The 266,607-nt window shown below is 48.5% G+C and overlaps 1 protein-coding gene across 1 annotated transcript; it reads left to right on the top strand.

Annotated features, from left to right (window-relative positions):
* The first annotated feature begins 37,537 nt into the window (after positions 1–37,537).
* LOC132822207 (sodium- and chloride-dependent creatine transporter 1-like) lies at positions 37,538–233,802 on the top strand. The gene is made up of 14 exons (XM_060835284.1): positions 37,538–37,795; positions 59,376–59,621; positions 81,693–81,824; positions 87,935–88,202; positions 89,799–89,931; positions 200,696–200,830; positions 201,213–201,316; positions 208,590–208,714; positions 213,298–213,410; positions 214,130–214,267; positions 225,393–225,495; positions 228,638–228,738; positions 230,984–231,154; positions 232,942–233,802. Exons 1-14 carry the CDS (start codon positions 37,765–37,767, stop codon positions 233,071–233,073), a joined length of 1,932 nt encoding a protein of 643 aa, XP_060691267.1. The 5' UTR covers positions 37,538–37,764; the 3' UTR covers positions 233,074–233,802.
* Positions 233,803–266,607: the final 32,805 nt, after the last annotated feature.

Raw genomic sequence — 266,607 nt, 5'->3', positions numbered from 1 at the left:
TCTCTATAAAGACAAACCCTTCATCCCTGGAATCAATCCAGTGAAGCTCCTCTGAACTGCCTTCAATATAACGAAACACTTCCTCAAGTAAGGGAACCACCACTGTACACAATACTCCAGGCATGGTGTCACTAATGCTTTGGACATTTACAGCAACGCTTCCCTACTTTTATACTCTATTCATAGAGTCATCAAGATGTACAGCATGGAAACAGACCCTTCAGTCCAATTCGTCCACGCCGACCAGATATCCCAATCTAATCTAGTCCCATTTGCCAGCACTTAGCCCATATTCCTATTCCTATTCATATACCCATTCAGATTCCTTTTAAATGCTGTAATTGTAAAATCCTCCACCACTTCCTCTGACAGCTCATTCCATACACCCACCACACACTGCATTAAAAGTTGCCCCTTAGGTCCCTTTTATATCTTTCCCCTCTCTTTTAAACCTATGCCCTCCAGTTCTGTGCTCCCCGACCCTATTACCCTATCCATGCCCCTTATGACTTTATAAACTTCTATAAGGTCACCCCTCAGCCTCCGACACTCCAGGGAAAGCAGCCCCAGTCTATTCAGCCTCTCCCTGTAGCTCCAACCATTGCAACATCTTTGTAAATCTTTTCTGAACTCTTTCAAATTTCACAACATCCTTCTGATAGGAGGGAGACCAGAACTGCACACAATATTCCAAAGGTGGCCTAACCAATATACTGTACAGCCGCAACATGACCTCCCAACTCCTGTACTCAATACTCTGACCAATAAAGGAAAGCATACCAAAAGCCTTCTTCACTATCCTATCTACCTGCGACTCCACTTTCAAGGAGCTATGAACCTGCACTCCAAGGTCTCTTTGTTCAGCAACACACCCCAGGACCTTACCATTAAGTGTATAAGTCCTGTTCTGATTTGCCTTTCTAAAATGTAGCACCTCACATTTATCTAAATGAAACTCCATCTGCCACTTCTCAGCCCATCTGGTCCAGATCCTGTTCTATTCTGAGGTAATCTTCTTTTGCTGTTCACTACACCTCCAATTTTGGTGTCATCTGCAAACTTGCTTACTATACCTCCTATGTTCACATCCAAATCATTTCATAATGACACAGCACCGATTCTTGTGGCACTCCACTGGTCACAGGCCTCCAGTCTGAAAAACAACCCTCCGCCACCACCCTCTGTCTTCTACCTTTGAGCCAGTTCTGTATCCAAATGACAAGTTCTCCCTGTATTTCATGAGATCTAACCTTTTTAACCAATCTACCATGAGGAACTTGTTGAATGCTTTACTGAGGTCCATATAGATCACATCCACCGCTCTGCTCTCATCAATCCTCTGTTATTTCTTCAAAAAACTCAGTCAAGTTTGTGAGACATGATTTCCCACGCACAAAGCCATGTTGACGATCCCGAATCAGTTCTTGCCTTTCCAAATAACATGTACACCCTGTTCCTCAGGATTCCCTCCAACAACTTGCCCACCACCGGTGTCAGGCTCACTGGTCTATTGTTCCCTGGCTTGTCCTTACCACCTTTCTTAAATACTAGCACTATGTTAGCCAACCTCCAGTCTTCTAGCACCTCACCTGTGACTATCAATGATATAAATATCTCCGCAAGAGGCCCAGCAATCACTTCCCTAGCTTCCAACAAAGTCCTAGGTTACACCTGATCAGGTCCTGAGGATTTATGCATTTTAGGACATTCAGCACTTCCTCCTCTGTAATATGGATATTTTTCAAGATGTCACCATCTATTTCCCTACATTCTATATCTTCCATATCCTTTTCCACAGTAAACACTGATGCAAAATACTAATTTAGTATCTACCCTATCTCCTGCCGTTCACACACAGACTGCCTTGCTGATCTTTGAGGGGCCCTATTCTCTCCCTAGTTACCCTTTTGTCCTTGATATGTTTATAAAATCCCTTTGGATTCTCCTTAACCCTATTTGCCAAAGCTATCTCATGTCCCCTTTTTGCCGGCCTGATTTCCCTCTTAAGTATTCTCCTACTTTATACTCTTCTAAGGATCCCCGCGATCTATCCTGTCTGTACCTGACACATGCTTCCTTTTTCTTAACCAAACCCTCAATTTCTCTAGTCATCCAGCACTTCCTACACCTACCAGCCTTTCCTTTCACCCTAACAGGAATATACTGTCTCTGGACCCTCATTATTTTATTTTTAAAGGCTTCCTATTTTCTAGCCATCCCTTTACCTGCAAACATCTGCGCCCAATCAGTTTTTGAAAGTTCTTGCCTAATACCATCAAATTGGCTTTCTCCAGTTTAGAACTACAACTTTTAGATCTGGTCTATCCTTTTCCATCACTGTTTTAAAACTAATAGAATTATGGTCGCTGGCCTCATAGTACTCCCCCACCGACACCTCAGTCACCTGCCCTGCCTTATTTCCCAAGCATAGTTCATGTTTTGCACCTTCTCTAGTAGGTATATCCACATACTGAATCAGAAAATTGTCTTGTACATGCAACACTATGGCATTCTATGTTTGGAAAGTTAAAATCCTCAACCATTACCACCCTATTAGTTTTACAGATATCTAAGATCTCCTTACAAGTTTGTTTCTCAATTTCCCTCTGACTATTAGGTGATCATCCCTTTCTTATTTCTCAGTTCCACCCAAATAATTTCCCTGGATATATTCTCCCAAAGTACAGCTGTAATGTTATCCCGATCAAAAATGCCACTCCGTCATCTCTTGCCTCCCTTTCTATCCTTCCTGTGGCATTTGTATCCTGGAACATTAAGCTGCCAGTCCTGCCCATCCCTGAGTCATGTTTCTGTAACTGCTATGATATCCCAGTCCCATGTTCCTAACCATGCCCTGAGTTCATCTGCCTTCCCTGTTAGGCCCCTTGCATTGAAATAAATGCAGTTTAATGTATCAGTCCTACCTTGTCCCTGCCTGCCCTGACTGTTTGACTATCTCCATTTCCCAACTGTACCAGTCTCAGATTGATCTCTTTCCTCACTATTTCCCTGTCCCCACCCCTACCTTACTCATTTAAATCCTCCCTAGCAGCTCTAACAAATATCCCTGCCAGCTTATTAGTCCCCTTTCAATTCACGTGCAATCCATCTTTCTTGTACGGGTCACCTCCACCCCAGAAGAGATTCCAATGATCGAATAACGTGAATCCTTCTCCCATACACCAGCTCCTCAGCCACGCATTCATCCGCTCTATCCTCCTATTCCTGCCCTCACTCGCTTGTAGCACTGGGAGTAATCCAGATATTACTACCCTCAAGGATCTCCTTTTTAAATTCTTGCCTAAATCTCTGTAATCTCCCTTCAGAATCTCAACCTTTTCCCTTCCTGTGTTGTTGGTTCCAATGTGGACAATGACCTCTTGCTGGCCACTCTCCCCCGTGAGAACATTCTGCACCCTCTGAGACATCCTTGATCCTGGCACCAGGGAAACAACACACCATTCTGATTTTTCTTTGCTGACCACAGAAATGTCTGTCTGTGCCTCAGACTAGAGAGTCCCCTAACACAGGGCAAAAGTGAGGACTGCAGATGCTGGAAACCTGAGTTTAGATCAGAGTGGTGCTGGAAAAGCACAGCAGGTCAGGCAGCATCTGAGGAGCAGGAAAATCAATGTTTCGGGCAAAATTCCACTAACACAGGCAATCGCTTGGAACCTGACGTACCCTTCATTACATTAGAGCCAGTCTCAATACCAGAAATTTGGCTGTTCGTGCTACATTCCTCTGAGAATCCATCACCCCTGACATTTTCCAAAACAGCATGCCTGTTTGAAATGGGTATAGCCACAGGAGATTCCTGCACTACCTGCCTACATCTCCTACCTTTCCTGGAGTTAACTCATCTCTGATTGTGTCTGCAGCTTTTCTCCCTTCATATAACTGCTGTCCATCACATCCCCAGCACTTGTAAATTCCTTATTGCCTCTAACTGCTGCTCCAACCATTCCATGTGATCTGATAAGATTCACAACCAAAGACACTTCCTGCAGACATAATCATCAATAACATGGAAACTCTCTCTAAACTCCCACATCTGACAGGAAGAACATATCACTCTACTAAAGGCCATTTTTGCTCCTTCCAACCTACAGACCCAGAAAATAGCACCGTCTTATTGCTCTACAAAGCACTACTCCAGGCTAACTTAAGTATTATGGCTTATGTTTTTAAAATGTAATCAAGAAACATATCTCAATAAAACATATAATCAAAAAAAAAACCCTCTCCATTCACTATTGTAGACTTACAGCAAGGTTACACGTTAAAAACTGTGCACTTACCTGTCCCTGTGCTGTGAGCTCTCCCACACAGGTTCCTCCATGATCAGCTGTGAATTTCACTGTTTGTTAATTTTTCCTAAGTGTATTCCGATGTCCAGAGATAATTGAACTCAAACAGCAAAGGCAGTAACTATGCAGATTCACTGCTGTGTCCTTTAGCAATTAATGACAAAATTCTCTTTGCGTTCCTTATTACCTGCTGCACCTGCAGACTAGTTTCTTTAATTCAAGCACAGGAACATCCAGATCCCTGCACATCAAAGCACTCTGAAGTTTCTCTTCATTGAGATAAAAAGTTGCCTTTCTATTCCTCTGACCAAAAATGGAAAACCTCTCACTTATCCATGGGCTTTATTTTAGTCTATTTCCCTTGACCTATCCATATCCATTACTCAATCCTTATGTGTTCATTGCAACCTCCTTTGCCATCTCTTTTAGTGTCATCTGCACATTTGGTTTTGCTACTTTCCGTCTGGCATCTCCATCATTAACATCAATTGTAAATAGTTGGGGCCAAAAGACTAAATCCTGTGGCATGCCATTGGTTATATCTTTCCAATCAGAAAAAGGACCAGGGAGCCATTGAAGATGCCTACTCCTCTACACCTATTTTGAAAAATCAAATCACAATGCTGCATTCCTCCTGCCTTACAACCAGAAACAGAGGCTTCAGGCCCCAGGACAGGAAGTAGTGCAGTGTTGGTCTGAGGCAATGGAAGGGCTTCTATGCACTATATTCAAGAATCAACACCCAAACTAAGCAAGTACGCCATTATCATTACAGGCATCATTTGACTTTGCGCCAAAGAAGTTAATCCGAAAGTCCCCAACCGGAAACCATGGATTAACTGGGAGATCTACTTCCTAATGAAGTCAGGTCTGAGGTTTACCCATCAGGCAAGCCTGTCCTATGCAGGAAATCCAGGGATGACCTTTGTAAAGCCATCAGAGAGGTCAAGTGGCAATATCAAAGTCAGCTTGAGTCCCAGACCAACCGCAGTGAAATGAAGGAGCTGGTCATTGTCTTCAGGAAGCAGAGAGAAGGCCACGCCCCGGTCTGTATCGATGGGGCTGAGGGGGAGAGGGTCAAACGCGTCAGGTTCCTGAGAGTGACCATCACCAACAATCTGTCCTGGTGCATCCACATCAATGCAATGGTCAAGAAAGCACAACAACATCTCTACTTCCTCAGGAGGGTAAGGAAATTCAGCATGTCCACAAGGAGTCTTCCTCATGTTCATAGATGTGCCATAGAAATCATCCTATCCAGATGTTTGGTTTGGTGATTGCTCTTCCTAAGACTGTAAAAAACTACAGAGCGTCGTGAATGCAGCGTCAACACACCAACCAGCCTTCCATCCACTGACTCCATCTACACTTCCCACTGCCTTGGGGAAGCAGCCGACATCATCAAAGACCCCTCCCACCCCGGGTATGTCCTCTTCCACTCTCGCCCATCGGGCAGAAGACACAAACATTTGAAAACACACACAAACAGATTCAAGAACAGCTTCTCCCCACTTTTATCAAATGTTTCTCAACTGTTAATTCTGATCTGTCTCTCTCTGCACCTTCTGTGCACCTGTAACACCATACTCTGCACTTTATTCTGCCACTCTGGTACACTCTGTATGATACGATCAGCCTGAAGAGCACACAAGCCAACACTTTCCACTATATCCCAGTACGTGACAGCAATAAATCAAATTCAAACTCAAAAGCTCATTTACTCCAACCGTCTTCTTTCTGTTGTTTCGCCAATCCTCCATCTCCTCACCCGATGGAATTTTACTGTTTATTAACCTTTTGAGCAGCACCTTTTCAAATGACCTTCTGGAAATTCGTAACTGGAATGCAAAGTACTGGGCTAATGGTAAGATTCTTGGTAGTGTAGATGAGCAGAGCGATCTCGGTGTCCAGGTACACAGATCCTTGAAAGTTGCCACCCAGGTTGACAGGTTAAGAAGGCATACTGCTTTTATTAATAGAGGGATCGAGTTCTGGAACCATGAGGTTATGCTACAGCTGTACAAAACTCTGGTGCGGCCGCACTTGGAGTATTGTGTACAGTTCTGGTCACCACATTATAAGAAGGATGTGGAAGCTTTGGAAAGGGTGGAGAGGAGATTTACCAGGATGTTGCCTGGTCCAGAGGGAAGGTCTTACGAGGAAAGGCTGAGGGAACTGGGGGCAGTTTTTTTTGGAGAGAAGAAGGTTGAGAGGTGATTAACAGAGACGTATAAGATAATCAGAGGGTTAGATAGGGTGGACAGGGAGAGCCTTTTTCCAAGTATGGTGATGGTGAGCACGAGGGGCATAGCTTTAAATTGAGGGGAGATATGTATAAGACAGATGTTAGAGGTAGTTTCTTGACTCAGAGAGTAGTAAGGGTATGGAATGCTTTGCCTGCAACGGTAGTAGATTCGCCAAGTTTAAGTGCATTTAAGTCGTCATTGGACAGGCAAATGGACGTACATGGAATAGTGTAGGTTAGATGGGCTTCAGATTGGTATGACAGGTCGGTGCAACATCGAGGGCCGAAGGGCCTGTACTGCGCTGTAATGTTCTAGGTTCTATGTAAATCTAGATCTGTTAAGTCTGCAGGATGCCAGATCTCAATGTTGCTTGGAGTATTCTGTCTGATTCTGGACTCATGTGTGGATGGATTGGAAGCATTGGAGAGGGTTGAGAGGATTGAGGGGCTTTAGGTTTGAGAGTAGGTTCGAGATGTTGGGGCTATTTAGAGAGGAAAGTTTGAGAGAAGTTATCGTGGTGTTCAAAATCATGAGGGGTTTAGACAGAATAGAGAGAAACTCTCCCTGTTCATTGCCTAATGGCAACCGTGTAATCTTTATCAATTATTGTACAAACCCATCTGATTCACTCCTGTCCTTTAGGTAATGACATCTGCTGCCCTTATCCGTTCTGATTTCCATGTTACCCTGGATCCACAACAACGTGCTTGTGAGTTAACTGCCCTCTGAGATGGCTGAGCAAGCCTCTCTATTAGGAATGGACACGAAACACTCACCCAGCCAGTAACACCCACATCCTGTGACTAAATGAAAATGAACTCTCTGTCCCTTTGGCTGTGAGATGATGCTGCACTGTCTGCGTATGGCTCATATATCTAGTTTCTCCCCCTGAACTGCAGGATGGCTCTGAGTGGATTGAGAATCTGGTCCCGTGATACACCATGTCTACATCTTCAAACCACTGCCAGACTTAGACTCTCCCATATTGCCGATCCTCCTAGAATTTGACCTTTTTCTGTTCAATTTAATCTTTCTGCTAATGATTATCTAAGTAATTCTTTCTTGTTTCCATCTGTAATCAGCACTGAGCGTAACTGGAACCTCCCTGACCTGGTATCACGTGAACTTCAATAACCATTGAAGTGTTTTGTTCAACACTTGAAGGGGAAGCACATTAAAAGAGCTATGGCATCTCATGGGCATGATGGGCCAAATGGCCTCCCTGTGCTTTATGTGATTTGGCTGTATTGCCATCCCTGAGGGCAGCTGCAAATGTGTTGCTGGTCAAAGCACAGCAGGTTAGGCAGCATCTCAGGAATAGAGAATTCGACGTTTCGAGCATAAGCCCTTCATCAGGAATAAGAGAGAGAGAGCCAAGCAGGCTGAGATAAAAGGTAGGGAGGAGGGACTAGGGGGAGGGGCGATGGAGGTGGGATAGGTGGAAGGAGGTCAAGGTGAGGGGGATAGGCCGGAGTCGGGTGGGGGCGGAGAGGTCAGGAAGAGGATTGCAGGTTAGGAGGGCGGTGCTGAGTTGAGGGAACCGACTGAGACAAGGTGGGGGGAGGGGAAATGAGGAAGCTGGAGAAATCTGAATTCATACCTTGTGGTTGGAGGGTTCCCAGGCGGAAGATGAGGCGCTCCTCCTCCAGCCGTCGTGTTGTTGTGTTCTGCCGGTGGAGGAGTCCAAGGACCTGCATGTCCTCGGTGGAGTGGGAGGGGGAGTTAAAGTGTTGAGCCACGGGGTGATTGGGTTGGTTGGTTCGGGCGGCCCAGAGGTGTTCTCTGAAGCGTTCCGCAAGTAAGCGGCCTGTCTCACCAATATAGAGGAGGCCACATCGGGTGCAGCGGATGCAATAGATGATGTGTGTGGAGGTACAGGTGAACTTGTGGTGGATATGGAAGGATCCCTTGGGGCCTTGGAGGGAAGTGAGTGTGGAGGTGTGGGTGCAAGTTTTACATTTCCTGCGGTTGCAGGGGAAGGTGCCGGGGGTGGAGGTTGGGTTGGTGGGGGGTGTGGATCTGACAAGGGAGTCACGAAGGGAGTGGTCCTTGCGGAACGCTGATAGGGGAGGGGAGGGAAATATATCCTTGGTGGTGGGGTCCGTTTGGAGGTGGCGGAAATGGCGGCGGATGATACGTTGTATGCGCAGGTTGGTGGGGTGGTAGGTGAGAACCAGTGGGGTTCTGTCTTGGTGGCGGTTGGAGGAGCGGGGCTCAAGGGCGGAGGAGCGGGAAGTGGAGGAGATGCGGTGGAGGGCATCGTCGATCACGTCTGGGGGGAATCTGCGGTCCTTGAAGAAGGAGGCCATCTGGGCTGTGCGGTGTTGGAATTGGTCCTCCTGGGAGCAGATGCGGCGGAGACGAAGGAATTGGGAATATGGGATGGCGTTTTTACAGGGGGCAGGGTGGGAGGAGGTGTAGTCCAGGTAGCTGTGGGAGTCAGTCGGTTTATAATAGATGTCTGTGTTGAGTCGGTCGCCCGAGATAGAAATGGAGAGTTCTAGGAAGGGGAGGGAGGAGTCTGAGACAGTCCAGGTGAATTTCAGGTCGGGATGGAAGGTGTTAGTAAAGTTGATGAACTGTTCAACCTCCTCGTGGGAGCACGAGGCAGCGCCGATACAGTCATCGATGTAGCGGAGGAAAAGGTGGGGGGTGGTGCCAGTGTAGTTGCGGAAGATGGACTGTTCCACATATCCTACAAAGAGGCAGGCATAGCTGGGGCCCATGCGGGTGCCCATGGCAACTCCTGAGGGCAGGGTACTGATGTTCAGAGCTATCTGGATGTGGGAGGCTGACTGTCCGATCCAATTCCAGCTACAGCACTTCCCCTTCCTAACCCCTTCCCCATCCCATCCCAGCCTACACATTAAGTCTCTGTTCAAGTGGATCATGCATAAGTCAGTCAAGGGAGAGGAAGAGAGTCACTCTGACAGAGAGTTCAACATGAAATGAGTTAACATTTGAGCCAGTTCCTGGTGCCATCTTCAGATTTGGCCATGGTGGGTGCTCTTTCGTAGGATAATGATTATGTTAAAATCTCTCTGGGCAAGGCTTTCCTCTCCCTGTGGCCTAAAGATAAAACCACATCCACAAACATCCCACTCTCTCCCCCTACCGACACTCAGTAGCAGCAGTGTGTACCATCTACAAGATGTACTGCAGAAACTCTCAAAGATCCTCAGACAGCACCTTCCAAACCTATGACCACACCATCTAGAAGGGCAAGAGCAGCTGATTTATGGGAAGTCCACCCTCTGAAAGTTCCCCTCCAAGCTCCTCCCTACCCTGACTTGGAAATATATCGCCGCTCCTTCGGTGTCACTGAGTCAGAATCCTGGAATTTCCTCCCTAAGGGCATTGTGGGTCTACCCACAGCACATGGACTGCAGTAGGTCAAGAAGGCAGCTCACCCCCATCTTCTCAAGGGGGCAACTAGGGACGGGGAATAAATACTGGGCCCAGCCAATGACACACACACACCCATGAATGAATTAAAATAATTACTTTATTTGCCTTCCCAATTCCACGTGATATCTAATCCTAACACAAAATGATTCATGTCTAAGGACGCCCAGATACCTGAGGATTGCAACATTCTTTGTCTCTCCTTGATTTAAGCAATAAGGTTTTTCTGTTCTTGCCCAGATGGATAGCCTCATGTTTTCCCACATGATAATCCTGGTAATATTTTAAACCACCTCGTTTAACCGATCAAAATTCCCTTGTCAGGCCTTCACCACCTCTTCACAACATATTCACAGAGTGTTTTGAGTTTTTAACAGCCTGACAGAAGGCCATTTGATCCATCCTCTGACTTGGCCCAGACCCTTTATGCTCTGGGCTTCCAAATACTCACTCAGAAATGTCCCGAGGATTCCCACCTCTACCACCATTTCAGGAAGTGAGTCCTTCAGGGAATAAAAATACCCTCAAGTCACTTCTCAATCTCCCGCTGCTTACCATAAAACAGTGTCCCCTGGAGTGGCCTCATGGCTCAGTGGTTAGCACAGCAGCCTCATGGCGCCAGGGACCCGGGTTCAATTCCACTCTCGGGCAACTGGGTGGAGTTAGCACATTGTCTGTGTGGGTTTCCTCCGGGTGCTCCGGTTTCCTCCCACAGTCCAAAGGTGTGCAGGTCAGGGTGGATTGACCATGGGAAATGCAAGGATGGGTCTGGGATACTGCTCTTCTGAGGGTTGATGTGAACTTGATGGACTGAATGGCCTGTTTCAACATGGTGGGGATTCAGTTGTATTCTGTGATTCGATGGTTAATGACCCCTCTGCTAAGGTTAATGACCTATCTACCCTGTCTATACCTCTCATGTGTACCTCAATCAGGCCTCCCCACCCACCCTGCCCTACCAGCCTTCTCTGCTTGAAGTAGAACACACCCAGCGTATCTAGTCCCTCTTTGTAACTGCATCACTCCCATCCTGCAGCATCTTTGTGAGCTTCCTGTGCACCCTTGCCAATGCAGTCCCATCCTTCCTGGAGTGGGCAGAGCTGCAGTCCTGCTGTGCTCTCACTAATGGGACCTCGGTCTGACCTGCAAAATTAACAATCCAACATCAGGACACAGACAGCTTAGCACCAACGGACCTCACGGAGTGCCAACATCACCCTATCAGAGGGTCAGTGCTGAGGGTGTGCCGCACTGTCGGAGGGTCAGTGCTGAGGGAGTGCCGCACTGTCAAAGGGTTAGTGCTGAGGGAGTGCTGCACTGTCAGAGGGTCAGTGCTGAGGGAGTGCTGTACTGTCAGAGGGTCAGTGCTGAGGGAGTGCTGTACTGTCAGAGGGTCAGTGCTGAGGGAGTGCAGCACTGTCGGAGGGTTAGTGCTGAGGGAGAGCTGCACTGTTGGAGGGTCCATGCGGAGGGAGTACCACACTGTCAGCGGGTCAGTACTGAGGGAGTGCCGCACTGTCGGCGGGTCAGTGCTGAGGGAGTGCTGCACTTTCAGAGGGTCAGTGCTGAGGGAGTGCTGCACTTTCAGAGGGTCAATGCTGAGAGAGTGCCGCACTTTCAGAGGGTCAGTGCTGAGGGAGTGCTGCACTGTCAGAGGGTCAGTGCTGAGGGAGTGCTGCACTGTCAGAGGGTCAGTGCTGAGGGAGTGCTACACCAACAGACCTCACGGAGTGCCAACTTCACCCTGCAACGGAATTTTAAAAATCACCGCAGCAAGGAGGATGGCGGAACCAGATTTCTGCTTGTTCCCAGAACGACAGACAGAGGTGAGGAGCAGGGAAGTGCATTCTCCCCGTACCTTTGTGCTGGCTGCTGCCAGTCTCTGGATGGTCAAGCCACTGACCATCTTTGTCTGTCTGGGTGGTCAGTCCAAACTGAACAGGTCAGACGGTGCTGGGCAGCAGCTCACTCCCTGCTCACACCACCAGAGGGGGCACTCCCATCAGTGCTGCAGCAAAGATGCATTGAGCAGGGTTTCTGGGGAATTAGTCATGAGCAGCAGCATTGGGGGAGGGGGTGGGGAAATACTGTGACAGGGATAAGGACACAACACTGGAGCAATCCTTCAGGACAACAATAAACTGTCGTGAACCAGTCAGTGTGAGTCTTCCACGTTATTTGATGGTGGATCTCCTCATGCAAATTCGCAGAAAACGATAACAACTAAAGGTCAACACTCCAGACTGCAGCACTGTCAGAGGGTCAGTGCTGAGGGCGTGCAGCACTGTCAGAGGGTCAGTGCTGAGGGAGTGCAGCACTGTCAGAGGGTCAGTGCTGAGGGAGTGCAGCACTGTCAGAGGGTCAGTGCTGAGGGAGTGCCGCACTGTCGGAGGGTCAGTGCTGAGGGAGTGCAGCACTGTCGGAGGGTCAGTGCTGAGGGAGTGCAGCACTGTCGGAGGGTCAGTGCTGAGGGAGTGCAGCACTGTCGGAGGGTCAGTGCTGAGGGAGTGCCGCACTGTCGGAGGGTCAGTGCTGAGGGAGTGCAGCACTGTCAGAGGGTCAGTGCTGAGGGAGTGCCGCACTGTCGGAGGGTCAGTGCTGAGGGAGTGCAGCACTGTCACAGGGTCAGTGCTGAGGGAGTGCAGCACTGTCAGAGGGTCAGTGCTGAGGGAGTGCAGCACTGTCAGAGGGTCAGTGCTGAGGGAGTGCCGCACTGTCGGAGGGTCAGTGCTGAGGGAGTGGGCACTGTCAGAGGGTCAGTGCTGAGGGAGTGGGCACTGTCGGAGGGTCAGTGCTGAGGGAGTGGGCACTGTCGGAGGGTCAGTGCTGAGGGAGTGCCGCACTGTCGGAGGGTCAGTGCTGAGGGAGTGCAGCACTGTCACAGGGTCAGTGCTGAGGGAGTGCAGCACTGTCAGAGGGTCAGTGCTGAGGGAGTGCAGCACTGTCAGAGGGTCAGTGCTGAGGGAGTGCCGCACTGTCGGAGGGTCAGTGCTGAGGGAGTGGGCACTGTCAGAGGGTCAGTGCTGAGGGAGTGGGCACTGTCGGAGGGTCAGTGCTGAGGGAGTGGGCACTGTCGGAGGGTCAGTGCTGAGGGGGTGCAGCACTGTCGGAGGGTCAGTGCTGAGGGAGTGCTGCACTGTCGGAGGGTCAGTGCTGAGGGAGTGGGCACTGTCGGAGGGTCAGTGCTGAGGGAGTGCCGCACTGTCGGAGTGTCAGTGCTGAGGGAGTGCCGCACTGTCGGAGGGTCAGTGCTGAGGGAGCGCCGCATTGTCACGGGGTCAGTGCTGAGGGAGTGCCGCACTGTCGGAGGGTCAGTGCTGAGGGAGTGGGCACTGTCGGAGGGTCAGTGCTGAGGGGGTGCAGCACTGTCGGAGGGTCAGTGCTGAGGGAGTGCTGCACTGTCGGAGGGTCAGTGCTGAGGGAGTGCCGCACTGTCGGAGGGTCAGTGCTGAGGGAGTGGGCACTGTCGGAGGGTCAGTGCTGAGGGAGTGGGCACTGTCAGAGGGTCAGTACTGAGGGAGTGGGCACTGTCGGAGGGTCAGTACTGAGGGAGTGCCGCACTGTCGGAGGGTCAGTACTGAGGGAGTGCCGCACTGTCAGAGGGTCAGTGCTGAGGGAGTGCCGCACTGTCGGAGGGTCAGTACTGAGGGAGTGCCGCACTGTCAGAGGGTCAGTGCTGAGGGAATGCTGCACTGTCAGAGGGTCAGTGCTGAGGGAGTGGGCACTGTCGGAGGGTCAGTGCTGAGAGAGCGGGCACTGTCGGAGGGTCAGTGCTGAGGGAATGACACACTGTCGGAGGGTCAGTGCTGAGAGAGTGCTGCACTGTCAGAGGGTCAGTGCTGAGGGAGTGTCGCACTGTCAGAGGGTCAGTACTGAGGGAGTGCCACACTGTCGGAGGGTCAGTACTGAGGGAGCGCCAAGGTATCAGAGGGTCAGTGTTGAGGGAGTGCCGCACTGTTGGAGGGTCAGTGCTGAGGGAGTGCCGCACTGTCAGAGGGTCAGTGCTGAAGGAGTACTGCACTGTCAGAGGGTCAGTGCTGAGGAAGTACCGCACTGTCAGAGGGTCAGTGCAGAGGGAGAACCACACTGTCAGAGGGTCAGTGCTGAGGGAGTGCTGCACTGTCAGAGGGTCAGTGCTGAGGGCGTGCTGCACTGTCAGAGGGTCAGTGCTGAGGGAGTACTGCACTGTCAGAGGGACAGTGCTGAGGGAGTACCGCACTGTCAGAGGGTCAGTGCAGAGGGAGTACCGCACTGTTAGGGGGTCAGGGCTGAGGAAGTGCTGCACTGTCAGAGGGTCAGTGCTGAGGGAGTGGGCACTGTGGGAGGGTCAGTGCTGAGGGTGTGCTGCACTGTCAGAGGGTCAGTGCTGAGGGAGTGGGCACTGTCGGAGGGTCAGTGTTGAGGGAGTACCACACTGTCAGAGGGTCAGTGCTGAGGAAGGCCGTACTGTCGGAGGGTCAGTGCTGAGGGAGTACCGCACTGTCAGAGGGTCAGTGCTGAGGGTGTACCGCACTGTTGGAGGGTCAGTGCTGAGGGAGTGCCGCACTGTTAGGGTGTCAGGGCTGTGGGAGTGCCGCACTGTCACAGGGTCAGTGCTGAGGGAGTACTGCACTGTCAGAGGGTCAGTGCTGAGGGAGTGCTGCACTGTCAGAGAGTCAGTGCTGAGGGAGTGCCGCACTGTCAGGGGGTCAGTGCTGAGGGAGTGCCGCACTGTCAGGGGGTCAGTGCTGAGGGAGTGCGGCACTGTCAGGGGGTCAGTGCGGAGGGAGTACCGCACTGTCAGGGGGTCAGTGCTGAGGGAGTGCGGCACTGTCAGGGGGTCAGTGCGGAGGGAGTACCGCACTGTCAGAGGGTCAGTGCTGAGGGAGTGCCGCACTGTCAGGGGGTCAGTGCGGAGGGAGTACCGCACTGTCAGGGGGTCAGTGCTGAGGGAGTACCGCACTGTCAGGGGGTCAGTGCTGAGGGAGTACCGCACTGTCAGAGTGTCAGTGCTGAGGGAGTGCCGCACTGTCAGGGGGTCAGTGCGGAGGGAGTACCGCACTGTCAGGGGGTCAGTGCTGAGGGAGTACCGCACTGTCAGGGGGTCAGTGCTGAGGGAGTGCCGCACTGTCAGGGGGTCAGTGCTGAGGGGGTGCCGCACTGTCGGAGGGTCAGTGCTGAGGGAGTGCTGCACTGTCGGAGGGTCAGTGCTGAGGGAGTGCCGCACTGTCAGAGGGTCAGTGCTGAGGGAGTGCTGCACTGTCATAGGGTCAGTGCTGAGGGAGTGCCGCACTGTCAGAGGGTCAGTGCTGAGGGAGTGCCGCACTGTCGGAGGGTCAGTGCTGAGGGAGTGCCGCACTGTCGGAGGGTCAGTGCTGAGGGAGTGCCGCACTGTCAGAGGGTCAGTGCTGAGGGAGTGCCGCACTGTCGGAGGGTCAGTGCTGAGGGAGTGGGCACTGTCAGAGGGTCAGTGCTGAGGGAGTGGGCACTGTCGGAGGGTCAGTGCTGAGGGAGTGGGCACTGTCGGAGGGTCAGTGCTGAGGGGGTGCAGCACTGTCGGAGGGTCAGTGCTGAGGGTGTGCTGCACTGTCGGAGGGTCAGTGCTGAGGGAGTGGGCACTGTCGGAGGGTCAGTGCTGAGGGAGTGGGCACTGTCGGAGGGTCAGTGCTGAGGGAGTGCCGCACTGTCGGAGGGTCAGTGCTGAGGGAGCGCCGCATTGTCACGGGGTCAGTGCTGAGGGAGTGCCGCACTGTCGGAGGGTCAGTGCTGAGGGAGTGGGCACTGTCGGAGGGTCAGTGCTGAGGGGGTGCAGCACTGTCGGAGGGTCAGTGCTGAGGGAGTGCTGCACTGTCGGAGGGTCAGTGCTGAGGGAGTGCCGCACTGTCGGAGGGTCAGTGCTGAGGGAGTGGGCACTGTCGGAGGGTCAGTGCTGAGGGAGTGGGCACTGTCAGAGGGTCAGTACTGAGGGAGTGGGCACTGTCGGAGGGTCAGTACTGAGGGAGTGCCGCACTGTCGGAGGGTCAGTACTGAGGGAGTGCCGCACTGTCAGAGGGTCAGTGCTGAGGGAGTGCCGCACTGTCGGAGGGTCAGTACTGAGGGAGTGCCGCACTGTCAGAGGGTCAGTGCTGAGGGAATGCTGCACTGTCAGAGGGTCAGTGCTGAGGGAGTGGGCACTGTCGGAGGGTCAGTGCTGAGAGAGCGGGCACTGTCGGAGGGTCAGTGCTGAGGGAATGACACACTGTCGGAGGGTCAGTGCTGAGAGAGTGCTGCACTGTCAGAGGGTCAGTGCTGAGGGAGTGTCGCACTGTCAGAGGGTCAGTACTGAGGGAGTGCCACACTGTCGGAGGGTCAGTACTGAGGGAGCGCCAAGGTATCAGAGGGTCAGTGTTGAGGGAGTGCCGCACTGTTGGAGGGTCAGTGCTGAGGGAGTGCCGCACTGTCAGAGGGTCAGTGCTGAAGGAGTACTGCACTGTCAGAGGGTCAGTGCTGAGGGAGTACCGCACTGTCAGAGGGTCAGTGCAGAGGGAGAACCACACTGTCAGAGGGTCAGTGCTGAGGGAGTGCTGCACTGTCAGAGGGTCAGTGCTGAGGGCGTGCTGCACTGTCAGAGGGTCAGTGCTGAGGGAGTACTGCACTGTCAGAGGGACAGTGCTGAGGGAGTACCGCACTGTCAGAGGGTCAGTGCAGAGGGAGTACCGCACTGTTAGGGGGTCAGGGCTGAGGAAGTGCTGCACTGTCAGAGGGTCAGTGCTGAGGGAGTGGGCACTGTGGGAGGGTCAGTGCTGAGGGTGTGCTGCACTGTCAGAGGGTCAGTGCTGAGGGAGTGGGCACTGTCGGAGGGTCAGTGTTGAGGGAGTACCACACTGTCAGAGGGTCAGTGCTGAGGAAGGCCGTACTGTCGGAGGGTCAGTGCTGAGGGAGTACCGCACTGTCAGAGGGTCAGTGCTGAGGGTGTACCGCACTGTTGGAGGGTCAGTGCTGAGGGAGTGCCGCACTGTTAGGGGGTCAGGGCTGTGGGAGTGCCGCACTGTCACAGGGTCAGTGCTGAGGGAGTACTGCACTGTCAGAGGGTCAGTGCTGAGGGAGTGCTGCACTGTCAGAGAGTCAGTGCTGAGGGAGTGCCGCACTGTCAGGGGGTCAGTGCTGAGGGAGTGCCGCACTGTCAGGGGGTCAGTGCTGAGGGAGTGCGGCACTGTCAGGGGGTCAGTGCGGAGGGAGTACCGCACTGTCAGGGGGTCAGTGCTGAGGGAGTGCGGCACTGTCAGGGGGTCAGTGCGGAGGGAGTACCGCACTGTCAGAGGGTCAGTGCTGAGGGAGTGCCGCACTGTCAGAGGGTCAGTGCGGAGGGAGTACCGCACTGTCAGGGGGTCAGTGCTGAGGGAGTACCGCACTGTCAGGGGGTCAGTGCTGAGGGAGTACCGCACTGTCAGAGTGTCAGTGCTGAGGGAGTGCCGCACTGTCAGGGGGTCAGTGCGGAGGGAGTACCGCACTGTCAGGGGGTCAGTGCTGAGGGAGTACCGCACTGTCAGGGGGTCAGTGCTGAGGGAGTGCCGCACTGTCAGGGGGTCAGTGCTGAGGGAGTGCCGCACTGTCGGAGGGTCAGTGCTGAGGGAGTGCTGCACTGTCGGAGGGTCAGTGCTGAGGGAGTGCCGCACTGTCAGAGGGTCAGTGCTGAGGGAGTGCCGCACTGTCAGAGGGTCAGTGCTGAGGGAGTGCCGCACTGTCGGAGGGTCAGTGCTGAGGGAGTGCCGCACTGTCGGAGGGTCAGTGCTGAGGGAGTGCCGCACTGTCGGAGGGTCAGTGCTGAGGGAGTGCCGCACTGTCGGAGGGTCAGTGCTGAGGGAGTGCCGCACTGTCAGAGGGTCAGTGCTGAGGGAGTGCCGCACTGTCGGAGGGTCAGTGCTGAGGGAGTGCCGCACTGTCGGAGGGTCAGTGCTGAGGGAGTGCCGCACTGTCGGAGGGTCAGTGCTGAGGGAGTGCCGCACTGTCGGAGGGTCAGTGCTGAGGGAGTGCCGCACTGTCGGAGGGTCAGTGCTGAGGGAGTGCCGCACTGTCGGAGGGTCAGTGCTGAGGGAGTGCCGCACTGTCGGAGGGTCAGTGCTGAGGTAGTGCCGCACTGTCGGAGGGTCAGTACTGAGGAGAGACATGAAAGGATAATGATGTGTAAAATATTCCCACGTTGTTTTCATTATATTCCAAGTGTAAGGATAACTGAGGAAAGTGTAGGACTCATTAAGGAGCACAGTGCAGTGGGAGGGTGTAGGTTGTATTCTGAATGAATACCTTCCTTTGGCCATCCACGTCACCTCCGACCTGTCCATCTTCCTTCCCACCTGGCCGCTCCCCCCCTTCCCCTGACTGATCACTACCACCTCCTACCTTGACCCAGCTATTGCTTTCCTTTCCCCTCATCCCACCCCCCATTTCTCTCTCAGCCCCTTTCCCCCTCCCCAGTCCTAAAGAAGGGTCCTGCCCAAAACGTTGACTCTCTTGCTGCTCGGATGCTGCCTGACCTGCCGTGCCCTTTCCAGCACCGAGCTCTATCAACTCCAGTGGAGTTCTGCAGGGATCCACGTTGGGGCTCTTACTGCTCCCTTAGCCAAACGGATCCAGTCCATCCACAACTCTTACAATCATACGGCAATGTGGACGATTGTCCTCCTGTTTGATGGCTTCACCAGGTTGACATTTCATCTTCAGGAATGCCTGGTGCTGTTCCTGGTATACCCTCCTGCACTCTCCACTGAACCAGGGTTGATGCCCTGGCTTGATGGTGATGGTTGAGTGGGGGATATGCCGGGCCATGAGGTGACAGGTTGTGCTGGAGTACAGTTCTGCTGCTGTTGATGGATGCCCAGTCTGGAGTTGCTCGATCTGTTTGAAGTCTGTCCCATTGAGCACAGTGATACTGCCACACAACACGATGGAGAGTATTCTCAATGTGAAGGTGGGACTTTGTCTCCACAAGGACAGTGCGGTGCTCACTCTCACTGTCATGGACAGATGGATCTGCAGCTGGCAGATTGGTAAGGATGGGGTCAGGTATGTTTCTCCCTCTTGGTGGTTCCCTCCCCACCTGCCACAGACCCAGCCTAACAGCAATGTCCTTTAGGACCCGACCAGCTCGATCAGTATTCCTGCTGCCGAGCCGGCCTTGGTGATGGACATTGATGTCCCCCACCCAGAGTACACTCTGTGCCCTTGGCACCCTCAGCGCTTCCTCTGAGTGTTGTTCAACATGGAGGATACTGTCTCATCAGTCCAGGGAGGGCGGGACATGGCAATCAGCAGGAGGTTTCTGTGCCCAGGTTTAACCCGAAGCCATGAGACTTCACAGGGTCCGGAGTCAATGTTGAGGCCTCCCAGGGCCACTCCCTCCCGACGGTATCCCACTGTGCTGCCCCATCTGGGGTGGGATAGGACATATCCAGGGATGGTGATGGTGGAGTCTGGTTGCTAGGCTAGCATTTATTGCCCATCCCAAAGGGCAGTTAAGACTCAACCCCATTCCTGTGGGTCGGGGGTCACATGTGGGCCAGACCAGGTAAGGATGGCAGTTTCCTTCCCTGAAGGCCATCAGAGATCCAGGTAGGTTTTTTCAAGAATTGACAATGGTCCATCGTTAGACTCTTAATGGGAGATTTTTGTTGAATTGAATTCAATTTGCACCATCTGCCATGGCTGGATTTGAACCTGGGTCTCTCGATTACATTTTTGGTGACAACACCACTACACTATCACTGAAGACCGGCAGCTGGAGGATCTGTGTGGGATCACTGGCCTCAGTCTCACTGTGGTTATTCAGTAAGAGGTGAAAATTTGAACTTTACAAATTGTAGACATAACCTCGTCGCTGGAGCCTGAGATAGCTGAAGGGAACAGTGTAGGGCAGAGGCACCTACAAGAATATGGTTCCTGCAGGACTGGGATTAAACTGGCCAAGCCTGGGAAGAAAGGGATTCTGCATTTGATTTGTCAATGTTACCATAATGTCTCGCCTATGCTGAAATACCTGAAGAGACTATCATTTGGATTTGAATTTTAATAAACTAGAAGAGCAGCCAACCAAAAGATTTATGCAGGTTTGTCTGTCCGGCGCGTTACCATGACAACAGAGCTCTCCGTATTGATGGCTCTGCCAAACAAATGCTAATTGTGAAGTGACAAAGGATTTGTTCCTTGTGGCTACACAGGTCAGAGGGAAGCTGTACTGAACAGACCCCACTTCTGAACGTAGACAATTATTCAGAAATCTGTCTCAGTCAAGATCTGTGGGAGTGTGTGTGTGTCAGTGAGTGTATTCATACACTCTCTCCTTCTGTCTGCCTTTCTCTCTCTCTCTCTCCCCTGTCTCTCTCTGCCTCCCTCAGTCTGTCTGCCTTTCTCTGTCTCTGTCTGTCTCTCTCCTGTCTCTCTCAGTCTGTCTACATTTCCCTGTCTGCCTTTCCCTGTCTCTCTCTCTCTCACTGTTTCTTTCTCTCTCTCTCCTGCTCTGCCTCTGTCTCTCTCTGTCTGTCTGACTTCCTCTCTCTCTCTCTCTCTCTGTCTCTGTCTTTACTTTCTCTTTCCCTCTCTGTCTCTATCTCTCTGTCTCTCTCTGACTGACTGTCTCTTGCTGTCTCCTCCTCCCTATCTCATGCTCCTCAGTTTAACCCTAACTCTGTCCCTTTATCCAAATCATTGAAATAAATTCAAAACACTTGAGATGTTAGTACCTTCCCCCTTGTGCCATCTTGCCAGCCTGAAGGAGACTCACTTGTGCGACAGCTTCCTGACAGCTATACATTCTGCAATCCACCCTGATAGCCCTACACCACGGGCCATTATTGATGTAATAATCTTCAATGTGGAACCTTCTGGAAATCTAGTACCATACACCCACTGGTTTCTCCTCAGAACGTGTAGCTCCCTCGTGAACTCTGGTTTGTTGTTTGGATATTATTTTCCCTTTCACAGAACCATGTTGACCCTCCCTGATCACCCAGCTGACCTGCTGTCGTTCACATTATAATAACCTGTAATATTTACCCAGGATGGATGTTAAACTCACTGACCAGCAGTTTCTCACGTCTGTCTCCCTTTCTGAATAAAGGAATCACAATCACAACCTTCCAATCTAACAGGATCTTCTTCAAATCGAGGGAGCTTTGGAAAATTGAACCAGTCCATTCGCTATCACTTTGTTAATTCTTTTCAGTTTTAAATATTTGAAGAACCTCTTCCTTTCTGCTTTCATATTTCTGGATAACTTCCTCTTACTTGAACTTTGTTCTGGCCCTCCCACATCTGCTTTTGTACAGTCTGATGATTTTTCTTTCTGTTTGATACTATCTTTAACATTTCTAGCTAACCTCGGAATGGTGAGTCTGGACCTTTGAATTTTTCTTACTTATTTTCGTGAATCTGATCTAATTCACAAAATTTTGTTTTCATAAAGACTGAAGCAGGTGGTTCCTGGGCTGTGTGGAGAGAGCAGATCAGGACAGAGAGTGGTGGACTGGATCCTACTCTCGGAGATACTGTACTAACTGGATGGTCTGACTGTGGTCTCCATGTGGCTGAGGTTATTACAATGGGAAGGGACACCACATCACTGATGTGCTTTAGCCCCAGGGGAGGTTAGTGGCAAGGTCCTGATAAACCTTAAAGACTTCTCAGAGAAAGTGAGGTCTGCAGATGCTGGAGATCAGAGCTGAAAATGTGTTGCTGGAAAAGCGCAGCAGGTCAGGCAGCATCCAAGGAACAGGAAATTCGACGTTTCGGGCATAAGCCCTTCTTCAGGAATGAGGAAAGTGTGTCCAGCAGGCTAAGATAAAAGGTAGGGAGGAGGGACTTGGGGGAGGGGCGATGGAGATGTGATAGGTGGAAGGAGCTTAAGGTGAGGGTGATAGGCCGGAGTGGGGTGGGGGCGGAGAGGTCAGGAAGAAGATTGCAGGTTAGGAGGGCGGTGCTGAGTTTGAGGGAATCGACTGAGACAAGGTGGGGGGAGGGGAAATGAGGAAACTGGAGAAATCTGAGTTCATCCCTTGTGGTTGGAGGGTTCCTAGGCGGAAGATGAGGCGCTCTTCCTCCAGCCATCGTGTTGCCATGGTCTGGTGATGGAGGAGTCCAAGGACCTGCATGTCCTCGGTGGAGTGGGAGGGGGAGTTGAAGTGTTGAACCACGGGGTGGTTGGGTTGGTTGGTCTGGGTGTCCCAGAGGTGTTCTCTGAAACATTCCACAAGTAGGCAGCCTGTCTCCCCAATATAGAGGAGGCCACATCGAGAAAGACTCACTGGATCCAAATGAGTGTCACAACCAATCATTCTTCACAAGTTCAGTGATGAGTCAATGACATTGGTGTGGGGACTGGAGTCACATAGAGGCCCAGAGCAGGGGGACACACGGCAGTTTTCCACCACTAAAGGTCACGAAGGAACCTGTCGCTTTTTATGAATATCCAACAGCGTTCCAGTCACTTGGCCAGATTTTAAATCCAACTTTGGTGACATTCAACTGACATTCCCAAATTGCTCTTTTGGAATCTGAACTCTGGCTGTTTGTATTCCTAAGGCAAGATCACCCTGGGGGCAATAACAGAAAGGCCATACCCCACCCTGGGGGTAATAACAGTAAGGTCAGCCATCACCCTGGGGGCAATAACAGAAAGGCCAGTTCTCTCCTGGTGGTGTCACCTTTCTATTATTACCACCAGGGTGAGGGCTGACCTTTCTGTTAATACCCCATGGTGGGGTATGACCATTCTGTTATTACCCCTAGGGTGAGGGTTGACCTTTCTATTATTACCCCCAGTGAGGGCTGGCCATTGTGTTATTACTCTCAGGGTGGGGGCTGGATTTCTGTTATTACCCCCAGGTTGCGGTCTGGCTACACATTTTTTACCCCCAGGTAATAACCCTGGGGGTAATAACAGAAAGGCCAGCTCTCACCGTGGGGGTTATAACAGAAAGTTTAGCCTTCACTTGGGGGCAAAAACAGAAAGGTCATACCCCACTCTGGGGGTAATCACAGAAGGATCAGCCTCCACCCTGTGGATAACAACAGAAAGGTCATACCACATCCTGGGGGTAATAACAGAAAGGTCATGCCCCACCCTGGGGGTAATAACAGAAAAGTCTAACCCACCCTGGGGCTAATAACAGAAAGTTTAGCCCTCACCTGGGGGTAATAAGAGAAAGGCCAGCTCTCACCCTGGGGGTAATAAGAAAAATGTCATGCCCCACTCTTGGGGTAATCACAGAAAGACCAGCCCTTACCCTGGGGATATTAACAGAAAGTGTAGCCCTCACCTGCGGTCAATAACAGAAACGTCATACCCCACCCTGGGGGCAAAACAGAAAGGTTATACTCCACCCTGGGGATAATAACAGAAAGGCCAGCCCTCACCCTGGGGGTAATAACAGAAAGGCCAGCCCCCACCCTGGGGGTAATAACAGAACGGCCAGCCCCCACCCTGGGGGGAATAACAGAAAGGTCAATGTTCACCTGGGGGCAATAACAAAAAGGTCAGCCCCCACCCTGGAGGGCAATAACAGATAGGTCATCCCTGTCCCTGGGGGTAATAACAGAATGGCCAACCCTGACCTGGGTAAATCATTGAAGAAACAGCTCAATTGAGGTGACGCTGTTTTAACAAACCTGTCAACACAGTTTACCATCATGCTCTGTGCTGTCTCCTTGAATGAGCCATTTTCGCCCCTCCTTGTGCTGTTCATCAAATTAGCCCACATCACACATCCATCCAATCCCCTCCTCAAAGCCCTGACACACCCTGATAGCCCCCATTCTGTCAGGCAGCATCACCACCCTCTGTCTGAAATGTTTCCTCATCTCCCCTTTGCCATTTATTTTAAATCCGTCCCCTCTGGTTCCTGACTCAGTGAGGGTCACCTCTTCACCCTGTCTGCTCTCAGGACAATCCCCCAGCTCCCTCTGTCTCTCCACATTCACTGAGGCGCCTCTCTCCTGGGAATTTCCCAGCTGCTGCCTGAAGTCCCGAGTGGGAGATGATCCTCCAGTTGAGGCCTGACTGTGGATTGGAAGGGGTTTGCTGTCAGATCTTTGTTTTATTCCCCAGAATCCAATATCTCACTACCTTCTTAACTCACCCTGACACTGTCTCCACTTTGTGAATACAGACCCCTCCCCCACCCCTCTGGTCTTCCTCCTCTCACTCCTCCCCCTCAGACCCCTGATCACATCCAGCTACATCATCACGTTCTCCCCCCCCAGTAGTGTGTCTGCTGTTTTACCTCTCCCCAGGTTGAGTTGCGTTGGCTGTGAATCTGTTTTCAACAAACACTCTCTGACTCCTCCTGAAGTCTGTTAGTTTGCCCTCTCTCTTTCTGATGACACTGGGTTTTGTAGAAACCACTAACCTCAAAATTAACCCCCTCCCTTCCATGGCCAAGATTGGAGGCACTGGATATTGGAGGCAAAAGCTATGGGCCCTGACAACATTCCAGCAATGTTACTGAAGACTTGTTCTCCAGAACTTGCCACTCCCCTAGCCAAGCTGTTCCAGTACAGTTACAGTTACAACACTGGCATCTACCCCAACAATTGCCCAGGTATGTCCTGACTACAAACAACAGGACAAATCCAACCCGGCCAAATACAGCCCCATCAGTTCACTCTCAGTAAAGTGATGGAAGGCTTCATCAACAGCACATGCTCAGCAATTACCTGCTCAGTGATGCCCAGTTTTGGTTCTGTCAGGGTGGTGGTGGTGCGTGGATGGATGAGGGGTTCAGTTAGAAAGTTATGGAAAAGGTTAAAGGGTGGGGGATGGCTCAGCAAAGGGTCTGAAAGTTTTCAGAACAAGTAAGAGGACAGAGAGCCAGGGAAGGGCCAGAAATCTCACCTCAGGCACAGCAGGTAGTGGGGACAATGAGAAGGGGGCAGTCAATGCTGGAGTGAGGGTGTTGTACCTAAACACACACAGAATCCAAAACAAGGGAAATGAGCCTGGAGCACAGATTGCAATTGGTGGGATCGATGCTGTGGGTATCTCAGAGATGAGGCTGTAAGGAGATCAGTTAGAGGGTGGAGACTCTGTGGAACTCATTATCACTGAGAGCTATGCAGACCAAGGCATTGAGTGTGTTTAAGGCTGAGATAGATGGGTTCCTGATTGGTAAGGGAATCAAGGGTTATGGGGAGAAGGCGGGAGAATGAGGTGGAGAAACAGATCAGCCATGTTGGAATGATGGGGCAGGTTCAATGGGCTGAATGACCTAATTCTGCTCCAATATCTGATAGTCTCATGGTTCTGAGAAATATTTATAAAACATGAATTCAGCCTCAGCTCTGTGCCTGATACGAGCACCTCAGTTTAGTAAAGATGATGCAGGAAGCATTGATGAGAGTGTTGTGTGTGTGGGGCTGTAACAGTTCCTGTTGGAGTAGACAAGGCTGTGAGGAAGTCTGACTGTTCAGAATGTCAAGGGCCTGGACAGAGTAGCTGTTCCTCTTGCAGAAGAGCTCTGCACCAGAGAGCACTGAGTCAATGTCATTGACAAACAAACTGACAGGAACATGGGAATTTCTTCCAAGCAGTGGCTGGGTCTGGTCTGTTGTAACCAGCTGTTAGTTATTCTTAGAGTGAAACTGGGAAATGGTGGCGTTGTTGCCAGTGCTGTAACTGTACTGGAACAGCTTGGCTGAGGTTCGATCAATGTCTTGGATGCACAAAGGTGACTTTCAACAACTAGAAGGAAAAAAGTGGAACTCTTCAAGAGGTCACGTGACAATTGGAAAAGTAGAACGGAATTTCATGAGTAGTGATGGTTTGGAGGGATATGGGTCAGGAGCAGGCAGGTGGGACAAGTTGGACCGAATGGTCTGTTTCCATGCTGTACAATTCTATGACGTTATGACTGTTTAGAGAGAAATAAGATGGACTTGGATGTAGGTTTGCTCACTGAGCTAGAAGGTTTATTTCCAGACATTTCGTTATCTTACTAGGTGACATCTTCAGTGGACCTCACACAAAGCAATGCTGAAAATTCCTGCTTTCTATTTATATGTTTGGGTTGCTTTGGGTTGGTGATATCATTTCCTGTGGTGATGTTATTTCCTGTGGTGATGTCATTTCCTGTGATGAAGTCATTTCCTGTTCTTTTTCTCAGGGTGTGGTAGATGGGGTCTAATTCGATGTGTTTGTTGTTAGAATTCCAGTTGGAATGTCATGCTTCTAGGAATTCTCGTGCATGTCTCTGTTTGGCTTGTCCTAGGATGGATGTGTTTTCCTAGTCGAAGTGGTGTCCTTCCTCATCTGTCTGTGAGGATACTAGTAAGAGAGGGTCATGTCTTTTTGTGGCTAGTTGATGTTCATGTATCCTGGTGGCAAGTGTCCAATGTAGTGTTTGTTACAGTCCTTATGTGGTATTTTGTAAGTGATATTAATTTTGCTCGTTGTCCGTATGGGGCTTTCAAGTTCATTAGCTGCTGTTTCAGTGTGTTGGTGGGTTTGTTAGCTTTTCTAGACCAACTGGTGGATGGAGTATGAGGCTGCAGGATGACCACAAACAGCTCGGTTCTGTTCCAGCACGGACCTGGGAGTGGTGTCCAACTGCCTGAGGTAAGGACAGACCTCTGTCTGCTCCTCCATAAAATCAAAGCATTGACTGTTGTGGAAGGTTTGGGAAGGAAACAGTGCTCACTCTCTCTGTCTCTCTCTCACTCTCTCTGTGAATTAAAGACAATGCACAAAGATTATGAAATGCTAGCTCAGTAGAAGTCCCGGGTCTAACTGACTGGCTGCCCAAACTCTGGATGTTGGCGACAGAAACTGAAAGTGCAGTGAGAGAAAGACCACATTTTCTCCTCGGTGCCGCCTGCCCTTACTGACTCTGTCGGCCTGAACCCCCTGCCTTGTCCTGTCTGTGTGATCGGGTGTGTTTGGGTTTAATAGGAATATGGTTTAGTTTGACACCAAAGTCATTAATAATTTATTTTGCCACTTGGTAAAGATTAAAGTTTTTCATAATAAATAAGTTTGTGTGTTTGTTGATGAACCTTGGGGGGAGTCTTCTGTTTCTCCTCAATGTCCGTAAAAATAAACTAATTTGACCATCTTGGAGATTCAGTTGGACATGTTTGTGAGAGTGGAGTAGAGCTGGGATGTGTTGCTAAAGGCGGCTTCAATGTGGCCATTGACCAGAATTGGATAGGCTTGGGATACGAAAGAAAATGACCTGGAAAACAAGAGGAGGGAACGTTCAGTCAATTGCTCTTACAGGGAGCTAACATAGGTGTGATGGGTGGAATGGCCCCTTCAGTACTGATTGCAGACATAGGAATACCCAGCAGTTACGGTCCATGGCCCTCTTCCCCCATCTGTCCTTCCATTGGTCGGACTCTCCCATGGAGATTTCCTCACATAAACATTCAATCGTCCCGAACACAGTCACCCACCACCCACCTCACCATCCCCTGAGGAAAGGGGCCACCATTTCTGCATGATCCCAGAGGAATCTTTCCTTGAGTATCTTCCCTTCCCACATCAGCAACTTTCTATAATTCAGAAACCAGTTTCTCCAGAGAGCTGAAGGGTCACGGGATTTTTTAAACATAAAACAATGAACTACAGGTGCTGGAGATCGGCAACAGAATTAGAAATTGCTGGGGAAACTCAGCAGGTCTGGCGGCATCTGTGGAGAGAAAGCAGAGGTTTTTTATTCTGTGCAATTCTGGTCTCCTTCCTATTGGAAGGATGTTGTGAAACTTGAAAGGGTTCAGAAAAGATTTACAAGGGTGTTCCCAGGGTTGGAGGGTCTGAGCTACAGGGGGAGGCTGAACAGGCTGGGGCTGTTTTCCCTGGAGCATCGGAGGCTGAGGGGTGACCTTATAGATGTTTATAAAATCATGAGGGACATGGATAGGGTAAATAGACAGTCTCTTCCCTGGGGTGGGGAAGTCCAGAACTAGAAGGCATAGATTAGGGAGAGAGGAAAGATATAAGAGAGACCCAAGGGGCAACCTTTTCACGCAGAGAGTGGTACGTGTATGGAATGAGCTGTCAGAGGATGTGGTGGAGGCTGGTACAATTACAACATTTAAGAGGCATTTGGATGGGTGTATGAATAGGAAGGGTTTGGAGGGATATGGGCTGGGTGCTGGCAGGTAGGACTAGATTAATATAGAATATAGTATCTGGTTGGGATGGACAAGTTGGACCGAAGGGTTTGTTTCCATGCTGTACATCTCCATGACACTGAGTCTATTTCCTTTTGAAGCCAGCAATCTCCTGACTGACCCCAAACCGCCCGCGATGTGTTTGCACTGTCTCCACACCCAGGTTTCTTGTTCAGGCTGATGCAGCTGCGAGTGACCTCCTTCTGCACATTCAGTGTTTGTTCCTTCAGTTGGTATCGCTCCCTGAGAAACAGGAATGCTGTAACACCAGAGAAAACGCAGGCCATCCCTAAACTCCAGGTCGAGCAGTGTTTCTGATACGCACACTGACTGACTACTGGATGGTTTGTCTCTCTTTGTATTTGATTTGATTTATTCTTGTCACCTGTACCTGAGTACAGTGAGATGTTTTGTTTGGTAAGCAGTACTGGCAGATCATAACATATAAAGACACAAAGATCACAGGGTGATTGAACAGAGCGAGGAATGCAGCTGCAAAGAAGGTGCACAAAAAAAACCCAACGTTAATACCGGCCGGGAAGGAGCTGTTCCTACCTGTTGGTAAGTGTGTTCAGGATTCTGTATCTCCTGCCTGATGGAAGGGGTTGGAACAGAGCATTATCGGGGCGTGAGGGGTCTTTCATGATGTTGTCAGCCATTCCGTGGCAATGGGAAATGTAAATGGAGTCCCATGAGTGGGAGGTTGGCTTCTATGATGGCCTGGGCTGTGCACACAACTCTCTGCAGTTTTTTCCAGTCCTAGGCAGAGCAGTTGCCATACCAGGCTGTTATGCAGTCAAACAGTGTGTTCTCAATGGGGTATCTGTAGACGTTGGTGAGGGTCCATATGGACATGCTGAATTCCCAGATCCTCCTGAGGAAGAGACATTGTTGTGACTTCCTGACTGTCGCATCTCCTGTCACAGGGAGGGCCAGGACAGACTGTTAGTTATCGTCACTCCCAGGAACGTGACTCTCTCCGCCACCGCTCCATTGATGTAGATCTCTTCCTTGCTTCCTGAAGTCGAGAGACGAGATGGTTCAGATGAGATGATAGAGAGTTACAGATTAACTCAGAAGGATTTAAAGAGAGGAGCAAAGAGAGGACATGAGCAGTCTTTAGCAGGTAGAATAAAGGAGAACCCTAAAGGTATGAGAGGAATAAAAGGATGACTAGGGTAGGAATAGGGTCAGTCAAAGACAAAAGTGGGAAGTTGTGTGTGGACCCTGTGGAGATCGGAGAGGTGCTAAACGAATATTTGTCACTAGTTTTCACTCAGGAAAAGGAGAATATTGCAGAGGAGAAGAATGAGATATTAGACTAGGAAGGATCGAGGTTAGTAAGGAAGAGGTGTTATCAATTCTAGGAGTGAAAATAGACCAGTTCCCTGGGCTGGTTGGGATTTATCCGAGGATTCTCTGGGAAGCTTGGGAGGAGATATTAGAGCTTTTGGCTTTCATCATTGTCTACAGGTTTAGTACCAGAGGACTGGAGAATTGCAAATGTGCCCTTGCTCAGGAAGGGCAGTAGAGATAACCCAGGTAATTATACACCAGTGAGCCTTACTTCTGTTGTAGGAAAAGTTTTGGAAAGGATCATCTAGCAAGCAACAATTTGATTTCAGATAGTCAACGTGGTTTTGTCAAGGGCAGGTAGTGTCTCATAAACCTCATTGAGTTTTTTGAGAAGGTGACCAAGCATGTAGATAAGGGTAGGGCAGTTGATGTGGTATACATGGACATCAGTTAAAGCCTTTGATAAAGTTCCACATGATAGGCTGTTGGAGAAAATGCAGAGGCATGGAATTGAGGGTGATTTAGCAGTTTGGATTAGAAACTGGCTTTCTGAAAGAAGGCAGCAAGTGGTGGTTGATGGAAAATATTCAGCCTGGAGTCCAGTTACTAGTGGTGTGCCACAAGGATTTGGTTTGGGACCACTGCTGTTTGTCATTTTTATAAGTGACTTAGACGCAGGCATAGGTGGATGGATTAGTAAATTTGCAGGTGACACTAAAGTCAGTGGAGTAATGGACAGTTTGGAAGAATGTTACAGGTTGCAGGGGGACTTGGATAAACTGCAGAATTGGGCTGAGAGGTGGCAAATGGAGTTCAATGCAGCTAAATGTGAGGTGATGCACTTTGGGAAGAATAACAGGAAGGCAGAGTACTGGGTCAATAGCAAGATCCTTGGTAGTGTGGATGTACAGAGAGATTTTGGAGTCCATGTACATAGATCCCTGAAAGTTGCCACCCAAGTGGATAGTGCTGTTAAGAAGGCATATGGTGTGTTAGGTTTCATTGGTAGAGGGATTGGGTTCCAGAGCTGTAATATCATGCTACAACTATACAAAACGCTGGTGCGGCCACACTTGGAATATTGTGTCCAGTTCTGGTCCCCATATTTTGGGAAGGATGTGGAAGCATTGTAAAAGGTGCAGAGGAGATTTACCAGGATGTTGTCTGGTCTGGAGGGAAGGTCTTATGAGGAAAGGTTGAGAGACTTGTCTGTTCTCATTGGAGAGAAGAAGGCTAAGGGGGGATTTGATAGAGACATACAAGATGATCAGAGGATTAGATAGGGTAGACAATGAAAATTTTTTTCTGAGGATGATGACGTCAGTGTGTACGAGGGGACATATGAGGGGTGATAGATTTAAGACAGATGTCAGAGGCAGGTTCTTTACTCAGAGAGTGGTAAGGGTGTGGAATGCCCTACCTGCCAATGTAGTTAACTCAGCCACATTAGAGAGATTTAGGCAATCCTTGGATAAGCACATGGATGATGGTGCGATAGTGTAGGGGTATAGTGTAGCTGAAAATAGTTCACAGGTCAGTGCAACAGCCTGTTCTGCACTGTATTGTTCTATGTTCTAAGTCAATGATAACTCTTTGCTGACATTACGGTAGAGATTGTGATCTTTACACCAATCACCAGGCCAGATCTCTTTCCTGTATTCATTGCCTCATCATTGTTTGATATGTGGCTTACAATGGCGATGTCATCAGCAAACATGTCAATGGCGTTCGGCTGCAATTTGGCCACGTGGTTGAGAGTGTAGAGGGAGTACAGTAAAAGGCTGAGTACACATCTTTGTGGGGCTCGTGTTGAGTGTTATCGTTGGGGGGAGGTGCTATTGTCTATCCTTACTAATCGTGGTCTGTGGGTCAGAAAGCTGAGGATCCAGTTACAGAGAACAGAGATTAAAGCTCAGAGTTTGGAGACTAGTTGGTTGGAATTATGATGATGAGGATAGAGCTGTAGTTAATAAAATAGGAGGCAGAAGTGAGGTCTGCAGATGCTAGAAACCAGAGTTTAGATTAGAGTGGTGCTGGAAAAGCACAGCAGGTCAGGCAGCATCCGAGGAGCAGGAAAATCATTGTTTCAGGCAAAAGTCCTTCATCAGGGCCCGGAATGTCGATTTTCCTGCTCCTCGGATGCTGCCTGACCTGCTGTGCTTTTCCAGCACCACTCTAATCTAAACGTTAATAAATAGAGCCTGTTGTAGGTATCCTTATTATCCAGATATTCCAGGGGTGAGTGTAGGGTCAGGGAGATGGTGTCTGCTGTTGCTCAGTTGCAGCAGAAGACGAATTGTTTTGTATCCTTGGATCGCTGTCACGAAACAACAGTGGATGTTTTGCATTCTATTGTTTTTTAATACACGGAACGGTGAAGCTAATTTCTTCATTACAAAGAATGTAAAACCTCATGAAAATACACTGAAGCAGGCAGGCAGGTCTCCAGGCTGTCTGGAATTAAGCTATCCAAACTAACCAAAAAGAACAGAAAACTACACACAGGACTGGGCAAGGCTAGAGCCGCAGAGAGACTGGCGGCTGATCTGAGGGGAACTCTCTGACATGAGCGGAGAATAAGGTTTTTCTGGTAATTATGGTAAAGAAGACACAAGTATCCACGTTCTATTTAGCTCAGGTATGTCTGGGAAGCTGAGGTCTGTGATTTGCAGAGCCTGCACTTGGCGCCCCTGGTGGTCTGGATGACCATGTACAGGAGCTGCCTCCAGCTGGGACAACCCCAGCTCCAGGTTTTGGGATGGGGAGCAGCTGCTGGGAGAACCTTGGGGCAGTGACCAGGCCGAGGGGTTTCAGGATGGGCTCACCCCGCAGTTTAAGGAGGTACGGGCAGAGGGACCATACCAGGCAGAGGTGGCATCAGGTGGGTAGTGAGAGAATCCCCTGAGGGACTGTTTTTCAGCCTCGGAAAGCAAAGGGTGGGGGGAGAGAGAGGTGGGGGATGGGTGGGTGAGGGGGTGGGGGGAGGAGAGAGGGGAAGTGTGTGTGTGAGAGAGAGAAAGAAAAGGTGCTGGTTCCTGCCCAGAGCTGAAGCCCCAGCAGTGCCTGGGTGAGGGAGGGGCTGTGAGGAAGGGCATAGAGGAAGTGGACATGATCTATATGGACTTCAGTAAGGCATTCGACAAGGTTCCCCATGGGAGACTGGTTAGCAAGGTTAGATCTCATGGAATACAGGGAGAACTAGCCATTTGGGCACAGAACTGGCTCAAAGGTAGAAGACAGAGGGTGGTGGTGGAGGGTTGTTTTACAGACTGGAGGCCTGTGACCAGTGGAGTGCCACAAGGATCGGTGCTGGGCCCTCTACTTTTTGTCTTTTATATAAATGATTTGGATGTGAATATAGATATAGTCAGTAAGTGGAATCGCAGATAGATAGGATAGTGAAGAAGGTGTTTGGTATGCTTTCCTTTATTGGTCAGTGTATTGATTAAGGAGTTGGGAGGTCATATTGCGGCTGTACAGGACATTGGTTAGGCCACTGTTGGAATATTGCGTGCAATTCTGGTCTCCTTCCTATCGGAAAGATGTTGTGAAACTTGAAAGGGTTCAGGAAAGATTTACAAGGATGTTGCCAGGGTTGGAGGATTTGAGCTACAGGGAGAGGCTGAACAGGCTGGGGCTGTTTTCCCTGGAGCGTCGGAGGCTGAGGGATGACTTTATAGGTGTTTATAATATCATGAGGAGCATGGATAGGATAAATAGACAAATTCTTTTCCCTGGGGTTGGGGAGTCCAGAACTAGAGGGCATAGGTTTAGGGTGAGGGGGAAAGATATAAAAGAGACCTAAGGGGCAACGTTTTCACACAGAGGGTGGTGCGTGTATGGAATGAACTGCCAGAGGAAGTGGTGGAGGCTGGTACAATTACAACATTTAAGAGGCATTTGGGTATATGAATAGGAAGGGTTTGGAAGGATATGGGCTGGGTGCTGGCAAATGGAACTAGATTGGGTTGGGATATCTGGTCGGCATGGATGGGTTGGACCGAAGGGTCTGTTTCTGCGCTGTCAATCTCTCTGACTCTAGGAGAGTATATTGCCTCCTGGGTACCAGGGTCAAGGAGGTCACGGTTTGCTGCAGAGCAATCTGACCAATGAGGTCACAGCTCAGTGACAGAGGAAGGAAGAGAAATTAGCTCTTGGAATCAGCATTTTGGGAATTAGAGTTGAAATCAAAAAGCATGATTAGAAAGGTAACAGTCTCTAGATTACTGCCAGTGCTGGATGGCAGTGAATGTAGGAATAGCAGGACAGAGTGTGAATAAAAGGCTGGTGTGGGGCGAGGTGGGGGGGAAGGAGCTTTTAATTCCTGAGACACAGGGACTGTTTCTGGGGGGGAGGCGGTAGGAACTGTATGAGTTATATCTCAACAGGGAGATGACTAACAGCCTCGTGGGGAGGTTGGTTAATGCTGTGGGGGTGGGAGTGTTTAAAATGGATTGGCACGGTCATGGAATTCAGAGGCACTGAAGCTGAGATGGAGTTCAAAGTTAAAACGTTAAGAAATGAGTCTGGACAGCAGTGGAAGCAAGGACTAGGTAAGGAAAAGGTGAGTTTAACAAAGACACATGGAATATGTTCTAATGCAAAGAGCCTGAGGAATAAGACAATAAGTTTAGGGCACGTGGGGCTATAATACCACGTAGCTGTGTCTGACTGAGATGGAAAGGTGGACAGGACTGGCAGCTGAACCTTCCTGGGTATTCAGACAAGGTACAGAGGAGACTACAAGATGCCTGACCTGCTGTGCTTTTCCAACAACACACTCTTTGACTCTGATCTCCAGCGCTCCCTTTCTCCTAGAAGACGGAGGAGCGGTGTGGTGTGATATTGGTCAAGGAACCAATGATGAACCCTTCCTGATGAAGGGCTCTGGCCCGAAACGTCGAATTTCCTGTTCCTTGGATGCTGCCTGACCTGCTGTGCTTTAACCAGCAACACATTTTCAGCTCTGATCTCCAGCATCTGCAGACCTCACTTTTTACTCAAGGAACCAATGCCAGCTGTGAGGATAAGTCATTGCACAGAGCATTAAATGAGGCCTTATGGGTAAAAGTAAAGACAGAAAAAGGGCAAACACACTGCTGAGTATGTACTGCAGACCCCCCCCCCCCCCCCCCGCACCCCCCCCCCCCCCCCCCCCAACCCCCGCACAGTCAGGGAGAGGGAGAGGATTACATTCATAACCACTTTTCAGAGAAGTGGGATAGTAATAAGGCAGTGATAGAAAAGGATTTGAACTATCAAATATTAATTGGGATAGTTAAGCTGGGGGGGGGGGGTAAACATTGTCCCATGATTAAACAGGGCCAGAAGGGATAGTCTGGGAAATTCCAGGCCATTCAGTCTCACCTTGGTGTTGGGGAAGTTATTAGGAAGAATTCTGAGGGGTAGATCGTGTCTGCATTTGGAGAGACCTGGATGAATCAGGGAGGGTCGGTGTGGAGCCATGAAGAGAAGGTGATGTTTGACAAATTTGATTGTATTTGTTGAGGAGGGAGGTAACCAGGACAGTTGATGAGGGCACTGCATTTGATGTGTTGATATGGACTTGAGTGAAGCTTTTGATAAGGTCCCTGGTGGCAGATGGTGAAGAAAGTGAGAGCCAATGGGATCCAAGACAAGGTGATACACTGGATCCAAAATGGGCTGAGAGACAGGAAGCAGAGGCTGATGGGAGCGGGATGTTTCTGTGACTGGGAATCTGTTTCCAGTGGGGTTGGGGCTGGGGCCCTTGCTATTTGTGGGTGTATTAATGATTGTGGATTAATGTCGGGTGTGGTGAAGGAATTCACAGATGTCATGAAAACCTGTCGGGGGGTGGGGGTAAATAGTGAGGAGGGTATCTGTTCACTGCAGGAGGGTATCAGCGGCCTGGTCAGCTGGGCACAGCACTGACCAACGGCATTCAACCCAGAAAAGGGTGAGGGAATGTGGTGTATTAGAAAGGAAGGGATTGGTTCATTCCTGGAAACTGCTGAAGATCAGAGAGACCTTGGATATGAAGGCTTTGGGATACTCCCCTTTAATAGCTGAGGCATGGAATCCAAGAGCAGAGAGATTATGCTGGGATTGTATAAAACACTGGCCAGGCTACAGCAGGAGCACTGGGTGTTGTTCTGATCCCTGGCTTATCGGTAGGATGGGATTGTACTGAAGGGAGTGCAGAGGAGATTCTGGGCTGGAGGGTCTGAATGATGAGAAAAGACTGGATAAGCTGAGATTGTTTTCCTCAGAACAGAGAGGATTGAAAGGAGGCCTGATAGAGGGGATGAGATTATGAGTCGAAGGGTGTGGTGCTGGAAAAGCACAGCTGATCAGGTAGCATCTGAGGAGCAGGAGAATGATGAAGGGCTTATGCCTGAAACATTGATTCTCCTGCTTCTCGGTAGCTGCCTGACCTGCTGTACTTTTCCAGCACCACACTCTCAACTCTGATCTCCAGCATCTGCAGTCCCTCACTGTCTCCCTGTATAAGATTATGAAGGAAGTGGGCAGGGTGGATAGGAATGTACCTTTTCAATAACCATACGGTTATATGAGGGGAGTTGAGGAAATATTTTTTTCATCCAGAGGGTGGTAGGAGTCTAGAACTCAGTGTCTGAAAATGTGAGAGTCATTAACTCTCAGAACATTTAAGCAAAGCCAGAAGTCTTTCATCAGGTGAACTAACAGAAGGGCAGCATGTCAAAAGCTTGTGATTTGAAATAGATCTGTTGGACATTTACCTGGTGTCTCGTGACTTCTGACTTTGTCCACCTCACTCCAACACCAGCCCGTCCACAAGATGTAAGCAGTATTTAGATATTCACTTGTATTTCCAGTGACACCCAGATTATCAAACAAGAGCTGGGAGATGGGAATTGGATTTGAGATTTTGGAGCAGGTTTATAGCTCAGATTGTGAATTAGGTTGTCGATTGCTCCCAGCAAATGGTATAGTCAGGCCTGGTGGAGTGAATGGCCTACTACTGTGCAGTAAACACCTGTGAGTCTTATAGAGTCATAGAGATGTACAGCATGGAAACAGACCCTTCGGTCAAACCCATCAGATATCCCAACCCAATCGAGTCCCACCTGCCAGCACCTGGCCCATATCCCTCCAAGCCCTTCCTATTCATGTACCCATCCAGATGCCTCCTAAATGTTGTAATTGTACCAGCCCCCACCACATCCTCTGGCAGCTCATTCCATACACGTACCACCCTCTGCGTGAAAAAGTTGCCCCTTAGGTCTCTTTAATATCTTTCCCCTCTCACCCTAAACCTATGCCCTCTAGTTCTGGACTACCCCACCCCAGGGAAAAGACTTTTTAAAAAATCGTATCCATGCCCCCCATGATTTTTTTATCTCTCCGTTTTAATACACAAATGGCAAACTATTAATTCCGATTACAGTGATGTGCTTTAATAATATCTCCCATCCTGATATGGCTCCCCAGCTGTTTTGTTCCCAGCAGCATTCGGAAGATTAATGTTTAATTCCTAGAGGCACATCTGGTGTTGGGAACAGCTGTTGAAGGGGGAATCTGACAAAAAACATGATAGAGAAAGGAGTATTAGGGGATAGAGGCTCCAAATAATGTCTAAACACCAGGAGCAGCGTGTTGGGCTAGTATAAAGGTTAGGGTGGATTGGCCTTGGGAAATGCAGAGTTCCAGGGTCTGGGTGGGATGCTGTTCAGAGGGTCAGTGCAGACTCGATGGGCCGAATGGTCCCTTCTTCCCCCCCCCCCCCCCCCATCAACAAAACGGTCACGTCCTGTGAAGATGTGAATTTCTGGATCAGAATGACCGAGTGCGCCAGTATTTCCAAATATGGAGATTTAGGATCGGGGCTGGAAGAGGTTAGATCAATGCAGGGGGTCGGGTTGGTACATGGGGAGGGGGTGGTGTGGACGGAGGAGGGGGGGGTGAGATGTTATTGTTGGGGTGTGGGGGGGGGGGGGGTTGTATCACAACGCCCAGCCTCTGACCGTGCTTTTGCTCACTGCGTTGCGGTAGCGCCTGGGTTCTTGCGCTGACGCTGTCCGAGGGGGCTGGTCCCAGGCTGCGAGCAACCAATGGGATGGCAGGAGGTTGGGCCCTGGCTTGGAGCTCCCTGTATGTAAGGGCTGGCAAGGAGCCGGCTCCCGTCACTGCAGCCTCTGATGGAGAAGCGTGTTCCGGGCAGTTCTGGTCCTGGTCCCGGTCCCGGTCCCGGTCCGGCTCTGCATTCCCCTAGCGCCGCTCTCGCTGTGCTGCCGAGCCTCCCCTCTCCGTCCAGTCTCCAGCTTCCATGAGATTTTTTAGGCTCACCTTCAAGTGTTTTGTGGATTGCTTCTGAAACCTAGCGACCGCCTGAGTGTGTTCTAATCATCTCCGTCCCATCTTGCACCATGATATCCTCCTCAGTCCAGCTCCATTCAGGTGGGTACCCTGTGCACACACACACACACAGCCGCGACATCCACCCCCCACCCACCCCCCCTTCACCTCAAACTCCAGCCTCAGCCGCAACTGCTTTGTTCAGAGATAAACACAGCCTCTAAATATATCGTCCGGCTTTACTGAGAGAGAGAGAGCTGCAGTGAGGGAGGTGAAGTCTGCTTTAAGATGGTGTATTTCTCGACAATGAGGGAGTGAGTGTGACAGAGCTGGTAAAGAGCAAGCAGTGAGCACTCCTTCAAGAGCTCTTCGGTTGAAAGCTGTCTCACCCGAAAAAAAAACATTCACCTGTCCTCAAAATAACTGCCTTCTGTCACAAGCTGAGGGTCAGGGTGTTCAGTCACTGGAAGCAGACCGTGCAGTCCTCACTGACCAGGTTCCTGAAACAAACCCAGTGCCCCTTGCCTGCGTTTGGCTCTTTTCCATCTAAACCTTGCCTATGCATGCACCTGTTCAAAGATCTTTTAGCTGTTGTAATTGTACTCACCTCCACCACTTCCGCTGGCAGCTCATTCCATAAGTCATTTCTACACATTTCAGGTTATTCCAGAGAGTGCGGATTTGCCCCCTCACCCACCCGTCAATCCGGCTGCTCTCTGAAAGCCCACTTGCTGTGATCAGTGTCCCCCCACCCCCCCCATGCCAATCCAAAGCTTCACTTGATTCCCTTCTCCCTCCCTCCCTCCACATATTTGTCATCCCCAGCCCCTCAGTAACCTGTCCCTATGAAGGGGGGAGGGTGGGAGTTGAGAGAGATGTATGTTCCTCGCGCGGTTTCAGACAAAGGTGAGCACAGAAGCTGTCTGTGAGATGATGGTGTCAGGGATTGGAGTCTGGTACCATCTCATTGTCTGAATGCAGGCTGGGGGCCATCAGCCAGATTCCCCCCCACTGCGATCCTGCATTGAAGCCAGTGATTCCGAGCAGATTTCGGAGAGGTGTGGCCAGCTGTGGAACGGTTGAATGGTTGTGAATGGGGTGCAGCTCCATGATCTGGGGGGATGCTGTGACCACAGAGGGTCGTTGAGATGTACAGCACGGAAACAGACCCTTCGGTCCAACTCCTCCATGCCGACCAGATATCCCAACCCAATCTAGTCCCGTTTATCAGCATTTGACCCATATCCCTCCAAACTCTTTCTATTCATATACCTATCCAGATGCCTTTTAAATTGTACCAGCCTCCTCCACTTCCTATGGCAGCTCGTTCCTTACACGCGCCATGCTCTGTGTGAAAAAGTTGCCCCTTAGGTCCCTTTCCCTCTCACCTTAAACCTATGCCCCTCTAGTTCTGGACTCCTCTAAGGAAGTTCAAAAGCCATATAAAGGACCCTCTGCTGTAGCCCCAAGCATTAAACAGTTCTTGGTGAAACTTTATAAATCCCTGGTTAGACCACGGATTGAGAATTGTGTTCAGTTCTGACCCCCCCTCCCCACTCTGGGAAGAGTAATGAGGTCTTGGAGGGGGTGTAGAGCTGGTTTACTGAAATGGTCCAGGAATAAGACTCTCCAGTGATTGTACAGAGTCTGTGGGAATGTGCTGCTCAGAATCCTTACGCAGATTGAATGGAGGCGTTGAAAATGAAGTAGGTTTTTTTCTGGCTAAATAGAGAGAGAGAGAGAGAGAGAGACAGAGGCTGCCTTCTGTTGGGAGGGGAGTGGTCAGTGACCAGAGGGAGACTATTTGAAGGAAATCTGCAAAACCAGCACTGTGGGAGGAGATGGGGAGAATCCAGTGAGTGGCCGTGATCTGGAATGTGCTGCCTGAAAGGGAATTGGAAGCAGATTCAATCGGAATCTTCAAAAGGGAATTGGAGAATGGTACAAAGGATACTCTGACAGGGATGTAGGGAAAGGGCAGAGGCAGGCTCATTAATTAGAATGCCCACAGCTTCGAGAGTTCATTGATGAAGATGTTAAATTTTAATTTTGATTGCTAGGGGAGAAATACTTTGCTGCAGCTCCCGGGGAAGTTTAAACTTTAATCTGGGGCTATTCAGGCCAAAAGTCAGAAAATTTCCAGAGTGGTTCCGAATGATTTTATTCTTGGATAGGGAGTGTGACTGGAGCCATTAGGAAAACAAGATATAGCAGCAGAACAGAGACATTCAGTCCGCTGAATCCGCTCTGCCACTCGGTCATGGCTTGGTCAGACAGGCTGAGGCTGGAGTTAGGAAAGGGTTGGACAGATTGATCCACACAATCCACCGGTGACAGGCGTCAGGAGGGGCATCGGGCAGCTCATCCCAAACTGGGAAGATACAGATTTCTTTCCACAGTTAATTTGCACAGCCCACTGAACTATTTTTGATGGGGGGGATGATATAGAGGGAGCTTTATGCTGCATCTATAACCCGTGCTGTCCCTGTCTCGGGGGTGTTTGATGGAGACTTGTAGAGAGAGCTTTACGTTCAGTTCAAAAGAGTAGAGCTAGCCCACCGTGGCTGTGCCAGTCAAAAACAGCCACCTAACCATTCCAATCCCAATTTCCAGCACTTGGCTTATAGCCTTGGCATTGCAAGTGCACATCAAAATACTACTTAAACATTGAGGGTATCTTCCGCCCTTACAGAGACACTGAGTTCCAGGTTCTTACCACCCTCACATCTCCTTAAAACCTCCTGCCCCTCTCTTAAACCAAAAACTTTCCTGGTCACTGATCCCTCCATCAAGAGGAAGGTTTCTGCCTGTCTGTGTCCCTCATAATTTTATACATCTCTGTCACATCCCCCATCAACCTTCTCTAATCCCAGTCTGTCCAATCTCGCTGCATCACTGAAACCCTCCAGCCAGGGAAATCTCTCTCTCTATCCTCTCCAGTGCTCCCACACCCCTCCTGTAATGTGGATTCCAGAACCACACACACACTGCTCTAACTACGGCCTGACCAACACTTTATACAGTCCCAGCATCACCGCACTTAAAAAAAACCCAAAAGAACTACAGATGCTGGAAATCAGAAACAAAAGCAGAAATTGATGGAAAAATCATGGGTCTGGCAACATCTGAGAGGAATCAGAGTTAATGTTTCGAGTCCAGTGACCCTCCTTTGGAACAGTTTTCATTGTCACCCACAATGATCAACCTCCTAAATTCAAGTCTAAAACATTTTGTACAAACCACCAACGGTAAGGACCCCCAAGCTGACCTCTGTGCAACTCCACTGAACACACGTCCAGTCGAGTGTAGTTAGTAAGTTTGCAGGTGATACCAAACGTGGAGGTGTAGTGGCCAGCGAAGAAGGTTACCTCAGATTACAGTGGGATCTTGGCCAATCGGCTGAGAAGTGGCAGATGGAGTTTAATTTACGTTAATATGAGGTGCTGCATTTTGGAAAACCAAATCTTAGCAGAACTTATACACTTGATGATAGGGTTTTAGGGAGTGTTGCTAAACAAAGAGACCTTGGAGTGCAGGTTCATAGCTCCTTGAAAGTGGAGTCACAGGTAGATAGGATAGTGAAGGTGGTGTTTGGTATGCTTTCCTTTATTGGTCAGAGTATTGAGTACAGGAGTTGGGAGGTCATGTTGCGGCTGTACAGGACATTGGTTAAGCCACTGTTGGAATATTGCGTGCAATTCTGGTCTCCTTCCTATCAGAAAGATGTTGTGAAACTTGAAAGGGTTCAGAAAAGATTTACAAGGATGTTGCCAGGGTTGGAGGATTTGAGCTACAGGGAGAGGCTGAACAGGCTGGGGCTGTTTTCCCTGGAGTGTCGGAGGCTGAGGGGTGACCTTATAGAGGTTTATAAAGTCATGAGGGGCATGGATAGGGTAAATAGACAAAGTCTTTTCCCTGGGGTGTGGGAGTCCAGAACTAGGGGGCATGGGTTTAGGGTGAGACGGGAAAGAGATAAAGAGACCTAAGGGGCAACTCTTTCACACAGAGGGTGGTACGGGTAAGAAATGAGCTGCCAGAGGAAGTGGTGGTGGCTGGAACAATTACAACATTTAAGAGGCATTTGGATGTATATGTCAATAGGAAGGGTTTGGAGGGATATGGGCCGGGTGCTGGCAGGTGGGACTAGATTGGGTTGGGATATCTGGTCGGCATGGATGGGTTGGACCGAAGGGTCTGTTTCTGTGCTGTACATCAATGTGACGTCAAACACAGGGACAGAGCTCGGGCCTGCTCTGCCTTTCAGTAGAATCATGGCTGATTTGACATTCCTCACGTCCCCTTTTCTGCACTTTCCCCTCGATTCCCTGACTGATCAAGAATCTCTCTCTCGCTCGCTCTGTCTCGTTCACTCTCTCGCGCTCTCAGCCTTAAATACCCACATGGACCCTGCCCCCACAGCTGTCTGTGGTAAGGAGTTCCGAAGACCCTCTTCTCTCTGAGAGAAGAAATTCCTCCCCATCTCAGTCTGAAACAGGTGCCCCCTTTACTCTGAGACTGTGCCCTCTGGTCCCTGACCCCCCCATGAGGGGAACCATCCTCTCAGTATTGACCCTGTCAAGCCCCTGAAGAATCCTCAATGTTTCAATGAGATCACCTCTCATCTTGTAAATTCCAGAGAGTAGAGTCTAAAAGTGTGTTGCTGGAAAAGCACAGCCAGTCAGGCAGCATCCGCGGAGCAGGAGAGTCGACGTTTTGATCATAAGCTCTTCATCGGGAATGGGGGTGGGGTGGGAGATAACGGGACTGAGGGGCTGGATGGAATGTAGCTGAACGTGTGTTAGGTAGATGGAGGTGGGGGTTGATAGTTATAGGTCAGAGAGGAGAGTGGGGCGGATAGATGGGAAGGAAGATGGACAGGTAGGAAAGTTCGAGAGGGCAGAGCTGAACTGGAAGGTTGGATCCAGGATAAAGTGGTGGGAGGGAGAAATGAGGAAATTGGTGAAATCCACACTGATCCTGTGTGGTTGGAGGGTCCCAAGGCAGAAGATGAGGCGTGGGTGGTTAGGGAGTGGCAATAGAGGATGCCCAGGACCTGCGTGTCCTTGGCTGAATGGGAGGAGGAGTTAGTGTTCAGCTACACGGCGATGGGTTGCTTCGTGCATGTGTCCCGGAGATGTTCTCTGGAACGTTCCACAGTTGGTGTCCCCAGTGTAGAGGAGACCACATCGGGAGCAATGGACACAGTAAATGATGTGTGGAAGTGAGGGTAAAACTTTGATGGATGTGGAAGGCTCCTTTGGGGCCTTGGATGGAGGTGAGGGAGGAGGTGTGGGCGCAGGTTTTGCAATTCCTGTGGTGGCAGGGGAAGGTACTGGGAGGGGAGGGTGGGTTGTTGGGGGGCGTGGACATGGCAGGAGAGTCGCAGAGGAAATGATATCTGTGGAATCCAGATAGGGATGGGGAGGGAAATCTGTCTCTGGTGGTAGCATCTATTTGTAGGTGGTGGAAGTAGCAAAAATGATGTCTTGTATACGGAGGTTGGTGAGGATCAGGAGGGTTCTGTCCTTGTGGGTGGCAGAGTGGGGTTTGAGGGTGGAGGTGCAGGAAATGGAGGAGATGTGCTGGAGGGCATCATCAACGATGTGGGAGGGAAATTGTGGTCTTTGAAGTAGGAAACCATCTGGTGTATTCTGTGGTGGAATTGGACCTCCTGGGAGCAGATGGAGGAATTGGGAATACGGGATAGCGTTTTTACAGGAGGCGGTGTGGGAGGAGGTGTTGTCCAGGTAGCTGTGGGAGTCGGTGGGTTTGTAGCTGATGTCCGTGGTTAATTGGTCGCTGGAGATGGAGAGGTCCAGGAAGGGGAGGGGGGTGTCTGAGATGGTCCAGGTGAACTTGAGGTCGGAGTGAAAGGTGTTGAAATTGGGAGCACGAGGAGGTGTCGATACAATCGTTGTAGCGGAGGAAAAGTGGTGCCAGTGAAACCACTGTCGAAACTGCAGCAAAGACTACTGGCATGTCCCTCCCACTCCCACCAACCGGCATGTCCCTCCCACTCCCACCAACCGGCATGTCACTCCCACCCACCCAACATCACTCACCGGAACACCACCATCATGGTGAGCATCACCTGTTCATTCACTTCTGCCCCTGCTGATGCCAACAAAGGCACTGCCTCCCCACCTCCCCCTCTCACGGCCCCTGACCTCCCATGGTGAACATCACTCATGATCCCATAACCACACTCACTCCAGAGACAGTCTCGAGCCCCACTCCAGGTACTAGCTCCCAGCTCTACCGTGTATTCACACCCCACCCTCTCCATCCCACCCCGGACCTCTCCCTGACTGAGGACGAATGATCAGTCCTCAGTAAAGGCCGCACCTTCATCCCCCAGCGTTCCTGGATCAATGAATTCAACACGCATTGCGACATCCCAATTCCTCCGCCTCTGTCGCATCTGCTCCCAGGAGGATCAGTCCCACCATAGATCATCCCCAGACGGCCTCCTCCCTCAAGGACCACAATTTCCCCTCCCAAGTGATTAACGATGCCTTCCAATGCATCTCTTCCACTTCCTAAACCTCTACCCTCAAACCCCACCTTTCCAATCGCAATAAGGACAACACCCCCCTCCCCCAATTGGTCATTAACATCCACCCCATCAACCTCCAGATACAACACATCATCCTCCACCATTTCTGCCACCTACAAGCAGAGCTGAAAATGTGTTGCTGGAAAAGCGCAGCAGGTCAGGCAGTATCTAAGGAACAGGAAATTCGACGTTTTGGGCATTAGCCCTTCATCAACATTCCTGATGAAGGGCTTATGCCCGAAACATCGAATTTCCTGTTCCTTAGATGCTGCCTGACCTGCTGCGCTTTTCCAGCAACACATTTTCAGCTCTGATCTCCAGCATCTGCAGACCTTTTTCCACCTACAAGCAGACCCTACCACCAGGGATATATTTCCCTCCCCACCCCTATCTATGTTCCGCAGAGACCATTCCCTCTGCGATTCCCTCGTTAGGTCCATGTTCCCCGCCAACCCACCCTCCACTCGCAGCACCTTCCCTCGCCACTACAGGAAGTGTAAAACCTGCGCCCTGACCTCCATCCAAGGCCCCATAGGATCATTCCACATCCGAAAGAGATTTTCCTGCACCTCCACACACCTCATCCACTATATCCGTTGCTCTTGATGTGCTCTCCTCTATTTTGAGGAGACAGGACACCAACTTGCAAAACATTTCAGGGAACATCTCTGGGACACGTGCACCAAACAACCCCACTGCCCCGTGGCCAAACACATCAACACCACCCCCTCTCCCACTCCGCTAAGGACATGCAGGTCCTGGGTCCCCTCCATTGACAAATTCTAGCCACCTGACACCTGGAGAAAGAGAGTCCCACCTTCTGCCTTGTGAAGCTCCAACCACACGGGATCAATGTGGATTTCACCAGTTTCCAAATCTCCACCCCCCCAAACCCTTACCCCCCACCTCATCCCAGATACTGAAGAAGAACTTATGAAGGGTTTCCTGATGAAGGGCTTTTGCCCGAAATGTTGATTCTCCTCGGATGCTGCCTGACCAGCTGCGCTTTTCCAGCAACACAATCTTGACTCTGATCTCCAGCATCTGCAGTCCTCACTTTCTCCAGTGAGTAGAGTGCCAACCTATTTAGCCTTTGCTCATAAGACAATCCCTCCATCCCAGGGATCATCCCTGTGAATCTTCTCCGAACTGCCTCCAGTGAAATATCTTTCCTTGAATAAGGGACTAAACCTGCTCACAGCGCTCCGGGTGTGGTCTCCCCAGCACCTTGTACAGTTGCAGTGAGGCTTCCCTACTCTTGTACTCCAACCCCCTTGAAATAAGGGCCAACATTCCAGTACCCTTCCTGATTACCTGCTGTCCCTATGTGCTCGCTTTGTTTTTGTGCACGTTTTCCCAAGTCCCTTTGTGCTGCAGCTTCCTGCAGTTTTTCTCCATTTAAATGATGCTGTTCTTTTGTTTTCCCTTCCAAAAACCACAACTTCACATTTTCCCACATTATGCTCCATTTCTCAACATTTTGCCCAGTTACTTAACCCATCAATAGCTCTCTGTAAACTGTCTGTATATCTCTCACAACCTGCCTTTTTTTCGTCATCTGCAAATTTGGCTGCAGTGCATTCACTTCCTTCCTCTCAGTCCCATTAATGTATCATAAACCGTTAGAGTCCTAGCACTGACCCCTGTGGAACCCACTGGTCCTACTCTCCTAGTCAGATAAACAGCTCACAACCATCACCTCTGCTTCCTGCCATGCAGCTAGTTCTGGATCCCATGGATTCTTGCCTTTGCTATCAGCTTCCCGTGTGGGTCCTTAGCAAAAATCTTGTTGCAATCCAAATCGACTTGCATTGCCCTCTGGTCATCTTATTGAAAAATTAATCCAGTTGGTCAGAAATGACCTCTCCTTAACAAAACCGTTCTGACTGTTCTTGGTGAAACCCAGCCTCTCCAAGTGCAGGATTGTTTCCAATAATCTCCCCCTCACCGAGGTTAGATTTACTGGCTGTATAGTTGCCTGGGTTCTCCCTTGCTCATTTCTTAATTAATGTTACCACACTGGTTGGTTGGTTGTTTTTTGATGAGAATCAGTGTAGGGGGAGCTTTACTCTGTATCTAACCCCCTGCTGTCCCTGTCCCTGGGAGTGTTTGATGGGGGACAGTGTAGAGGGAGCTTTACTCTGTGTCTAACCCTGTGCTGTCCCTGTCCTGGGAGTGTTTGATGGGATCAGCGGAAACCTTCCTTCTCACTGCTCCCCTTTCCTATTAAAACTGTTTGTTGATTGATGATTTTTGTTAGTTTATGTCTTATTGATGATTTTTAGTAATGTTTTGATTGTATTATTGACCACCCCGGAGTGGAGGCACTGTATCCCCTGAGCACACTGGCTCATCGAGCTCCGTGATCTCTGTCACTCTGCAATGCGATTGCCAACATCACCACAGCATTTTCATTCTCAAAGTGACATTCCCAGTAACCTCTATATGCAGGAAGCATTGTCCATTGGAGACTTCAGTGGCTGACGTGTGAGTTGCAGTGTTTTCCCTCCTCCTTCCCTCATTTTGCTTTTATTCAGGGTAAACCTTATCTTCTGTCTCCTCTCTCTCTCTCCCCACACGCCTTTTTCTTTCTTTTTTTTCTCTCTGCGTCTGTGTGTGTTTCTGTGTGTATGTGTCTCTGTGTGTGTTTGTCTCTCTCTCTGTGTTTCTGTCTGTGTCTCTCCTCTGCACTCCCTCCCCCCCCCCCCCCCCCCCCCCCCCCCCCCCCCCGCCACATTCCGCCAGCTTTTCTCTCTCTATCTGCTCCTGATGTATTTGTAATGATAATCAGAGCATGATATCTCTGGTCCTGGATCTCCCATTGCTGACAGTGTGTTTGATGGGAGGGGGCAGCTATATTACTGAGGGTATTGGGGTCTGCTTTAAGGTTTAATTCTCTGCACATTCCTGCAACAACCTCCCAGTAGACTGTGTCTGTCTGTGTTCGATGCTCACAGTATGGCATTGCATCTGTCAGGGAATTCCTGTGATACAGTAGCTCAGAGAGAAGCCAAATAGAGACTGACTCTGTCTCATCTCGATAGAAACACCTCAGGACTTCCTAGAGACAGAATTATTCCAATGTCTTTGTTCACAGATGCAGTACAGTACAGAGAGCCACCGTGAATAGGAAACACTCCCAGCCAATTCCGTCTGAAATGCCTTATCATTTCATCCAGTGATCCTTTTTTTTTAAACAAGGAAACCTTTTTTTGTTTTAATTTTGAGAGAGGAGGACGAGGGAATTGGAAAGAGAGCAGAAGCAATGGGAAGGGTCTGAGTGAAGAATGAAAGGGGCAGAAAGTGACAAAGAAAGTGAGAAATAGAAACTAAAAGAGAAAAAGGAGAGACAGAGAACAGAGAGTGCCAAAGATGATGATTGGTCTGAGGACATGAATATTTGGGAGAGATCTGGGTTCTATGTAATGATAATTCCCTGTGGTGTGCTCCCATTCACTGGTTGAGACAAGAATGACTGGCTGCTTCTATCGAATCCTGAGTTCTGGCGTCTGCCTCTGTCCCACTGTCCCTTTGAATCATGCATTAAATAAGGAATGCTGCAGGGAGGCTGGACACAGTGACACAGGCGTACAGTGAGACACAGACATCATTCTGATATTTCCATTATTCACAAACACAGACAGGAGGGGGTGGGGGAAGAGAGAAGAAACGTAAAACAGAAATGGAGAGGGAGAGAAACACCGAGAGGCATAAAACACAGGCAATGAGGGGAATGAGAAATGTAGAGGGAGCGAGTGAAACATGGGCAGAGAGAAGGAAACCACTGTTGAGGGGGAGACAGGGAAGCGTGTGATCCTCGAGTCAGCAGCACCTTCAATCCCAGCAGAATTGTTGTCCTGATTTGAAATATTTTTGGAAATGAAACGTAACCGAGCAGCTGTTTAATTTTGAATCAGCTCTCATCAGGGAGTGTATGGCGTCATTTTCAATGCTTTGAGTGAATAAGGTCTGCAATACAATGCTTCTCTGACCTTCAGCACCTGCACAGGGCTCGCCTGCACCAGACTGACACAATTGAGCTCCTTGTTCCTGCTGCAGTCTGACCTTTGTCCCCCCTCTTCAAACTACCTGGGAATATGCTGCAGTGTTTGTGTGTCAGTGTGTCTGTATAAATACATCTCGGTGTGTCAGTGTGTCTGTGTGCGTCTGATTTGTATGATTATGTCTGTGTGTGGGTTTCTCTCTGTGTGAACATGTAATGTTTGTGTCTTTCTGTTTGTGTGAGAGTTCTGAAATCTCTTGATCTATAAACACTTGAATCAAATAGCTTTGTTGAGCCACTGGCTGTGAGATTGGTGAGCAGGAAGACGCTGAGGGGAATTTTATTCTCAGTTTGACATTGTACCTTTCCCTGTGCTAGCTCCCCTCTGGGATATTACAGCAATGACTGGGACGTCAGTGCGTTTCATGTGATCTACACTGCAGTGCTGTTTCTCTTCCTGATTCATACTGCACCTCGGTCACTGTTCACCTCTCGCAGAAACTTACAACAGCAAGGGCACAGGAGGCCGTTCAGCCCATTGAGTGGATGCAGGTGCTCTGACGGACCAACCCTGTGCTGTCCGGGGGTGGGGTGAGAATGGGGGTGAGGGTGGGGATGAGGGGTGGGGTTTTGGGGACAGCTCCCTCTGGAAAGGCTTCACTCTGGCCCTGGGCTGGAAAACCCCAGAGCTCCCCCACCCACCCCTCTCTCCCTCCACCACGCACCCCTCTCCCTCTCCCCCTCCCTGCCCCTCCGCACACCACCTCCCCCCTCCCCCCCAGAGCAGTGCCAACTGAGCCTGTAGCCCCCACAGGGGGCAGCAGATGGTCAAAGTTCTCAGGAACAAAGAGGTCATTCAGCTCCTCAGGCCTCTCCCAGTATTCAGTTAGATTATGAATTATTAGGGTAAAATATGAGGTCTGCAGATGCTGGAGATCAGAGCTGAAAATGTGTTGCTGGTTAAAGCACAGCAGGTTAGGCAGCATCCAAGGAATAGGAAATTCGACGTTTCGGGCATAAGCCCTTCATCAGGAAACTGATGAAGAGCTTATGCCCGAAACGTCGAATTTCCTATTCCTTGGATGCTGCCTAACCTGCTGTGCTTTAACCAACAACACATTTTCAACTATGAATTATTAGGATCTGGCTTCACTTATCTGGTTTGATTCCATAATATTCCCTGACTCCACCTCCACCAAAAAACCCCCCACCACAGCAGCCTGAACTTACATTGATGAAGCTGTGTCAGGTCTCCGCTGATCCTGGGTTTTGTGGGGGAGGGCAGTGCTGAGGGAGTCGCTGTTTTTTGAATGAGATGTTAAACTGAGGCTTCTGTGTTCCCTTTCTGTTGAATTTGAAATTTTCCATCGGATTATTTTGGAGAGAGCTGGGCAGCTATTCCCAGCCTCCTGACTAATAATGATCCCTCAGTGAGTGTAACAAGATCAGTTATCCCGTCCAGGATCACAATCCTGGTTGTGGGATCTTACTAACAGCTGTTTTGGTTCCCGTGTTACCACAGTGACTAATACTCCACTGGCTGGAAGCACAGTGTGATATCTGACTCTGAATGGTACTAGGGAATGTAAAAGTTATTTTTCTCCTTTTATGAAGCCCTTCAGGATTCAGATGCCTGGTTTTGATGATCCCATTGTTCATCCCCATAACACCCTGGAATTACTTTACTTCATGGAATCTGAATATTTTGTTGTTGCTATAGAGTTAGAATTTGGTTCAGATTGAAGGAGAGAACGTGATCAAAGTGAGACGGAAAAGACAATGTGACATTTTGGAATGTGGTGTGTGAACAGCAATGACTCTGCTCTCAATGCTTTGACACTGGATTGGTCACGAGCAACTCTATTTAATTCAGACTTCATAGTTCCTAAACAGAATCCACTGCATTCATTTCCTGAACAGTTTTAGTAATTGTATGTTTCGAATTGAATAAATCTAGTGGCCGCAGTATTGGGCACGCTGGATATTCCGGAGGCCTGACTAGAAAATGGCCACCCTAGCAACAAGGATAACAGGAGCCGGTTAATTTGATTTGTGTTTTCACAGGAGTCAGAGCGAGTGGAATGGTTTCTCATCCTGACACAGATAGCATCCTGGCACTGCCTGAGCAATCTGTTCCAGTTTGTGATTTTAATTAAATAATACAGTTGCTTGAGGCAGACAGCAGCTCTTGCTGGTTTGTGCTGGATTTGGTTTGACTGACCTGAGATTAGTCTGGTAACTGCCAGGAACTAAGAGCAGCATTTTGGTTGCTAGGGCCCTCCCACTGAGTCGTTTCTTTGTACTAACCTGGTCAGAACTTGCTGATCACAGACAGCTAGTCCTTGTCTACTCCCCTGTTTGTTTTACTGCCTGAGGTTCCACCTTCATGGAGAGCTGTTGGATGGCCTGCCCCTGAATCTGGTTATGGGGACCAAAACTTAGTGGCCGCTGGGTAGAGAGATTTATCAATTGTCTCATTCGTCTACAGTTCCTCCAATCCATACCTTTTGTGTATCCTCCACTTCCTCCATCCCACTGTGAGTTCCTGGGTCGGAGTCCAGTCTCTGCTCATTCCTCCTCTAATGTTATAAGTTCCCTCTTTTGACCAAGCTTTCGTTAGGCCTCCTAGCTGTTCCTTTCACTTGATATTAATTCTTGTCTGATTATATTTCCCTGTAGTGTGTTGGAATGTGTCTCTATAACAAAAGCACTTTCTAAATGTAAGCATACACCCACTGACATTACAGCACAGCAGGAACCATTCTGCTCATTAAGTCCATGCCTATGATACAGAGCAGGCCTCTCCTCATAAGGCAACTTGCTTTTTCCAGCTGTTAGTTGAGGAAACATTCTCTGATCTGCTTCCAACACATTAACGTTCTTCTGTAAATACAGTGACCAGTCCTGTCCACCGTATTCCAGATATGGCCTCACTAATGCCCTGTACAACTGAAGCATCATCCCCTCCTCTTGCATGCAATTCCCCTCACGATAAACCATCATGTTCTACTAGCTTTCCTGATCACTTGCTGTCCCTGCAGACTAACCTTCTGTGATTCTTGCACTAGGGCACCCAGATCCCTCTGCCATCTCTCCTCGTTTATATCATTGGCTTGTCTTTTTCTTTCTGCCCAGATGGGCAAGAGCACATTTTTCCACATCACCCTCCATTTGTGACACCTTTGCCCATTCCGTTAACCTGGCTGTATCCCTTTGCAGTCTCTCCAAAACTCACTCATCTGTCTATCTTTGGGTCATCAGTGAACGTACCCCACAAGGTGCTCCATTAGTTCAGTTGGCTGGATGGTTGGTTTGCGAACAGAGTGGCTGCAATTCATGTAGCAGTCTGAGACTCTCCTCCTTCATCTCTCCCTTTACCTGAGGCACAGTGACTCTCTGGTTAAACCAGTACTGTGTTCTCACTCACTCTTTCTCTCTCTCAGAGCACAGCCCTGAGATGGCTTCACCTTTATATGACCCCATGAACCTATTTGGTGGGGCACCTTATCAAATGTCTTCTGGAACTTGACATAAAATACCTCCTTTATCTACAATAGAAGCTGCATCTACACAGGGCTCCACTAAACCATGTTGGCTGTGCCTGATGAACTTGAATTTATCAAAGTGCCCTTGTTGGAGTGTCTTTGATAATCACATTAATGTTTTCCCTGTGACAGATGTGAAGCTACCTGGCTGTAGTTTTCTGCTTCCTGCCTCCATCCTGGTTGAATAAGGGGGTTATATTAAGCCATTTTCCAATGTAAAGGAATCTTCTCTGAGTCTAATGGGTTTTGCAAAATTAAAACTAAAGCACCAACTATCCCTCTAGCTACTTAAAGATCTTGGATGAAATTCATCAGGATCTGGTGACTTCCATCTCCTATTTCCCATAACTTACTACTTCCCTGGTAATTGTACTTTCCCTTAGTTCCTCCCTCTCTTTCAGTTCCTGATTTTCAATTCTTTCGGGGATGTTTGTACCATCGCTGTGTAAACCATGATGTTGGTGTTGGATCTGATGGTGTTGACCTCGAACACCCTTTCCCTCAGGCAGCTGGAGGCTGCACAAACACTGGGGAGAGCGCTGGCTCCCTTCATCAATAACTGCTCCGCTATGGATCATCTTCAAGGTCTCCCCATGGACCCTGATGATCGGCTGGGAGAGGGAGAGGGAGGGGGAGGGGGAGTGGGAGGTGGGAGGTGGATTTGCTCCACAATGCATTCTCATGCCTGTATAAAGATGCTGACACTGGTCTGGAGTACACTCTGAGATTGCACGTACACCAGCATTGTCTGTGTACTGCAGCGTGATGGCACTGGTTGGAGTGACTTTGAAAGTGGGAGAGGTTTGAATACTTTTGCTCCGATTCTGTGTAAATTAGCTCCACTCCAGTGGGGTCCACGTGACTGACATGCGCAGGTGCTGTACTCCCAGCTCCGAGTTGGCAGGTGAGCCCAGGTAGACAGAGGGATATTCAGGGATACACTCAAGTGTGACATTCCCACAGACACCTGGGAATCACTGGCTCCAGACTCTCCAAAGTGGAGGAGGAGGAGGAATACCTGGGAAGGCATTGAGCACCTCGAGACTTTGTCAAAAAGCCGAAGCTTGGGGTAAACCAGCACAAGGAGCGCGCTGCCCCACCCACACCCCACTCACCCCCACGCCCACTACCTGCCCTGAGCGTTACAGAGCCTGCAGTAGCCCCACCGGTCAGTCCTCATGTTCGTGGCCCTTCGCCCCCACCTCAACAAATTCCACAACCATCACGATGTGGAGCTCCTCTTTCCCCTGCCCCCACTTCCTCACTTTCTTCTTAGACAAAAACTCCCAACTTCCCTCCGAGGACCACTTCTTCACCCTCTGACCCCTCTCCTCATTTGGTCACCCCCAACAGGCCTTCTACCTGCCCTAGACCTCTTTGTTGCTAACTGATGACTTGATATCGGCCGCCCTAATTTCTCCAACAGACCCATCCAGTCCCCTCCTCCAATACCCTCCTCTGCCTCGCCAAATTGGTCTTCACCATCAACAACATTTCCTTCAACTCCTCCCATTTCCTCCAAATCCAGGGGGTGGCCCTGGGCAGCTGGTTGGGCCCCAGCTACACCTGTCTGATTGTTGGTTATATCGAACAGTCCCTGTTCAGTACCTGCCCAGGCACTGTGCCCCAACTCTTCCGCTGTTACATCGATGACTGCATCAGTGCAGCGTCCTGTACCCAGGCTGCACTGGGGCAGTTCATCAACTTCACCCACAACTCCCACCCCACCCTCTAATTCACTTCACCCATCTCGGACACCTCTCTCCCCTTTCTTGACCTCACCGTTTCCATCTGCAGCAACAGTCCCACGATGACAGATGGATGTTTACTACAATCCCAGAGACTTCCATAAAACCTGGACTACACCTCCTCCCACCCGGTATCCTGCAAGAACCCCATCCCATTCTCCCAATTCTTCCGTCTCTGCCACATCTGCTCGGACAAGGAGATGTTCCATTCACAAGCATCCTGGATGTTCCTCCCTCTGTCCGTGCAGACAGTCCTCCCGCTGCCTGTTCCACTGCTCTAAACCCCCCCCGCCACCAAACAAAATAAAGACAGAGTCCCCCTTGTCCGCACCTACCACCCACCAGTCTCTGCAGCCAGTGCATCATCCCTAAACACTTGTGCAGACTCCAACTAGACCCCACCACCGAGAACATCTTCCCCTCTCCACCCATCTCGCCCTTCCACAAGGACCGTTCCCTTTGACAGACCTTGGTTCATGCCACCCCTCCCCCGAACCCCCGGTACCTTCCCCGCAACCAGAAATTATGTAAAACCACCGGTACCCTCCCTCTCCATCCAGGGCCCCAAACACTCCTTCCAGGGGAGACAGAGGTTCCCCGGCCTCTCCTCCAACCGACTTTGCTGCATCAGGTGCTCCCGATGTGGTCTCCTCTCCATCGGGGAGACCGAACGTAAACTTAGGGAATGGTTCACCGAGCATCTCAGCCAGGCCCACAGGGGCCGCCCGGACCTCCCAGTCACTGCCCATTTCAATTCCCCTTCCCACTCCCTCTCCGACAGGACCATCCTCGGCCTCCTCCATCGCCACAATGAACCAAGCAGCAAATTGGAGGAACAACACCTCACCTTCCACCTGGGCAGCCGACAGCCCAGAGGACTCAACACTGAGTTCTCCAATTTCAAATAACCTCCCTCCCCATCCCCCTCCCTGCCTCTACTACCTGCCACCAACCAGATCCATTCCTCCCATTGACCAACCAGGTCATACCCTCCACCTCTTCACCTATCCCCACTTCACCACCCTGTCCCCACCACCCTCTTTATCTGCAGCTCCTGCACATCCACCCCCCCAGTCCTGTAGAAGGGTTATACCTGAAACGTTGACTTCTTCACCTCCTGATTTTGCCTGGTTTGCCGTGTTCTTCCAGCCTCCTGCCTGTCCACCACCATTCTGTACAGTCACCTACAGACTCCCTCTGAGAACGGGAAAGAGTCATCCTTCCCTGCGAGGGACCAATGATGATGATAGTATCATCTGTACTAAAGACCGATGGAACATATCTGTTCAATTAATCAGCCGGCTCCATACCCTGCATTACTAATTCCCAGACTCCTTTTCTATGGGTCTGTCACCTACTTTATTAACTCTTTTTATTTTTGGTTAGATATCTGACAAAGTTTACCTGTTTTATACATTTGACTAACTTTCTCTTGGACTCTAATTTTCCCCTCATTAATAATCTTTAATCGTTCTTTGCTGGGTTTTTTATATTCTGTCCAATCTTTGACTATCCTCCCACCACCATCTGTGCAGAATTGGGAGATTTATCTTCACTTTGACTAAGACCTGATTACTATTTCTAGATTCTTCTAAAACTGAATTCAAACTTCCAGACATGCCAAATTGGGGTTTGAAATCTGTTTTACGCATCTTTCGGCCAGTTACATCACCGCCGCAGTATGGGGTTTAGGTTTGTTCGTTAATGGGATCTCGGTGTTGCCCAGTGTAGTGCTGAGCCAACCCCATTACTGTGGGTCTGGAGTCACATGTAGGCCAGACCAGGTCAGGATGGCAGTTTCCATCCCTGAAGGACAGGAGTAAACCAGATGGGTTTTATGATAACTATCTGGTCACCATTAGAACATAGAACAGTATAGCACAGGAACAGGCCCTTCAGCCCAAGGTGAAATGAGTTTAATCCCTTCTGCCCATTCTTGGCCCACATCCCTCCAAGGGCAATATCCAAAAGTTCATTCAACAGCTGTATCGTATCTGCCTCCACCATCACCTCACCTGGCAACATGTTCCAGACTCCTCCCACTCTGTGCCTAAAAGCAACCTGCCCCTCCCGTCCCCTTTGAACTATCCCTCTCTAATCATAAATGCATTCCCTATAGGTTTAGACATTTCAACTCTTGGAAAAGGGTTCTGACCATCAACCCTATCTTTGCATCTTATAACTTTGCAAACTGCATATTCTCATAAACTGCAACATGACATCCTGACTCTAGTATTCCATTTCCCAACCAATAAAGACAAGCGTGCCATAAACCTTCGTTACCACCCTATCTGCATGTGTAGCCACTTTCAGGGAGCTATGGACTTGAACCACCCCCCCCAAGATTCCCCTGTACATAAAGCTGTTCAGAGTCATGCATGGGCGGTATGATGGCTCAGTGGTTAGCACTGCTGCCTCACAACACCAGGGTCCCAGGTTCAATTCCAGATTTCCTCCGGGTGTTCAGATCTTGTGGTGGGAGAGCATTTTGGTGATAGTGACCACAACTGCCTCACATTCTACATAGCTATGGAGAAGGAGAGGATTAGGCAAAATGGGAGGATATTTAATTGGGGAAGAGGAAACTATGATGCAATTAGGCATGAGTTAGGAAGCATGGACTGGGAGCAATTGTTCCATGGTAAAGGCACTATAGACATGTGGAGACTGTTTAAGGAACAGTTGTTGCAAGTGATGAATAAATATGTCCCTCTGAGACAGGCAAGAAGTGGTAAGATAAAGGAACCTTGGATGACGAGAGCGGTGGAGGTTCTTGTCAAAAGGAAGAAGGTAGCTTACATAAGGTGGAGGAAGCTGGGGTCAAGCTCAGCTCTACAGGATTACAGGCAGGTGAGGAAGGAGCTTAAAAATGGCCTGAGGAGAGCCAGGAGGGGACACGAGAAATGCTTGGCAGAACGGATTAGGGAGAACACAAAGGCATTTTACACTTATGTGAGGAATAAGAGAATGGTCAAAGAAAGAGTAGGGCCGATCAGGGATAGCATAGGGAACTTGTGTGTGGAGTCTGAGGAGGTAGGGGAAGCCCTAAATGAGTTTTCTGCTTCTGTCTTTACGAAAGAAACAAACTTTGTAGTGAATGAAACCTTTGAAGAGCAGGTGTGCATGCTGGAATGGATAGAGATAGAGGAAACTGATGGGCTGAAAATTTTGTCAAACATTAAGATTGACAAGTCGCCAGGCCCGGACCAGATTTGTCCTTGGCTGCTTTGGGAAACGAGAAATGTGATTGCTTCGCCATTTGTGAAGATCTTTGCATCCTCGCTCTCCACTGGAGTCGTACCTGAGGACTGGAGAGAGGCAAATGTAATTCCTCTCTTCAAGAAAGGAAATAGGGAAATCCCTGGCAATTACAGACCAGTAAGTCTCACGTCTGTCGTCTGCAAGGTGTTAGAAAGGATTCTGAGGGATAGGATTTATGACCATCTGGAAGAGCATGGCTTGATTAAATGCAGTCAACACGGCTTTGTGAGGGGCAGGTCATGCCTCACAAACCTTATCAAGTTCTAGAAAAGTTGATGAGGGTTGAGCTGTGGATATGGTGTATATGGACTTCAGCAAGGCATTTGATAAGGTTCCCCATGGTAGGCTCATTCAGAAGGTCAGGAGGAATGGGATACAGGGGAACATAGCTGTCTGGATACAGAATTGGCTGGCCAACAGAAGACAGCGAGTGGTGGTAGAAGGAAAATATTCTGCCTGGAAGTCAGTGGCGAGTGGTGTTCTACAGGGCTCTGTCCTTGGGCCTGTTTTGTTTGTAATTTTTATTAATGACTTGGATGAGGGGATTGAAGGATGGGTAAGCAAGTTTGCAGATGACACAAAGGTTGGAGGTGTCGTTGACAGTATAGAGGGCTGTTGTAGGCTGCAGCAGGACATTGACAGGATGCAGAGATGGGCTGAGAGGTGACAGATGAAGTTCAACCTGGATAAATGCGAGGTGATGCATTTTGGAAGGTCGAATTTGAAAGCTGAGTACAGGATTAAGGATAGGATTCTTGGCAGTGTGGAGGAACAGAGGGATCTTGGTGTGCAGGTACATAGATCCCTTAAAATGGCTGCCCAAGTGGACAGGGCTGTTAGAAAGCATATAGTGTTTTGGCTTTCATTAATGGGGGATTGAGTTTAAGAGTCGTGTGATCTTGTTGCAGCTCTATAAAACTTTGGTTAGACCGCACTTGGAATACTGCGTCCAGTTCTGTTCGCCCTATTATAGGAAAGATGAGGATGCTTTGGAGAGGGTTCAGAGGAGGTTTACCAGGATGCTGCCTGGACTGGAGGGCTTATCTTATGAGGAAAGGTTGAATGAGATCAGACTTTTTTCATTGGAGAAAAGGAGGAGGAGAGGGGACCTAATTGAGGTATACAAGATAATGAGAGGCATAGATAGAGTCGATAGCCAGAGACTATTTCCCAGGGCAGGAATGACTAACAGGAGGGGTCATAGTTTTTAGCTGGTTGGAGGAAAGTATAGAGGGGATGTCAGGAGCGGGTTCTTTACACAGAGTTGAGAGAGTATGGAATGCGTTGCCAGCAGCAGTTGTGGAGGCAGGGTCATTGGGGACACTTAAGAGACTCCTGGACATGCATATGGTCACAGAAATTTGAGGGTGCAGACATGAGGATCAATGTTCAGCACAACATCGTGGGCTGAAGGGCCTGTTCTGTGCTGTACTGTTCTGTTTTATGTTCTATGTTCTAGTTTCCTCCCACAGTTCACAGATGTGCAGGTTAGGTGAATTGGCCATGCTAAACTGCCCACAGTGTTAGGTGCATTAGTCAGAGGGATTTGGGTCTAGTTGGATTAATCTTCGGAGGGTCAGTGTGGACTTGTTGGGGCCGAAGGGCCTGTTTCCACACAGTAGGGAATCTAATCTAATCTATATAATCATTAACTGTATACTCTTCCTTAACATTTGATCACCCAAAGTACAGTACTCTCAGATTAAACTCCATCTGCCATTTGTCCGCCCATATCTACAACTGATCTATATCCCGCTGTATCTTTTGACTACCTTATAGACTATACACAACTCCACATTTTGTATTATCTGTGAACTTATGAACACATCCAACTACATTTTCATCCAAGTCATTGATGTATATATCAGACAGCAGAGGCCCCAGTACGGATCCCTGTCACAGATTTCCACCCTGAAAAGCTCTTTTCCACCACTAGCCTCCTACATTAGCTTTTATTTCCAGATTCTCACTCATTTCAAAAGCTACCATCTGCAGTGAGGGGCAGGAGGGAAGGGGGTGGGTGGATGGGTGCTCAATAACTGGTCCAATCACATCACCATTCTGTCCCACCGCAATTAATGTCCCGGGATGCAAAGTAATTAATCGGTATTCAGGCAGGGTCAGTGCGAGGGAGTGCTGCACTGTCGGAGGGTCAGTGCCGAGGGAGCGCCGCACTGTCGGAGGGTCAGTGCCGAGGGAGCGCCGCACTGTCGGAGGGTCAGTGCCCGAGAGAGCGCCGCACTGTCGGAGGGTCAGTGCCCGAGAGAGCGCCGCACTGTCGGAGGGTCAGTGCCCGAGAGAGCGCCGCACTGTCGGAGGGTCAGTGCTGAGGGAGCGCCGCACTGTCAGAGGGTCAGTGCTGAGGGAGCGCCGCACTGTCGGAGGGTCAGTGCTGAGGGAGCGCCGCACTGTCCAGTTTTTGTGTGTATACCTTGGGTGTTTTATTCACTACATTCAGGGGTATGCACCCTTTAGAAAATGCCTTATTGTGTGTCGACTGAAAGCTGGTTGTGTTGTGATTGGTGCTGGAATAATGTGGATCCACCATTTCCTTGTGCCTGTTTTCCAGGTGGAATTGGCTGTTCCCGTGCCCCTGAAAGTGAAAGCACTGAACTGGCTGGTGACCCTGAGTCTGGTCAGGAAGATAAATCCGTATTGACTCCTCTCGTTGTCACAAACGGTTGTGTCAAGGATCCAGGGTCGGAGCGAGAGACATGGACTCGTCAGATGGATTTCATCATGTCCTGTGTAGGGTTTGCTGTGGGACTGGGTAATGTTTGGCGATTTCCCTACCTGTGTTATAAAAATGGAGGTGGTGAGTACACTGTGTCAAATCCCAGACAATGTAATTCCATTCCAATCCCTGTTCCATGACAATGTTTGTGCTGGAGAGGATTTGTGAGGATGTTGCTGGGAGAGGGAACAGTCATAAGGAGACACTGATCTCACGGGAACAGAGGAGGCTGACGGAGACTTGATTGAGTGGCTTTAATTCTGAGGGACTTGGACAGAGGATCCAATGGGTTTGTTCCCCTTTACAGAGAAGTCAATAAATATGGGCAAGGATTTGAAGGATTTGTTGAAGGTTTTGAGGGGATTTGAAGAATAATTGTTTCACCCTGAACCAGACACAGAATTTATTGAGAGGGTAAGTGATGCAGAACCCCTCCATGTTTGGATAGTGACATTCACGACAGTGATATTGACCAAGAAGTGGTGGTGGGAGGGGATTAGACTAGATAAACAGAACAGTCTCAATGGGCTGAACGGCCTCCTTCCAAGAAGTGAATCTTTGTCTCTGTCAGTTTTCCATTGCTGTTGACTCACCGTAGATCAGTGTGAACAGGAAATGGGGTACTGGATTACCCGGAAAACCTCTGGATTCAGTCCCAGTTTCTGTCAAAAAAAACACCAGAATTATCGCCAGTGCCGGAGTGTACTTGCTGTCCAAAGCTCAGTGTACCGAGGACCTAGGGAACAAACTCCAGCTACTTACTCATTCACGCCACGGGGACATTGTTGGCTGGCCCAGTATTTATTACCCATCCCTAGTTGCCCTGGACAAGGTGGTGATGATCTGCCCCCTTACATTCAATGAAAATGCTAGGGATTGTGGGTAGTGTATTGAGATAGACAAATAGAGAGCTGGCTGATGGACAGGAAACCAAGGTTAGGAATGAACAGGTGTTCTTCCAAGGGGCAGGCAGTGAGTAATGGGATACTGCAGGGGCCAGTGCTAGGGCCCCAGCTATTCACACGATATAGTCATGATTTAGATGAGGAACTGACTGTACTATCCCCAGGTTTCCAGGTAACACAAAGCTGGGATGGAGGGTGAGCTTTGAGGAGGATGCAGAGATGTTTCAGTGTAATGGGGACAGGCTGAGGGAGTGGGTTAATGCATGGCAGGTGCAGTTTAATGTGGATCAATGTGGGGTTAGCCACTTTGGGACCAAGAACAGGAAGGCAGATTATTATCTGAGTGGTGATCGACTGAGAAAGGGGCGGGGTGCAATGAGACCGGCGGCACGGTGGCACAGTGGTTAGCACTGCTGCCTCACAGCGCCTGAGACCCTGGTTCAATTCCCGACTCAGGCGACAGACTGTGTGGAGTTTGCACGTTCTCCTCGTGTCTGCGTGGGTTTCCTTCGGGTGCTCCGGTTTCCTCCCACAGTCCAAAGATGTGCGGGTCAGGTGAATTGGCCATGCTAAATTGCCTGTAGTGTTAGGTAACCGGTAAATCTAGGGGTATGGGTGGGTTGCGCTTCGGCGGGTTGGTGTGGACTTTTGGGCCGAAGGGCCTGTAAGTAATCTAATCTAATCTAATCAAGACTTGGGCACCCTGGTACACGAGTCGCTGAGAGATAGCGTGTGGGTACAGCAGGCAGTGAGGAAGGTAAATGGTGAGGTGACCTTCAGAATGAGAGGGTCAGAGTACAGGAGCAGTGATGTCTCGCTGCAATCGTACAGGGTCTTAGTGAGACCATCCCGGGACTACGTTGTCCGTTACGGTCTCCTTATCTGAGGAAGGATGTTTTTACTATAAAAGGAATGCAGCTTCGCAGACTGATTCCTGGGATGGTGGGGCTGACAAATGAAGAGATCAATTAGAATTCTATTCACTGGGAGTTTAAAAAGATGAGGGGAAATCTCAGAAACCTGTAAAATTCTAACCAGACTAGACAGGGATAATGCAGGAAGGATGTTCCCAGTTACTGGGGAATCCAGAACCAGGGTTAGAGTTGAAGGGTACCATGTAGGTCAGTTAGAACCGAGATGAATTGAGTTGCATGGAATTGGTTTTATTGATATATGTACTCGCATGAGTACAGTGAAAAGTTTACAAGTTGCCTTCTACAGCGCGATCTTTGGTACAGAGATCTTGGCAAAAAGCAAAGAAATAGAGCGGGGAGCCTGAGGAACAACTCCACCACAGAAAGCCGTTGAATCCAAAATGTGAATGTTTTCAAAAAGGAGGTAGACATAGTTCTTGGGCTTCACAGTTTTGAGGAGAATATGGGGACCTTTATTTTCATTTGTTAGATGTGGGGTGTCTCTGAGAAGCACAGCCGGTCGGGCAGCATCCGAGGAGCAGGAGAGTCGACGTTTCAAGCGTAGGCCCTTCATCAGGAATGTTTGAGCTTATGCCTGAAATGTCGACTCTCCTGATCCTCAGATGCTGCCCAACCAGCTGTGCTTTTCCAGCACCACACTCTCAATCCTGATCTCCAGCATCTGCAGTTCCCACCTAATTTATTTCCCAGAGGGCAGTTCAGAGTTAACCACGTTGCTGTGGGTCTGGAGTCACATATAGGCCCAGACCAGGTAAGGATGGTAGATTTCCTTCCCTGAAGGAGATCGGTGAACCATGGCTTCATGGTCATTATTAGACTCTTCATGCCACCTGCTGTGGGCAGGATTTGAACCCCATTCCTCAGTGTTACCTGGGTCTCGGGATTAATAGTCTTAAGTTAATAGCACAAAGCCATTACCATAATCAATTAGCCATAATCCTAATGAATGGGGAAGCAGGCACAAAGGGCCAAATAGCCTCTTGCTGCTCCTGTTCTCTATTTCTGTGTTAGACAGGTGCAAAGTTTTTGGTGAATTTCTCTGGGTTTCCTTTTGAAACCCTCCTGTCTCTATCTGTAAGAGACCCCCATTGGTCTTTGTTTGTTTATTTGGGACATTCAGCAGGTAATGTACCATTAAAGACCATCTAAAAGTTGGGAATGGAGATTGCATCATGGAAGGTGCGGAATCTGGCCTATATTCATTTGAAAATAGAGGTTTGACTTTCAGGTCCATTCTCTGATTGTTGGTGTTTCACTAAGTGGGGATTTTATCAGAATTACTCAGCGCTCTGCTCAAGGGTACAGCTGACCTCTGTGTCTCTCTCTGTCTCTCTCTCTCTCTGTCTCTCTCTCTCTCTCTCTCTCTCTGTGTGTCTCTCTCTCTGTCTCTCTCTCTCTCTCTCTCTCTCTCTGTCTCTCTCTGTCTCTCTCTCACTGTGGCTCTGTTGGTACTGGTCTGATCCATATTGGCTGTCCAGTCAACAAGGAGTTGGGAGTTATGGTGACCACATTAACCTTTCACACATGGAGCTGTGGACCCTGACATCAGAGTAAACATTGTCTCCAGCACAGGACTGATCATTGATCTCTCCTGTCTGACAGTCTGCCATTGGTGTGTTTTGGAAGGATTTAAAATTGTTGCTTGATCTGTTTGACTGTGTTTCAAACACACCCATTAATGAGGGAAGGAATAAAGGGTTCTGGGGACAAGGCAGGAAAGTGGACTTGAGGATTATCAGCTCAGCCACCATCTCACTGAATGGTGCAGCAAACTCGATGGGCTGAATGGACTATTTCTACTTTCTTGACCATCAAGACCTGGAGCCCTTGAACGCAGAGGCAGGGACACTACCCAGACAACCTTTCACAACAGCAGGATATCCCACAGTCAGTGAAGTACTGGGACAAGTGTCATCACTGTATAAGGTGGGAAACCCCAGCAGCCAGATTTATGTACAGCAAGATCCCAAAAATAACACTATGACAATAACTGATTCCATGTTGGCTTGGGATAAGTATTAGTGAGGACACCAGGGGAAATCCTTTGCTCTCCCTCAAACTTATTTGGACTCGATGCAACTGCCCAAGAATCATAGATTCATAGAGCTGCACAGCACAGAAACAGACCCCTCGGTCAAACCTGCCCATGTTTGCTAACATTTAGCCCATCTCCCTGTAAACCCTTCCTATCCATGAACCTGTATTTTAAATGTTGTAATTGTATCTGAATCTACCACTTCCTCTGGCAATGTGTTCCATTAATGAACCACTCTGTGAAAAATTTACCTCCCGCCTCCTCCAATGTCCCTTTTAAATTGGATTGTGTACAGGTCATTGGTTAGGCCACTGTTGGAATATTGTGTGCAATTCTGGTCTCCCACCTATAGGAATTATGTTGTGAAACTAGAAAGGGTTCAGAAAAGATTTCCAAAGATGTTGCGAGGGTTGGAGGATCTGAGCTACAGGGAGAGGCTGAACAGACTGGGGCTGTTTTCCCTGGAGGGTTGGAGGCTGAGGGGTGACTTTATAGAGGCTTATAAAATCATGAGGGGCATGGACAGGATAAATAGACAAAGTCTTTTCCCCAGAATAGGAGAGACCAGAACTGAAGGGCACAGGTTTGGGGTGAGAAGGGAAATGTATAAAAGGGACCTTAGGGGTAACATTTTCACACAGAGGGTGGTACATGTGTGGAATGAGCTGCCAGTGGAAGTGGTGGAGGCTGGTACAATTACAGCATTTAAAAGGCATTTGAATGGGTATATGAATAGGAAGGGTTTGGAGGGATATGGGCCGGGTGCTGGCAGGTGGGACTAGATTGGGTTGGGATATCGGGTCGGCGTGGACGGGTTGGACCGAAGGGTCTGTTTCCATGCTGTACATCTCTGTGTCTATGAATGTGACATGGAAGCAGCTGGATTTTCTAAAACCCGATCTGGTCTGTAATGTCCATTAGAGGAATGAAATATTCTATCCTGACTCCAGAGCCTCAACCATCCATAATTCCAAAAGGGCAGCTTGGCATCGACTGGACCTACCACATCCTGAGAATGACTTCATCTGTCTAAACATCTGACACCAGGACGTGTTCATTAGCTTGGTGCCTGGCCGTGTCATGGAGTAAAATTGGAATAAAGGTGATGGATTCCTCTGGCCAAGGATCACAGGCTTTACAATCTGACAAAGTCAGCTGTAATCCGACAGCAACTGCAATGAGGCAGAGAGAGGATTCAACAAAACCGTTTGAGATGTTTACCTTTTCAATCTTGGTGTTGAAGACCACAAAATGTCACGTTGTTGTCCGAGGGATGTAGTGACAGCACAATAATGTCACAGACCTGGGGCACTGGGGGGGCCAGGGGAGAGGAGGAGGAGGAGGAGAAGGAGGTGAGAGGGGCTGTTTTTGATATTCAGGTCACCTTCGACCAAGGAACCCGAGCAATACCAATCATTGGGTATCGGGGACAAACTCTCCACTGGTCGGAGTCATACCTGCCACATAGGGAGATGGTCAGTCAGCTCAGCTCCAGGTCATCTCTGCAGGAGTCCCTCAGGGGAGTGTCCTCGACTCAACCAGCATCAGCTGCTTCACCAATGACCTTCCCTCCATAAGGTCAGAAATGGGGACGGTCACCAATGAGTGCATAATGTTCAGCACCATTCACCACTCCTCAGATACTGAAGCAGTCCGTGTTCAAACTCAACAAGATCTGGACAATCTCCAGATTTGGGCTGACACGTGGCAAATAACATTCATGCCACACTAATGCCAGGCTATGACCATCACCAATGAGAGACAATCTAACCACCGCCCTTTGGCATTCAGTGGAGTTACCATTACCGAGTCCCCCATTATCAATATCCTGGGGGTTACCATTGACCAGGAACTCGAATGGGGGACTTGTCAAATGAACACAATGGCTACAAGAGCAGGTCAGAGCTCGGCATACCCAGTGACATACACATCCTGAATGAAATCCAGAAAAGGAAACTGAAATATCATGGTCACCATCACTGATGGAGAGATTGAAGTTATCATTGAGCGTTATGAAACCCATCTGGTTCATTGACTCTCATTACAGAAGGAAATCTGCCATCCTTACCCTGTCCACCTGACATGTGCCTCTTAAGGTGGTGACTCTGATTTGGTTCCCAGGCAATTTCAGAGAATGATCAGTTTTTTTTAGATTAGATTAGATTACTTAGTGTGGAAACAGGCCCTTCGGCCCAACAAGTCCACACCGACCCGCCGAAGCGGTGGCCCACCCATTCCCATACATTTACCCCTTACCTAACACTACGGGCAATTTAGCATGGCCAATTTACCTAACCTGTACATCTTTGTGACTGTGGGAGGAAACCGGAGCACCCGGAGGAAACCCACGCAGACACGGGGAGAATGTGCAAACTCCACACAGTCAGTCGCCTGAGGCGGGAATTGAACCCGGGTCCCTGGTGGTGTGAGGCAGCAGTGCTAACCACTGTGCCACCGTGCCGCCCACCAAATCTCAGATTTGCCAGTGATGTCCACATTCTCTGAGAGGATCTCATATCTTGGTTTCATCTGTTGTGAATTGCAGATGGGCACTGTCCAGTGGACTAGCATCTCTGAGGGAGGCTGAGAAATCTGTCATTTTTCTCCAATGGCACGGTGGCTCAGTGGTTAGCACTGCTGCCTCACACCACCAGGGACCCGGGTTCAATTCCCACCTTGGGGGACTGTCTGTCCGTGTGGAGTTTGCACATTCTCCCCGTGTCTGCGTGGGTTTCCTCCGGGTCTCCGGTTTCCTCCCACAGTCACAAAGATGTGCGGGTCAGGTGCATTAATCAGGGGAAATGTAGAGTAATAGGGTAGGGGAATGGGTGTGGACTTGGGCCAAATGGCCTGTTTCCACATTGTAGGAATTCTAGGAATTCATTGGCATTCACTACAGGTGGGTGAGGTGATTGGCTGGTAGTGTATTACATTAATCTGTGTATTTGTTCTGTGTTATCTCCAGTTTACTGCTGTCAGGTGTGTGTGTGTGTGTGTCCTCCTATTTACATCTCTCTGTTTATCGCAAGTTTAAACTATTAACTACTAATCTATGCTGAAACAGTTGTTTTCTGACTGTTTGGTTGCCAAGTTCTCAAGGTGACTCTGAACTGGGCTAGTTCAATCACATATTGTTCAGTCAATGACCTTACTATACAATACTCAGATCAAACATTCTCTGATCTTTCCAATGTGACACTAAAACACCTTGTGGATTGTGCAGTCAGCAATATTACTAATCTCTACAAACAGCATCATTTGTCAGAGGGAATCCCTGACATTCTGCTGGAGTTACAGCAGAAACTTGTGGTCCTCAACCTCATCAATTTTGGAAAGTTAGTAAATCAATCAGCAGAAATAATTACTGCCCTGACCCTGACTGACACAAACCTGTGAGTCCCCTGCTCCTGGGGAGGGTCTGTCTTCTTTGTACAGTTCCATAACAGTGTTCTAATTCCTGCTGGCATGTCGGCCTGGCCTTTTCTGGAATTCTAAGTTTGGAATGATCTGGACTCAGTCTGGAGAGGGAAAGCCTTTTTTTTTCCTGTCTACTGCAATTGTTTTAATCATCTGAAGCCCCTCTAACAGCTCACTGTCTTACCCCCAGTATACCTCACCTTTGGAGGCTGGCTTCACCTACTCTGGTGAATTTATGCACAATCCCTTTTTTGAGGCTGGTCCTACAGTGTGGGAGACTGCGCCCTGGGCAGGATGTCAGCAGAGACTGGGACAGTGGGCACTAAGGCAAAGTGACCCCAGATGGGTCAAGAGAGAAATCGAGGAGAAATGTAAGATGTTGTGAAATGTGAAAGGGTTCAGAAAAGATTGACAAGGATGTTGCCAGGGTTGGAGGATTTGAGCTACAGGGAGAGGTTGAACAGACTGGGGCTGTTTTCCCTGGAGCGTCGGAGGCTGAGGGGTGACCTTATAGAGGTTTATAAAATCATGAGGGGCACGGATAGGATAAATAGACAAAGTCTTTTCCCTGGGGTGGGGAGTACAGAACTAGAGGGGCATAGGTTTAGGGTGAGAAGGGAAAGATATAAAAGAGACCTAAGGGGCAACTTTTTCACACAGAGGGTGGTACGTGTATGGAATGAGCTGCCAGAGGATGTGGTGGGGGCTGGTACAATTGCAACATTTAAGAGGCATTTGGATGGGTATATGAATAGGAAGGGTTTGGAGGGATATGGGCCGGGTGCTGGCAGGTGGGACTAGATTGGGTTGGGATATCTGGTCGGCATGGACGGGTTGGACCGAAGGGTCTGTTTTTGTGCTGTACATCTCTAAGACTCTATGTGAGAGGAGTTGAAATAGTGGTGAGTGACCGGCTCGGAGGCCAGGGCCTGGTCTATCCATGAAGCATCATTAACCTCAGCGCTATCGTTCCTCATTCTTATCTTTCATGTGGACTTCACCAAAAATAGGCAAAAGTGAGGACTGCAAATGCTGGAGATTAGAATCGAGAGTGTGGTGCTGGAAAAGCATGGCAGGCCCAGCAGCATCTGAGCAGCAGGAAAAACGACGTTTCATGCAAAAGCCCTTCATCAGGAAACAAAAATAGCACAATTTGCATTTATATAGTGCCTTCAGCAAGGTTAGAGATCATGAAATGCTTCAACACATCGATTCTCTCAAACACGATCTTACACTGATCCAGCTCAGGAGATAGCACAGGATTCTGTCAGCGTAGGCCCTGAAGGTGCCCGCTAGTTCCATTTTCCCTGTAGACCTGCACAGTCTGTCATTACAATAAACTTGGTCAAAATATGTCATTGTCTTACTGAGGGAGGGAGAGAGAGGGGGATTGGGGGATAGCGAGAGGGTGCGATGCCTGTCCTAATGATGCTCCAGTGCTGATGGTGGGACAAAGGGAGCCCCGTCTGTCTTCCTGCTGCTGCCTGAAACCAGTGTAATCCCTGACCAGTGAAACCATGCTGACAGTTATTGCTGTGACGTGGACTGAGCTCTGTTGCTAATCCTTCCCAGCCAGCTAACTCTGTGACAATGAATCATAGCAGAACCTGCCTCCCTTTCCCAACAACACCAGCAGTGTGTTTATTGCTCAAAGGTTGGTGTGTGACACAGTGCATCAGGGGTTAAGGCCAATAACAACAGGTCGCTCTCATTCCTCCAGCATCATCCCCAACACCCAGCAAAGCTGTTAGAGACAGGGATAGCATGGGGTTAAAGCTCTCTCCACACAGGCAGCACGGTGGCTCAGTGGTTAGCACTGCTGCCTCACAGCACCAGGGACCCAGGTTTGATTCCAGCTTCTGGTGACTGTCTGTGTGGAGTTTGCACATTCTCCCCGTGTCTGCGTGGGTTTCTTCGGGTGCTCCGGTTTCCTCCCACAGTCCAAAGATGTACAGGTCAGGTGAATTGGCTATGGGAAATTACCCATAGTGTTCAGGGATGTGGAGGTTAGGTGCATTAGTCAGGGGTAAATGTAGGGGAACGGGTCTGGGTGGGTTACATAGAACATAGAACAATACAGCACAGAACAGGCCCTTCGGCCCACGATGTTGTGCCAAACATTTGTCCTAGCTTAAGCACCTATCCATGTACCTATCCAATTGCCGCTTAAAGGTCACCAATGATTCTGACTCTGCCACTCCCACAGGCAGCGCATTCCATGCCCCCACCACTCTCTGGGTAAAGAACCTACCCCTGACATCCCCCCTATACCTTCCACCCTTCACCTTAAATTTATGTCCCCTTGTAACACTCTGTTGTACCCGGGAAAAAGTCTCAGACTGTCTACTTTATCTATTCCCCTGATCATCTTATAAACCTCTATCAAGTCACCCCTCATCCTTCGCTGTTCCAATGAGAAAAGGCCTAGCACTCTCAACCTATCCTCGTACGACCTAGTCTCCATTCCAGGCAACATCCGGGTAAATCTTCTCTGCACCCTCTCCAAAGCTTCCACATCTTTCCTAAAATGAGGTGACCAGAACTGCGCACAGTACTCCAAATGTGGCCTAACCAAGGTCCTGTAAAGCTGCAACATCACCTCACGGCTCTTGAATTCAATCCCTCTGCTAATGAACGCTAATACACCATAGGCCTTCTTACAAGCTCTATCCACCTGAGTGGCAACTTCCAAAGAGCTATGAACATAGACCCCAAAATCCCTCTGCTCCTCCACCTTACTCAGAACCCTGTATTCCGCATTCTTATTTGTCCTTCCAAAATGGACAACCTCACACTTGACAGGCTGAACTCCATCTGCCAATCCTCAGCCCAGCTCTGCATCATATCTAAGTCCCTTTGCAGCCAACAACAGCCCTCCTCACTATCCACAACTCATATCGTCTGCAAATTTACTGACCCACCCTTCGACTCCCTCTACCAAGTCATTAATAAAAATTACAAACAGCAGAGGACCCAGAACTGATCCCTGCGGAACTCCACTTGTAACTGGGCTCCAGGCTGAATATTTACCATCTACCACCACTCTCTGACTTCGACCGGTTAGCCAGTTCTCTATCCAACTGGCCAAGTTTCCCACTATCCCATGCCTCCTGACTTTCCGCATAAGCCTACCATGGGGAACCTTATCAAATGCCTTACTAAAATCCATGTACACTACATCCACTGCTCTGCCCTCATCCACATGCTTGGTCACCTCCTCAAAGAATTCAATAAGACTTGTAAGGCAAGACCTACCCCTCACAAATCCGTGCTGGCTGTCCCTAATCAAGCAGCGTCTTTCCAGATACTCATAAATCCTATCCCTCCGTACCCTTTCCATTACTTTGCCTACCACTGAAGTAAGACTAACTGGCCTGTAATTCCCGGGGTTATCCCTATTCCCTTTTTTGAACAGGGGCACAACATTCGCCACTCTCCAGTCCCCTGGTACCACCCCCGTTGACAGTGAAGATGAAAAGATCATTGCCAACGGTTCTGCAATTTCCTCTCTTGCTTCCCACATAATCCTAGGATATATCCCGTCAGGCCTGGGGGACTTGTCTATCCTCAAGTTTTTCAAAATGCCCAACACATCTTCCTTCCTAACAAGTATCTCTTCTAGCTTACCAGTCCATTTCACACTCTCCTCTTCAACAATACGGTCCCTCTCATTTGTAAACACTGAAGAAAAGTACTCATTCAAGACCTCTCCTATCTCTTCCGACTCGATACACAATCTTCCACTACTGTCCTTGATCGGACCTACCCTCGTTCTCGTCATTCTCAAACGTCTTGCCTTCCCAGAAGCCTCTGTTGACGACTTCCGGGTTCCCGCTCCTAGTTGGAAAAAAAAACAGACTGCGAAAAGAAAAATGTTCATTTAAACTGGTCTCCACTTACCTTCCGGTTCCCCTCTCTGTGCGCCCGCTGTAGCACAGAGCTACAGAACCCTCCGGTTACTTTTCGGAGGGTCGGTGTGGACTTGTTGGGCCGAATGGTCTGTTCCCGCACTGTAGGGATTCTGCACTGTCCCCCAGCAAACACTCCCAGGACAGGAGTTAGATATAGAGTAAAGCAACCTCTACGCTGTCCCACCATCAAACACACTCTCTCTCTCTCTCTCTCTCTCTCTCTCATGGAAGCCCTGTGTCGGAGCTGAATTTATGACTCTCCTGGTTTCCCTTTATTCCCAACGTTGCAGGCCTCCTCAGCACGGTCTTGCTGCTGATGGTTAGACAGTCCAGTCCCAACCTGTGGTCAATGCTGTTTGACAGACAGGTGTGGGGGAGGGGAGGCCCGAGTGGTCACTGTCATGGTGACTGTGAGAGGGGAGTACGTACTCGGGAGAGGAATAACTCTTCCAGGAAGGGCCTGGGATCAGTCTCAGACAAGCAGGAGAGCTCATGGTGACCGGGCGATCTCCTTCAGAGTCTGTCAGCTGACCTCTAATCCTCACCCAGAGTACCCTCGATCCTGCCCCCCCTATCCCTGACCTTAATCTCTCCACAATCACAAGCAGAAGCTCCCTCAGCACCATTCCCAGGAATTCCCACCGGAAACGGCTTTTCAACTTTAATTTAAAATCCCAGCTCGTGTGTGAGCAGCTTGCTGTCAGATCCCGTTGCTGTGGATGGTGTTACTGTCTGTCTCGGGACAGCAGGGATGGTCAGTAAGGTGCTGGACGTTTGGGGTCGATGGATGGAGGTGGGAGGTGGATTTGTGTCCATGCTGAGGTCAGGGGTCAGGGCAGGTTCACTGACATGTTCTAGACCCTGACCCACTCTGTCAAAGAGACTCCTTTAGCTCAGGGTCCTGCACTCACCCTGGATTTCACCCCCATTTTTGTCAAAACTCTCTGCTGGAGAGTCCCAGGACAAATCAGCCTGAGCTCTGCACTCCATTCCCCTTCTGCTCAGAAAGTCACCGGCTCAATTGCAGGCAATGGGCTCAAACCCTTTAACCAGACTGTAACTCCGAGAACAATGTCGGAGGGTCGGTGCTGAGGGAGCGCCGCACTGTCGGAGGGTCAGTGCTGAGGGAGCGCCGCACTGTCGGAGGGTCGGTGCTGAGGGAGCGCCGCACTGTCGGAGGGTCGGTGCTGAGGGAGCGCCGCACTGTCGGGGGGGTCAGTGCTGAGGGAGTGCCGCACTGTCGGAGGGTCATTGCTGAGGGAGCGCCGCACTGTCGGAGGGTCATTGCTGAGGGAGCGCCGCACTGTCGGAGGGTCAGCGCTGAGGGAGCGCCGCACTGTCGGAGGGTCAGCGCTGAGGGAGCGCCGCACTGTCGGAGGGTCAGCGCTGAGGGAGCGCCGCACTGTCGGAGGGTCAGCGCTGAGGGAGAGCCTCACTGTCGGAGGGTCAGCGCTGAGGGAGAGCCTCACTGTCGGAGGGTCAGCGCTGAGGGAGAGCCTCACTGTCGGAGGGTCAGCGCTGAGGGAGCGCCGCACTGTCGGAGGGTCAGCGCTGAGGGAGCGCCGCACTGTCGGAGGGTCAGCGCTGAGGGAGCGCCGCACTGTCGGAGGGTCAGCGCTGAGGGAGAGCCTCACTGTCGGAGGGTCAGCGCTGAGGGAGCGCCGCACTGTCGGAGGGTCAGCGCTGAGGGAGAGCCTCACTGTCGGAGGGTCAGTGCTGAGGGAGTGCTGAGTTGTATTCCTGCCTGCGCTCTCAGGCTGATGTAAATGATCCCGTGGTTGTGTTTTGTGAAAGGGCAGGGACTTTCACCCATGTCTTGCTGAATATTTTATTGTATAACACACATGACTGAAGCAGTTTGATTGGTCTATTTCCCTCCCTGCTGTCTGTGGGAGCATGTACAAAGGGCTGCTTTTCCAAACCGGGAGGGAGGGGACCGGGAGGGCTGGGAGCTGAGCAGTTTTGGGACACTGGGTGGGTGGGTGGGTGGTGTTTTGTGAACAGTGGCTCTGTTTGGAGAGGGACAGTGATTCTGGGTGATGTTTCAGAGTGACAGCACCATGCTGCAGCTCACCCACACCCCAGGCCTGACACACTTCACTGTTCCCCCCCAGCATCACCCACGTCCCTCTCCCCACCCACACTCCCCCAGCATCGCACTCCCATCCACACTCCACTAGCATCTTCCCCCCCACACTCCCCCAGCATTGACCCCCACCCATATTCCCCCAGCATTGCCCCCCCACCACACTCCCCAGCATCTCTCTCCCACCCACACTCCCCCAGCATCGAACCCCCCACCCACACTCCCCCAGCATCGAACCCACCACCCACACTCCCCCAGCATCACCCCCCACTCATACTCCCCCAGCACCAACCCACCAGCATTGAACCCCTGCACCCACACTCCCCCAACATCGCCCCCCCACCCATACTCCCCCAGCAATGCCCCACCACCACACTCCCCCAGCATTGACCCCTCCCAGCATTGGGTCCCCCTCCCACACTCCCTCAGCATCGACTCCCCCAGCATCACTCCCCCAGCATCGACCCTCCAGCATCACTCCCCCACCCACAATCCCCCAGCATCCTCTCCCCCACCCACACTCTCCCACCATCGCCCCCCACAAACACTCCCCCCGCAGCGATGCCCCCCAAACACCCCCACCATCGACCCCCCCCACCCACACTCCCCTAGCATCTGTCCTCCACCCACACTCCCCCAGCATCACCCCCACCCACACTCCCCCAATCTCGCCCCACACCTCCTCCCACCCACACTCCCCCAGCATCGCCCCCCCCCACCCAGCCACACTCCCCCAGCCACACTCCCCCAGCATCACGCCCCCCCCCCCCACCCACCCACCCACCCACACTCCCCCAGCATTGTTGCACACAGCACCCAGTTCCTGTATCTACTGCTGGGCCACAAATCCTGGGGAAGTGGGGAGGGAGAATGGGATGGTGAGGGGGGGAGACGGTGAAGGGAAACAAGGCAGTGGAGACAGAGAGAGAGAGAGAGAGAGACACACCCAGAGAAAGACAGAGAGAGAGACACACACATACACACAGATACACACACACACATATACACATACACACACACATATACACATACACACACACATACACACACACACACACACACACACACACACACACACACCCCCCCCCCCCCTAAGCGAGGGAGATTAGCTGGGATCAGGTGTTGTGACTGAAGTGAAGTCAGGCAGCAGCTGTGGGGAGAGCGATTGGCTGCCTGACAATGGGCTGGAGCGAAGCCTGTTGTTGTCATGGGCTATTGCAGAGTCCGATTACAGAGAGCTCAACACAATCACGCACTTCACCCTGAAGCAGAAAGCCAGGCGCACCTGGTTTTCAATGAGATTCTAAAGTGACTCTCCCTTTCATTTGAAGACAAGCTGAGAGATATTGCCTGTGCCCCTCACTAATATTTACCCGCGTCCAGGAAAGCTAACCGCATTGAAGCGCTCTCCCACTGCCAATGCAATGCCTCATCCCATAGCACTGAAATGATGAAGGATATGGCTATAATCTTCCAAAATTCGCTAAATATCCCAGGGTTTGTGGAATTTCAAATGTAACAATCCTGTTCATGAAAGGAGTGAGGCAGAAAGCAGAAAATTCCAGAGTGGTTAGTCTGATGGGTCATTAGGAAGAAGTTGTCCCAGGGATTGCATACGATTTTCTGAAAATTCCTGCTACAACTGGGTAAAATCAACACGGTTTACTGAAAGGAAAATCGATGTTTGACAATTTATTTTGAAGATGAAACAGGAAGCTGGAGTAAATGGGAAACAAGAGATGAAAGTTATTGAAATTTCCAAAAGGCATTTTCCACGGCGCTCTGATGCTGTGAGACCACATTAATACTTGTGCTGGTATTGTTGATGAATATTTCAGCATGGGTAGAAGGTTAGCCAACTATCAGGAGACAGAGAATCGGGACTAATCTGTAAACTGTAATGAGTGCAGTACCACAAGGCTAGAACCCAGGTATTTACAATTCATCTGAAAGACCTGAGGAGAGTTTGAACAGGTTGTTCTGATTCCCATGGGAGTTGAGAAGAAGGTGAGATGATCTAATTGAAATCAAGAGAATCCTGAGAGGACTTTACCAGAGCAGGTTGGGAGCTGAGTTCCCACTTGAGGAGGAATCAAGGAGCAGGCGCCCACAGCACGGACTCCCATTTAACACTGAGAACAAGAGAAAGGGTTGTGAGCCTGTGGAATTCCCATACTGACACTGACACTCTCGTACTTACACTCACACTCACTCATTTATACTCTCGCAATCACACTCTCTCAGTCACTCTTATACATCACACACTGACTCACTCACACTTAGTCACTCTCACTCCCCCATGTGTGCCCGCACACACTCACTCGCATGGACTCATCTACACACTTGCTCACACATTTCCTAATGGCATTCCAACTGGAACTCTATCAACAAACACATCGAGTTCAACCCCATCTACCACCCCCCTGAGAAAAGGGACAGGAAGTGACTTCACCACAGGAAATAACATCAGCACAGGAAATGACATCACAACCCAAACATATAAATAGAAAGCAGGAATTATCAGCAGTGCTTCTCCTGAGGCCCACTGAAGATGTTACCGCTTAGGGTGACGAAATGTCTGAAAATGAACCTTCCAGCTCAGTGAGCAAACCTACATCCAAAACCTCAACCTGAGTTACAAATTTCAAAACTGGCTGTGTTTACATTTACTCACACTTTCACAATCACTCACGCAGTTTAACTCTCACATACTTGTTCACGCCTGTTCACACTCACTGTCATTCTCTCTCTCAGTCCATTAGATTTTTGATAAAAAGAAATTGGGGTGAAAGGTTATTAGGGGCTGGATGGGAATTGTGGGACAGTCTGATCACGATGGTATTGAGTGGTGGAGCAGGCTGGAGGGGCTGAATGGCCCTCCTGATCGGAGCTGCCTCCTTCTCCCGCTCTGTGTTGATGCAGCCAGTGTCTCGGGCAGGCTGCTTTACTCAGCTGGAGGTGAACCTGATCAAACATTCGGGTGAATAAGACCATAAGGCATAGGAGTGGAAGTAAGGCCATTCGGCCCATCGAGTCCACTCCACCATTCCATCATGGCTGATGGGCATTTCAACTCCACTTACCAGCGTTCTCCCCGTAGCCCTTAATTCCTCGAGACAACAAGAATCTATCAATCTCTGCCTTGAAGACATTTAGCGTCCCGGCCTCCACTGCACTCTGTGGCAATGAATTCCACAGGCCCACCACTCTCTGGCTGAAGATATGTCTCCACATTTCTGTTCTGAATTGACCCCCTCTAATTCTAAGGCTGTGTCCACGGGTCCTAATCTCCTCGCCTAATGGAAACAATTTCCTAGCGTCCACCCTTTCCAAGCCATGTATTATCTTGTAAGTTTCTATTAAATCTCCCCTTAATCTTCTAAACTCCAATGAATATAATCCCAGGATCCTCAGCCATTCCTCGTATGTTAGACCTACCATTCCAGGGATCATCCGTGTGAATCTCCGCTGGACACGTTCCAGTGCCAGTATGTCCTTCCTGAGGTGTGGGGACCAAAACTGGACACAGTACTCCAAATGGGGCCTAACCAGAGCTTTATAAAGTCTCCTGACAGGCTCCTGGTATCAGCTGGAGACTGTGTCCCTCAGCACCCCGTACCTACCGGACCTCAGTACGCACCTTGCCCACCCCGGAGTAACCCACAGCCAGGGTCTGGGCAAAGCTGTGTGCACTGCAGAGGGGCTGAACAGGTTAACAGTGAGGACACAGTGCGTACTCAGGGGAGAGCGGGGAGGGGCCTCCTGTGACTGAGCAGGTATTGTCCAGTGCCACCTGATTGCAGGCTCACATTTACTCCCTGTTACCCAGTGAATCAATACCGACATAACCGTGATAATGTCCCCACCTCTGCACTGGGAGGGCTGTGTTCAAGTCCCACCTACTCCAGAGGTGTGGACTACCATCTCGGAACAAGTTCATTAAAGCGACCCCCTACTTCTCTCTGTTTCTCTCTGCCCCATCTGACAGTCTGTCGCGCGCTCTCTCGCTCTCTCTCTGTCTGTCTCTCTGTGTCTCTCTCTCCCCCTCTCTCTCTCTTTCTGTCTTTTTCTCTCTCTCTTTTTCTTTCTCTCTCGCTCTCTGTCTCTCTCTCTCTCTCCCCCCCTCTCTCTCTCTCCCCCCTCTCTTTGTCTCTCCTCTCTGTCTCTCCCTCCCTCTCTCTCTCTCTCTCCCCCCCCCGTCTTTCACACTCTCTCTGTCTATCTCTCTCTCTGTCTTTCACTCTCTCTGTCTCGCTCCCCCCCCCCCTTTCTCTGTCTTTCACACTCTCTATGTTCTATCTCTCTCTCTGTCTTTCACTCTCTCTCTGTCTCGCTCCCCCCTCTCTCTCTCCCCCCTCTCTGTCTATGTCTCTCTCTGTCTCTCTCTCGCTTTCTCTGTCTCTGTATCTCTCTGTCTTTCTCTCTCTCTCTGTCTATCTCTCTTTCTCTGTCTCTCTCTCTCTCTCTTCCCCCCCTCTCTCTCTCAGTCTTTCACTCTCTTTGTCACTCTCTATTTCTCGCTCTCTCTCTCCATCTGCCCCACTGTCCATGTTCTCGCTCTCCAAGTGAACTCGAGCACGTTAGACAGAGTTGTCTCCAGTCATTCACTTCATTTACTGTTTGAGGGAAGTCTAAGTAGTTTTATTGATAAAGATACATCAAAAATATACAAAAATATTATTAACTGTCCTCATCATACACTCCCAGGACAGGGACAGCACAGGGTCAGATACAAAGTAAAGCACCCTCTACACTGTCCCCATCAAACACTCCCAGGACAGGGACAGCACGGGGTCAGATACAGAGTAAAGCACCCTCTACATTCTGATATCTGATGGGCGGTGGGGTGGAAGATGAGTCTAACTGAGCTGGTCTGTTTGCTCAGTTTGAGTCCAGCCTGGTTTTATTGATATTATTGCTGGGTGTCTGAACTTGAAGGGATTGAAAGGAGGACCGTATGTGGCCCTGCCTAGGGGTTCCTGGACTAAAGCCTGCTCCATCGCTATCACCAACGGTTCAGCTTCCCAGCTGAGTGACTTGGCTGGATTAAAACTCCAGGTTGAATCTCTGAGCTGATTACTTGTAGATTTCTGTAAATTAAAAATCAGATGAAAGGAGGGATTTAAAAAGAATTAAAATGTTCCACGCTCAGACTGGGATTTAAAGCTGTTAACCCTTCAGAGGTTGTGTTTGAGAATGTGCATTAGTATTCAATAACCATGGCAACAGAGCAGGCTATTGCAATTAGTCAGATTGTAGTCTTTATCTGTGATCCTGGAATGATTCCCATGGGATTGAGTTGAATGTCGATTGAGAGCCAGCAGAGAATTGGAGGATAAAACAGAATCTCAGAGACTGGAGATCGGAATTAAACCACCACAGAAAGACCCAGAGAAGCTCAGCAGGTTCAGCAGAGTGTGGAGACAGAGAGAGAAAAACACAGTAACATTCGCCAATCTGATCATTTGAACAATGCTGAAGAAAAGTCAAATCAGACTCGAAACATTAACTCCGCTTTCTCTCCACTAATGCTGCCAGACCTGCTGAGCTTCTCCAGCAATTTCAGGTTTGATTTCAGATTTCCAGCATCTGCAGGATTTTGCTTTTATTGCAAGGTCAGAAATCACATGACATCAGGTTATGGTCCAATAGCGTCACTCTGAAAGCTTGTGAATAAACCTGTTGGACTCTAACCTGGTGTTGCGTGACTTCTGACCTTGTCCCACCCCAGTCTAACACTGGCACCTCCACATCATGAGGTAGGGAGTTGCCAAATGACCCATCTCGCGCACTCCTCCTCCTGTTCCTCAGTCAGTCCCTCAGTATTGAGGGAGGGGATAGTTTGATGAGGTTCAGAGACAGCTGATAATGTCCAATGTTGTGCAGTGATCAGAGCAGATAGTGGAGCCCTGACCTTCCCCAATCCAAGGGCCCGAGACAGTTCCTCAACGCACTCGCTGCTTTCTCTATTCCGGTCGGTCAGAGCCCGGCTCTCCCATTACTCGGGGTGGGGGAGGGGGGGGATGTGTGACCCCTTCAGTGAGGCTTGGAGGACATTCCCTGAAGCAATCCTGCTGTTCCCCTGGGAATCTCCCACTGCCGCAGAGTTCTGGGTCCAGCATGGGTTTCTGGTCTCTGGGTTCTGACACACCAGCGACACGGCCCCCTATCCAACACAACCTGGTATCATCTGCAAACTTTGAGATGTTACATTTTGTTCCCTCGTCCAAATCATTAATAAATATCGTGAATAGCTGGTGTTCCAGCACCAATCCCTGTGGCACCCCACTAATTACTGCCTGCCAATTTGAAAAAGGCCCATTAATTTCTAATCTTTCCCCTCTCCATTCCCCAGTGAGTGAAGGTACCTTCTACACACCACCCCAATAGATTGGGGTCTGTCAGTGATTGTATGACAGAGCCAGACATGAGGAGGGTAAAACTCCAGGTTTGGGAGGGTGGGGGGTGGCTTGTGACCAGATCACCCAGTTACACCCTCCTCCTGATGTTACACTCACCTCATTATCATGTTTCACATTTATTAAAGTTGGAAGCCCAAACTCTTATTCTCTGAAAGAAATGTCTGATTCATTCACATATAAATTCTATATTAAACTCTCCACCATTTCCTTCTTCAGCCTGGTCCATATTCTCACCAAGATTTTAATTCCTAGTTCATTCAGAGTTTCCAAACACTCTCCCCACCCCCACTTCAAAGACAAGCCAGGTCCCTGGGTTCTCTGCGTTAACTTGTCAGTTTCTTCAGGTTACAGGAGTGCCCATGGGTATTCCTGTCTCATTGTTGGGGAGAACTGTGATGAGAATGCAGAGATCCTCCAACAGGATATGTCGAATCTATCAGGAAGATTTCTATTACGACGAAACATAGGGATTGATTAAAGTGTGGCTGCTTTAATGCAAGGAATGTCCGAAATGAGAGTGATGAACTTATAGCATGGATCAGTACTTGGGGCTACGATGTTGTGGCCATAACAGTGATGTAGGTTTCACAGGGGCAGGAATGGTTGCTAGATGTTCCAGGGTTTAGAATGTTTAAAAAGAACAGGGAGGGTGGAAAAAGAGTAGGGGGTGTAGCATTGCTAATCAGAGAGTGCATCACAGCTACAGAAATGAAGGTTGTTGAGGAAGGTTTGTCCAGTGTCAGTATGGGTGGGGGTTAGGAACAGCAAGGGAACAACCACCTCATTGGGGGTTTTCTACAGACCATCTAATAACAGTAGGGAGATTGAAGATCTCAGAGGTGTGCAGATTCTGGAGAAATGTAAAAGTAGCAGGGTTGTTGCTATGGGTGATTTCAACTTTCCCAATATCGACTGCGACCTCCTCAGTGCAGACGGTTTGGATGGAGCCGTTTTTGTCAAGTGTGTTCAGGACGGTTTCCTTACTCAGTATGTAAACAGACCGACGAGGGGAGAGGCCATTTTGGATTTGGTGCTCGGCAATGAGCCAGGACAGGTGGGAGAACACTTTGGTGACAGTGATCACAACTGCCTCACATTTACTGTAGCCATGGAGAGGGAAAGGTGCAGTTACCGAACACGAGGAACGGCTGAGGATCCTGGGATTATATTCATTAGAGTTTAGAAGATTAAGGGGAGACTTAATAGAGACGTACAAGATAATACATGGCTTGGAAAGGGTGGACGCTAGGAAATTGTTTCGATTAGGCGAGGAGACTAGGACCCGTGGACACAGCCTTAGAATTAGAGGGGGTCAATTCAGAACAGAAATGTGGAGACATTTCTTCAGCCAGAGGGTGGTGGGCCTGTGGAATTCATTGCCACAGAGTGCAGTGGAGGCTGGGACGCTAAATGTCTTCAAGGCAGAGATTGATAGATTCTTGTTGTCTCGAGGAATTAAGGACTACGGGGAAAACGCTGGTAAGTGGAGTTGAAATGCCCATCAGCCATGATTGAATGGCGGAGTGGACTCGATGGGCCGAATGGCCTTACTTCCACTCCTATGTCTTATGGTCTTACCGAGGGAAGATATTTAATTGGGGAAAAGGAAACTATGACGCTATCAATCAGGAGCTGGGAAGTACAGATTGGGATCCCTCTATTAATAAAAGCTAAGACGTTGTATGCCTTCTTAACAACCCTGTCAACCTGGGTGGCAACTTTCAAGGATCTGTGTACCTGGACACCGAGATCTCTCTGCACTCCCAAGAGTGGTGCTGGAAATATCCTGATGAAACATCGATTTTCCTGCTCCTTGGATGCTGCCTGACCTGCTGTGCTTTTCCAACACCACTCTAATCTTGACTTTTTTTCCACTGGAGTTCAGGTGAATGAGGGGGATCTCATGGAGACTTACAAAAGTCTGACATGACTAGACAGGCTAGACACAGGGGGAATATTCCTGATGGTGAGTGCATCCAGAACCAGGGATCACAGTCTGAAGATTTGGGATGGACCATTTAGTACGGATATGAGGAGACATTTCTTTACCCAAAGAGTGGTAAGCCTGTGGGATTCATTACCACAGGAAATGGTTGATATCAAAATATTAAATGTATTCAAGTGGTTGCTAGATATAGCACTTGGGGCGAACGGGATCACAGGTTATGGGGAGAGCACAGATTAGGCTACTGAGTTGGACAATCAGCCTAATCAGGGTTAGGCGATGTAACCAGTGTTTTGTGCATTCAAGTCCAATACATCCTCCTCACTATTAAAGGGAACAGTTCATTTGTCAAAGATACTTGTCAATTCTCTGAACCTCTAACCTTCTGAAATGAGGATAGGAAACTGTGAATGAAAACTATTTCAGTTCTGTGCAACCTGCACATCTAGGATTAAAGAGTAACTCCGTGTTTCATGTCTTCGTTATATCTTCACAGGAGTCTTCCTCATCCCATATTTGCTGATTGTTTTGGTGGGAGGAATCCCAGTGTTTTTCTTGGAGATTGCACTGGGGCAGTTCATGAAACAGGGAGGTATTGGTGCATGGAATATTGCACCTCTCTTCAAAGGTGAGATACAAATCAGATCAAAATGTGTGTTTCATTTCATTTGTGTGTGTGAGATTGGGACATGGAGAGAGAGAGAGAGAGAGAGAGAGAGAGAGAGGAAGAGGGGGAGGCAGGAAAAGTGGGGAAAGGAAGAGAGACAAACACAGAAGTACACAAATTCTGAGAAAATTCTTTTGCAATCCCATTATTTCAAGCTCATCTATATATTCATCTGCCTGTTCTGACGATTCTATTCTGGAAAATGCTCTGAAATATCTTACTGATGTGGAAATGCTGAATAAATTTTGCATGTCGTCTGGTTCCTATATAGCATCCCATCAGCCTAACATCGAAGAAGTTATTCAGAATAGAATGAATAGTCATGTGGAAATAAATGCTGGTTAGCATGCAAAACGTCTATCCAACTAAGTTACTGGAACTCTGTGGAAAAAGTGACCGAGGGATCATCAGGGTAACCCTGTTGACGTTATGTGTATTGACTTAGAGAAGAGACAGTGCCTTTTTACAACAGACTAATGAGGAAAGTCATGGAGTAAAGGGACATTAGCAATGTGGATGCGAACATACCTGAGCGAGTGACAGAAAATGAAGAGCAATCGTCAATGGATAATTTTCAGGCAGAAGGAACGTTTGTCGTAGAGGTTCCCAGGGTTTTTTTTCTGAGCTGTGTACTGAAGTGTATCATGGTGTGCTGGGTGGGGGTGGGTGTTCCAAAATTTACAGAAGACATGAAACTGTGAGGAGGACAGCACGGAACTCCAACAGGACATTGACAGGTTGGTGGGATGGGGGATGTTGGTGGGATGGGGGATGATGGTGGGATGGGGGATGATGGTGGGATGGGGGATGTTGGTGGGATGGGGGATGTTGGTGGGATGGGGGATGATGGTGGGATGGGGGATGTTGGTGGGATGGGGGTTGTTGGTGGGATGGGGGATGTTGGTGGGATGGGGGATGATGGTGGGATGGGGGATGTTGGTGGGATGGGGGATGTTGGTGGGGTGGGGGATGATGGTGGGATGGGGGATGTTGGTGGGATGGGGGATGTTGGTGGGGTGGGGTATGATGGTGGGATGGGGGATGTTGGTGGGATGGGGGATGATGGTGGGATGGGGGATGTTGGTGGGATGGGGGATGATGGTGGGATGGGGGATGTTGGTGGGATGGGGGATGATGGTGGGACGGGGGATGTTGGTGGGATGGGGGATGTTGGTGGGACGGGGGATGTTGGTGGGACGGGGGATGATGGTGGGACGGGGGATGTTGGTGGGATGGGCAGAGAGGTGACAGATGATATTTAATGCAGAGAAGTGTGAGGCACACAGTCAGAGAGATGTACAGCACAAAACAGACCCTTCGGTCCAACCTGTCCATGCCGACCAGGTATTCCAACCTAACCCAGCACCCGGCCCATATCCCTCCAGACCCTTCCTATTCATATACCCATCCAGATGCCTCTTAAATGTTGCAATTGTACCAGCCTCCACCACTTCCTCTGGCAGCTCATTCCATACACGTAACACCCTCTGCGTGAAAAAGTTGCTCCTTAGGTCTCTTTTATATCTTTCCCCTCTCACCCTAAACCTATGCCCTCTAGTTCTGGACTCCCCGACCCCAGGGAAAAGACTTTGCCTATTTATCCTGTCCATGCTCCTCATGATTTTGTAAACCTCCAAAAGGTCACCCCTCAGCCTCCGACGCTCCAGGGAAAACAGCCCCAGCCTGTTCAGCCTCTCCCTGTAGCTCAAATCCTCCAACCCTGGCAACATCCTTGTAAATCTTTTCTGAACCCTTTCAAGTTTCACAACATCTTTCCAATAGGAAGGAGACCAGAATTGCACACAATATTCCAACAGTGGCCTAACCAATGTCCTGTACAGCTGCAACATGACCTCCCAACTCCTGTACTCAATACTCTGACCGGTAAAGGAAAGCATACCAAACGCCTTCTTCACTATCCTATCTACCTGCGACTCCACTTTCAAGGAGCTATGAACCTGCACTCCAAGGTCAGCAACACTTCCCCAGGACCTTCCCAGGAAGTGTATGTATAACTCCGCGGTGTTGTACTTTGGTGCAAAGAACATGGAGAGACTGTAAAGTAAAGGGTCCCATTCTAAAGGATGTATAGTGGCACAGGGGTCTGGATATGCTTTACTCTTTAAAGATACTGTAAAGAGAGCTGTTAGCAAAACAGATCATATTCTAGGCTTCATTAATAGGGGCATAGAGTACAGGAGTAAGGTCTGATGTTGAACTTATATGCGACACTTGTTCACCTTTAGCTGGAGTGTTGTGCCCAGTTGTGGGCCCCACGTCTGGGAGAGAGTGCAGAAGATGTTTACCAGAATGTTTCCAGGAATGAGAAACTTCAGCACTGGGGATAGATTGAGGAGGTTGGGACAGCTGTCCTCGTAGACAAGGAGGCTGAGGGGAAATCTGATCAAAGTTTTCCACATCAGAAGGTGTCTAGTCAGAGAAGATAATGAGAAACTGTTTCTGATCTTTAACAGGTTGAGAATCAAGGGATTCCTACTATTTGGAAAGATATCCCATTGTGACATGGTGAGGGTCTGGTGCACTTGCTTGCCTGTGTGGAGGAGACAGGTTCAACTGAGGCTTTCCCTTGGCTAGTGTGGAGGATAGTTCCCATAGAAACAACTTGCAGAGTTATTGGGAAAAGGCACAATGTTAAAATACTCATAGAGCCAGTGCAGACATGATGGGCCAAATGGCCGCCTTCTATTCTCTAACAATTCTGTGATTCTGAAGAATGTTGGGTTTAGAAGCAGAAGTAGGCCATTCAGCCCCTCAGGTCTGCTTTCCCCTTCAGTGGGATCGCAGGTGATCTGTTTACAGTTTTAACTCCACTTTCTGATCTGTCTCTTCCTCCAGTCGCTTTTCTCCCCCGTTCATCAAATCTTTGTCTAACTCAGCCTTGGAATAGGCTGCTTCTGATTTGAAAGTCTGTACCCAGGGAGGCAGCAGGAATTCAACCACTGGTACCCTCTGCCTTCCCATACAGTTCACCAAGGCAGAGGGTGTGTGTGTGAAAGGGGCAGAGACCAAAATAATAAAGGTCAGAATGAGGCGAGGAAACAAAGGTGTTTAGAATTCTCTTTTCCAATTCCTGGATCAAATGTGAACTCAAATTCTAAGCTTTTTGGTGACCCAGCTGGTCTAATGGTGACTCTGTAACCATTGTTCACCCTCTCAGAAAAACCCATCCTGATCACTCATGTCTTTTAGGGAAGGAAACTGTCATTGTAACCCACACTGGCCTACATGTCACTCCAGTCCCACAGCGATGGGGTTAACTGCCCTCTGAGATGGCTTACTGAGTCAAGGGTAACTAGGGATGGGAAACAAAGATCAAACTTAACAACGACACCTGCATCTCACTCAGAATGGAGACAAAGGTCTGTGTTCACCTGAGGTATGAGAGAGAGATGGGGCCAGGCTGGGTCTTTGGAATTTGGGTACAGAACCCTTCCAATCATATTGAATGCCAGAATAGGCTGTAGGGGCTGAATGGCCGCCTCCTGTCCCTTTGGCTCTGTGCTTTCAGGGGTGTGTTCCTCCTTGGTGCTGATCATTCAGGATCACAGGAAACTCCCTGCATTGCCTTTTCCTGATTGGCCACTCCTTCCAAGTAAAGGTTACGAACAGTACTCAATGTGTTTACGTTGCCCTGGAGACGGTGTGTTCTGTTTGATTGTAGATTCCCACAGAGTGAGGCATGGTTCCCCCGTGGACACGACCCCAGTGCTGACATCAGACCCACTGGGTTTGGAACTCCCGGTGACCTCCCTGTTTAAACCGTGCGTTAAATCGTACATTCGCCATCCTCCATTCTCTAACAACGGACCCACACTCTCGAGAACCTTGGACGAAGAGCATCAATGCATTCCCTATTTCTCAGAGCACTTCCTTAATTAATCTGGGATGGAGATAATCAGACCCTGGGGGATTATTGTCCTGCAATCTTAGCATTTCCCAATCCCATTTCCCTGCCAATACCGATTCCCCTCGGCCTCCCCCCATCTCACTAAACCCTGGGATGCCCAACCATTCTGGGACGTTATCTGTGTCCTTCTTTGTGACACAGAACCAAATCATGTTTTTAGTTGCTCAGTCATTTCTTTGCCCCCCCCCCATTGTACACTCCCCTGTTTGTGACTGCAAAGGGGCCAGTATTTGTCTGAAACAATCGTTATGTCATCATATATCAAAGGAAACGTTTAATCAGTTTTTATATTCCCTGCAAGATTACTTTCATACTTGATTCTCCTGTTCTTAATCAATCCCTTGGTTCTCATTCGCTGAATTCTGAACTGTGACCTCTCCTCGGGCCTGTTGGTCAGGCAGGCTCATTTTTATTGGCCTCTTTCTTGGAGCTAATACCAACTGGAATTTCCTGTGTAGTTCCGGAGATAGATTGGAGGGAATAGAGCTGTTTTCCATGGAGCAGAGGAGACTGAGGTAGAAGGTGGAGAAATGTAATTAAGATGTATGACATTTGGAGGGACACAGACAGGAAGAAACCTCACCCCTTGGTGGAGGGCTCAGTGACTGGGGAGAGGAGTTTGAAGGGGAGGGGCAGGGGTTTCAGAGGCGAATCTGAGGAAAATGGTTTCACCCAGAGGGTGGTTTGAATCTGCACATCCCCACCTTTGAGGATGGAAGATACAGAAACCCTCATCAGACTCAGGAAGGACTTTGACGGACAGTCGCGATTGCACAGCAGACCAAGCTATGGGCTGAGAATAGTTGGGGGAGGGAGGTTTGACAAGCACAGACTCAATGGGCTGAAGGGCCACTTTCTATCTGATCAATCCCCTCACTTTGACACTCCCCACCGTGACCCCCTCACTCTGACACTCCCCAACGTGTCCCCCTCACTCTGACACTCCCCACCGTGACCCCCTCACTCTGACACTCCCCAACGTGTCCCCCTCACTCTGACACTCCCCACCGTGTCCCCCTCACTCTGTGACAGTCCCCACCGTGACCCCCTCACTCGGTGACACTCCCCACCGTGACCCCTTCACTCGGTGACACTCCCCACCGTGACCCCCTCACTCTGTGACATTCCCCACTGTGACCCTCTCACTCTGACATTCCCCACTGTGACCCCCTCACCGTGTGCTGGTACCTGCTGCATTCCCACTCCCTCCCACACACAGGGATTCTCTCCTCTGGATTGTGGACCTTCTCCCATCCCTCACCGTATTCTAGATTTGACAGGATTTGAAGGTTATGGAGTCACTTCCTCCTCACGGCCCTTAGCTCGGGGTTTGGAAAGGATGTGTTAGATGGTGAGCTGTTTTTGTTTCCTTATTAAAGCAAAGCTCTGATTTCATTCGAGTCAGTTCAGAGGAGGTACTCCCCAATGATCCCTGGGAGGAGAGTGTGGTGCTGGAAAAGCACAGCAGGCCAGGCAGCATCAGAGGAGCTGGAGAATTGATGTTTCGGACAAGGGACTTATTCCTAACGAAGGGCGTTTCCCTGAAACGTTGATCTTCCTGCTCCTCGGATGCTGCCTGACCAGCTGTGCTTTTCCAACACCACACTCCCAACCCTGATCTCCAGCATCTGCAGTCCTCACTTTCTCCTGATCCCTGGGATGGAGGGGTTGCCCCATGTACAAAGGCTAAACAGGTTGGGACTCTGCTCCCTGGGGTTTGGAAGAATGAGAGGGGATCTTATCGAAACATCAGAATTCTTCAGGGGCTTGACAGGGTCAATGCTGAGAGGATGGTCCCCCTCATGGGAGGGTCTGGGACGATGGGGGCACAGTCTCAGAATAAAGGGGCACCAGTTTCAGACTGAGATGGGGAGGAATATCCTCTCTCAGAGAGTTGAGAATCTTTGGAACTCCTTACCACAGAGAGAGCTGTGGGGGCAGGGTCCGTGTGGATATTTAAGGCTGAGAGAGAGAGAGAGAGAGATTCTTGATCAGTTGGGGAATTAAGAGGAAATGGGCAAGGAAGTGGATGTGAGGAATGTTGGATCATGGTTGTATCTAATGGCAGAGCAGGCCTGAGGGGCTGAATGGCCTTCGCCCGTACCTATTCCTTATGGTTCTTTATGGTTTTTGTCCCTTCCAGGTTTGGGCTTCGCCTCGATGGTGATTGTGTTTTTCTGTAACACGTACTATATCATGGTGCTTGCCTGGGGTTTGTATTATCTCATCCATTCCTTCACCAACAATCTTCCTTGGGCAACGTGTGGAAACTCATGGAACACTCCAGAATGTACTGAAGTCTTCCGGCATGATCAATGCCATAACGGGACTGTCGTAAACTCCACGACGGCCTTCAATGTGAGCTGTGACGAGTTGGTGGACAAGCGCTCGCCCATCATCGAGTTTTGGGAGTAAGTGTGAACTCGGACTGAGAGGGAAGATGCTCTTAATCTCAACCCCTTTGTGATTTGTTCATTTTTTCATCTTTAGGGGAAAGAAAGTATTTGTTGACCAGAAATTATATATCCGCAAAACTGTGAATGTTAGAAGTCAGAAACAAAAAAAGGAATTGCTGGAGAAACTCAGCAGGTCTGGCAGCAAACGTGGAGAGAGAAACGGAGCTAACGTTTCGAGTTCAGTGATCATTTTTCACAACATTGGACTCACAACGTGAACTCTGTTTCTCTCTCTGCAGATGCTGCCAGACCTGAGTTTCTCCAGCAACTTCAACAAATATATATCCAAGGTGATAGATAACAACCCCATCAAACGCTGCTGATCAGGAAGGTGATGGAAGGGCTCCACAACAGTGCTACAGGCAACCCTGCTCAGCAATAACCTGCTCAGCAACGCCCACATCACACTGCTAAATAACGAAAGGAAATTCCAAGGACAGGGACAGCAAGGGGTTAGATAAAACAGTAAAGGGAGCTTTATTCTGACTTTAACCCCCTGCTGTACCTATTAGATTAGATTACGTACAGTGTGGAAACAGGCCCTTCAGCCCAACACTGACCTGCCGAAGCGCAACCCACCCAGACCCATTCCCCTACATTTACCCCTTCACCTAACACTACGGGCAATTTAGCATGGCCAATTCACCTGACCTGCACATCTTTGGACTGTGGGAGGAAACCGGAGCACCCGGAGGAAACCCACGCAGACACGGGGAGAACGTGCAAACTCCACACAGTCAGTCACCCGAGGCGGGAATTGAACCCGGGTCTCTGGCGCTGTGAGGCAGCAGTGCTAACCACTGAGCCACCGTGCTGCTGATGGGGGACAGTGTAGAGGGAGCTTTACTCTGTATTTAACACCGTGTTGTCCCTGCCCTGTGAGTGTTTGATGGGAGACAGTGTAGAGGGAGCTTTACTCTGTATCTAACCGTATGCTGTCCCTGTCCTGGGAGTGTTTGATGGGGACAGTGTAGAGGGAGCTTTCCTCTGTATCTAACCCTATGCTGTCCCTGTTCTGGGAGTGTTTGATGGGGGGACAGTGTAGAGGGAACTTTACTCTGTATCTAACCCCGTGCTGTCCCTGTCCTTGGAGTGTTTGATGGGGGACAGTGTAGAGGGAGCTTTACTCTGTATCTAACCCTGTGCTGTCCCTGTCCTTGGAGTGTTTGATGGGGGACAGTGTAGAGGGAGCTTTCCTCTGTATCTAACCCCATGCTGTCCCTGTCCTGGGAGGGTATGATGGTGGATGGGGGGGAGGGGGGAGACTGTATTGAGCACCCAAATTACATTCATGAATAACAAATAAAAAGCTCAGACAGGGACAGTACGGGATTAGATACAGAGTAAAGCTCCCTCTACATTACCACATCAAACACTCCCCAGGACAGGGACAGCACAGGGTTAGATACAGAGTAAAGCTCCCTCTACACTGTCCCCCATCAAACCCTCCCAGTACAGGGGCAGCACGGGGTTAGATACGGACTATTCCTGTCTGATCCAGTCTGATCCCACTGTCCAGCTGCTGATGGCACATTTCCTTCACCCCTTCAGGAGGAAGGTTTTGCGAATCTCCGTCGGGATTGATCACCTCGGAACGATCAACTGGCAGATGCTCCTGTGTGTCCTCACCACCTGGATTATTGTCTACTTCTGTATTTGGAAAGGGGTGAAATCAACAGGGAAGGTAAGGAGTGTTCCCGTCCTGCTCTGAGTCACCCGGCCGTCCCCCTCCTCACTCAGCCTCCTGCTTCGATGATTATCACACTTCAGCTGCTCATCCCAGAACTTTTTACCAGTTCTAAGGGCTCCCCCCGGGTTTATCCTTCAGCTCCTCTCCCAGGCAGCACATTCCAGACACCCCCTACCCCATCACCTCCGAGGCCTCTGGGTCAAAATTGTTTCCCTCAAATCCCCTCCAAACCTCCTGCCCTTCACATTAAAATGATGCTCCCCTTGTTATTGACCCTTCACCTAAGGAGAATACCTACTTCCTATCCACCCTCGCCCTGTCCATGCCTCTCATAATCTTATACCCCTCTGTCAGTCCCCCCTCAGCCTTCACCGCTCCAAAGTAAACAATCCGAGCTTATCCAGTCTCTCTCCGTGATGATCTATCCTGGGTAACAACCTGGAGAATCTCCTCTGTTCCCCGTCTAGAGCAATCCCATCTTTCCTGTAGTGCAGAGAGCAGAACTGTACACAGTACTCCAGCTGTGGCCCGACCAGAGTCCTGTACAGCCCCAACATCACCACCCTGCTCTCATCATCCATACAGTGACTGAGAAAGGCAAGCCCATCTACTGTTTTTGTTCTGCTTTTGGAACCTCTGAAAATATTGGTCCACCTCACTTAGTTAAAGAAAGAGAATAGCATAGCTTTATTGTCACGTGTGCTCAAATGAGTGCAGGGAAGAGTTTTTAATGACATCTCTCAGCGCTATCTTAGGGACAAGGTGCCTAGATACAGGTACTGTAACTGGTGTTTAGACTGGAAAAATGGTTACCATCGGAACAGAGTTTAAGATGTCCAGAATGATAACAGAAAGTGACCATAAGGTACTGACATTCCAGTCCGTCTCCAGCGTGAGTCCACTCCCACCAACTGCAAAACACAAGGCCACACAGCTTCCATATTCCAGACTCCGTCCAGGACTCACTCCGCCACCATGGGATAGACCCCGGTCAGAGGCAGTGTGTGTGGGACTGTCCCGCAGTCAGAGAGTGTGTGTGTGTGTGTGTGTGTGTGTGTGTGTGTGTGTGTGTGTGTGTGTGTGTGTGTGTGTGACTCCTACCCCAGTGAGAGTCTGTGTGTGTGTGTGTGTGTGGGACTGTACCCCAGTGAGAGTCAGTGTGTGTGGGGGACTGTATCCCAGTGAGAGTCAGTGTGTGTGTGGGACTGTACCCCAGTGAGAGTCAGTGTGTGTGTGGGACTATACCCCAGTGAGAGTCAGTGTGTGTGGGGGACTATACCCCAGTGAGAGTTAGTGTGTGTGTGGGACTGTACCCTCACTGGCGTACCTGCCAAGGTGGACGAGTTCACATTATACATCATTTGTCAGACCTTTTCCCACTAACTTACTTTGACCCATTACCATTCTTTGTATTCCCATTACAATTTGCTTTTCTCCCCTGTATCATGGTGAATGTAGTGACCATACATTGGAACCCTTCCTTAATCATTGGCAGGGATTGTAAATAGTTGAAGTCCTAGCTCAGCTTCCTCTTGCAGTCCACTTGTTACACCCTGCTGACCTGAAAATGACTCTTTCTTGTTAAGTTAACCAATCCTCTACCTGTGCTAACGTAGCACCCCCTACACCAGGACCTTTTATCTGATGCAATAACTTTTCATGTGACACCTTTTTCCAAAATGGAAACTGGAAATCTACAAACAGATCATCAACTGAGTCACCTTTATCCACCCGCTTGTGGCTTCTCAAAAAGCGTGCATAAATTTATCAAAAATAAGTTTCCTTTTCCTAAACCAGAATGGCTCTGCCTTACTGAGTCGTGACTTTCCCTGTGCTGTGCAGTACCTCCTTTATCGTTGCTTCTAACCTTTTCCCGATGACAAATATTTGGCTCCTGACCTGTAGTTTCTTGCTCTCTGGTTCCCCTCCCCCTCCTCCAACCTCCATCCTTGAGGAGAAGTGTCACATTTGCTATTTTTCATTCCATTCAGTTCCAGTTTTCTGGGAAACCAATGCATCCACTATCTCAGTCGCTCCATCTTTTACGATCCTGAGGTGAAGTCCATCAGGATTTGGGGAATTGTCAGATCTTTGTTGGTCCTCTTGTCCCAGTCTGTATTTGCTGCTATTAAAGGAAAACAGCTACTGGAGTCAGAATAAGAGCCAGATCAGATTCGATTTGTTTCTCTCTCCACTGATGCTGCCAGACCTGCTGAGCTTTTCCAGCAATATCTGATTTGACTATCCTTTCCTGGTGGTTGTTTGAGGTTCCTGTCTTCTATTTCTCCTGATGTTCAGCTGTTCTTAAGAATTTCTTTGTATCTGCTACATTGAAGTCTTGACTTCTTTTATCCCTTCATGGGGCGTTGGTGTCCCTGACCTGGGTCAGCATTTATTGCCTGGCCTTGGGAGCCTTTGAAAAATGATGGTGCACTGCCTCTCGAAACATTGGACGGAGTCTATATTGGGCAGACTGGAAGCCATCAGTCTAGCGTCAGTGTCAGATGTGAGAACATTTAAATAAAAGACAAAGACCATCTGGTGTGTGTCTGAGTGAATGCAGCAACAAACCAGTTCGGGAAAAAATGTGGATGCTGGCAACCAGAAACAAAAACAGAAACAGAAACTGCTGGATAAACTCAGCAGGTCTGGCAAAATCTGTTAGTGCAGGACAATTTTCCACATTGTTGGGTAGATGCCAGTGTTATAACTGTACTGGAACAGCTTGGCTAGGGGAACGGCAAGTTCTGGAGCACAAGTCTTCAGTACTATTGCCGGAATGATATCAGGGCCCATAGTCTTTACAGTATCCAGTGTCTCCAGCCAATTGGCTGAAGGCTGGTCCCTGTGATGCTGGGGACCAGTGGAAGAGGCTGAGATGGATCAGCCACTCGGCATGTCTGGCCGAAAATTGCTGTGAAAGCCCTTACCTGTTGCCCTGATGTTCTGGAACTTCCCCATCATTAAGGACTTTAATAAAATAGTGACAGTCAGGGGAGAGGTCATCATTTTAATAGTTGATTACACTCTACAAATCTGTAAGGGAGAGAATTCCAGGATTTTGACCCAGCGACAGTGAAGGAACGGCGATAAATTTCCAAGTCAGGGTGGGGAGTAACTTGGAGGGGAACTTGCAGGGGATGGTGCTCCCATGTATCTGCTGCCCTTGTCCTTCTAGATGTAAAATTGGAGTCTCTAATTCAGATACAGCAGTTCAAATACTGAATACATTTCTTGATAACAGGAAATCCAGTCTTGTTGTTTCGATAGTTTTACCTCCTTACAGTTAATGTTATGAATTATCGATGTCTAATCTCAAATTCTGGATGGAAATGGCCAAGGGTTTTAAAGGTACTGTCTACAAAATATCTGTTCTACATTTCTGCCATTTTATTTGTGTCAGTAACACATGAACCAGTAGGAGAGTTCAGACATGAATAGAATAACACTGGCAAAGGGACAATATGATAACATTCTTGAACTAATTGTATTGAATTGTGTTACAAAAGCACAAAGAGAGAGCTCCCAGATCGGGATTACACAAAGAGAGAGCTCCCAGATCGGGATTACAGAGGTGAATAACACCAACCTGGGTTTGTTCACACAATACCGAGTTCACATTGAGCTTCCATTTCAGTGAGGTCCTTAGTTCATACAGATCCAAGGCACTAAAAAAAACCCTCTCTGAGATTTGGCTTTTAATCTCTAGGACTGCTCTTCTCTTCCATCCAGCTGTGTTCCTTACTTTAAACAGCAAGAGTAATTAATTCATCCATTCATTGTTTAAACCAGCAATTAGAAAACTGGTCATATGGTAACCAGCAAATCCTTTCGGTTATTGTAAAACCCATTTAGTTCATGTATAGACCAAGCTGAATAAGGACATAAAGTTTCCTTCCCTGAATGACATCATGAACTAGTTGGTTTGATGCAACCATCACCATTTTAGGGAATTTGAATGTCACGGTGAGCAACTAATAATGTTACCAGGACACTCGGCGCCTCTACCATTACTGTCCGTCCGGGGGGGGTGAGCCCTGGTTATGCCCCAGACCCCATGCCAGGAGCAACAGTTGGGTGTCAACCTGGGCAAGCCACATGCCAAACAATGCCAGCAGCAAGTGACAGACAGAGCTAAATGATCCCACATCCAACAGATCAGGTTGAAGGTCTGCACTCCTGCCACATCCTGTTGTGAATGGTGGTGAATAATTAAACAACTCACTGGAGGAGGAAGTTACACAAATAGCCCCATCCTGTACGATGGAGGAGCCCAGCACATTACGGCAAAACATAAGGCTGAAGCGTTCACAGCTATCTTCAGTCAGAAGTGCCGGGTGGATGATCCATCGAAGTCTCCTCCCTTGATCCAATTCAATTCACTCAGTGTGAAATATAGAAGCGGTTGGAGACACTGGATACTGCAAAGGCTATGGGCCCTGACAACATCCCAGTGATGTTACTGAAGATTTGTGCTCCAGAACTTACCGTTCCCCTAGCCAAGCTGTTCCAGTGCAGTTACAACACTGGCATCTACCCGACTGTAGAAAAATGGTCCTGCATTAACCCATAGGACAATGTAACCCACATAAGCCACCTGGTATGATCCTGGCTGATGCTGTGATTGACAACGTTAGACCCTAAACTGAAATCAAGCTTGTTTTTTCATTTGGTTTCAACAAAGTGGGTCTTGTGCTGCAGATTAGGTTTTAACAATAAAACTGGGGGTTATTATGCAAAAGAAATGAAGATAAAGTAGAATAAACTAAAGTTTACATACAACAATAATTTAAAGATTTCAAGACACACAGTAAAGTATAACTGTATGAATCTCAACAGCACTCCTTTCTAATACTCACAGAACTCCCATCTCTGTCTCACACAGGGTCTGAAATGTCTGTCACTTCAATTCTCCAATCTTGAGAATACAATTGCCTCTTCAATGGGTCTTTATACAACAGAGCTTAGAATTTCTCAGCTTCACATTGATCCCACCAGAGCTTTAACCAAATGCATCTTGTTCATAACTTTTAAAACTAAACTCCTTACTTGGAGGTAACCTTTGCCCAATTGAAACCCAAAGTTTTTAATTGATGTGTATGCCTGGGCAAGTTGTTCAAAGTTCAGCAGTGGACCAGATGGATAAATTCTGGATCTGCACCAGGAGCTGCGTCACATTTACACAGAGAGATTTCTCAATGTTTATCTTTGTAAATGGGTGTCTCTCCCCTTTCTCTCTGACTCAGCTCCCCCCCTCCCCACATCCCCTTGCCCCCATACTCTGTCCCTTTTCTCCCATCTCTTTTTCTGCCTCTTCCCTTGTCTAACCCCCTCGTTCTGTCCATCTCTCACTCCGAGTTAATACATCAACCCTGGCACTGGAATCAAAGCTGTTTGTAGTAAATACCATCAAAGGCTTTTCATGGCCTTGAGTTATCCATGTTCATGCAAATTGATTTAGTTCAAGTATCGACTTGTTTTAGATTAGATTAGATTCCCTACAGTGTGGCAACAGGCCCTTCAGCCCAACAAGTCCACACCGACCCTCCGAAGAGAAACACCCCCCCCTATATTTACCCCTGATTAATCCATCTAACACTACGGGCAATTTAGCATGGCCAATTCACCTGACCCGCACATCTTTGGACTGTGGGAGGAAACCGGAGCACCCGGAGGAAACCCACGCAGACACGGGGAGAATGTGCAAACTCCACACAGACAGTTGCCTGAGGCAGGAATTGAACCCGGGTCCCTGGCGCTGTGAGGCAGCTGTGCTAACCACTGTGCTACCGTGCCGCCCCTTCTCCAAGACACAGGTCTGCTGTTAAACTCCTATCGCCTCAGCTCTGCTTCTGGAGCCTACATTGTTACTATGTGATCATAGACAAAGAAGCAGCATGAGGCCATTCAGCCCATCGAGTCTGCTCCACTATTCGCTCATGGGCTGATGTGTTTCTCAACTCCATTATCCTGCCTTCTGCCTGTAACCTTTGATCCCCTTCCTAATCAAGACCTTATCTCTCTCTGTCTGAAACACACTGCACAACCCTCTGCAGTAGTGAGTTCCATAGATCCCCACCCTCTGGCTGAAGAAATTCCTCCCCATCTCAGTTCTAAAGGGCCGTCCCTTCGCCCTGAGGCTGTGCCGTTGGGTTCTAGTCTGTCCTACTGGTGAAACATCTTCTCCCTGTCCACTATCTAGGCCTCTAAGTTTCAATCAGATCTCCCTCAGCTTCTAAGTTTCATCAACTGCTGACATCATACAGACAGTTTTAAAAATCTGTTCATTTAAAAGCTGGTTTCAGCAATGAGTATAAAATTATTGGATTGGATGTAATCCCATTCAATTCAATAAAATTCCTATGGGGGGGAGTTCTGCATCCGAACCCAGTTGGGCAATAGGTGACTCCAGTCCCCACACCAACATGGCTGCCCAGGGAAACCATGGCAACCAGCACAGATATTTCCACAGAAATCTCCACTCACCCAAACCCCTCACAATACTGGCTGATAAATCCCATTGGCAATGCTCAAGTCCTGGGAGCCAACCCATCAACTTCTGTGTGTGTGATTGTATGTGTGTGAGTGTACAGGTTGAGTGTGAGTGTGGGTGTGTGTGAGAATGTGGGTGTGTGTGAGTGTCAGCACCCTCCTTCCCATTCCCATCTGTCAGAGAATAATTGCTCATTCTCTGTATCCAACCACCAATCAGAGCATTGCTTGGTTTTTCTTTCATGGAACATTGAACATTCCAGCGCAGTACAGGCCCTTTGGCCCTCGATGTTGTGCTGACCTGTGGAACCAATCTGAAGCCCATCTAACCTACACTATTCCATTCTCGCCCACATGCCTATCCAATGACCAATTAAATGCCCTTAAAGTTGGCGAGTCTACTACTGTTACAGGCAGTGTGTTCCTTGCCCCTACTACTCTGAGTAAAGAAACTACCTCTGACATCTGTCCTATATCTATCACCCTCCAATTTAAAACTATGCCCCCTCGTGCTAGCCGTCACCATCTGAGGAAAGAGACACTCCCTGTCCACTCTATCTAACCCTCTGATTAGCTTATATGTCATAATTATGTCACCTCTCAACCTTCTTCTCTCTAACGAAACAGCCTCGAGTCCCTCAGCCTTTCTTCATAAGACCTTCCCTCCATACCAGGCAACATCCTAGTAAATCTCCTCTGAACCCTTTCTAAAGCTTCCATATCCTTCCTATAATGCGGTGACCAGAACTGTACACAATACTCCAAGTGCGGCCGCACCAGAGTTTTGTACAGTTGTAGCATAATCTCATGGTTTCGAAACTCAATCCCTCTACCAATAAAAGCTAACACACCATACGCCTTCTTAACAACCCTATCAACCTGGGTGACAACTTCCTATGTACATGGGACACCAAGATCTCTCTGCTCATCTACCCTACCAAGAATCTTACCATGAGCCCAATACTCTGCATTTCTGTTACTCCTTCCAAAGTGAATCACCTCACACTTTTCCACATCAAACTCCATTTGCCACCTCTCAGCCCAGCTCTGCAGCTTATCAATGTCTCTCTGTTACCTACAACATCCTTCGTCACTATTAACAACTCCACCCACCTTCGTGTCGTCTGCAAATTTACCAGGTTACTGCAGATGCTGAAAACCAGAGTCTCGATAAGAGTGGTGCTGGAAAAGCACAGCAGTTCAGGCAGCATCCAACGAGCAGGAAAATCGACGTTTTGGGCAAAAGCAAATTTACTAACCCACCCTCCTGTGCCCTCATCCAGATCATTCATAAAAATGACAAACAGCAGTGGCCCCAAAACAGATCCTTGTGGTACCCCACTAGTAACTGAACTCCAGAATGAACATTTCCCATCAACCACCACCCTCTGTCTTCTTTCAGCTAGCCAATTTCTGATCCAAACCGCTAAATCACCCTCAATCCCATGTCTCTGTATTTTGTACAATACCCTACAGTGGGGAACCTTATCAAACACCTTCCTGAAATCCATATACACCACATCAACTGCTTTACCCTCATCCACCTGTTTGGTCACCTTCTCAAAGAACTCAATAAGGTTTGTGAGGCATGACCTACCCTTCACAAAACTATGTTGACTATCCCTAATCAACTTATTCCTCGATGATTATAAATCCTATCTCTTATAGCCCTTTTCCAACACTTTACCCACAACCGCAGTAAGACTCACTGGTCTATAATTACCAGGGTTGTCTCTACTCCCCTTCTTGAACAAGGGAATAGCATTATTATCCTCCAGTTTTCTGGCACTATCCCTGCAGACAATGATGACATAAAGATCAAAGCCATAGGCTCTGCAGCCTTCTCCCTCGCTCCCCAGAGAATTCTCGGATCAATCCCATCCAGCCCAGGGAACTTATCTATTTTCATACTCTGCAGAATTCCACCTTCCAAACCCACGACCATTTCCCCAAGGGCAGCAGATACATAGGAACACCATCCCCTACAAGTTCCCCTCCAAGCCACTCACTATCCTGACTTGGAAATATATCGCCGTTCCTTCAGTGTCCCTGGGTCAGAATCCTGGAATTTCCTCCCTAAGGGCATCGTGGGTCTACCCACAGCACATGGACTGCAGTGGGCCAAGAAGGCAGCTCACCCCCACCTTCTCAAGGGGCAACTAGGGACGGGGTAATAAATGTTTGCCTTGCTCGTGACATCCACATTTCAAGCAAATAAAAGACTGACTCTTCTTCACAAGTTTGGTTAGCCAAATCCGTTCACCTTTAAAATCCTCACCCATGTCTTTATTCATTCCTTACCCAATGATTGTAACATTCCCTCACCCAGCCTCTCAGTTACCTCCCAGGGCTGCTGCCAGTCACCGATTTCACAACAAGGAGTCCCTCCCAGCTTCCAGGAGAACAACCCCCACCCCCATATCCAAACACTCCAACTTCTCACATTACAATCCACTCTGTCATCAACATTACATTTCCTCACACTCCTCCAACACAATACTCAAATATGTCCCTGTGGAAACTCTCTTACCGTGATCCCCATCTCCAGAGCTCTTTGTTTTTACAAGTCAAGCAGTATTCCATAGCATTTCCTAATAATAATCTTCAGCAGAGCCTGCGGCGTATCTTTTTTAAGGTTTAATTTTATTGATTTTAGGTTCAAATTAATGATGATTGGTGTAAACCTCTCGAACACTCGGTTGGTAAATGCTCACTCCGGGTGTCAGTCCAATAAACCATCTCCATGCTTCCTGTAGGAGAGTGACTGCTTCTGGATACAATACTCCAGATGGTCTCTCACCAGTGACCTGAATAGCTGAAGCATAACCTCCCTATTTCTATATACAACTCCCCTCATGATAAATGATCCGTTTCTATGAACTTTCCTGATCACATGCTGTCCCTGCAGACTGACCTTTTGTGATTCAAGGACCAGGACACCCCATCCCTCTGTTCTGAACTCTTTCACCATTTCGATAATGGACATCTTACATTATATTCTATTTGCCAGATTTTGGTCATTTATTTATCCGATCAATAGCTTTTTGATCACCTTGTGTCCTATTCATGACTCACATTCTGAGATGGCTTTTTTTTAGATTAGATTACTTACAGTGTGGAAACAGGCCCTTCGACCCAACAAGTCCACACCGACCCGTCGAAGCGCAACCCACCCATACCCCTACATTTGCCCCTTACCTTTCACTATGGGCAATTTCCCATGGCCAATTCACCTGACCTGCACATCTTTGGACTGTGGGAGGAAACCAGAGCACCCGGAGGAAACCCACGCAGACACGGGGAGAACGTGCAAACTCCACACAGTCAGTCGCCTGAGTCGGGAATTGGAGACGGGTCTCTGGCGCTGTGAGGCAGCAGTGCTAACCACTGTGCCACCGTACCCTCCACACGGCTTTGTGTCCTCAGCAAATGTAGCTCCAACACCTTCGATCCTTTTATCTGAATTATTTCCATAAAATGTAAAGAGTTGAGACTTGATCACAGACCCGTAGAGCACAGCACCTGGTGAAACCCTGCAGCCTGAAAAAGACCCATTTATTCCTCCTCTTTGTTTCCTGTTAGCCAGCCAATCATCTCGCTGCACTCATGTGTTCCTCCCTGCACTGTCACCTTATATTTTCCACAATGACCTTTGGAGTAACATTTCATCAAATGCCTTCTGGAAATGCAGGTACAGTACATCCACTGGCTCCCCTTTATCTACAGTGCATTGTATTTCTTTTACTTTAATTTGCTGTCTCTTCCCTGGGGTCGGGGAGTCCAGAACTAGAGGGCACTGGTTTAGGGTGAGAGGGAAAAGTTATATAAAAAAACCTAAGGGACAACTGTTTCACCCAGAGGGTGGTGCTGCCAGAGGATGTGGTGGAGGCTGGTACAATTGCAACATTTAAGAGGCATTTGGATGGGTATATGAATAGGAAGGGTTTGGAGGGATATGGGCCGGGTGCTGGCAGGTGGGACTAGATTGTGTTGGGATATCTGGTCGGCATGGACGGGTTGGACCGAAGGATCTGTTTCTATGCAGTACATCTCTGTGAATTTATGACTCTCTGACTCTAAGTGCTCTTACACACAACTGAACAGGTTTCTCCCCCATCATGAAAACGACTTTGACTTTTCTTTTGATTTCTTTATAACTAGGCCACCCATGTGACCAATTGAATATTTCCATGCAAAGCCCATTATGGGTAATACGAACCATCAGTGGGGGGAGGGTAAGGTGGGGAGAGTTAAATCAAAATGGAGTTAGAGGGGGATATAGAGTATCCCCCCACCCCACACTGTGCCCACCTCTCTCAAGACATCAAGAGTATTAGGGGACACCACATGCTCTCTCTCTAAGGACACACCTGGGCAGAAGAGCAGGAGGCAGGCAGCAGCAATGTCTCTCTCCAAGAACACGCACAATTTCAAACACCATGACCCTCATAATTAGTTAAATGGTTAAAACCAGGTTGAATTTGCCGGATTACCTTGAATTTATTAAAGTGCCCTGTTATAACATCTTTGCTTCTAACAGTTTTCCTGAGACCAATATTAAGGGAACGGACCTGTAATTTCCTGCTTCACGTCTCCCTCCCTTTTTGACGTAGGGAGTTACATTAACTAGTTTCCAATCTAATGACATCTTCCCCAAATCATTGGGAAAATTCAAATACATTAGCTATCTCACTAGCTACTTCATTTAAGATCCTAAGGTGATATCCATCAGGTGCCAGGCTCTGGTCAGACCCTCAGCTCCAACAATTCCCTCAGTAACCATCGCTCCGGTGGTTCTGAATTTCCCTAAGTCCCTTCCTGATTTATTGCAGCTTCTGGGATGATTCCTGTATCTTTGACGTTGAAGACTGATGTTAAATATAAATGGATGTCCGAACATATGAAACAGGAACAGGTGAATGCTGCTCATCCCTTCAAGCCAGCGCTGCTATTTAATGAGATGAAGATCTGTTTGTGTTTCAGATTCCACATTCCCACCTATCCTCCATAACCTTTGACTCTATTCCCCTGCCTCAATGGCCCCACCTCCTCTGCCTCCTGACACACCATTCCTGAGCTGCACAGTCCACTGAGAGAAAGGAATTCTCAGCTGTTCTAAAAGGATGACCATTACTTTTAAAAAATGTCCCTGAACTCGAGACTTACCCAGAATCCTTTCCATGTCCAACTTGTTGAATCCTTTCAGGTTCTTGCACACTTTAGTCATCACCCAAGACTCTTCCAAACTTCGGTGAGAACCAGCTCAGTCTGTCCACCCTTCCCTCACAGAACCATCAGCTGGGGATTGAAATTGGAAGGCTCCTCCAAACTCCCACCAATGCATTTCCATCCTTCCTTAAGTAGGGAGAGGAGAACTCTACAGTATTCCAGCCGTGGTCTCTCCGATGCCCAAGTACAACTGAAGCAGAACCTCCTTACTTTTATATTCAGTTCCTCCCATAATACTAGCTAGCATCCCATTAGCCTCCTGAGTGAAGTGCTGTACCCATGCACCAGAATACGTAAATCTTCATGTCTCAGAATTCTGTGGTCATTCCAGATTTGAATGGCTGAAGACACAGGATACTGCAAAGGCTACCCGCCCACACAGCACTTTAGCAATAGCACTGAAGATGTGTTTGAGATCTTACAGCCCCTGAGCCAAGCTGCTCCAGTCCAGTTACAACACTGGCATCAACCCGACAATGTGGAAAATTGCCCTGGTATGTCCTGTACGTAAAAAAACAGGGCAAATCTACCCTGGCCACTTACCTGATGGGGAGGTGATAGTCTAATGGTATCATCACTAGACTATTTATCCAGAGGCCCAGGAATTGATCTGGGGACCTGGGTTCAGATCCTGCCCTGGCAGGTGGTGGAATTGGAATTCAATAAAATCTGGAATAAGAGTCTAATGATGACCATGAAACCATTGTCGATTGTCGGAAAAACCTTTCTGGTTCATTAATGTCCTTAAGGAAAGGAAATTGCTATTCCTACATGGTCTGGCCTACATGTGACTCCAGACCCACAGCAATGTGCTTGACTCTGAACTGCCCTCTGGGCAATTAGGGATGGGTAGTGAATGCTGACCCAGCCTGTGACACCACCATCTCATGAATGGATGTAAAGAAAATGATGGAAGGGGTCAGTAACAGGGCTATCAAGCAGCACCTGCTCAGCAATAACCTGCTCAGTGACGCTCCGTTTGGGTTCTCCCGGGGCCACTCGGCTCCTGACCTTATTTCAGCCTTGGGTCAAACATGGATAAAAGAACTGAATTCCAGAGGGGAGGGGAGAGGGACAGCCCTAACATCCAGGCTGCATTCAGGTGAGTGGTCTCCTGAAAATGGAGTCATACCGAGCAAAATGGAAGATGGTTGTGGTTGGAGATCAGTCTTCTCAGCTCCAGGACATCTCTGCAGGAGATCCTCAGGGTAGTGTCCTAGGTTCAACTACCTTCAGCTGCTTCAGCTTGCACAGTGTTCAGCAGCATTCACGGCTCCTCAGATACTGAAGCAGTCCGTGTTCAAATGCCAACAAGATCTGGACAATCTCCAGGTCTGGGCTGACAAGTGGCAACTAACATTCATGCCACACAAATGCCAGGCTATGACCAACTTCAATAAGACAGAATCTAACCATCACCCCTTGACACTCAACAGTGTTACCATCACGGAATCCTCATAAATGCCCAGTTCTGAGGCTCACTTTAAGGCTGAAAATTCAGAATTTAAGCTGTTAATGTTAGTTAAGTGCTAATTTCAAACTGTGTACAATCTTAGATTAGACACTCTTACTCACCAACAACAAGCACTCAGTCCCAGCAACACAGGAAATGTGCTGGCTAATTTATACACAAAAAACCCTACAAGCAATTACGTTTCCAGCAGATATTATTACTGAATAAGTCAGATCACAGACTGGAACCTGGCTTGAAAGATCATTTTGTTTGGTTTTTAATAAGATGGTCTTTCACTGAAACGCAAATATGCTGAATATTTGAATATAGTATAAAACAGAAATTTATTATGCAAAAGAAATGAAACTAAAATAGAATAAACCAAATCATTTATATATAACATACATTTAAAGATTTCAAGACACACAATATAATCCGAATAATCCCAGCAGTATCTTAAGGGAATTTCCTTTATCTCACAGAATGCTTCACTTTGTTCTGGCTTCACTTCCCAGTCATGAGAATCTGTTAACCTCTTTCCTAATTCATCATATACACCTGAGTTTAGACTTTCTCAAATAATCTTTCTGGGTTTTAACCAAATAATCCTGATCTGGAACTGTTAAACCAAACTATGACACTAAGGTTTCTGAACAATCATAAAACCTTTGTAGGGGCATTGCACCACTTGCCTGACTTCAGGGGGGAATTCTGCAATTACCCCGAACTGAAACGAAACATTCTTTTTGCAAATTATAGGTGTCTTCCCATAACTCCCCAATAATTTCAGAATCAATCTGAAAGCTGAATGCAGTATTCTGTTTATTTTGTTCACTTGTAAACAATGTAAACAAAATTCTGTTAGCCTTCATGAAGTCTCTCTTTGACCTTATTTTTAAAAATACATCACCATGGCAACAGAAATACTTAGATGCTAATTATTAAACACCTTCAAATTCACAGAAAACTTATATACCACTAGATCATCATTAAAATCCCAAATAAATGCTATGAAATATATATAAATCACACAGTAGTAAGATATATGAATGGATAATCTATGTAGTTATTACTTGTTGAGAGATAGCATTAACTCAGGATACTGGGGAGAAGGCCCAGTCACTTCTTTTATATTTATTGTAGAGAACCTCACATTTAGTCCCCCATGTAAATGATGGAGCTCCATCATTAGCCAGAGTTCCTGCTCATCATCCCCATTCAGTGACCTCGGATGAGGATCAGAGGGGTCAATTAGTCTGGATTCCTGCCTGTTTTCCATAGAAACAGGAAGAGGCCATTCAACCCTCCCAAACACTCCCTCAGCACTGACGCTCCAACAGTGCAGCACTCCCTCAGCACTAACCCTCCGACAGTGCGGCACTCCCTCAGCACTGACCCTCTAACAGTGTGGCACTCCTTCAGCACTGACCCTCTGACAGAGCAGCATTCCCTCAGTACTGACCCTCTGATAGTGCGGTGCTCCCTCAGCACTGACCCTCTGACAGTGTGGCACTCCCTCAGCATTGACCGTCCGACAGTGCGGCACTCCCTCAGCACTGACCCTCTAACAGTGCGGCACTCCTTCAGCACTGACCCTCTGACAGAGCAGCATTCCCTCAGTACTGACCCTCTGACAGTGCGGCACTCCCTCAGCATTGACCCTCTGACAGTGCGGCACTCCCTCAGCATTGACCCTCCGACAGTGCGGCACTCCCTCAGTACTGACCCTCCGACAGTGCGGCACTCCCTCAGTACTGACCCTCCGACAGTGCGGCACTCCCTCAGGACTGAGTGGCTCAGGATGTAAAGCCATGACTGTGTAAGTTAATGGTCATGATGTGGAGATGCTGGTGTTGGACTGGGGTGTATAAAGTTAAAAATCACACAACACCAGGTTATAGTCCAACAGGTTTAATTGGAAGCACACTAGCTTTCGGAGCGACGCTCCTTCATCAGGTGGTAGTGGAGGGCTCGATCGTAACACAGAACCTGATGAAGGAGCATTGCTCTGAAAGCTAGTGTGCTTCCAATTAAACCTGTTGGACTATAACCTGGTGTTGTATAATTTTTAACTAAGTTAATGATGAGAGAGTGTAACTCATTGCAACACATTGCCACCTGCTGACTTTAACGATAAACTGTGCAGCTGCCCTCTCAAACACAACAAGTGTTGTGCCAGAGAGAGTTTGAAGAGGTTCTGTGAACTGCTTTATGTAGGATCAGTTACAATATTCGGCTCTGTTTTGCAGGGTTAGTATTGTGTTCCTTCCTGTAAGCACCCAGTGATATTTAACACTCAGCAGGTGAGTGAGAGGTTGCCAGGATTATTTTCTACGAGAGTTGGTACTTACAAGTAGTCATTGTGTCTCCTGGAGCCTCACCACGTGGCAGCTCTGTCCCAGAACATTTTATTCTGTCTCTGACTCATCCTTTCACCTCATCCTTTCAATCCAGCACTGTCTCTAATCACACCAATGAGCCCATACACTCACCCCTCCCTGAGTATTACTGTAACAAAGTCAGGAACAATCTCCATCCCCGATACAATGCTGTTACTGATCACTGTGCTCACACTCCCATTGGCAGTGACCAGCTCTCCGGGTAAAGACGGGGCTGGAACTTTCCATAGAATCGTAGAACATTTAGAGCACTGAAACAGGCCATTCGGCCCATTTAGTCCCTGTTATTGCTAATGCTCCACACTAGCCCCTTGTCTTTCTGCACATATCCCCATTGATACATTTCAATTTCTGCACCAGCTGAGGTTACCTTGAGGGTCTCTCCTTCCCAGCATCTTGCCTCGCCTGAGGCATGTCCACCCCCTGGTCATCCCTCTCTCTCTCTCTCAAAAGACAGAGTGGGAATATAATCTGCTAAAATGAGTACAACCTTACCTTTTATTGATGTTCATCCAGCTTCCTGCCTGCATGACTCACTTCCCCCACATCCCCATGGTTACAGGCTCCACATTCTCACCTTTCTGTCTGACATGAGGAACGAGTTGATCATTGATCTGCAATACCGCATGGACCAGTCTCCCCACCGTCATTGTATAGAACTGGATCCAACCAGCAACATGGACACCTCCTCCTCTTTGAAACCTTGATTCAGTCGAAAAGGAGTAGACAATGTTAGAAGGGCAACAGGGGGAAACCAGGAAATTATAGGCGGTGGCTTTACATCAGTGCTAGGGAAATTGTTGGAGAAGATTCTTGGCCACAACATTTTCTCACGTTGAGCAAATTGTGGCTTTATTAGGGATAGTCAGCATGGCTTGTCTCACAGACTAGACTGAGTTTTTTGAGGAAGTGAATGAAGACAATTGATAAGGGTAAGGCAGTTGATGTCTTCATAGACTTTAGCAAGGCCTTTGACAAGGTCTGTCTTGTTGGGCTGACCCAGACAATTTAATAACATGGGATCCACAGTGAGTTGACAAGTTGGATCTAAAATTGGCTTATGTTTAGGGTGAGAGGGAAAAGATCTAAAAAAGGACCTAAGGGGAAACGTTTTCACACACAGGGTGGTACGTGTATGGAATGAGCTGCCAGAGGAACTGGTGGAGGCTGGTACAATTGCAACATTTAAAAGATATCTGGATGGGTATATGAATAATAAGGATTAAGATGGATATGGGCTGGGTGCTGGCAGGTGGGACAAGGTTGGGTTGGGATATCTGATCGGCATGGATGGCTTGGACCCAAGGCTCAGTTTCTGTGACTCAATGACTCTACGACACTATGAGTCTGACATGATGCATTGTGCAAGGTCAGCTGCAAGAGGGAAGTTATAGTTAATGGCAGGACCCTTTAGAGCATTGACATACAGAGGGATGTGGAGCATTGACATACAGAGGGATGTGGAGCATTAACATACAGAGGGATGTTGGAGCATTGACATACAGAGGGATGTTGGAGCATTGACATACAGAGGGATGTGGAGCATTGACATAGAGAGGGATGTGGTGCATTGACATACAGAGGGATGTTGGAGCATTGACATACAGAGGGATGTGGAACATTGACATACGGAGGGATGTGGAGCATTGACATAGAGAGGGATGTGGAGCATTGACATACAGAGGGATGTTGGAGCATTGACATACAGAGGGATGTTGGAGCATTGACATACAGAGGGATGTTGGAACATTGACATCGAGAGGGATGTGGAGCATTGGCATACAGCGGGATGTGGAACATTGACATACAGAGGGATGTGGAACATTGACATACAAAGGGATGTTGAAGCATTGACATTCAGAGAGATGTGGAGCATTGACATACAGAGGGATGTTGGAGCATTGACATAGAGAGGGATGTTGGAGCATTGACATACAGAGGGATGTGGAGCATTGACATACAGAGGGATGTTGGAGCATTGACATACAGAGGGATGTTGAAGCATTGACATACAGAGGGATGTTGGAGCATTGACATAGAGAGGGATGTTGGAGCATTGACATAGAGAGGGATGTTGGAGCATTGACATACAGAGGGATGTTGGAGCATTGACATAGAGAGGGATGTTGGAGCATTGACATACAGAGGGATGTTGGAGCATTGACATAGAGAGGGATGTTGGAGCATTGACATACAGAGGGATGTTGGAGCATTGACATAGAGAGGGATGTGAAGCATTGACATACAGCGGGATGTGGAACATTGACATACAGAGGGATGTGGAACATTGACATACGGAGGGATGTGGAGCATTGACATAAAGAGGGATGTGGAGCATTGACATACAGAGGGATGTTGGAGCATTGACATACAGAGGGATGTTGGAACATTGACATCGAGAGGGATGTGGAGCATTGGCATACAGCGGGATGTGGAACATTGACATACAGAGGGATGTTGAAGCATTGACATTCAGAGAGATGTGGAACATTGACATACAGAGGGATGTTGGAGCATTGACATAGAGAGGGATGTTGGAGCATTGACATACAGAGGGATGTGGAGCATTGACATACAGAGGGATGTGGAACATTGACATACAGAGGGATGTGGAACATTGACATACAGAGGGATGTTGGAGCATTGATATACAGAGGGATGTTAGAGCATTGACGTACAGAGGGATGTGGAGCATTGACATACAGAGGGATGTGGAACATTGACATACAGAGAGATGTGGAGCATTGACATACAGAGGGATGTGGAGCATTGACTTACAGAGGGATGTCGAACATTGATATAGAGAGGGATGTTGGAGCATTGACATACAGAGGGATGTTGGAGCATTGACATAGAGAGGATGTGGAACATTGACATACAGAGTGATGTTGGAGCATTGACATACAGAGGGTTGTGGATCATTGACATAGAGAGGGATGTTGGACCATTGACGTACAGAGGGATGTTGGAGCATTGACATACTGAGGAATGTTGGAGCATTGACATACAGAGGGATGTGGTGCATTGACGTACAGAGGGATGTGGATCATTGACATACACCGGGATGTTGGAGCATTAACATACAGAGGGATGTGGAGCATTGACATGCAGAGGGATTTGGATCATTGACATACACAGGGATGTTGGAGCATTAACATACAGAGGGATGTGGAGCATTGACATACAGAGGGATGTTGGAGCATTGATATACAGAGGGATGTTGGAGCATTGACATACAGAGGGATGTGGAGCATTGACATACAGAGGGACGTGGAACATTGACATACAGAGAGATGTGGAGCATTGGCATACAGAGGGATGTGGAGCATTGACACACAGAGGGATGTGGAGCATTGAATTACAGAGGGATGTGGAACATTGACATACAGAGGGATGTTGGAGCATTGACATACAGAGGGATGTTGGAGCATTGACATAGAGAGGGATGTGGAACATTGACATACAGAGTAATGTGGAGCATTGACATACAGAGGGATGTGGATCATTGACATACAGTGGGATGTGGAGCATTGACGTTCAGAGGGATGTAGAGCATTGACATACAGAGGGATGTGGAACATTGACATACGGAGGGATGTGGCGCATTGACATAGAGAGGGATGTTGGAGCATTGACATACAGGGGGATGTTGGAGCATTGACATACAGAGGGATGTTGGAGCATTGACGTACAGAGGGATGTTGGAGCATTGACATAGAGAGGGATGTTGGAGCATTGACATAGAGAGGGATGTTGTAGCATTGACATACAGAGGGATGTGGAACATTGACATACAGAGGGATGTGGAACATTGACATACGGAGGGATGTGGAGCATTGACATAGAGAGGGATGTGGTGCATTGACATACAGAGGGATGTTGGAGCATTGACATACAGAGGGATGTGGAACATTGACATACGGAGGGATGTGGAGCATTGACATAGAGAGGGATGTGGAGCATTGACATACAGAGGGATGTTGGAGCATTGACATACAGAGGGATGTTGGAGCATTGACATACAGAGGGATGTTGGAACATTGACATCGAGAGGGATGTGGAGCATTGGCATACAGCGGGATGTGGAACGTTGACATGCAGAGGGATGTGGAACATTGACATACAAAGGGATGTTGAAGCATTGACATTCAGAGAGATGTGGAGCATTGACATACAGAGGGATGTTGGAGCATTGACATAGAGAGGGATGTTGGAGCATTGACATACAGAGAGATGTGGAGCATTGACATACAGAGGGATGTTGGAGCATTGACATACAGAGGGATGTTGAAGCATTGACATACAGAGGGATGTTGGAGCATTGACATAGAGAGGGATGTTGGAGCATTGACATACAGAGGGATGTTGGAGCATTGACATAGAGAGGGATGTTGGAGCATTGACATACAGAGGGATGTTGGAGCATTGACATAGAGAGGGATGTTGGAGCATTGACATACAGAGGGATGTTGGAGCATTGACATAGAGAGGGATGTGAAGCATTGACATACAGCGGGATGTGGAACATTGACATACAGAGGGATGTGGAACATTGACATACGGAGGGATGTGGAGCATTGACATAAAGAGGGATGTGGAGCATTGACATACAGAGGGATGTTGGAGCATTGACATACAGAGGGATGTTGGAGCATTGACATACAGAGGGATGTTGGAACATTGACATCGAGAGGGATGTGGAGCATTGGCATACAGCGGGATGTGGAACATTGACATACAGAGGGATGTTGAAGCATTGACATTCAGAGAGATGTGGAACATTGACATACAGAGGGATGTTGGAGCATTGACATAGAGAGGGATGTTGGAGCATTGACATACAGAGGGATGTGGAGCATTGACATACAGAGGGATGTGGAACATTGACATACAGAGGGATGTGGAACATTGACATACAGAGGGATGTTGGAGCATTGATATACAGAGGGATGTTAGAGCATTGACGTACAGAGGGATGTGGAGCATTGACATACAGAGGGATGTGGAACATTGACATACAGAGAGATGTGGAGCATTGACATACAGAGGGATGTGGAGCATTGACTTACAGAGGGATGTTGGAACATTGATATAGAGAGGGATGTTGGAGCATTGACATACAGAGGGATGTTGGAGCATTGACATAGAGAGGATGTGGAACATTGACATACAGAGTGATGTTGGAGCATTGACATACAGAGGGTTGTGGATCATTGACATAGAGAGGGATGTTGGACCATTGACGTACAGAGGGATGTTGGAGCATTGACATACTGAGGAATGTTGGAGCATTGACATACACAGGGATGTGGTGCATTGACATACAGAGGGTTGTGGATCATTGACATACTCAGGGATGTTGGAGCATTAACATACAGAGGGATGTGGAGCATTGACATGCAGAGGGATTTGGATCATTGACATACACAGGGATGTTGGAGCATTAACATACAGAGGGATGTGGAGCATTGACATACAGAGGGATGTTGGAGCATTGACATACACAGGGATGTGGTGCATTGACATACAGAGGGTTGTGGATCATTGACATACTCAGGGATGTTGGAGCATTAACATACAGAGGGATGTTGGAGCATTGACATACACAGGGATGTTGGAGCATTGACATAGAGAGGGATGTGGAACATTGACATACAGAGTAATGTGGAGCATTGACATACAGAGGGATGTTGGAGCATTAACATACTGAGGGATTTGGAACATTGACATACAGAGGGATGTTGGGGCATTGACATACACAGGGATGTGGAGCATTGACATAGAGAGGGATGTGGAACATTGACATACAGAGTAATGTGGAGCATTGACATACAGAGGGATGTGGATCATTGACATACAGAGGGATGTTGGAGCATTGACATACAGAGGGATGTGGAGCATTGACATACAGAGGGATGTTGGATCATTGACATAGAGAGGGATGTGGAGCATTGACATACAGAGGGATGTGGAGCATTGACATACAGAGGGATGTTGGAGCATTGACATACAGAGGGATGTGGAACATTGACATACAGAGGGATGTGGAACATTGACATACAGAGGGATGTTGGAGCATTGATATACAGAGGGATGTTGGAGCATTGACGTACAGAGGGATGTGGAGCATTGACATACAGAGGGATGTGGAACATTGACGTACAGAGAGATGTGGAGCATTGGCATACAGAGGGATGTGGAGCATTGACATACAGAGGGATGTGGAGCATTGACTTACAGAGGGATGTGGAACATTGACATACAGAGGGATGTTGGAGCATTGACATACTGAGGGATGTTGGAGCATTGACATAGAGAGGATGTGGAACATTGACATACAGAGTAATGTGGAGCATTGACATACAGAGGGATGTGGATCATTGACATACAGAGGGATGTGGAGCATTGACGTTCAGACGGTGTGGAGCATTGACATACGGAGGGATGTGGAGCATTGACATAGAGAGGGATGTTGGAGCAATGACATACAGAGGGATGTGGAGCATTGACATACAGAGGGATGTGGAGCATTGACATAGAGAGGGATGTTGGAGCATTGACATACAGAGTGATGTTGGAGCATTTACATTCAGAGGGTTGTGGATCATTGACATAGAGAGGGATGTTGGAGCATTGACGTACAGAGGGATGTTGGAGCATTGACATTCTGAGGAATGTTGGAGAATTGACATACAGAGGGATGTGGAGCATTGACATACAGAGGGATGTTGGAGCATTGACATACACAGGGATGTGGAGCATTGACATACAGAGGGATGTGGATCATTGACATACACAGGGATGTTGGAGCATTAACATACAGAGGGATGTGGAGCATTGACATGCAGAGGGATTTGGAACATTGACATACAGAGGGATGTGGAGCATTGACATACAGAGGGATGTTGGAGCATTGACATACACAGGGATGTGGAGCATTGACATACAGAGGGATGTGGAGCATTGACGTTCAGAGGGATGTTGGAACATTGACATACAGAGGAATGTTGGAGCATTTACATAGAGAGGGATTTGTAACATTGACATACAGAGGGATGTTGGAGCATTGACATACAGAGGGTTGTGGAACATTGACATAGAGAGGGATGTTGGAGCATTGACATACAGAGGGATGTTGGAGCATTGACATACAGAGGGATGTTGGAGCATTGACATACAGAGGGATGTGGATCATTGACATACACAGGGATGTGGAGCATTGACGTTCAGAGGGATGTTGGAACATTGACATACAGAGGGATGTTGGAGCATTTACATAGAGAGGGATTTGTAACATTGACATACAGAGGGATGTTGGAGCATTGACATACAGAGGGTTGTGGAACATTGACATAGAGAGGGATGTTGGAGCATTGACATACAGAGGGATGTTGGAGCATTGACATACAGAGGGATGTTGGAGCATTGACATACAGAGGGATGTGGATCATTGACATACACAGGGATGTTGGAGCATTAACATACACAGGGATGTGGAGCATTGACATGCAGAGGAATTTGGAACATTGACATACAGAGGGATGTTGGGGCATTTACATAGAGAGGGATTTGTAACATTGACATACAGAGGGATGTTGGAGCATTGACATACAGAGGGATGTGGAGCATTGACATAGAGAGGGATGTTGGAGCATTGACATACAGAGGGATGTTGGGGCATTGACATACAGAGGGATGTTGGAGCATTGACATACAGAGGGATGTGGATCATTAACATACACAGGGATGTTGGAGCATTGACATGCAGAGGATTGTGGAACATTGACATACAGAGGGATGTTGGGGCATTTACATAGAGACGGATGTGTAACATTGACATACAGAGGGATGTTGGAGCATTGACATACAGAGGGATGTGGAGCATTGACATAGAGAGGGATGTGGAGCATTGACATACCGAAGGATGTTGGGGCATTTACATACAGAGGGATGTGGAACATTGACATACAGAGGGATGTTGGAGCTTTGACATGCAGAGGGATGTGGAACATTGTCATACAGAGGGATGTGGAGCATTGACATACAGAGGGATGTTGGAACATTGACATACATAGGGATATTGAAGCATTGACATACAGAGGGATGTGGAACATTGGCATGCAGAGGGATGTTGGCGCATTGACATACAGAGGGATGTTGGAGCATTGACATACAGAGGGATGTGGAGCATTGACATACAGAGGGATGTGAAACATTGACAGACAGAGGGATGTTGGCGCATTGATATACAGAGGGATGTTGGCGCATTGACATACAGAGGGATGTTGGAGCATTGACATACGGAGGGATGTGGAGCATTGACATACAGAGGGATGTTGGAACATTGACATACAGAGGGATGTTGGAGCATTGACATACAGAGGGATGTGGAACATTGACATACAGAGGGATGTTGGAGCATTGACATACAGAGGGATTTTGGAGCATTGTCATACAGAGGGATGTGGAACATTGACATACAGAGGGATGTGGAACATTGACATACAGAGGGATGTTGGAGCATTGATATACAGAGGGATGTTGGAGCATTGACGTACAGAGGGATGTGGAGCATTGACATACAGAGGGATGTGGAACATTGACATACAGAGAGATGTGGAGCATTGGCATACAGAGGGATGTGGAGCATTGACATACAGAGGGATGTGGAGCATTGACACACACAGGGATGTGGAGCATTGACATGCAGAGGAATTTGGAACATTGACATACAGAGGGATGTTGGGGCATTTACATAGAGAGGGATTTGTAACATTGACATACAGAGGGATGTTGGAGCATTGACATACAGAGGGATGTGGAGCATTGACATACAGAGGGATGTGGAGCATTGACACACACAGGGATGTGGAGCATTGACATGCAGAGGAATTTGGAACATTGACATACAGAGGGATGTTGGGGCATTTACATAGAGAGGGATTTGTAACATTGACAGACAGAGGGATGTTGGCGCATTGATATACAGAGGGATGTTGGCGCATTGACATACACAGGGATGTTGGAGCATTGACATACGGAGGGATGTGGAGCATTGACATACAGAGGGATGTTGGAACATTGACATACAGAGGGATTTTGGAGCATTGACATACAGAGGGATGTGGAACATTGACATACAGAGGGATGTTGGAGCATTGACATTCAGAGGGATGTGGAGCATTGACATACAGAGGGATGTGGAGCATTGACATACAGAGGGATTTTGGAGCATTGTCATACAGAGGGATGTGGAGCATTGACATACAGAGGGATGTGGAACATTAACATACAGAGGGATGTTGGAGCATTGATATACAGAGGGATGTTGGAGCATTGACGTACAGAGGGATGTGGAGCATTGACATACAGAGGGATGTGGAACATTGACATACAGAGAGATGTGGAGCATTGGCATACAGAGGGATGTGGAGCATTGACATAGAGAGGGATGTGGAGCATTGACATACAGAGGGATGTGGAACATTGACATACAGAGGGATGTTGGAGCATTGACATACAGAGGGATGTTGGAGCATTGACATAGAGAGGGATGTGGAACATTGACATACAGAGGGATGTGGAGCATTGACATACAGAGGGATCTGGAACATTGACATAGAGAGGGATGTGGATCATTGACATACAGAGGGATGTGGAGCTTTGACGTTCTGAGGGATGTGGAGCATTGACATACAGAGGGATCTGGAACATTGACATACAGAGGGATGTTGGAGCATTGACATACAGAGGGATGTGGAGCATTGACATACAGAGGGATGTTGAAGCATTGACATACAGAGGGATGTTGGAGCATTGACATACAGAGGCATGTTGGAGCATTGACATAGAGAGGGAGGTGGAGCATTGACATCCAGCAGGATGTTGGAGCATTGACATACAGAGGGATGTGGACCATTGACATACAGAGGGATGTTGGGGCATTTACATAGAGAGGGATGTTGGTGCATTGACATACAGAGGGATGTGGAGCATTGACAGAGAGAGGGTTGTGTAACATTGACATACAGAGGGATGTTGGAGCATTGACATACAGAGGGATGTTGGGTCATTTACATAGAGAGGGATGTTGGAGCGTTGACATACAGAGGGATGTGGAGCACTGACATAGAGAGTGATGTGTAACATTGACATACAGAGGGATGTTGGAGCATTGACATACAGAGGGATGTTGGAGCATTGACATACAGAGGGATGTGGAACATTGACATATGGAGGGATGTGGAGCATTGACATAGGGAGGGATGTGGAACATTGACGTACAGAGGGATGTTGGAGCATTGACATTCAGAGGGATGTGAAGCATTGACATACAGAGGGATGTGGAGCATTGACATACAGAGGGATGTGGAACATTGACATACAGAGGGATGTGGAGCATTGGCATACAGAGGGATGTGGAACATTGACATATAGAGAGATGTGGAGCATTGGCATACAGAGGGATGTGGAGCATTAACATAGAGAGGGATGTGGAGCATTGACATACAGAGGGATGTGGAACATTGACATACAGAGGGATGTTGGAGCATTGACATACAGAGGGATGTTGGAGCATTGACATAGAGAGGGATGTGGAACATTGACATACAGAGGGATGTGGAGCATTGACATACAGAGGGATCTGGAACATTGACATAGAGAGGGATGTGGATCATTGACATACAGAGGGATGTGGAGCTTTGACGTTCTGAGGGATGTGGAGCATTGACATACAGAGGGATCTGGAACATTGACATACAGAGGGATGTGGAACATTGACATACAGAGAGATGTGGAGCATTGGCATACAGAGGGATGTGGAGCATTGACATACAGATGGATGTGGAGCATTGACATACAGAGGGATGTGGAGCATTGACATACAGAGGGATGTTGGAGCATTGACATACAGAGGGATGTTGGAGCATTTACATACAGAGGGTTGTGGAACATTGACATAGAGAGGGATGTTGGAGCATTGACATACAGAGGGATGTTGGAACATTGACATACAGAGGAATGTTGGAGCATTGACATCCAGAGGGATGTGGACATTGACAGACAGAGGGATGTTAGACCATTGACATGCACAGGGATGTGGAGCATTGACATACAGAGGGATGTGGATCAATGACATGCAGATGGATTTGGAACATTGACATACAGAGGGATGTTGGGGCATTTCCATAGAGAGGGATTTGTAACATTGACATACAGAGGGATGTGGAGCATTGACATAGAGAGGGATGTTGGAGCATTGACATACAGAGGGATGTTGGGGCATTTACATAGAGAGGGATGTTGGTGCATTGACATACAGAGGGATGTGGAGCATTGACATAGAGAGGAATGTGTAACATTGACATACAGAGGGATGTTGGAGCATTGACATACAGAGGGATGTTGGGGCATTTACATAGAGAGGGATGTTGGAGCGTTGACATACAGAGGGATGTGGAGCACTGACATAGAGAGTGATGTGTAACATTGACATACAGAGGGATGTTGGAGCATTGACATACAGAGGGATGTTGGAGCATTGACATACAGAGGGATGTGGAACATTGACATATGGAGGGATGTGGAGCATTGACATAGGGAGGGATGTGGAGCATTGACATACAAAGGGATGTGGAACATTGACGTACAGAGGGATGTTGGAGCATTGACATTCAGAGGGATGTGAAGCATTGACATACAGAGGGATGTGGAGCATTGACATACAGAGGGATGTTGGAGCATTGACATACAAAGGGATGTGGTACATTGACATACAGAGGGATGTGGAACATTGACATCCAGAGGGATGTTGGAGCATTGATATACAGTGGGATGTGGAGCATTGATATAGAGAGGGATGTTGGAGCATTGACATACAGAGGGATGTTGGGGCATTGACATACAGAGGGATGTTGGAGCATTGACATACAGAGGGATGTGGATCATTAACATACACAGGGATGTTGGAGCATTGACATGCAGAGGATTGTGGAACATTGACATACAGAGGGATGTTGTGGCATTTACATCGAGACGGATGTGTAACATTGACATACAGAGGGATGTTGGAGCATTGACATACAGAGGGATGTGGAGCATTGACATACAGAGGGATGTTGGAGCATTGACATACCGAGGGATGTTGGGGCATTTACATACAGAGGGATGTGGAACATTGACATACAGAGGGATGTTGGAGCTTTGACATACAGAGGGATGTGGAACATTGTCATACAGAGGGATGTGGAGCATTGACATACAGAGGGATGTTGGAACATTGACATACAGAGGGATATTGAAGCATTGACATGCAGAGGGATGTGGAACATTGACATACAGAGGGATGTTGGCGCATTGACATACAGAGGGATGTTGGAGCATTGACATACGGAGGGATGTGGAGCATTGACATACAGAGGGATGTGAAACATTGACAGACAGAGGGATGTTGGCGCATTGATATACAGAGGGACGTTGGAGCATTGACATACAGAGGGATGTTGGCGCATTGACATACAGAGGGATGTTGGAGCATTGACATACAGAGGGATGTTGGAGCATTGACATTCAGAGGGATGTGGAGCATTGACATACAGAGGGATGTGGAGCATTGACATACAGAGGGATTTTGGAGCATTGTCATACAGAGGGATGTGGTGCATTGACATACAGAGGGATGTGGAACATTGACATACAGAGGGATGTTGGAGCATTGATATACAGAGGGATGTTGGAGCATTGACATACAGAGGGATGTGGAACATTGACATACAGAGAGATGTGGAGCATTGGCATACAGAGGGATGTGGAGCATTGACATAGAGAGGGATGTGGAGCATTGACATACAGAGGGATGTGGAACATTGACATACAGAGGGATGTTGGAGCATTGACATACAGAGGGATGTTGGAGCATTGACATAGAGAGGGATGTGGAACATTGACATACAGAGGGATGTGGAGCATTGACATACAGAGGGATCTGGAACATTGACATAGAGAGGGATGTGGATCATTGACATACAGAGGGATGTGGAGCTTTGACGTTCAGAGGGATGTGGAGCATTGACATACAGAGGGATCTGGAACATTGACATACAGAGGGAAGTTGGAGCATTGACATACAGAGGGATGTTGGAGCATTGACATACAGAGGGATGGTGGGGCATTTACATAGAGAGGGATGCTGGAGCGTTGACATACAGAGGGATGTGGAACATTGACGTAAAGAGGGATGTTGGAGCATTGACATTCAGAGGGATGTGAAGCATTGACATACAGTGGGATGTGGAGCATTGACATACAGAGGGATGTGGAACATTGACATACAGAGGGATGTGGAACATTGACATACAGAGAGATGTGGAACATTGACATACAGATGGATGTGGAGCATTGACATACAGAGGGATGTGGAGCATTGACATACAGAGGGATGTTGGAGCATTGACATACAGAGGGATGTTGGAGCATTTACATACAGAGGGTTGTGGAACCTTGACATAGAGAGGGATGTTGGAGCATTGACATGCAGATGGATGTTGGAACATTGACATACAGAGGAATGTTGGAGCATTGACATCCAGAGGGATGTGGACATTGACAGACAGAGGGATGTTAGACCATTGACATGCACAGGGATGTGGAGCATTGACATACAGAGGGATGTGGATCAATGACATGCAGATGGATTTGGAACATTGACATACAGAGGGATGTTGGGGCATTTCCATAGAGAGGGATTTGTAACATTGACATACAGAGGGATGTGGAGCATTGACATAGAGAGGGATGTTGGAGCATTGACATACAGAGGGATGTTGGGGCATTTACATAGAGAGGGATGTTGGTGCATTGACATACAGAGGGATGTGGAGCATTGACATAGAGAGGAATGTGTAACATTGACATACAGAGGGATGTTGGAGCATTGACATACAGAGGGATGTTGGGGCATTTACATAGAGAGGGATGTTGGAGCGTTGACATACAGAGGGATGTGGAGCACTGACATAGAGAGTGATGTGTAACATTGACATACAGAGGGATGTTGGAGCATTGACATACAGAGGGATGTTGGAGCATTGACATACAGAGGGATGTGGAACATTGACATATGGAGGGATGTGGAGCATTGACATAGGGAGGGATGTGGAGCATTGACATACAGAGGGATGTGGATCATTGACATGCAGAGGGATTTGTAACATTGACATACAGAGGGATGTTGGGGCATTTCCATAGAGAGGGATTTGTAACATTGACATACAGAGGGATGTGGAGCATTGACATAGAGAGGGATGTTGGAGCATTGACATACAGAGGGATGTTGGGGCATTTACATAGGGAGGGATGTTGGAGCATTGACATACAGAGGGATGTGGAGCATTGACATACAGAGCAATGTTGGGGCATTTACATAGAGAGGGATGTTGGTGCATTGACATACAGAGGGATGTGGAGCATTGACATAGAGAGGGATGTGTAACATTGACATACAGAGGGATGTTGGAGCATTGACATACAGAGGGATGTTGGGGCATTTACATAGAGAGGGATGTTGGAGCGTTGACATACAGAGGGATGTGGAGCACTGACATAGAGAGTGATGTGTAACATTGACATACAGAGGGATGTTGGAGCATTGACATACAGAGGGATGTGGAGCATTGACATACAGAGGGATGTGGAACATTGACATACAGAGAGATGTGGAGCATTGGCATACAGAGGGATGTGGAGCATTGACATACAGAGGGATGTGAGGCATTGAAATACAGAGGGATGTGGAACATTGACATACAGAGGGATGTTGGAGCATTGACATACAGAGGGATGTTGGAGCATTGACATAGAGAGGGATGTGGAACCTTGACATACAGAGTAATGTGGAGCATTGACATACAGCGGGATGTTGGAGCATTGACATAGAGAGGGATGTGGAGCATTGACATACAGCGGGATGTGGAGCATTGACATACAGAGGGATGTTGGGGCATTGACATAGAGAGGAATGTGAAGCATTGACATACAGCGGGATGTGGAACATTGACATACAGAGGGATGTTGGAACATTGACATCGAGAGGGATGTGGAGCATTGACATACAGCGGGATGTGGAACATTGACATACAGAGGGATGTGGAACATTGACATACAGAGGGATGTTGAAGCATTGACATACAGAGGGATGTGGAGCATTGACATACAGAGGGATGTTGGAGCATTGACATTCAGAGGGATGTGGAGCATTGACATACAGAGGGATGTGGAGCATTGACATACAGCGGGATGTTGGAGCATTGACATAGAGAGGGATGTGGAACATTGTCATACAGAGGGATGTTGGAGCATTGAAATACAGAGTGATGTTGGAGCATTGACATACAGAGGGATGTTGGCGCATTGACATACAGAGGGATGTGGAGCATTGACATACAGAGGGATGTGGAGCATTGACATACAGAGGGATGTTGGAACATTGACATACAGAGGGATGTTGGGGCATTTACATAGAGAGGGATGTTGGTGCATTGACATACAGAGGGATGTGGAGCATTGACATAGAGAGGAATGTGTAACATTGACATACAGAGGGATGTTGGAGCATTGACATACAGAGGGATGTTGGGGCATTTACATAGAGAGGGATGTTGGAGCGTTGACATACAGAGGGATGTGGAGCACTGACATAGAGAGTGATGTGTAACATTGACATACAGAGGGATGTTGGAGCATTGACATACAGAGGGATGTTGGAGCATTGACATACAGAGGGATGTGGAACATTGACATATGGAGGGATGTGGAGCATTGACATAGGGAGGGATGTGGAGCATTGACATACAGAGGGATGTGGAACATTGACGTACAGAGGGATGTTGGAGCATTGACATTCAGAGGGATGTGAAGCATTGACATACAGAGGGATGTGGAGCATTGACATACAGAGGGATGTTGGAGCATTGACATACAGAGGGATGTGGTACATTGACATACAGAGGGATGTGGAACATTGACATCCAGAGGGATGTTGGAGCATTGATATACAGAGGGATGTTGGAGCATTGACGTACAGAGGGATGTGGAGCATTGACATACAGAGAGATGTGGAGCATTGACATACACAGGGATGTGGAGCATTGACATGCAGAGGAATTTGGAACATTGACATGCAGAGGGATGTTGGGGCATTGACATACAGAGGGATTTGTAACATTGACATACAGAGGGATGTTGGAGCATTGACATACAGTGGGATGTGGAGCATTGACATAGAGAGGGATGTTGGAGCATTGACATACAGAGGGATGTTGGGGCATTGACATACAGAGGGATGTTGGAGCATTGACATACAGAGGGATGTGGATCATTGACATACACAGGGATGTTGGAGCATTGACATGCAGAGGATTGTGGAACATTGACATACAGAGGGATGTTGTGGCATTTACATCGAGACGGATGTGTAACATTGACATACAGAGGGATGTTGGAGCATTGACATACAGAGGGATGTGGAGCATTGACATACAGAGGGATGTTGGAGCATTGACATACCGAGGGATGTTGGGGCATTTACATACAGAGGGATGTGGAACATTGACATACAGAGGGATGTTGGAGCATTGACATACAGAGGGATGTGGAGCATTGACATACAGAGGGATGTGAAACATTGACATACAGAGGGATGTTGGCGCATTGATATACAGAGGGATGTTGGAGCATTGACATACAGAGGGATGTTGGCGCATTGACATACAGAGGGATGTTGGAGCATTGACATACAGAGGGATGTGGAGCATTGACGTACAGAGGGATGTTGGAACATTGACATCCAGAGGGAAGTTGGAGCATTGACATACAGAGGGATGTGGAACATTGACATACAGAGGGATGTTGGAGCATTGACATACAGAGGGATGTTGGAGCATTGACATTCAGAGGGATGTGGAGCATTGACATACAGAGGGATGTGGAGCATTGACATACAGAGGGATTTTGGAGCATTGACATACAGAGGGATGTGGTGCATTGACATACAGAGGGATGTGGAACATTGACATACAGAGGGATGTTGGAGCATTGATATACAGAGGGATGTTGGAGCATTGACATACAGAGGGATGTGGAACATTGACATACAGAGAGATGTGGAGCATTGACATACAGAGGGATGTGGAGCATTGACATACAGCGGGATGTTGGAGCATTGACATAGAGAGGGATGTGGAGCATTGACATACAGCGGGATGTGGAGCATTGACATACAGAGGGATGTTGGGGCATTGACATAGAGAGGGATGTGAAGCATTGACATACAGCGGGATGTGGAACATTGACATACAGAGGGATGTTGGAACATTGACATCGAGAGGGATGTGGAGCATTGACATACAGCGGGATGTGGAACATTGACATACAGAGGGATGTGGAACATTGACATACAGAGGGATGTTGAAGCATTGACATACAGAGGGATGTGGAGCATTGACATACAGAGGGATGTTGGAGCATTGACATTCAGAGGGATGTGGAGCATTGACATACAGAGGGATGTGGAGCATTGACATACAGCGGGATGTTGGAGCATTGACATAGAGAGGGATGTGGAGCATTGTCATACAGAGGGATGTTGGAGCATTGAAATACAGAGTGATGTTGGAGCATTGACATACAGAGGGATGTTGGCGCATTGACATACAGAGGGATGTGGAGCATTGACATACAGAGGGATGTGGAGCATTGACATACAGAGGGATGTTGGAACATTGACATACAGAGGGATGTTGGGGCATTTACATAGAGAGGGATGTTGGTGCATTGACATACAGAGGGATGTGGAGCATTGACATAGAGAGGAATGTGTAACATTGACATACAGAGGGATGTTGGAGCATTGACATACAGAGGGATGTTGGGGCATTTACATAGAGAGGGATGTTGGAGCGTTGACATACAGAGGGATGTGGAGCACTGACATAGAGAGTGATATGTAACATTGACATACAGAGGGATGTTGGGGCATTGACATACAGAGGGATGTTGGAGCATTGACATACAGAGGGATGTGGAACATTGACATATGGAGGGATGTGGAGCATTGACATAGGGAGGGATGTGGAGCATTGACATACAGAGGGATGTGGAACATTGACATGCAGAGGGATGTGGAACATTGACATACAGAGGGATGTTGGCGCATTGACATACAGAGGGATGTTGGAGCATTGACATACAGAGGGATGTGGAGCATTGACATACAGAGGGATGTGAAACATTGACAGACAGAGGGATGTTGGCGCATTGACATACAGAGGGACGTTGGAGCATTGACATACAGAGGGATGTTGGCGCATTGACATACAGAGGGATGTTGGAGCATTGACATACGGAGGGATGTGGAGCATTGACGTACAGAGGGATGTTGGAACATTGACATACAGAGGGATGTTGGAGCATTGACATACAGAGGGATGTGGAACATTGACATACAGAGGGATGTTGGAGCATTGACATACAGAGGGATGTTGGAGCATTGACATTCAGAGGGATGTGGAGCATTGACATACAGAGGGATGTGGAGCATTGACATACAGAGGGATTTTGGAGCATTGTCATACAGAGGGATGCGGTGCATTGACATACAGAGGGATGTGGAACATTGACATACAGAGGGATGTTGGAGCATTGATATACAGAGGGATGTTGGAGCATTGACATACAGAGGGATGTGGAACATTGACATACAGAGAGATGTGGAGCATTGGCATACAGAGGGATGTGGAGCATTGACATACAGCGGGATGTTGGAGCATTGACATAGAGAGGGATGTGGAGCATTGACATACAGCGGGATGTGGAGCATTGACATACAGAGGGATGTTGGGGCATTGACATAGAGAGGGATGTGAAGCATTGACATACAGCGGGATGTGGAACATTGACATACAGAGGGATGTTGGAACATTGACATCGAGAGGGATGTGGAGCATTGACATACAGCGGGATGTGGAACATTGACATACAGAGGGATGTGGAACATTGACATACAGAGGGATGTTGAAGCATTGACACACAGAGGGATGTGGAGCATTGACATACAGAGGGATGTTGGAGCATTGACATTCAGAGGGATGTTGGAGCATTGACATACAGAGGGATGTGGAGCATTGACATACAGCGGGATGTTGGAGCATTGACATAGAGAGGGATGTGGAGCATTGTCATACAGAGGGATGTTGGAGCATTGACATACAGAGTGATGTTGGAGCATTGACATACAGAGGGATGTTGGCGCATTGACATACAGAGGGATGTGGAGCATTGACATACAGAGGGATGTGGAGCATTGACATACAGAGGGATGTTGGAACATTGACATACAGAGGGATGTTGGAGCATTGACATACAGAGGGATGTGGAGCATTGACATACAGAGGGATGTGGAGCATTGACATACAGAGGGATGTTGGAGCATTGACATACAGAGGGATGTAGAGCATGGACACACAGTGGGATGTGGAGCATTGACATACAGAGGGATGTGGAACATTGACATACAGAGGGATGTTGTAGCATTGACATACAGAGGGATGTGGAGCATTGACATATAGAGGGATGTGGAACATTGACATACAGAGGGATGTTGCAACATTGACATACAGAGGGATGTTGGAGCATTGACATACAGAGGGATGTGGAGCATTGACATACAGAGGGATGTTGGAGCATTGACATACAGAGAGATGTGGAACATTGACATACAGAGGGATGTTGGAGCATTGATATACAGAGGGATGTTGGAGCATTGACGTACAGAGGGATGTGGAGCATTGACATACAGAGGGATGTGGAACATTGACATACAGAGAGATGTGGAGCATTGACATACAGAGGGATGTGGAACATTGACATAGAGAGGGATGTTGGAGCATTGACATACAGAGGGATGTTGGAACATTGAGATACAGAGGGATGTTGGAGCATTGACATACAGAGGGATGTTGGAGCATTGACATACAGAGGGATGTGGAGCATTGACATACAGAGGGATGTGGAACATTGACATACAGAGGGATGTTGGAGCATTGACATACAGAGGGATGTTGGAAAATTGACATACAGAGGAATGTGGAGCATTGACATACAGAGGGATGTTGGAGCATTGACATAAAGAGGGATGTGGAGCATTGACATACAGAGGGATGTGGAACATTGACATGCAGAGGGATGTGGAGCATTGACATACAGAGGGATGTTGGAGCATTGACATACAGAGGGATGTTGGAACATTGACATACAGAGGGATGTTGGAACATTGAGATACAGAGGGATGTTGGAGCATTGACATACAGAGGGATGTTGGAGCATTGACATACAGAGGGATGTGGAGCATTGACATACAGAGGGATGTGGAACATTGACATAGAGAGGGATGTTGGAGCATTGACATACAGAGGGATGTTGGAACATTGACATACAGAGGGATGTGGAGCATTGACATAAAGAGGGATGTTGGAGCATTGACATAAAGAGGGATGTGGAGCATTGACATACAGAGGGATGTGGAACATTGACATGCAGAGGGATGTGGAGCATTGACATACAGAGGGATGTTGGAACATTGACATACAAAGGGATGTGGAACATTGACATACAGAGGGATGTGGAGCATTGACATGCAGAGGGATGTTGGAACATTGTCATACAAAGGGATGTGGAACATTGACATACAGAGGGATGTGGAGCATTGACATGCAGAGGGATGTTGGAACATTGACATACAGAGGGATGTGGAGAATTGACATACAGAGGGATGTTGGAGCATTGACATACAGAGGGATGTTGGAGCATTTACATACAGAGGGTTGTGGAACATTGACATAGAGAGGGATGTTGGAGCATTGACATACAGAGGGATGTTGGAACATTGACATACAGAGGAATGTTGGAGCATTGACATCCAGAGGGATGTGGACATTGACAGACAGAGGGTTGTTGGAGCATTGATATACTCAGGGATGTGGAGCATTGACATACAGAGGGACATGGATCATTGACATGCAGAGGGATTTGGAACATTGACATACAGAGGGATGTTGGGGCATTTCCATAGAGAGGGATTTGTAACATTGACATTATGAGGGATGTGGAGCATTGACATAGAGAGGGATGTTGGAGCATTGACATAAAGAGGGATGTTGGGGCATTTACATAGAGAGGGATGTTGGAGCATTGACATACAGAGGGATGTGGAGCATTGACATACAGAGGGATGTTGGGGCATTGACATAGAGAGGGATGTGTAACATTGACATACAGAGGGATGTTGGAGCATTGACATACAGAGGGATGTTGGGGCAATTACATAGAGAGGGATGTTGGAGCGTTGACATACAGAGGGATGTGGAGCATTGACATAGAGAGTGATGTGTAACATTGACATACAGAGGGATGTTGGAGCATTGACATACAGAGGGATGTTGGAGCATTGACGTACAGAGGGATGTGGAGCATTGACATACAGAGGGATGTGGAACATTGACATACAGAGAGATGTGGAGCATTGGCATACAGAGGGATGTGGAGCATTGTCATACAGAGGGATGTGAGGCATTGACATATGGAGGGATGTGGAGCATTGACATAGGGAGGGATGTGGAGCATTGACATACAGAGGGATGTGGAACATTGACGTACAGAGGGATGTTGGAGCATTGACATTCAGAGGGATGTGAAGCATTGACATACAGAGGGATGTGGAGCATTGACATACAGAGGGATGTTGGAGCATTGACATACAGAGGGATGTGGTACATTGACATACAGAGGGATGTGGAACATTGACATACAGAGGGATGTTGGAGCATTGATATACAGAGGGATGTTGGAGCATTGACGTACAGAGGGATGTGGAGCATTGACATACAGAGGGATGTGGAACATTGACATACAGAGAGATGTGGAGCATTGGCATACAGAGGGATGTGGAGCATTGACATACAGAGGGATGTGAGGCATTGAAATACAGAGGGATGTGGAACATTGACATACAGAGGGATGTTGGACCATTGACATACAGGGGGATGTTGGAGCATTGACATAGAGAGGGATGTGGAACATTGACATACAGAGTAATGTGGAGTATTGACATACAGCGGGATGTTGGAGCATTGACATAGAGAGGGATGTGAAGCATTGACATACAGCGGGATGTGGAACATTGACATAGAGAGGGATGTAGGAACATTGACATCGAGAGGGATGTGCAGCATTGACATACAGCGGGATGTGGAACATTGACATACAGAGGGATGTGGAACATTGACATACAGAGGGATGTGGAGCATTGACATACAGCGGGATGTTGGAGCATTGACAAAGAGAGGGATGTGGAGCATTGTCATACAGAGGGATGTTGGAGCATTGAAATACAGAGGGATGTTGGAACATTGACATACAGAGGGATGTGGAGCATTGACATACAGAGGGATGTTGGAGCATTGACATAAAGAGGGATGTGGAGCATTGACATACAGAGGGATGTGGAACATTGACATGCAGAGGGATGTGGAGCATTGACATACAGAGGGATGTTGGAACATTGACATACAAAGGGATGTGGAACATTGACATACAGAGGGATGTGGAGCATTGACATGCAGAGGGATGTTGGAACATTGTCATACAAAGGGATGTGGAACATTGACATACAGAGGGATGTGGAGCATTGACATGCAGAGGGATGTTGGAACATTGACATGCAGAGGGATGTTGGAGCATTGACATTCAGAGGGATGTGGAGCATTGACATACAGAGGGATGTGGAGCATTGACATACAGCGGGATGTTGGAACATTGACAAAGAGAGGGATGTGGAGCATTGTCATACAGAGGGATGTTGGAGCATTGAAATACAGAGGGATGTTGGAACATTGACATACAGAGGGATGTGGAGCATTGACATACAGAGGGATGTTGGAGCATTGACATAAAGAGGGATGTGGAGCATTGACATACAGAGGGATGTGGAACATTGACATGCAGAGGGATGTGGAGCATTGACATACAGAGGGATGTTGGAACATTGACATACAAAGGGATGTGGAACATTGACATACAGAGGGATGTGGAGCATTGACATGCAGAGGGATGTTGGAACATTGTCATACAAAGGGATGTGGAACATTGACATACAGAGGGATGTGGAGCATTGACATGCAGAGGGATGTTGGAACATTGACATACAGAGGGATGTGGAGAATTGACATACAGAGGGATGTTGGAGCATTGACATACAGAGGGATGTTGGAGCATTTACATACAGAGGGTTGTGGAACATTGACATAGAGAGGGATGTTGGAGCATTGACATACAGAGGGATGTTGGAACATTGACATACAGAGGAATGTTGGAGCATTGACATACAGAGGGATGTGGACATTGACATACAGAGGGTTGTTGGAGCATTGACATACACAGGGATGTTGGGGCATTGACATACAGAGGGATGTTGGGGCATTGACATAGAGAGGGATGTGAAGCATTGACATACAGCGGGATGTGGAACATTGACATAGAGAGGGATGTAGGAACATTGACATCGAGAGGGATGTGGAGCATTGACATACAGCGGGATGTGGAACATTGACATACAGAGGGATGTGGAACATTGACATCCAGAGGGATGTTGAAGCATTGACATACAGAGGGATGTGGAACATTGACATGCAGAGGGATGTTGGAGCATTGACATTCAGAGGGATGTGGAGCATTGACATACAGAGGGATGTGGAGCATTGACATACAGCGGGATGTTGGAGCATTGACAAAGAGAGGGATGTGGAGCATTGTCATACAGAGGGATGTTGGAGCATTGAAATACAGAGGGATGTTGGAGCATTGACATACAGAGGGATGTTGGCGCATTGACATACAGAGGGATGTGGAGCATTGACATACAGAGGGATGTGGAGCATTGACATACAGAGGGATGTTGGAACATTGACATACAGAGGGATGTTGGAGCATTGACATACAGAGGGATGTGGAACATTGACATACAGAGGGATGTTGGAGCATTGACATTCAGAGGGATGTGGAGCATTGACATACAGAGGGATGTGGAGCATTGACATACAGAGGGATGTTGAACATTGACATACAGAGGGATGTGGAACATTGACATACAGAGGGATGTTGGAGCATTGACATTCAGAGGGATGTGGAGCATTGACATACAGAGGGATGTTGGAGCATTGATATACAGAGGGATGTTGGAGCATTGACGTACAGAGGGATGTGGAGCATTGACATACAGAGGGATGTGGAACATTGACATACAGAGAGATGTGGAGCATTGGCATACAGAGGGATGTGGAGCATTGACATACAGAGGGGTGTGGAACATTGACATACAGAGGGATGTTGGAGCATTGACATAGAGAGGGATGTGGAACATTGACATACAGAGTAATGTGGAGCATTGACATACAGAGGGATGTGGATCATTGACATACAGAGGGATGTGGAGCATTGACATTCAGAGGGATGTGGAGCATTGACATACGGAGGGATGTGGAGCATTGACATAGAGATGGATGTTGGAGAATTGACATACAGAGGGATGTTGGAGCATTTACATACAGAGGGATGTGGAACATTGACATACGGAGGGATGTGGAGCATTGACATAGAGAGGGATGTTGGAGCATTGACATACAGAGGGATGTTGGAGCATTTACATACAGAGGGTTGTGGATCATTGACATACAGAGGGATGTTGGAGCATTGACATACAGAGGGATGTTGGAGCATTGACATACTGAGGAATGTTGGAGCATTGACATATAGAGGGATGTGGAGCATTGACATACAGAGGGATGTTGGAGCATTGACATACACAGGGATGTGGAGCATTGACATACAGAGGGATGTGGATCATTGACATACACAGGGATGCTGGAGCATGAACATACAGAGGGATGTGGAGCATTGACATGCAGAGGGATTTGGAACATTGACATACAGAGGGATGTGGAGCATTTACATACAGAGGGATGTTGGAGCATTGACATACAGAGGGATATGGAGCATTGACATACAGAGGGATGTGGAGCATTGACATACAGAGGGATGTTGGAGCATTGGCATACAGAGGGATGTGGAGCATTGACATGCAGAGGGATGTGGATCATTGACATACACAGGGATGTTGGAGCATTAACATACACAGGGATGTGGAGCATTGACATGCAGAGGAATATGGAACATTGACATTCAGAGGGATGTTGGGGCATTTACATAGAGAGGGATTTGTAACATTGACATACAGAGGGATGTTGGCGCATTGACATACAGAGGGATGTGGAGCATTGACATAGAGAGGGATGTTGGAGCATTGACATACAGAGGGATGTTGTGGCATTGACATACGGAGGGATGTGGAGCATTGACATACAGAGGGATGTGGGGCATTGACATAGAGAGGGATGTGTAACATTGACATACAGAGGGATGTTGGAGCGTTGACATACAGAGGGATGTGGAGCATTGACATAGAGAGGGATGTGTAACATTGACATACAGAGGGATGTTGGAGCATTGACATACAGAGGGATGTGGAACATTGACATACAGAGGGATGTTGGAGCATTGACATACAGAGGGATGTGGAGCATTGACATACAGAGGGATGTTGGAACATTGACATGCAGAGGGATGTTGGAGCATTGGCATACAGAGGGATGTGGAACATTGACATACAGAGGGATGTTGGAGCATTGACATACAGAGGGATGTGGAGCATTGGCATACAGAGGGATGTTGGAGCATTGACATACAGAGGGTTGTGGAACATTGACATAGAGAGGGATGTTGGAGCATTGACATACAGAGGGATGTTGGAGCATTGACATACAGAGGGATGTTGGAGCATTGACATACAGAGGGTTGTGGAACATTGACATAGAGAGGGATGTTGGAGCTTTGACATACAGAGGGATGTGGAACATTGACATACAGAGGGATGTTGGAGCATTGACATACAGAGGGATGTGGAGCATTGACGTACAGAGGGATGTTGGAGCATTGACATAGAGAGGGATGTGGAGCATTGACATAGAGAGGGATGTTGGAGCATTGACATACAGAGGGATGTTGGAGCATTGACATACAGAGGGTTGTGGAACATTGACATACAGAGGGATGTTGGAGCATTGACATAGAGAGGGAAGTTGGAACATTGACATACAGAGGGATGTTGGAGCATTGACATACAGAGGGATGTTGGAGCATTGACATACAGAGGGATGTTGGAGCATTGACATACAGAGGGTTGTGGAACATTGACATAGAAAGGGATGTTGGAGCATTGACATACAGAGGGATGTGGAACATTGACATACAGAGGGATGTGGAGCATTGACATACAGAGGGATGTTGGAGCATTGACATAGAGAGGGATGTGGAGCATTGACATACAGAGGGATGTTGGAGCATTGACATACAGAGGGATGTTGGAGCATTGACATACATAGGGATGTTGGAAAATTGACATCGAGAGGGATGTGGAGCATTGACATACAGAGGGATGTGGAACATTGACATACAAAGGGATGTGGAACATTTTCATACAGAGGGATGTGGAGCATTGACATACAGAGGGTTGTGAAACATTGACATCGAGAGGGATGTTGGAACATTGACATACAGAGGGATGTTGGAGCATTGACATACAGAGGGATGTGGAACATTGACATACAGAGGGATGTTGGAGCATTGACATACAGAGGGTTGTGGAACATTGACATAGAGAGGGATGTTGGAGCATTGACATACAGAGGGATGTTGGAGCATTGACATACAGAGGAATGTTGGAGCATTGACATACAGAGGGATGTGGAGCATTGACATACAGAGGGATGTTGGAGCATTGGCATACAGAGGGATGTGGAGCATTGACATGCAGAGGGATGTGGATCATTGACATACACAGGGATGTTGGAGCATTAACATACACAGGGATGTGGAGCATTGACATGCAGAGGAATATGGAACATTGACATACAGAGGGATGTTGGGGCATTTACATAGAGAGGGATTTGTAACATTGACATACAGAGGGATGTTGGCGCATTGACATACAGAGGGTTTTGGAGCATTGACATAGAGAGGGATGTTGGAGCATTGACATACAGAGGGATGTTGTTGCATTGACATACGGAGGGATGTGGAGCATTGACATACAGAGGGATGTGGGGCATTGACATAGAGAGGGATGTGTAACATTGACATACAGAGGGATGTTGGAGCATTGACATACAGAGGGATGTTGGGGCATTTACATCGAGAGGGATGTTGGAGCGTTGACATACAGAGGGATGTGGAGCATTGACATAGAGAGGGATGTGTAACATTGACATACAGAGGGATGTTGGAGCATTGACATACAGAGGGATGTTGGAGCATTGACATACAGAGGGATGTTGGAGCATTGACATACAGAGGGATGTGGAGCATTGACATACAGAGGGATGTTGGAACATTGACATGCAGAGGGATGTTGGAGCATTGGCATACAGAGGGATGTGGAACATTGACATACAGAGGGATGTTGGAGCATTGACATACAGAGGGATGTGGAGCATTGGCATACAGAGGGATGTTGGAGCATTGACATACAGAGGGTTGTGGAACATTGACATAGAGAGGGATGTTGGAGCATTGACATACAGAGGGATGTTGGAGCATTGACATACAGAGGGATGTTGGAGCATTGACATACAGAGGGTTGTGGAACATTGACATAGAGAGGGATGTTGGAGCTTTGACATACAGAGGGATGTGGAACATTGACATACAGAGGGATGTTGGAGCATTGACATACAGAGGGATGTGGAGCATTGACGTACAGAGGGATGTTGGAGCATTGACATAGAGAGGGATGTGGAGCATTGACATAGAGAGGGATGTTGGAGCATTGACATACAGAGGGATGTGGAGCATTGACATGCAGAGGGATTTGGAACATTGACATACAGAGGGATGTTGGGGCATTTACATAGAGAGTGCTGTGTAACATTGACATACAGAGGGATGTTGGAGCATTGACATACAGAGGGATGTGGAACATTGACATACAGAGGGATGTTGGAGCATTGACATAGAGAGGGAAGTTGGAACATTGACATACAGAGGGATGTTGGAGCATTGACATACAGAGGGATGTTGGAGCATTGACATACAGAGGGATGTTGGGGCATTTACATCGAGAGGGATGTTGGAGCGTTGACATACAGAGGGATGTGGAGCATTGACATAGAGAGGGATGTGTAACATTGACATACAGAGGGATGTTGGAGCATTGACATACAGAGGGATGTGGAACATTGACATACAGAGGGATGTTGGAGCATTGACATACAGAGGGATGTGGAGCATTGACATACAGAGGGATGTTGGAACATTGACATGCAGAGGGATGTTGGAGCATTGGCATACAGAGGGATGTGGAACATTGACATACAGAGGGATGTTGGAGCATTGACATACAGAGGGATGTGGAGCATTGGCATACAGAGGGATGTTGGAGCATTGACATACAGAGGGTTGTGGAACATTGACATAGAGAGGGATGTTGGAGCATTGACATACAGAGGGATGTTGGAGCATTGACATACAGAGGGATGTTGGAGCATTGACATACAGAGGGTTGTGGAACATTGACATAGAGAGGGATGTTGGAGCTTTGACATACAGAGGGATGTGGAACATTGACATACAGAGGGATGTTGGAGCATTGACATACAGAGGGATGTGGAGCATTGACGTACAGAGGGATGTTGGAGCATTGACATAGAGAGGGATGTGGAGCATTGACATAGAGAGGGATGTTGGAGCATTGACATACAGAGGGATGTGGAGCATTGACATGCAGAGGGATTTGGAACATTGACATACAGAGGGATGTTGGGGCATTGACATAGAGAGGGATGTTGGAGCATTGACATACAGAGGGATGTTGGAGCATTGACATACAGAGGGTTGTGGAACATTGACATACAGAGGGATGTTGGAGCATTGACATAGAGAGGGAAGTTGGAACATTGACATACAGAGGGATGTTGGAGCATTGACATACAGAGGGATGTTGGAGCATTGACATACAGAGGGATGTTGGAGCATTGACATACAGAGGGTTGTGGAACATTGACATAGAAAGGGATGTTGGAGCATTGACATACAGAGGGATGTGGAACATTGACATACAGAGGGATGTGGAGCATTGACATACAGAGGGATGTTGGAGCATTGACATACAGAGGGATGTGGAGCATTGACATACAGAGGGATGTTGGAGCATTGACATACAGAGGGATGTTGGAGCATTGACATACATAGGGATGTTGGAAAATTGACATCGAGAGGGATGTGGAGCATTGACATACAGAGGGATGTGGAACATTGACATACAAAGGGATGTGGAACATTTTCATACAGAGGGATGTGGAGCATTGACATACAGAGGGTTGTGAAACATTGACATCGAGAGGGATGTTGGAACATTGACATACCGAGGGATGTTGGAGCATTGACATACAGAGGGATGTGGAACATTGACATACAGAGGGATGTTGGAGCATTGACATACAGAGGGTTGTGGAACATTGACATAGAGAGGGATGTTGGAGCATTGACATACAGAGGGATGTTGGAGCATTGACATACAGAGGAATGTTGGAGCATTGACATACAGAGGGATGTGGAGCATTGACATACAGAGGGATGTTGGAGCATTGGCATACAGAGGGATGTGGAGCATTGACATGCAGAGGTATGTGGATCATTGACATACACAGGGATGTTGGAGCATTAACATACACAGGGATGTGGAGCATTGACATGCAGAGGAATATGGAACATTGACATACAGAGGGATGTTGGGGCATTTACATAGAGAGGGATTTGTAACATTGACATACAGAGGGATGTTGGCGCATTGACATACAGAGGGATGTGGAGCATTGACATAGAGAGGGATGTGTAACATTGACATACAGAGGGATGTTGGAGCATTGACATACAGAGGGATGTTGGGGCATTTACATCGAGAGGGATGTTGGAGCGTTGACATACAGAGGGATGTGGAGCATTGACATAGAGAGGGATGTGTAACATTGACATACAGAGGGATGTTGGAGCATTGACATACAGAGGGATGTTGGAGCATTGACATACAGAGGGATGTGGAACATTGACATACAGAGGGATGTTGGCGCATTGACATACAGAGGGATGTTGGAGCATTGACATACAGAGGGACGTGGAGCATTGACATACAGAGGGATGTTGGAACATTGACATGCAGAGGGATGTTGGAGCATTGGCATACAGAGGGATGTGGAACATTGACATACAGAGGGATGTTGGAGCATTGACATACAGAGGGATGTGGAGCATTGGCATACAGAGGGATGTGGAACATTGACATACAGAGGGATGTTGGAGCATTGACATACAGAGGGATGTGGAGCATTGGCATACAGAGGGATGTTGGAGCATTGACATACAGAGGGTTGTGGAACATTGACATAGAGAGGGATGTTGGAGCATTGACATACAGAGGGATGTTGGAGCATTGACATACAGAGGGATGTTGGAGCATTGACATACAGAGGGTTGTGGAACATTGACATAGAGAGGGATGTTGGAGCTTTGACATACAGAGGGATGTGGAACATTGACATACAGAGGGATGTTGGAGCATTGACATACAGAGGGATGTGGAGCATTGACGTACAGAGGGATGTTGGAGCATTGACATAGAGAGGGATGTGGAGCATTGACATAGAGAGGGATGTTGGAGCATTGACATACAGAGGGATGTGGAGCATTGACATGCAGAGGGATTTGGAACATTGACATACAGAGGGATGTTGGGCATTTACATAGAGAGTGATGTGGAACATTGACATACAGAGGGATGTTGGAGCATTGACATACAGAGGGTTGTGGAACATTGACATACAGAGGGATGTTGGAGCATTGACATAGAGAGGGAAGTTGGAACATTGACATACAGAGGGATGTTGGAGCATTGACATACAGAGGGTTGTGGAACATTGACATAGAAAGGGATGTTGGAGCATTGACATACAGAGGGATGTGGAACATTGACATACAGAGGGATGTGGAGCATTGACATACAGAGGGATGTTGGAGCATTGACATAGAGAGGGATGTGGAGCATTGACATACAGAGGGATGTTGGAGCATTGACATACAGAGGGATGTTGGAGCATTGACATACATAGGGATGTTGGAAAATTGACATCGAGAGGGATGTGGAGCATTGACATACAGAGGGATGTGGAACATTGACATACAAAGGGATGTGGAACATTTTCATACAGAGGGATGTGGAGCATTGACATACAGAGGGTTGTGAAACATTGACATCGAGAGGGATGTTGGAACATTGACATACAGAGGGATGTTGGAGCATTGACATACAGAGGGATGTGGAACATTGACATACAGAGGGATGTTGGAGCATTGACATACAGAGGGTTGTGGAACATTGACATAGAGAGGGATGTTGGAGCATTGACATACAGAGGGATGTTGGAGCATTGACATACAGAGGAATGTTGGAGCATTGACATACAGAGGGATGTGGAGCATTGACATACAGAGGGATGTTGGAGCATTGGCATACAGAGGGATGTGGAGCATTGACATGCAGAGGGATGTGGATCATTGACATACACAGGGATGTTGGAGCATTAACATACACAGGGATGTGGAGCATTGACATGCAGAGGAATATGGAACATTGACATACAGAGGGATGTTGGGGCATTACATAGAGAGGGATTTGTAACATTGACATACAGAGGGATGTTGGCGCATTGACATACAGAGGGTTTTGGAGCATTGACATAGAGAGGGATGTTGGAGCATTGACATACAGAGGGATGTTGTTGCATTGACATACGGAGGGATGTGGAGCATTGACATACAGAGGGATGTGGGGCATTGACATAGAGAGGGATGTGTAACATTGACATACAGAGGGATGTTGGAGCATTGACATACAGAGGGATGTTGGGGCATTGACATCGAGAGGGATGTTGGAGCGTTGACATACAGAGGGATGTGGAGCATTGACATAGAGAGGGATGTGTAACATTGACATACAGAGGGATGTTGGAGCATTGACATACAGAGGGATGTTGGAGCATTGACATACAGAGGGATGTGGAACATTGACATACAGAGGGATGTTGGCGCATTGACATACAGAGGGATGTTGGAGCATTGACATACAGAGGGATGTGGAGCATTGACATACAGAGGGATGTTGGAACATTGACATGCAGAGGGATGTTGGAGCATTGGCATACAGAGGGATGTGGAACATTGACATACAGAGGGATGTTGGAGCATTGACATACAGAGGGATGTGGAGCATTGGCATACAGAGGGATGTTGGAGCATTGACATACAGAGGGTTGTGGAACATTGACATAGAGAGGGATGTTGGAGCATTGACATACAGAGGGATGTTGGAGCATTGACATACAGAGGGATGTTGGAGCATTGACATACAGAGGGTTGTGGAACATTGACATAGAGAGGGATGTTGGAGCTTTGACATACAGAGGGATGTGGAACATTGACATACAGAGGGATGTTGGAGCATTGACATACAGAGGGATGTGGAGCATTGACGTACAGAGGGATGTTGGAGCATTGACATAGAGAGGGATGTGGAGCATTGACATAGAGAGGGATGTTGGAGCATTGACATACAGAGGGATGTGGAGCATTGACATGCAGAGGGATTTGGAACATTGACATACAGAGGGATGTTGGGGCATTTACATAGAGAGTGCTGTGTAACTTTGACATACAGAGGGATGTTGGAGCATTGACATACAGAGGGTTGTGGAACATTGACATACAGAGGGATGTTGGAGCATTGACATAGAGAGGGAAGTTGGAACATTGACATACAGAGGGATGTTGGAGCATTGACATACAGAGGGATGTTGGAGCATTGACATACAGAGGGATGTTGGGGCATTGACATCGAGAGGGATGTTGGAGCGTTGACATACAGAGGGATGTGGAGCATTGACATAGAGAGGGATGTGGAACATTGACATACAGAGGGATGTTGGAGCATTGACATACAGAGGGATGTGGAACATTGACATACAGAGGGATGTTGGAGCATTGACATACAGAGGGATGTGGAGCATTGACATACAGAGGGATGTTGGAACATTGACATGCAGAGGGATGTTGGAGCATTGGCATACAGAGGGATGTGGAACATTGACATACAGAGGGATGTTGGAGCATTGACATACAGAGGGATGTGGAGCATTGGCATACAGAGGGATGTTGGAGCATTGACATACAGAGGGTTGTGGAACATTGACATAGAGAGGGATGTTGGAGCATTGACATACAGAGGGATGTTGGAGCATTGACATACAGAGGGATGTTGGAGCATTGACATACAGAGGGTTGTGGAACATTGACATAGAGAGGGATGTTGGAGCTTTGACATACAGAGGGATGTGGAACATTGACATACAGAGGGATGTTGGAGCATTGACATACAGAGGGATGTGGAGCATTGACGTACAGAGGGATGTTGGAGCATTGACATACAGAGGGATGTGGAGCATTGACATAGAGAGGGATGTTGGAGCATTGACATACAGAGGGATGTGGAGCATTGACATGCAGAGGGATTTGGAACATTGACATACAGAGGGATGTTGGGGCATTTACATAGAGAGTGCTGTGTAACATTGACATACAGAGGGATGTTGGAGCATTGACATACAGAGGGTTGTGGAACATTGACATACAGAGGGATGTTGGAGCATTGACATAGAGAGGGAAGTTGGAACATTGACATACAGAGGGATGTTGGAGCATTGACATACAGAGGGATGTTGGAGCATTGACATACAGAGGGATGTTGGAGCATTGACATACAGAGGGTTGTGGAACATTGACATAGAAAGGGATGTTGGAGCATTGACATACAGAGGGATGTGGAACATTGACATACAGAGGGATGTGGAGCATTGACATACAGAGGGATGTTGGAGCATTGACATAGAGAGGGATGTGGAGCATTGACATACAGAGGGATGTTGGAGCATTGACATACAGAGGGATGTTGGAGCATTGACATACATAGGGATGTTGGAAAATTGACATCGAGAGGGATGTGGAGCATTGACATACAGAGGGATGTGGAACATTGACATACAAAGGGATGTGGAACATTTTCATACAGAGGGATGTGGAGCATTGACATACAGAGGGTTGTGAAACATTGACATCGAGAGGGATGTTGGAACATTGACATACCGAGGGATGTTGGAGCATTGACATACAGAGGGATGTGGAACATTGACATACAGAGGGATGTTGGAGCATTGACATACAGAGGGTTGTGGAACATTGACATAGAGAGGGATGTTGGAGCATTGACATACAGAGGGATGTTGGAGCATTGACATACAGAGGATGTTGGAGCATTGACATACAGAGGGATGTGGAGCATTGACATGCAGAGGGATGTTGGAGCATTGGCATACAGAGGGATGTGGAGCATTGACATGCAGAGGTATGTGGATCATTGACATACACAGGGATGTTGGAGCATTAACATACACAGGGATGTGGAGCATTGACATGCAGAGGAATGTGGAACATTGACATACAGAGGGATGTTGGGGCATTTACATAGAGAGGGATTTGTAACATTGACATACAGAGGGATGTTGGCGCATTGACATACAGAGGGATGTGGAGCATTGACATAGAGAGGGATGTGGAACATTGACATACAGAGGGATGTTGGAGCATTGACATACAGAGGGATGTTGGGGCATTGACATCGAGAGGGATGTTGGAGCGTTGACATACAGAGGGATGTGTAACATTGACATAGAGAGGGATGTGGAACATTGACATACAGAGGGATGTTGGAGCATTGACATACAGAGGGATGTTGGAGCATTGACATACAGAGGGATGTGGAACATTGACATACAGAGGGATGTTGGCGCATTGACATACAGAGGGATGTTGGAGCATTGACATACAGAGGGACGTGGAGCATTGACATACAGAGGGATGTTGGAACATTGACATACAGAGGGATGTTGGAGCATTGGCATACAGAGGGATGTGGAACATTGACATACAGAGGGATGTTGGAGCATTGACATACAGAGGGATGTGGAGCATTGGCATACAGAGGGATGTTGGAGCATTGACATACAGAGGGTTGTGGAACATTGACATAGAGAGGGATGTTGGAGCATTGACATACAGAGGGATGTTGGAGCATTGACATACAGAGGGATGTTGGAGCATTGACATACAGAGGGTTGTGGAACATTGACATAGAGAGGGATGTTGGAGCTTTGACATACAGAGGGATGTGGAACATTGACATACAGAGGGATGTTGGAGCATTGACATACAGAGGGATGTGGAGCATTGACGTACAGAGGGATGTTGGAGCATTGACATAGAGAGGGATGTGGAGCATTGACATAGAGAGGGATGTTGGAGCATTGACATACAGAGGGATGTGGAGCATTGACATACAGAGGGATTTGGAACATTGACATACAGAGGGATGTTGGGGCATTTACATAGAGAGGGATGTTGGGGCATTTACATACAGAGGGATGTTGGAGCATTGACATACAGAGGGATGTGGAGCATTGACATACATAGGGATGTTGGAAAATTGACATCGAGAGGGATGTGGAGCATTGACATACAGAGGGATGTGGAACATTGACATACAGAGGGATGTGGAACATTTTCATACAGAGGGATGTGGAGCATTGACATACAGAGGGTTGTGGAACATTGACATCGAGAGGGATGTTGGTACATTGACATACAGAGGGATGTTGGAGCATTGACATACAGAGGGATGTGGAACATTGACATACAGAGGGATGTTGGAGCATTGACATACAGAGGGTTGTGGAACATTGACATAGAGAGGGATGTTGGAGCATTGACATACAGAGGGATGTTGGAGCATTGACATACAGAGGAATGTTGGAGCATTGACATACAGAGGGATGTGGAGCATTGACATACAGAGGGATGTTGGAGCATTGGCATACAGAGGGATGTGGAGCATTGACATGCAGAGGGATGTGGATCATTGACATACAGAGGGATGTTGGAGCATTAACATACAGAGGGATGTGGAGCATTGACATGCAGAGGAATGTGGAACATTGACATACAGAGGGATGTTGGGGCATTTACATAGAGAGGGATTTGTAACATTGACATACAGAGGGATGTTGGCGCATTGACATACAGAGGGATGTGGAGCATTGACATAGAGAGGGATGTTGGAGCATTGACATACAGAGGGATGTTGTTGCATTGACATACGGAGGGATGTGGAGCATTGACATACAGAGGGATGTGGGGCATTGACATAGAGAGGGATGTGGAACATTGACATACAGAGGGATGTTGGAGCATTGACATACAGAGGGATGTTGGGGCATTGACATCGAGAGGGATGTTGGAGCGTTGACATACAGAGGGATGTGGAGCATTGACATACAGAGGGATGTTGGAGCATTGACATACAGAGGGATGTGGAGCATTGACATACAGAGGGATGTTGGAACATTGACATGCAGAGGGATGTTGGAGCATTGGCATACAGAGGGATGTGGAACATTGACATACAGAGGGATGTTGGAGCATTGACATACAGAGGGATGTGGAGCATTGGCATACAGAGGGATGTTGGAGCATTGACATACAGAGGGTTGTGGGACATTGACATAGAGAGGGATGTTGGAGCATTGACATACAGAGGGATGTTGGAGCATTGACATACAGAGGGATGTTGGAGCATTGACATACAGAGGGTTGTGGAACATTGACATAGAGAGGGATGTTGGAGCTTTGACATACAGAGGGATGTGGAACATTGACATACAGAGGGATGTTGGAGCATTGACATACAGAGGGATGTGGAGCATTGACGTACAGAGGGATGTTGGAGCATTGACATAGAGAGGGATGTGGAGCATTGACATAGAGAGGGATGTTGGAGCATTGACATACAGAGGGATGTGGAGCATTGACATACAGAGGGATTTGGAACATTGACATACAGAGGGATGTTGGGGCATTTACATAGAGAGTGCTGTGTAACATTGACATACAGAGGGATGTTGGAGCATTGACATACAGAGGGTTGTGGAACATTGACATACAGAGGGATGTTGGAGCATTGACATAGAGAGGGAAGTTGGAACATTGACATACAGAGGGATGTTGGAGCATTGACATACAGAGGGATGTTGGAGCATTGACATACAGAGGGATGTTGGGGCATTGACATCGAGAGGGATGTTGGAGCGTTGACATACAGAGGGATGTGGAGCATTGACATAGAGAGGGATGTGGAACATTGACATACAGAGGGATGTTGGAGCATTGACATACAGAGGGATGTGGAACATTGACATACAGAGGGATGTTGGAGCATTGACATACAGAGGGATGTGGAGCATTGACATACTGAGGGATGTTGGAACATTGACATGCAGAGGGATGTTGGAGCATTGGCATACAGAGGGATGTGGAACATTGACATACAGAGGGATGTTGGAGCATTGACATACAGAGGGATGTGGAGCATTGGCATACAGAGGGATGTTGGAGCATTGACATACAGAGGGTTGTGGAACATTGACATAGAGAGGGATGTTGGAGCATTGACATACAGAGGGATGTTGGAGCATTGACATACAGAGGGATGTTGGAGCATTGACATACAGAGGGTTGTGGAACATTGACATAGAGAGGGATGTTGGAGCTTTGACATACAGAGGGATGTGGAACATTGACATACAGAGGGATGTTGGAGCATTGACATACAGAGGGATGTGGAGCATTGACGTACAGAGGGATGTTGGAGCATTGACATAGAGAGGGATGTGGAGCATTGACATAGAGAGGGATGTTGGAGCATTGACATACAGAGGGATGTGGAGCATTGACATACAGAGGGATTTGGAACATTGACATACAGAGGGATGTTGGGGCATTGACATAGAGAGTGCTGTGTAACATTGACATACAGAGGGATGTTGGAGCATTGACATACAGAGGGTTGTGGAACATTGACATACAGAGGGATGTTGGAGCATTGACATAGAGAGGGAAGTTGGAACATTGACATACAGAGGGATGTTGGAGCATTGACATACAGAGGGATGTTGGAGCATTGACATACAGAGGGATGTTGGAGCATTGACATACAGAGGGTTGTGGAACATTGACATAGAAAGGGATGTTGGAGCATTGACATACAGAGGGATGTGGAACATTGACATACAGAGGGATGTGGAGCATTGACATACAGAGGGATGTTGGAGCATTGACATAGAGAGGGATGTGGAGCATTGACATACAGAGGGATGTTGGAGCATTGACATACAGAGGGATGTTGGAGCATTGACATACATAGGGATGTTGGAAAATTGACATCGAGAGGGATGTGGAGCATTGACATACAGAGGGATGTGGAACATTGACATACAGAGGGATGTGGAACATTTTCATACAGAGGGATGTGGAGCATTGACATACAGAGGGTTGTGGAACATTGACATCGAGAGGGATGTTGGAACATTGACATACAGAGGGATGTTGGAGCATTGACATACAGAGGGATGTGGAACATTGACATACAGAGGGATGTTGGAGCATTGACATACAGAGGGTTGTGGAACATTGACATAGAGAGGGATGTTGGAGCATTGACATACAGAGGGATGTTGGAGCATTGACATACAGAGGATGTTGGAGCATTGACATACAGAGGGATGTGGAGCATTGACATACAGAGGGATGTTGGAGCATTGGCATACAGAGGGATGTGGAGCATTGACATACAGAGGTATGTGGATCATTGACATACACAGGGATGTTGGAGCATTAACATACACAGGGATGTGGAGCATTGACATGCAGAGGAATATGGAACATTGACATACAGAGGGATGTTGGGGCATTGACATAGAGAGGGATTTGGAACATTGACATACAGAGGGATGTTGGCGCATTGACATACAGAGGGATGTGGAGCATTGACATAGAGAGGGATGTGTAACATTGACATACAGAGGGATGTTGGAGCATTGACATACAGAGGGATGTTGGGGCATTGACATCGAGAGGGATGTTGGAGCGTTGACATACAGAGGGATGTGGAGCATTGACATAGAGAGGGATGTGGAACATTGACATACAGAGGGATGTTGGAGCATTGACATACAGAGGGATGTTGGAGCATTGACATACAGAGGGATGTGGAACATTGACATACAGAGGGATGTTGGCGCATTGACATACAGAGGGATGTTGGAGCATTGACATACAGAGGGACGTGGAGCATTGACATACAGAGGGATGTTGGAACATTGACATACAGAGGGATGTTGGAGCATTGGCATACAGAGGGATGTGGAACATTGACATACAGAGGGATGTTGGAGCATTGACATACAGAGGGATGTGGAGCATTGGCATACAGAGGGATGTTGGAGCATTGACATACAGAGGGTTGTGGAACATTGACATAGAGAGGGATGTTGGAGCATTGACATACAGAGGGATGTTGGAGCATTGACATACAGAGGGATGTTGGAGCATTGACATACAGAGGGTTGTGGAACATTGACATAGAGAGGGATGTTGGAGCTTTGACATACAGAGGGATGTGGAACATTGACATACAGAGGGATGTTGGAGCATTGACATACAGAGGGATGTGGAGCATTGACGTACAGAGGGATGTTGGAGCATTGACATAGAGAGGGATGTGGAGCATTGACATACAGAGGGATGTTGGAGCATTGACATACAGAGGGATGTGGAGCATTGACATACAGAGGGATTTGGAACATTGACATACAGAGGGATGTTGGGGCATTGACATAGAGAGTGATGTGGAACATTGACATACAGAGGGATGTTGGAGCATTGACATACAGAGGGTTGTGGAACATTGACATACAGAGGGATGTTGGAGCATTGACATACAGAGGGATGTTGGAGCATTGACATACAGAGGGATGTTGGAGCATTGACATACAGAGGGTTGTGGAACATTGACATAGAAAGGGATGTTGGAGCATTGACATACATAGGGATGTTGGAAAATTGACATACAGAGGGATGTGGAGCATTGACATACAGAGGGATGTGGAACATTGACATACAAAGGGATGTTGAAGCATTGACATACAGAGGGATGTGGAACAATGACATACAGAGGGATGTTGGAGCATTGACATTCAGAAGGATGTGGAGCATTGACATACAGAGGGATGTGGAGCATTGACATACAGAGGGATGTTGGAGTATTGACATAGAGAGGGATGTGGAGCATTGTCATACAGAGGGATGTTGGAGCATTGACATACAGAGGGATGTTGGAGCATTGACATACAGAGGGATGTTGGCGCATTGACATACAGAGGGATGTGGAGCATTGACATACAGAGGGATGTGGAGCATTGACATATAGAGGGATGTTGGAGCATTGACATACAGAGGGATGTTGGAGCATTTACAGACAGAGGGATGTGGATCATTGACATAGAGAGGGATGTTGGAGCATTGACATACAGAGGGATGTTGGAGCATTGACATACTGAGGGATGTTGGAGCATTGACATACAGAGGGATGTGGAGCATTGACATACAGAGGGATGTTGGAGCATTGACATACACAGGGATGTGGAGCATTGACATACAGAGGTATGTGGAGCATTGACATACACAGGGATGTTGGAGCATTAACATACAGAGGGATGTGGAACATTGACATACAGAGGGATGTGGAACATTTTCATACAGAGGGATGTGGAGCATTGACATACAGAGGGATGTGGAACATTGACATACAGAGGGATGTTGGAACATTGACATACAGAGGGATGTTGGAGCATTGACATACAGAGGGATGTGGAACATTGACATACAGAGGGATGTTGGAGCATTGACATACAGAGGGATGTGGAACATTGACATAGAGAGGGATGTTGGAGCATTGACATACAGAGGGATGTTGGAGCATTGACATACAGAGGAATGTTGGAGCATTGACATACAGAGGGATGTTGGAGCATTGGCATACAGAGGGATGTGGAGCATTGACATGCAGAGGGATGTGGAGCATTGACATACACAGGGATGTTGGAGCATTAACATACACAGGGATGTGGAGCATTGACATGCAGAGGAATGTGGAACATTGACATACAGAGGGATGTTGGGGCATTGACATAGAGAGGGATTTGGAACATTGACATACAGAGGGATGTTGGAGCATTGACATACAGAGGGATGTGGAGCATTGACATAGAGAGGGATGTTGGAGCATTGACATACAGAGGGATGTTGGGCATTGACATACAGAGGGATGTGGAGCATTGACATACAGAGGGATGTGGGGCATTGACATAGAGAGGGATGTGGAACATTGACATACAGAGGGATGTTGGAGCATTGACATACAGAGGGATGTTGGGGCATTGACATCGAGAGGGATGTTGGAGCGTTGACATACAGAGGGATGTGGAGCATTGACATAGAGAGGGATGTGGAACATTGACATACAGAGGGATGTTGGAGCATTGACATACAGAGGGATGTTGGAGCACTGACATACAGAGGGATGTGGAACATTGACATACAGTGGGATGTTGGAGCATTGACATACAGAGGGATGTTGGAGCATTGACATACAGAGGGATGTGGAGCATTGACATACAGAGGGATGTTGGAACATTGACATGCAGAGGGATGTTGGAGCATTGGCATACAGAGGGATGTGGAACATTGACATACAGAGGGATGTTGGAGCATTGACATACAGAGGGATGTGGAGCATTGGCATACAGAGGGATGTTGGAGCATTGACATACAGAGGGATGTGGAACATTGACATAGAGAGGGATGTTGGAGCATTGACATACAGAGGGATGTTGGAGCATTGACATACAGAGGGATGTTGGAGCATTGACATACAGAGGGTTGTGGAACATTGACATACAGAGGGATGTTGGAGCTTTGACATACAGAGGGATGTGGAACATTGACATACAGAGGGATGTTGGAGCATTGACATACAGAGGGATGTGGAGCATTGACGTACAGAGGGATGTTGGAGCATTGACATACAGAGGGATGTGGAGCATTGACATACAGAGGGATGTTGGAGCATTGACATACAGAGGGATGTGGAACATTGACATACAGAGGGATGTTGGAGCATTGACATACAGAGGGATGTGGAGCATTGACATGCAGAGGGATTTGGAACATTGACATACAGAGGGATGTTGGGGCATTTACATAGAGAGTGCTGTGTAACATTGACATACAGAGGGATGTTGGAGCATTGACATACAGAGGGATGTGGAACATTGACATACAGAGGGATGTTGGAGCATTGACATACAGAGGGAAGTTGGAACATTGACATACAGAGGGATGTTGGAGCATTGACATACAGAGGGATGTTGGAGCATTGACATACAGAGGGATGTTGGAGCATTGACATACAGAGGGATGTGGAACATTGACATAGAGAGGGATGTTGGAGCATTGACATACAGAGGGATGTGGAACATTGACATACAGAGGGATGTGGAGCATTGACATACAGAGGGATGTTGGAGCATTGACATAGAGAGGGATGTGGAGCATTGACATACAGAGGGATGTTGGAGCATTGACATACAGAGGGATGTTGGAGCATTGACATACATAGGGATGTTGGAAAATTGACATACAGAGGGAGGGATGTGGAGCATTGACATACAGAGGGATGTGGAACATTGACATACAGAGGGATGTTGAAGCATTGACATACAGAGGGATGTGGAAAATTGACATACAGAGGGATGTTGGAGCATTGACATACAGAGGGATGTGGAGCATTGACATACAGAGGGATGTGGAGCATTGACATACAGAGGGATGTTGGAGTATTGACATAGAGAGGGATGTGGAGCATTGTCATACAGAGGGATGTTGGAGCATTGACATACAGAGGGATGTTGGAGCATTGACATACAGAGGGATGTGGAACAATGACATACAGAGGGATGTTGGAGCATTGACATACAGAGGGATGTGGAGCATTGACATACAGAGGGATGTGGAGCATTGACATACAGAGGGATGTTGGAGTATTGACATAGAGAGGGATGTGGAGCATTGTCATACAGAGGGATGTTGGAGCATTGACATACAGAGGGATGTTGGAGCATTGACATACAGAGGGATGTGGAGCATTGACATACAGAGGGATGTGGAGCATTGACATATAGAGGGATGTTGGAGCATTGACATACAGAGGGATGTTGGAGCATTTACAGACAGAGGGATGTGGATCATTGACATACAGAGGGATGTTGGAGCATTGACATACAGAGGGATGTTGGAGCATTGGCATACAGAGGGATGTGGAACATTGACATACAGAGGGATGTTGGAACATTGACATACAGAGGGATGTGGAGCATTGACATACAGAGGGATGTTGGAGCATTGACATACAGAGGGATGTGGAACATTGACATACAGAGGGATGTTGGAGCATTGACATACAGAGGGATGTGGAACATTGACATACAGAGGGATGTTGGAGCATTGACATACAGAGGGATGTTGGAGCATTGACATACAGAGGGTTGTGGAACATTGACATAGAGAGGGATGTTGGAGCATTGACATACAGAGGGATGTTGGAGCATTGACATACAGAGGGATGTGGAGCATTGACATACAGAGGGATGTTGGAGCATTGACATACAGAGGGATGTGGAGCATTGACATGCAGAGGGATGTGGATCATTGACATACACAGGGATGTTGGAGCATTAACATACACAGGGATGTGGAGCATTGACATACAGAGGAATTTGGAACATTGACATACAGAGGGATGTTGGGGCATTGACATAGAGAGGGATTTGGAACATTGACATACAGAGGGATGTTGGAGCATTGACATACAGAGGGATGTGGAGCATTGACATACAGAGGGATGTTGGAGCATTGACATACAGAGGGATGTTGGGACATTGACATACAGAGGGATGTTGGAGCGTTGACATACAGAGGGATGTGGAGCATTGACATAGAGAGGGATGTGGAACATTGACATACAGAGGGATGTTGGAGCATTGACATACAGAGGGATGTTGGAGCATTGACATACAGAGGGATGTGGAGCATTGACATACAGAGGGATGTTGGAGCATTGACATACAGAGGGATGTTGGCGCATTGACATACAGAGGGATGTTGGAGCATTGACATACAGAGGGATGTGGAGCATTGACATACAGAGGGATGTTGGAACATTGACATACAGAGGGATGTTGGAGCATTGACATACAGAGGGATGTGGAACATTGACAGACAGAGGGATGTGGAGCATTGACATACAGAGGGATGTTGGAACATTGACATACAGAGGGATGTTGGAGAATTGACATACAGAGGGATGTGGAACATTGACATACAGAGGGATGTTGGAGCATTGACATACAGAGGGATGTGGAGCATTGACATACAGAGGGATGTGGAGCATTGACATACAGAGGGATGTTGGATCATTGACATACAGAGGGATGTGGAGTATTGACGTTCAGAGGGATGTGGAGCATTGACATACAGAGGGATGTGGAACATTGACATACGGCTTGATGTGGAGCATTGACATAGAGAGGGATGTTGGAGCATTGACATACAGAGGGATGTTGGAGCATTGACATACAGAGGGTTGTGGAGCATTGACATACAGAGGGATGTTGGAGCAATGACATACAGAGGGATGTTGGAGCATTGACATACTGAGGGATGTTGGAGCATTGACAAACAGAGGGATGTGGAGCATTGACATACAGAGGGATGTTGGAGCATTGACATACACAGGGATGTGGAGCATTGACATACAGAGGGATGTTGGAGCATTAACTTACAGAGGGATGTGGAGCATTGACATGCAGAGGGATTTGGAACATTGACATACAGAGGGATGTTGGGGCATTTACATAGAGAGTGATGTGGAACATTGACATACAGAGGGATGTTGGAGCATTGAAATACAGAGGGATGTGGAGCATTGGCATACAGAGGCATGTTGGAACATTGACATACAGAGGGATGTTGGGCATTGACATACAGAGGGATGTGGAGCATTGACATACAGAGGGATGTGGGGCATTGACATAGAGAGGGATGTGGAACATTGACATACAGAGGGATGTTGGAGCATTGACATACAGAGGGATGTTGGGGCATTGACATCGAGAGGGATGTTGGAGCTTTGACATACAGAGGGATGTGGAGCATTGACATAGAGAGGGATGTGGAACATTGACATACAGAGGGATGTTGGAGCATTGACATACAGAGGGATGTTGGAGCACTGACATACAGAGGGATGTGGAACATTGACATACAGTGGGATGTTGGAGCATTGACATACAGAGGGATGTTGGAGCATTGACATACAGAGATATGTGGAGCATTGACATACAGAGGGATGTTGGAACATTGACATGCAGAGGGATGTTGGAGCATTGGCATACAGAGGGATGTGGAACATTGACATACAGAGGGATGTTGGAGCATTGACATACAGAGGGATGTGGAGCATTGGCATACAGAGGGATGTTGGAGCATTGACATACAGAGGGTTGTGGAACATTGACATAGAGAGGGATGTTGGAGCATTGACATACAGAGGGATGTTGGAGCATTGACATACAGAGGGATGTTGGAGCATTGACATACAGAGGGATGTGGAACATTGACATAGAGAGGGATGTTGGAGCTTTGACATACAGAGGGATGTGGAACATTGACATACAGAGGGATGTTGGAGCATTGACATACAGAGGGATGTGGAGCATTGACGTACAGAGGGATGTTGGAGCATTGACATACAGAGGGATGTGGAGCATTGACATACAGAGGGATGTTGGAGCATTGACATACAGAGGGATGTGGAACATTGACATAGAGAGGGATGTTGGAGCATTGACATACAGAGGGATGTGGAGCATTGACATGCAGAGGGATTTGGAACATTGACATACAGAGGGATGTTGGAGCATTTACATAGAGAGTGATGTGGAACATTGACATACAGAGGGATGTTGGAGCATTGACATACAGAGGGATGTGGAACATTGACATACAGAGGGATGTTGGAGCATTGACATACAGAGGGAAGTTGGAACATTGACATACAGAGGGATGTTGGAGCATTGACATACAGAGGGATGTTGGAGCATTGACATACAGAGGGATGTTGGAGCATTGACATACAGAGGGATGTGGAACATTGACATACAGAGGGATGTTGGAGCATTGACATACAGAGGGATGTGGAACATTGACATACAGAGGGATGTGGAGCATTGACATACAGAGGGATGTTGGAGCATTGACATACAGAGGGATGTGGAGCATTGACATACAGAGGGATGTGGAGCATTGACATACAGAGGGATGTTGGAGTATTGACATAGAGAGGGATGTGGAGCATTGTCATACAGAGGGATGTTGGAGCATTGACATACAGAGGGATGTTGGAGCATTGACATACAGAGGGATGTTGGCGCATTGACATACAGAGGGATGTGGAGCATTGACATACAGAGGGATGTGGAGCATTGACATATAGAGGGATGTTGGAGCATTGACATACAGAGGGATGTTGGAGCATTTACAGACAGAGGGATGTGGATCATTGACATACAGAGGGATGTTGGAGCATTGACATACAGAGGGATGTTGGAGCATTGGCATACAGAGGGATGTGGAACATTGACATACAGAGGGATGTTGGAACATTGACATACAGAGGGATGTGGAGCATTGACATACAGAGGGATGTTGGAGCATTGACATACAGAGGGATGTGGAACATTGACATACAGAGGGATGTTGGAGCATTGACATACAGAGGGTTGTGGAACATTGACATAGAGAGGGATGTTGGTGCATTGACATACAGAGGGATGTTGGAGCATTGACATACAGAGGGATGTGGAACATTGACATACAGAGGGATGTTGGAGCATTGACATACAGAGGGATGTTGGAGCATTGACATACAGAGGGATGTGGAGCATTGACATACAGAGGGATGTTGGAGCATTGACATACAGAGGGATGTGGAGCATTGACATGCAGAGGGATGTGGATCATTGACATACACAGGGATGTTGGAGCATTTACATACACAGGGATGTGGAGCATTGACATACAGAGGAATTTGGAACATTGACATACAGAGGGATGTTGGGGCATTGACATACAGAGGGATGTTGAGCATTGACATACAGAGGGATGTTGGAGCATTGACATACAGAGGGATGTTGGGCATTGACATAGAGAGGGATGTTGGAGCATTGACATACAGAGGGATGTGGAGCATTGACATAGAGAGGGATGTGGAACATTGACATCCAGAGGGATGTTGGAGCATTGACATACAGAGGGATGTTGGAGCATTGACATACAGAGGGATGTGGAGCATTGACATACAGAGGGATGTTGGAGCATTGACATACAGAGGGATGTTGGCGCATTGACATACAGAGGGATGTTTGAGCATTGACATACAGAGGGATGTGGAGCATTGACATACAGAGGGATGTTGGAGCATTGACATACAGAGGGATGTTGGAGCATTGACATACAGAGGGATGTGGAACATTGACAGACAGAGGGATGTGGAGCATTGACATACAGAGGGATGTTGGAACATTGACATACAGAGGGATGTTGGAGAATTGACATACAGAGGGATGTGGAACATTGACATACAGAGTAATGTGGAGCATTGACATACAGAGGGATGTTGGATCATTGACATACAGAGGGATGTGGAGTATTGACATACAGAGGGATGTGGAGCATTGACATACAGAGGGATGTGGAACATTGACATACAGAGGGATGTGGAGCATTGACATACAGAGGGATGTTGGAGCATTGACATACAGAGGGATGTTGGAGCATTTACATACAGAGGGTTGTGGATCATTGACATAGAGAGGGATGTTGGAGCATTGACATACAGAGGGATGTTGGAGCATTGACATACTGAGGGATGTTGGAGCATTGACAAACAGAGGGATGTGGAGCATTGACATACAGAGGGATGTTGGAGCATTGACATACACAGGGATGTGGAGCATTGACATACAGAGGGATGTTGGAGCATTAACTTACAGAGGGATGTGGAGCATTGACATGCAGAGGGATTTGGAACATTGACATACAGAGGGATGTTGGGGCATTTACATAGAGAGGGATGTGGAACATTGACATACAGAGGGATGTTGGAGCATTGAAATACAGAGGGATGTGGAGCATTGGCATACAGAGGGATGTTGGAACATTGACATACAGAGGGATGTGGAGCATTGACATACAGAGGGATGTTGGAGCATTGACATAGAGAGGGATGTTGGAACATTGACATACAGAGGGATGTGGAACATTGACATACAGAGCGATGTTGGAGCATTGACATACAGAGGGTTGTGGAACATTGACATAGAGAGGGATGTTGGAGCATTGACATACAGAGGGATGTTGGAGCATTGACATACAGAGGGTTGTGGAACATTGACATAGAGAGGGATGTTGGAGCATTGACATACAGAGGGATGTTGGAGCATTGACATACAGAGGGATGTTGGAGCATTGACATACAGAGGGATGTGGAGCATTGACATACAGAGGGATGTTGGAGCATTGACATACAGAGGGATGTGGAGCATTGACATGCAGAGGGATGTGGATCATTGACATACAGAGGGGTGTGGGGCATTGACATAGAGAGGCATGTGTAACATTGACATACAGAGGGATGTTGGAGCATTGACATACAGAGGGCTGTTGGAGCATTGACATACAGAGGGATGTTGGAGCATTGACATACAGAGGGATGTTGGAGCATTGACATACAGAGGGACGTGGAGCATTGACATACAGAGTTATGTTGGAACATTGACATACAGAGGGATGTTGGAGCATTGACATACAGAGGGATGTGGAACATTGACATACAGAGGGACGTTGGAGCATTGACATTCAGAGGGATGTGGAGCATTGACATACAGAGGGATGTGGAGCATTGACATACAGAGGGATTTGGAGCATTGTCATACAGAGGGATGTTGGAGCATTGACATACAGAGGGATGTTGGAGCATTGACGTACAGAGGGATGTGGAGCATTGACATACAGAGGGATGTGGAACATTGGCATACAGAGGGATGTGGAGCATTGACATACAGAGGGATGTGGAGCATTGACATACAGAGGGATGTGGAACATTGACATACAGAGGGATGTTGGAGCATTGACATACAGAGGGATGTTGGAGCATTGACATAGAGAGGGATGTGGAACATTGACATACAGAGGGATGTGGAGCATTGACATACAGAGGGATCTGGAACATTGACATAGAGAGGGATGTGGATCATTGACATACAGAGGGATGTTGGAGCATTGACATACAGAGGGATGTTGGATCATTGACATACAGAGGGATGTGGAACATTGACATACAGAGGGATGTGGAGCATTGACATACAGAGGGATCTGGAACATTGACATAGAGAGTGATGTGGAGCATTGACATACAGAGGGATGTTGGAGCATTGACATACAGAGGGATGTTGGAGCATTGACATAGAGAGGGATGTGGAGCATTGACATACAGAGGGATGTGGAGCATTGACATACAGAGGGATGTGGAACATTGACATACAGAGGGATGTTGGAGCATTGACATACAGAGGGATGTGGAGCATTGACATACAGAGGGATGTGGAGCATTGACATACAGAGGGATGTGGAACATTGACATACAGAGGGATGTTGGAGCATTGACATACAGAGGGATGTTGGAGCATTGGCATACAGAGGGATGTGGAGCATTGACATACAGAGGGATGTGGAACATTGACATACAGAGAGATGTGGAGCATTGGCATACAGAGGGATGTGGAGCATTGACATACAGAGGAATGTGGAGCATTGACATACAGAGGGATGTGGAACATTGACATACAGAGGGATGTTGCAGCATTGACATACAGACGGATGTTGGAGCATTGACATAGAGAGGGATGTGGAACATTGAAATACAGAGGGATGTGGAGCATTGACATACAGAGGGATGTGGAACATTGACATAGAGAGGGATGTGGAGCATTGACATACAGAGGGATGTTGGAGCATTGACATACAGAGGGATGTTGGAGCATTGACATAGAGAGGGATGTGGAGCTTTGACATACAGAGTGATGTGGAGCATTGACATACAGCGGGATGTTGGAGCATTGACATAGAGAGGGATGTGGAGCATTGACATACAGAGGGATGTGGAGCATTGACTTACAGAGGGATGTGGAGCATTGACATACAGAGGGATGTGGAGCATTGACATACAGAGGGATGTTGGAGCATTTACATACAGAGGGTTGTGGAACATTGACATACAGAGGGATGTTGGAGCATTTACATACAGAGGGATGTTGGAACATTGACATACAGAGGATGTTGGAGCATTGACATCCAGAGGGATGTGGAGCATTGACAGACAGAGGGATGTTGGAGCATTGACATACACAGGGATGTGGAGCATTGACATACAGAGTGATGTGGAGCATTGACATACAGAGGGATTTGGAACATTGACATACAGAGGGATGTTGGGGCATTGACATAGAGAGGGATTTGGAACATTGACATACAGAGGAATGTGGAGCATTGACATAGAGAGGGATGTTGGAGCATTGACATACAGAGGGATGTTGGAGCATTTACATACAGAGGGATGTTGGAGCATTGACATACAGAGGGATGTGGAGCATTGACATACAGAGGGATGTTGGAGCATTTACATACAGAGGGATGTTGGAGCATTGACATACAGAGGGATGTTGGAGCATTGACATACAGAGGGATGTTGGAGCATTGACATACAGAGGGATGTTGGAGCATTGACATACAGAGGGATGTGGAGCATTGACATACAGAGGGATGTGGAACATTGACATACAGAGGGATGTTGGAGCATTGACATACAGAGGGATGTTGGAGCATTGACATAGAGAGGGAAGTTGGAACATTGACATACAGAGGGATGTGGAACATTGTCATACAGAGGGATGTTGGAGCATTGACATCCAGAGGGATGTGGAACATTGACATAGAGAGGGATTTGGAACATTGACATACAGAGGGATGTTGGAGCATTGACATACAGAGGGATGTGGAGCATTGACATAGAGAGGGATGTTGGAGCATTTACATACAGAGGGATGTTGGAGCATTTACATACAGAGTGATGTGGAACATTGACATACAGAGGGATGTTGGAGCATTGACTTACAGAGGGATGTGGAGCATTGGCATACAGAGGGATGTGGAACATTGACATACAGAGGGATGTTGGAACATTGACATACAGAGGGATGTTGGAGCATTGACATACAGAGGGATGTTGGAGCATTGACATACAGAGGGATGTGGAGGATTGACATACAGAGGGATGTGGGGCATTGACATAGAGAGGGATGTTGGAGCATTGACATACAGAGGGATGTTGGAGCATTTACATACAGAGGGATGTGGAACATTTTCATACAGAGGGATGTGGATCATTGACATACAGAGGGATGTTGGAGCATTGACATACAGAGGGATGTTGGAGCATTGACATACAGAGGGATGTGGAACATTGACATACAGAGCGATGTTGGAGCATTGACATACAGAGGGCTGTGGAACATTGACATAGAGAGGGATGTTGGAGCATTGACATACAGAGGGATGTTGGAGCATTGACATACAGAGGGATGTTGGAGCATTGACATACAGAGGGTTGTGGAACATTGACATAGAGAGGGATGTTGGAGCATTGACATACAGAGGGATGTGGAACATTGACATACAGAGGGATGTGGAACATTGACATACAGAGGGATGTGGAACATTTTCATACAGAGGGATGTGGAGCATTGACATACAGAGGGATGTTGGAGCATTGACATAGAGAGGGAAGTTGGAACATTGACATACAGAGGGATGTGGAACATTGACATACAGAGCGATGTTGGCGCATTGACATACAGAGAGATTTTGGAGCATTGACATAGAGAGGGATGTTTGAGCATTGACATAGAGAGGGATGTTGGAACATTGACATACAGAGGGATGTGGAACATTGACATACAGAGCGATGTTGGAGCATTGACATACAGAGGGATGTGGAACATTGACATAGAGAGGGATGTTGGAGCATTGACATACAGAGGGATATTGGAGCATTGACATACAGAGGGATGTTGGAGCATTGACACACAGAGGGTTGTGGAACATTGACATAGAGAGGGATGTTGGAGCATTGACATACAGAGGGATGTGGAACATTGACATACAGAGGGATGTGGAGCATTGACATACAGAGGGATGTTGGAGCATTGACATAGAGAGGGATGTGGAGCATTGACATACAGAGGGATGTTGGAGCATTGACATACAGAGGGATGTTGGAGCATTGACATACAGAGGGATGTTGGAACATTGACATCGAGAGGGATGTGGAGCATTGACATACAGCGGGATGTGGAACATTGACATACAGAGGGATTTGGAACATTGACATACAAAGGGATGTTTAAGCATTGACATAAAGAGGGATGTGGATCATTGACATACAGAGGGATGTTGGAGCATTGACATTCAGAAGGATGTGGAGCATTGACATACAGAGGGATGTGGAGCATTGACATACAGAGGGATGTTGGAGCATTGACATAGAGAGGGATGTGGAGCATTGTCATACAGAGGGATGTTGGAGCATTGACATACAGAGGGATGTTGGAGCATTGAAATACAGAGGGATGTTGGAGCATTGACATACAGAGGGATGTGGAGCATTGACATACAGAGGGATGTGGAGCATTGACATACAGAGGGATGTTGGAGCATTGACATACAGAGGGATGTTGGAGCATTTACATACAGAGGGTTGTGGATCATTGACATAGAGAGGGATGTTGGAGCATTGACATACAGAGGGATGTTGGAGCATTGACATACTGAGGGATGTTGGAGCATTGACATACAGAGGGATGTGGAGCATTGACATACAGAGGGATGTTGGAGCATTGACATACACAGGGATGTGGAGCATTGACATACAGAGGGATGTGGATCATTGACATACAGAGGGATGTTGGGGCATTGACATAGAGAGTGATGTGGAACATTGACATACAGAGGGATGTTGGAGCATTGACATACAGAGGGATGTGGAGCATTGGCATACAGAGGGATGTGGAACATTGACATACAGAGGGATGTTGGAACATTGACATACAGAGGGATGTGGAGCATTGACATACAGAGGGATGTTGGAGCATTGACATACAGAGGGATGTGGAACATTGACATACAGAGGGATGTTGGAGCATTGACATACAGAGGGATGTGGAACATTGACATAGAGAGGGATGTTGGAGCATTGACATACAGTGGGATGTGGAACATTTTCATACAGAGGGATGTGGAGCATTGACATACAGAGGGATGTTGGAGCATTGACATAGAGAGGGAAGTTGGAACATTGACATACAGAGGGATGTGGAACATTGACATACAGAGCGATGTTGGCGCATTGACATACAGAGGGATGTTGGAGCATTGAAATACAGAGGGATGTTGGAGCATTGACATACAGAGGGAAGTTGGAACATTGAGATACAGAGGGATGTGGAACATTGACATACAGAGCGATGTTGGAGCATTGACATACAGAGGGTTGTGGAACATTGACATACGAGGGATGTTGGAGCATTGACATACAGAGGGATGTTGGAGCATTGACATACAGAGGGTTGTGGAACATTCACATAGAGAGGGATGTTGGAGCATTGACATACAGAGGGATGTGGAACATTGACATACAGAGGGTTGTGGAGCATTGACATACAGAGGGATGTTGGAGCATTGACATACAGAGGGATGTGGAGCATTGACATACAGAGGGATGTTGGAGCATTGACATACAGAGGGATGTTGGAGCATTGACATACAGAGGGATGTTGGAACATTGACATCGAGTGGGATGTGGAGCATTGACATACAGCGGGATGTGGAACATTGACATACAGAGGGATTTGGAACATTGACATACAAAGGGATGTTGAAGCTTTGACATAAAGAGGGATGTGGAACATTGACATACAGAGGGATGTTGGAGCATTGACATTCAGAAGGATGTGGAGCATTGACATACAGAGGGATGTGGAGCATTGACATACAGAGGGATGTTGGAGCATTGACATACAGAGGGATGTGGAGCATTGTCATACAGAGGGATGTTGGAGCATTGACATACAGAGGGATGTTGGCGCATTGACATACAGGGGGATGTGGAGCATTGACATACAGAGGGATGTGGAGCATTGACATACAGAGGGATGTTGGAGCACTGGCATACAGAGGGATGTGGAACATTGACATACAGAGGGATGTTGGAACATTGACATACAGAGGGATGTGGAGCATTGACATACAGAGGGATGTTGGAGCATTGACATACAGAGGGATGTGGAACATTGACATACAGAGGGATGTTGGAGCATTGACATACAGAGGGTTGTGGAACATTGACATAGAGAGGGATGTTGGATCATTGACATAAAGAGGGATGTTGGAGCATTGACATACAGAGGGTTGTGGAACATTGACATAGAGAGGGATGTTGGAGCATTGACATACAGAGGGATGTTGGAGCATTGACATACAGAGGGATGTGGAGCATTGACATACAGAGGGATGTTGGAGCATTGACATACAGAGGGATGTGGAGCATTGACATGCAGAGGGATGTGGATCATTGACATACACAGGGATGTTGGAGCATTAACATACACAGGGATGTGGAGCATTGACATACAGAGGAATTTGGAACATTGACATACAGAGGGATGTTGGGGCATTGACATAGAGAGGGATTTGGAACATTGACATACAGAGGGTTGTGGAACATTGACATAGAGTGGGATGTTGGAGCATTGACATACAGAGGGATGTTGGAGCATTGACATACAGAGGGTTGTGGAACATTGACATAGAGCGGGATGTTGGAGCATTGACATACAGAGGGATGTGGAACATTGACATACAGAGGGATGTGGAGCAATGACATACAGAGGGATGTTGGAGCATTGACATACAGAGGGATGTGGAACATTGACATACAGAGGGATGTTGGAGCATTGACATACAGAGGGATGTTGGAGCATTGACATACAGAGGGTTGTGGAACATTGACATAGAGAGGGATGTTGGAGCATTGACATACAGAGGGATGTTGGAGCATTGACATACAGAGGGATGTTGGAGCATTGACATACAGAGGGTTGTGGAACATTGACATAGAGAGGGATGTTGGAGCATTGACATACAGAGGGATGTTGGAGCATTGACATACAGAGGGATGTGGAGCATTGACATACAGAGGGATGTTGGAGCATTGACATACAGAGGGATGTTGAGCATTGACATGCAGAGGGATGTGGATCATTGACATACACAGGGATGTTGGAGCATTAACATACACAGGGATGTGGAGCATTGACATGCAGAGGAATTTGGAACATTGACATACAGAGGGATGTTGGGGCATTGACATAGAGAGGGATTTGTAACATTGACATACAGAGGGATGTTGGAGCATTGACATACAGAGGGATGTGGAGCATTGACATAGAGAGGGATGTTGGAGCATTTACATACAGAGGGATGTTGGAGCATTTACATACAGAGTGATGTGGAACATTGACATACAGAGGGATGTTGGAGCATTGACTTACAGAGGGATGTGGAGCATTGGCATACAGAGGGATGTGGAACATTGACATACAGAGGGATGTTGGAACATTGACATACAGAGGGATGTTGGAGCATTGACATACAGAGGGATGTGGAGGATTGACATACAGAGGGATGTGGGGCATTGACATAGGGAGGGATGTTGGAGCATTGACATACAGAGGGATGTTGGAGCATTTACATACAGAGGGATGTGGAACATTTTCATACAGAGGGATGTGGATCATTGACATACAGAGGGATGTTGGAGCATTGACATACAGAGGGATGTTGGAGCATTGACATAGAGAGGGAAGTTGGAACATTGACATACAGAGGGATGTGGAACATTGACATACAGAGCGATGTTGGAGCATTGACATACAGAGGGCTGTGGAACATTGACATAGAGAGGGATGTTGGAGCATTGACATACAGAGGGATGTTGGAGCATTGACATACAGAGGGATGTGGAACATTGACATACAGAGGGATGTTGGAGCATTGACATACCGAGGGATGTTGGGGCATTTACATACAGAGGGATGTGGAACATTGACATACAGAGGGATGTGGAACATTTTCATACAGAGGGATGTGGAGCATTGACATACAGAGGGATGTTGGAGCATTGACATAGAGAGGGAAGTTGGAACATTGACATACAGAGGGATGTGGAACATTGACATACAGAGCGATGTTGGCGCATTGACATACAGAGGGATTTTGGAGCATTGACATACAGAGGGATGTTTGAGCATTGACATAGAGAGGGAAGTTGGAACATTGACATACAGAGGGATGTGGAACATTGACATACAGAGCGATGTTGGAGCATTGACATACAGAGGGATGTGGAACATTGACATAGAGAGGGATGTTGGAGCATTGACATACAGAGGGATATTGGAGCATTGACATACAGAGGGATGTGGAACATTGACATACAGAGCGATGTTGGAGCATTGACATACAGAGGGCTGTGGAACATTGACATAGAGAGGGATGTTGGAGCATTGACATACAGAGGGATGTTGGAGCATTGACATACAGAGGGATGTTGGAGCATTGACATACAGAGGGTTGTGGAACATTGACATAGAGAGGGATGTTGGAGCATTGACATACAGAGGGATGTGGAACATTGACATACAGAGGGATGTGGAACATTGACATACAGAGGGATGTGGAACATTTTCATACAGAGGGATGTGGAGCATTGACATACAGAGGGATGTTGGAGCATTGACATAGAGAGGGAAGTTGGAACATTGACATACAGAGGGATGTGGAACATTGACATACAGAGCGATGTTGGCGCATTGACATACAGAGAGATTTTGGAGCATTGACATAGAGAGGGATGTTTTAGCATTGACATAGAGAGGGAAGTTGGAACATTGACATACAGAGGGATGTGGAACATTGACATACAGAGCGATGTTGGAGCATTGACATACAGAGGGTTGTGGAACATTGACATAGAGAGGGATGTTGGAGCATTGACATACAGAGGGATATTGGAGCATTGACATACAGAGGGATGTTGGAGCATTGACACACAGAGGGTTGTGGAACATTGACATAGAGAGGGATGTTGGAGCATTGACATGCAGAGGGATGTGGAACATTGACATACAGAGGGATGTGGAGCATTGACATACAGAGGGATGTTGGAGCATTGACATAGAGAGGGATGTGGAGCATTGACATACAGAGGGATGTTGGAGCATTGACATACAGAGGGATGTTGGAGCATTGACATACAGAGGGATGTTGGAACATTGACATCGAGAGGGATGTGGAGCATTGACATACAGCGGGATGTGGAACATTGACATACAGAGGGATTTGGAACATTGACATACAAAGGGATGTTTAAGCATTGACATAAAGAGGGATGTGGATCATTGACATACAGAGGGATGTTGGAGCATTGACATTCAGAAGGATGTGGAGCATTGACATACAGAGGGATGTTGGAGCATTGAAATACAGAGGGATGTTGGAGCATTGACATACAGAGGGATGTGGAGCATTGACATACAGAGGGATGTGGAGCATTGACATACAGAGGGATGTTGGAGCATTGACATACAGAGGGATGTTGGAGCATTTACATACAGAGGGTTGTGGATCATTGACATAGAGAGGGATGTTGGAGCATTGACATACAGAGGGATGTTGGAGCATTGACATACAGAGGATGTTGGAGCATTGACATACAGAGGGATGTTGGAGCATTGACATACAGAGGGATGTTGGAGCATTGACATACACAGGGATGTGGAGCATTGACATACAGAGGGATGTGGATCATTGACATACAGAGGGATGTTGGAGCATTTACATAGAGAGTGCTGTGTAACATTGACATACAGAGGGATGTTGGAGCATTGACATACAGAGGGATGTGGAGCATTGGCATACAGAGGGATGTGGAACATTGACATACAGAGGGATGTTGGAACATTGACATACAGAGGGATGTGGAGCATTGACATACAGAGGGATGTTGGAGCATTGACATACAGAGGGATGTGGAACATTGACATACAGAGGGATGTTGGAGCATTGACATACAGAGGGTTGTGGAACATTGACATAGAGAGGGATGTTGGAGCATTGACATACAGTGGGATGTGGAACATTTTCATACAGAGGGATGTGGAGCATTGACATACAGAGGGATGTTGGAGCATTGACATAGAGAGGGAAGTTGGAACATTGACATACAGAGGGATGTGGAACATTGACATACAGAGCGATGTTGGCGCATTGACATACAGAGGGATGTTGGAGCATTGAAATACAGAGGGATGTTGGAGCATTGACATAGAGAGGGAAGTTGGAACATTGAGATACAGAGGGATGTGGAACATTGACATACAGAGGGATGTTGGAGCATTGACATACAGAGGGTTGTGGAACATTGACATAGCGAGGGATGTTGGAGCATTGACATACAGAGGGATGTTGGAGCATTAACATACAGAGGGATGTTGGAGCATTGACATACAGAGGGTTGTGGAACATTCACATAGAGAGGGATGTTGGAGCATTGACATACAGAGGGATGTGGAACATTGACATACAGAGGGTTGTGGAGCATTGACATACAGAGGGATGTTGGAGCATTGACATAGAGAGGGATGTGGAGCATTGACATACAGAGGGATGTTGGAGCATTGACATACAGAGGGATGTTGGAGCATTGACATACAGAGGGATGTTGGAACATTGACATCGAGTGGGATGTGGAGCATTGACATACAGCGGGATGTGGAACATTGACATACAGAGGGATTTGGAACATTGACATACAAGGGATGTTGAAGCATTGACATAAAGAGGGATGTGGAACATTGACATACAGAGGGATGTTGGAGCATTGACATTCAGAAGGATGTGGAGCATTGACATACAGAGGGATGTGGAGCATTGACATACAGAGGGATGTTGGAGCATTGACATAGAGAGGGATGTGGAGCATTGTCATACAGAGGGATGTTGGAGCATTGACATACAGAGGGATGTTGGCGCATTGACATACAGGGGGATGTGGAGCATTGACATACAGAGGGATGTGGAGCATTGACATACAGAGGGATGTTGGAGCACTGGCATACAGAGGGATGTGGAACATTGACATACAGAGGGATGTTGGAACATTGACATACAGAGGGATGTGGAGCATTGACATACAGAGGGATGTTGGAGCATTGACATACAGAGGGATGTGGAACATTGACATACAGAGGGATGTTGGAGCATTGACATACAGAGGGTTGTGGAACATTGACATAGAGAGGGATGTTGGATCATTGACATACAGAGGGATGTTGGAGCATTAACATACAGAGGGTTGTGGAACATTGACATAGAGAGGGATGTTGGAGCATTGACATACAGAGGAATGTTGGAGCATTGACATACAGAGGGATGTGGAGCATTGACATACAGAGGGATGTTGGAGCATTGACATACAGAGGGATGTGGAGCATTGACATGCAGAGGGATGTGGATCATTGACATACACAGGGATGTTGGAGCATTAACATACACAGGGATGTGGAGCATTGACATGCAGAGGAATTTGGAACATTGACATACAGAGGGATGTTGGGGCATTTACATAGAGAGGGATTTGTAACATTGACATACAGAGGGTTGTGGAACATTGACATAGAGTGGGATGTTGGAGCATTGACATACAGAGGGATGTTGGAGCATTGACATACAGAGGGTTGTGGAACATTGACATAGAGCGGGATGTTGGAGCATTGACATACAGAGGGATGTGGAACATTGACATACAGAGGGATGTGGAGCAATGACATACAGAGGGATGTTGGAGCATTGACATACAGAGGGATGTGGAACATTGACATAGAGAGGGATGTTGGAGCATTGACATACAGAGGGATGTTGGAGCATTGACATACAGAGGGTTGTGGAACATTGACATAGAGAGGGATGTTGGAGCATTGACATACAGAGGGATGTTGGAGCATTGACATACAGAGGGATGTTGGAGCATTGACATACAGAGGGTTGTGGAACATTGACATAGAGAGGGATGTTGGAGCATTGACATACAGAGGGATGTTGGAGCATTGACATACAGAGGGATGTGGAGCATTGACATACAGAGGGATGTTGGAGCATTGACATACAGAGGGATGTTGAGCATTGACATGCAGAGGGATGTGGATCATTGACATACACAGGGATGTTGGAGCATTAACATACACAGGGATGTGGAGCATTGACATGCAGAGGAATTTGGAACATTGACATACAGAGGGATGTTGGGCATTTACATAGAGAGGGATTTGTAACATTGACATACAGAGGGATGTTGGAGCATTGACATACAGAGGGATGTGGAGCATTGACATAGAGAGGGATGTTGGAGCATTTACATACAGAGGGATGTTGGAGCATTTACATACAGAGTGCTGTGTAACATTGACATACAGAGGGATGTTGGAGCATTGACTTACAGAGGGATGTGGAGCATTGGCATACAGAGGGATGTGGAACATTGACATACAGAGGGATGTTGGAACATTGACATACAGAGGGATGTTGGAGCATTGACATACAGAGGGATGTGGAGGATTGACATACAGAGGGATGTGGGGCATTGACATAGGGAGGGATGTTGGAGCATTGACATACAGAGGGATGTTGGAGCATTTACATACAGAGGGATGTGGAACATTTTCATACAGAGGGATGTGGATCATTGACATACAGAGGGATGTTGGAGCATTGACATACAGAGGGATGTTGGAGCATTGACATAGAGAGGGAAGTTGGAACATTGACATACAGAGGGATGTGGAACATTGACATACTGAGCGATGTTGGAGCATTGACATACAGAGGGCTGTGGAACATTGACATAGAGAGGGATGTTGGAGCATTGACATACAGAGGGATGTTGGAGCATTGACATACAGAGGGTTGTGGAACATTGACATAGAGAGGGATGTTGGAGCATTGACATACAGAGGGATGTGGAACATTGACATACAGAGGGATGTGGAACATTGACATACAGAGGGATGTGGAACATTTTCATACAGAGGGATGTGGAGCATTGACATACAGAGGGATGTTGGAGCATTGACATAGAGAGGGAAGTTGGAACATTGACATACAGAGGGATGTGGAACATTGACATACAGAGCGATGTTGGCGCATTGACATACAGAGGGATTTTGGAGCATTGACATACAGAGGGATGTTTGAGCATTGACATAGAGAGGGAAGTTGGAACATTGACATACAGAGGGATGTGGAACATTGACATACAGAGCGATGTTGGAGCATTGACATACAGAGGGTTGTGGAACATTGACATAGAGAGGGATGTTGGAGCATTGACATACAGAGGGATATTGGAGCATTGACATACAGAGGGATGTTGGAGCATTGACACACAGAGGGTTGTGGAACATTGACATAGAGAGGGATGTTGGAGCATTGACATACAGAGGGATGTGGAACATTGACATACAGAGGGATGTGGAGCATTGACATACAGAGGGATGTTGGAGCATTGACATAGAGAGGGATGTGGAGCATTGACATACAGAGGGATGTTGGAGCATTGACATACAGAGGGATGTTGGAACATTGACATCGAGAGGGATGTGGAGCATTGACATACAGCGGGATGTGGAACATTGACATACAGAGGGATTTGGAACATTGACATACAAAGGGATGTTTAAGCATTGACATAAAGAGGGATGTGGAGCATTGACATACAGAGGGATGTTGGAGCATTGACATACAGAGGGATGTGGAGCATTGACATACAGAGGGATGTGGAGCATTGACATACAGAGGGATGTAGGAGCATTGACATAGAGAGGGATGTGGAGCATTGTCATACAGAGGGATGTTGGAGCATTGACATACAGAGGGATGTTGGAGCATTGAAATACAGAGGGATGTTGGAGCATTGACATACAGAGGGATGTGGAGCATTGACATACAGAGGGATGTGGAGCATTGACATACAGAGGGATGTTGGAGCATTGACATACAGAGGGATGTTGGAGCATTTACATACAGAGGGTTGTGGATCATTGACATAGAGAGGGATGTTGGAGCATTGACATACAGAGGGATGTTGGAGCATTGACATACTGAGGAATGTTGGAGCATTGACATACAGAGGGATGTGGAGCATTGACATACAGAGGGATGTTGGAGCATTGACATACACAGGGATGTGGAGCATTGACATACAGAGGGATGTGGATCATTGACATACACAGGGATGTTGGAGCGTTAACATACAGAGGGATGTGGAGCATTGACATGCAGAGGGATTTGGAACATTGACATACAGAGGGATGTTGGGGCATTGACATAGAGAGTGCTGTGTAACATTGACATAGAGAGGGATGTTGGAGCATTGACATACAGAGGGATGTGGAACATTTTCATACAGAGGGATGTGGAGCATTGACATACAGAGGGATGTTGGAGCATTGACATAGAGAGGGAAGTTGGAACATTGACATACAGAGGGATGTGGAACATTGACATACAGAGCGATGTTGGCGCATTGACATACAGAGGGATGTTGGAGCATTGAAATACAGAGGGATGTTGGAGCATTGACATAGAGAGGGAAGTTGGAACATTGAGATACAGAGGGATGTGGAACATTGACATACAGAGGGATGTTGGAGCATTGACATACAGAGGGTTGTGGAACATTGACATAGAGAGGGATGTTGGATCATTGACATACAGAGGGATGTTGGAGCATTGACATACAGAGGGATGTTGGAGCATTGACATACAGAGGGTTGTGGAACATTCACATAGAGAGGGATGTTGGAGCATTGACATACAGAGGGATGTGGAACATTGACATACAGAGGGTTGTGGAGCATTGACATACAGAGGGATGTTGGAGCATTGACATACAGAGGGATGTGGAGCATTGACATACAGAGGGATGTTGGAGCATTGACATACAGAGGGATGTTGGAGCATTGACATACAGAGGGATGTTGGAACATTGACATACAGAGGGATGTTGGAGCATTGACATTCAGAAGGATGTGGAGCATTGACATACAGAGGGATGTGGAGCATTGACATACAGAGGGATGTTGGAGCATTGACATACAGAGGGATGTTGGCGCATTGACATACAGGGGGATGTGGAGCATTGACATACAGAGGGATGTGGAGCATTGACATACAGAGGGATGTTGGAGCATTGACATACGAGGGATGTTGGAGCATTTACATACAGAGGGTTGTGGATCATTGACATAGAGAGGGATGTTGGAGCATTGACATACAGAGGGATGTTGGAGCATTGACATACTGAGGAATGTTGGAGCATTGACATACAGAGGGATGTGGAGCATTGACATACAGAGGGATGTTGGAGCATTGACAAACAGAGGGATGTGGAGCATTGACATGCAGAGGGATGTGGATCATTGACATACACAGGGATGTTGGAGCATTAACATACAGAGGGATGTGGAGCATTGACATGCAGAGGGATTTGGAACATTGACATACAGAGGGATGTTGGGGCATTTACATAGAGAGTGCTGTGTAACATTGACATACAGAGGGATGTTGGAGCATTGACATACAGAGGGATGTGGAGCATTGGCATACAGAGGGATTTGGAACATTGACATACAGAGGGATGTGGAACATTGACATACAGAGGGATGTTGGAGCATTGACATACAGAGGGATGTGGAGCATTGACATACAGAGGGATGTTGGAGCATTGACATACAGAGGGATGTGGAACATTGACATACAGAGGGATGTTGGAGCATTGACATACAGAGGGTTGTGGAACATTGACATAGAGAGGGATGTTGGAGCATTGACATACAGAGGGATGTTGGAGCATTGACATTCTGAGGGTTGTGGAACATTGACATAGAGAGGGATGTTGGAGCATTGTCATACAGAGGGATGTTGGAGCATTGACATACAGAGGAATGTTGGAGCATTGACATACAGAGGGATGTGGAGCATTGACATCCAGAGGGATGTTGGAGCATTGACATACAGAGGGATGTGGAGCATTGACATGCAGAGGGATGTGGATCATTGACATACACAGGGATGTTGGAGCATTAACATACACAGGGATGTGGAGCATTGACATGCAGAGGAATTTGGAACATTGACATACAGAGGGATGTTGGGGCATTTACATAGAGAGGGATTTGTAACATTGACATACAGAGGGATGTTGGAGCATTGACATACAGAGGGATGTGGAGCATTGACATAGAGAGGGATGTTGGAGCATTGACATACAGAGGGATGTTGGGGCATTGACATACAGAGGGATGTGGAGCATTGACATACAGAGGGATGTGGGGCATTGACATACAGAGGGATGTGTAACATTGAAATACAGAGGGATGTTGGAGCATTGACATACAGAGGGATGTTGGGGCATTGACATAGAGAGGGATGTTGGAGCGTTGACATACAGAGGGATGTGGAGCATTGACATAGAGAGGGATGTGTAACATTGACATACAGAGGGATGTTGGAGCATTGACATACAGAGGGATGTTGGAGCATTGACATACAGAGGGATGTGGAGCATTGACATACAGAGGGATGTTGGAGCATTGACATACAGAGGGATGTTGGCGCATTGACATACAGAGGGATGTTGGAGCATTGACATACAGAGGGATGTGGAGCATTGACATACAGAGGGATGTTGGAACATTGACATACAGAGGGATGTTGGAGCATTGACATACAGAGGGATGTGGAACATTGACAGACAGAGGGATGTGGAGCATTGACATACAGAGGGATGTTGGAACATTGACATACAGAGGGATGTTGGAGAATTGACATAGAGAGGGATGTGGAACATTGACATACAGAGGGATGTGGAGCATTGACATACAGAGGCATGTGGATCATTGACATACAGAGGGATGTGGAGTATTGACGTTCAGAGGGATGTGGATCATTGACATACAGAGGGATGTGGAACATTGACATACGGCTTGATGTGGAGCATTGACATAGAGAGGGATGTTGGAGCATTGACATACAGAGGGATGTTGGAGCATTTACATACAGAGGGTTGTGGAACATTGACATAGAGAGGGATGTTGGAGCATTGACATACAGAGGGATGTGGAACATTGACATACAGAGGGTTGTGGAGCATTGACATACAGAGGGATGTTGGAGCATTGACATAGAGAGGGATGTGGAGCATTGACATACAGAGGGATGTTGGAGCATTGACATACAGAGGGATGTTGGAGCATTGACATACAGAGGGATGTTGGAACATTGACATCGAGAGGGATGTGGAGCATTGACATACAGCGGGATGTGGAACATTGACATACAGAGGGATTTGGAACATTGACATACAAAGGGATGTTGAAGCATTGACATAAAGAGGGAAGTGGAACATTGACATACAGAGGGATGTTGGAGCATTGACATTCAGAAGGATGTGGAGCATTGACATACAGAGGGATGTGGAGCATTGACATACAGAGGGATGTTGGAGCATTGTCATACAGAGGGATGTTGGAGCATTGACATACAGAGGGATGTTGTCGCATTGACATACAGGGGGATGTGGAGCATTGACATACAGAGGGATGTGGAGCATTGACATACAGAGGGATGTTGGAGCGTTGACATACGCAGGGATGTTGGAGCATTTACATACAGAGGGTTGTGGATCATTGACATAGAGAGGGATGTTGGAGCATTGACATACAGAGGGATGTTGGAGCATTGACATACTGAGGAATGTTGGAGCATTGACATACAGAGGGATGTGGAGCATTGACATACAGAGGGATGTTGGAGCATTGACAAACACAGGGATGTGGAGCATTGACATGCAGAGGGATGTGGATCATTGACATAAACAGGGATGTTGGAGCATTGACATACAGAGGGATGTGGAGCATTGACATACAGAGGGATTTGGAACATTGACATACAGAGGGATGTTGGGCATTGACATAGAGAGGGATGTGGAACATTGACATACAGAGGGATGTTGGAGCATTGACATACAGAGGGATGTGGAGCATTGGCATACAGAGGGATGTGGAACATTGACATACAGAGGGATGTGGAACATTGACATACAGAGGGATGTTGGAGCATTGACATACAGAGGGATGTGGAGCATTGACATACAGAGGGATGTTGGAGCATTGACATACAGAGGGATGTGGAACATTGACATACAGAGGGATGTTGGAGCATTGACATACAGAGGGTTGTGGAACATTGACATAGAGAGGGATGTTGGAGCATTGACATACAGAGGGATGTTGGAGCATTGACATTCTGAGGGTTGTGGAACATTGACATACAGAGGGATGTTGGAGCATTGTCATACAGAGGGATGTTGGAGCATTGACATACAGAGGATGTTGGAGCATTGACATACAGAGGGATGTGGAGCATTGACATCCAGAGGGATGTTGGAGCATTGACATACAGAGGGATGTTGGAGCATTAACATACACAGGGATGTGGAGCATTGACATGCAGAGGAATTTGGAACATTGACATACAGAGGGATGTTGGGGCATTTACATAGAGAGGGATTTGTAACATTGACATACAGAGGGATGTTGGAGCATTGACATACAGAGGGATGTGGAGCATTGACATAGAGAGGGATGTTGGAGCATTGACATACAGAGGGATGTTGGGGCATTGACATACAGAGGGATGTGGAGCATTGACATACAGAGGGATGTGGGGCATTGACATACAGAGGGATGTGTAACATTGAAATACAGAGGGATGTTGGAGCATTGACATACAGAGGGATGTTGGGGCATTTACATAGAGAGGGATGTTGGAGCGTTGACATACAGAGGGATGTGGAGCATTGACATAGAGAGGGATGTGTAACATTGACATACAGAGGGATGTTGGAGCATTGACATACAGAGGGATGTTGGAGCATTGACATACAGAGGGATGTGGAGCATTGACATACAGAGGGATGTTGGAGCATTGACATACAGAGGGATGTTGGCGCATTGACATACAGAGGGATGTTGGAGCATTGACATACAGAGGGATGTGGAGCATTGACATACAGAGGGATGTTGGAACATTGACATACAGAGGGATGTTGGAGCATTGACATACAGAGGGATGTGGAACATTGACAGACAGAGGGATGTGGAGCATTGACATACAGAGGGATGTTGGAACATTGACATACAGAGGGATGTTGGAGAATTGACATAGAGAGGGATGTGGAACATTGACATACAGAGGGATGTGGAGCATTGACATACAGAGGCATGTGGATCATTGACATACAGAGGGATGTGGAGTATTGACGTTCAGAGGGATGTGGATCATTGACATACAGAGGGATGTGGAACATTGACATACGGCTTGATGTGGAGCATTGACATAGAGAGGGATGTTGGAGCATTGACATACAGAGGGATGTTGGAGCATTTACATACAGAGGGTTGTGGATCATTGACATAGAGAGGGATGTTGGAGCATTGACATACAGAGGGATGTTGGAGCATTGACATACTGAGGGATGTTGGAGCATTGACATACAGAGGGATGTGGAGCATTGACATACAGAGGGATGTTGGAGCATTGACATACACAGGGATGTGGAGCATTGACATACAGAGGGATGTTGGAGCATTAACTTACAGAGGGATGTGGAGCATTGACATGCAGAGGGATTTGGAACATTGACATACAGAGGGATGTTGGAGCATTGACATACGGAGGGATGTGGAGCATTGGCATACAGAGGGATGTTGGAACATTGACATACAGAGGGATGTGGAGCATTGACATACAGAGGGATGTTGGAGCATTGACATGCAGAGGGATGTTGGAGCATTGACATAGAGAGGGAAGTTGGAACATTGACATACAGAGGGATGTGGAACATTGACATACAGAGGGATGTTGGAGCATTGATATACAGAGGGTTGTGGAACATTGACATAGAGAGGGATGTTGGAGCATTGACATACAGAGGGATGTTGGAGCATTGACATACAGAGGGTTGTGGAACATTGACATAGAGAGGGATGTTGGAGCATTGACATACAGAGGGATGTTGGAGCATTGACATACAGAGGGATGTTGGAGCATTGACATACAGAGGGATGTGGAGCATTGACATACAGAGGGATGTTGGAGCATTGACATACAGAGGGATGTTGGAGCATTGACATACAGAGGAATGTTGGAGCATTGACATTCAGAGGGATGTGGAGCATTGACATACAGAGGGATGTGGAGCATTGACATACAGCGGGATGTGGAGCATTGACATACAGAGGGATGTGGGGCATTGACATAGAGAGGGATGTGGAACATTGACATACAGAGGGATGTTGGAGCATTGACATACAGAGGGATGTTGGAGCATTGACATACAGAGGGACGTGGAGCATTGACATACAGAGTTATGTTGGAACATTGACATACAGAGGGATGTTGGAGCATTGACATACAGAGGGATGTGGAACATTGACATACAGAGGGACGTTGGAGCATTGACATTCAGAGGGATGTGGAGCATTGACATACAGAGGGATGTGGAGCATTGACATACAGAGGGATTTTGGAGCATTGTCATACAGAGGGATGTGGAACATTGACATACAGAGGGATGTGGAACATTGACATACAGAGGGATGTTGGAGCATTGATATACAGAGGAATGTTGGAGCATTGACGTACAGAGGGATGTGGAGCATTGCCATACAGAGGGATGTGGAACATTGACATACAGAGGGATGTGGAGCATTGACATACAGAGGGATGTGGAGCATTGACATACAGAGGGATGTGGAGCATTGACATACAGAGGGATGTGGAACATTGACATACAGAGGGATGTTGGAGCATTGACATACAGAGGGATGTTGGAGCATTGACATAGAGAGGGATGTGGAACATTGACATACAGAGGGATGTGGAGCATTGACATACAGAGGGATGTGGAACATTGACATAGAGAGGGATGTGGATCATTGACATACAGAGGGATGTTGGAGCATTGACATACAGAGGGATGTTGGAGCATTGACATAGAGAGGGATGTGGGCATTGACATACAGAGGGATGTGGAGCATTGACATACAGTGGGATGTGGAACATTGACATACAGAGGGATGTTGGAGCATTGACATACAGAGGGATGTTGGAGCATTGACATACAGAGGGATGTTGGAGCATTGACATACAGAGGCATGTTGGAGCATTGACATACAGAGGGATGTGGAGCATTGACATACAGAGGGATGTGGAGCATTGACTTACAGAGGGATGTGGAGCATTGACATACAGAGGGATGTTGGAGCATTGACATACAGAGGGATGTTGGAGCATTTACATACAGAGGGATGTTGGAACATTGACATACAGAGGGATGTGGAGTATTGACGTTCAGAGGGATGTGGATCATTGACATACAGAGGGATGTGGAACATTGACATACGGCTTGATGTGGAGCATTGACATAGAGAGGGATGTTGGAGCATTGACATACAGAGGGATGTTGGAGCATTTACATACAGAGGGTTGTGGAACATTGACATAGAGAGGGATGTTGGAGCATTGACATACAGAGGGATGTGGAACATTGACATACAGAGGGTTGTGGAGCATTGACATACAGAGGGATGTTGGAGCATTGACATAGAGAGGGATGTGGAGCATTGACATACAGAGGGATGTTGGAGCATTGACATACAGAGGGATGTTGGAGCATTGACATACAGAGGGATGTTGGAACATTGACATCGAGAGGGATGTGGAGCATTGACATACAGCGGGATGTGGAACATTGACATACAGAGGGATTTGGAACATTGACATACAAGGGATGTTGAAGCATTGACATAAAGAGGGAAGTGGAACATTGACATACAGAGGGATGTTGGAGCATTGACATTCAGAAGGATGTGGAGCATTGACATACAGAGGGATGTGGAGCATTGACATACAGAGGGATGTTGGAGCATTGACATAGAGAGGGATGTGGAGCATTGTCATACAGAGGGATGTTGGAGCATTGACATACAGAGGGATGTTGTCGCATTGACATACAGGGGGATGTGGAGCATTGACATACAGAGGGATGTGGAGCATTGACATACAGAGGGATGTTGGAGCGTTGACATACGCAGGGATGTTGGAGCATTTACATACAGAGGGTTGTGGATCATTGACATAGAGAGGGATGTTGGAGCATTGACATACAGAGGGATGTTGGAGCATTGACATACTGAGGAATGTTGGAGCATTGACATACAGAGGGATGTGGAGCATTGACATACAGAGGGATGTTGGAGCATTGACAAACAGAGGGATGTGGAGCATTGACATACAGAGGGATGTGGATCATTGACATAAACAGGGATGTTGGAGCATTGACATACAGAGGGATGTGGAGCATTGACATGCAGAGGGATTTGGAACATTGACATACAGAGGGATGTTGGGGCATTTACATAGAGAGTGCTGTGTAACATTGACATACAGAGGGATGTTGGAGCATTGACATACAGAGGGATGTGGAGCATTGGCATACAGAGGGATGTGGAACATTGACATACAGAGGGATGTGGAACATTGACATACAGAGGGATGTTGGAGCATTGACATACAGAGGGATGTGGAGCATTGACATACAGAGGGATGTTGGAGCATTGACATACAGAGGGATGTGGAACATTGACATACAGAGGGATGTTGGAGCATTGACATACAGAGGGTTGTGGAACATTGACATAGAGAGGGATGTTGGAGCATTGACATACAGAGGGATGTTGGAGCATTGACATTCTGAGGGTTGTGGAACATTGACATAGAGAGGGATGTTGGAGCATTGTCATACAGAGGGATGTTGGAGCATTGACATACAGAGGAATGTTGGAGCATTGACATACAGAGGGATGTGGAGCATTGACATCCAGAGGGATGTTGGAGCATTGACATACAGAGGGATGTTGGAGCATTAACATACACAGGGATGTGGAGCATTGACATGCAGAGGAATTTGGAACATTGACATACAGAGGGATGTTGGGGCATTTACATAGAGAGGGATTTGTAACATTGACATACAGAGGGATGTTGGAGCATTGACATACAGAGGGATGTGGAGCATTGACATAGAGAGGGATGTTGGAGCATTGACATACAGAGGGATGTTGGGGCATTGACATACAGAGGGATGTGGAGCATTGACATACAGAGGGATGTGGGGCATTGACATACAGAGGGATGTGTAACATTGAAATACAGAGGGATGTTGGAGCATTGACATACAGAGGGATGTTGGGGCATTGACATAGAGAGGGATGTTGGAGCGTTGACATACAGAGGGATGTGGAGCATTGACATAGAGAGGGATGTGTAACATTGACATACAGAGGGATGTTGGAGCATTGACATACAGAGGGATGTTGGAGCATTGACATACAGAGGGATGTGGAGCATTGACATACAGAGGGATGTTGGAGCATTGACATACAGAGGGATGTTGGCGCATTGACATACAGAGGGATGTTGGAGCATTGACATACAGAGGGATGTGGAGCATTGACATACAGAGGGATGTTGGAACATTGACATACAGAGGGATGTTGGAGAATTGACATAGAGAGGGATGTGGAACATTGACATACAGAGGGATGTGGAGCATTGACATACAGAGGCATGTGGATCATTGACATACAGAGGGATGTGGAGTATTGACGTTCAGAGGGATGTGGATCATTGACATACAGAGGGATGTGGAACATTGACATACGGCTTGATGTGGAGCATTGACATAGAGAGGGATGTTGGAGCATTGACATACAGAGGGATGTTGGAGCATTTACATACAGAGGGTTGTGGATCATTGACATAGAGAGGGATGTTGGAGCATTGACATACAGAGGGATGTTGGAGCATTGACATACTGAGGAATGTTGGAGCATTGACATACAGAGGCATGTGGATCATTGACATACAGAGGGATGTGGAGTATTGACGTTCAGAGGGATGTGGATCATTGACATACAGAGGGATGTGGAACATTGACATACGGCTTGATGTGGAGCATTGACATAGAGAGGGATGTTGGAGCATTGACATACAGAGGGATGTTGGAGCATTTACATACAGAGGGTTGTGGATCATTGACATAGAGAGGGATGTTGGAGCATTGACATACAGAGGGATGTTGGAGCATTGACATACTGAGGGATGTTGGAGCATTGACTTACAGAGGGATGTGGAGCATTGACATACAGAGGGATTTGGAACATTGACATACAGAGGGATGTTGGAGCATTGACATACAGAGGGATGTGGAGCATTGGCATACAGAGGGATGTTGGAACATTGACATACAGAGGGATGTGGAGCATTGACATACAGAGGGATGTTGGAGCATTGACATGCAGAGGGATGTTGGAGCATTGACATAGAGAGGGAAGTTGGAACATTGACATACAGAGGGATGTGGAACATTGACATACAGAGGGATGTTGGAGCATTGATATACAGAGGGTTGTGGAACATTGACATAGAGAGGGATGTTGGAGCATTGACATACAGAGGGATGTTGGAGCATTGACATACAGAGGGTTGTGGAACATTGACATAGAGAGGGATGTTGGAGCATTGACATACAGAGGAATGTTGGAGCATTGACATTCAGAGGGATGTGGAGCATTGACATACAGAGGGATGTTGGAGCATTGACATACAGAGGGATGTTGGAGCATTGACATACAGAGGAATGTTGGAGCATTGACATTCAGAGGGATGTGGAGCATTGACATACAGAGGGATGTGGAGCATTGACATGCAGCGGGATGTGGATCATTGACATACAGAGGGATGTGGGGCATTGACATAGAGAGGCATGTGTAACATTGACATACAGAGGGATGTTGGCGCATTGACATACAGAGGGATGTTGGAGCATTGACATACAGAGGGACGTGGAGCATTGACATACAGAGTTATGTTGGAACATTGACATACAGAGGGATGTTGGAGCATTGACATACAGAGGGATGTGGAACATTGACATACAGAGGGACGTTGGAGCATTGACATTCAGAGGGATGTGGAGCATTGACATACAGAGGGATGTGGAGCATTGACATACAGAGGGATTTTGGAGCATTGTCATACAGAGGGATGTGGAACATTGACATTCAGAGGGATGTGGAACATTGACATACAGAGGGATGTTGGAGCATTGATATACAGAGGAATGTTGGAGCATTGACGTACAGAGGGATGTGGAGCATTGCCATACAGAGGGATGTGGAACATTGACATACAGAGGGATGTGGAGCATTGACATACAGAGGGATGTGGAGCATTGACATACAGAGGGATGTGGAGCATTGACATACAGAGGGATGTGGAACATTGACATACAGAGGGATGTTGGAGCATTGACATACAGAGGGATGTTGGAGCATTGACATAGAGAGGGATGTGGAACATTGACATACAGAGGGATGTGGAGCATTGACATACAGAGGGATCTGGAACATTGACATAGAGAGGGATGTGGATCATTGACATACAGAGGGATGTTGGAGCATTGACATACAGAGGGATGTTGGAGCATTGACATAGAGAGGGATGTGGGGCTTTGACATTCAGAGGGATGTGGAGCATTGACATACAGTGGGATCTGGAACATTGACATACAGAGGGATGTTGGAGCATTGACATACAGAGGGATGTTGGAGCATTGACATACAGAGGGATGTTGGAGCATTGACATACAGAGGCATGTTGGAGCATTGACATACAGAGGGATGTGGAGCATTGACATACAGAGGGATGTGGAGCATTGACTTAGGGAGGGATGTGGAGCATTGACATACAGAGGGATGTTGGAGCATTGACATAGAGAGGGATGTTGGAGCATTTACATACAGAGGGATGTTGGAACATTGACATACAGAGGAATGTTGGAGCATTGACATCCAGAGGGATGTGGAGCATTGACAGACAGAGGGATGTTGGAGCATTGACATACAGAGGGATGTGGAGCATTGACATACAGAGGGATGTGGATCATTGACATACAGAGGGATTTGGAACATTGACATACAGAGGGATGTTGGGGCATTGACATAGAGAGGGATTTGTAACATTGACATACAGAGGGATGTGGAGCATTGACATAGAGAGGGATGTTGGAGCATTGACATACAGAGGGATGTTGGGGCATTTACATAGAGAGGGATGTTGGAGCATTGACATACAGAGGGATGTGGAGCATTGACATACAGAGGGATGTTGGGGCATTGACATAGAGAGGGATGTTGGTGCATTGACATACAGAGGGATGTTGGAGCATTGACATACAGAGGGATGTTGGAGCATTGACATATAGAGGAATGTTGGAGCATTGACATACAGAGGGAAGTTGGAACATTGACATACAGAGGGATGTGGAACCTTGACATACAGAGGGATGTTGGAGCATTGACATCCAGACGGTTGTGGAACATTGACATAGAGAGGGATGTTGGAGCATTGACATACAGAGGGATGTTGGAGCATTGACATACAGAGGGTTGTGGAACATTGACATAGAGAGGGATGTTGGAGCATTGACATACAGAGGAATGTTGGAGCATTGACATACAGAGGGATGTTGGAGCATTGACATAGAGAGGGATGTGGAACATTGACATACAGAGGGATGTGGAGCATTGACATACAGAGGGATGTGGACCATTGACATTCAGAGGGATGTGGAGCATTGACATACAGAGGGATCTGGAACATTGACATGAAGAGGGATGTTGGAGCATTGACATACAGAGGGATGTGGAGCATTGACATACAGAGAGATGTTGGAGCATTGACATACAGAGGGATGTTGGAGCATTGACATCGAGAGGGATGTTGGAGCATTGACATACAGCGGGATGTTGGAGCATTGACATAGAGAGGGAAGTTGGAACATTGACATACAGAGGGATGTGGAGCATTGACATACAGAGGGATGTTGGAGCATTGACATACAGAGGGATGTTGGAGCATTGACATCGAGAGGGATGTGGAGCATTGACATACAGCGGGATGTTGGAGCATTGACATAGAGAGGGAAGTTGGAACATTGACATACAGAGGGATGTGGAACATTGACATACAGAGCGATGTTGGAGCATTGACATACAGAGGGTTGTGGAACATTGACATAGAGAGGGATGTTGGAGCATTGACATACAGAGGGATGTTGGAGCATTGACATACAGAGGGATGTTGGAGCATTGACATACAGAGTGTTGTGGAACATTGACATAGAGAGGGATGTTGGAGCATTGACATACAGAGGGATGTGGAACATTGACCTACAGAGGGATGTGGAGCATTGACATACAGAGGGATGTTGGAGCATTGACATAGAGAGGGATGTGGAGCATTGACATACAGAGGGATGTTGGAGCATTGACATACAGAGGGTTGTGGAACATTGACATAGAGAGGGATGTTGGAGCATTGACATACAGAGGGATGTTGGAGCATTGACATACAGAGGGATGTTGGAGCATTGACATACAGAGGGTTGTGGAACATTGACATAGAGAGGGATGTTGGAGCATTGACATACAGAGGGATGTGGAGCATTGACATACAGAGGGATGTTGGAGCATTGACATACAGAGGGATGTTGAGCATTGACATGCAGAGGGATGTGGATCATTGACATACACAGGGATGTTGGAGCATTAACATACACAGGGATGTGGAGCATTGACATGCAGAGGAATTTGGAACATTGACATACAGAGGGATGTTGGGGCATTTACATAGAGAGGGATTTGTAACATTGACATAGAGAGGGATGTTGGAGCATTGACATACAGAGGGATGTGGAACATTGACATACAGAGGGATGTGGAGCATTGACATACAGAGGGATGTTGGAGCATTGACATAGAGAGGGATGTGGAGCATTGACATACAGAGGGATGTTGGAGCATTGACATACAGAGGGATGTTGGAGCATTGACATACAAAGGGATGTTTAAGCATTGACATAAAGAGGGATGTGGATCATTGACATACAGAGGGATGTTGGAGCATTGACATTCAGAAGGATGTGGAGCATTGACATACAGAGGGATGTGGAGCATTGACATACAGAGGGATGTTGGAGCATTGACATAGAGAGGGATGTGGAGCATTGTCATACAGAGGGATGTTGGAGCATTGACATACAGAGGGATGTTGGAGCATTGAAATACAGAGGGATGTTGGCTCATTGACATACAGAGGGATGTGGAGCATTGACATACAGAGGGATGTGGAGCATTGACATACAGAGGGATGTTGGAGCATTGACATACAGAGGGATGTTGGAGCATTTACATACAGAGGGTTGTGGATCATTGACATAGAGAGGGATGTTGGAGCATTGACATACTGAGGAATGTTGGAGCATTGACATACAGAGGGATGTTGGAGCATTGACATACTGAGGAATGTTGGAGCATTGACATACAGAGGGATGTGGAGCATTGACATACAGAGGGATGTTGGAGCATTGACATACACAGGGATGTGGAGCATTGACATACAGAGGGATGTGGATCATTGACATACACAGGGATGTTGGAGCATTAACATACAGAGGGATGTGGAGCATTGACATGCAGAGGGATTTGGAACATTGACATACAGAGGGATGTTGGGGCATTTACATAGAGATTGCTGTGTAACATTGACATACAGAGGGATGTGGAGCATTGGCATACAGAGGGATGTGGAACATTGACATACAGAGGGATGTTGGAACATTGACATACAGAGGGATGTGGAGCATTGACATACAGAGGGATGTTGGAGCATTGACATACAGAGGGATGTGGAACATTGACATACAGAGGGATGTTGGAGCATTGACATACAGAGGGTTGTGGAACATTGACATAGAGAGGGATGTTGGAGCATTGACATAGAGAGGGATGTGGAGCATTGACATACAGAGGGATGTGGAACATTTTCATACAGAGGGATGTGGAGCATTGACATACAGAGGGATGTTGGAGCATTGACATAGAGAGGGAAGTTGGAACATTGACATACAGAGGGATGTGGAACATTGACATACAGAGCGATGTTGGCGCATTGACATACAGAGGGATGTTGGAGCATTAAAATACAGAAGGATGTTGGAGCATTGACATAGAGAGGGAAGTTGGAACATTGACATACAGAGGGATGTGGAACATTGACATACAGAGCGATGTTGGAGCATTGACATACAGAGGGTTGTGGAACATTGACATAGAGAGGGATGTTGGAGCATTGACATACAGAGGGATTTGGAGCATTGACATACAGAGGGATGTTGGAGCATTGACATACAGAGGGTTGTGGAACATTCACATAGAGAGGGATGTTGGAGCATTGACATACAGAGGGATGTGGAACATTGACATACAGAGGGTTGTGGAGCATTGACATACAGAGGGATGTTGGAGCATTGACATAGAGAGGGATGTGGTGCATTGACATACAGAGGGATGTTGGAGCATTGACATACAGAGGGATGTTGGAACATTGACATACAGAGGGATGTTGGAGCATTGACATACAGCGGGATGTGGAACATTGACATACAGAGCGATTTGGAACATTGACATACAAAGGGATGTTGAAGCTTTGACATAAAGAGGGATGTGGAACATTGACATACAGAGGGATGTTGGAGCATTGACATTCAGAAGGATGTGGAGCATTGACATACAGAGGGATGTGGAGCATTGACATACAGAGGGATGTTGGAGCATTGACATAGAGAGGGATGTGGAGCATTGTCATACAGAGGGATGTTGGAGCATTGACATACAGAGGGATGTTGGCGCATTGACATACAGAGGGATGTGGAGCATTGACATACAGAGGGATGTGGAGCATTGACATACAGAGGGATGTTGGAGCGTTGACATACACAGGGATGTTGGAGCATTTACATACAGAGGGTTGTGGATCATTGACATAGAGAGGGATGTTGGAGCATTGAAATACAGAGGGATGTTGGAGCATTGACATACTGAGGAATGTTGGAGCATTGACATACAGAGGGATGTGGAGCATTGACATACAGAGGGATGTTGGAGCATTGACATACACAGGGATGTGGAGCATTGACATGCAGAGGGATGTGGATCATTGACATACACAGGGATGTTGGAGCATTAACATACAGAGGGATGTGGAGCATTGACATGCAGAGGGATTTGGAACATTGACATACAGAGGGATGTTGGGGCATTTACATAGAGAGTGCTGTGTAACATTGACATACAGAGGGATGTTGGAGCATTGACATACAGAGGGATGTGGAGCATTGGCATACAGAGGGATGTGGAACATTGACATACAGAGGGATGTTGGAACATTGACATACAGAGGGATGTGGAACATTGACATACAGAGGGATGTTGGAGCATTGACATACAGAGGGTTGTGGAACATTGACATAGAGAGGGATGTTGGAGCATTGACATACAGAGGGATGTTGGAGCATTGACATTCAGAGGGTTGTGGAACATTGACATAGAGAGGGATGTTGGAGCATTGTCATACAGAGGGATGTTGGAGCATTGACATACAGAGGAATGTTGGAGCATTGACATACAGAGGGATGTGGAGCATTGACATACAGAGGGATGTGGAGCATTGACATACAGAGGGATGTTGGAGCGTTGACATACACAGGGATGTTGGAGCATTTACATACAGAGGGTTGTGGATCATTGACATAGAGAGGGATGTTGGAGCATTGAAATACAGAGGGATGTTGGAGCATTGACATACTGAGGAATGTTGGAGCATTGACATACAGAGGGATGTGGAGCATTGACATGCAGAGGAATTTGGAACATTGACATACAGAGGGATGTTGGGGCATTTACATAGAGAGGGATTTGTAACATTGACATACAGAGGAATGTTGGAGCATTGACATACAGAGGGATGTGGAGCATTGACATAGAGAGGGATGTTGGAGCGTTGACATACAGAGGGATGTTGGAGCATTGACATAGAGAGGGATGTGGAGCATTGACATGCAGAGGGATTTGGAACATTGACATACAGAGGGATGTTGGGTCATTTACATAGAGAGTGCTGTGGAACATTGACATACAGAGGGATGTTGGAGCATTAACATACAGAGGGATGTGGAGCATTGACATGCAGAGGGATTTGGAACATTGACATACAGAGGGATGTTGGGGCATTTACATAGAGAGTGCTGTGGAACATTGACATACAGAGGGATGTTGGAGCATTGACATACAGAGGGATGTGGAGCATTGGCATACAGAGGGATGTGGAACATTGACATACAGAGGGATGTTGGAACATTGACATAGAGAGGGATGTTGGAGCATTGACATACAGAGGGATGTTGGAGCATTGACATTCAGAGGGTTGTGGAACATTGACATAGAGAGGGATGTTGGAGCATTGTCATACAGAGGGATGTTGGAGCATTGACATACAGAGGAATGTTGGAGCATTGACATACAGAGGGATGTGGAGCATTGACATCCAGAGGGATGTTGGAGCATTGACATACAGAGGGATGTGGAGCATTGACATGCAGAGGGATGTGGATCATTGACATACAGAGGGATGTTGGAGCATTAACATACACAGGGATGTGGAGCATTGACATGCAGAGGAATTTGGAACATTGACATACAGAGGGATGTTGGGGCATTTACATAGAGAGGGATTTGTAACATTGACATACAGAGGGATGTTGGAGCATTGACATACAGAGGGATGTGGAGCATTGACATAGAGAGGGATGTTGGAGCATTGACATACAGAGGGTTGTGGAACATTCACATAGAGAGGGATGTTGGAGCATTGACATACAGAGGGATGTTGGAGCATTGACATACAGAGGGTTGTGGTACATTGACATAGAGAGGGATGTTGGAGCATTGTCATACAGAGGGATGTTGGAGCATTGACATACAGAGGAATGTTGGAGCATTGACATACAGAGGGATGTGGAGCATTGACATACAGAGGGATGTTGGTGCATTGACATACAGAGGGATGTTGGAGCATTGACATACAGAGGGATGTTGGAACATTGACGTCGAGAGGGATGTGGAGCATTGACATACAGCGGGATGTGGAACATTGACATACAGAGGGATTTGGAACATTGACGTACAAAGGGATGTTGAAGCTTTGACATAAAGAGGGATGTGGAACATTGACATACAGAGGGATGTTGGAGCATTGACATTCAGAAGGATGTGGAGCATTGACATACAGAGGGATGTGGAGCATTGTCATACAGAGGGATGTTGGAGCATTGACATTCAGAAGGATGTGGAGCATTGACATACAGAGGGATGTGGAGCATTGACATACAGAGGGATGTTGGAGCATTGACATAGATAGGGATGTGGAGCATTGACATACAGAGGGATGTGGAGCATTGACATACAGAGGGATGTTGGAGCATTGACATAGATAGGGATGTGGAGCATTGTCATACAGAGGGATGATGGAGCATTGACATACAGAGGGATGTTGGCGCATTGACATACAGAGGGATGTGGAGCATTGACATACAGAGGGATGTGGAGCATTGACATACAGAGGGATGTTGGAGCGTTGACATACACAGGGATGTTGGAGCATTGACATACAGAGGGTTGTGGATCATTGACATAGAGAGGGATGTTGGAGCATTGACATACAGAGGGATGTTGGAGTATTGACATACTGAGGAATGTTGGAGCATTGACATACAGAGGGATGTGGAGCATTGACATACAGAGGGATGTTGGAGCATTGACATACACAGGGATGTGGAGCATTGACATACAGAGGGATGTGGATCATTGACATACACAGGGATGTTGGAGCATTAACATACAGAGGGATGTGGAGCATTGACATGCAGAGGGATTTGGAACATTGACATACAGAGGGATGTTGGGGCATTTACATAGAGAGTGCTGTGGAACATTGACATACAGAGGGATGTTGGAGCATTAACATACAGAGGGATGTGGAGCATTGACATGCAGAGGGATTTGGAACATTGACATACAGAGGGATGTTGGGGCATTTACATAGAGAGTGCTGTGGAACATTGACATACAGAGGGATGTTGGAGCATTGACATACAGAGGGATGTGGAGCATTGGCATACAGAGGGATGTGGAACATTGACATACAGAGGGATGTTGGAACATTGACATAGAGAGGGATGTTGGAGCATTGACATACAGAGGGATGTTGGAGCATTGACATTCAGAGGGTTGTGGAACATTGACATAGAGAGGGATGTTGGAGCATTGTCATACAGAGGGATGTTGGAGCATTGACATACAGAGGAATGTTGGAGCATTGACATACAGAGGGATGTGGAGCATTGACATCCAGAGGGATGTTGGAGCATTGACATACAGAGGGATGTGGAGCATTGACATGCAGAGGGATGTGGATCATTGACATACAGAGGGATGTTGGAGCATTAACATACACAGGGATGTGGAGCATTGACATGCAGAGGAATTTGGAACATTGACATACAGAGGGATGTTGGGGCATTTACATAGAGAGGGATTTGTAACATTGACATACAGAGGGATGTTGGAGCATTGACATACAGAGGGATGTGGAGCATTGACATAGAGAGGGATGTTGGAGCATTGACATACAGAGGGTTGTGGAACATTCACATAGAGAGGGATGTTGGAGCATTGACATACAGAGGGATGTTGGAGCATTGACATACAGAGGGTTGTGGTACATTGACATAGAGAGGGATGTTGGAGCATTGTCATACAGAGGGATGTTGGAGCATTGACATACAGAGGAATGTTGGAGCATTGACATACAGAGGGATGTGGAGCATTGACATACAGAGGGATGTTGGAGCATTGACATACAGAGGGATGTGGAGCATTGACATGCAGAGGGATGTGGATCATTGACATACACAGGGATGTTGGAGCATTAACATTCTCAGGGATGTGGAGCATTGACATGCAGAGGAATTTGGAACATTGACATACAGAGGGATGTTGGGGCATTTACATAGAGAGGGATTTGTAACATTGACATTCAGAGGGATGTTGGAGCATTGACATACAGAGGGATGTGGAGCTTTGACATAGAGAGGGATGTTGGAGCATTGACATACAGAGGGATGTTGGGGCATTGACATACAGAGGGATGTGGAGCATTGACATACAGAGGGATGTGGGGCATTGACATAGAGAGGGATGTGTAACATTGACATACAGAGGGATGTTGGAGCATTGACATACAGAGGGATGTTGGGGCATTTACATAGAGAGGGATGTTGGAGCGTTGACATACAGAGGGATGTGGAGCATTGACATAGAGAGGGATGTGTAACATTGACATACAGAGGGATGTTGGAGCATTGACATACAGAGGGATGTTGGAGCATTGACATACAGAGGGATGTTGGCGCATTGACATACAGAGGGATGTTGGAGCATTGACATACAGAGGGATGTTGGCGCATTGACATACAGAGGGATGTTGGAGCATTGACATACAGAGGGATGTGGAGCATTGACATACAGAGGGATGTTGGAACATTGACATACAGAGGGATGTTGGAGCATTGACATACAGAGGGATGTGGAACATTGACAGACAGAGGGATGTGGAGCATTGACATACAGAGGGATGTTGGAACATTGACATACAGAGGGATGTTTTAGAATTGACATAGAGAGGGATGTGGAACATTGACATACAGAGTAATGTGGAGCATTGACATACAGAGGCATGTGGATCATTGACATACAGAGGGATGTGGAGTATTGACGTTCAGAGGGATGTGGATCATTGACATACAGAGGGATGTGGAACTTTGACATACGGAGGGATGTGGAGCATTGACATAGAGAGGGATGTTGGAGTATTGACATACAGAGGGATGTTGGAGCATTTACATACAGAGGGTTGTGGATCATTGACATAGAGAGGGATGTTGGAGCATTGACATACAGAGGGATGTTGGAGCATTGACATACAGACGGATGTTGGAGCATTGACATACACAGGGATGTGGAGCATTGACATACAGAGGGATGTTGGAGCATTAACTTACAGAGGGATGTGGAGCATTGACATGCAGAGGGATTTGGAACATTGACATACAGAGGGATGTTGGGGCATTTACATAGAGAGTGCTGTGTAACATTGACATACAGAGGGATGTTGGAGCATTGACATACGGAGGGATGTGGAGCATTGGCATACAGAGGGATGTTGGAACATTGACATTCAGAGGGATGTGGAGCATTGACATACAGAGGGATGTTGGAGCATTGACATAGAGAGGGATGTTGGAACATTGACATACAGAGGGATGTGGAACATTGACATACAGAGGGATGTTGGAGCATTGACATACAGAGGGTTGTGGAACATTGACATAGAGAGGGATGTTGGAGCATTGACATCCAGAGGGATGTTGGAGCATTGACATACAGAGGGATGTTGGAGCATTGACATACAGAGGGTTGTGGAACATTGACATAGAGAGGGATGTTGGAGCATTGACATACAGAGGAATGTTGGAGCATTGACATTCAGAGGGATGTGGAGCATTGACATACAGAGGGATGTTGGAGCATTGACATACAGAGGGATGTTGGGGCATTTACATAGAGATGGATGTTGGAGCGTTGACATACAGAGGGATGTGGAGAATTGACATAGGGAGGGATGTGTAACATTGACATACGGAGGGATGTTGGAGCATTGACATACAGAGGGATGTTGGAGCATTGACATACAGAGGGATGTGGAGCATTGACATACAGAGGGCTGTTGGAGTATTGACATACAGAGGGATGTTGGCGCATTGACATACAGAGGGATGTTGGAGCATTGACATACAGAGGGACGTGGAGCATTGACATACAGAGTTATGTTGGAACATTGACATACAGAGGGATGTTGGAGCATTGACATCCAGAGGGATGTGGAACATTGACATACAGAGGGACGTTGGAGCATTGACATTCAGAGGGATGTGGAGCATTGACATACAGAGGGATGTGGAGCATTGACATACAGAGGGATTTTGGAGCATTGTCATACAGAGGGATGTGGAACATTGACATACAGAGGGATGTGGAACATTGACATACAGAGGGATGTTGGAGCATTGATATACAGAGGAATGTTGAAGCATTGACGTACAGAGGGATGTGGAGCATTGCCATACAGAGGGATGTGGAACATTGACATACAGAGAGATGTGGAGCATTGGCATACAGAGGGATGTGGAGCATTGACATACAGAGGGATGTGGAGCATTGACATACAGAGGGATGTGGAACATTGACATACAGAGGGATGTTGGAGCATTGACATACAGAGGGATGTTGGAGCATTGACATAGAGAGGGATGTGGAACATTGACATACAGAGGGATGTGGAGCATTGACATACAGAGGGATCTGGAACATTGACATAGAGAGGGATGTGGATCATTGACATACAGAGGGATGTTGGAGCATTGACATACAGAGGGATGTTGGAGCATTGACATAGAGAGGGATGTGGAGCTTTGACATTCAGAGGGATGTGGAGCATTGACATACAGTGGGATCTGGAACATTGACATACAGAGGGGTGTTGGAGCATTGACATACAGAGGGATGTTGGAGCATTGACATACAGAGGCATGTTGGAGCATTGACATAGAGAGGGATGTGGAGCATTGACATCCAGCGGGATGTTGGAGCATTGACATAGAGAGGGATGTGGAGCATTGACATACAGAGGGATGTGAAGCATTGACTTAGGGAGGGATGTGGAGCATTGACATACAGAGGGATGTTGGAGCATTGACATACAGAGGGATGTTGGAGCATTTACATACAGAGGGTTGTGGAACATTGACATAGAGAGGGATGTTGGAGCATTTACATACAGAGGGATGTTGGAACATTGACATACAGAGGAATGTTGGAGCATTGACATCCAGAGGGATGTGGAGCATTGACAGACAGACGGATGTTGGAGCATTGACATACACAGGGATGTGGAGCATTGACATACAGAGTGATGTGGATCATTGACATGCAGAGGGATTTGGAACATTGACATACAGAGGGATGTTGGGGCATTTCCATAGAGAGGGATTTGTAACATTGACATACAGAGGGATGTTAGGGCATTTACATAGAGAGGGATGTTGGAGCATTGACATACAGAGGGATGTGGAGCATTGACATACAGAGGGATGTTGGGGCATTTACATAGAGAGGGATGTTGGTGCATTGACATACAGAGGGATGTTGGAGCATTGACATCCAGAGGGATGTTGGAGCATTGACATACAGAGGGATGTTGGAGCATTGACATACAGAGGGATGTGGAACATTGACATTCAGAGGGATGTTGGAGCTTTGACATACAGAGGGATGTGGAACATTGACATACAGAGGGATGTTGGAGCATTGACATACAGAGGGATGTTGGAGCATTGACATAGAGAGGGAAGTTGGAACATTGACATACAGAGGGATGTGGAACCTTGTCATACAGAGGGATGTTGGAGTATTGACATCCAGAGGGTTGTGGAACATTGACATAGAGAGGGATGTTGGAGCATTGACATACAGAGGGATGTTGGAGCATTGACATACAGAGGGTTGTGGAACATTGACATAGAGAGGGATGTTGGAGCATTGACATACAGAGGGATGTTGGAGCATTGACATACAGAGGGATGTGGAGCATTGACATACAGAGGGATGTGGACCTTTGACGTTCAGAGGGATGTGGAGCATTGACATACAGAGGGATCTGGAACATTGACATACAGAGGGATGTTGGAGCATTGACATACAGAGGGATGTGGAGCATTGACATACAGAGGGATGTTGGAGCATTGACATACAGAGGCATGTTGGAGCATTGACATAGAGAGGGATGTGGAGCATTGACATACAGCGGGATGTTGGAGCATTGACATAGAGTGGGATGTGGAGCATTGACATACAGAGGGATGTGGAACATTGACATATGGAGGGATGTGGAGCATTGACATAGAGAGGGATGTGGAGCATTGACATACAGAGGGATGTGGAGCATTGACATACAGAGGGATGTTGGAGCATTTACATACAGAGGGTTGCCGAACATTGACATAGAGAGGGATGTTGGAGCATTGACATACAGAGGGATGTTGGAACATTGACATACAGAGGAATGTTGGTGCATTGACATCCAGAGGGATGTGGAGCATTGACAGACAGAGGGATGTGGATCATTGACATAGAGAGGGATGTTGGAGCATTGACATACAGAGGGATGTTGGGGCATTTACATAGAGAGGGATGTTGGAGCGTTGACATACAGAGGGATGTGGAGCATTGACATACAGAGGGATGTGTAACATTGACATACAGAGGGATGTGGAGCATTGACATACAGAGGGATGTGGAACATTGACATTCAGAGGGATGTTGGAGCTTTGACATACAGAGGGATGTTGGAGCATTGACATACAGAGGGATGTTGGAGCATTGACATACAGAGGGATGTGGAGCATTGACATACAGAGGGATGTGGAACATTGACATTCAGAGGGATGTTGGAGCTTTGACATACAGAAGGATGTGGAACATTGACATACAGAGGGATGTTGGAGCATTGACATACAGAGGGATGTTGGAGCATTGACATAGAGAGGGAAGTTGGAACATTGACATACAGAGGGATGTGGAACCTTGTCATACAGAGGGATGTTGGAGCATTGACATCCAGAGGGTTGTGGAACATTGACATAGAGAGGGATGTTGGAGCATTCACATACAGAGGGATGTTGGAGCATTGACATAGAGAGGGATGTGGAGCATTGACATAGAGAGGGATTTGTAACATTGACATACAGAGGGATGTTGGAGCATTGACATACAGAGGGATGTTGGAGCATTGACATACAGAGGGTTGTGGAACATTGACCTAGAGAGGGATGTTGGAGCATTGACATACAGAGGGATGTTAGGGCATTGACATACAGAGGGATGTTGGAGCATTGACCTACAGAGGGATGTGGATCATTAACATACACAGGGACGTGGAGCATTGACATGCAGAGGGATGTGGAACATTGACATACAGAGGGATGTTGGAGCATTGACATACCGAGGGATGTTGGGGCATTTACATACAGAGGGATGTGGACCATCGACATACAGAGGGATGTTGGAGCTTTGACATACAGAGGGATGTGGAGCATTGACATACAGAGGGATGTTGGACATTGTCATACAGAGGGATGTTGCACATTGTCATACAGAGGGATGTTGGTGCATTGACATACAGAGGGTTGTGGAGCATTGACATACAGAGGGATGTTGGAGCATTGACATACAGAGGGATGTTGGAGCATTGACATACAGAGGGATGTTGGAGTGCAAGCTCTTGGCCCGTGGTGGGAAGGAAGGCGTATGGCATGCCAGCCTTTATCGTCCGGGCCTGAGTGTTGAACGTTACTCAGATCACATTCGGAGTATGTGTGCAGTTCTGGCTCCCACGCTATCGGAAGGATGCGGAGTCTTTGGAGCTGGTGCAGAGGAGGTTTACATAGACCAGCATAGCACAGCACATTACAGGCCCTTCGGCCCTCGATGTTATGCTGACCTTTTTTCCTACTCTACGATCAAACTAACTTTCGTTGAACTATCGCTCATGTGCCTATCTAAGAGTCGCTTAAACGTCCCTAATGCATCTAACTCTACTCCCCCCGCTGACAGTGTATTCCGCACACCCACCACTCTCTGTGTAGATAACTGACCTCTGTCATCTCTCCTAAACCTTCCCCCAATTATCTTAAAATGATGCCCCCTCATGATAGCCATTTCCTCCCTGGGGAAAAGTCTCTGGCGATCCTCTCTCTCTCTGCCTCCCATCATCTTGTACACCTCTATCATGACACCCCTCATCCTTCTTCATTCCAATGAGAAAAGCCCTAGCTCCCTCAACCTTTCTTCATAAGACATACCCCTGGCAGCATCCTGGGAAATCCCCTCTGTACCTTCTCGAACATTTCCACATCTTTCCCATAATGAGGCACCCAGAACTGAACACAATCTTACCAAGTGTGGGCTAAGTCGGGCCTTATAGAGCTGCAGCATAATCTCGCAGCTCTTAAACTCAATCCCCCTACTAATAAAAGCCAGCACACAATGTGCCTTCTTAACAACCCTATCAACTTTGGGGGTGGCACCGTGGCTCAGTGGTTAGCACTGCTGCCTCACAGTACCAAGGACCCAGGTTCGATTCCCGTCTCAGGCAACTGTCTGTGTGGAGTTTGTACATTCTCCCTGTGTCTGTGTGGGTTTCCTTCGGGTGCTCCGGTTTCCTCCCACAGCCCCAAGATGTGTGGGTCAGGTGAATTGGTCATTCTAAATTGCCCATAGTGCTAGGTGCAATTGTCAGAGGGAAATGGGTCTGGGAGGGGGTTACTCGGAGGGTCATTGTGGACTTGTTGGACTGAAGGGCCTGTTTCTACACCTAGGGGAATATAATTTAATCTAAACTTGGGTGGCAACTTTGAGGGATCTATGGACATGGACCCAGGATCCCTCTGTACCTCCACACTGCCAAGAATCCTGCCTTTAACCCTGTAATCTGCATTCAAATTCCACCTTGCAAAATGAATCACTTCACAGTTTTCCAGGTCGAACTCCATCTGCCACTTCTCAGCCCAGCTCTGTATCCTGTCATTGTCCTGTTGCAACCTGCAACAGCCCTCCACACTATCCATCACTTCCCCAACCCTCGTGTTTTTGGCAAACTTACTATCCCACCGTTCCACTTCCTTACCCAAGTCATTTATAAACATCACAAAGAGCAGAGGTCCCAGAACCGATCCCTGTGGAGCACCACTGGTCGCCAAGCTCCAGGCTGAATACTTTCCATCTATCATCACCTCTGTCTTCTATGGGCCAGCCAATTCTGTGCCCAGACAGCCAGGTTTCCCTGTGTCCCATGCCTCCTTACTTTCTGAATGAGCACATCATGGGGAACCTTATCACACACCTTGCTAAAACCCATGTACACCCCATCCACTGCTCTACCTTCATCAATGTGTTTTGTCACATTCTCAAAGAATTCAATAAGGTTTGTGAGGCATGACCTGCCCCTCACAAAGCCATGCTGACTATCTCTAATCAAACTATGGTTTTCCAATTAATCATAAATCCTGTCTCTCAGCATCCTCTCCAATAGTTTGCCCACCACTGATGTAAGACTGACTGGTCTGTAATTCCCAGGATTATCCCTATACCCTTTCTTGAACAAGGGAATAACATTTTCCACTGTCCAATCATCTCCAGTGGACAGTGAGGACGCAAAGATCATCGCCAAAGAAGCAGCAATTTCTTCCCTTGCTTCCTGTAGAAACTTAGGGAATGTCCTCAGAAACATCAAGGTACCTCTCACTCGTGAAACATCCCCTCCCTCCTCCAATACTCTCCTCCCTCCTCCAATACTCCCCTACCTCCTCCAATACTCTCCTCCCTCCTCCAATACTCCCCTTCCTCCTCTATTACTCCCCTCCCTCCTCCAATACTCCCCTACCTCCTCCAATACACCCCTACCTCCTCCAATACTCCCTTCCCTCCTCCTATACTTCGCTCCCTCCTCTAATACTCCCCTCCCTCCTCCAATACTCCCCTCCCTCCTCCAATACTCTCCTCCCTCCTCCAATACTCTCCTTCCTCCTCTATTACTCCCCTCCCTCCTCCAATACTCCCCTACCTCCTCCAATACACCCGTACCTCCTCCAATACTCCCCTCCCTCCTCCAATACTCCCCTACCTCCTCCAATACTCTCCTCCCTCCTCCAATACTCCCCTCCCTCCTCTAATACTCCCCTCCCTCCTCCAATACACCCCTACCTCCTCCAATACTCCCCTGCCTCCTCCAACACTCCCCTGCCTCCTCCAACACTCCCCTGCCTCCTCTAATACTCCCCTGCCTCCTCCAATACTCCTCTCCTTCCTCCAAATCCAGGCACAAGTTCTCTCTACTATCCCTCCTCTGCCCTACCCTCATGCTGTCCATCCTCTTGTTACTCACCTAAGTGTAGATTACCTTAGGGTTTTCCGTAATCCTACCCGCTAAAGCTTTCTCATGCCCTCTTCTAGCTCTCCTAAGCCCATTCTTCAGTTCCTTCCTTCCTGGCTCCCTTGTAACCCTCTAAAGCCCTGTTTGATCCTTGTCTCCTCAACCTTAAGTAAGCTTCCTTCTTCCTCTTGACGAGATGTTCCACATCCCTTGTCACCCAAGATTCCTTCACCCTTCCATCCCTTCCTTACCTCAGTGGGACAAACCTATCCAGCACTATCACAACCTCCACATTTCTGTCATGGATTTCCCTGAGAACATCTGTTCCCAATTTAGGTTACCAGGATGTTGCCTGGATGACAACGTCTTAGTAAAATGGAGAGGTTTAACCAACTTGAATTGTTTTCTCCAGAGTGTTGCAGACTGAGGGGTGTGTATCAAAGTGCGAAGGAAATGGAGAGGGTGGATAGTCTGTGTCTCTTTCCCAGGATGGAAATGTTAAATACCTGTGGGCACAGGTTCAAGGTCAGAGGGGGAACGTTTAAAGGCGATGAGAGGCAGGCAGAAGTAGTGGAGGCTGGTACAATTGCAACATTTAAAAGGCATTTGGATGGGTATATGAATAGGAAGGGTTTAGAGGGATATGGGCCGGGTGCTGGCAGGTGGGACTAGATTGGGTTGGGAAATTTGGTCGGTATGGACGGGTTGGACCGAAGGGTCTGTTTCCGTGCTGTACATCTCTATGACTCTTTATCCCTGGGATACCCAACTTTTGCAAAAGGCATCAGAGGTTACTGGTGGACACTCACTCCCTTTAATATCCCACCCAGTCTAACCCCACTCTCCCCCTCACTCCCCGCTCCCTTTAATATCCCACCCAGTCTAACCCCACTCTCCCCCTCACTCCCTGCTGCCTTTAATATCCCACCCAGTCTAACCCCACTCTACGAGTAAAAAGTGAGGTCTGCAGATGCTGGAGATCTGAGCTGAAAATGTGTTGCTGGTTAAAGCACAGCAGGTCAGGCAGCATCCAAAGAACAGGAAATTCGACGTTTCGGGCCAGAGCCCTTCATCAGGAATAATCCCACTCTACCCCTCACTTCCCGCTCCCTTTAATATCCCACCCAGTCTAATCCCTCTCACCCTCTCACTCCCCACTCCCTTTAATATCCCACCCAGTCTAATCCCACTCTCCCCCCTCACTCCTCACTCGCTTTAATATCCCACCCAGTCTATTCCCACACTCCCCCCTCACTCCCTTTACTATCCCACCCAGTCTAATCCCACTCTCCCCCTCACTCCCCACTCCCTTTAATATCCCTCCCAGTCTAATCCCACTCTCCCCCTCACTCCCCACTCCCTTTAATATCCCACCCAGTCTAATCCCTCTCACCCTCTCACTCCCCACTCCCTTTAATATCCCACCCAGTCTAATCCCACTCTCCCCCCTCACTCCTCACTCGCTTTAATATCCCACCCAGTCTATTCCCACACTCCCCCCTCACTCCCTTTACTATCCCACCCAGTCTAATCCCACTCTCCCCCTCACTCCCCACTCCCTTTAATATCCCTCCCAGTCTAATCCCACTCTCCCCCTCACTCCTCACTCCCTTTAATATCCCACCCAGTCTAATCCCACTCTCCCCCTCACTCCCCGCTCCCTTTAATATCCCACCCAGTCTAATCCCACTCTCCCCCCTCACTCCCCGCTCCCTTTAATATCCCACCCAGTCTAATCCCACTCTCCCCCTCACTCCCCGCTCCCTTTAATATCCCACCCAGTCTAATCCCACTCTCCCCCCTCACTCCCCACACCCTTTAATATCCCACCCTGTCTAATCCCACTCTCCCCCTCACTCCCCACTCCCTTTAATATCCCACCCAGTCTAATCCCACTCTCTCCCCTCACTCCCCACTCCCTTTAATATCCCTCCCAGTCTAATCCCACTCTCCCCCTCACTCCCCGCTCCCTTTAATATCCCACCCAGTCTAATCCCACTCTCCCCCTCACTCCTCACTCCCTTTAATATCCCACCCAGTCTAATCCCACTCTCCCCCTCACTCCTCACTCCCTTTAATATCCCACCCAGTCTAATCCCACTCTCCCCCTCACTCCCACCCAGTCTAATCCCACTCTCCCCCCTCACTCCCCACACCCTTTAATATCCCACCCTGTCTAATCCCACTCTCCCCCTCACTCCCCACTCCCTTTAATATCCCACCCAGTCTAATCCCACTCTCCCCCTCACTCCCCGCTCCCTTTAATATCCCTCCCAGTCTAATCCCACTCTCCCCCTCACTCCTCACTCCCTTTAATATCCCACCCAGTCTAATCCCAGTCTCCCCCCTCACTCCCCACACCCTTTAATATCCCACCCAGTCTAATCCCACTCTCCCCCTCACTCCCTTTAATATCCCACCCAGTCTGATCCTGTATGGTTCCTTCCAGACCTGCAGCGTCCTGGGAATGAATGAATTGGGAGATGAGTTTTCCTTCCACTGGAATTATTCCTGCTGTCAGCCGTGCTCTCAATCGTTAAAAATGTGTGATTTTGACCTAGGCTGAGGGCAAGTGCGAGGGCAAGTGCGAGGGCGTGGCTGTCTCTGGCTGCCCAGCATTTATTCACCATCTTATAATACTTATGGAGTTATGGAGTGAAACAGCATAGAAACAGACCCTTTGGCCCAACTCGTCCATGCTGACTAGAATTCCCAAACTAACTTTGTCCCATTCTCCTGTGTTGGCCCATATCCCTCTAAATCAATCCTGTCCATGTGCCTGTCCAAATGTTGTTTAAACACTGTCATTGTATCAGCCTCCACACTTCCTCTGGCAGCTCATTCCATACACCACACACCCAGTTTGTGTCCCCCCACGGCCACCCAGCTCCTGACTGCATTACAGCCTTGGGTCAGACATAGACAAAAGAGCTGCATCCCAGAGGGGAGGGGAAAGGGACAGCCCTTGACATCAAGGTTGTGTTTGACCAAGTGGGGCATCAAGGAGCCCGGGCAAAACTGGAATCAAGGGGTACCAGGGGGTAAACTCTCCACTGGTCAGTCATATTTGGCACACAGGAAGATGATTGTGGTTGGTGGAGATCAGTCATCTCAGCTCCAGGACATCTCTGCAGGAGTTCCTCAGGGTACTGTCCTGGGCCCAACCACCTTCAGCTGCTTCATCAATGACCTTCCCTCCATAAGGTCAGAAATGGGGACGGTCACTGATGATTGCTCAATGTTCAGCACCATTCACCACTCCTCAGATACTGAAGCAGTCCGTGTTCAAATACAGCAAGATCTGGACAATACCCAGGCTTGGGCTGACAACTAGGAGAAAGTGAGGACTGCAGATGCTGGAGATCAGAGCTGAAAGATGTGTTGCTGGAAAAGCGCAGCAGGTCAGGCAGCATCAAAGGAGCAGGCGAATCGATGTTTTGGGCATAAGCCCTTCTTCAGGAATGAAACGTCAATTCTCCTGCTCCTTTGATGCTGCCTGACCTGCTGCACTTTTCCGGCAACACATTTTTCAGCTTTGGGCTGACAAGTGACAAGTAACATTCACGCCACACAAACGCCAGGCTATGACCATCTCAGATCCCTTTTATATTTTACACTTTCATCTTAATCCTATGCCCTCTGGTTCTGAACTCCCCCACCCTAGGGAAGAGACATTGTCTATTTATCCTATCCATGTCCCTGATGATTTTATAAACCTCTATAAGGTCACCCCTCAGCCTCCAACGCTCCAGGGAAAACAATCCCAGCCTCTCCAGCCTCTCCCTATAGCTCAAACCCTCCAGAACTGGTAATATCCTTGTAAATTCTTGTGGCATTCTTTCCAATTTAATAACATCCTTCCAATAGCAGGGATTGCGAAGGTGGGGGTGAGCTGCCCTTCATGACCTGCTGCACTCCCTGTGCTATGGGTTGACCCACAGTGGCCTGAGGGAGGGATTGTTTCATTCTGTTGATTGGTGCTCGCTCATCCAGACCTACCACTTAGAAAGTTGAATAATCCAATCAGATGTTTCTGACAAAAAGATCATTTGTTAAGGAGGAGCCCAAGAAATATTTCTAATGCAGGAACGTCAAGGTGAAGAGGTGGGTCGGTGAATGCTGTTGTGTTTTGGATGAGCCCTGAGGGAGATGGAATTGCCCCATTGACCTCTCTCTCTCTCTCTCATTCTCACTCTCTCCCCGTCCCTCTCTCTTTCCCTCTTCCCCTCCTCCTTCTCCCCCACCTCTCTCCCCCCTCTCCCCCCTCTCTCTCTCCCTCATTCTCTCTCTCCTCCCCTCTCCTATTTCCCTCTCACTCCCCCCTCTCTCTCCCTCTCCCTCTCCACCCCTCTCTCTCTCTCTCCCCCCCTTTCTCTCTCCCTCACTCTTTCTCTCTCCCTCCCCTCTCTCTCTCTCCCTCTCCCCCTCCCTCCATCTGCAGGTGGTCTATTTCACGGCTCTGTTCCCCTATCTCGTTCTGGTCATCCTCCTTGCCCATGGCGTCTCATTACCAGGAGCTCTGGATGGCATCATTTATTATTTGAAACCTGATTGGTCCAAGCTTGGTGAAGCTCAGGTAACCGTTGTGTATTCATTCCCCTCACGGTTGTGATTTTATTTTCTATCTCTTCCCCTCGTCCTCCTCCTGAATCTCGCAGTGTTTCCCTAATTCGATTGCATTGGGCTGAAATCTTTCCTCTTGTATGTTTGACTATTGGCCAGTTCCCTGTTGGTGAAGTTATTGGGAAGCTGCTGTGAAATGACTAGGAGCATTGCCTCGTCCTCCTGTAACATAATGCAGTTTGTCGGAAATATAAATCGTTGTTGATGATGTTGGATTTTTTTTAGGTTTCTTTAATCTGAACCCTTCAAACCCATGGACTGGGTGCTCCCTTTTGCTTCCACACATGCTGCTGTTGGTTTATAGAATGTTTTATTTTACTTGATTTCTCTTGAAGGTTTGGATTGATGCAGGAACCCAGATCTTTTTCTCATATGCGATTGGATTAGGAGCACTCACAGCACTAGGCAGCTACAATCGTTTTCACAACAACTGCTACAGGTAACCTAGCAACACAGGAGATACACTTTGTTCATTACTTTTCTCTCCAAAGAACAGTCCATTTTGGGTGTTTTCACAAGTGGAAGGGGATGCTGCGGAAAGATGGGACCAGCTCCCTGGTCTCAGCAAGAGTTGTTCTTGTACCTGTGACGTGTGCAACTCACAGACTGACCTCTGCCCCCTGCCCATGTCGTCACCCCCATACCCTTCACCTTCAGGCCCCCTCTCCCTGAGCAAACCCCGGGAGGTACATCACCTAAACATAGTGGGGAGCAGCATCCTCCCCTTGTTCATGGCGCCCCCCCCGGGGGTGTGCTGCGTGTGAGTGATTGACAGCTACAGATACGTGGCCTGAGGAACTGGGCTGGGTGGGCGAGGGAGGGGAATGTTGTGGGGTAACGCTGGCTCTTGCATATGTTCCGCTGTAGGAGCCAGCACTGAAATCCAAGTGGACTCCAGTCCAGACTGAAAAGCTGAAGATGATGGCGTATGCCAGGGCAAAGAGAAACAGGATTGGCAGAGATCAAAGCCGTTAGGGTCATTCACCTTTATCCTTAACCACGTGTCAGTGCTGGGCAGACCCACCCCCAGCCATTCTCTAATCAGCAATGTCCTACAGCCTGGCACTATATTGCAGGAGAGAAGGGAGCTCTCTGTCCGAGGAGGGACAATCCCAGTTCCCACACGGTGGTCCGAACCACGTTGGGCTATAAGATGGTGGAGGGTGATGGAAACCTGGGAAATGGAGTCCTATCAATGTCCTGAGGAGGGGCCAGCAGAGAGGGCGCTATGTAAGACAGAAAGTGCTCCCGGGCACAGACCTGTTTGAGGGAGGGCCACGTATCTGCCTACTGTAGCTGCCAATCACTGCCATCGGTGTTTGTCACAGGGAATTCTCATTCCCCCATAATGGTAGGAGTCCTTCCGAAAAATGCTGGGCTGAACCCTGGGCAGGAACCACACAAAGGGAGGTGTGCTGTGTTCCTTTTTCCTGTCATGAGTCTGACTCCGAGCTGACAGCAGCAGTACTGGGATCTGGCACAGCCCCTCAGTGATGATGTGTGCGGTACCTGAACCCAGCCTGAAACCGGGAGAGCTGCACACCCATTACACACCTCCCTGCTATTGGCACAGTGCCCAGTACCCCAAATGGGTGCTTCCTCTCTGATTAAATATGTTTGTACATTAGCTGTAGACTCTGACAGCATAACAGGAGGCCATTTGGCCCAACATGTCTGACCATGCTCATTGAAAGAGTTTTCCAAAGGATCCCACTTTCTTCAGCTGTTCCTCATGGTCCTGGGATTCTCTTCCGTTCCAGTATTTCCCCAGCTGCCCTTTTTGAATGTTTCCGTTGAATCGGTTTCCTCTGCCCTTTCCTGGCTCTGAGCCCCTGGCCCCACGACTCACTGCTTCCAAATTCAGCTGTTTATTGAGAAGAACAGAAAAGTGGTCGCTTGTAAGAAATCCTTCAATTCTGGATCATTCCTCTGCTGGGAGTGAGTGAGTGATTCTGGGTCTGAAGCACCAGGTTACTGTGCAGCACAATCAGGAGATGACGTGCTCCCCACCTCCCACTGTCTAGTTATGGATAGCGACGGCTGTATTTGAGATTAACTCAGGAACACATTGTGAATATTTCCAGCTGTGACATTTGGTCAGCTCTTACATAACCAATTGGATAGAACCTACCCCCACCCACCCACCCACCCAGCCAGCCCTGTCTGAGCAATAGGAGCGCCCTGACTCCACTTCACCTGAAGTGTGCTCCTGTTCCAATCTCCTGGAAGATCACTAGTGACTGGGCCGTCCCTGTCTGTGTCATTTACTGATGGTCATCTTCACCTTCACCTCACTCCTGAGGGCAAATCTGTCCAGCTCTGTCCGGAGGTTCTCAATGTCTTTGGGACTCAGTTCTTGAGGTGCTGTATATCCCGTTGGGTTCTGCACCTTGCGGTTGGCAGTTCTGGAACAGGAGCTAACATTGCGATTCTACAGGAGCAAAAGCAACAAGAGATGCTGAGCTTATCCCTGCATTTTCCTGGGATTTTCCGACCAGGTCCAGGGATGGATGGGGTGGCCATGCTTTATCAGGAGGTTTTTTAGGTTCTCTTATATTGTTCAACGTCTAATGTTCTACTTTGCCGACCGACCTATCTGCTGTATTTTATTAGCCTGTTTAAAGCTAAGATCTAGTGTTTATGCAAAACCCTGAGCTTCCAGGAACTTGACCTTCACCTGCAGGTAAGATGACCAGGTGATGGAGGACATTGTGCTGTCCACACTCACTTCCTCATCCAACCCTAACCCTCCACTTCCTCCTGGCCTACCCTCTTCCACTTCCAGCTTCATCACCTCAACACAACCTCCTCACCAACTCACCCTCCTTCATCAACACACTCTGCACATCCAACCCTATCTCTTCTTCATCTGACAACCCACCTTCTACATCTTCCCACCTTGATCTAACCTCCTCCTCCCAGCAGCTATACAAATGCAAGGAGAAACTTCATCTTCAACTGCCTTTCATGCCCTAACCCTAACTGTGACCCTCACCTCAACCCTGAACCTAACCCTGACCCTCACCCCAACCCCGAACCTAAACTTGACTCTGACCCCAACCCTGACCCTAACCCTCACCCCAACCCTGAACCTAACCCTGACCCTAACCCCAACCCTGAACCTAACCCTGACCCTAACCCCAACCCCAACCCTGAACCTAACCCTGACCCTAACCCCAACCCCAACCCTGAACCTAACCCTAACCTAACCCTGACCCTCACCCCAACACTGAACCTAACCCTAACCTAACCCTGACCCTCACCCCAACCCTAACCCTAACCCTGACCCTAACCCTAACCCTAACCCTAACCCGAACCCGAACCCTGACCCTGACCTCACTGTCCCTTTCTGAGGATTTTGTTAATTTGGAGGTGTTTCTGTGATGAATCGTTGAGTAATTCCTGTCTATGTGTGGCCACTCAGATTCTGTGTGGCTTTAACCCAAATCAACTCTGGACCCCAAAATGAATCCCAACCCCGGAGTCTGAGAGGAGATTTTTGTTTTCGCTGGTTGGATGGTTGTATGAAATAGTGAACTGCATCGCTTCAGTCGATCTACAGTGAGAGAACGTTTGCCTCTCGACAACACAGTGGCAGTCCTGCATATTCCCTCCCCCCCACCCGTGTAACCTGCATGAGTGAGGATCGTCTCATTAACCAATTATTGACAAGTATTTTTCTGCACCTCATCACATTCTCCGATAAATTCTAGCCAATGCACTTATTGGGCATCATCTACCACCCTTTCCTGACCCACATTGTCCTTGCATCACTCTCACTATCCGACCACAGTCTGCTCCTCGACAGGTCACTGGGTGACCGATTGCAGACACCCTGGAGAAGGGGCTGCTGGAACTGAGCTTTCCCCCTTCACCCCAGGTTAAGGGTCACTGAGGGGGGGGCTGGAGCTGGTGTCTGACTGGGGGAACTGGCGCTGAAAGTAGGATTTGTTCTGGTCCCCCAGCACTGTCCACCTTCAAACAAGACAGCGTAGGCTCGAGGGATAGTGGCAGTTTTCCAAATGGAAACTGTCCAACAAAAGCTTACAAATGAACTGTTGGATTGTCATAAAATCCTAACTGATTCACTAGTGTCCTTTAGAGAAGGAAATCCTTACCCAATCTGGGCCTATACGTGACTCCAGACCCACAGCAATGGGGTTAATTTCGAACTGCCCCTCTGAAATGATGGAACACCTCCCTCCCCACCCTATCCCCATTGCCCTGCACATTGTGAGTGGACAGGGAGAGTGTGTGTGTCACATGCTCCTGGTAATGATGACCTTCAGAAAGGTTTGTGGTTACTGGGGGATTTACACCATGATGCAGCAATCCTCGGGGAATATTCGGTGCAGGACCATGGAGATGGAGCGGAGTGAGTGTCCTTTCCCTGTCCCTCTCGGACAGTCTCACCGATTATGTCTGTACATCAGCGAGAGTCGGCCCTTTAACCCCATACTCTCTGTCACCCTGCTACAGTGGTCTGCCCGATGTGGATCCCACCTTGTTCACCCCATCAATGGACAAGATTAGCCTCTGTTTTCTTGGACACAGAGAACACCATGAGCACAAACTCAAGCCAATGTGTACCATGTCCGGTATATTCCTGCAGCGAGAGGGAGCTGAATGACTGAACGGCCAGTAGATGCTGATCCACACGCAGCAAGACACTGTCTCTGTCCAAGCCCCACGCTGAGTGAGAGAGAACTCACTCCCCAAGGTTTATCTTCGTGGATTGATGGGGTTTATGTTTCTGAGATAGGGATCTGAAAAGGTTGGCATTTTCCTGTAAATGTTGGGTTTATGCTGAAGGTCCGTTGGCATCAGCTGGAAGGGTCGGAATATCGAGGGGTACCAGCTGGAACCATCACCTTCCTCCTGTGTGGCCCTCCGATACGGGACAGTCCAATCACAATCAGTGCCTGAAGAATAGCCAGCTCAGGGAGAACACCCAGCAGTCTGGGCACTAGTCAGGAGTTAGCTAAAGCCAGCAGTGTGTGTGTGTGAGACTGTGGAGAGGCCTAGACACAGGTCTGTGTCAGTGCAAAGTTACCTGTAGACAGGTGTGTCGCAGTGTGGAGTTCCCTGTAGACAGGTCTGAGTCAGTGTGGAGTTACCTGTAGACAGATGTGTCGCAGTGTGGAGTTATCTGTAGACAGATGTGAGTGAATGTGGAGTTACCTGTGGACAGGTATGAGTCAGTGTGGAGTTACCTGTAGACAGGTGTGAACCAGTGCGGAGTTACCTGTGGACAAGTATGAGTCAGTGCAGAGTTACCTGTAGACAGGTGAGAGTCAGTGTGGACTTACCTGTAGGCAGGTGTGTCGCAGTGCAGAGTTACCTGTAGACAGGTATGAGTCAGTATGGAGTTCCCTGTAGGCAGGTGTGGCGCAGTACAGAGTTACCTGTAGGCAGGCCTGAGTCAGTGTAGAGTTAACTATAGACAGGTATGAGTTGGTGTGGAGTTACCTGTGGACAGATATGAGTCAGTGTGGAGTTACCTGTAGACAGGTGTGAGCCAGTGCGGAGTTCCCTGTAGACAGGTCTGAATCAGTGTGGAGTCACCTGTAGACAGGAATGAGTCAGTGCAGAGTTCCCTGTAGACAGTTATGAGTCAGTGTGGAGTTACCTGTAGGCAGGTGTGGCGCAGTGCAGAGTTACCTTTAGACAGGTCTGAGTCAGTGCAGAGTTACCTGTAGACAGGTGTGAGTCAGTGTGGAGTTACCTGTAGGCAGGTGTGGCGCAGTGCAGAGTTACCTTTAGACAGGTCTGAGTCAGTGTGGAGTTACCTGTAGACAGGTGTGAGTCAGTGTGGAGTTACCTGTGGACAGGTAAAAAATGAGGTCTGCAGATGCTGGAGATCACAGCTGAAAATGTGTTGCTGGTCAAAGCACAGCAGGCCAGGCAGCATCTCTATTCCTGAGATGCTGCCTGGCCTGCTGTGCTTTGACCAGCAACACATTTTCAGCTTTTTACCTGTGGACAGGTCTGAGTCAGTGCGGAGTTACCTGTAGACAGGTGTGAGTTAGTGTGGAGTTACCTGTAGACAGGTGTGGCGCAGTGTGGAGTTATCTGTAGACAGGTCTGTGTCAGTGTGGAGTTACCTGTAGACAGGTCTGAGTCAGTGCGGAGTTACCTGTAGACAGGTCTGAGTCAGTGTGGAGTTACGTGTAGACAGGTGTGAGTCAGTGTGGAATTACCTGTGTACAGGCCTGTGTCAGTGTGGTATTACCTGTAGATAGGTCTGAGTCAGTGTGGAGTTACCTGTAGACAGGTATGAGTCAATGTGGAGTTACCTGTAGACAGGTATGACTCAGTGTGGAACTACCTGTAAACAGGTGTGGCACAGTGCGGAGTAACCTGTAGACAGGTCTGTGTCAATGTAGAGTTACCTGTAGACAGGTATGAGTCAGTGTGGAATTACCTGTAGACAGATGTGGCGCAGTGCGGAGTTACCTGTAGACAGGTCTGTGTCAGTGCAGAGTTACCTGTGGACAGGTATGAGTCAGTGTGGAGTTACCTGTGGGCAGGTATGAGTCAGTGTTGAGCTACCTGTAGACAGGTGTGGTGCAGTGCAGAGTTACCTGTAGACAGGTATGAGTCAGTGTGGAGTTACCTGTAGACAAATGTGGCGCAGTGCGGAGTTACCTGTAGACAGGTCTGTGTCAGTGCAGAGTTACCTGTAGACAGGTCTGAGTCAGTGTGGAGTTACCTGTGGACAGGTATGAGTCAGTGCGGAGTTACCTGTGGACAGGTATGGGTCAGTGTGGAGTTACCTGTAGACAGGTGTGAGTCAGTGCAGAGTTATCTGTAGACAGGTCTGAGCCAGTGCAGAGTTACCTGTGGACAGGTCTGTGTCAATGTGGAGTTACCTGTGGACAGGTGTGAGTCAGTGCGGAGTTACCTGTAGACAGGTCTGAGTCAGTGCAGAGTTACCTGTGGACAGGTCTGTGTCAGTGTGGAGTTACCTGTAGACAGGTGTGAGTCAGTGTGCAGTTACCTGTAGACAGGTCCTTGTTAGTGTGGAGTTACCTGTAGACAGGTGTGACTTTGAGTGAATTTTCTCCCTCTTCCTCAGCAGTGACAGAGTTGTACAATTAATCAAGCTGTTATGTTTGGATATTTCTTTGTACAGTTGTGATTTTTTTAAAAACTCTGTTTCTTCGCTATCAGTTTTTTGGTGCCCTCCGCTGAATGGTAACATTACCGTCCCTCGCTCTCCCTCCCTCACTATCCCTCGGAGTGGGATTGGAACCAGTTTGGAACGTGTTCAGTGTGAGCCACCTGTTCCTGGTGGGAATCCTGAGGTTGTGTTTGGTTCTGCTGTTGGTCTCAGCAGCATATCTGCTCTTTATCAATACCACGTTATCTCTGTCTGTTACTAATGTGCTCTTGTGTGTATCCCATCCCTCCCGTACCCTTAACTGCTTCGGGCCTTTGCATCCAAAGAGTATGTATTCCTGAGTGTCTCCACAGGCTGTTCTGCTACCAGACCTAAACCGGTAACACCTTCACTTCTGCTTTTATTATCTTGGGCTGTAGTCAGGTTTGGATGAGCTCATTAAAGTGGGTATGTATCTCTGGGGGTTGGTGGGGAGTGGGAATTTCCTCCTCTGGGCTAAGTATTTAAAGGAGTTGTAAGTTTGTAACTTGATTTGAACTTGCTGCTGCGAGGCGATGACTCCGCCTGTATCTGCGTGCTTTGTTTGCAGAGATGCGTACCTCCTGGCTCTGATTAACAGCATCACCAGCTTCTTCTCAGGGTTTGTCGTGTTCTCTGTGCTTGGCTTCATGGCGTCGGAACAAGGGATGGACATCTCCAAAGTGGCTGAGTCTGGTGAGAACACACACAGTGAGCAGCAGAATAGAGAGCCACCAAAACTGGGCAGGGACTTACCATCGCATCTCCCTTCAGCGTCCAGAGGGACACGGTTAACTGTCATCATGACATTAGGCTTGAGGTACCAGAGAGACACTTGGGGGAGACACCCAATGGAACCAACTTGGGATGGGCTGAGGGTAACAGGAGATTGGATATAGCTTGGGTCTGGCTTGGAGATGTAGTCATAGAGTCATAGAGATGTACAGCACAGAAACAGACCCTTCAGTCCAACTCGTCCTTACCGGCCAGATATCACAACCCAACCTAGTCCCACCTGCCAGCACCTGGCCCGTATCCCTCCAAACCCTTCCTATTCATATACCCATCCAGGTGCCTTTTAAATGTTGTTATATGTACTAGCCTCCACCACATCTTCTGGCAGCTCATTCCATACACGTACCACCCTCTGCGTGAAAAAGTTGCCCCTCAGGTCTCTTTTATATCTTTCCCCTCTCACCCTAAACCTATGCCCTCTAGTTCTTGACTCCCCCACCCCAGGGAAAAGACTTTGTCTATTTATCCTGTCCATGCCCCTCATAATTTTGTAAACCTCTATAAGACCTTAAGAAATAGGAGTGGAAGTAAGGCCATTCTGCCCATCGAGTCCACTCTGCTATTCAATCATGGCTGATGGGCATTTTAACTCCACTTAACCACACTCTCCCCGTAGCCCTTAATTCCTTACGAGATTAAGAATTTATCAATCTCTGCCTTGAAGACATTTAGCGTCCCAGCCTCCACTGCACTCTCCACAGGCCCACCACTCTCTGGCTGAAGAAATGTCTCCTGATTTTTATTCTAAAGTGATCCCCGCTAATTCTAAGACTGTGCCCATGGGTCCTAGTGTCTCTGCCTGACAGGAACAAATTCCCAGCGTCCACTCTTTCTAAGCCATGCATTATCTTGTAAATTTCTATTCGATCTCCCCTCAACCTTCTGAACTCTAATGAATACAATCCCAGGATCCTCAGCCTTTCATCGTATGTTAGACCTACCATTCCAGGGATCATCAGTGTGAATCTCCGCTGGACACGTTCCAGCGCCAGTATGTCCTTCCTGAGGTGTGGGGACCAAAAGTGGACACAGTACTCCAAATAGGGCCTAACCAGAGCTTTATAAAGTCTCAGCACATCGCTGCTTTTATATTCCAACCCTCTTGAGATAAATGACAACATTACATTTGCTTCCTTAACCATGGACTCAACCTGCAAGTCAACCTTTAGAGAATCCTGGACTAGCACTCCCAGATCCCTTTGTACTTTGGCTTTAGGAATTTTCTCATCATTGCTCACGTTGAATTCCATCAGCCATTTCCTGGACCCTCTCCCAAACTGTCTAGATCCTTCTGCAGCCTCCCCACTTCCTCAGTACTACCTGCCTGTCCACCTAACTTCGTATCATCGGAGAACTTCGCCAGAATGCCCCCAGTCCCTTCATCCAGATCATTAATATATCATGTGAACTGCTGCGACCCCAACACTGAACCCTGTGGGACCCCACTTGTCACCGGCTGCCATTCTGAAAAAGAACTTTTTATCCCAACTCTCTGCCTTCTGTCAGACAGCCAATCCTCAATCCATCCCAGTAGCTCACCTCGAACACCATGGGCCCTCACCTTGCTCAGCAGCCTCCCATGTGGCACCTTATCAAAGGCCTTTTGGAAGTCTAGATAGACCACATCCACTGGGTTTCCCTGGTCTAACCTACTTGTCACCTCTTCAAAGAATTCCAACAGGTTTGTCAGACACGACCTCCCCTTACTAAATCCATGTTGACTTGTTCTAATCAGACTCTGCTCTTCCAAGAATTTAGAAACCTCATCCTTAACGATGGATTCTAGAATTTTACCAACAACCGAGGTTGGGCTAATCGGCCTATAATTTTCCATCTTTTGTCTTGATCCTTTCTTGAACAAGGGGGTTACAACAGCGATTTTCCAATCATCTGGGACTTTCCCTGACACCAGTGATTTTTGAAAGATTATAACCAATGCCTCCACTATTTCCTCAGCCATCTCTCTCAGAACTCTAGGATGTATCCCATCAGGGCCAGGAAATTTATCAAGTTTTAGACCTTTTAGCTTTTCTAGCACTTTCTGTTTTGTAATGGCTGCCACACTCAACTCTGCCCCCTGACTCTCCTTAACTGTTGGGATATTACTCATGTTTTCCGCTGTGAAGACTGACACAAAGTACTTATTAAGTTCTTCAGCTATTTCCTTATCTCCCATCACTAGCCTTCCTGCATCAGTCTGGAGCGGCCTAAAGTCTACTTTTGCCTCTCGTTTGTTTCTTATGTATTGAAAGAAACTTCAACTATCATGTCTAATATTACCGGCCAACCGACCTTCATATTTGATCCTCTCCTTCCTTATTTCTCTCTTTGTTATCCTCTGTTTGTTTTTGTAGCCTTCCCAATCTTCTGATTTCCCACTGCTCTTGGCCACTTTATAGGATCTCTCTTTTTCTTTAATACATTTCCTGACTTCCTTTGTCAGCCATGGCTGACTAATCCCTCCCCGGATAATCTTTCTTTTCTTGGGGGTGAACCTCTGTACAGTGTCCTCAATTACACCCAGAAACCCCTGCCATTTTTGCTCTACTGTCTTCCCCGCTAGGCTCTGCTTCCAGTCGATTTTCATCAGTTCCTCTCTCATGCCCTCATAATTACCTTTATTTTACTGTAACACCATTTCATCCGATTTTGCCTTCTCTCTTTCAAACTCCAGACTGAACTCTACCATATTATGATCGCTGCTTCCTAAGGGTTCCCTTACTTTAAGATGTTTTATAAAGTCTGGTTCATTATATAGCACTAGGTCCAGAATAGCCTGCTCCCTTGTGGGCTCCATGACAAGCTGTTCCAAAAAGCCATCCTGTAAGCATTCCATGAATTCCCTTTCTTTGGATCCACTGGCAACATTATTTACCCAGTCCACCTGCATATTGAAGTCCCCCATGATCACCGTGACCTTGCCTTTCTGACATGCCTTCTCTATTTCCTGGTACATGTTGTGCCCCTGGTCCTGACCACTGTTAGGAGGTCTGTACATAACTCCCATTATGGTTTTTTTGCCTTTGTCGTTCCTCAACTCCACCCACACAGACTCCACATCATCCGACGCTATGTCATTCAGTGGCATAGATTTAATCTCATTCTTAACTAACAAGGCCACCCCGCCCCCTCTGCCCACCTCCCTGTCTTTTCGATAAGTTGTAAATCCTTGGATGTTTAACTGCCAGTCCTGACCCCCCTGTAACCATGTCTCTGTGATGCCTACCACATCATAATCATTCACGATGATCTGTGCCGTTAATTCATCTGCTATAAGGTCACCCCTCAGCCTCCGACGCTCCAGGGAAAACAGCCCCAGCCTGTTCAGCCTCTCCCTGTAGCTCAAACCCTCCAACCCTGGCAACATCTTTGTAAATCTTTTCTGAATCCTTTTTGTTGAACAACAGCTTTCCTCTCACAGGGAGACCAGAATTGCATGCAATATTTTCCTGAAGGAATTGGGAGTTTTCTTCACAGTCCAGGTCACTTCCTGTCTTACAGATTGACTTCCTCCTTCTCTGTCAGGCAGCTGATATGATTGCAGCTTTGGCCATTCTCCCCTTCAGCTTGTTCCTTTCTGTAAACCTGCTTCCATAGCCTCCTCCCCAACAGGCTGGAACAGAGATGGTTCTGTGACTGAGCCTCTAATCCAATTGTGGGGAATGTCAGCGCTCCCAGGATTTCTTGACCCTTCATTATCCCAGCTGTAATCCCGACTGTGTTCCTCTGGAGCATCACTGACTCCTGCCCCTGTTCCCTGCCTCTGGCAGCTCCTGTGTCCAGAGCTGCTCCCTCAGTGGTCAGCTCTCAGGCCCTCCTGCCTGTCGGGTCTACACGGAACCCCCAGATGTTTCAGAAACAGCAGCACTAGGTGTACTCTGCTGTTCAACAGGACCATGGCTGATTATCTGTCTGTGCTCCCATCCTCTCCCCATCCCCTCCCCATCCCCTTCTTTCCCTTGAGCCCGATGGACTGTATTAAACTCCTTCCTCAAAACATCCCATGCTTTGGCCTCAGCTGCTGTTGTTTGTGCAGAGGATCCCACAGACCCCCGCACGCTCTGCCACCTGTAATCCATTCCCAGCACTAAACGTTCCAACAGCCGCATTCTCAGCTCTCCATCTCCATAGAATCACTAAGTCCCTACAGTGCAGAAAGAGACCATTCAGCCCATTGAGTCCACACTGAACTCCTGAAGAGCACCCCCCACTATCCCTGCATTTCCCACAGCCAATCCGCCCTAACCTGAACATCTTTGGACTACGGGAGGAAACGCACACCGACACAGGGAGAATGTACAAACTCCACACAGACAGTCACCCAAGGCTGGGTCCCTGGCGCTGTGAAGCAGCGGTGCTAATCACTGAGCCACCGCGCCGCCCCATGGTCATTCCATCATTGTGCACAAAGATTGGGGGTGGGTAAGCAGGAAGCCACAGGTTAATGAAGTATTTCACCCTGCGCCCCCTCTCTGTCTCTCTAGGACCTGGCCTGGCTTTTATTGCTTACCCCAAGGCGGTGACCCTGATGCCAGTTGCCCCTCTCTGGGCAGCTCTGTTTTTCTTCATGCTCCTGGTCCTTGGTTTGGATAGTCAGGTACGTAGCTCATTTCACTGCTGTTCCTCATTTACCCTCAGGACAGGGGCAGCCCTGGCAAAGTTGCCATTTATTGCTGTTTCCCCCGGGGAGCACCAGCAACAGCTTCATAACTCGAACGACCACCTCAAGTGAAGACTAAAGAGTCAGCCATGTTTGTGATGGGTCTGGAGTCACGTACGGGCCAGTATTGATCAGGCTGTCAGAGGGTGGTCTCCAGCTGCAGCTCTGCCGGGGGACACCGAGTGAGTATTGGTGCCACACGAGACACCTCCCCCGCCCCCCGCGCCCCCCCAACCCCACCCCCTTCCCCAGGCCGGTCAGCCACAAATCTGCCCTGGATGCCCCTTCAGGCCTGGTCCTCAGTATGGGGCCTGTCCAGCAATGCTCAGGGATCTCCCAGGGGTGTTGCTGTCCAACCCATGCCTGGGTACTTCAATATTTAAATCGATAGCCGTTGCCCCTCTCTGCACCTCCCCCCCTCCCCCAAAGAACTCACTGTACCCAATGTCCCTTCATCTCACCAGCTCAATGGTGCCAACATCAGTGGGTGCTCAGCACCGGGGGGGGGGGTCGGTTTGATGGTTTGGAATGACCTGACATGGCCTGGGGGTCAGGCGTGGCTAGAATGGTGCTATGATTCCCTGACCCCCAGCCTGGCTGGCCAAAGGACCCTGACCCATTCAGGCTGCGGCTAACTCACGTTTCCTTGTGCACAGTTTGTGGGAGTCGAGGGGTTTATCACAGGAATCATGGATCTGTTCCCAATGTACGTGTCCGGGGGTCTGCGCAGAGAAATCGTCGTTGCTGTTTGCTGCCTGATCTGTTTTGTCATTGACCTGTGCATGGTGACCAATGTAAGTAAGAGCAACAAACTGAGACTAACCGGAAAGGGAGGGGGTGGGCACCAATGGAAACAATCCCCTGGTGTGTGCCTAAGGAGTGGAAGGGGGGAAGGAGACTCAGCAGGTCTGTGCTGAGCCAGTTAGATCAATGCACACTGATCAATATGGACTGATCCGTGCAGAGTGGTCAATACAAACTAATCAATAGATCAATATAGACTGATTGATATAGACTGAGAGAGGGAGTGAGTGAATGAGAGACAGAGAGAGAGAGAAAGAGAACGTTAGAGAGACACAGAGACAGTGAGAGAGAGAGAGAGACACACAGAGACAGTGAGAGAGAGACATAGAGATGGAGGGAGGGAGACACACACACAGAGACAGTGAGAGAGAGACACACACACAGACAGTGAGAGAGACACACACACACAGGCAGTGGGAGAGAGAGAGACACACACAGAGACGGAGGGAGGGAGACACATAGAGACAGAGAAAATAGAGACAAAGTCAGATAGAGAGACAGAGACACACAGCGGGAGGGAGAGAGAGAGAGATAGCAAGAGAGAGTCAAAAAGAGAAAAGTGAATGATTTCAAGCTGTGTTTCTGTATCGTCTCACAGAGTGGCATTATTCCTGATTTGGAATTCTGTGTTACGATCGAGCCCTCCACTATCACCTGATGAAGGAGCAGCGCTCTGAAAGCTAGTGCTTCCAATTAAACCTGTTGGACTATAACCTGGTGTTGTGTGATTTTTAACCTTTATTCCTGAGCTTTGCGAAAGGGATTTCCCTGCAGGAACCGGAGGGTTGGGGAAATGGTCACTCGCTGACAGGACAGTTAGTGACAGGCTGGGTCTTGAGAGAATTAAGCTCATGCTTAAAGTAGATCAGGTAAAAAAATCAGGACTCAACCCTCACCTTCATTGTTAATGCGGGACATATTGTATTAATGTCAGACTTTGTTATAAACCCAGCTTTCAGAAAGGCCTCTCACTGGCATCATACCACACTGGCAGAATGTTTCTGACCCAGGGCTGATCAAGGATGTTATTACACACCTCCACATGAAGGTGGGGCCTGAACCGAGACCTCCTGGCACAGAGATATGGACACTACCACCATGTCACAGGAGCACCTTCTCAATTGTCATTGGCTTAGAGCCACAACCATCATCAGCCAATCCATGACCTCAACACAACAGAGCCCAGAGATAGATGGTGATAACACACTGCAGTTGTGTAGAGGGAGCTTTCCTCTGTATCTAACCCCGTGCTGTCCCTGTCCTGGGAGTGTTTGATGGGGGACAGTGTAGAGGGAGCTTTACTCTGTATCTAACCACAGGCTGTCCCTGTCTCTATGAGTGTTTGATGAGGTATAGTGTAGAGGGAGCTTTACTGTGTATCTAACCCTGTGCTGTCCCTGTCCTGGGGGTGTTTGAGGGAGGACAGTGTAGAGGGAGTTTTACTCTGTATCTAACCCCGTGCTGTCCCTGTCCCTGGGGAGTGTTTGATGGGGACAGTGTAGAGGGAGCTTTACTCTGTACCTAACCCCGTGCTGTCCCTGTCCCTGGGAGTGTTTGATGGGGGACAGTGTAGAGGGAGCTTTACTGTGTATCTAACCCCGTGCTGACCCTGTCCTGGGAGTGTTTGATGGGGGGACAGTGTAGAGGGAGCTTTACTCTGTACCTAACCCCGTGCTGTCCCTGTCCTGGGAGTGTTTGATGGGGACAGTGTAGAGGGAGCTTTACTGTGTATCTAACCCCGTGCTGACCCTGTCCTGGGAGTGTTTGATGGGGGACAGTGTAGAGGGGGCTTTACTCTGTATCTAACCCCGTGCTGACCCTGTCCTGGGAGTGTTTGATGGGGACAGTGTAGAGGGAGCTTTACTCTGTATCTAACCCCGTGCTGTCCCTGTCCCTGGGAGTGTTTGATGGGGGACAGTGTAGAGGGAGCTTTACTCTGTAGCTAACCCCGTGCTGTCCCTGTCCCTGGGAGTGTTTGATGGGGACAGTGTAGAGGGAGCTTTACTCTGTATCTAACCCCGTGCTGACCCTGTCCCTGGGAGTGTTTGATGGGGGGACAGTGTAGAGAGAGCTTTACTCTGTATCTAACACCGTGCTGACCCTGTCCCTGGGAGTGTTTGATGGGGGGACAGTGTAGAGGGAGCTTTACTCTGTATCTAACCCCGTGCTGACCCTGGGAGTGTTTGATGGGGACAGTGTAGAGGGAGCTTTACTCTGTATCTAACCCCGTGCTGACCCTGTCCCTGGGAGTGTTTGATGGGGGGACAGTGTAGAGGGAGCTTTACTCTGTATCTAACCCCGTGCTGACCCTGTCCCTGGGAGTGTTTGATGGGGGGACAGTGTAGAGGAAGCTTTACTGTGTATCTAACCCTGTGCTGTCCCTGTCCTGGGGGTGTTTGAGGGAGGACAGTGTAGAGGGAGTTTTACTCTGTATCTAACCCCGTGCTGTCCCTGTCCCTGGGGAGTGTTTGATGGGGGACAGTGTAGAGGGAGCTTTACTCTGTACCTAACCCCGTGCTGTCCCTGTCCTGGGAGTGTTTGATGGGGACAGTGTAGAGGGAGCTTTACTGTGTATCTAACCCCGTGCTGACCCTGTCCTGGGAGTGTTTGATGGGGGACAGTGTAGAGGGAGTTTTACTCAGTATCTAACCCCGTGCTGACCCTGTCCCTGGGAGTGTTTGATGGGGGGACAGTGTAGAGAGAGCTTTACTCTGTATCTAACACCGTGCTGACCCTGTCCCTGGGAGTGTTTGATGGGGGGACAGTGTAGAGGGAGCTTTACTCTGTATCTAACCCCGTGCTGACCCTGTCCCTGGGAGTGTTTGATGGGGACAGTGTAGAGGGAGCTTTACTCTGTATCTAACCCCGTGCTGACCCTGTCCCTGGGAGTGTTTGATGGGGGGACAGTGTAGAGGGAGCTTTACTCTGTATCTAACCCCGTGCTGACCCTGTCCCTGGGAGTGTTTGATGGGGGGACAGTGTAGAGGGAGCTTTACTCTGTATCTAACCCCGTGCTGACCCTGTCCCTGGAGTGTTTGATGGGGACAGTGTAGAGGGAGCTTTACTCTGTATCTAACCCCGTGCTGACTGTGGGATTGTGTGACCCTGGGGGGGGGGGGGTGGAATGTGTCACCCTGCGGGAGAGTGTGAGACCCTGGGGGGAGTGTGTGACTGTGGGGGAGAGTATGTGTCCCTGGAGGGAGGGGGAGTGTGTCTCCCTGGAGTTAGTGTGTGTCCCTGGGGGAGAGTGTGTGACCATGGGGGGAGTGTGTGTCCCTGGGGAGAGTGTGTGTCCCTGGGGGCATGTGTGACCCAGGGTGGGGAGTGTATGTCCCTGGGGTGGGAGGAGGGTGTGTGACCCTGAGGGACTGCGTGACCCTGGGGGAGAGTGTGTGTCCCTGGGAGGGAATGTGTGACCCTGGGTGGGGGAGTGTGTGTCCCTGGAGGGGATTGTGTGACCCTGGGGGAGTGTGTGACCCTGGGTGGGGAGTGTGTGACCCTGGGGGAGAGTGTGTGACCCTGAGGGCATGTGTGACCCTGGGGGAGTGTGTGACCCTGGATGGGGAGAGTGTGTCCCTGGGTGGGGAGTGTGTGTGAACCTGGGGGGAGTGTGTGTGAACCTGGGAGAGTGTGTGTGACCCTGGGGGAATGTGTGACCCTGGGGGAGTGTGTGACCCTGGGTGGGGAGAGTGTGTGGCTCTGGGGGAGAGTGTGTGTGACCCTGTGGGGAGTTAGTGTCACCCTGAGGGAGAGGATGTGTGACCCTGGGGGAGAGTGTGTGACCTTGGGGAGTGTGTGTGACCCTGGTGGGGGGGTAATGTGTGACACTGGGGACGAGTGTGAGACCCTGTGGGTGAGTGTGACCCTGTGGGTGAGTGTGTGACACTGGGGTGGGCTGTGAGACCCTGGGGGAGAGTGTGTGACTGTGGGTGGGGAGTGTGACTCTGGGGGAGTATGTGACCCTGGGGAGTGTGTGTGACCCTGGGGAATGTGTGACCTGGGGGGGGGGGGGAACGCAGTGGATGCTGGGGACGAGTGTGAGACCATGGACGTGAGTATGTGACCCTGGGGGGGTTGTGTGTGTGACCCTGAGGGTGTGTGTGTGTGTGACCCTGAGGGTATGTGTGTGACCCTGGGTGGTAGAGTGTGTGTGTGAGACCTTGGGGGATGTGTGTGTGTGACCCTGGGGGGAGAGTGTGTGTGACCCTGGGGGAGTGTGTGTGTGACCCCGGGGGGGGGGGGGAGAGTGTGTGTGACCCTGGGGGAGTGTGTGTGTGACTCTGGGGGAGAGTGTGTGTGACCGAGGGGGAGTGTGTGTGTGTGTGACCCTGGGGGGAGTGTGTGACCCTGGGGGGAGTGTGTGTGTGTGTGACCCTGGGAAGAGTGTGTGTGACCCTGGGGGGAGTGTGTGTGTGTGACCCTGGGGGGGGAGTGTGTGTGACCCTGGGGGAGTGTGTGTGTGTGTGACCCTGGGGGGGAGTGTGTGACCCTGAGGGGGAGTGTGTGTGACCCTGGGGGGAGTGTGTGTGTGTGACCCTGGGGGGGGGAGTGTGTGTGTGTGACCCTGGGGGGAGTGTGTGTGACCCTGGGGAGGAGTGTGTGTGTGTGTGTGTGTGTGTGTGTGTGTGACCCTGGGGGGGGGAGTGTGTGCTCGGTGCCAGTTTTGGATCCCCCTTCCCAGCTCCTAGAGCTGTTCCCCTTTTCCGGGTGGGATTGTGTTAATGGCCTGACTGGAATCCACATAAACTACATCAAGGGGCCCCTCACATCCACACACCCGGGCACCTCCTCAAAACATCCACCAGCTTTGTTAGATCTGACCTCTCTTGGACAAAACATTCCTCTCAAATGGAGATTTATTCACTCCTTTGGAATGTAACCGCTCCCCGGCAGCTCATTGCAGACTCCTACCGCTCTCTGGGTAAAAGACCTGCCCATCACATCTCCTTTGAACTTTCTCCCTCTCCTCTTAAATGCAGCTCCCCTTGTCCTAGACATTTCAACCCTGGGATAAAAGATTCTGACCCCAGCCCTATCTGTGCATCTCCTAATTTTATCAAGTCTCCCCTCAGCCTGCACTGCTCCAGAGAAAACAGCCTGAGTTTTTCCAGCATCTCCTTATAGCTCATACCCTCTAATCCTGGGAAACCTCTTCTGCTCCCTCTCCAAAGCTTCCACATCCTTCCTGGAATGTGGTGACCAGAACTGAACTCAATATTCTAAGTGTGGCCTAACCACTCTTAGAGATGTACAGTATGGAAACAGACCCTTCGGTCCAACCCGTCCATGCCGACCAGATATCCCAACCCAATCTAGTCCCACCTGCCAGCACCCGGCCCATATCCCTCCAAACCCTTTCTATTCATATACCCATCCAAATGCCTCTTAAATGTTGCAATTGTACCAGCCTCCACCACTTCCTCTGGCAGCTCATTCCATACACGTAACACCCTCTGTGTGAAAAAGTTGTCCCTTAGGTCTCTTTTATATCTTTCCCCTCTCACTTTAAACCTATGCCCTCTAGTTCCCGATCCCAGGGAAAAGACTTTGCCTATTTATCCTATCCATGCCCCTCATAATTTTGTAAACCTCTATATGGTCACCCCTCAGCCTCCGACACTCCAGGGAAAACAGCCCCAGCCTGTTCAGCCTCTCCCTGTAGCTCAAATCCTCCAACCCTGGCAACATCCTTGTAAATCTTCTCAGAACCCTTTCAAGTTTCACAATATCTTTCTGATAGAAAGGAAAGCATACCAAACGCCTTCTTCACTATCCCATCTACCTGTGACTGCACATTCAAGGAGCTATGAACCTGCACTCCAAGGTCTCTGTTCAGCAACATTCCATAGGACCTTCCCATTAAGTATATAAGTCCTGTTAAAAATAGAGGACCCAGCACCGATCCTTGTGGCACTCCACTGGTCACACGCCTCCAGTCTGAAAAACAACCCTCCACCACCACCCTCTGTCTTCTACCTTTGAGCCAGTTCTGTATCCAAATGGCTAGTTCTCCCTGTATTCCAAGAGATCTAGCCTTGCTAATCAGTCTCCCATGGGGAACCTTGTCGAATGCCTTACTGAAGTCCATATAGATCACATCTACTGCTCTGCCCTCATCAATCCTCTTTGTTACTTCTTCAAAAAACTCAATCAAGAGTGTGAGACATGATAAAAGCAATTTCAGTTCACAGGCCCTAACCACCTTCTAGTCACCATGGATATGCAATCCCTTTACACCTCCATCCCACACCACGATGGCTTGAAAGCTCTTCACTTCTTTCTCGAAAAGAGGCCTGAACAATCTCCCTCCATCACCACTCTCCTCCGCCTGGCTGAACTTGTTCTCTCTCTCAACAACTTCTCCTTCAACCCATCCCATTTTCTCCAAATCAAAGCTGCAGCAATGGCTACCCGCATGGGTCTGGGCTGTGCCTGCCTTTTCAGGGAGTATGTGGAGCATTTCTTGTTCCAGGCCTACCCGGCTCCCCTCCTACAACTGCTTTATCGGTATATTGGTGACTATTTCGGTGCGGCTTCATGCTCTCGTCCTGACCTGGAAAAATTCATATACTTTGCTTCCAGTTTCCATCCCTCCATCACCTTCACCTGGTCCATCTCCGACACTTGCCTTCCTTTCCTTGACCTTTCTGTCTCCATTTCCGGCAATAGTCTATCCACTAATATCCATTACATGCCCACTGACTCCCACAGCTATCGGACTCCAGCCCTTCTCACCCTACGCTCTGTAAGGACTCGATCCCTTTCTCTCAGCACCTTCGCTTCTGCTGCATTTGTTCCGATGAGGCCACTTTCCAAAATGGAGCTATTAATATGTGCTGCTTCTCCAACCGTGGCTTCCCACCTACAGTTGACAGGGCTGTCAACAGCATGTGGTCCATCTCCCGCACCACGACCTTCACCCCCTCCCTCCCCTCCCAGCACAAGGACAGGGTCTCTCTTGTTCTCACCTTTCACCCCTCCCGCCTTCACACGCAAAGAATAACCCTCCGCCATTTTTGCCAACTCCAATACGGCGCCACCACTAAACACACCTTCCCTTCCCTCCCCCTGTCTGCATTCCGCAGAGATCGTTCCCTCCAGGACAACCTAGCCCACTCCTCCATCACACCTAACACCTCTCCCATCACACCCGGCACCTTCCCATCACACACAACACCTTCCCATCACACACGGCACCTTCCCATCACACACAGCACCTCTCCCATCACACACAGCACCTCTCCCATCATACACAGCACCTCTCCCATCACACACAACACCTTCCCATCACACACAACACCTTCCCATCACACACGGCACCTTCCCATCACACACGGCACCTTCCCATCACACACAGCACCTTCCCATCACACACAACTTCCCATCACACACGGCACCTTCCCATCACACACAACTTCCCATCACACACGGCACCTTCCCATCACACACGGTACCTTCCCATCACACACGGCACCTTCCCATCACACACGGCACCTTCCCATCACACACGGCACCTTCCCATCACACACGGCACCTTCCCATCACACACAGCACCTCTCCCTTCACACACGGCACCTTCCCATCACACACGGCACCCTCCCATCACACACAACAACTTCCCATCACACACGGCACCTTCCCATCACACACAGCACCTCTCCCATCACACACGGCACCTTCCCATCGCACACAGCACCTTCCCATCACACACGGCACCCTCCCATCACACACAACAACTTCCCATCACACACGGCACCTTCCCATCGCACACGGCACCTTCCCATCACACACAGCACCTCTCCAATCACACACGGCACCTCTCCATCACACACAGCACCTTCCCATCACACACAGCACCTCTCCATCACACACAGCACCTTCCCATCACACACGGCACCTTCCCATCACACACAGCACCTCTCCATCACACATGGCACCTCTCCCATCACACACAGCACCTTCCCATCACACACAACACCTTCCCATCACACACGGCACCTTCCCATCACACACAGCACCTCTCCATCACACACAGCACCTTCCCATCACACACAACAACTTCCCATCACACTCGGCACTCTCCCATCACACACGGCACCTCTCCCATCGCACACGGCACCTTCCCATCACACACAGCACCTTCCCATCACACATGGCACCTTCCCATCACACACAGCGCCTTCCCATCACACCTAACACCTCTCCCATCACACACGGCACCTCTCCCATCGCACACAGCACTTTCCCATCACACACGGCACCTCTCCATCACACACAGCATCTTCCCATCGCACACGGCACCTTCCCATCACACACAGCACCTTCCCATCACACACAGCACCTTCCCATCACACACGGCACCTTCCCATCACACCTAACACTTCTCCCATCACACACAGCACCTTCCCATCGCACACGGCACCTCTCCACCATACACAGCACCTTCCCATCGCACACGGCACCTTCCCATCACACACAGCACCTTCCCATCACACACAGCACCTTCCCATCACACACGGCACCTTCCCATCACACCTAACGCCTCTCCCATCACACACAGCACCTTCCCATCGCACACGGCACCTTCCCATCACACCTAACACCTCTCCCATCACACACGGCACCTTCCCATCACACCTGGCATCTCTCCCATCACACATAGCACCCTCCCATCACACACGGCACCTTCCCATCACACACAGCACCCTCCCATCACACACGGCACCTTCCCATGCAATCGCAGAAGGTGCAACACCTGCCCCTTTATCTCTTCAATGCTCACCATCCAAGGCCCCAAACACTCCTTTCAGATTAAGCAGCGTTTCACTTGTACCTCTTTCAATTTGGTCGATTGCAATCATTGCTCCCAATGTGGTCTCCTCAATATCGGAGAGACCAAACCCCGACTGGGTGATCACTTTGCTGAGCACCTTGGGTCTGTACGCAATCAGGTCCCGGACCTTCCCGTGGCTTGTCACTTTAACACCCAACCCTGCTCCCATACCCACCTGTCTGTCCATACCCACCTGTCTGTCCACACCCACCTGTCTGTCCATACCCACCTGTCTGTCCACACCCACCTGTCTGTCCACACCCACCTGTCTGTCCACACCCACATGTCTGTCCACACCCACCTGTCTGTCCACACCCACCTGTCTGTCCATACCCACCTGTCTGTCCATACCCACCTGTCTGTCCACACCCACCTGTCTGTCCATACCCACCTGTCTGTCCATACCCACCTGTCTGCCCTTGGCCTGCTGCAATGTTCCAGTGAAGCTCAACGCAAACTGAAGGAACAGCATCCCATCTTCTGTCTCGGCCCGTTACAGCCTGCCGGTCTCAACGCTGAATTCAACAACTTCAGATGATTATCGCATCCCAACCCCTCTGTTTTCATTCTGCTCCATAATTTTATTTATTTTGTTTATCTTTTTTAATATTTTTTTCACTGTTCTGTACTTCTTATTTCTTGATTGTCTCTCTTCCTCTCGCTCCCCACTTTCTCATCACTTTTTTCCTCTCCTCTTCCCTCTTTCCTACCTTTCTCCCCTGTTTTCCATTTTGCCTCTGCTTCACCCCTCCCCCCCCCCACCCCCCACCCCCCACATATTTTATCACATAGCACTGGCTTCAGCCTTGGTCACTCACAGCTCCTAATCTCCCTATAATCTCTCTGTGCACTCTTTGTTGCTACCTTTACTCCTGGAGCCATGACTCCCCGTCTCCCAGCCCAGTATAAATACCTCCCTGTTTCTCAGCTTTGAAAAAGGGTCAGTTAGACTCGAACGTAGCTCCTTTCTCTCTTTACAGATGCTGCCAGACCTGCTGAGATTTCCCAAAAGAGATTTTCTCTTTTGGTTTGTGAGACATAATTTCCCACGCACAAAGCTATGTTGACCATCCCTAATCAGGTTTAGATTAGATTCCTTACAGTGTGGAAACAGGCCCTTCGGCCCAACAAGTCCACACCGAACCTCCGAAGCACAACCCACCCATACCCCTACATTTACCCCTTACCTAACACTACGGGCAATTTAGCATGGCCAATTCACCTGACCCACACATCTTTGGACCGTGGGAGGAAACCGGAGCACCCGGAGGAAACCCACGCAGACACGGGGAGAATGTGCAAACTCCACACAGTCAGTCACCTGAGTCAGGAATTGAACCCGGGTCTCAGGCGCTGTGAGGCAGCAGTGCTAACCACTGTGCCACCGTGCCGCCCAGTCCTTGCCTTTCCAAATACATGTATATCCTGTCCCTCAGGATTCCCTGACTGGGTGACGGGGTGGGCGTGAGTGGTTGGGCGTGAGTGGGTGATGGGGTGGGGGTGAGTGGTTGGGCGTGAGTGGGTGATGGGGTGGGGGTGAGTGGTTGGGCGTGAGTGGGTGACAGGGTGGGGGTGAGTGGTTGGGCGTGAGTGGGTGACGGGATGGGGCTGAGTGGTTGGGCGTGAGTGGGTGATGGGGTGGGGGTGAGTGGTTGGGCGTGAGTGGGTGATGGGGTGGGGGTGAGTGGTTGGGCGTGAGTGGGTGACGGGGTGGGGGTGAGCGGGTGATGGGGGCAGACACGGGGATGTTCTGTGGCTCTTTGGCAGGTGAGATAACTTCTCAATGTTCCCCCCACACTCCCCTGCTCCCCCCGCTCATCAAACCTGTCCCACTGTTACCGAGTCCAGCCCGCAGGTAACTCCAGACCCACAGCAATGGGGTAATGGCCCAGTCAGTGGTGCCCATATCCTGTGGATGGATTATAATGTTGTCCACATGCTGAGGGGTAACTCCCTCTACACCTGATCGCTGCTTTACCACACCACAGCCAGAATTGAGTAACTTTAGTATATGTCAGTTTCTCATCAGAGGTGGGTCAGTCTGAGGGGTGTGGGGGTCACTGGCTGGGCCCAGTGTTTATTACCCGTCCCTAGTTGCCCCTTGAGAAGGTGGGGGTGAGCTGCCTTCTTGACCCGCTGCAGTCCATGGTGTGTAACGGTGTTTCAAACCAAAATCAAGTGAAACCTTTCTGGCCTGGCTCTGGAATTGAGTGGTGGGGCAGAATGGCCTCCCTGTGCTGTTCCATTGCTGTGTCTAACTCCTGCTTTGCTGTATTCCGCAGGGTGGCATGTACATCTTCCAGCTGTTTGACTATTACTCTGCTAGTGGCATCACGTTATTGTGGCAGGCGTTCTGGGAGTGTGTGGTGGTAGCCTGGGTATACGGTAAGAGGTCTCTGTCTCTCGCTGCCTGATAGCTCCCCAATGTGGGGCTATCCGCACATGGACAGACCAAATTCCACCTTAATTCAGAACCAAAATACATCTCACATGATCCCTCTTCACCAACAGTTCCAACGTGGACCCCTACACACAGCAGGAGGCTACTCATAGAGTCATAGAGCACACAAACAGACCTTTCGGCCCACCTTGTCTATGCTAACCAGGTTTCCCAACCTAATCTAGTCCCATTTGCCTGTGTTTGACCCATATCCCCGTAAACCTTTCCTCCTCATGTATCTGTCCAAAAGTCTTTTAAACCTTGTAATTATACTGACATCTACCACTTCCTCTGGCATCTCATTCCTCGTATACACTACCCTCTTGCCCCTCAGGTCCCCCTGAAATCTTTAATCCTCTCACTTCAAAAATCTGCCCCTAGTTTTCAACTTCCCCTCCCCCAAAGGGAAAAGACTTTGCCTATTTATCCGATCCATGCTCCTCATGATTTTAAAAACCTTTATGAGGTCACCCCTCAGCCTCCGACGCTCTGGGAAAACAGCTAGCTTACTCAGAAGGGGTTTTCTGATTAATCCCACTGCCCCCGCTCCTACCCTCCCGCTCCTACCCTCCCACCGCCCATGTCCTGCTAATGACTGACACATGGTCATTCGGAATGTTCCTCCTGCCACCCACCACAACAACGTCCCGATCAAACAGGGGACAGGGTGAAAGTGTGTGCTCCTCATCCCTGCCTCTCTCTGTCTCTCATTCTCTCTCTGTCTCTTCTGTTTCTCTCTCTCTCTGTCTGTCCCTCCCTCTCTCTCTGTCTCTCTCTGTTTCTCTCTCTCTCTCTCTCTCTCTGTCTCTCCCTCCCTCTCTCTCTGTCTCTCTCTGTTTCTCTCTCTCCCTCTCTCTGTCTCTCTCTTTCTCTGTCTCTCCCTCTCTCTCCCTCCCTCTCTGTCTCTGTCTCTTTCTCTCCCTCTCTCTCTGTCTCTCCCTCCCTCTCTCCCCCCCCCCCTCCTTGTCTCTCTCTCCCCCTCTCTCTCTCTCCCCCCCTCTCTCTCTCTCCCTGTCTCTCTATCTCTCTCTCTCTCTGTCTGTCTGTCTGTCTCTCTCTCTCTCTCTCCCTGTCTCTCTGTCTCTCTCTTTCTCTCTCTCTGTCTCTCCCTCTCTCACTGTCTCTCTCCCTCTCACTGTCTCTCCCTCTCTCTGTCTCTCTCTCTCTCCCTCTCTCTCTGTCTCTCTCCCTCTCACTGTCTCTCCCTCTCTCTCTCTCTCTCTCTGTCTCTCCCTCTCTCACTGTCTCTCTCCCTCTCACTGTCTCTCCCTCTCTCTCTCTCTCTGTCTCTCCCTCTCTCACTGTCTCTCTCTCCCTCTGTCTGTCTCTCTCTGTCTCTCTCCCTGAGCACTCTGTCATCTGCCCCTCAGAGCCCAACCAGCGTACCAAACCCCTCGGCACTCTGAATGTTCCGGAAATGGCCAACTGCTCAATAGAAGCTGTTAGGAAACAACTTTCCTGATAATGCGGGGAACGTGGGAGGGAATGAGGTGGTAAGATACCCTACTCCTCACATCGAGAGGTATCTCTCCGGCTTCCGAGAACTCCCTTCCTCAAATCAATGAGGGGATTCGCTCCACATCCAACCTCCACTCCCCTCCCCCACTCCCATCCCCCACTCCCTCCCCCACACTACCTTCCCCACTCCCCTCCCCCACTCCCCTCCCCCATTCCCCTCCCCTACTCCCCTCCCCCACTCCCCTCCTCCATTCCCCTCCCCCACTCCCCTCCTCCATTCCCCTCCCCCCACTCCCCTCCTCCACTCCCCTCCCCCCACTCCCCTCCCCTCCCCCACTCCCCTCCCCCACTCCCCTCCCCCACTCCCCTCCCCCACTCCCCTCCTCCATTCCCCTCCCCCACTCCCCTCCCCCACTCCCCTCCTCCATTCCCCTCCCCCACTCCCATCCCCCACTCCCTCCCCCACACTACCTTCCCCATTCCCCTCCCCTACTCCCCTCCCCCACTCCCCTCCTCCATTCCCCTCCCCCCACTCCCCTCCTCCACTCCCCTCCCCCCACTCCCCTCCCCTCCCCCACTTCCCTCCCCCACTCCCCTCCCCCACTCCCCTCCCCCACTCCCCTCCCTACTCTCCTCCCCACTCTCTCCCCCACTCCCCCCACTCCCCTCCCTCACTCCCTCCGCTCCCCCCCACTCCCCACACTCCCTCCCCCACTCCCCCCTCCACTCCCCCACTCCCTCTCCACTCGCCCCACTCCCTCCCCCACTCCCCACACTCCCTCCCCTCTGTCCCTCCCCCACTCCCTCCCCTCAGTCCCTCCCCCACTCCCCCATTCCCCCCACTCCTTCCCCTCAGTCCCTCCCCTACTCCCTCCCCCCTCCCCCACACTCCCTCCCCACTCCCCCCCACTCCCTCCCCACTCCCTCCCCCACTCCCCCCTCAGTCCCTCCCCCACTCCTTCCCCACTCCCTAATTCCCTCCTCCCCTCCCCACTCACCTCCACTCCCTCCCCCTTGCTCTGTCCCATCTACCTCCCCCTCCTTCTGCCTCTCTCTCCCTCCCATACTGTCCCCACTCCCCCTGTCCAGCCCATCTCCATTCCCCTCTCTCTCCCCCACCCGCTCAGTGGCTCCCCCTGTTGGTTAGTGTGAAATAGCTGGCCCTCGCTCTGTCCCATCTCGTTTCCCCATTGGGTTGCTCCAGTTTGCCCTCCGACCCTGGGTAATCAGCTGGTACCCTCCCAGTCCATGCCATTGGTCCACTGGTCACCTCTGACCTCTGACCCCTGTCACACTGTGTGGGTGAGGAAGTGTGTGGGGGTGTGGGGGGTCAGCCCCAGTGTGTGGGGATGTGGGGGGAGGGTATCGGAGTGTGAGGGGCCAGCCCCAGTGTGTGGGGGTGTGGGGGGAGGGTATGGGGGCGTGGGGGGGGCAGCCCCAGGGTGTGGGGTTGTGGGCGCGTGGGGGGCAGCCCCAGGGTGTGGGGGTGTGGGGGAGGGTATGGGGGCGTGGGGGGGGCAGCCCCAGGGTGTGGGGTTGTGGGCGCGTGGGGGGCAGCCCCAGGGTGTGGGGGGAGGGTGTGTAGAATGTGAAGTGACAGCAGTTGTTTGTGACTCTCCCACGCGGCAGGTGCTGACCGTTTCATCGATGATATTGCCCGAATGATCGGCTATCGGCCTTTACCCTGGATCAAATGGTGCTGGCTCTTTATCACCCCCTGTGTCTGTGTGGTGAGTGACCCAGATCCTCAAATCTCCATTTCCCGTGAAATGTTGGGGGTGATTCCTGCCCGGGGTCGCTGGGGGAGGAGGGGAGGATCCTGACTGGGACTTACTCGTCACTGATGTACCTCTCAGTGGGTTTAATGTTTCTTCCCAATTACAGGGGCCCCAGTCTCTCTGGGTGTTGTCACCTGTTCTAGCCTCCATGTTAGATAGCTGGTAACCACGGGGTTAAATCTGACATCGTGTGAGTCTAGATTTTCTGGATTATTAATCCAAAAACTAAATTATGCTTACCCTCCCAATTTGGATCTTCAAATTTTAGAAGCAAGACTTTTAGGGGAGTGTTTGACCCAGTGAGTTATTCCAATTGGTTAGCAGATAAAATAACCTCTAACTCCTTCACCAACAGTCCTGAAGCTAATCCCTCTTTGTCTCACTCATGCTCCCATCCTGAAAGCTAACTGGTTGAAGGATACAACTGGAGCCAATATTTGCCGGTTGTGATATTCATTTACAAATGATAAACATACACTTCCTCAATCAACAATTAATTACACCGTAGTCTATTGTGTGGCTAACAAATAAAAACAATTCAACACAATGGATATATAATCCAAATAATTGTGTGGTTATATAGAACTACAGTATCCCTGAGTAAAGACATGTTTTTTATATCAAAGATTATTGTCTCGCCTTCATCAGGACATTTCACAAGAATACTAATTCAATGCTTATACTCCTTGAGTGGAGAGTTCTGATTGGCCAGCAAATAGACTCATGTAATTCTCTGACCAATCAGAAGCAACTCGCCTAATTTAAAATTTAAATAAATCCTGGCAGTTAACTGTCAATTGCATTAATGGGAGCCTTCCAATGGAAATACCTCTAATAATCAGTGTCCAATTGCCAACCAATCAGTATGCTCCTGTCCTGCTGTGTAAGTGTTAGGTTTCCCTTGGAATTGCTATTCTTGTGAATGGTCCTGATAGATACAATGTGAAAAGCTTCAACAAGATGTAACCTTTTCTGACAATACCCAATTAGCATTCTAATTTTGGAAGTTGCTCCCAAAACATTGAGTCCCTATAGTGCGGAAGCAGCCCATTCGGCCCATCAAGTCCACATTGAACCTCCAAAGACCCATCCCCGCATTTCCCATGGCTAAACCACCAGCTTGCACATCCCTGGGCACTACGGGGTAAAAACAATGACTGCAGATGCTGGAAACCAGATTCTGGATCAGTGGTGCTGGAAGAGCACAGCAGCTCAGGCAGCATCCGAGGAGCAGCGAAATCGACGTTTCGGGCAAAAGCCCTTCATCAGGCACTACGGGACAACTCACCCTGACTGGCACATCTTTGGATTGTGGGAGGAAACTGGAGCACACCCACACAGATACGGGGAGAATGTGCAAACTTCACACAGAGAATCACCTGGGGTGGGAATCAAACCTGGGACCCTGGCGCTGTGAGGCAGCAGTGCTAACCACTGAGCTACCCTGAGCTCCGTGCTCTAACCAACACAGTTCCCTCTTACATTTTGTCCTGAGGTTGATGGATTGCCTCCTGTTCCTGATCAGCTGTGATTTCCCTTTAAACAGCAATCCCCAAGCCTCACCTCCCTCCTCCCCCTCCCTCTCCCCCGTCCCCCTCTACCTCCCCCTCCACCGCCCTCTCCATCGCCCCCTCCATCTCCCTCTCCCCTCCATCTCCCCCTCCAGCCCCCCCACCCCTCTACCTCCCCACTCCACCTCCCCCTTCCACCTCCCCCTCTACCTCCACCTCTCCCCTCCACCTCCCCCCTCCATCCCCCCTCCCCCCCTCCCCCTCCATCCCCCCTCCTCCCCCCCCACCTCAAACTGGGTTTCTCACTAACAGGAGGATTGTCCCACAGTTACAGGGACCTGCTGCAGGGAGGGTTTGCAAGTTTGCTTTGAAAGACAGCAGTTGTGTTTTCAGTGCAGGCCCCCCCCCCCGAGAGTCCGAGTGCATGGCTGTGGGAGTGCTGCACTGTCAGAGGGGCTGATACTAACCAGGGGCCCACCTCCGTCTCCATTATCTATTAAAACGTGTCACTATTAGAACAATGGGAGTTTCCTCAATTATTGCCACGGAAACCAGGTTTCCAGGTTATCCAAACTATTTGCTGTTTGTGGGATCTTGCTGTGCCCAGATTGCCCTTTTGTTTCCCTCACACTTTGTGAAGTTGGATATGAACCTGCGAACTGATGCCTTCCTGCCGTTCTGCACAGGGAATCTTCCTGTTTCACATTGTCAACTACAAACCCCTCACTTACAACAAGACCTACGTGTACCCATGGTGGGGCGAGATGATTGGCTGGATCCTGGCAATAGCTTCGATGGTCTGTATCCCCCTCACTGTAGGGATCAAGATGCTGCGAGCTGAGGGAACCCTCAAACAGGTTAGTTCACATTGAACCCACCGTCTCATTGCTGTTCAACACTGGCTACTCAGAGAGGGCCTTGAGATGCAGCCCATCTGTCTCTCTCTCTCTCTCTCCCTCCGTCTCGCACTCTCTCTTTCTCTCTCTCTCTGTCTCTCTCTCTCTGTCTATCTCTCTCCCTCTGTCTCGCACTCCCTCTGTCTCGCACTCTCCCTCTCTCTCTCTCTCTCTCTCTCTGTCTCTCTCTCTCTCCCTCTGTCTTGCACTCTCTCTGTCTCTGTCTCTCTTGCATTCTCTCTCCCTCTCTCAGTCTCCATTTGTTTTACTCTCTGTCTATCTTGCTCTCTTTATCTCACCCTCTCTCTCTCTCGCACTCTGTCCTGCCCTCTCTATCTCAGATAGAGGAAGAGAGAGAGAGCGAGAGAGAATCCCATTGGGAATTCAGGAGAAATGACTTTACCCAGACAATGGGCGGAGTGTGGAAGTTGCTCCCATGGAGAGAGAGAGAGAGAGAGGGAGAGAGAGACAGAGAGGGAGAGAGAGACAGAGAGGGAGAGAGAGACAGAGAGAGAGAGAGAGAGAGACAGAGGGAGAGAGACAGAGAGCCTCATCATCACTAAATGCCGTCATGTGTGGTCAGGACGAACGCAGTTACTCCACTTTTTCAGTTGGAGCAGCAATGAGCAGCAGTTGGAGACTTAGTGAAGCCTCATGTTGCCGAAGTGCTTCCTGTGGTCAGCACAGTGTCACGACGATGGTGCAGGTGTTTGTGCCGTTCAGGAAGATCAGAGACAGGTGACAATGCTGAGAGTTGTCTCACTGATCCTGATTGGCTCCTGTGAGGAGGGGTATTGGGGTGTGGAGTGGGAGTTGGAGGTGAGTCTTCCTGACGTGTAGTTGAAGGGATTTTCCCCCCCCCCACAGGCTGGGAGAGGGAGAGGGAGCTGGGGGGGGAAGAGAGGGGGAGTGGCAGGGGAGGGAGGGAGATGGAGAGGGGGAGGGATAGAGATAGAGGGAGTGGGGAGAGAGAGAGGGAGGGAGCGAGAGAGAGAGAGAGGAGTGGGGAGAGGGAGGGAGTGAGGGAGGGGGCAAGAGAGAGAGAGTGGTGTGGGGAGAGGGAGTGAGGGAGTGGGGAGAGAGAGAGAGAGAGAGGGGGAAGGAGCGAGAGAGAGAGAGAGAGGAAGTGTGGGAGAGAGGAAGTGGGGAGAAAGAGAGAGGGAGTGAGGAGAAAGAGGGAGTGGAGGAGAGAGGGAGGGAGTTGGGGGAGAGGGGGAGTTGGGGAGAGGGAGAGAGAGGGGAGTGAGGAGAAAGAGGGATGGAGAGAGAGAGGAAGTGGAGAGAGACAGAAGAAGTGAGGGGAGAGAGGGATGGGGGTTTGAGGGGGATGGAGTGGGGAGAGGGAGGGATGGGGGTTTGAGGGGGATGGAGTGGGGGGAGGGAGGGATGGGGGTTTGGGGGGATGGAGTGGGGGGAGGGAGGGATGGGGGTTTGAGGGGGATGGAGTGGGGGGAGGGAGGGATGGGGGTTTGAGGGGGATGGAGTGGGGAGAGGGAGGGATGGGGGTTTGAGGGGGATGGAGTGGGGGGAGGGAGGGATGGGGGTTTGGGGGGATGGAGTGGGGGGAGGGAGGGATGGGGGTTTGAGGGGGATGGAGTGGGGGGAGGGAGGGATGGGGGTTTGAGGGGGATGGAGTGGGGGGGAGGGAGGGCTCGTGTGGAGAACTGTGCCTGTTGACTGAGTGTAATTTGATGCTGGATTCCTGACAGGATAGGATTCTCACTGACGGTGTCTTTGCTGATCCACAGCGTTGGCAATGCCTCACCACCCCAGTGTGGGGCTCACACCACCTGCAGTACATGACCCACGAGGCTTCCTCCAAGTTCCTACCAGCAGATGGACAAAGCCAGGTGCACAAGGAGAAGGAGACCACCATCTAACTGCACTACAGGGGGCACTCTCTCCTCTACCCCTCAAACCCCCATCCCTTCCCCGCTCTGCCAAGTTCTGTCTGTGATTATGCGTAGCATCGATTCCCATTCGGATTTCACATGCAGATCTTCAAGTGTTTTGTACAGAGTGTAGCTGTCATGGTCGATGTAGAGACTGTCTATTTTCCCCAATGTATTGTTTGCTTTGTAAATATGCACGGTTCTCAGAAATTACACTGTGACCTTAAACAGCAGCAGTGTTGGACATGCCCCATCCCAAATGAAAACCAGCTGAGTTAGCCAATCGCGTACCCAGATCCTCACAATCCTTTCCCGTCGTGTTGGGTCAAACAGACTGACATTGGCGTTGACTCCTGATCCACCTCAGCAGGAGCTCACCAGGGAATGGAAGGGACTCAAGGAGGGACAGAGAGGGCAAGTGACAGTGAGCTACACCAGAGAGGTAGAGACAAGAGAGCCCAGACTCAGCGGGTGGAGGGGAAGGCTGGCGATTGGTCTCAGGGAGAGGGTGTTCACATACAGAGGGTTGGCAGGAGGAGCTGTCGAGGTTGAATGAATAAAAATTGCAACAGCAAGTGATGAGGAGATGGGTACCAATCCCCAATCCAGTGTCACCTCACTGGTATTTTGTGCTGTGTCTTACTTGGGTCACTTGGTAGTTTCCTTCCAGGAGAAAGTGAGTACTGCAGATGCTGGAGATCAGAGCTGAAAATGTGTTGCTGGAAAAGCACAGCAGGTCAGGCAGCATCCAAGGAGCAGGAGAATCGACGTTTCGGGCATGAGCCCTTCGAGGAGAATCGACGTTCTAGGAGAAGGGCTCGTGCCCGAAACGTCGATTCTCCTGTTCCTTGGATGCTGCCTGACCTGCTGTGCTTTTCCAGCAACACATTTTCAGCTCTGTTTCCTTCCATACATGGTCAACTTGTGTAAATGGAGAGAGGGGTGAGATATATCTCTGTTCTGTTTATTAACAGTATTACACTTTGGTCATGGCTCCATCCACCACCTCGATTGATTTTGTCTCAAGCTTTTAGAACTTGTCTAGAAAACCCTTTCTGTTTATATTCCACCTTTCCATCATCTCTCGACCTTCCAAAGAGCTTCAAAGCCATGGAGTATTTTTGTAGTGTGTCCATTGATGGAGTGTAGGATAGCTGACAACACAGTAAGATCCCACAGACAAAAGCATGATAACATTGTGTGTCAGTGCTGGGATAAACATTGAACCAGGATATCTTTAAAAAGTGCACTCAGATCACCAAACAGAAGGCCAGTTTAATTTGCCCCTCCCCCCAGAAGTGGAGACTGGAGTGGGAGACTTGAACCTCGGACTCAGAGAGGAGAGAAATTGCCTGTGAAGCCTGAGGGTGCATCTCAATCTTGGACCTTAGCTGTCTATCCAATCAAACCTTGATTATTGATCAATTTTTCTGTCAGGAATGGTTGTTAAGTACACTCAGTAATGATTCAAACTCCCATTACACTCTCAGACGGACAGACAGACAGACAGACAGAAGGGGAAAAGCTTCCTGAAGGTTTTCTGCAGGATATCCGGGAAGCAACCCGATGTGCCAAAATTCCAGATCACCTCAACTGGTAAAATAAAAGGAGTTGGGCTGTGGAATTGTGTGAGAGAATCCAGTTTGGAGATTGGGATTCATTTGTACAACAGTATCAGTCTGGACACCATCAATCAGAAGCAGAGATTGAGGGATGCAATACAGTAATGAAGGTGTCTGTGACAAACACACAGGTTTACACTCCCTGAAAGAGCTGTCACTCTCTTTCATTTTCACACGTTTGCAGGTCATTTACTGAACAGAACAAACATGCTCCAGCTTAAACAAATGCAATAAATTTTCGAACATTGGTGTGAACTTGTTTCTTGGTTTTATCAAGATTTGCATCTAGAGGCTGGGTCCGGTATTTATTCCCCGTCCCTAATTGCCCCTTGGGAAGGTGGGGGTGAGCTGCCTTCTTGACCCACTGCAGTCCATGTGCTGTGCGTTGACCCACAATGCCCTTAGGGATTCTGACCCAGCGACACTGAAGGAACGGCGATATATTTCCAGGTCAGGATGGTGAGTGGTTTGGAGGGGAACTTGCAGTGGGATGGTGTTCCCATGTATCTGCTACCCTTGTCCTTCTAGATGGAAGTGGTTGTGGGTTTGGAATGTGCTGCCTGAGGATCTTTGGTGAGTTTCTGCAGTGCATCTTGTAGATAGTACACACTGCTGTTACTGAGTGTTGGTGGGGGAGGGAGGGGGTGTTTGTGAATGTGGGGCCAATCAAGCGGCTGCTTTGTCCTGGATGGGGTTGAGCTTCTTGAGTGTTGTTGGAGCTGCCCCCATCCAGGGCAAGTGGGGAGGATTCCATCACATTCCTGACTGGTGCCTTGTAGATGGTAGACAGGCTTTGGGGAGTCAGGAGGGGAGTTACTCACCGCAGTATTCCCAGCCTCTGACCTGATGTAACCCCCCCACCCCTCACCCCTCGAGTGTCCCTCTGAGGACTGACCGTCTGAACACAGGAAGCCCTTCCTCCTGATTTATTCCAACAAAGCCCCTGTCACCAGTCCTGCCAGCAACCGCTGCCAGATCGATCCCAACTGAAAATTGCTGCCTGGTTACCTCTTCCCTTCCTAAGTTCTGGGCTAAGCAGAATATTCACAGCTTCTCCAGTCTCTGTACAATCACCAGGGCTCTCCCTCCACCATCCCTGAAGCCATTCTGGGGAATTTCACTGTGATTTAACCCTATAACGTGGTGATGGAGGGAGGGAGGGGTGTGACTGGGCAGTGTGAGTCTCACAGTGTGGACAAAGCACTCAATGGAAGGATTAAAGGCTGCACTGACTCAAGGCTCACTAGCTTGGAGATATTGCCCAGTTCACGTTAACATCTGGATTATTCCAAGAACCAAAGCTAGGTCATTTTCGATAGAACTCCCCAAGTGACTTCTTCCACCCCCACTCCCCCTCCCCCAGGAAACCATTCATGACTGAGAGAGCTGTGACTGCACAACACACACCCTGTTTAAACCAACCAACATCAACACTCACAAAGAGAACACTCATGCTCACCATTCACTGCTTGGAGTCCAATAACATTCCAAAATCCCACCTGGAATGAAACGCTTTAATCCTGAGAAGAGCCCCCAATGTGGTATGAACCAGACCAGAGCAGACCCCTTGCAAATATACATGAACAAGGTCACCCAGAGGCGAATCTTGTCTTATTGTTAGGTAGGTGTCAGGCACTGTGTTCCAGATGTGATTCAATTAATCAAACTACTTGAAGTTACGCAAAACACACTTTACCTTCACACAACAGTTAGAATACAGACATAATAAAAATAAAAGAATTGTTTAAATGTAACTTCACAAAATAATAGATATATTAACTACTAAGAATTAACAGTTCCAACACAGGAACATCCCAGAAACACACCCTTGGCAAAGGCAAATTCAGTAAGACAGAGTCTCACATGCAATTCTAGCAGCGGGAAGGGAAACCCAGCTTATAGCTGGAACACAGAGAGGAATAAAGGCTTCCACATCCAGCTTCAATACCACAGCAACTGCAGAAAAATATCCTGGTTTTGTGGGAGTTTAACCCCACCCATTCAGGCTGCTTCTATTACTCCACCTTCTAAAAGAACTCTCAAGGCCTCACACACGGTTTATTGTCTTTAAGAAGACAGATCCCACCTCTGTCTTGGATGTTCCTCAGAAAAACACCCAGGACAAAATGCACCGAGTAAAAGCACTGCATCATCATTCTGCAAAAAGATGGGTAAACAACCTGTTTCTGGGAAATACAAAACCATACTGTCAGAGGGTCAGTGCTGAGGGAGTGCGGCACTGTCAGAGGGTCAGTGCTGAGGGAGTGCCTGCACTGTCGGAGGGTCAGTGCTGAGGGAGTGCCGCACTATCGGAGGGTCAGTACTGAGGGAGTGCCTGCACTGTCGGAGGGTCAGTGCTGAGGGAGTGCCTGCACTGTCGGAGGGTCAGTGATGAGGGAGTGCCGCACTGTCGGACGGTCAGTGCTGAGGGAGTGCCTGCACTGTCGGAGGGTCAGTACTAAGGGAGTGCCGCACTGTCGGAGGGTCAGTACTGAGAGAGTGCCGCACTATCAGAGGGTCGGTGCTGAGGGAGTGCCGCACTATCGGAGGGTCGGTGATGAGGGAGTGCCGCACTGTCGGAGGGCCAGTGCTGAGGGAGTGCTGCACTGTTGGAGGGTCAGTGCTGAGAATGTGCTGCACTGTCGGAGGGTCAGTGCTGAGCGAGTACCGCACTGTCGGAGGGTCAGTGCTGAGGGAGTGCTGCACTGTTGGAGGGTCAGTGCTGAGAATGTGCTGCACTGTCGGAGGGTCAGTGCTGAGCGAGTGCCGCACTATCGGAGGGTCGGTGCTGAGGGAGTGCCGCAATATCGGAGGGTCGGTGATGAGGGAGTGCCGCACTGTCGGAGGGTCAGTGCTGAGGGAGTGCCGCACTGTCGGAGGTCAGTGCTGAGGGAGTGCTGCACTGTCGGAGTGTCAGTGCCGAGGGAGTGCCGCACTGTCGGAGGGTCAGTGCTGAGCGAGTGCCGCACTGTCGGAGGGCCAGTGCTGAGGGAGTGCTGCACTGTTGGAGGGTCAGTGCTGAGAATGTGCTGCACTGTCGGAGGGTCAGTGCTGAGCGAGTGCCGCACTGTCGGAGGGTCAGTGCTGAGGGAGTGCCGCACTGTCGGAGGGTCAGTGCTGAGGAAGCGCCGCACTGTCAGAGCCTGAGGGGAGTTAGTGTGAGGTGCTGCCGTGGGGAACTGGATGCTGAATGTCTCTGTGTTGCTGTGTGGTTTGATTGGGATGGACCCCTCAGGGACATTGTCACTCAGTTACCCAGGGTCACTGGTCCTCTGCCACTGCCTGACTGGAAGACCAGAATCCGAGTCGGATGTGCATACATAAGGTGGGCTATAACATTCGGGAGGCGAAAGTGAGGACGGCAGATGCTGGAGGTCAGATTCGAGAGTGTGGGGCTGGAAAAGCACAGCGGGTCAGGCAGCATCTGAGCAGCAGGAGAGTCGACATGTCAGGCATAAACCCTTCATCAGTCCTGACAAAGGGCTTTTACCATAACGTCTGGGAGCAGAATTAGGCCACTTGGCCCATCGGGTCCACCAATCGATCATGGCTGATATGTGTCTCAACCCCATTCCCCTGCCTTCTCCCTGTAACCCTTGACCCCCCCCCCTTACCAATCTGGAACCTATCTGTCTCTGCCTGAAATGCACTCAGTTACGTGTCCTCCACAGCTCTCTGTTGCAATGAGTCCCACAGATTCCCCACCCTCTGGCTGAAGAGATTCCTCCCCATCTCAGTTCTAAAGGGGCGTCCCTTCACCCTGAGGCTGTGCCCTCGAGTCCTAGTCCCTCCTACCGCTGGGAACATCTTCCCCATGTCCCCTCTCTCCAGGCCTCTCAGGACTCCATACGTTTCAATGAAATGCTCCCTCATCTTTCTAAACACCATCGAGTACAGAGCCAGACTCCTCAACCGTTCCTCATGTGACAAGCCCCTCATCCCAGGGATCATTCCTGTAAAGCCCCTCCGCACTGCCCTCAGGGCCTGTACATCCTTGTACAGATACAGGGGCCCAAAACTGCTCACAGTATTGCAAGTGAGGCCTGTCCAGAGCCTTATCCAGCCTCAGCAGTACATCCCAGCTCTTGAAATGAATGTTCACATTGCATTTGCCTTCCTAACGTCCAACTGAAGCTGCGTGTTAACCTGAACTCGGACTCCCAGCCCCTTTCTGATTCAAATTTCCGAAGCCTTTTCCCATTTAGAAAATAGTCTGCTCCTCTCCTCTGACTGTAGTGCTTGCCTCACATTGTATGCTTTGCCCGTTCTCTCAGCCTGTCCAAGCCCCCCTGCCGACTCCCTGATCCTCAACACTATCTGAGTGTCCGCCTACCTGCGTTTCATCAGAAACTTAACAACAATGTCCCCAGTTCCTTTGTTTAGATTGTTAATAATAACGTGAATAGTTATGGTCACAACACAGACCCTGCGTAACTCCACTGGTCACCAGCTGCCATCCTGACAAACACCCCTTTATCCCCACTCCCTGTTTTCTGTAGGTCAGCCAATCCTCTATCCACGTCAGTACCTTACCCCAACACCAAGGGCTCTTCTCTTATTTCCCTGCCTCCATTACCATCCCTTGACAAAGCTGTGCTGACACAGCCCTATTTTCCCATGCCCTTCCAAGTGCTCCTTCATCATTCACTCTAACGACCGAGGTCAGGCTAACTGGCAGAGAGTTTCCTGTGTTCTGCCTCTCTCCCTTCTTAACTGAGGGGGGTTACATTAGCCATTTTCCAGTCCTCTGGGACCCTCCCTGACTCCCATGATTCCTGAACGATCATCACCAATGCCCCAATCTTCTCAGCTATCTCCTTCAGAACTCTGGGATGTAATCCAACCAGTCCGGGCGATTTATCCACCCTAAGACCTTTCATCTTCCCCGACACTGTCTCCTTAGTGATGGTCACTACACTCACCTCTGTCCCCCAACTTGTTGAAGTTATGATCTGCTCCCAGGGCCTTTCACCGTGAAGATTGATGGAAAACATTTTCAGTTCCTCCGCTATTTCCTCGTTTCCCATTCCTCCTTCTCTGGCCTCATTTTCCAGCGTCCTACTTCCACTCCTGACCTGCTCCTGCCTTTTAGATATCTAAAAAAACTCACATAAGATCGTCTTGTATGTTCCTGGCTAGTTTACCCTCGTATTTCATATTCTCCTGCATTATTGCTTTTCTCGTTGTCCCCTGCTGGGACAATCCTTTAGCTTCCCACTAACCTTCACCCCATTGGCTGCTTTTGCTGGTGTTTTTATTCTGTCCCTTTGTCGGCCATCCTCCTGTTCCTTCTTCCTCGGGATGAATTCCCGTTGTGTCTCCTGAATTATCCCCAGAAATCCCTGCCTTTGCTGTTCCACCAACTTCCCCATCGGGCTCCCTGGCTAACCCCTCCCTCGTGTCTTTGGAGATATTTTAACTCCGCTGTAACTCTGTTCCCTCTGTTTCCAGCTTCTCAAACTGCAGGGTAAATTCCATCATGTTATGGTCACTGCCCCCTAGGAATTCTGATGTGGAGATGCCGGTGTCGGACTGAGGTGGACAAAGTTAAAAATCCCCCAACACCAGGTTATAGTCCAACAGGTTTATTTGGAAGCACTAGCTTTCAGAGCGACGCTCCTTCATCAGGATCACAACCACCTGATGAAGGAGCGACGCTCTGAAAGCTAGTGCTTCCAAATAAACCTGTTGGACTATAACCTGGTGTTGGGGGATTTTTAACCCTAGGGGACCCTTCACCTTAAGCTCCCTAGTCCTACCTATGCCTACCTCATTTCACATCACCAAATCCAGAATTACCCGTTCCCTCGTGGCCCCTAACACAGACTGCTCCAATAAAACCATCTCTTCGACATTCCAAGAATTTTCTTGGCATCTGTGACCAGGAGTTTCCCTGATCTCCTGAATGTTGAAGTAACAGTGCATTCCCTAAAAATCCTTTCTCTCTCCTGACTAATATTCTTCCCCACATCCCGATTCCTGCTCAGAGGCCTGTACACACCTCCCCTCACGGGCTTCTTCCACTTGTAGATCCTCAGTTCCACCCACACAGATTCCACACCTTCCTGAACCACTTCATGCTAGTGATTTAATTTCATTTCTCCCTCAGTATCAGTGAAACAAGGGAGCTGGTCGTTGACTTCAGGAAGTGGAGTGGAGGACACACCCCTGTCTGTATCAATCGCTCTGTTTCTCTGCGACTCCATTTTCAAGGACCTGTGAACCTGCACCCCAGGGTCTCTTTGTTCAGCAACTCTTACCATTGTGCTTTTGCCCGAAATGTCGATGTCACTGCTCCTCGGATACTGCCTGAACTGCTGTGCTCTTCCAGCACCACTGATCCAAAACCTTACCATTAAGTGTATACTGCTAAGATTTGCTTTCCCAAAATGCAGCACCTTGCATTTATCTAAATTAAACTCCATCTGCCACTCCTCGGCCCACTGGCTCACCTGACCTTTCAATAAGACACGTGTCTTTGGATATTTAGCTCCAGCCCTGATCTCCTTACGGCCTCATCTCTGAGATACCCACAGCATCGATCCCACCAATTGCAATCTGTGCTCCAGGCTCATTTCCCTTGTTTTGGATTCTGTGTGTGTTTAGGTACAACACCCTCACTCCAGCATTGACTGCCCCCTTCTCATTGTCCCCACTACCTGCTGTGCCTGAGGTGAGATCCCTGATCCTCTCCGGACTCACTGTCCTCTTACTTGTGCTGAAAACTTTAAGACCCTTTGCTGGGCCCTTCCCCCACTCTTTAACCATTTCCATAATTTTCCAACTGAACCCGCACACACGTAACTCCGTGCAGCTGGAAGAACAGCACTTCATTTTCCTCTTGGGAGACCCTGAGAGCTTCAGGTTCAACATCAAATACAATCATTGTATGGCCTGAACTAATCTTATTGAGTTCTTTGAGGAGGTGATGAGACAGGTCAGCGAAGGTCGAGCAGTGTATGTGGTGTATACGGACTCCAGCAAGGCATTTGATAAGGTTCCCCATGGTAGGCTCATTCATAAAGTCAGGAAATATGGGATACAGGGAGATTTGGCTATCTGGATTCAGAACTGGCTGGCTGACAGAAGGCAGAGTGTAGATGGAAAGTATTCTGCCTGGAGGTCAGTGTTGAGTCATAGAGTCCTAGAGATGTACAGCATGGATACAGACCCTTTGGTCCAACCTGTCCATGCCGACCAGATATCCCAACCCAATCTAGTTCCACCTGCCAGCACCCGGCCCATATCCCTCCAAACCCTTCCTATTCATATACCCATCCAAATGCCTCTTAAATGTTGCAATTGTACCAGCCTCCACCACTTCCTCTGGCAGCTCATTCCATACACGTACCACCCTCTGTGTGAAAAAGTTGCCCCTTAGATCTCTTATATCTTTCCCCTCTCACCCTAAACCTATGCCCTCTAGTTCTGGACTCCCCTATGCCCCTCATAATTTTGTAAACCTCTATAAGGTCACCCCTCAGCCTCCGACGCTCCAGGGAAAACAGCCCCAGCCTGTTCAGCCTCTCCCTGTAGCTCAGATCCTCCAACTCTGGCAACATCCTTGTAAATCTTTTCTGAACCCTTTCAAGTTTCACAACATCTTTCCGATAGGAAGGAGACCAAAATTGCACCCAATATTCCAACAGTGACCTAACCAATGTCCTGTACAGCTGCAACATGACCTCCCAACTCCTGTACTCAATACTCTGACCAATAAAGGAAAGCATACCAAATGCCTTCTTCACTATCCTATCTACCTGCAACTCCACTTTCAAGGAGCTATGAACCTGCACTCCAAGGTCTCTTTGTTCAGCAACACTCCCCAGGACCTGAAATCAAAAGAGAAAATGCTGGAAAATCTCAGCAGGTCTGACAGCATCTGTAAGGAGAGAAAAGAGCTGATGTTCGAGTCTAACTGACCCTTAAGTTAGACTCAAAATGTCAGCTCCTTTCTCTCCTTACAGATGCTGCCAGACCTGCTGAGATTTTCCAGCATTTTCTCTTTTGATTTCAGATTCCAGCATCTGCAGTAATTTGCTTTTACTCCCTAGGACCTTACCATTAAGTGTATAAGTCCTGGGAAGATTTGCTTTCCCAAAATGCAGCACCTCGCATTTATCTGAATTAAACTCCATCTGCCACCTCTCAGCCCATTGGCCCATCTGGTCAAGATCCTGTTGTAATCTGAAGTAACCTTCTTCGCTGTCCACTACACCTCCAATTTTGGTATCATCTGCAAACTTACTAACTGTACCTCTTATGCTCACATCCAAACCATTTATGTAAATGACAAAAAGTAGTGGACCCAGCACCGATCCTTGTGGCACTCCACTGGTCACAGGCCTCCAGTCTGAAAAACAACCCTCCACCGCCACCCTCTGTCTTCTACCTTTGAGTTAGTTCTGTATCTAAATGGCTAGTTCTCCCTGTATTCCATAAGATCTAACCTTGCTAACCAGACTCCCATGGGGAACCTTGTCGAATGCCTTACTGAAGTCCATATAGATCACATCTACTGCTCTGCCCTCATCAATCTTCTTTGTTACTTCTTCAAAAAACTCAATCAAGTTAGTGAGACATGATTTCCCAAGCACAAAGCCATGTTGACTATCCCCAATCAGTCCTTGCCTTTCCAAATACATGGACATCCTGTCCCTCAGGATTCCCTCCAACAACTTGCCCACCACCGAGGTCACGCTCACTGGTCTATAGTTCCCTGACTTGTCCTTACTGCCCTTCTTAAACAGTGGCACCACGTTTGCCAACCTCCAGTCTTCTGGAACCTCACCTGTGACTACCGATGTTAGTTGTTTAAGGAAATTTGATTCAGGGATGAGATGGAATCTGAGCTTCAAGCACTGACTCATCAGGGTGGGGTCAAAAGGTGTGGTGCTGGGATAGCACAGCTGGTCAGGCAGCATCCGAGGAGCAAGAGAGTCAACGTTTTGGGCAAAGCTCTTCATCAGGAATGTGTGACTTACAAATTCCTGATGAAAGGTTCATGCTTAAAACACCGACTCTCCTGCTCCTCGGATGCTGCCTGACCTGCTGTGCTATCCCAGCACTATACCTTTTGAGTGTTTAAGGCAGGTTATGTGACGACAGGACCTGGTGTGTGGTGTAGGGGGCTAGGCCAGTGGGGAACATAGAACATAGAAAAGTATAGCATAGAACAGGCCTTTCGGCCCACAATGTTGTGCCGAGGATTATTCCTAATCTAACATAAAATAACTTAACCTACACACCCCTCAGCTCACTGCTATCCATGTGCATGGCCAGCAGTCGCTTAAATGTCCCCAATGACTCTGCTTCCACCACCACAGCTGGCAACGCACTCCATACATTCACAACTCTCTGTGTAAAGAACCTACCTCTGACACCTCCTTTATATCTTCCTCCTAATATCTTCAAACTATGACCCCTCATACCAGTCAATCCTGCCCTGGGGAAGTCTCTGGCTATTGACTCTATCTATTCCTCTCATTATCTTGTATACCTCGATCAGGTCACCTCTCTTCCTCCTCCTCTCCAAAGAGAAAAGTCCGAATGGTAATGGAGGCAGGGAAATAAGAAAGGTCAGATGAGCCAGTGGGCCGAGGAGTGGCAGATGAGTTTAATTTAGATAAATGCAAGGTGCTGCATTTTGGGAAAGCAAATCTTAACAGTATACACTTCATGGTAAGGTTTTGGATTAGTGGTGCTGGAAGAGCACAGCAGTTCAGGCAGTATCCGAGGAGCAGTGACATCGACATTTCGGGCAAAAGCACAATGGTAAGAGTTGCTGAACAAAGAGACCCTGGGGCGCAGGTTCACAGCTCCTTGAAAATGGAGTCGCAGGGAAACAGGGCGATTGATACAGACAGGGGTGTGTCCTCCACTCCACTTCCTGAAGTCAACGACCAGCTCCAGGGTATGGGCTGGGTGCTGGCAGGTGGGACTAGATTGGGTTGGGATATCTGGGTCAGCATGGACCAAAGGGTCTGTTTCCATGCTGTACATCTCTATGACTCTACAACCTGCTACAGATATGGTCACTAGCACCAAGTAATGCACTTCCTGATTCCTGAGATGACCCTCTTGGTTTTGTGCTGGGTCCCTGATCCTGAGGTAATCCTGTTAATAAAGGCCTTACAATCTATGAACCAACAAAGCGAGGAAAACCCCCCCTCCCCTTCCGCACCAAATTCCCACACTGCCTTCGAATTCCCCGAACTATATCCTGACTTGGGCTGTGTCTTAGAAACATGTAAAATGTTGCAGCAAACAGGGAGGATGTTCCCATTGGAGGATGCAACTAGAACAATGGGATACAGCCTCAAAACAACGGGGAGCAGATTTAGGGTTGTATTGAGGAGGGATTCCTTCCCCAAAGGGTTGTGAGTCTGTGGGATTCCCTGCCCAGTGAGGCAGTTGAAGCTACATTGCTGAATGTTTTTAAGACAATGATAGAGGTTTTTGAGTAGTGAAGGAATTAAGCGTTACAGTGAGAGCGCGGGTAAGTGGAGCTGGGGCCATTAAAAGATCAGCCGTGATGTTATTGACTGGTGGAGCAGGCTGGAGGGGTGCTTTTCCAGCACCGCACTCTCTGACGCTGATCTCCAGCATCTGCAGCATTCGCGCTCTCTCCAAGGGCCAGAGGATGTTCTGATGGATGGAATCTCTCCTTGGAGGAGAAAGTAAGGACTGCAGATTCTGGAGATCAGAGCTGAAAATGTGTTGCTGGAAAAGCGCAGCAGGTCAGGCAGCATCCAAGGAGCAGGAGAATCGATGTTTCGGGTGTAAACCCTTCTTCAGGAATCTTCTTCCTGAAGAAAGGAATCTCTCCTTCCTTACTGAGCAATGTTTACTGGGCTCTTGGTCTTGTCTAGCTCTCTGAAACAAGAGTCAGCAACATCCCCGTGAATCTGAAGTCACCCAGAGGCCAGGCCCAGTGACACTGGCAGATTTCTGTCCTTGAGGGATGGAAGTGAACTTGTTGGAGTTTTATGACAATCACTTCATGGTCATCATTGGCTGCTCAATGCAGATGTTCTTATGAAATTCATGTTCCACCATCTGCCATTGTGGGATTGCAATTCAGATCTTCAGAATATTAAATCAGGCTGAGCATGAAGAGTCTGCGGATAATACCAGCAGACCATGAGACCCCATCCCTTTGATGGGCTGAAGAGCCATTTCTGTTCGGAATCTTCTAGTTTTCCTGTGGTCAAGATTAATCTCTGTGTGGTCTCTCCCATCTCTGAGCATCATAATGTGGATAACACTTCAGGAAAAGCAGTTTTAAAACCATGCAAATTTATTAAAAGAATATCAGTTTTTAGAATCCCTAGTGTGGAAACAGGCCCTTCGGCCCAACAAGTCCACACCAACCCTCCAAAGAGTAACTCATTGCCTTCACCCTATATTTACCCCTGACTAATACACATACCTGAACACTGTGGGCAATTTAGAATGGCCAATTCACCTAACCCGAACATCTTTGGACTGTGGGAGTGAACCCACACAGACACGGGGAGAATGTGCAAACTCCACACAGACAGTCGCCCGAGGCTGGAATCGAACCTGGGTCCCTGGCGCTGTGAGGCAGCAGTGCTAACCACTGAGCCACTGTGTCACCTATAGTTGTGATAACAAAGATATTAGACTTTCGCTTGAGTACACGGGGCATCAGAAAACGTAAGACCTAGGAGCAGGAGGAGGCCATTCAGCCCCTCGGTCCTGCTCCAACATTTTAGACGATCACAGTGAATCTCATCGCAGCCTCCCCAACCCCACTTCGCTGCCCACTCTCCGTCTCCCATCACACCATTACTGATTACAAACCTGTCGATCTCCTCCTTAAATTCACTCAATGCCCCAGCATTCAGCATACTCTGGATTCCACAGATTCATGTCCCTTTGAGGGAAGTCATTTCTCCTCATTCGTATGAGAATTATTTCAGAAAAATGTGGGGACAAGCAAAAGTTTAAAACACAGGGACATTTCTCCCAAAACAATTTGATGAATGAATTTTCAAAGGTGCATCTAAACAATGACGTCAATATAAAACAGCTGAATACACTTCCAAACATTTTCTCTCATAAATGTAGATATCACATAGAAATCATCACAAGGAAAACCGTGGGTACCCCATGGATTTTTTTTTTCTTTCTTTCTTTCAAAAACCCCCACACTCCCACCTAACTGCGGTAGTGCTTATTAATTCCCCAGAACCCATGTTGTGTGTGTACAGATGAGAGACACAAAGTGCACGAATCTTTATTCAATTTCCACCACCAGGAAGAAAGGAAACACCCGAGTGGCCAGTGACAAGCAGTGCCCTTCACGTCAAAGGGCAATGCTGTGTGATCAAACAGTGAAGGGGAGGGCAGGGACTAAATCAAAATAGAATTGGAGGGGGAAATAATACACTCCATTCGCTGCGGCGCCCAACTCTCCATGAAAATCTGGAGGGTGTTGGTCGACACAACGTGGTCCCTTTCTGGGGACACCCGGGCTAAGACAGCCCAAGGATTTTATACAGGACTTTCAATCAGAATCACATCCAACATGAACCACCAGGGGGAACCAGTATTCCACAAATTACATCATTAATACATTTAACTCCAAGTCAGTGTGTGTGGTGGGACTGTCCCCCAGTGAGAGTCAGTGTGTGTGTGTGGGACTGTCCCCCAGTGAGAGTCAGTGTGTGTGTGTGGGACTGTCCCCTAATGAGAGTCAGTAGGTGTGTGTGTGTGTGTGTGTGTGTGTAGGACTGTACCCAGTGAGAGTCAGTGTGTGTGGGACTGTATCTCAGTGAGAGTCAGTGTGTGTGGGAGCTCTACCACAGTGAGGGTCAGCGTGAGAATGTGGGGCTGTATCCCAATGAGAGTCAGTGTGTGTGTGTGTGGGACTGTACCCCAGTGAGAGTCAGTGTGTGTGTGAGACTGTACCCAGTGAGAGTCAGTGTGTGTGTGTGTGTGTGTGTGTGTGTACCCCAGTGAGAGTCAGTGTGTGTGTGTGAGACTGTCTCCCAGTGAGAGTCAGTGTGTGTGTGTGGGACTGTCCCCCAGTGAGAGCCAGTGTGTTTGGGACTGTCTCCCAGTGAGAGTCAGTGTGTTTGGGACTGTACCCCAGTGAGAGTCAGTGTGTGTGTGTGGGACTGTCCCCCAGTGAGAGCCAGTGTGTTTGGGACTGTCTCCCAGTGAGAGTCAGTGTGTTTGGGACTGTACCCCAGTGAGAGTCAGTGTGTGGGGGATTACTCGACCTGATAGATTGACTCTGATTTCCCTCCTCAGATCCTCTCAGGCCTGTTGTGTTTTTCCAGCAATTTCTGACTGCGTGCAAAGAATTCTGAACCGTATTTGCTCCTTAACCCATCTGATCATTGAGCAGATGATTTGCTGATGTATTTATATTTAATTGCACAGACACTTTCTGACCAGAATTCATTCTGGCAGGTTAATTATTTCCACTGAAGGAGTGTCATCATTCTCCTGAAGGATCCTGTTAACATTGATCACCTTTGGGACACTGTCTGTTTATTGCAATAATTAATTTCAAAACCTCTCAATTACAGTTTAAGTGAAAGGGGTTGCTGTTGGTGTCAATGAGCTCAGCTGGTGTCTTGTTCAGAGTGAGATGTTAGGGAGTCTCTGAATTGTGCAGTTTCACAGCCTGACAGCAGGGAGCAGTCTTCCCCACTGCTTTCCAACCAATCCGAGCCCGCTGGGTAATTCCTCCAGGCAGCAGGATGGAGGGAGCTTGTTCCACATAAACGTTGCATCACAACTTCATCTCCAGCCATTCGTAAACATCTGATACTCCACCTCACCGAGTGCAGTCACTGGCGGGAAATTATAACCTCAGTTATAGCATTCCCCAGATTATCAACATTGAACGAAACTATTGGGAAAGTGTGATCAGAGGCAGGAGGAGGGAGACCTGAGAGAGCTGGAGAACACTAAGAAATATTTTAATAGTTTAGATGTAGAAATGGGAACCCAAATTGTGGCTAACTCACTGTTGTATAGTCTCACGGCCATGTATTTCATCTGTAAGAGGGATTGTAAGACAGAGACACACCCGTAATCTCAACATTAGGTTCCCTACAGTGTGGAAACAGCCCTTCGGCCCAACCAGTCCACACTGACCCTCTGAAGAGTAACCCACCCAGACCCATTTCCCTCTGATTAATGCACCTAACACTATGGGCAACTTAGCATGGCCAATTCACCTGACCTGCACATCTTTGGACTGTGGGAGGAAACCGGAGCACCCAGAGGAAACCCACACAGACACGGGGAGAATGTGCAAACTCCACACAGATAGTTGCCTGAGGCTGGAATCGAACCCGGGTCCCTGGTGCTGTGAGGCAGCAGTGCTGACCACTGAGCCACCACGGTGCCCCACGGTGCCATCGAATGTCTCAGAATCCATCACCACTGAGGCCACGTGAAGCAGGATAGACTGATGAAACACACTCCTGTTTGTAACTAACGGGTAAAGGTGGACCCACACGTTGAGGTGTGTGTTGGTGAGCTGTAAGAATCATCTGGATAAAAGTGAGGAGTGCAGATGCCGGAGATCAGAGTTTACAGCGGTGTGGTGCTGGAAAAGCGCAGCAGGTCAGGAAGCATCAGAGAAACATTCCTGATGAAGGGCTCTTGCCCGAAACGTTGATTTTCCTGCTCCTCGGATGCTGCCTGACCTGCTGTGCTCTTCCAGCACCACTCTGATGTAAGAATCATCTGTTGGATTCTTCAATACCAGGTTACCCACGTCCTCATATTAACATTGCTCTCTCAGGTAAGATACCCAGCTGGGGGTAAAACCCACATCAGCCGCTAGTTCCACCCCTCCCCTCGGGAATTCAGGAGAAACTGCTTTCCCCAGGGATTACGGAGAATGTGACACTCCTTCCCACATGGAATGAGGGAGGGGGAAGGAGAAACCAGGTCATGGGGAAGGGATGTGCTGATTGGCTGAAATGAAGTCCAATGGAAGGCTGCTGATGTGGAGTACAGGAGCAAGAGGTTTACAGCACAGAAAAAGGCCCTTCGGCCCATCATCTCTGGGCCTGACTATTCTAATCCCATTTTTCAGCACTTGGTCCATCGCCCTGTAAATCTTGGCATTGCAAGTGCACGCGTAAATCCTTCGTCACTGTAACGAGGGTCTCTGCCTCTCCCACCCTCTTGGGCAGTGCATTTCTGTAAACCTCCTCAGCCTTAGCTTCAAGCTATGATTCCTGGCCGTCGATCTCTCCATCAAGGGGAAACATTGCTTCCTGTCTATGTCCCTCATTATTTTATACATTTCCGTCACATTCCACTTTATTCTCTGTTGCTCTGAGCCAAACAACAGCAGAGTCCAATCTCTCTTCATCCCTGACACTGTCCAGTCCATAGGGCTGTCTGTGTAGCTAGACCCACGATACCCTCAGGGAGGGAGTTCCAGAATTCTGAGTCAGGCACACTGAAGGAACGGCGATATATTTCCAGGTCAGGACGGTCTATCTGCCATCTTCATCCTCCTCAATATAAGTGTGTGGGGGTTTGGAAGGTGCTGTATAATGAGACATGCATCATGTAGGTAGTACACACTGCTGTTACTGAATGTCAGTGGGGGAGGGAGGGGGTGTTTGTGGATGTGGGGCCAGTCAAGCGGCTGCTTTGTCCTGGATGGTGTTGAGCTTCTTGAGTGTTGTTGGAGCTGCCCCCATCCAGGGCAAGTGGGGAGGATTCCATCACACTCCTGACTGGTGCCTTGTAGATGGTGAACAGGCTTTGAGGAGTCAGGAGGGGAGTTACTCATCGCAGGACTCCCAGCCCCTGACCTGCTCTTGTAGCCGCTGTGTTTATGCGATGAGTCCAGTTGAGTTTCTGGTCAATGATAACTCCCCAGAATGTTGCTAGTGGGGGATTCAGTGATGGTAACACCATTGAATGTCAAGGGACAGTGATTAGATCGTCTCTTATTGGAGATGGTCATAGCCTGACCTTTGTGTGGTGTGAATGTTACTTGCCACTTGTCAGCTCAAGCCTGAATAACATCGAGTCATCTGGACTCAAAACGTGAGCTCGCTCTCTCTCCATCGATGCTGTCTGTCCCACTGTGATCTCCAGCATTTGGTGTTTTCAGTTCAGATTCCAGCATCTGCAGGAATTTGTTCCGATATTGTCCAGATCTTGTTGCATTTGAACATAGACAGCTTCAGTATCTGAGCTGTTGTGAATGGTGCTTATCCAGGCAAATGTGGAGAATTCTAGCACCATGGGCACAGGAGCAGAATTAGGCCATTCTGCCCATCAAACCGTCCCCACCATTCGATCATGGCTGATCTGTTTCTCCACCCTATTCTCCTGCCTTCTCCCTGTAACCCTTGACCCCGTTAGCAATCAAGAACCAATCTATCTTTGTCTTACAGACACTCAGTGACCCGACCTCCACAGCCCCCTGCAGCAATGGGTCCCACAGATTCCCCACCCTCGGGCTGAATATTTTCCTCCCCATCTCAGTTCTAAAGGGTTGACCCTTGGGTCCTAGTCTCTCCTACCGCCGGAAACATCTTCCCCACATCCCCTCTATCCAGGCCTCTCAGGATTCTAAAAAGTTCAATCAGAATCCCCCCCCTCAGTTGCTGGAAGGCTCAGTGGTTAGCACTGCTGCCTCACAGCACCAGCTTCAATTCCAGCCTCGGGTGACTGACTGTGTGAAGTTTTCACATTCTCCCCGTGTCTGTGTGGGTTTCCTCCGGGTGCTCCGGTTTCCTCCCACAGTCCAAAGATGTGCAGGTCAGGTGAATTGGCCATGCTAAATTGTCCCATAGTGTGAGGTGCGTTAGTCAGAGGGAAATGGGTCTGAGTGGATTACTCTTTGCAGGGTCAGTGTGGACTTACTGGGCCGAAGGGCCTGTTTCCACACTTTCGGGAATCTAATCTAATCTAAACTCTATCAAGTACAAACTTAGAGACTTCAACTACTTTGGCAACAACTTCCACCCCGTCCATAAATCCACTTGGTCCATCTCGGACACCTCCCTCCCCTTTCCTGACCTCTCCATTTCCATTTCCAGTGACAGACTCTATATGAACGTTTACAATAAACCCACAGACTCCAATAACTACTGGGCTACACCTCCTCCCACCCAGTATCCTGCAAGAGCTCCATCCCATTCTCCCAATTCCTCCATCTCCGCCACATAGAACATAGAACATAGAACATAGAAGGATACAGCGCAGTACAGGCCCTTCGGCCCTCGATGTTGCGCCGACCGAATCCTACCTAACCTATACTAGCCCAATAACTTCCAAATGCCTATCCAATGCCCGCTTAAATGACCATAAAGAAGGAGAGTTCACCACTGATACGGGCAGGGCATTCCATGAACTCACAACCCGCTGTGTGAAGAATCTACCCCTAACATCTGTCCTATACCTACCACCCCTTAATTTAAAGCTATGTCCCCTAGTAACACCTGACTCCATTAGCGGTAAAAGGTTCTTAGTATCTACCCTATCTAAACCCCTAATCATCTTATACACTTCTATCAGATCTCCCCTAAACCTTCTCTTCTCCAATGAGAACAGCCCCAAGTGCCTCAGCCTTTCCTCGTAAGATTTTCCTACCATTCCAGGCAACATCCTGGTAAACCTCCTCTGCACTCGTTCTAAAGCTTCCACATCCTTCCTATAGTATGGCGACCAAAACTGCACACAATACTCCAGATGAGGCCTCACCAGAGTCTTATACAACTGCAACATGACCTCAGGACTCCGGAACTCAATTCCTCTGCCAATAAAGCCCAGTACACCATATGCCTTCCTCACAGCACTATTTACCTGGGTGGCAACTTTCAGAGATCTGTGTGCATAGACACCAAGATCCCTCTGCTCATCCACACTACCAAGTAGCCTACCATTAGCCCAGTAATCCATCATCTTGTTATTCCTACCAAAGTGAACGACTTCGCACTTAGCTACATTGAATTCCATTTGCCACATTTCCGCCCAGCTCTGCAACTTATCTATATCCCGCTGTAACCTACCACTTCCTTCCTCACTATCCACAACTCCACCGACTTTTGTGTCATCCGCAAACTTGCTTACCCAGCTTTCAAGTCCTTCCTCTAGATCATTTATAAAGATAACAAAAAGCAATGGTCCCAAAACAGATCCTTGTGGTACACCGCTAGTAACTGCGCTCCAAGATGAACATAATCCATCAACTACTACCCTCTGTCTCCTTCCAGCCAGCCAATTCCTAATCCAAACCTCTAATGTATCCTCAATGCCATACCTCCGAAGTTTTAGCATTAGCCTACCATGGGGAACCTTATCGAACGCCTTACTAAAATCCATATACACAACATCTACTGCTTTACCCTCATCCACTTCCTTAGTCACCTTCTCAAAGAACTCAATAAGGTTTGTGAGGCACGACCTGCCCTTCACAAAACCATGCTGGCTATCCCTGATCACGTTATTCCTACCCAGATGTTCATAAATCTTATCCCTTACCATTCTCTCTAAGACTTTGCCCACCACTGAAGTCAGACTCACTGGCCTATAGTTACTAGGGCTATCCCTACTCCCTTTCTTGAACAATGGGACCACATTCGCTATCCTCCAGTCCTCTGGTACTATTCCCGTTGACAATGACGACATAAAAATCCAGGCCAATGGCTCTGCTATCTCCTCCCTAGCTTCCCATAGGATCCTGGGGTAAATGCCATCAGGCCCAGGAGACTTATCTATATTCATCCTTTCCAATATTCCCAAAACCTCTTCCCTGCATATTTCCAGGGCATCCATTCTAATTATTTGTGATTCCATATTCACATCAGCAACAGTGTCCTGTTCCTGAGTGAATACTGATGAAAAGTACTGATTTAATGTCTCTCCAATCTCCTCCGCCTCCACACACAACTTCCCACTACTATCCTTGACTGGACCGATACCTACCCTAGTCATCCTTTTATTCTTGACATACCTATAGAAAGCCTTTGGGTTTTCCCTAATCCTACCAGCTAAAGACTTTTCATGTCCCCTTCTCGCTTCTCTTAGCGCCCTCTTTAGCTCCTTCCTGGCTACCTTATATCTCTCAATCGCCCCTACTGAACCTTCACGCCTCATCTTTACATATGCCGCCTTCTTCCCTTTCACAAGGGACTCCAATTCCTTACTAAACCACGGCTGCCTCACAAGGCCCTTTACACCATGCCTGACTGGTACATACCTATCGAGGACACGCAGTAGCTGCTCCTTGAACAATCCCCACATCTCATTAGTGTTCTTCTCTTGAAACCTGTTTTTCCAATCCACACATCCTAAGTCATGCCTCACTGCATCATAATTTCCCTGCCCCCAGCTATAGCTCTTGCCCTGCGGCGCACGATTATCCCTCTCCATCACTAAAGTAAAAGTCACCGAGTTGTGGTCACTGTCCCCGAAGTGCTCACCTACCTCCAAGTCTAACACCTGGCCTGGTTCATTACCTAGAACCAAATCCAATATAGCCTCCCCTCTTGTTGGCCTGTCGACATATTGTGTCAGGAAACCCTCCTGCACACATTGTACAAACACCGACCCATCTAATGAACTCGAGCTATAGCTCTCCCAGTCAATATCTAGGAAGTTAAAGTCCCCCATAACAACCACCCTGCTACCTTCACTCTTTTCCTGAATCATCCTCGCAATATTATCCTCTACTTCTCTAGGACTATTAGGAGGCCTGTAGAAAACACCTAACAGGGTGACCTCACCTTTCCTATTTCTAACCTCAGCCCAAACTACCTCAGATGGCAAGTCCTCTTCCATCGTCCATTCCACTGCTGTGATACTGTCTTTGACAAGTAATGCCACGCCTCCCCCTTTTTTACCCCCATGTCTGATCCTACTAAAACATTTGAACCCTGGAACGTGCAACAGCCATTCTTGTCCCTGTTCTACCCACGTCTCTGTAATGGCCACAACATCGAAGTCCCAGGTACCAACCCACGCTGCAAGTTCACCTACCTTATTCCTTATACTTCTGGCATTGAAGTATACACACTTCAATCCACCTTTCTGGTTACAGGCACCCTCCTTAGAGATCGCTGCATTATTCCTAACCTCCCTACACTCAAGGTCCTGTACCCTAAAGCTACAGTCCTGGTTCCCATGCCCCCGCGGAGTTAGTTTAAACCCTCCCAAAGAGCACTAGCAAACCTCCCCCCAAGGATACTGGTGCCCCTCAGGTTCAGGTGTAGCCCATCCTTTTTATAGAGGTCCCACCTTCCCCAGAAAGGACCCCAGTTGTCCAGAAACCGGAATCCCTCCCTCCTGCACCATCCCTGTAGCCACGCATTTAACTGCTCTCTCTCCCTATTCCTCGACTCTCTATCACGTGGCACGGGTAACAAACCAGAGACTACAACTCTGTTTGTTCTAACTCTGAGCTTCCAACCTAGCTCCCTGAAAGCCTGTCTGACATCCTCACCCTTCTTCCTACCTATATCGTTGGTGCCAACGTGGACCACGATCTGGGGCTGCTCCCCCTCCCCCTTAAGGACCCGGAAAACACGATCAGCGACATCACGTACCCTTGCACCTGGGAGGCAACATACCAAACGTGAGTCCCTGTCGCCCCCACAAAACCGTCTGTCTGTACCCCTCACTATCGAGTCCCCAAGAACTATCGCTCTACCTTTCTCCACCCTACCCTTCTGAGCAACGGGGCCAGGCTCCGTGCCAGAGGCCTGAACCTCGTTGCTTGCCCCTGGTAAGTCATCCCCCCCACAAGTATCCAAAACGGTATACTTGTTCTTGAGGGGAATGACTGCTCGGATGAGGAGACATTCCACTTGTGAGTATTCCAGATGTCCACTGTTTCCCCCTCTGTCATCCAGACAGTCCTCCACTGCCCCCCTCCATTCCCCACTCCACCACACTAAACCCCCCCTCTCCAAATGCAATAAAGACAGAGTCCCCCTTGTCCTCACCTACCACTCACCATCTCCACATCCACCGCATCATTCTTAAACATTTCCACCCACTCCAACTCAATCCCACCACCAAGAACATCTTCCCCTCCCCCACCTCTCTCTGCCTTCCACAAGGATTGTTTCCTCCAACAGACCTTGGCTTGTGTCGCACTCCCCTCCAAACCCCCCACTCCCACCCCACCTGCCCCCCCCCCGAACCCCCAGGCACCTTCCCCTGCAACTGGGAATTACGTAAAACCACCGGTTCCCCACCCTCCCCCCCCCCCACCCCCACCCTCCTCTCGCTTATCACTCCACCCTTCAGTCTCTCTGCCTTTATTCCTGATGAAGGGCTCTTGCCCAAAATGTCGATTTCGCTGCTCGTTGGATGCTGCCTGAACTGCTGTGCTCTTCCAGCACCACTGATCCAGAACACCCCTCACCCTCCCCTCCATCCAGGGCCCCAAACTCTCCTTCCAGGGGAGACAGAGGTTCCCCGGCCTCTCCTCCAGCCGAGTTTACTGCATCAGGTGCTCCCGATGTAGTCTTCTCTCCATTGGGGAGACCGAACGTAAACTTAGGGAACGGTTCCCCGAGCATCTCAGCCAGGCCCACAGGGGCCGCCCGGACCTCCCAGTCACTGCCCATTTCAATTCCCCATCCCACTCCCTCTCCGACAGCACCATCCTCGGCCTCCTCCATCGCCACAACGAACCAAGCTGCAAATTGGAGGAACAACACCTCACCTTCCACCTGGGCAGCTGACAGCCTGGAGGACTCAACATTGAGTTCTCCAATTTCAAATAATCTCCCTCCCATCCCTCGACCCCCTTCCCAGCCCCTCCCCATCCCTGCTACCAACCAGATTCATACCTCCCATTGACCAACCAGATCGTGCCCCTTACCTGTCTTCACCAATCCCCACCTCACCACCCTGCCCCCACTACCCACTTTATCTGCAGCTCCCCCTCCCCCACTACCACTCCCCAGTCCTGAAGAAGGGTTACACCCGAAATGTTGATGTCTCCCCCTCCTGATGGTGCCTGGCTTGCTGTGTTCTCCCAGCCTCCTGCTTGTCTATCTCCGATGACAAACTCTTCACCTCTGGGGTCATTCCTATAAACCCCCCTCTGGACTCCCTCCAACCCCGGCACATCCTTCCTTAGATACAGACCCCAAAACTGCTCCCAATGTTCCAAATGCCCTTCCGACAGATGGACGTCTTCAAACTGGGTTGATCCAATTCCTTCCACTTCCTACATCCTGTCATGAGTTGGAGTTTAACATTTGATTTTAAATAAGGAGCTCTCGCATGAGAATTAAAGTCCCACTGTATAATTGATGAGCCCATACCTGATTTGCATACCAAAGGGAAGGTGGAGATTATTCATGTTGGAACGATATGTTGCTGACTCATTGCGTGCAGCTGTTCAGTCATACTGCTGTTGTCAGTGAAACAGGAAAGGGACCAGCTGAGGAGTCAGGTGAGGGACTGAGAAAACACTGCCCAAGGAGGATTAGATTAGATTACTTACAGTGTGGAAACAGGCCCTTCGGCCCAACAACTCCACACCGACGCGCAACCCACCCATATCCCTACATTTACCCCTTCGCCTAACACTACGGGCAATTTAGCATGGCCAATTCACCTGACCTGCACATCTTTGGACTGTGGGAGGAAACCAGAGCACCCGGAGGAAACCCACGCAGACACAGGGAGACCGTGCAAACTCCACACAGTCAGTCGCCTGAGGCGGGAATTGAACCTGGTTCTCTGGCGCTGTGAGGCAGCAGTGCTAACCAGTGTGCCACTGTGCCGCCCACAGGATATCCGAATGGAGAGCTTGGAAACACGAGCAAATATCAGGCAACCTGGCTTAGTTCCAGAAATTACCAACCTGGTTTGGTAAAGACCTGGCAGGGATTGTTAGAATTGTGAAACGTAGAGAAAATGTTTTCACTTGTGGCAAAGTTATGAAGAGAATCACAAACAGATCTGGGGGTGGCAGGGGGAGGGGACGGGAGGGGGAGGGGGGGAATTGAGAAGGAGGGTCTGCACCCACACAGCAGGCACAAAGTGTAACGTGTTCCCACTCGGAGGCATGAGCAGACACAGCTTTCCAGGGAAACTGGGAGATACTGCTCAGGAAAGAAGGAGGGTGGGGAATTTGGTTCATGTGGAGCATAGAGGCTAGCATGAGGCCATTGGGCTGAATGGTCTTGCTCGAGTCTGTGCAGCTCAATATGTTCTGACAGCTTGGCTGTTTGCTCTGAATGTTAATCGCTTCCTGACCCCTAGATGTCCTTTAGTCACCAGCTCCAAAAGCACGATAAGATTTCACCAAATTAAATATTTTCTTGCTGAAAGAGAGAGTCACAGTCTCCGTTGAAGATAAAGGAACACAGAACATCAATAAAGAATTAGTGCATTAATATGTTAATAAAAGCAGTTGCATTGGATGTGACTGAGGTTGGACTGCATCATGGAGGTGTACCACATCACACACAGACCCGCTGTTTACCATCCCTGAACAATCGCCATCATTAACACCTTCGGAGGTTAATGACTGTGTTTGTATTTCGCTCACGATTCTCTCCCAACAGCTCACAAAGAAAAGCTGAAAGCCTGAGGGACTGGAATTAGGAGCTCGACAGCACACACACAATCAGAGATCAGAACATTCCTGGCTCTCACATGATGCCAAATGATTTGGAAAAGCATCAGTCACTGCTGGTACCCACACACAACCAGGAGACCAATCACACGCCACGGACTGGAACAGAGTAAATTAACACTGCCAGTGCTAAGGCAGTGCCGCACTGTCAGAGGGTCAGTGCTGAGGGAGTGCCGCACTGTCGGAGGGCCAGTGCTGAGGGAGTGCTGCACTGTCAGAGAGTCAGTGCTGAGGGAGTGCGGCACTGTCAGAGGGTCAGTGCTGAGAAAGTGCAGCACTGTCAGAGAGTCGGTGCTGAGGGAGTGCCGCACTGTCAGAGGGTCGGTGCTGAGGGAGTGCCGCACTGTCGGAGTGTCAGTGCTGAGGGAGTGCTGCACTGTCAGAGGGTCGGTGCTGAGGGAGTGCCGCACTGTCAGAGAGTCAGTGCTGAGGGAGTGCTGCACTGTCAGTCAGTGCTGAGGGAGTGCGGCACTGTCAGAGGGTCAGTGCTGAGAAAGTGCAGCACTGTCAGAGAGTCGGTGCTGAGGGAGTGCCGCACTGTCAGAGGGTCGGTGCTGAGGGAGTGCCGCACTGTCAGAGGGTCGGTGCTGAGGGAGTGCCGCACTGTCAGAGGGTCGGTGCTGAGGGAGTGCCGCACTGTTGGAGGGTCGGTGCTGAGGGAGTGCCGCACTGTCGGAGGGTCGGTGCTGAGATCTTTTATGATTTTGTTGAACAAAATTATTACGGTCATTGAGGGAGAAATGGAATGGACTGAATGAGGTCACAATGAACCGTTTGACTGAATGGACAGGGGCGAGGGGCTGAATGACCTCTTCCTGTTCTGACCTTTCCATCAGTGACAGTGCCCCTCGGTTGTCTGTACCATGGGCTACCCTGGCCCGGTTTGTGGGGTCTAATTGATAGCAGTTTTTGGCAGTTACACTGACGAGGGGGAAAGTCTGACGGTCTCTGACTGATGGCCTTCCCCGCTCTGCCTGCACCCATTGTCCTTGTGGTTATTCACACTTTCTTAATTATCTCTCCCGTGGTCGGCCATTGTTCAGATTTGAATTATACAAAAGGCTTTTTTTATTCCAACAAGGTGTTGACAGAGACTGGGTGGACGGAGTGTCACAGAGAGAGCATGATTCTAATGAAACCTCAGGCCCTGTCAGCATCCTGTCAGAGTCACTCAGGCCAATCCTCAGGCAACAAAACAATCATGTTCTTCCTCAAATGAGAAGGTCACATTGACCAAATATTCCTGGATCCCATCCCCCGACTCACCTCCTTGATTCAACTGCTTGGCCAATGTTACAGCACGCAGGAGTCCATTCAATCCCTCAGGCCTATTCTGACCCTCTTACAGAGGTATCTTACTGACCCCTCTCTGCTATCTCTGTTTCCAGAGACCCACTGTGTTGTACTCGAAACGTCGAATTCTCTATTCCTGAGATGCTGCCTAACCTGCTGTGCTTTGACCAGCAACACATTTGCAGCTGTATTTGACGCTACAATTCATTCTCTAACCGAGCTGTGTTCTGCAGAAGGGTCTCTGAATCCCAAACGTTAACACTGTTTCTCTCTCCACGGACACTGCCAGACCTGCTGAGTTTTTCCAGCAATCCCAGGTTTTGTTTCTGATTTATAGCATCCACAGTTCTTTCGTTCTGTTTCCTGTCCGTGTGTCTGTTTGAACTCTGATGTCGCACTGACCCCCTGTAAACAGCAAGCTGCACTGCTTTAGTCACTGAAAACATTTCGAGTTGTTTCTCTGCAGGACGTGTAGTTTAAATCCCCCTCAGTCAAACCAGGGAGAATATCACAAACACAGTGAGTTTGGAGAGAGAGGAGCAGACTGAACACCGAGTTTAAATCAGATTGTTCCCGGAAAACCACAGCAGGTCAGGCAACACCCAAGGAGCAGGAAAATCAACGTATCGGGCAAAAGTTGAAAATGTGTTGCTGGTTAAAGCACAGCAGGTCAGGCAGCATCCAAGGAATAGGAAATTCGACGTTTCGGGCATAAGCCCTTCATCGGGAATGAGGAGAGTGTGCCAGGCAGGTTAAGATAAAAGGTAGGGAGGAGGGACTTGGGGGAGGGGCGATGGAGATGTGATAGGTGGAAGGAGGTCAAGGTGAGGGTGATAGGCCGGAGTGGGGTGGGGGCGGAGAGGTCAGGAAGAGGATTGCAGGTTAGGAGGGCGGTGCTGAGTTGAGGGAACCGACTGAGACAAGGTGGGGGGAGGGGAAATGAGGAAACTGGAGAAATCCGAGTTCATCCCTTGTGGTTGGAGGGTTCCCAGGCGGAAGATGACAGGTTGTCCTGGTTGGGTCCAAATTTTGTTGGTTGGAATGTAGTTCGGAGTCTGTGTGGGATCAGTCGGTTCCGTAGGCAAGTGCTGAGGAAGGAGATGTGGCTGTGGTAACGAGTCTGTTTGAGAACGTGGCTGAAGAGTTTCTGTGCAGAGGAGATGACCTGGGGGGTGCAGTGAGAGAGGGACTCACTGAAATCCTTGTAGAGCAAAAGCCCTTCATCATCCTGATGCAGCCTGACCTGCTGTGCTTTTCCAGCACCACTCTGATCTAACCTCTGGTTTCCAGCATCTGCACTGCTCACTTTTGCCCCAAGTGTCCAAGGCCTGGTCAGATTGAAGCCATGATGTGGAGGTGCCAGTGTTGGACTGGGATGGACCAGGTCAGAGGTCACACGACACCAGGTTACAGTCCAACAGGTTCATGTGAAATCACAAGCTTTTGGAGCGCTGCCCCTTGGTCAGGTGACTATAACCAGGTGTCATGTGACTTCTGACATGGTCAGGGGGAGAGACATCTTGCAGTAGTTACACTGAGGCTCGGTGCATTGGGGTGATATTGGGTGAAGGAATGGTCTCTCTCCTTTCCCATTGCAGTAGAGGTTCACGTCGCTGGCACCGGGGGGTGGGGGTGGGGGGAAGGGGGGGAATGGGGGGTAGGGGTAGTGATCCTGGTCAGGGCTCACAGAGGTCATGATCAGGAGCAGGCCAGAGATTTCTGAGGGTGCTGACACCCAAGGTGGACCCAGTCATGGGGAGCAACGAGCTCCCGGAAGGATTTGACATGGTGGGTTCCAGCTGAGATTACAATGAGCTTCCAGTGAGGGACTGTTCTGTTCCGTACTGGCCCAGTTCAGTAGAAGGATCACTGGACCTGAAACATTAATTCTGTCTCTCTCAGCACAGACATTGCCAGACCTGCTGAGTTATTCCAACAATATCGGTTTTCCAATCACATCCTTGAGGTTTCTGTCCAGATCCAGTAACCAATCCATAGGGATGCAGTCTCAGCAAAACCAGATCATCGACCCGGATAAATCTCAGTGCTGCTACTTCAAGGTCAGACTGGTTATTTCAATCTGTGCTCTCAGCAGCGTGTGGAGATCTGGGGAGTGACACCTTCAGACATGTTCGAGAGAGGAACAGGAAGGTTTTACCATCGCTGGAAGACTGGGGATGAGAAACGCCACTGCCCTGGACTCTGTCTGTGGGACTGTACTGCGAGGTGTGGGACAGACAGACAGAAACAGAGAACTCTGCAGAAATTCAACACGTCCATCAAGATCTGTGTAGAGAGAAACCAAGGTGACCTCTTTAGTGACCTGGAGAGTTCCTCCAGCTTTCTCTGTGCCCGTTTCAGGTTTCCAATATCTGCCGCAGTTTGTACGTTTGATTCCCACGAGGTGGGTGTCACGGTGTTGTTTATTCACTCACGGGATGTCTCTGGGCCAGACCCAGCATTTATTGCCCATCACTAATTGCCCAGAGGGCAGTTAAGAGTCAACCCCATCGCTGTGGGGTCTGGAGCTACATGTAGGACAGACCAGGTAAGGATGGCAGTTTCCTTCCCTAAAGGACATTAGGGTTTTTAGAACAAGCCGACAATGGATTCACTGTCGTCGTTACACTGTAAATTCAATATTCTTTATTGAATTCAGATTCCACCACCTGGCATGGCAGGATTGGAACCTGGGTCGCCCCGAACATTAGTAGATGTTCTGGACTAATAGCCGAACGATAACCCCTCTAGGCCAAGGCCTCACCATGTTACTATGGAAACGGCTGAGGGCGGGAGCTTAACACGGCCAATGTCTGTGAGGCTTGTCAGGATATCTCAGGCAGTGGGAGGAGCTTCATAGACATTTGTCCCTTTCTATTTTGGAATATTTCTGTCCATGTTCACCAGTGTCCTCTGCAGAAACACAATGGCTTCTATCTACACTTTCAGATCTCACAGAAGGATGTCATTTTGGAAATGTTCCCACGTCACCATCAGACAATGAGACTTGTTCCGGTTGGACAGCGGTTTCACACTCGAACCAGGGACAGCTGACAATTCTAGCAAGAACTCGATGGGGGGGGGGGGGTGAGGGGCGGTTTGTGCCGGTTTGTGGTTCCCATTAGAAGTTGGAATGAGGTTATGGTCCGAATGAGCTCAGAGAATCAGACAGATATTTCTCGTCTTCCTGCCTTTTTCATCAACAATCCACAAACACCAATGGGATATCTCTGGGTGAGGCTTCCATTGGTGGGAGCTGACACCATCTGGATCCAGCTGTAGTTGAGCCCTGGTCTGTAGACTAGCCTAAAATCACCCACTCAGTGGAGCCATCAGCAAGAACAGAGACTCACTGATCACTCCAGGGAGATGATTGAATAGCACAGGATCTGGGACGTCATCCCCACAAAGGAATCCTTCTGTCTAACAGAGAGTTTCACTCGTGAAAGGAAGTGAACGAAACACGTGGCCACGTTATACAGTGTTTTCCATTCACTCAACATCTTCCCAGAATTGGTACATTCCACTTTGTTTCTCTCTCAATGAAAGAGTCTCAAAGTGCTGAGTATTTCCAATAATTTTCCATCTTTCATTCTTTTAGTTTTACAGCTTGCCCTCCGACAGTGTGGCACTCCCTCAGTACTGATCCTCTGACAGTGTCCACTCCCTCAGCACTGACCCTCCGACAGTGCGGCACTCCCTCAGTACTGACCCTCTGACAGTGCGCTCTCCCTCAGCACTGACTCTCCGACAGTGCGGCACTCCCTCAGCACTGACCCTCTGACAGTGCAGCACTCCTTCAGTACTGACCCTCCGACAGTGCGGCACTCCCTCAGCACTGACCTTCCGACAGTGCGCTCTCCCTCAGCACTGACCCTCCGACAGTGCTGCACTCCCTCAGCACTGACCCTCTGACAGTGCAGCACTCCCTCAGTACTGACACTCCGACAGTGCCGCACTCCCTCAGCACTGACCCTCCAACAGTGCTGCACTCCCTCAGCACTGACCCTCTGACAGTGCGGCACTCCCTCAGCACTGACCCTCCGACAGTGCAGAACTCCCTCAGCACTGAACGTCTGACTATGCGGCACTCTCTCACCACTGACCCTCCAACAGTGCTGCAGTCCCTCAGCACTGACCCTCTGACAGTGCGGCACTCCCTCAGCACTGACCCTCTGACAGTGCGGCACTCCCTCAGTACTGACACTCTGACAGTGCGGCACGAGATGGTAGTAATATGCACTGTGCTACCTGAGAGGATGGGGGTGGTGGAGGCAGGTACACTCACGATGTTTATGAAGCATCTAGATGAACATTTACAATGCTAAGGCACAGTCAGGTATGGGCTGAGTGCAGGGGAAGGGGATTAGTGTAGTTTCTCGTTCACTATCACCCGTGTAACAAGGAAGAGTTGAGCCATTGCTAGCCTCATCCCATCTCTCTGTGTTTTAGGCGTTGAGTGTGGAGTGTTGAGTCAGCTGATGTTACAGAAAAGAAGGAAAATTAAATCAGCAGTGTATTGCTGGAGGCAGCTGCCAGCTGGGAGAGAAATGATAGATTCAGATCCTGGATCATCTCGTCAACAATTAAGAGGAATTAACATACGTCCAAGAATGAATATGAATGAGAGTGAGAGCAGAGCTGATGTGACAGTAATTCACCCAGCCCCCTGACAGAGAGCAGCAGAGTCAACACTCAGACAGAAATCTGCTGGGTGCCAACACCTGAGACTCTGAGCAGCTTGGGAAAGGTCCTGGTCACAGTGACAGCTTTGTTTGGAAGATGTATTGTTGTCGAGCGTTGAGCTGCCAGGAAGGTATTGTTCACACACTCACCCAGCCTCTGCTCTGACAGGGCCGGTGTGAGCGAGTTGATTAATGAGGCTGCAGTGGCTTTTGCTCAGAGTCCCTGAGGATCTGCAGTCTATGCAAATGTGAGGCTGACATTAAAAAACACAAACACTTGCACACTGACAGCACCTCAGCAAGAAAAGGGTTCAATGTGTCAGAGCAATTGGTTATAAGTAACTAATCAATACTCCTCAATCAGAAGTTTCTGTTATTTTATAAAATTCTGGTTATCTGATGGGGCTGCTCTTGGACTTATTCCTATTTCTCCCTCTCCCTCCGTTAAGTTTTACCCCCTTGTGTTGTGAGGATAAATCCTCAACAGTTGTGAGGAAAGGCTGGATCGGCTGGGCTTGCACTGAGGAAAGGCCGGATCGGCTGGGCTTGTACTGAGGAAAGGCTGGATCGGCTGGGCTTGCACTGAGGAAAGGCTGGATCGGCTGGGCTTGTACTGAGGAAAGGCCGGATCGGCTGGGCTTGTACTGAGGAAAGGCCGGATCGGCTGGGCTTGTACTGAGGAAAGGCTGGATCGGCTGGGCTTGTACTGAGGAAAGGCTGGATCGGCTGGGCTTGTACTCGCTTGAATTTCTAACAATGAAAGAGGATCAAAAAAGACATATAAAATCCTGATGGGACAGGAACAGGCTAGATGTGGGAAGAATGTTCCCGATGTTGGGGAAGTCCAGAACTAGGGAATAACGGATAAGTCATTCAGGACTGAGATGAGGAGGAACGTCATCCTTCAAGGAGTTGGGAACCTGTGGAATTCTCCCTCAGCACTGACCCTCCGACAGTGCCCACTCCCTCAGCACTGACCCTCCGACAGTGCCCACACCCTCAGCACTGACCCTCCGACAGCGCGACTCTCCCTCAGCACTGACCCTCCGACAGCGCGACTCTCCCTCAGCACTGACCCTCCGACAGTGCGGTGCTCCCTCAGCACTGACCCTCCGACAGTGCGGTGCTCCCTCAGCACTGACCCTCTGACAGTGTGGCGCTCCCTCAGCACTGACCCTCCGACAGTGCCCACTCCCTCAGCCCTGACCCTCTGACAGTGCGGCACTACCTCACCACTGACCCTCTGACAGTGCGGCACTCCCTCAGAACTGACCGTCCGACAGTGCAGCACTCCCTCAGCACTGACCCTCCGACAGTGCTGCGCTCCCTCAGCACTGACCCTCTAACAGTGCAGCACTCCCTCAGCACTGACCCTCTGACAGTGCAGCACTTCCTCAGCACTGACCCTCTGACAGTGCAGCACTCCCTCAGCACTGACCCTCTGACAGTGCGGCACTCCCTCAGCACTGACCCTCTGACAGTGCGGCACTACCTCACCACTGACCCTCTGACAGTGCGGCACTCCCTCAGAACTGACCGTCCGACAGTGCAGCACTCCCTCAGCACTGACCCTCCGACAGTGCTGCGCTCCCTCAGCACTGACCCTCTAACAGTGCAGCACTCCCTCAGCACTGACCCTCTGACAGTGCAGCACTTCCTCAGCACTGACCCTCTGACAGTGCAGCACTCCCTCAGCACTGACCCTCTGACAGTGCGGCACTCCCTCAGCACTGACCCTCTGACAGCTATTGGGTTCAGTTAGAGTCATAGAGAATCATCGAGTTCTCCAGCACAGAGACAGGCCCTTTGGCCCAAACTGGTCCATACCGACCAAAATGCCCATCCACGCTAACCCCATTTCCCTGCACTTGGCCCATATCCTTCTAATGCTTTCCTATTCACGTGTTTATCCAAACACATTTTCAATGTTGTTAATATATCCACCTCAACCCTTCCCTCTGAGGGCCCATTCCATATGCACACCACCCTCTGTGTGAAAACGTTGCCCCTCAGGTTCCATTTTATTCTTGGTAAATGCAAATTACTGCAGATGCTGGAATCTGAAACCAAAAGAGAAAATGCTGGGAAATCTCAGCAGGTCGGACAGCATCTGTAAGGAGAGAAAAGAGCTGATGTTCGAGTCTAACTGACCCTTTGTCAAAGCTCAAAAAGGGAGAAACAGGGAGGTATTTATACCGGGCTGGGAGATGGGGAGTCATGGCTCCAGGAGTAAAGGTATCACCCCTTTATTGCTACTTTACTCCTGGAGCCATGACTCCCCGTCTCCCAGCCCAGTATA

Source organism: Hemiscyllium ocellatum, chromosome 14 (assembly GCF_020745735.1).
Source record: "Hemiscyllium ocellatum isolate sHemOce1 chromosome 14, sHemOce1.pat.X.cur, whole genome shotgun sequence".
Classification (NCBI taxonomy): domain Eukaryota; kingdom Metazoa; phylum Chordata; class Chondrichthyes; order Orectolobiformes; family Hemiscylliidae; genus Hemiscyllium; species Hemiscyllium ocellatum.
Note: the sequence above shows the minus strand (reverse complement) of the source record. Positions and strands in the feature narration are given on the sequence as shown.

What these genes read in the sequence shown, in the direction of transcription:
- LOC132822207 (XM_060835284.1), top strand. Translation starts at nt 37,765, where the DNA reads ATGATATCCTCCTCAGTCCAGCTCCATTCAG. An exon ending in GTGTTATAAAAATGGAGGTG is followed by an intron (nt 59,622 to 81,692) that starts GTGAGTACACTG and finishes ATATCTTCACAG; the next exon opens with GAGTCTTCCTCATCCCATAT. An exon ending in CCAAGCTTGGTGAAGCTCAG is followed by an intron (nt 200,831 to 201,212) that starts GTAACCGTTGTG and finishes TTTCTCTTGAAG; the next exon opens with GTTTGGATTGATGCAGGAAC.